Genomic DNA, 266,222 nt, shown 5'->3' on the forward strand with positions numbered 1-266,222 from the left:
TTTCATGATCATTGTGAAGAATATTAGCATGAAGGAAAACGAACAAGAAAAAAAGTTTCTTGCAATAAAATTTGGACCAAATATTTTCCAGATGCACATCAGGAATGAATTTGTCTTACTGTTCTTAATTTCAGTATAGGTGAGAGATTTCCTTTTGAAATGTTTCCTTGCTGCCCTCCCAATTCTTCCTTGACTCTGCCTTTGTAATTCACTTCTATCATAAAACTGTAATCTGTAGATGGAATCAAAGGGATTCCCACAACACCAATAAAAGACGTTGAGGCAAAAGGAATAAAAGAAAGAGAGTGTGTGGTGAACTACTTTAACATACATTAAATGGTATTTTGTAAGCCTCTAAAGGAATGTAAGGGAAGTAATATTAACTGTTTGGAAGGGGTTTCTAACCCAGCAGGAAAGCAAAGATTCCATATTTCAAGATTCTGAAGCAAAGAAGCCAAGGGTATGTTTCTCACAAACTTCCAAAAATGTAAATTATGTATTTAATCTGCACCTGTACCTTACCATTGTGTATGTACAAACATGTATGTGCAAACCCATACAAAATATTCTCCCTCCACCATAATACACACAGACCACAGTAATTCTAATACTAAAATGCTGAATTTATTGACTAGGATTATTGACTCATCCTGAAAATACTTTAGAGTTTGATTCCAGTTTAAAGGAATAAGTGTTCCCTTTGCTACACATATCCCTTGGACTACATGCTTATAGATTAATCACAAGCCTGCATTTGTGAACCTTACAGTAAACCTGAGCCTACAACACGAACTCTGCAGCAGGCTTACCTGAGTCTGTAAAAAAGCCTGAACTACTAATCAAACAAATTGTAGACAAGCACAACTTTAGTTATCATATTTTCATCATTATTTTTTGTGGCTCCAAGACTTCAGTCATTTCACATTGAACACACAGTCCCTGGTACCTGGGGTGAATGGCTGAGTGTGCCTCTTCCTCCCAGACATCTGCGAGGTCAGTGCAAACCCTCAGCCAGCAACAACCTCACCCCCACGGCCAGCCTCTGTCCTGCTTCCCACAGGACAGCTGGCGGGGCAGTTCCTGTTCCAGCTCTGGGAGAGTTTCAAGCAAGAATCCTGTATCTGCTCAAAAGCCCACTTCCAGTCAGGGAGTTCAGTGAAGGCTGACCAATCAGGTGGGACCCCAAACAGCAGCAGTCTTTGAAAGCTAGAGAAGGTGAGGACTTAGAGCCAAGGACAGTATCACAGCAGGTGTGACACAGGAGTCATGAAAAACTGGAAACCAACCAAGCAAAAATATTTCTAGAAAGTGCTCTGGACAGTGTGCTGCTGCCCACAAGTCCTGCTGTCCTGCTGGGGGAATCTCCAGTGAGTACCCAGAGCAAATAAAGACTTTGACTGATCTTCAGACCTCATCTGGTGCACCCTCCACGTGGTGTAGAACTCTTAAAATATTGTGGTAATCTGAAAGATGCCATGAGCAGCAGGGCTAAAGGAATCTGCCAGGTGAGTCCTGCAGTCAGTCTTTAAGGTCAGAAAGGCACAAGTGGAAGCTGGAGGGACCCACCTGAGTGGCAGGAGTCAGAGAACAAATAAAGAGGTGAGATGGATGGAGGGACCCCACAGGGCACAATGGGGAGAAAGAAGAGGGCTGCTTCTGTTCAGTCATTTGCAAGCTGCAAGAATTGTGAAAGATCAAATGTCTCAGCTCAGCATAGGATTTCAGACCAGGCTGAAAGCAAGCCCTCTTTCCTGACCGTCAGCATGGTGTGAAGAGTGGGGCTGGGGTGAACACTTGTCTTTTCCTGCTGTAAGCATGCTGCAATGCTTTCGGCATCAGGAAAGCCACACACACACACTTGACAAGCATTTTTCCCCACACTGTGGTTTCCTCCAGCACTGACACATTTATTTCTCTCCATTCATTATATTTTCCCAAATGATACTTAAAAGAAAAGCTCTATTTAAAGCACCTGCTTCAGTGAACAGGGAATTAAAAGCCCTACGCTGGTAGACCTCAGTTATCTCACACACTCCTGCATGTTAATGATTTCACAGCAGCGTAACATCAGCAGTACAAGGCTGCTCTATCCACAGCCTACAGCACCATAATACCAGTTCTGCCTGCCACACACAGCATGATCTTTATCTATCCAATTCTGATGCTATTTTAACACTCTACAGCAAGATATGTAAGAATTGTACAAAGGGCTTTGTACATCCATGGCTTTCTTGGAAAATACCTAAAGACTTTAACTTCACCCTCCAGTTCACTCCTGGAACACATATTTTCTTTTTGCATGACTTACTGGGGAACCCTGTGGCTGTTAAAACCCTCTAACAGGAAAAGTGTTTCTGATAAGCCCATATATCCACCAATTGCCAGGCAATATCTCACTTTAAAGCACATCTAACTACAAAACTGCACGTTCCAAAGCACTTTGCTTTGCTGCTCCATGATGCAAAGTCAGTTTATCCAGCCCAGACCTGACTGTCACAGATGTTTCACAAGCCATTTATCTCCACGGTCTCTTCCTAACTGTTGGTGACAATATCACGGCATGCACTCAGGTGTTTCGCATGCACACATCCCCTGAAACTGCCATTTCCCCTAAATGCATCTATTATTTACGAGATACTTGACGGGGCTCCCAATGGCAGAAGTCGTGAAAAGGTCTCCCGCTGCCAGGCACAGCGGGGTGAGAGGAAAACATCTTTGTTTAGTCCCTGAACTTACACAGCGTCACTGCAAAAAATCTCAGAGAGTAAGCAACAGATTTGCTGCCCCGCAGACGTGGATAATGTCGGGTAAACCCGACCGCCAGCAGAAAGCCGATTTCTCACCACGGCACAAAGCCCCCCTTAGGTGGTCCCCTAGGGCAAACCGCTCTTTACGCCGTCGGGAGGCAAAACTCTACCTCTGTGGGCAGAGTTTTCACTCCGGGCTGCTGTTCCTATCCGTCGGAGGATGCCTGGCCCCTCGGCTGCCGTCGCAGCACCGCAGCGCTTTCCCCACGGGCGGGGACGAGCCGGGACTCTTCCCCTCGCGCAGCTCCTTCCCTCCGCCCCAGCCGCCACCGAACGCCACGGAGGAGCCCTGCCGGGCACTCCGCCGCCACTCACCCCTCTCTCCCGTCTGGAGGGCGCGGACGACGTCGTCGATGTCGAGGTGCCGGCTGGTCTCGTCGAAGCTGTGCACGGCCATGTGGAAAGCCTCCTCCTGGAAGACCACATGGACGCCCTCCATGGCGAAGTAGCAGCTGCGCTCGGGGTTGCTGTCGCTGTAGAGCAGCGTGGCCCGGTTCCACTGGTGGTGGCGGAAAAGGGCCAGCAGCATCTCTCCCATCTTGGCGTAGGCGGGCGCGACGCGGGTGAGGTGCGAGTACTCGCCGCCCTTGGCGCCGAAGCCGGCGGCCAGCGCGCCCGCCGACAGCATCGGCACGTCCCAGTGCGCGGCCAGCCGCGCCACCGGCGCCGCCGCGTACTCGCACACCGGCCCCAGCAGCAGGTCGGGGCGGCGGCGCTGCAGGGCCACCATGTCCACCAGGCTGAACAGGGCGCGGTTGCCGCACGCCGAGTCCTCGTAGGTGATCTGGAAGGCGTAGCCGGGCGGCAGACCCGTGCCGCTCTCCCGAAGGCTCCGCACCGCGTACTCGATGGCTGGCCGCACCCGCCCCAGCGAGAAGAGGTAGGCGTCGTCCTGCGGCAGCAGCACCAGCACCCGGATCAGCTTCTCCTCCTTCTCGCCCGCGGGGCCGCCGCCCAGCGCCGCCCGCGCCGCCAGCACGCAGCAGAGGCTGCCGAGCAGCCAGGGCGGCATCGCGCCCGCCCCCCCGGAGACGCCCGAGCTCCGGCAAACTTTTCGCCCCCCCCTTCCCCGCCCGCCTCGAAATTGTTCGGTCGTGCTTTATTTCTCAGGTGTTTGGCGGATTCACAACCTGCCCCTCCCCACCCCGCTGGCGGGTCACGGACGGAGCATCTCGGCTCTGCTTTTCTCGTTCTCTTATAGATGGACGACTATTACTATGATCACTTTCCCCCCCACGCCGGATTCCCCCCGCGGGGCTGCCGGGCTGCGCCCTCCCCGCTTAAGTAGCGCGGGAGCGGCGGCGGCGTCTCCGCACGCCCGGCGCGGCGCGGCCGGGTTTGTGCGCAGGGAGGAGCCGGCCCGGGCGCTCCCTCCCTGCGGCCCCTCCCTGCGGCCCCCCCGCCCCGCACACCTCCGCGGCCGCGCGGGGGGTGTCCTTATCGCACGCATCCAACGCTCATGTGTGTGTTTCGCCTACCTTCCTGCTCGGCTGCTGCGCTGCCTTGCCGAGCGAGTCCCCGCGGTCGGGCCCGGGGAGTAAAGGAGCCCATTGCACTACCGTTTTTTTCTTAAATATTCTTTGGGGGCTGTTACAGACCGCTTAAGCTGTCCTTTACTGCTTGAGGAAGGCTTTTGAGGCATCCCGAGGGCTCGGGGGTTCGGTGCTCGGCAGGGTTGGGGGATTTGGGGAAGGAGGGGTTGCAGCATCAGCACTAGGGCATGCAGGCGTCAGGGCACAAGCGGGGCTGCCCCGCTCCCATCTCCTCACCCGGAAAGGTGCCCGTGCACAGCATAAGCCAACGGGGAAGTTGACAGCGGATCTGTGGCCCCTGCCTGTGTCCCTTTGGGATCTTTCTGAGCCCCCCGTGCCTAGGAAGTCTGGATGCCGGGTTTTGCCATTTCCCACTGTGTGGAGAGACACAGTTTCATGCCCCAAGCAACAGAGGTTAACATCAATGAAGGAGAGGTCTGAGATTATTTTACTGGGAAAAAGAGAACTTTTGGAATTACTGCGACAACACTGCCTAGTCCTAGGAGCATCCCCGTTGAGTTCTACTCACTGGCTTAAAACTGCTATGTTTCAGTTTTTGTTAGCCTTTTCTGAAATAAAGTGATGTGAAATGTGCAAGATGTTTTGTGAAAAAGGCCTTGGAGCACCTGATGCTTTTTGACTGCAACAGCCTAAAGGATGGTGCTCGGTGGAGCTCTGTGTGCCCTGTAGCAGCATGCATCCTGAAAGCCAGAGCAGGGCTGTACTTTTTGATGTTTTACGGTTGCTAGAGAGTGCCAGGTTTGTGTTTGAAAGGGGAGAGAACTGCTCCTGGCTTTACAGAAGGGGTTTGTTTAGTTCAGCACAGAGGTCGTTGTCAGGGCAGTATGTGTAAACTTAACTTTTGTTGCTGCCTTCGCTGTGCAGGCTGTGAATGGGAAACCTGCACTCCTGTGGTGACCATCTGCTCACCTTTAAGATGCCTCAATTAAATAAAGCAAGCTCAAAGCGCTTGTGCAATTACAACGGAGAAGTGGAATGAAAACAGCAGATAACATGATGTACAGAAATAATCATCAACATTTATCTAACAAGGCTCGGTAAAATAAAGAAGCTCAGAAATTCAAAGATGGGTAGTGTCTCTGAGAAATGTGCCTCTCGTAGTTTTATTTGATTACTGAATCAAACTTCAGAGTGTTCTTGAAGATTACATAAACATCCACCCTGGTGAAGCTGGTTTTGTGTGTTCCTGTGCTGTAAGTTATGTTAGGCATTTTTTGTTGTAAATGACTCCATATAACATAGAGGAGATTAAGCAGAATGTTACAATATACAACACACCAGCCATCTTTACCACAAAGCTTGCAAAAACATTTTCTTAGGACACATTTTGAAATGCTGACCTTTGTAGTCATTGCTTTATGGTGACCCAACAGATGTGTTTACAGCACCAAAATCTGGTCGGATCTCTCTTGATTTCCTTCTTCCCCCAACAGAATATCTTTTTCATTTTACATGAAAAAGACATTTTACATGTGAGCTCCATACTCTCCTAGCTGTCTTTTTTGAGCATAAGCTGTGTAAACACAACAGAAGAGATAGTAATCCCATAAATCACAGGGCTACTGCCCCTTTACATGGGCTGCTCCTTGTGAGGTAGAGTACTGCTGGGAATGAATCAGAGTGGGAGAAGCACGGCCAGCATGAGGCAAATCAAGAAACAAAAGGCATCTAGCCAGTAGCGTGTTGCAGTAGTAGTGTCAGAGTCCAATTTCAGTGTTTTCATAAAAACATTTGCCCCACAGAATGTGGCTCTTGCTCACCTGAGTAATTGCATTCATTGTTATGGGAATCGGTGTCTCTGTGGGCCTAGAGTGCTATAAACATTTTTGTTACTCTTTGCCTGAAGTGTTTCTGTAAAAAAGAATCCCAGCCTGTGATGGCCTTTTATTTTTCTGAGCCAAGAAGTTATGCATGAGAATTTACTTGTTAATCCCAATTCAAAATGTCACTTAATAAACCATCATCAGTTCACTCACAGTATTTTTCATAGCTATAAATTCAACATTTCTCCACAGACATTATTTTTTTCTGCTACATAACTGCTTTTTAATAGGAACAAATCCTGCAGTTGCAGATTTGTAGCAGGCAGAATGCCCACAGACTGCAGTGAGAAGAGAGATTTCAGAATAGCCCATTAAGGACTAAAGTAATTTCAGACACAGGCTATTTTCTCCCCAGAAATAACTCAAACACAAGTCAAGAATCACTTGACTCGCTCCAGCTAGCATTAGCAGCATTCTGAGCTGCCTGATGCCAGTTCAGAATTTTTTTCACAGATAAGTTCGCTGAAAACACAGTCCCACCTACAGGCTGAAAAGATGAAATGCTTTACCATTGCCTATACTGCAAATATACCCAGGCACTGAGACTTGCAAACTCTTTCCCTGTTTTGCAAGGTCTATTATCTTCTTATTTTAAGGAATCTATACTCTTTTGGAATGCACCTAAATGATTTCTAAATGCATCATGATGTATCTTGTGTATCTTTTTGTGTTCTGTGACCTTACCTTCATACATGTCTGTTATGTAAAAAACCAACATGGTTTTCAGGTGAAAATACGGCCGCATGAAAGATGAGCCAATCTGATGCTAAAAAACCAGAGGGAAATGTGAATTTATTTTTTCCTTGTGACACCAACTTCTGTGGAGATATAAGAACGACAAGGTCACAAAAATGCACACAAAACATAGATGTACATACATACAGATATATATATATATATCTATACACACATAGATATACATACATGCATAGTAATAACACTTTGTTACTGTTGCCATCTGAACAGATTCCACTTCACAGCAGAAAGAAAAGGCAGGCAGGTAGATGTCATTTTTATTTTATGAATGAGATGCTAGGATGCAAAAGACTGGCTCCCACTCTGTTCTTTTCCAGAAATAATAAAGGTTAAACTTCTTGTCATGAATGTTTAAGGAGGAACAATTCTTCTTTTCTGCTGCCTGCCACTCCAGACAACATGCAACATTGGCAAAATGCAATGTGCAACATGGCCAAAATGCAACATGCAACGTGGGCAAAATGCAACTTTTTACACAGCAAAGAATAGTTGCATTATTCATTAGTGTTTATAGAACGCTTGTGTTTCCACTGAAGCCTATGAAAGAACATAATGGTGAGAAGTTGACATCACAACCCTCCAGATAACTTTAATTTCTAAGAAAGATGTTTTTGCAATTATTTTCACTTTTAAAAAGTCTACCTACGTTACCTATTTTGAAAGTACTTGTAGTCAGGATTGTAATATTAAAAATGCAACTATTGCATTCTTTTTAACAGTGTAACCTTATACACTACCTTAAGTCATACTGCCTCTCTGCTAAACTCACTTTCCTCTTCTGACTGGACTATATTAGAAAATAATTACTTTGTTCAGGCAACCAGTTTCTGTATTTAGAGGCAATATCTGGATATAGATAATGTCTGGGTATAGAACAGACTTTTTTTGCCAACTAAACTAAATTAGAAGGATCTAACTAAACTAAATTGGCTTGGATCCAAGTTGTTCCTGTGATTTTCATTTTTGTTTTCATTTCCACATGTCTTAGATAGGTCAGCACTGGATGGTCACTGGAGTGCACAGGATGGTGGCCACCTTGCTCCTCATGTGCATCTGCCTCCATCAAACAGCTGTATCATAGTGTGAGATAAAGAGTGAGTGGTGAAATACAAACACCAGCTGTACCTTACCAATCTAATGGCATTTCTGTCCAGAGGATTTTAAAGGTTTTGGAGAGCAAAGATCTTTTCTGCTTGAGATCTAGTAACACTACAATATGTACCCATATTGCTTGTAAAAGAATAGTTAGAAATACTATCACGGTGTCCCTCAAAAAGAGAGTTGGGATCGGACATCCCAGACCACTGACAGCCAAGGAGCTGCATTGCTGTTATGTGTAATCTCAAGACAGAAACTAATCCAAAGTCTACTTTCACATGCATTCCCATATAAGAGAAACAGAAGTCTCACAACATAAAGAAACCAGACATCTATGCTTTGTCAGGATATTCAGCTCTGCAGAATGTGTCAGTTTACACAGTAATGTCGCCCCAGGAACTGATTGATCTTTAGAAGTACTCTGAGGCAAAATGTGGATTATTTTTTTAACTAAATCAACTCATTGATATGGTTTGTGGGTGTGTTAGCACAGCAGAGCAAGAGATCTGAAACAAGAGCAGCAAAATGCCAGAGATGAGAGACAGGAACTTCTTAGTGGAAATTAGTACTGAGATCTCTGTATGTCTTTTCTCTTGCATGTTAGTTAATGATTAAATTACAGGGAATGCATAGAAAAAACATTTTTAATCCTACTGACAGGTCTTATTCCACTGAGCTGATACAAAAATATTTAAAATATTTAATTAAATCAAAATAAATTATATTAAATAAACTTGTCCTTTATGGGTTCTGTAATTTCCACTTTATTAAAGTACTAATGCGGTTTAAAAAATTAATGTATGGACTTGGTGGAATGCACAGTTGTCATTTGTCATCACATCACAGGAATGGGAACAAATAAGATTACTGAGTGAGGACAAAAGCTCCAGGAACAGATGAGTTGATGGAGGAAGACAAAGTGCAGAGCAGAGTGGGATGCCAACAGTCAATAAAGAGACACAACAAAGCAAATAAAAAAAGGAGACCTTACAATTAATGGCAAACTGGCCATTTCACACATCAGTTAATGTAATTTAATCATAGCAAGTTGGATAAGGGCTCAAAAAATAAAGCAAACAGTACTTCACAGGTTCTAGTTCCTGCTAAAAGGCACAACTCAGCAGTGATCACTTCTGACAGAAGCAGAGCAAGAGGAAATGGAGGTGTCCTCAAGTTCTGTGCAGAGAGAGAAAGGCCTTTTGGAAGTGTGGCTTCTATTTGCACACTGATAACAGAGACCTCTGGAAAGTGATTCCAGAAATATAAAGAAATATTCTTTATGTGCAGTTTGTCACGTATTTCTTAAGAGCCTGCTTGTTCTTTCCATTAGTTTTATATTTTGCTCTTTCTGACAGCATAAGTCTTTTTATCATACACACACAGACAAAAAACCTGCTTGAAAATATTTAATTCATTCTCCTGTATGTACACTTGTAGACTAAGGTCAAAAGGACATAGGCATCCCTTGTGTTTGTGAAAAAAAAATTTCCTCATGTCTTTTGTTGCCAAAGCAGACAGAAAGAGCAAACGTATGCAGTGGTGGAAATGTTAGCAGGAGTTAGACATCTTTCTGAAGAAGTAAGCAATTCTTCACTTCCTTTTTCCTCCTAAATTTTCCCAACAGTTTTCACATTAAGAAAAGGACAGAAAATATTGGGGTTTAATTCTTTTTGCCTTCAACCTTAATTCTTATACTGTTCTTCTTTTAACACCAGACAGATCTTTTTAGGCAGATGTGTTTGGTCAATTTAATTTTCTCAAAGGCAGCTGGGAGCTGGTCCAACATAGGACAGAGAAGAGCAAGACCCCAAAGTAATTTGTAGCTGAAGCAGGACTATTGAGTTATTGTGTACAACTGCCACAATCAATAGGACTGCCATGAGTAAAAAAAAAGGCAAAAAAAAAGACTTAAGGTCATGCCCATTCTGGCAATAGTTGATGTGAAAAATGGGGCTTTCTGGCTGGTTTCTGCTGCCAGACTTTACTGTCCTTCCAGATATGTCAGGACAAGTGTGTGTAATTGCTATTTACCCTCATTCTGTCAGCCTGATTTGAGTGTAAAAGGTGTTTCTGCTAAACTAGGTCACTAAAACCAGACTAGGGAGCGGATCCATATGAAGAAATGCCAAAAGGCTAGAGGGGGTGATAATCTCTGGTGGAGGAAACAGCTCCAGGTGAGCTGCAATAACAAATTTCTTATCCCAAGGCAGCTGCACCTGAGATGGCATATTAGGCTCAGGTGATACAAAACACAAATAAAGGTAGAAAATACATATCTTTTACTGTATTTCTTTCTCTTGTGGTTAACCCTTGGTGTCAATATTAAACCATGCCATTTTTTAAAGGAGTGATTGAACCTACGATGTGAAAGGAGAGCTTTATGTAGCAACATGGGCTGTGTTCAATGAATGATGCAGTGCTTTCCTTGTAAGGGAGAATCACAAGAAGACAGAGCCAGAATCATGCTAAACTAATGGAGAGACATCAGGGAGACATGAGAGCAATGACAAGTGCAGCTAGATGAATTTATTGAAACAAAAATAATTAAAATAGGCTGCATCAATTACTGAATACTTCCATGATTAAATGAAACTGTGCTAAACTAGAGGATATTTCAAGCTGGTTCTACCCTGATTTTACCCTGTGTTTAGTTCTTGCCCAGAAAGTCATAAGTCATTAATGAGGGAGGAAAGAGTACATGTTAAAAATCTATGACCAATGAACTGGAGAGGTAGTTTGAAATCAAAGAAACAATTTGCTACTGCCCAGTGCTTTTCTGTTCAGAGAATTGTAGAGAACGACAGGACACAGTATGGAATGGAGCTGCTTATCCTAAAAAGCCACCAACTGAAGGCAAGTGAGCGATACTGAGCTGTCATATCAAATAAAGTGCTCTATGTCAGGTCTGAGCCATAGTTCTCTCTGCTCTACAGGAATATTGTGCTTGTCTTAAGCACCATTGTTTTGAGAAAATCACAGACTGAGAAGGGAAGAACCGTCTGGAAGCATGTTTCCTGAAACAGATTAAAATATTAAGTTTGCTTAGTCTAGGAAAGAAAAGACTGAAAAGATATGTTGTGGTCCTTCCATATGGAGCAGATGTTTCAAACATAGTGATGAGCTGGTTTTTCTGTTCCATGCTATTGCCAAGACATCCCATCTTATTCTTCTAGGTGCATTGTGAATAATTTAAATTTTGTATGTCCCCTTGGAATATCTTTTTCCTCTAACCAGCAAGTAAGAATGGAGTCCCTTCTGCCCTCTATCCCTGTGGTTATAAAACTTTGAAATCATTTTCCAGTTTAGTATTATTTTTAGTAATGTTCCAAATACTTCCAAGTGAAAAGGACACAAAGAAAAAAGCTTTTATATAACTTGTCACAAGAGGTCTGACAAAATTCACAGTTATGATGTACCTCTTTTCATCAGCTTTCATGTGTTCCTTTATTTGAAGCAATGTTACTGGATTGTGTCCATGAAACATCACTAAAAAGGGATGTTAATGAGAACATCACCAGAACATTTGAGTCATAGCTAAAAAGAGAAACCAAGAACAGACTTTTCAAATAAAATAAGTTTTTCTGGAAGCGTGTGAAGTTAGGTCATTACTGCAATGAAAAATATGGTCAAAGAGAAAAAAAATCCTAGAATGCAATATCTGACTTCCCTGTCTTGTCTGCAATTTCCTCCCAAAATTGTGAGATGGAGCCTTAGCAGAAGATAATGCAAGCATTTTTCACATCTCGGTATCTGGAGATAATTTCTAGTGCTATGGAGTATGACAGATATTGCCTGGAGTAAGAAACTGAGTCTGGAAAATCAAAGGTTATGGACTGTACCCAGGAAATTACTGGAAACAGCATTTCCTGCTTCTAATGGCATTATGTAGAAAATTGCTCCATGTGCCATGTCATACCATGGCATAGAAGACTTTGCCCACAAAGAACATGGAGAAACACCTCAATCTCAGTAATGTGAAAATCAGTGTTTTTTCTGGTAAGAGTATCAGAAAGGGTTTTTTTGGTGTGGGGTTTTTGGGTTGTTCGTTGGGGTTTTTTGGTGCTAATTATTTCTTAAATTTTAGAAATTATAAAATTTATCTTCTAACTGTATAGGTACTACATAAACATATCCATGATCTGCCATTACAGAAAAATAAAATGTTATTCTGAGGGGAAAATTATCAGTGATATCTGTAAGAAAAAAAAGGAATTCCATTATTACAAATAATAATGTCAAACCCCACATTCTCAGACTCTGAATTCTGAAATGCACACTAAAATGAATAATACTATATACATATAATATATAATAGATAATGGATAATAGCTAATAGATAATACGATATATATTATATATTTTATAATAATTTGGGGGGGGTTAAGAACAAAAGTTTAATAATAAAGTAGTTTGTATTCTGAAAAATTACATATACAACCAAAAAAATTTTATGTAGTGCAATAACTTGGTGAAACACTCAGTTAAAGTAAAAGCTAGTTTTAATTTAGTTGCAAAAACCAAGGATGCTTCCAAGATCCAGAAGTTTGGCAAAAAATATACCAATGTGATTTTTAACATTTAAGGACAGTCATATTTAAAGACAGTAAAGGACACATTATTTTAATTTTTTTCTTAGTTTATCATCCGTCCTACTCACTACACAAAATAGCAAACATTTTATTTTCCTTGTAAAATGACTGATGCCTCACTGTTTGATAACTTACAAACAGGAAATGGAAGGCAGGAGCTCAGGATCCACATCTCACAGCCCACTCATAAGACAGAGTGGAGACCAGAGTGGGAGTCACATCTGCAGACAGCACATCTTTTTCTGAGAGCAGTATCCAAAAGCAAAGCTTTAAATGAAAACAACAAGAATTCTAAGTGCAAATCCTACTGGAAAATAGAATCATAGAGTAGGAGGAATCTGCTGTTATACTGTGAAGCAGGGGAAGTTCATATTAAAAGTAGGAGTTTGGAAAAGTATCTTAATCCTAGATATATCAATTAAAAATGGATTAACAATGCACCCTCCAAAATGACACGTCTGAGCTCTACAAAAAGAAAACAGGAAAGAGCTGAGTTTGTTTGGGTGCATGCACACCTACTACTTTTTATGATGTGAGACAAAATATTGCTGGCTCAGCTATACATGCTAAGTGCTAAAACATTTAACCAAGTGAACTAGGCGTAAAATTGAGATGCAAGGCAAATGAGACATGAGTTACAATTGGTATGTTTGTTATGAAGAAGCAGAAAGCCAAATCTTGTTTTATTGGAGGGAGAAAAATTCAGGGAGGGAGGGAAGAGAAAATCACCCAGCATCTCGCTCCTTTAAAAGGCCTAAGGATTCCTAGTAGAAGTCTGATGCCCATCTGATGTCATGGAGTGAACCCTGGTTTGAAGTTGCGCCTGGAATGTGTAACCTCTGGTCTCAGCACCTGTAACTATGAGCAATGAAACTGGTTGTCTCCTACATTTTACCAAATACACCCTTATTGTGGTCTTCTCAAAAAACCTGCCTGGCCTTAGAGAACAAAGTAATTTGAATGATTACAGAACAAAGTAATTTGAATGACTCTGAGTAATTTGAATGTATTATCTCCACTGCTGCAAGTATGAAGTGGGTAAGAGGGGAAAGTGGAGAGGAACTGCATCCTGGGGAACGGAGGTGGGATGAGGCTGTCTCTGTGCCTCTGTGTTTTCAGTTTACAAAAGGTCTGGGATTTCTGCTGTTAGTGAGGATTTTCTCCCTAGCATGCATGAGCGTGTATCTCTCCTGGAAAAGGCAGAAATAAGCCCAGTATTTGGGCAAACCTCTTGGTGAATGAAGATTACCAGACTACAAACGATAGTGTCTGTACACAAAGCCATCATGGACATAGAACCAAACCAAAATGGTCTCCTTTTTTTGTGTGTGAAATACCAGTTATTTTTCTTGCTGTCCTAAAAACATTAGTATTTTAATAATAAGTCACTAGAAGCAATATCAAGAAGCAATATCAAGCAATATCAAGCAATATCAAGAAATATGAAGTAATATCAAAAGTCATGGCTTAGATTTAATTTTCCTAGCATGTTCCTGTTTGAATCAGAGCTTCAGTTATTTTCACAATATTTAAATATCATATTTATTTTTTTGTTTACATTCACACATTTTCCAATTTCTGAATATACATTTCTAAGACTGTTATACTAGACTTCTAAAAAGTTTACTGCTTTGTTGCATTAGCCCAGGGGAAATTAATACAAGAGAGAACTGCATGAAAGTATTTCATTTCTTAAACCTGAGATTCTCATATTTGTATGTTTTCTTAATTTTGAGATAATAACTCTTTGCTTGAAGTGGGCTTATGGAAATCCACTAGGCCTGGAATTCAAATTATATATTTTTAATCCTCAACATAAATGGGTGGTATTCATACAATTCTATTTTCAAATTAATTCAGAGTTTGTGAAATTACTGGATACAGTGAATATAGTTGATTTAATGTACACAAATATGAACAAACCCAGACATTTTACAGAAAACCGAGTGAGTGCTATATTACAAGTCAGATGGTTTCCTTCGAGCAGCTGGTGCAAGTAAACGGTGTAAAGGTGTTACATTCATTGCTCTAAATCTTTACTTGCATTTTGATTTCATTTTGATCTTTAGTTTTCCTAAATGAAATATAAGCCAAGTAACCCTGCAATTCCACTAGAAATTTCTGACCGTATTTTCCCTAACAAACTTCTCATGAAACAGAAACATCTATTCATTGCTGATAATCATTAAAGCACACTGAAATCAATTTAAACTATTGGAGTAAGGCTGAATTTAGAAGCACATCATTAATTACACTGTTTAAGAGCGAAGTCAGTGAAGCATTAATTTAATTTTGTGCTTTTTGCCATAAAACCTACTTCCTAAAGCCAAGAGCAGAGCGGAATTTGTGTCTCAGCATATCAGCGTGTTTCTCTGCTGCCATCTTCTGGCACAAGAGAAAGTTCTACAGTTTCCCAATTGCTTTTGAAATACTTAATTGTTTTTTCTCTTGAACAGCATCAGTACACGTTTTTGTTCCATTTTGGCCTTACATAATTTATCTATAAGTTTTGCAGTGTCTCTTAGCCACTTGTAATTTGTCCACCCAAAAAAGATTTTAGGAGACCGGCAAATACAAAGATTAGTATTATAAAACAAATGCCCTTTGTATTACTAAACATTGTATTTCTACAAAAGAATGTAGATATATTATTAAATTTATCTGTTTAGTAAATGTTTTTGCCAATATTTATGCTGTTCATACTTTACTTTCAGACCACAAAAGAACTATCTAGATCTAGGCCTGATTCTGTCTTTAAGTTCTTATTTACTACACCTTACCATTTTCATATTTTAACAAATAGATTAAAATATTTGCATTATTTTCTACATTTGTGGTGAAATGGCCCAGTGACATTCTTTCAACCATCCTTCACCGCTACATAACCACATATTTGAAAGCTATATAAAACATCCTTTTTTTCCCTGAACCTTTGGCTCATAGCACTTAAGTCCATGGAGGATAAGGTGCCCTGATATCCATCTGGGAACACTTAAGACACTCTCAACTCCTCAATCACTGCTGCAGATGAAGAGAAGGCAGCTATTTCAGGAGGCAGAATGGTAGTTTTGGGTCCTCTGCAGGCAGCAGAAGTCCAAGGCAAGACCTGACCTGTGATTTACTCTCTTCAAAGTAAGGATGTTGTGCCACGATTTCCTGAAAACATGAAATCTGGTGATGAACATCTTGCTTAAACTGGATGAGTTCACTGGTATACCAGTATGTCTAAGGTTACCAAACACACGTAAGGCCTTGGGACTGGCCACTCTGGGAGTCCACAGCCATCATGAGATTGTGCTGCAAGACAGTAACTTTCCTAAATGAAAATATCATTATTAGAGGAAAAGCAGCAGGAGAGGAGGGAAAGATGGTTGCAGAGTAAAAGTCAAGCCTGAATATCACATCTTTTTCTCAGAGGTGTCTGTAGCTTCCAAGCCACTGAGCTGGGAAGCCACCGGCTTTCCTTGGGACAGCTGCAGGTGATCTTGCGGTTCAAGTCTGACACAGCCATCTCAGAATCTCTTCTGCATATTTTTTCCCCCTCTCCTATGAAATCAGACAGTGGTGAACCCGATTTTTATTTTATTTTAAAAAGTACTCCCAATCACTCATCCATCCTTAATCAAACATCTGTGTCAGGGAGAATGGTAGTGAGGTATCCCTGGGTTCTGCAGTGAGTCCAGAGAAAGGTCAAGGAGCCGGGGAAGAGTCTGGAGCACAAGTGTGATGAGGAGCAGCTGAGGGAGCTGGGGGTGTTTGGAGAAAAGGAGGCTCGGGGAGACCCGATCGCTCCGTACAACTACCTGACAGGGGAGTGTAGCCAGGCGGGAATCCACCTCTTCTTCCAGGCAACAACTGATAGAACAAGAGGATCATCTTCAGCTGCGCCATGGAAGGTTTAGGCGGGACATTAGGAGGAATTTCTCCACAGAAAGGGTGATTCGACACTGGAACAAGCTGCCCAGGGGGTGGTGGAGTCACCGTCCCTGGAGGTGTTCAAGCAAAGACTGGACATGGCACTTAGCGCCGTGGTCTACTTGACAACGTGGCGTTCGGTGACAGGTCGGACTCGCTGATCTCGGGGATCTATTCCAATGAATCAATTCTCTGATTCTTCCCGCGACAGCGAGCGGAGCGCGGTTGTGCGAGCGCCGGGCCGCGCTCGCTGCCCTCATGGGCGCGGACAGAGCATGGGCTGTGTCCAGCCGCCGCACCCCGTGACGGGCCGCCTTCACTCGCACCACCCCAGGGCGGCCCCGGACAGCCCCGCCGCCCGCTGGCCTCCATCGCCCCGCTCCCGCTGGGGCCGGGCCAGCGCCGCCGCCCCCGGTTGCATCAGCCGCGGGCCGAGCGGCGCCTGCGCCGGGCCGCGCCCGCCCCTTCCCGGGCGGCTCCGCGGCCATGGCGGGCGCTGACAGCCAGGTGGGCTCTGCTCCGCAGCTCGGCAGCGCGGGCAGGCGGCAGGAGGCTGGCGGGGGAGCTGGGCCTCTTCCCCAGCCTTTCCCCAGCTCCGAGGGGCGGTGGGGTGTGCCCCAAGGAAAAGGAGCAGGGAGCTGGGGGCACGCGGGCTTTGCGGGACGAGGAGGTCGGGTCTTTTCCGCGGTGTGCGGGGCAGGGGAGGCTTAGAGCGCCTTACGTGTGAGGGACTGCCGGGGCATGACCAAACGATTTTCGCCCTCCGCAGGTGGGTGCTGGGGAAGAGAAGAAGGCAGACTGCGGGAAGAAGAAGATGAAGGAAGGGGCTGGCGATGGAGGGCGGTCGGAGGTGAGCAGCCCCTGGGCCGCGGGGGTGGGAGCATGCGGAGTCTTCGTTGCTGCGCTCCTGACATTGCTACAGTTTGTCCTTCTGGGGTGTTTTATCAGGCGATACAGTTACACCTCCGACAGTGCGCCTTGCAGTGCCGTTGTTGGCTTTTTACGTTAAGTTGCATTGGTGTAATAGGAGAAGAGCTCAGATTCCCATAGCTGGGTTAGGTTATGCTTTTCCCTGTGCCTCTTTGCAGCGGGAAGCAGGCAGCACATCGCCGAGGTGGAGAAAGGCTGCTTAAGGTGCTCTTGTCTTCGAGGTGGGTAAACACAGATCGCTGTGAGCCCACGCTGCCAGTCAGCAGCGGTGTGAGCCAAGTGCATGGCTGTGCCCGGGCGGATGGTCCTGACGTCAGGACACGTGTTTAAACTGGAGTCAGTTCTTGTCTGGGTGGCTCAGGCTAGAGCGCTCCCTCAGCTTTTTCACCTAATAAGAAAGTCTTGCTTTACGTTGAACTTACATTTTTTTTTCTGGTTGACTTTTGTCCTTGTGTAGTTTATTACATGGTGTAGTTGTTTGGTAACATATGTAGTTTATTGAACAGGTGTACAGTGGTACAGATTTCATTAAGCTGAAGCCATGTGGTATTATGACATAATTAATACTATATAATCTGAAATAATGGTGATTACTTGTTACACGTAGCACACAGCTATCACCACATAGTTGCTTATGAATAGCTATTGTGTTGCCATTGTTGACATGATGCGCTATCAGATTAATAATCAGATTAATAATTTTCCTTTGTCTTTATTATATACAGCTAAATCCCTGGCCTGCCTTTATCAATGAGCGTTTGGAGATGTACAATAAACTTAAGGCTGAACACGATGCACTCCTTGCAGAAAGAGCTGCAAATGACAGTAAACCCATTAAAGTTACGTTACCTGATGGCAAGCAGGTTGATGCTGAATCTTGGAAGACTACTCCTTATCAAATTGCATGTGGAATTAGGTATGTTTCTGTTCTGTGAAGCTACACAGTCGTTTTCAGACACTGAGTTTAAGGGGATGGGTAATGTATAATTATTTTCTTTGTAATTTATCTCAAGTCTTCTCAAAGCATCTTGTATGCAATGAACTGAAGGTAACTAGCAGGGTTTTAGTTTTGGAGTGCAGTTTTCTTTTGCCTCATAAAGATGAAGTTTCTGACATTAAATAAGAATAAAACTGAGGTATTTTAGACACATTTTAATAGTGTATTTTTCCATCCAAGTACAGCTGTTGCATTAAGAACTGATTTGCTATTAAATTACCAAATGGAATGTTAGCACTGCAAACCAGTGTGCATTGATCCAAGGAAGATGACTGCTGGGTGATGTTTCAATTGATTACCGAGAAATTTAACAGTATGAGTATTCTTCATTATAATTTGCATGGCAGATATCTATTAAAAAGAGTGTTGCACATCTCCAGGTTACTCATAACTGCTGTGGAGTATTTTTGAATCATACACAGTGAACACCCTGACAGTTAACATTGCAAAGATTGGGTGATTCCTAAAGGTGAAATGCCTCTTTTTAAAATTTTTTTTTCCCCTGTTCATAATAAGGTGCCATGTCATTGGAACCTCCTTTGCTTCTGTGACTTGGGATCATGAAAAGAGTATTTTGCCTAATGGATACAAACAGTAAAACTACTATGTCAAAAATTGTATTTGATAGCTTTTAAAAGAGTATTTTGCTCTTATATTGCAATAGGATTGTGAAGTCAGGTTTGTACTTGGAGGAAGCTGCCTCTAAGCAAAATATGTATGAAGGTTAAGTATATAGCAGGGTTTTCTTCCCATATCCCTAAAATATAAGTAGGATTTTTCATGAATGTTCAAGACTGGCTAAACTGGTTATTAATTTAAAATTTATTTATGGCATTATATCCACTCTGAGCACTATAAAGTCTCATTCACACTGGAGGGCAAATTTGGGGAACTTCTGCTTGCTGATTTCAAAGTACAATGTACTTTCTTATAATTGTGCTTCTGTGTTTGTTCTGTAGTCAGGGATTAGCTGACAACACAGTTATTGCCAAAGTGAACAAGGTGGTTTGGGATCTAGACCGTCCTTTGGAGGAGGATTGTTCCTTGGAGCTGCTGAAGTTTGAAGATGAAGAGGCTCAAGCAGTGAGTATCTTTTGCCAAAACATTTTTTTGTTTCAGGTTTACATTTAACTCAGCCTCTTGCAGTTATTTAAATAAGTGCTGTGTTCAGAAGATGAGGAAAACAGGTTTGTCGTGTAGCTCCTTACTAGCAGAGTTGTGGTACTACAGGTAATGTAAATTCTGCTGTGTACTGGTAGCCAAGTCTGCTTGCAGTTGCTGTAGTTCTTGCTAAAAATTTATATTTTCAGCCTTCATGTTAATGTAAAGTAGGTTTTTTGAACTGATATCTTCAGCACTGATTTTGGGAACAAAACTGAGTACAGTACTTTCTGTGTAGAATCATAAAAGTATTGAGTAGACTGTTCTTTGTCTTTGTGTATGCAAAAGTATCTACTTTTTTATTTTGGCTACTCAATCAGATAAATGTGCCCAGCCAGTAAATTTGTGATTAGGTTCTTTAGAAAAAAAAAATCAGTTGGTACAAGAAACTGTCAGTCAAACTCATCACAGAAGTCTTACATTCAAACCTAGGGTCTTCATATTGGCTTAATCACAGCTCCAAGTTTATGATTTCAATTTGTGCTAACCAAGGCAGACTAATTCTTAAAAGATTTGGTTTTGTCAAAACCTCAGGTGTTCTACAACACCTGAGGAGTGTGCAGGATTTCTTATGCATAAGATTGCTGGAGTAGAACCAGTCTTATGTTGAAAGCACATCTTTTGGTCAATATGGAGATCTGATTGATCAAAGTTCATAGAAAAAAAAAAGGTTTCTGAATTAGTATCTTGACTTCTTGACAATAATGAAATCATGTTTGCAACAGTTGAAAATAAGAATTGTTTGCTACCAGAATGTAAGTTTTCCATTTCCAGTTTTCCAGTGGAAATGCTGCTTTTTATAAACATTGATGCTGAGGATGCGAGTGGTGCTGGCAGGTCACTTCTGTTCTGCACACTGCTCTAATTTGGGATGTGCCTCAAATATCCTTGAAAGCAAGCATTTCAGAAAAGGTTTTAAATGAAACAACTGGAAATGCATCGTGTGTATTCAAGACTGATCCCTTCTTTTTTTACTTCTGTTAGGTCTACTGGCACTCAAGTGCTCACATAATGGGTGAAGCTATGGAGCGAATCTATGGTGGTTGTTTGTGCTACGGCCCACCAATAGAAAATGGATTTTATTATGACATGTTTCTTGAGGAAGGGTAGGTTTTGTATTTTTCTTTATTTAGGAGCTGGGGTGGGTGGCAGTCACAGCAAAATTTCTGCTGTGTGCTTGTTCCTAGAACAAAGTCATATGTACTGCTGCAGATGGCTTAGGATTTTTTGCAGGATATCCCAACCACAGGTTGGTGCGTTGCACCAGGATGACAAATTGCAAATGAAAGCAAAAATTACTCACTTCTCTGGGTGTGTTTATTTTAGGGGTGTATCAAGTAATGATTTCTCTGCTTTGGAAACATTATGCAAGAAGATAATGAAGGAAAAACAAGCCTTTGAAAGACTGGAAGTTAAGAAGGAAACACTGCTTGAAATGTTTAAGGTGGGCTGTTACAGAAGGTTATCTCTAGCCTTGTGCAAGTATTTGTAATTTCAGAGCATGTGTTACTAGTGGTAAAAGAAAGATCAAATTTTTAAAGGTGATATGTTCTTAGAAACTCATTTTTGATACTTAACAAAAAAAAAAAGAAAAAGTAATTTTAGGTTCTTGGAAGTAGGCATTCTGATTTTCTAAAACTTCCCCGAGGTGATCTAACTAAATTCTGTGAAGCCACATTCTTTATTTACTTCCCAGAAATGTAAATTTGTGACACATCATGTACGCAGTTAGTTGTGTTACCTTGTCTGTAGTGATACTGTGACTGCATATGTTGCTGCTGCGTTCAGAAAGCTTTATAAAACATTTTTAGAATAAGGACTTCTAAAAGAGTGCAGGCAACTCTAAAACCTGATCCTTTCTCTCTCGTATCTAGCTGGAAATAATTTTTCGGCATTCCTGAGGTAGTCGTTAATGAGTTTTCACTGTTAGGACATCAGGAGAATCATAGCATCACTTAGGTTGGAAGGTAATTCCATAGATGTCCAGTCTCATGCACAGGACATGGGATCAGACATGGGGACACTGAGGCCAGGTTTCCTGGGCTTGTCCAGTTGGGCCTTCAAAACTCCAAGGACTGATTTGCACACCCTGCTTTCTGGACACCTTGTTCCACTACTGTCTGTACTCCTGTCTGTCTCTTTTACAGGCCTGATGAAACACAGCATCAGGTTTGCAAATAATTTAAACTGTTGTCCACTTCTCTTTTTGAAACAAGGAATTAACAAGTATGTGTGCTGCTTTTCTTCTCAGTATAATAAATTCAAGTGTCGCATCCTGAACGAGAAGGTCAATACCCCAACTACTACAGTATACAGGTAATTATGCATGGATTGTAGTAGTACTGGGTTTATGGCTCTAGGATTAAATATACCAAATAAATGCTTTCCTTTTCTTAGGTGTGGTCCCCTGATAGATTTATGCAGAGGGCCTCATGTCAGACATACTGGCAAGATAAAGACCATAAAAATTCATAAGGTAAGTGCTGGAACTGTCCTATACAAATATTTTCACTGCAACGCTTCAGATGCATTGCTGCCTTTAGGCTTAGCCAGGAATATACTGTGAAACTGTACATTCCTGGCTAAGGAATTCCAGGTTACTGTGTAACCTGGCCAAAAACTTGGTGTTACAGATTGTGAAAGGGTTGTATGCTAGAATGATATTCACATGGTGTGAAGCCCAATTAGGTGTCATGGGCTTGCACTTCCAGTACAGGAGGGTGAGTTTGGTTTAAAGTTTGGCTGAACTTTGTCAATTAGAATTTATAGTTTCTGCTTAGCTGATGATTATACCTATTTGTGAATAAACAGTTGGAATAGGATAGCTACAAAGCAGATGGGCTTTTAAAAAAGACAAGAGCCTGAAACCATTTTTACTTACTGTATTTACCTTTAAGGATGTTTCTGATCAGTGCTCTGAATTTCACATTAAAACTCTCCTTATTACTTAGTTGTTCCACAGTAATCATTTATTAATAATTGTATGCCTTTTCATAGCAGGCAGAAGTAGTAAAATGTGGAGGCTTCTCCCTTTCTTCAATGTTTAATTTCTTTTTTTGTTCAGAATTCTTCTACCTATTGGGAAGGCAAGGCTGATATGGAATCCCTCCAGAGGATCTACGGAATTTCATTCCCAGATACAAAAATGCTGAAGGAGTGGGAGAAATTTCAGGAGGAGGCTAAAAGCAGAGATCACAGAAAAATTGGGCGGGTGAGACAGCTTTTCTAGTAATGTATTCCAAAAGCACTGTGTGGATATATGCCCTTAATTGAAAGCATCTTAAAGATAGCCTATACTGGCTGCCACAGCCAAGGTGTGACACAATTTTATTTTCAGTTGGGTTATGAAGTCACCTGCTTTTCTCAGGAGCATCAAAGTCCTAAAATAAATAACTTCTTTATTCTTTCAACACAATGACATCCTTATTGCACACATTGATCAGAACAGAATATAAAGACTTCAGTCTGCAACCCATGAATGCTCCAGTCCACAGGCACTGCTCATTCCTACACAATTTGCTGCAGCCTGTTCATGCAGTTCTTTCCTTCTGCATGATTTCAGAATTGGCAGTATAGAGCTGTGTTTTTTGGTTAGCTGGTTCTTGGGTTTCTTTTTTGAGATGGAAACCCCTGTCAGTTAACTGATAGTTCTGAACAGGGTTAAAATGTCTGTTGCTAGTACTTTATGACAAAATTCTGAAGAGCTCCCCATATGCAGATCTCAGGTGTGTGCACAGTTTGTAACAACATTAACCAGCTGTAGTTCACACCTTCAGTTTGTGTGCAGATAATTAGAGAGCTGCAGAAGCAGAATTAAACATTGACAAGTAAACATGCAGAGGGAACTGTGAGGGCACAGTTGGGAGTTAAGTGTAAAGATTTGGCACATCAGTAATGAGTGAAACAGGAAACTGAAAAATTTCCTTCCCTTATAACTGCTGACAGACATAAGAATACTAGTGAAAATGCATCTGGTGTATTGGATATTGCTTTTTTCCCCGTGTTTTTCTTTTTGAAACTCTGTTAGTGATGACCAGTCAGAAGCAATCCATGTGTGAATGTTAAGTGAAAAAGGTAGGGTGCAAATACTAACTTCTTAAAGTATTATTTTCCTGCAGGACCAAGAACTGTTTTTCTTCCATGAGCTCAGCCCTGGTAGCTGTTTTTTCTTGCCAAAAGGAGCTTACATTTATAACACATTAATTGAATTTATACGGGTAAGTAACATCTTTTGGAAATCTTGTAGGAGAAATTGCATGATTTAAAAAAAAATACATAGCAGCATGCTATGTTTAACAGTATCAATAGCCCTTTATTTCAAGTTATCTTTTAATTGTGTAAGCCATGGAACTAAAGTAACCTTGTTTCTTTTAATTGGTTGTGTCACAATCTCTGTGATGTTTTATCAGTACTTTTTATCTGCAGTTAAAGCTGTGGTAAAGGTTCTTTGTCATAGGAATTCTTTGACATCTAACTACTATTAGCTCTACTGAGCTAAGCTCACACTGCTGCTCTTCCATATGCATATTGATTTGTTTTAATAAACATACTTAATTTGACCTTGAAGACTTACTTGTTTTGAAAATATATGTACGAAAAGAATTCTGATCTTCTTGCTCTAAGATTTGAAGTCTGTGTTATTACTGTATATTTGGGCTGCAATTAAATATATCTAGGGTCATGGAGTAATTAGAGACTGCTGCATTGCTTGCAGGGAGGAAACTTGTTCTTCTTGCTTACTTTCTACTAGAGAAATTGTTTGGGGGAAGGGTGTTGGAAGGGATGTATCCTGGCATGTCCAGCTTCAAGTTGATTCTTTCTTCCCCCGTTCCCTTCCTAAGTAATGGGACTTTCATATGGCATCAGTTTTATTTTTTTTTTGGCTGGAGATTGAAGCCTGTACTTACCTTTGTTTTCTTTATTATTTTTTTTATATACTGTGCCTATTCTAGAGTGAGTATCGAAAACGTGGATTCCAGGAGGTTGTCACTCCAAATGTTTTCAACAGCAAACTGTGGATGACTTCAGGGCACTGGCAGCATTACAGTGACAATATGTTTTCCTTTGAAGTGGAGAAAGAAATCTTTGCTCTGAAGCCTATGAACTGTCCAGGACACTGGTAAGTACATAGCAAATTCAGTTTACCAGAGATTGTGCTGATTGAAAAAAAACCCAAGTGAAACCCATTGTGCTTCCTTTGCCTGTGTAATGATAAGGATGGCTACCTTCAGTTACCCATTCTGTCAGGAATGATATATGTCTTGCTGTGTACATGCTCTCTTCACTTGAGACACTGAGAAATGTCTTGTCATCTTACCATCATTAGAGTGACCCCATCATTACTGGGGCATTGTCAGTTTTGTGGCAGTTCAGGCATTCAGCTTTTAAAGCTCAGTTTTAGGAGCTGTTTTATCTCCTTTCTGTGAAGAGGGGAAGGCCTACCAGCTGTTGAAGGAGAATGTTTCCCTGACAAATCTAGATAAGACTGATGTCTCTGTCCACATTACACCAATGGCCTTACAGGCATGTGCTTCATTACTGGCTGCTTCTCCCTGACTGTTCTTTGCAGAATTTTGGTTCTGAATGAGCTTCAAGTAATAAACTTTTCCTTCAGCCTTATGTTTGACCATCGCCCGAGGTCGTGGCGTGAGCTGCCGTTGCGGTTGGCGGATTTTGGTGTCCTGCATCGCAACGAGCTGTCGGGAGCTCTCACAGGACTCACCCGAGTACGCCGGTTCCAGCAGGACGATGCTCACATCTTCTGTGCTATGGAGCAGGTGGGGGCTATTGCTAAGTGAAACTGGGTAGTAAAATCAGGTAAACTGAAATTTCCGTACTTGAGACATGATTTCTGTTATCATTAAGATTGAAGACGAGATAAAGAGCTGTCTGGAGTTCTTGCGTACCGTGTATGATGTCTTTGGATTTTCGTTTAAACTGAATCTCTCCACCCGTCCTGAAAAGTACCTGGGAGATATTGAAGTGTGGAATCAAGCTGAAAAGGTAAAACAGTAATCTTATTCTTTTCTGTGATGTAAAGCTACATCTTCTGTATGACCTCACTGCCTTCTGGGAGGTAGAGTGAAGCTGGGCTGGGCATGAGCAAAATAACTTTGATAATTGCCTTCAGTTCAGTCTGCCTGCTGTAAATATTTTGCTCTCATTACAGAGACAGTGTCCATGTAAGCATCAAATGAACTCTTTCTCCTTGTCTTTTTTTGATAATTAAAAAAGGAGGAAGAGAATCAGTTCTGGCAGCCCCTGTAATAAAACTTAGAGCCATCTCCCAAAAGTGAGGCTGAAAGGGATGGGGTTGGCCACTGCAGCTGCAGTACTGGGGAGAAGATAGGGCAAGAATAGACATTTGGTGTACCAGGGCAGATTTCATCTCAACATTACTTACAGACTTTGAATTTAGTATAAAAAGTTCTTATATCTTAGCTAATGCTTGTTTGGCTTCTTCCAATATAAGTACATTAATTTTGTGTGTTTAAATTCAGACTTTTTTTTTTTTTTTTGCTGGTGCTCTTCCAAAACTTACGTTTTTCAGAAAATAAATGTGTTTTGGCAGTTACTGAGAAGTAGTGAGAATTTGGTAGGGTCACCTATTTGTAGTAGCAGGCTGACCTGAAACTGTAATGTGTAAAGACACGCTGAGTGTGTGTGTCCTTTATCTCCAGCAACTTGAAAACAGCCTCAATGCCTTTGGTGAGAAATGGGAGTTAAACCCTGGTGATGGAGCTTTCTATGGACCTAAGGTTAGTGTGTTGCTAACCCCTCCCTGGATTTGGTTTTTAATTCTGTTTGGGTAAGGCAAAAGGCTGGAATGAGGAAGAAGGCAGATTTTATTTATGTTAGCCCATTTTAAGATGCTGTCTTAAACAACTGACTGAAATTCGTTGTTTTTCCAGATACATAAACTCTAACATACTTGAGAGAGAAATAATCTTCTATGATTCTGGTTTTCACATAGTTTTAACTGCTTTAACACCCATTTAGTTAATTAAACATGAATAAACTATTTATCTGGTGCTTAAACAGCTGACAGGTGGATGGCATAAACACAAGGTGGCACTGTATGACCTGTTTTAGCAGAGCAACTTCTGCATTGCAAATAATCCTTTCAGCAGTGAGTGAATCCTGAGTCAGGAGAAAATCAAAAGTAAACTTTCTGGTTAAACATTTTTATTCCTTTAACTGCACAGTTTTGAAGTTGCACTGAGTTACTGGTGGTTTTTGTTAGTTTAAAAATCCCCATGCAGTGATCATGTAACTTTGTTGAGTTTCTTAAGAACAGTCTCCTCAGTTTAGACAGATTAAATAGGGCTTTTTAGAAACTTCGTTGTTATCCTTGCTCCTAAGGACACAGAGTATTATGAAATGACTTTTAAATCTTTCCCTAATATGCCTTCACTATATTTATATTTGTGTTCTCATCTAGTAAGCTGGTTCTGGTTTCTGTATTTCTATGCCAGTTGAATCACTTTTGGTTTGTGTCATTTTTTAGGTAAAATGTGTTACAGCAGCTCATATTTATTAATTTCTGTATTTGACTGAAGGAAGACAAATACACAGGAACTTCTGTTAACATTAATAAATCTTACGCTTGCTCTTCATACAGTCTGGATTTGAAATTAAATTAGGTTGTAAATAATGCATTTTGATTAGAAGCTCTTTGATGACTAGCTGAATTCTGATAAATTGAATTCTAGATGCGAATTGAAAGACATTTAGATCTTGAGTTGTTAAAATACTGATCTGTTTGTTTATTACACAAATTAAAATAAGGCATACTGCCTTAATATATAGCCTGATATATACTGGTAAAATGAGTATATACTGGTAAAATGAGTAAGTGAGCAATGTAATAAATAAATAATGTCAGGACACTATAAGTCTACTCTTTTCTGTAAGTCTTCTCTGTCTAAGTTGTGTCATAAGTGTACTCAGAATTTAAGTGTTAGATACAAAAGAAAGAACAGGCTTGACTCGTAGGTCAGAACAAGTGTCACTGATTGATAAGAGTCCCTGCTGGTAAGTGGACTATTTAACAGATTCTTGTCTATTGTTCATGCCCTGAATTTGTAACACAAGCTGCAAAGTCCTCACAAAGTCCTCCTGTATAATAAAGAAGTGCAAATTTGCCACTTTGAGGCTGAAGAAGTCTCATTTGTGGGGAGACATGTTCAGTTCTGCATTTATGTTCTGCTGTACTCACTGAATGAAAAGGCCCATGAAAGTTCCAGACTTCAGACTCACAAAATGTCTGAGACATTAAATGTAGTTCCCACCTGATATATTATGTCTCTAGTTACTCACCCTGTTTTAGCTCTAACATTTTTTGCATCAGAACCTGCAAAAATGAATGCTGTTTAAACTGCATAGAATTTCTCTGCATTGAGTGAAACTTTCCATCTCAAAACAATGAATTTGCTTTCAGAGGGGAACGCTTGTCTCTTAACTGTAAAATTTATGTCTTTTTTTTCTTCAGATTGACATTCAGATTAAGGATGCCATTGGCCGCTACCACCAATGTGCTACAATTCAGCTTGATTTCCAGTTGCCAGTCAGATTTAACCTCACCTTTGTCAGGTAAGCACAAAGGCTGGTGGCTTTAGTTTCTGTGTAATCTAACTTCAGTGACACTTACAGGGATAAGGTTGCATCAAGACAAAAAGCCTTACAAAAGCATTTCTTTACAGCCATGATGGCAATGACAAGACAAGACCAGTTATCATTCACCGGGCTATCTTGGGATCTGTGGAGAGAATGATTGCCATTCTAACTGAGAACTATGGAGGCAAATGGTAAGGTTGCTTACCAGCTCAAACAAACTCTTCACGTAGGAGAGGAATTAGCCCCAAGTACTGGAGAGTCAAGAGGGTCTGTTTGTTGCACTTGCTTGCTAGGGCAACATGCCTAGGAATACCACAGGGCAATTTCTTCTGAACCACCTTCCTTAGATGTGAAATTATTCAATATGGTAGATTCTACCTGACACTGCCAGTGCAGGTGCAGCATAGAGCTAGTCTGCCCACAGCATATGCATTCCAGCTGCTTTTGCAGCAGGACCATCTTGTAAAGAGTCATTTATGTAGGTGATATGCTCTACCTGTGTTAATACCCAGTGGGAGTGTCCCCTCTGATTCTGACAAGACTCAAAGGTTTTCCTGTGCTTAGTTAGTAATGAGCTCAATCTGTTAGGCTTTGTTATCTGTCATAAAACACAACAGCAGTCGTCCAGTCAGCAAGTGCTCGTGCCCACGCTGCAATCCTTTTAGACACTCAGTTCTTTTGGGGAAATAATTGTAATGAATATAGGGCTCTCATCACCTCTGAACCTAATCTGTGCAGCTGGCTTTAAGAGTCTCTTGTGTAGATTTTATTCCTCTTTGAAAATAGTATTTTTTGTACTGTAAAAAACAATGAGAGCTATCTAAACTTGTTTGTTTGTTTATTGAAGGCCACTCTGGCTGTCCCCACAGCAAGTAATGGTGGTACCAGTGGGACCAGCATGTGATGAGTATGCTCAAAAGGTGATGTATATGGTTTCAGGCCTTTGATTTCAGTATATTGTATTGATCTGAAATCCTTAGTTCTTAATGATTAATAGTATTTATTTCAGAGACGTATTCCAAGTCTTTGCATATTACATTGAGTCATTTTTTATATCACAGTGACAATTAGCTGCTGAAGTTGTAGATCTCTTAAAGATAACCTGAGTTAGATTTTGGATATGTGAATAATAAATGTTGATCTTTGTGAGACTTTTATTTTTGGAAAACTTAGTTTTTCTCTTGCTCAGATCTGTCTTACCCTTCAGGTTCTAGTGCCCTATGGCCATGTGCCTCTAGCAGAGCAGTAAGAAAGATGATGTCTTTGCAGACTTAGCATCCAGCACACCTCTGCCTGTCATTCTTTCAAGCAGATTATATACAAATAAAATAGTTTGCAAAATTTTTTTTAAAAAATCTCTTCTAATCAGTAAGCTACATCATCCTGTTGCCTTTTACAGTATCAAACTCAAATCACTACTCAGCCCAAACATTAGATGTTCACATCACTGCTTACTTATTTATTGTGTGTAGAGTTGCATGATAGCTGATGTGTTTTAATTTTTTGAAGTGGACTCATCTCAGAAGCCTGAACCCATGACAGTGCTTTTGTTTCATGGTTCAGATAATCTGAAATGGTTTAAATCTACAAGTCATGAATAGTTCATGGTCATGAATATCCAGCAGTGACAGTTCTGCTATTTTTTCCTTAGGTCAGGCAGCACTTCCATGATGCTGGATTTATGGCAGATGTTGATGTAGATCCTGGGTGCACACTGAACAAGAAGATCAGAAACGCTCAGCTTGCGCAGTATAACTTTATTCTGGGTAATGTATTAGTTACCTTGTACTGGCTGACCGTTTTGTTACAGGGTTTGATCATTTTGTGAGCAAGGCAGAGAGTTGTAATCAGTGTTCTAGGTCAGTTTGTTCCTGAGAGTTTCCCCTGCAGAGAACCTCTCCTGCTGACATCATAGGCATTCCTTGTTTGGAGAGCTGTCCCTGAAGGGAGATCACTGTGACCCAAGGCATTATTGATACTTTTTGCTGTCTTCTGGTCAGCAGTATGGGGATAGATGGGAAGTCTCTTGTCCTTCATCAGTCAGATTTTAAGTAATTTTCCATCCTCCCAATAATTTATGCTCTTGCTTCTACTTCAGCAAAAGAAGTATGTTTCCATTGCATTCAGCTGTGGTACACTTCTGAACTAGGCATGCATGCATAAGAGAAGCCTCTTTCAGAGAGAGTGATGCAGGAAAAATTAGAAACTCATGCTGAAGTACATGATTTGAAGCAGCATGGTAGTCCTGTTGTGTGAATTGGGGGTCTAGCATTGGCCTTAAAACCATCTGGGATCCATTAAGAGTAGAAGGAGCCTTTGACAGAGAAACTCTACCCTCCAAGTAACTGAAAGAATGGTGAAGAGTCACTTAATTGCTTTGCCTCTTGGTTGTTTGTAGTTGTTGGTGAAAAGGAGAAGGCAAGTGGAACAGTGAACATCCGCACCCGTGACAACAAGGTGCATGGGGAAAGAACCATTGCAGACACTGTGGAGAGGCTGCTGCAGCTGAAATCCTCTCGTTCCAGACAAGCTGAAGAAGAATTTTAACACCATCTGCTCTACCTGGCATATAAAGAATTTGTAGTTTTCCTAATTTAGTTAACCAGAGTTTTTGTTCTGAGCCAGATTTGAAGTATATTTCACATTTGGACCTCTTGCTCATTTTAATGGGGATCTTTCTTCAGTCAAAAATGCCTCTCTTTGTATAAAAAAAATCAAGTTTTTCGAAAACGTTGAAGTAAAGTTTCCTGGCTTTTAACCAGTGACATATAAAGCAAGATGAAATGACTTTCTGTGACTGCAAGGGAAACACTAATCAGGGGTATCTCTGGCATTCTATCTGCCCTGTTAAGAATAACGTACATTTTGATAACATATTTTTCATGTCCGTTTAACAATAGATCTCAGGCTTAAGAACCCACATAGTAACCATGTGCTGCAGCAGCAGCTTCTGGAGTGTCTCCATGAGCAAAGAAGGTGATACCTTGCTATCCTGTCTCATGGTCTCTTACCAGCTGTGAATATATTGGCTCTCCAGGGCTCCCAGTCACATGAATGGAGACATGAACAGAGGCCTCCTGCTTCCACAGTGGTTGTTACCTCTGGCAGTGTCTCAGCTCCTGAAGTCAGGCATTCCTGACTCCACAGTGGGGCCCTGTGCCACAGAGCACAGGGCTGCTAACCAAAGGCTACTGTGCCCCTTTCCAAAGGCAGTCTCTGAAATGTGCTGGCTCTGCAGGTAAAGTCCTCAGAGCTGTAGAAAGGGGATAACACTGTCTGGAAAAAGCAGGGCACATTAGGGCCAAAGCAGCAGGTAGTACTAGGAACAAAGGGTGTTTCTGTTCATATCTCTGAGCTGTCGTTACAGTAAGGGCATCTCTCACACAGAATCAAGAATGTACTAAGGTAGTGATTATTTCTTTAAGACAAATGCTGCTTTTCACTTAATTAGGTACAGTCCCATCCAGGCTTCCTTCCCAAGCCTCTAGTCCAAGGTATCACTTAATTAGCAGCTCTTCCCATCTTACTGCTGAGGGCTCTCATCTATTGATTCTGGGTTTGGTTTGGGGTTTTCCTCTACATCTGGCTAACAAGAAGCAAATGTCTGTCACTGACAAAAAATAAAATCTTGGTCTGAGTTTTTTTTGCATTTTTTAAATTTTAATAATCTTAACTAACTTGAACAGTTTTAAAAGGTGGTTGATTAACAGTTCATTTAAAAAGAAAAAAAAGCTATTGCTACTGCCTAAGCAAAGATGAGACAAGTCTGAGGACAGGTTTGAACTTGCTCACCATTTGAAAGCCTCCATGTCTTGCCATTTCCATTATTGTCTGGGCAGAAGCATTTCATCCTGCGTTTTCTCACCTATTTTACTCAGGGGTGATGGTCACATCTAATCAGTATTTGAACTCTTAGTGAATTCAGACCCAGCAGACTCTAACCCCTGCAATTTTCTGCACAATCTATTTCATCCTACTCTCATTCATGGTGATTAAAGGTTCCATCTAACTGCTGTGGGGGGAAGAGGGGGAAATTGATTTTTCCCTGCCTTGCTGCTTTCAGAGTTACTTTTGTAAGGGTTGTTATTTTCTGTATTTTGCACCTGCTCTTCTTTGCTGAGAAGTGGCTGTTGCCCATGCAGTCACTGCAGTGGAAGCAGATGTCATCTACCCCTGGGGCAGCAGGACTTCATCAACTGGTGAAGCAAACCCGGTGTAGGTGCCAGTAGCCAGAGTAAAGGAGCCACTAGCTCTGTTTCTCTCTAGAAATTGTGCTTCATATTGCCTTTCCACTGGTGTATTTGTTGATTTGCAGAGACCTCTCCTTTCCTTTTGTGGGGATCCCTGGGCACACCAGACTGCCCAGGTTGTGTAGTGAGAAGCTGGAGCTGTAAAGCAGCTTTCTATGGCACAGCAGGTGTCAGTTTTGGAGAGGCTGTCCCTCTACCGTAACCTCATTTGCTGAGATTGTGCTCTTAAATACCAGCAGAACAATGGGTATGTACTGTGTGCACATATTTCTAGAACTACTGCCCCAAGGCAGGGTTAGGCACAGCACAGAGCCCGTGCAGGGTGCTGACAGGACTGAGGTGTCTGCCTCCAGATCAGGTCAGCACAGTTCAGCTGTGGCTGTGCACAGAAATAAAGCTGGCTCTGAGGCTGTGCTCCCGCAGCCCTTTCCCTGCCCGAGCAGCAGCCTTCAGCAGTGCTCCTGATGGCTGCATCTGGCTACAGACAGCACTCCAGGAGTTAAGTCATAAATCTTCCTCAGAAGCTGAGGGCTAGTTTAGCACGTGCCAACCCAAGAAACATCTGGTATGCAAATATTACTGTGAGTCAATTGTCTTATTCCTTAGATAGTTGACAGCAGAGGCCCTGATGGGCTCTCCTTTATGGCAGTGCCAGCATGTCTCCTTGAGTAAGGACTCTGCTCAGGGTTAATCCTTGAGGCTTGGGGAATCCTTGCCACAACCAATTCTCAGCAAGTGATTAACAGCATGCTAAACTTTGAAATATTGGGTGAATTGTGCACATGTAATCCTTTAGACGGAAGCTGTTGACTGAGTCTGGGACTAAACCTGAATCCAGCTGCACCTAGATTCCCCTCAGAAAGGAGTGTTGAATGCCTGGGACTTCTCCCTGAACCTCATGACTCAATGGCAGTAGGGTCTCCCTACAACAATTTTGCCTGATCCTGTTCTTTATGCAGTGAAAATCAAGTGTACCTTGACACTGAATCTTGTTAAAACACTGTTGCATTTACGATTAAGCTTCATTAGATCACTGCTTTACATTGATAAACATACTGCTGTTTCTTGGTTACAAGTGCAATACTTCATCTATAGCACTGGCCTGGCACAAGCAGCACATTCTCTCCCTTGGTTCAACCAGAATTCCTCTGAACAGTGGCTTTGGTCACTGCTTACCATCCTTGGTAGCATAAGCTCCCCCCAAAGTACTGTGCATGTCTCCTAAGGCAGGATAATGCAGCTTGGCTGTCATAGATTGATGGTGGGAACACTTGTCAAGCAGGAAAGAAGCTTTTAAATAATTCATTCCAGGAGAAGGCTGAAACCCACCTCTCCAGTTTGGCAGAGCCTGCTCTGATTGCCAGCATTAGGTAAGAGACGTTCAAGTAATTTGCAATTTGCTTTTCACTCTGTATATCCCTAGGAAAGTTTTCATGGGCATTTCCTGTGGAGTATTTGGTAAGGTATGTCTCCAACTCTGCTTTACTTCACAGCAAATTTAGTTTTACAGAATCACTGAATATGCTGAGTTGAAAGGGACCCACAAGAATCCAAGTTCAACTCCTGGCCTTCCACAGGACCATCCCCAGAAATGACACCTGAGAGCATTGCCAAATGCTTCTTGAGCTCTCTCAGGCTTGCTGCTGTGACCACTTCTCTGGGGGGCCTGTTGCAGTGCCCAGCCACCCTTTGGATGAAGACTCTTTTCCTAAAATCTGGCCTAAACCTCCCCTGCCACAACTTCAGGCCATTCCCTCAGTTCAGGTCACTGTCACCACAGAGGAGAGTTCAGTGCCTGCCCCTCCTCTTCCCTCATGAGGGAGTTGTAGCTGCAGTGAGGTCTCCCCTCAGTCTCCTCTTGTCCAGACTGAACAAAGCAAGTGATCTTGGCCACTCCTTGCATGGTTTTCTATCCAGACCCTTCACCATCCTCACTGCCCTCCTTTGGACACTCTAATAGTTTCATGTCTTTCTTACCCTGTGGCACCCAAAGCTGCCCCCAGCACTCGAGGTGAGGCTGCCCCAGTGCAGAGCAGAGCAGGACAATCCCCTCCCTTGCCTGGCTGGTGATGCTGGGCCTGATGCCCCCAGGACAGGGTTGGCCCTCCTGGCTGCCAGGGCACTGCTGGCTCGTGTTCAGCTCACCACTGACCAGGAGCCCCAGGTCCCTTTCCATGGCTTTGCTTTCCATGGCAGTGCTTCCCCAGCATCTCCTTCCCCAGTCTGTCTGTTCATCCAGGGCTGTCCTGGCCCAGGTGCAGAGTCCAGCACTTCCCTTTGTTGAGCTTCATGCAGTTGGTGATTGCCCAGCCCTCTCATTTGTCCAGGGCCTCTCTGCCCTCAAGGGAGTCAACAGCTCCTCCCAGTTTTGTATCTTCTGTGAACTTGCTTTGCATCCGATCCAGTCCTGTTTCCAAATAATTTATAAAGGTGTTGAAGGGTTTATAAAGGTTTATAAAGGGTTCCACAGGGCAGAGAATGGAGCCCTGTGGAACCCCACTGGTGACAGATCACCAGCCTGATGTCACCCCAGTCACTGTAACCTTTGTGGCCCACCCATGAGCCAGCTGCTCACACATCACAGGATGTGTTTATCCAGCTGTGAGCTGGACATTTTGTCCAGAAGAATCCTGAGAGCCAGTATCAAAAGCTGCTGAAACGCAAAAAGTGAGAAGGCACATGGAATAACAGGGAAGGAAGTTACCTTATTGACAGATCATCCAACTATATACAAATAATGTATGGCAGTAATTTCTGTACCTGTCAGGAATCACTGTGCCAGGATTCAGTGTTCTGTGTAGCTCCTCAGTACTGCAAACTTCCTGAAAAAGTTTCCTCTGGAGCAGAGCCACCTAGATGCTGCTACTACGAAGGGTAATTCCACTAAGGTGCTCCCTGTCATATCTTGGGATGATAATACTTACTCCATTACACCACTGGGTCAGTCTGATGCAGTTGCAGTATTTAGATTCAGTCACATATCAATTCCTCTAGAAGCAGAGGAGGAGAACCCAGGTGTGAGATAAGCTGTTAGTTGCTGTAGGCACCTTTACTCAGTCAGTCTTGCCTGACTACATTTTTCCCATTGCATCCAAACCCAGATCATATAGGCTCCTTGATAAAAGGGAATTGTTTCACTAAGTGACTTTTTCATTTTAAGATTAGACCAAGTTTAAGTGGTCTTTGAAAACTCATTTGAGGCCTTCAGCTCCTGTCCTGTGTAATTTCCTTATTGCCTTCTCCATTATTTCTGAATTGCACAGTCATCTCTGGCAAAAATCTAAGCAATTGACCCTCAAATCTGACAATGATGAAGTGATGTGATGAAATTAAGAATTGCTAAAGGCTACACTTATTTTAAAAAAAGACAGAATTTAGTGATTGGTGCTTAAAGAGAATTGACAAAATCATTCAGCCTTTCTACACACTAGTATTTTCTGTCTGTCTTGGACAGGAATATTCTTTCAAAGTTGTCTGGATGTGGCTGATGCCTTATTAGCCACTGTGACTGAGGATGCTCACACAGAATGAGACACTTTTGGACCTCCACCAAAAGTTTTTTGTTTAACTTTTTTCATGTAGCCTCTGGAATATGGCATGTATGAACAGCTTCTGATAAATCACTGCAGGAACATGTGCTCAGATAAACTGGAGCAGCCAGGGACATTTTGTAGTGTTCTCAGACATGAAGGACAAATCATCTGGGCTACATGTTTAGTTTCAATACATTAGGTATCTGTATCCTTCTGAAAACTACAGCCTTCAAACTGGATCACAAAGCTCTTCTGTAAACAAAAAATGCTCTGAGTTGCACAGAGGGTAGCTGTGAAAACTGGGAAAAATACCACCGACCAAACCTAAAATTATCAGCATCCCAAAAGGAAAGAAATTATAATTTAAAAAACAAAGAAACACTGTCAAAAGGACCCCAAAAATGCCAAAACAAAACCAAAAAATCTATCATCCATCTATCTATCTATCTATCTATCTATCTATCTATCTATCTATCTATCTATCTATCTATCTATCTATCTATCTTTCTATCTATTTATATCTATCTCTATATGCCAGTTAATCATGACAGAGATGCATCATGAGACAGCCTTGTCTTCCCCCAGAGCCTTAGAATTGCCTTGCTGAGATCCCCACGAGACAAGGAGAAACTGGAAAGAGATGAGACAAGAAAGCATGGAACAAAGACATGCCATGCTCTCCCTGTTGGCATCCAGGTGTGGAGTACAATTAAGCTACTTGGAGTCAGAACATCCCACCCTGTGAAAGGTTTATCTCACTAGATTAGAGGAGAGTATGTTCACTGCATGCCAGTTTGGGGCTGACAGAACAGCTTTTGCTACCCATCACAAGAGGAAGCAGGCTTTTAAACGAGACTTTGATTGATTTTATTGCATTCCTGAAGCATGACTCTTCATTTTTGAAATATTCAGAACTTACCCTTGTACACTGAGTGTGTATGGCCACATCAGCACAGGTTAACTTAATACTCTGCAGGAGCTTAGATGCAGAATGACAATCTAATCATGTTTGATGTGTGGATTTCCAATTGCATGCTTCAGGGACAGACTGTAGCCTGTCTAAAGCACATTGGCAATAAAAGGAAAATTTCTCTGTGTTTTTCCTTTACTGGGATACAGGCACATAAGGATGTGAAATCTCTTTTCCCTGAGTATCTGCAAGGATGTCAGGCTGCACACCGGAACAGCTTTGAATGAATTTGATTTTTTAGAAAGATACCTTTTGTTGGTACACTCACTGAAATGTCAAACTGGGTTGAATTGCTAAACATACCTTTCCAAGAAGCCATTGTCAGCTGAGATTTAATAATCATACAATGACATTTCTTCATAAACACTCCATTTAGCTATGGGAAATGAGATCACACATAAGTATTCTGAGTTCTGCTCCTCACATCAGGACAGGTGTTGTCAGAAGAGGGATCAGGTGGAGTCTAAACACCTTCAGATCATAATAACAGCACAAAGAGATTAAGTGCAGAGTTTATTTAGGAGAAATATTTCTTAGGATTTTTAAATAATTTTATGTCTTTGAACAGATAATCCTTGAACTGACTGTACATACATTTTATCAAGTTTCTCCTTTCTGACTAACTCCTCAGCATCAACAGGTGGAGCTATTTGTATCTTTTCCTGCCAGAGACTTTTCTGAGATTGTTCACAGGGTGGAAAGAAGAATTATTTCAGAATATTTGGGCTTTACTTTCTAATGAAAAGTTAGTTTTTCTTGTTTTCAGTGTCAGACTTGTTCCACACTAGAAACGACCATCAAACAAACAAATCTCCATTTCCTCACAAGATACATTAACTTGTGTCATCCTGGATTTACAGGTGGGAATTCTGCCACCAGCTACAGCCTGGCCCTGAAATACCTAAATTGTAGGGGAACTGCTGCTTGTCACACCAGTGAGTCACACCAATGGCACATCTGAGTCCCTGTCCCAGACGTGCCATTCCCTCATTCAGCTCCCTCCTCTGCCTGAAGGGGTTCAAACCCAAATCCCCAATATCCAAAAAAAAAAAAAACATATTGAGAGTTTAGGGTATCTCCTGTATACAAAAAGACAGGAGAAAAGTGAAGACAGTAAGGAAACAGACAAAACAGAGCCTGTGCTGCCAAACAGATCTGGGACTCCTATTGGGGATTTCAAACACATTTATACTTTTTTAGGAAGGAGGTGCTCTCTTCTCACCACCAGCATATAAAGCTAGAGGTTTTCTATTTCTGTTTTAATGAATCTTGAACTCTCAGCAGCTAAATCCTGCATTTTCAAGATGCTGCATGCGGATCTGGCAAAGCACAGAGTGCAATACTTTGGTGTATGGCTTTTTGTTCCCAACAACATGCTTTGCAAAACAGGGCTCTGCTTACAGGATAGTCTCTTATCCTGTAATTAACAAACTCATCAGCACCAGTATCATAAATCACTGATAAAATAATTTCAATCATCTTTATGTATGGGAGATAATGCAGGGGGACTATATGGCAAGCTGTCACTCTGATTATCAGTGTTTCCAATTGAAGGGAAGAGAGTCGCAGCTCCAGTTTGTGACATCGTTCTGCACATGAGTTAAGATACGCCAAAAAATGCTATTTTGGTTTCTGGTCGTTGAAGAAAAGCAAGTATTGTTTTGCTAAGAAATAGTGTTACCCATAAAACTTTGAATGGAGAGAGGTATCAGTATGCATTTCATATTTCATTTTCAGCATGTCTCATGACAGTAAGTGAAGAACCTGCTGGAGGTCAGAACACTGAGAGCATTCTTGTCCAGCTTTGCTGTAACTAGGATAAAGCACTGCCACTACTGGGAAACTGAACAAGCACATTTCAGCTTTCCTGAACAGCAGACAGGAGGCAATTCGGGCTTGAGCTGAAGTGAGAGAAGGAAAAGGATGCAGGAATTGTGTGAGAGAAGGACAAGAAAAGAAGGAGAAAGCTGGGTACAGCAAACAAGGGAGTGCTTTTAAACTCAGACCTGGAATGGAGAAGCAGAGTTGTTACCTGCCTGTTTACATTTCTGTGCCACTTTGCAGCCAGCACAAGGCAAGACTCCAGGCAGAGGCAAAGGCAAGCTCTCAGAAGCCATCTGTTTGCATTGTTTGCTTTCCTCTTCACTTTCCCTTTCACAAAAGGGCATTGTCAAACTGCTGCAGGAATTATACCTGAAACAACCAAGGTGCAAGTGAGGACAGCCCAGGAAGGCTGTTCCAATACCCCAACTCAGAGCTGAGTGAGCAACTTCTGAAAATCAATTTTCCTTTTCAGCTTTTACCCAGAGTCCTTGGATAATGGAGAACCTTCTCCACAACAGCACCACCTCTGCAACCCAAAAGGATATGTCAGGAATTATATCTCCAAGGCCAAAACTCTCTTTTCCCCTCCCTCTGTGCTGAAGAATATGCTGGCCTCCAGATATACTGCTGAGTTATGGAGCAGAGCCTCAGCCAGCAGGCTGAGCTTGGTGCAGCTACCACACACCCAGAGTTAATCCATCTCACTTGCTCAGACCAGTGTTCATGGGCTTGCTGTTCTGGGGGCTGCTAGGGAAGCACAGACACCTGTGCCAGGCTCACAGGGTGCTGGATGTTTGCTCTCCCCACTCTCCCAGCACAGATGGCTTTGTAGATAACAGAGGAGGTGACAGTACAAAGCTGAGCTGCATGTGTCAACCCAAAACAGGGGCAGTGACACCTCTGCTCTCATTTGTGTCACAAGCTGCCAGGTGGGTCCTCTCTGCAACTCCTTCCTCTTCCCCAGCACAGCTGGACAGCCAGCTCATTCTTAGCTCCAAGCCCTTGTGACAACACCATTTGGTTATGGACTGTTATTTATATTCCCTTTGTTGTGTAGCCACCTTTTGAACATGATAATATGAACTTAATTCAATTATCTCTATCACAGAGACAAAATACATCACAACACTACCAGAGCAATCTCAAGAGCATTTCTGAAAATCCTCATTCACTGACAGCTGACCTGTGTAACCCATGGATTTATGCCAGCTGAAGGAATAAATGTCCAGCTCAAAATTATAACAGAAAACCAGGTTAAAGTTTCAATTTCCCATCCTCAGCTCTGTCCCTTCATCACAGGGTCAGCTTTCTTAAGAACTGTCCTGCTGATGTGGCAGTAAATCTTATAATATGTTTAATGAAATACTATTAATGTGGTGCCAAGGAACCCCAACAAGATCAAAACCTCATTGTTCAAAGCTGTACAGAAGCAGGCTCTGCTCTGAAGTGATGGTGATCTAATTATGTGGGGGCACCAGGAGTGCACAGCACTGCACTGACTTAATCCCTGTCACCCTGCCCAGCCCTGGAAGAACTTCAGGCTTGGCAAAGAGGGCTCTGCTCACCACACTGCACTTCTTCTGTCTGCTCTGCCAAGCCAAGCCAAGCAGCATTTTTTATGAGATGCATTTTGTTAGAAGAATGAGCAGCCATGCCTGTGTGTGTGCAGAGGTGCAGAGTCTGTCTGCAGCACTGCAAACTGCCACAGAACACTGGGATTGCTGTTTCTTGCACCACATACTCTCACCAGCTACCAGTATGCCCTGACTCTGTTTTTCACATCAGAGTGGCAACTGGATCCTACTATCAGCCACAGAAAGTGAAGAGAGACATGTTCAAAACTTTTTTTCATTTTGAAAATTATGGAGCTTCTCTGCTGTTTAAATTGCAGTCATGAACAGCCCTTCTCCAAGTTACTGCATAGTTTTATTTTTGTCTTGAGACACAGACTCCCTCTTTTCAATGGCACCACTGGCACCTCAACTTTTTGACACCTTTTTTTTCTCCATACTTCAAGTGCTGGTTTGGCCCAACAGCTGCCCACCATTTGTAGAGAGGAGCCCTGGGAGCCCAGAGAGCTGCTGCTTCTTCAGAAGTTGCAAAAGGAAAAATCAATCAATCAATCAATCTGTCCTTCTCTGGCCTACTCTCACTTATGGTATGTCAGGCTCATTATTGATTTAGTGCTCAAAATAACAGTGCCCTTAAACTGTTTTGATCAATAGAAGGTGTCCAGTTCTTCAGGAGACAGATATCTTCAGAAACTGTAATGGATAATAAAGTCTGGGGAAAACAAAATCTAACTCACTGATTACTTTTTCCCAACTGTTCACCAGCAGGGCCTTCAGCCCTGGCACACCTGCCAAGCAGGCAGTTTTCATCACACTTCTTGACCAAGCACAATTCTAGAGGGAAATGAATGTATGCTGAGGGTTTGCAGCCTTTTTGGCATTACTACTGTTCATAACCTTCTGCACTGTTTAGGCACCAGTTTTGTTGGTTGGAAGATCTGTCTGAGCCACTCACAAGGGCTCAATCCCTCTGTAATTCTAATATCATAGAATTATAGAATGGCTTGGGCTGGAAGGGACTTTAAAGGTCACACTGCCATGGGCAGGGACACCCTTCACCAGACTAGGCTGCTCAGAGCAGCATCCAGCCTGGCACTGAACATCTCCAGGCTTGGGGAATCCACAGTTTCTCTGAGCAACCAGTTCCAGGGCCTTACCACCCTCCCAGCAAAGATTTTCTTCCTAATATCTAATCTAAATCTACTCTCTATCAAATTGAAGTCATTCCTCTTTGTCCTGTTGCTCCAGACTCTTGTAAAAGTCTCTCTCCATTGATCTTGTAGGTTTCCTTTAGCTACTGTAATGACACAACTGGGTCACCCCAGAGCCTTTTCTTTCCTAGCCCCAATTCACTCAGCCTGCTGTGCATGGTGCTTTGGATGCAGCATCACTTTCCTTTTTTCTTCTTTTCTTTTCTTTTCTTTTCTTTTCTTTTCTTTTCTTTTCTTTTCTTTTCTTTTCTTTTCTTTTCTTTTCTTTTCTTTTCTTTTCTTTTCTTTTCTTTTCTTTTCTTTTCTTTTCTTTTCTTTTCTTTTCTTTTCTTTTCTTTTTTCTTTTCTTTTCTTTTCTTTTCTTTTCTTTTCTTTTCTTTTCTTTTCTTTTCTTTTCTTTTCTTTTCTTTTCTTTTCTTTTCTTTTCTTTTCTTTTCTTTTCTTTTCTTTTCTTTTCTTTTCTTTTCTTTCCTTTCCTTTCCTTTCCTTTCCTTTCCTTTCCTTTCCTTTCCTTTCCTTTCCTTTCCTTTCCTTTCCTTTCCTTTCCTTCCCTTTCCTTTCCTTCCCTTTCCTTCCCTTTCCTTCCCTTTCCTTTCCCTTTCCTTCCCTTCCCTTCCCTTCCCTTCCCTTCCCTTCCCTTCCCTTCCCTTCCCTTCCCTTCCCTTCCCTTCCCTTCCCTTCCCTTCCCTTTCCTTTCCTTTCCTTTCCTTTCCTTTCCTTTCCTTTCCTTTCCTTTCCTTTCCTTTCCTTTCCTTTCCTTTCCTTTCCTTTCCTTTCCTTTCCTTTCCTTTCCTTTCCTTTCCTTTCCTTTCCTTTCCTTTCCTTTCCTTTCCTTTCCTTTCCTTTCCTTTCCTTTCCTTTCCTTTCCTTTCCTTTCCTTTCCTTTCCTTTCCTTTCCTTTCCTTTCCTTTCCTTTCCTTTCCTTTCCTTTCCTTTCCTTTCCTTTCCTTTCCTTTCCTTTCCTTTCCTTTCCTTTCCTTTCCTTTCCTTTCCTTTCCTTTCCTTTCCTTTCCTTTCCTCTCCTTCAGAAGGCAGGTGAGCAATGAAGATGTTTCTACACAGCTCTGGAGTGTGCAGAAAGATCCATATAATCCTCTTGAAGTGGAAAAAACCCAGCAATTTACTTTTTCCCTTCCTCCTTCAAATGGTTTTCAGTCTTCATGGTGGAGGTGGAGAGATTTTTCTCTCCAGAGCTCTTTATTATTGTTGGACTTCTGCAGCACTGTAAAAAGAAGCATTTATACTTGGCAAGAATCATTGCTTCTCGAGAGAAGGGAAGAGCTGGTGGAGGGGAGGTGCTGGGCAGGGAGGGCAGCATCACCACCCTCAGCAAGGATTATGGGGTGTAATAGCAGCACACAGGGATTTAATAAAAATTAATCTCATTAAAGAACTGCAGTCCAATAGTTTTCATCCTCAGACATGACTCACTGCAAGACAGGCTGGTTTTTTCTCCATTCCAGTTGCAAAAAACATTTGGTTCTCAGTTACCCTTCAGTAAATGCAGAATGGGAAGACTGAGAACTGTATTATGACATGACATTATCAGTAAATGCAGAATGAGACTGAGGACTGAATTATGACGTTATTTGTTTCACACTCTTTCTGAAAAGGGCTGAACTTGCTGGGTATGTTCCTAGTCCATTCTTGCTTTTGACAATCTTTTGCTTTTGAGTTGCAGCTGTGGGGGCTGTCAGCAATGAGATTCTTGTGAATGCATCTTTAACTGTTCTAGGCTGTCTAAGGAGCTGCCATCATTCAAGCAAATCAATGTTTTGAATTCACCCACCTGAATACCTACCTGCTGTCTGTCTCAGCTTTAGCAGGGCTTTTGCTACCGTCTTCTGTAGCACCATTATTGACAAATGGGTGAAGCATGGACTAGATATGTGGGTATGAGAGGTGTCTGAACTAACAGGGCTGAAAGGGCAAAGGGCAGTGGCTGGTGATGTGCCTGAGGCTGATGCTGGGGCCAGTTCTGTTCAGCATCTTCATCAGAGATGTGGATGATGGGACAGCACGTTCACACTGTGAGCAGTGGCTCCGCACCAGGGGGTTGTGCCACCATTCAAAGGGTCCTCAGTGGGCTCAAGTAATGGGCTGACAGGAACCCCAGGCAGCTGGGCAAAGGGAAATTCAAAGTCCTGCACTCTCTGCACCAGCACAGGCTGGAGCCCAGTTCACTGGAAAGCTGAGAAGGAGCTGGGGACAAGGTGGATATGAGCCAGCAATGGGCCTGTGCAGCACAGCCTAGCAGCATCCTGGGCTGCACTGGGCAGGACACTGCCTGCAGGCCAGGGAGGGGCTCCTGCCCTCTGCTCAGCCTGGTGAGACACAGCTGGGATGCTGCACAGCGTGGGGGGCTCCCCAGCAGAAATAACACAGACATACTGAAGGGAGCACTTCAAACGTCACAAAGATGATGAAGGAAGTCTATGAGGAAGAAATCACACTTGCTGTTTCAGGTATGATGGAAATGGAATCAGCAGCAGGTGGCTAGAGGAGCTGAGCTGGAGACTGGAAAGCATAAACTTTTTCAGAAAAGACCCATGCACTGTTATCAGAAGTTTTCAACTTAAGAACTCACAGTCATGCAAATTTAATCCAAGGTATATTTAGCTCAACACCTGAAACTTCATTCAAAATTATCCAAAGCTTTGCAAAGCTGGGTTTTTCTGTGTGACAACAGATGGAATTTCAAGAAAAAAAAATGTTGCAAAGCAATTTTAAGTTCATTTCTCATTTAATAAATGGGGAAAGGGCAAGAACCTTGCTGCTGAAAATCTTATGAATTGCAGTTTTATTCAGCTTGTTCTTCAAAGGAGTATGACTTAGTACTTGAGGTAGAAATCATGTTCAGCACATCATTTTAGGACTGTCTTCAGATGTCACAAATAGCAATTTCATATGAATCATGGTTTGAATTGCATGTGTTAATAAATAACATCCAGTGCCATGTAACATAGAGAAGCTATTCAACAGCAAAGAGGAATAGTGAACAGCACAGCTCATCAGTTACCACGCAGTACCCCTCCAGTATTTATGGCAGGGAAATGTAGGCACAGAAAGGAAATTAGACAGGATATTGGAGTTAACACCATAATTTCATAAACATGTTAAGTGTTATTTCTCAGCAGTTTCTGGGGCTGCACACAGGGTCAAACAAATGGACACAGGTCAAAGTTTTAATTGCTTATCAATATTTCAGTGAGAACTTCAAGTTTGCCACATTTTTTCCCTATGGAAGGAAAATGATAGCTATGATACTATTTTTTTAATCTAATAAGATGTCACTCATTCTATAATACACGTTTTTAAAGTGAATTCTGATCTTCTCATATCTTGAGTGAAGTATCTTTTTACTCATTGAAAAACTCCTGAACAGCTACTTTTGAACTGCCTAGACATTCTGAGTTCAGCTGTTATTTTACAAGCTAGGTATCATTGACATTTGAAAAAATATATTATTTTGTATAGAAAGAGGCATTTTTAGTTATAAAATGGCTCAGAGCCTAGATCATCAAAGATAAGTGCTCCCAAAGTGGTGAATTCGGAGGCAAATTATTCCTTATTCACAAGCTCATACAGCGGTGGCACAAGGGGAAAGTGGCAAGTCCTTCACTGAGACAGTGAAAATCCTTCTCTTATGAAAACTGCTCATGTTTTGATTCATTTTATCAGTCACCAGTGGCAACCACTGTTTTGGAGCTTTCCATGGATATTTTGCCTGACCATAGGCCTGTGGCTGGGCTTTGGGATCCACCTGGAGGGGATCACTGCTTAGCACAACACAGGCAAGCAGATCCAGAGAGCACCTGCATTCATAACAAGATCTGTCTCGCCTGGAACCTCTCACTATTTCCCAGAACTCCAAGTTGCTTTCTTTTTGCACCAAAGTAGCTGCAAATAAAACAAAATACTTCCCCTTCTAAGCTGTTTCTGAGCTAGAATAGTCTCCCTGGATCAAAAGCAGTTCTGTTCCTGGCTTCAGCTACACAGGTATTTGGCATTATTTGCTCAATTACTGCAGTAATAAGGACAGACAGCTTCCTTGACAGTTTCCCTTCCTTCCTTAATTTGTTTAACTCTGTAGGAGCCATGGCCAGCTAATGGTCACTGGGGAGGAGCAGGAAGGCTCTGGATTAATATTTGCACCAAGGTAGCACAGCGGGGTTGGGATGCATCTTTTCCAACATGAGTCTGGAGCACCCCATCTTCTATTGCCGTTTCCTCTGCTGATCCAATCTTCAGGCACACAGAAGTATTGGCTCAGGAAGACCTTCAAACCCAGGACCCATCACATCACAAGCCCCTTTTTTCATAGCCAGGCCTCATCCAGCTGTAAACACTGGACCTGCAAGCTCCTGGCAGGGAATGTCAGCCTAGGGGATGCCCTAAGAACATTTGTAGGCTGAAGCTTTACAGTCAGCACATCAGCCATCACTGTGAAGAGGAGTCAGGTATTTTCTCTGCTGTAGCAAATTCCAGGAGCCTTACTGTTCTGATCCACTCTGTCGCTGGATGGAACAGCAGCTGCTTGAGTTTTCAAAATTCCTATGATTTCAAATGCATAGCTAGAGATGCCAAAAGGCAACAGAGAAGCATGTCCTGCAATAGATCTGTAGGAATCTTTTATTTTATCCTTCCCATTTTGGATATTTAAGATGGCAACCATCCATCTGACCCAAAGATGGCTCAGTGGTTATGCTAACAGAAATCTGACATCAAAGACATTTCAAAGCTGTTGTTGAGCATATTCTGAGTGTGCCTTCAGGCTGAAATTTCAGTAAGACAAAGGTTAGGGCTGTGGCTTATGCTTGCTTGATTCTCCAACCTAGTACAAGCAGAGTCCTCATACAGCTTCCCTCCAGCAGATAAGCTGGGTTAGATAAGGGAAAAGACATCTGTGAAAAATTTTGATTTTTCCCGTGAGATATTTTGATCACAAAAACTCCCACTATGTCAAACACAAACAAATTCAGAATTCATCATAAAAATAAAGGGGAAATGTCAACCTAACCTTTTACTCCTGTAGAAAGATATTTCTGCCATTAAATATCTTTATTGGTGATCTGGAAGAAAAAAGAAAATCAATGCAGAGAATATTTTCAGATGAGACAAAAATTGGCAACACAGTAAATGAGGAAGATTGGTTAGATAGGGTGAATTGGGTCACTTGCTGAAGTCAGTGGAACTTAAAAATCTGCTTTCATAAAGAAAGGAAAAGGAAAAGGAAAAGGAAAAGGAAAGATGAGAGGTCATATATGGGGGGGGGCTGTATGCTGAAGTTCATGACACTGCAAAATAGCATCATAGTAATCACAAACTACCATCTGACTTTGTGTTTATAATGTAATGGAAAAGGTGTAATAACTAAAATTTGAGGCTGAAAAAGTAACAGAATACCAATGTTGTGTGCAGTGACAAATTCAGATTTGCAATTTTGTGCGTCTGCACTTCGAAATTACACTTTTAAGCATTCAATGAGAGCAGAAAAATTAAAGTGCATGGAATGAGCCTAAAGAAACTCAGTGTATTTATCTCATTTAACAGAAGAGAGAGGTGACTTGGCCAAAGTTTGCAAGCACCCCTCTGTGAAATAGATTTCTAATGGAAGTTGCACCTATTCCTGACCTGAAAAGAAAGAACACAGTCCTGAGTTTGGAAGAAGAAAGTACAAAAATGGCAGCTAGCAAAAAGCAGAAAGCTTGAAAAATCATTCATGGAATAGACAGAATCAGTCACAGAATGGTTTGAGTTGGAAGAAAGTTAATCATTTTGTTTCAACTCCCTGCCATGGGCAGGGACACCTTCCACTAGACCAGGTTACTCAGAGTCCCATCCAGTCTGGCTTGGACAGGTTCTCCAGCCCTGTGACCATTTTTGTGTCTCTGCTCTGGGCTCACCCCAGCAGGTCCCTGTCCCTCCTGTGCTGGGAGCCCAGGGTGGATGCAGTGCTCCAGGTGGGTCTCAGCAGAGCAGAGCAGAGGGGCAGAATCCCCTCCCTGCCCTGCTGCCCACGGGGCTCTGGATGCAGCCCAGGACACGTTTGGCTCTCTGGGCTGTGAGTGCCATGGCTGGGCCATGTGCAGCCTCTCACCCACAGCACCCCCAAGCCCTTCTGGGCAGGGCTGCTCTGGGGCTGTTCATGCCCAGCCTGTGCTGGCACCAGGGCTTGTCCCAGCCCAGGGGCAGCACCAGCACTTGGCCTTGTTAAAGCTCATGATGTTCCCATGGGCCTGCTTCTTGAGCTTGTCTGAATCCCTCTGGATGGCATCCTGTCCTTCAGGTGTGTCAAACCACCTCAGCTTGGTGTCATCTGCAAACTTGGTGAGGGTGCACCCTATTCCCTTTGTCTATGACATTAATGAAGATATAACACTGGTCCCAGTAAGGACCTCTGTGTATCCCACTTGTCACTGATGTCCTTTGGGGTTCAAAGGTGTTGACCTCCACCCTCTGGATGTTACTATCCAACCACTTTCATATCCATCTAACAGACCAAATCCATCTCTCAAAATCCATCTCTCTCCCTAAATGAAACATGTCACCTGAGCAGCCCAGCTCATGAGCATGCAAAATGAGCTGCTTTCACTAGGACACAACTTCCACATAGCTCAAACTAAGAGCATAGTTTTCCTTTAATCAGAACAAGTACTGTTAAGGACACAACAGTCCTCATACCAGCAACCTTAATTAAAAAAAATTAAAAAAAATTCACTAATCTAGGGCTAAATATTTACAGTCATTCTCTGAATAAATAAAGATAATGAAAAAGAAAGAAACCTGTTGCCCTTGTAGTTCTAATTTACAGTGGGTTTGGCACTCCATGTAGTGCATATCTTCATCTCAGCAGGCAGCTCTCATTCAGGAGGGACAGGTGTCATAGGCTGTTACAGAGGACACACAATGTTCTCGCTTTGAGATTTATTTTATTGCTTTTGCTATGAAAGGTCTTCAGGCTCAAGCACCCGAGAGCCCCATGTGTGTGTGCACAAAGAGTGGGAGTCAGTCAGACTCCTTAAATCTGTCTGGGGACTCTTGGTAACTGTGAAGCCATTTCAGGATCAGCTTCTCACAGCTGTTGGCCACTAAAATACATCCAGGGAAACCAACAGCTTTCAGCTCTAAGCCCAGCAGATTTCCTGTTTGAAACCAGCACAACATATTTGGCCACCAGAAAATAAATAGCTTTTCTGAATAACACTTTCTTCCTCAGTGGATTGATTATATATTTAAACAAAAATTCCAAAGAGATCATCTATGGTCAGGACATTATGCTGTTTGTGCTGTCATAATTGTCACTCTATGCTGGAAAATTCTGTCAAGAGGAAAGGCAGGAGAGGGTCCCCTCCAGCATCCTGCACAGAACTGCAATGAAGGCATTCACTCATCCAAATGTGAACTCCAAGGATGTGGCAGCTGGTAGGCAAACTACCCAAAAGTTTCTGTCCTGTGAAGAGCACTGACCAACACTCCTCAAAAGGAATATTTAATTTCAGAAATATTGGAACTATCAGTTTTGACATTGCTCATGATTACTCACAAAACCTGAATTAATGCAAGAAAGGTTGCAAACACTACAATACTCTACTTTTCAGAAACTAAACTTTCTAGCACAGTTTGTTCCCACTGCTACTTCCCATTTACACAGACACATTCTTTACCAAGGGTAAGGGGGACTGTATTGGATGGAAAATTCCAACTCCAGTTTTGGTTACCTTTCTGCAGTTTCAGACCCAATAAAGGTCATGGCCATGTCAATCACAGCACCAGAATAAAAGCTCCCTGAACAAAGTTTCCAATGTATTAGTGGCACTTCTTACCTCCTCACAGGATTGTTACAACAGCAGTCAGTGAACCCTGAGATATGGGTTGCTCAAAAGATTTGTTGAGCTCGGTAGAGAAGGTTTTTGTGTTCCCCATCTCACTACTCTTTGGGATATCATGAGTCCAACAAGGCATGAAACACACATTTCCCATTTGGAGGGTGACTGCAGGTCAAGCAGACTGACGCTGAGCCCGAGTGGGTGTTGGAAAGGCAGAGCAGCAGCAGATCCAAAGCCCCAGCACCCTGGCACAAGCCAGCACTGCCTGCTCCCAGCAGGGTGCTCACGTAAACGGGGTACCCTGCTCAGCCAGACCAACCCTGTGGGAGGGCAGAGGGTGCCAGCAGGAAGCTTCAGGCAAAATCTGAAGTTTGCTGATCATGTAACAACAATAATTACCACGACACGTTCTTGCTCCCATTAACTACAGCAGGATCTGGCAGCTGCAACATGCCCTCTGCCTCCTTAACTGAACACAAACTTGGAAGAGAGGCATGAACAGAAATAAGTGACCCGGGAGCAACAGGGAGCTGCCAGCTGCCAGGTGGCACACAGGGAGCGCTTGCTGACAACAGGGATGTTTGCTGAAAGAAAACTCCTGCCTCATGCTGGAGCCTGCGGGTGCTCATGGCCTCCCCTCAGCTTAGATGTAAAGCAAAACTTCAACTTTACAGGGCTGTGGAGCTGAGACCAGCAAGGCTGAACATCTCAGCAGATGGGCAGGAGGGTGAAATCATTCACTTCTACATCCACAGCTGCTCAGGGACAAAAAAATCTCACTTGTCTTGCAGTGCATGTGGCACTCCAGTGACTTGCAATGACTACCATGGAGGCTGGGACGAGTGACAGAGTCACATAGAAAAGAACTTGCAAAAGACCACCATTCATTAGCCTTCAGACAGGCACTGCAGCACAGGACAGTGATCTTATCAGCCTGCGCTGTTTGTTATGAGGCTGATTCATGTTCCCATTTGTTATAAGCTGACAATATTTTTACTTCCAGAGCCAAGCAACAAGGAAATATATTTCCAAGTGAACACAGTGGTAATTAAATGTCAAGCTTCTTTAGTTCAGCTATTGTATGAAACAGATAAAAGATATAGGAGAATAAACAGGAAACACAGTATCTCCATGACTGCCATCTGTATAAATAAGCATGTGGGGAGCTTGAAGGTTCACTGCATTTCTGTTCACAGTGAGTCCTGATGGGCTTGCAATAAAACATTCACTGTCTGATAGTTCATTGATCAGCTTCCCTCACCCTGGAGTTTTCCTTATGGCAGTTTCCCATTAATGCCACATTTGCCATCACTCAAGTATGCCAGTGTTGCAAGTGGGAGCTTTCCTTATCACCAGCACCAGAGTAAACTGCAGTGCCCTCTGCCCAGACTGGTGGGTGAGAGGCTGCACATGGCTCAGCCATGGCACTCACAGCCCAGAGAGCCAAACGTGTCCTGGGCTGCACCCAGAGCCCCGTGGGCAGCAGGGCAGGAAGGGGATTCTGCCCCTCTGCTCTGCTCTGCTGAGACCCACCTGGAGCACTGCATCCAGCCCTGGGCTCCCAGCACAGGAGGGACAGGGACCTGCTGGAGCCAGCCCAGAGGAGCCACCAAGATGATCAGAGGGATGGAGCAGCTCTGCTGTGGAGACAGGCTGAGAAAGCTGGGATTGTTCAGGCTGGAAAAGAAAATTTTGGGGTGACTTCTTTGTGGCCTTCCAGTACCTGAAGGGAGCCAAGAAGAAAAATGGAGAGAGATTACTTGTAAAAGTATGTGACAAGACAATGGGGAATGGCTCCAAACTGATAAAAGGTAGGTTTAGATTAGATATTAGAAAGAAATTCTTCCCTGTGAGGGTGGTGAGGCCCTGACACAGGTTGCCCAGAGAAGCTGTGGGTGCCCCATCCCTGGAAGTGTTCAAGGCCAGGCTGGATGGGGCTTTGAACAACCCAGTCCAGTGGAAGGTGTCCCTGGCCGTAGCTGGGTGTTGAAACTAGATGATCTTTAAGGTTTCTTCCAACCCAAACCATCCTGTGATTCTACAATTCATTCTCTGGTATCTCAGGTCCCACTCAAAGACACTGAATCACTGAATCCAGACCATCTCACCTGCTTTTAACATGGCAAAGACAGAGGTAACTCCAGAGATAAAGCGAAAGACTGCCTTGCAAAACATCCAAATGCACATGGAAAATATTTTCCTCTGCCCCAAATCTTTAACTTTTATCTAGCAAATGATAACTTGATGACTCATAATGGTAACAGTAAATTAAAAGAAGCCTTCAAGAATCTTGATATTTTCTTATTAGTTTGTGATACCAAGTTGGCATCAAGTGATTCCCAGGTTATTTAGCAGCTCCTTGGTTTCCAGAGAATCCTTTAAAAACCCTGACAGAGCTTGCAGACTGTGGGTGGCCACCCTGAGGGTCCTATGGTTATTTTTCATTCCCTGGGCCTTACTGCTGTAACCATTGCATCTGTAGGAGAAACTTGTACTCCTTGGTTGACACATCCCAGGCTTTGTTCCTGTGAGTGTGCCGGAGGTATCTGCATTTTTCCACCAAGACAAAAGAGGAGATTGGGATCAATCAGTGGTAGAAATAAGTGGTGGCAGAAATGAGCTCACCTCATGTGAGCTCCCCATATTCTACTCATGGAATAAGAGCTAGGGAGGCTGCTGTGCTGGGCAGCAGCAATAAACCATGTTTCTTATTAATCACCATTCTGAAACACAGTCAGATCAGCCAATCCAAGAGGTTTGGCACCAACTCCTGTTCTCCAGGGAACATGAGAATACATGAATACAAAGATAGGAATTTAGTATCCTCTGAATACAGGACATTCAGCAAGGCTGAAATTTCTCTCTCTTAAGTCTGCAACGTATCGTATTTCTATATCCACAAAATTAAACTATCAGTTCTGCTGCATCAAGTACCTCTGTCTGGAGCACCACACCTGAAATCCCCTCCTCTTATCTCATCCTGTCACCATGCTGGTTTAATTTTGAGCTGATGTGGGCAGTTTCTTTGGTGAGTGCTTGCGGCAGGATGTCTACACCCCTGTCCCCTCACCAGAGAGTTGGTGCATAAAGAGAGATAACCTGGCCTTAAAGGCTCAGCAAGGGGGCATCTGGCACCAAAAGGGCTCAGGCCTCAGCTAAGAATCAACATGTTAGTATGGAGAGCTGATGTGGGAAAAGATAAAAGAAATATTCTTGACTAAGAGACCCTGTTTTGCAAACTATGAAAAACACACAAGTTATCACAGAGGCAGAAGCCTTCTACACACACACCCTGAAAGTGTGAGAGACCTCTCCACAGAGTTTGGACACATGGTTACTTCCCTGAGAATTGAGGGAAAGGATCTTGATGTTTGCTCTACCAACAATGGGATGGTAAGATACATTGAATCCTAAGTTATATTATTTCTTCACTAGCTGTAACATTGATAGGTTAACTTCACATTGTATTTACGTACTAGTGATCTCTTTTTGTTCTTATTCCTGTGTAGTATTAGTTTGGTTTAAGTATTATGTCTGTTAGCTTTGTGTCTATTAAATAAATAATCCATTCTATAATAGCTGAAATCAGCCATTGTTAAAGAACTCGCAAATGAGAGTGGGTTTTGGGGTGCTGGCCACCTCAATAAAGCTACTGCCTGCTGCCAAAGGCCTGGGCAAAAGGCAAGGACTTATCTAAACCCCCCCATCCATTTGTGACAGTGCTGCTGGGCCGAGCCAAGGCGGGGCTGTGAGCTGTGCGGAACCACAGGATCTGCCCGTCAGGCTCTGCTGAGCCCTGGCTCCTCCAGGAACGTGTAAAGGGACTTGGCAAAGCAGAGGGAGCCTCCCCTCCCTCCTCAGATCAGCTCAACCCTCTCCCTCAGACCACCGGCGCAGGGCGCTGCCCTGTGGGCTGGACTCTCCAAAGCAAGGAGGAGCAAATTCCTGGGATCTCCACAGGGTGTTGTGAGGCTGAGCCCACGCAGGGATGCCTGGGGTGGAGCCTGGGGATGGAGTGAGAGCTGGGGGTGCTCTCTGCCCGAGCCTAACTGTGCTCCTCGGCTGCACATCAAAGATCAGGGCTGCTCTGACCAAGCTTCTGGGCACGAGCAGCAGCAGGACTGGCAAACCTTGAGTGCTGAGAGGATTCAGGGTGGGGGGCACAGGGCATGGTAACATTATATGCAACTCTTCAATAGGCACAACAGACACTCTCACCTGCTGCCAAAAAATTAAGACGTATCTGCTTAACCACTAGAAGTGGTAAGATTTCCTATATTTCATAGGAAGTAATGAATCCTTTTACTGTATATTTTTACTTAGCACCATATTCTACTTTTTTCCCCTCACCCATTGTACTGATCTTTTTTATGCTGGAGTATCAAGCACCAAAACAACTCAGTGATGACGACCTCTTACATATAAAATATACTTTTAAATTTTTTGTTTTTTCCTGGAAATTCCATTGTACAAATCTTCTTGCACTGGAAACACAAAATACCAGAGACATCAAACATATGCAATGCCATTTATTGAAGCTTGAAACAAATATGCCATCATAGTTTGCTTTTTAAACATTGAAATGTTAGAACAAGCTGTGAATGTGACAAATACACATTTTTTCCTGAGCAATCTGTTGAAGCTGATGTGTCTCGGGCTAATACAATAATATAATGATAATACACCTCTGTAGTTAGTATTCAATTCAGTTTTGAGACTAATGACCATCTGGGTTCAGATCATAAATCCACCTTTACTTAAGAACAGTTGTGTCATAATAGCAGTGGCACTGCTCTGTTAAAAAGTTCATGTTGTCACAGTATTTTTCCTAAAGTTTTAAGCTGAGAAACAGTAATGACTGCATTTCCCTGGGTAGAATGATTATTCTGACTAATATCCATAATATAATTTACTCACTTTTTATTCATTTCAAATGAAATAACAGCTCCCTGAAGAAAACAATGGAGGCAGAAATGGTTTAACTCCACACTAGCCCTAAGGAGCACTGGAAAGGACAACTCCTGTAGGCATTTTCCTCCGACCTGCACCACATCCACTCAGTCAGCTCCTTTCTCATTAAGCCAAATACCTCCTTCTGCTGACCTCTGTGGGTAAAATGTTATGCAGGTACCTCTGTGCACAGAGTAATCTGACCCAGAACTCTGTCCCACCTAAATCCTACAGAATGTTTTTGGGAATGTGAGGAGCACCTGCACTGCCCACCAGTCCAGGCTGTCTGGGAACTGCTCTACACCACACAGCCTGAGCCTGAGCCCTGCCCAAATCCTTCCTGAATCAGGCACAACACCTCTGCTCCTGCATGATTCAATACTTCTGTGTCCAGAGGAGTAAGAACTGCCCAGGTTTCTATTGCTCAAAGGGTCCCCAGGAGGAGAGAAGCAAACTGTGAAACTTAAAAAGCATCATGTCTGGCATTGACCAGCAACAGCACAGACATATATTACTGTAAGAGTGTGTGCATGCACACACATGCACCATTGCAAGTCATCCCCATGTCTGTTACCCTAGCACCACACTTTTAACAGTGGATTTTGTTTTATCAGCACCTAAAACTGGGGTTATATTGCCATCACAGAGGTTAATAAATCTAACCTTACCATGCTGCATATTTTGAACTCCCAGAGACTTCAAATGAAGAAGTAAGTCCTTAGCCAGAGGACACAAACCTTTGAAAAATGACAATTTGACTCATGGCCATCTCTCGGTTAATACATTATAGCCAGGCTGAAATACTTCTATTAACTTTCATAAAGGTCTGTCTAGAAATAAAGCTACTGCTAGTCACAGTTCTGTAACCACAGTGACTCTTGGATTAATGACTATGTGTCTCACCATATACTGCATAAAATGTGCATTTCCCTGTACTACAATCTGAAATTGCATAGTAAATAGGATGCAAATCTGACATTTTCAAAAAAGCCAGAAGAACCAAGGTGTCTAAATCCTAATGAATTCCAAAGGAATCTAAATGTCTGCTCTTGTCCAGCTCTTTTCAAAATGCCCAGCTTTGTTCAAAAAGTCTGGTCTTGGTTCTCTGAAGTTTGTTTTGGCATTTTCTTCACTAGCAAAACAGATATGCTACTTGACTAGAGGTGCCCTCATGCCTGAGGCCCGAGGTATGCAGATAGTTCTCTGGGCCTCGGGCTGCTGTCCCAGGAGCCCTCAGCTCCACCATGATTATGGATTTACACTGTGGGAAAAGTCTGCTGTGAGTGAGGTGGTAGAGTGCTCTTGTGAACGTGGGCTTCTGCTCTACCAGGAGATACTGTATGGCATGATAGCTCTGTCACTGAACATCCCTGTGAATTACAGAGCTTCCAGTTGCTAGTTGGCCTTTATGCTGATGGTGTAAAATTGATTTCAAAACGTAGTACAGGTAATTTCCTGCTGAAATGCCTGCATGCCACATTTGAAGCTGCAGGAAAGGTTTAAGTCTATAAAGCTGAATTCCATCACATAAGTTAACATGAAATTAGCAAGACTGTTTAGCTGGGCCAGCTCACTGCTCTTTCCTTTAATTTCTCAAAGAAGAGAAAGATTTCACTTTCTAAATGCAAAAGACTCAACTTCCAATTGTCCTTACCTACATCAGCTTAGAAGTCTTTTGCTTTCTCACTGTGTGACTCCTTTACTCTTCATGCTGTAAAGAGTGGACACCATTACAGTGAAGGTTCCTGGCTCCTCTGTTCAGCACCTTTAACACTCTTGAACTAAATGGAGCTGGCCACTCACATAAAACTGGTGGAAGTGAGAAGCCAAGAGAGAGAGAACACCACCTCTTCCAAAGGGTAAGTTCTGAGCTTAAATTTTTGCTGCAGAACAAGCTGGTACAACCTTTATGCTCCATCAGTTTCCTGACAGCTTTTTATGTGCTGCTGACACATATCATTTGTGTCCGAATACCTGCAGCTATAGAGACTGGCAATAGCCTTAAGCTGGTTGCCTTATCTAATTTCAAATGGCCTTGGATAGTTAATTTTACATGGAGAGGAACTACAGATGATACATAAGAATGTTATTGCCTGTCTAGCAAAAGATCTGCAAAACCAAATTTTTCTTTATACTGAAATTATTCTATCAGATGGAATGTATAAAACTGTCTAAAAGACATTGCTGGATTTCCCCCTAAATGTGTAAAAAACCATATAGATATGGCACTTAGGGGTGTGGTTTAGTGGTGGACTTGGCAGCACTGGAATTGTTGATCTTAAAGATCTTTTCCAACCCAAATTATTCTATGACTGTTAAGCTGGTAGATGCAGATGTCTTAACTTTTGTGGTACCAAGAAATGCTGCTTAAAACATACTTGGGAACTTAACATCCCACATTTTATAGGCTTCTCAGGTTACAGCAAGACATTCGTAGCAGAAAAAAACTGTCAAGAACAGATTATGGCTGAGGTATCCTTTAGAGGTTCAGTCAAGTACTAAGCAAAGACTTTTTTTTTCTCCTGAAAAAACAAGTTTGAATTCATCCTGCCTATCATAATCAGATATTACAAAACTCTGCTTTTAAGTTTATTAAGTGAGCAATGAATTTAGAGAAACATTGCCACTTCACCTTGATTCCTAAAAAAGAAAGGCAAGAGAGCATAAAGAGAACTGGCCCATGGCACAGGTGTATGTCTGCTGCCCCAAGGGCCACCTTCACTAAGCACTCTTGAGTAAGCAGTGCTGGTGTTTCAAGTGAGTTTTGAAAAAGAGATGGAAGAACAAGTTAAACATTCATTACAAAAAACCAGAAAATTCTTGCAAGCCTGTTTCTAGTGTCTATGCATGCCTAAGTAGTACTAGCTGCTGGTACACTGAAAATTACATTATAAACTTTGGACTATTACAGAGAAAAAATGGAAGCAGTAAATTATGACTGATAACCCTAGGTGATGTGCTTTCCCAGTTTTGATCACAGATTTCCATTTATGCTGGATGGTTCAGAAAAAAATAAGGAAGGTAAAACTTGTAAACAGAAGCTCTATTCAAGGAAACAAGAATAAAACAGCTAGTGCCAAGCTGCTTGGTTGTTGTTTTCTTAGTTTTGAGGTGGTTTTCTTCTAGATTTAGTGTAATTTTGTTGTTTGAAGCCTCGCTGATCCCCATATCTTGCTTTGCTCCGAATTCGGGATTGTCTACAGGTGAAGCAGCACTGAGTCTGTATGGATGGCAGCAAGCACTTTCCAATGCCTTTCAGCCTCTGGCAGAAGTGAACTGACAGCTGGTCTTTGCTGCAGGGCAGCCCTGTGGTGAAGAAGATGACAAGAATTAGCTGTATTTTGCTGACACACTCCCCGTATTTCTAGAATTTTGAACTGCTTTATGCCAGATGGTCATGTCTGTTAAGGGTCTTATTCATGGGGGCTTTCTCTTCCCTTGTATTATGGGAATCATATGTATCAGCTTGACCTCCCACTGAAATTCTAGGATCTTTTAGTGAACACATGACTTTCTGTTTTGGAAAACACAACATTCATGACTGTTCAGTGAGATTTTTACTTTCATGACAGACACAGCTGATCTGTGTTTTCCACTTCAACTTTTCTGCTGATAAGGACTGCCAGAGAAAGCCTGGCAACAATGATTTGAATTTGGTACTGTTGCATTCTTGTAACTGCCCCTAAGATGAGCATTATGGGCTGGCAGAGTGCTGCACAACCAGCCAGGGCAGGCAGGACAGTGCAGACAATGCACAATGCAACTGCATGTTCAGCTTGGCTATGCTTTGATTCCTGCAGCATCAGAACATGGGAGGGACTGCTGCTGTCTGTACCACCGTGGTGATAGGTCTGTGGTAGCTCTGAGGGACTGAGATGGGCCAGATTTAGCCAGATATTGGAAACTGGAGGTCCTCAGCTGTGAGAAGGCAAGGTGTGCAAAAGAAGGAAGATGGTATATTAGCAAGGCTGCTCTCGAGCAAATCCCTCAACACTGCAATGAGGGAAACTCAAAGAAAACTTGTATAAAGGTAATTTAAAACAGATGAAAGCAGACTTTTTCACACTAGGCTGTGAACATTTAGAATGGCTATCCTCGGGATATCCAGCCTCCAGAGCTGGAAGTTAGGGATGGGAAGCAGAAAGAAGCTTCCATAATCCAGGACTGTCGATGGTTAGGGACATGCTTTGCCAAGTCTATGGGCCCAGATGGGACCTACCCCAGAGTAATGAGGAAACTGAGAGAACTTGCCAAACCACTCTCAATCTCCTACCAGCAGTCCTGGCTAACTGGAGAAGTTCCACCTGACTGGAAGTCAGCAAACGTAATTCCCATCTCTGGGAGGGTCAGAAGGATGATCCAGGGGACTACAGGCCTGTACAGCTACCTGAAAGGAGGCTGCAGTGAGGTGGGGGTCAGCCTATCCTGCCACACCCACAGTGAGAGAACAAGAGGAAATGGCCTCAAGCTGAGAGAGGGGAGGCTCAGATTAGCTTTAGAAAACATTTTTTCACTGTTAGGGTGGTCAGGCATTGAACAGGCTGCTCAGGGAGGTGGTGGAGTCACCATTCCTGGAGGTGTTCAAGAGGCATCTGATCTGACACTGGGTGATGTGTTTGAGTGGTTCAGGGGTTACAGCGGCACAGCTGGGTGGATGGTTGGACTGGATAGTCTTGAGCGTCTCTTCCAGCCTTAACAATTCCATGATTTTTTGAACTTGCTGCCACAGGAGAGGGTGGAAGCAGACCACAGCACCAAAAAGAGTTGCCACATATTAATGAAAGTTTAAATAAAAAGGCACGACATGGAGAACTTTTAATAGTCCTAATATACATCAATTGAAAATGCTGGAGGACTATCATGGAAATGAATCTCAAGAAAGCTCCAACCTCCTGCATTCCTGCTAAGCAGCATTTTCTAATGCCATTGTTGGAGACATAAGGGTGGGCTGCATGGACCAGTGCTTACCCAGTAAGGCATTTATTATGTTTTACAGGCCGCTTGAACTTCTATTCACAGAAGTTACTCTTACTAATGTGTTTAGGCAGTATTTATCTGAGTTTTTCTCTCTGAACACAGGAGGGATAGGAAATAAGCATACCAATCCACCCCAGGGCAAAACATGTGCTAAAATTCTGTGAACAGCAGCAGGAGCGATGCATCACTCTCAAGAGCATGTCAGACCCGCACTGCCCTCCAGATTCAAACCATTGTCTCACTGTCAAATTAGACCCTTAGCACTAACAGGGAAGATCATCCTCCAAAAAGCTTTTGAAAGTTTTTCTAGAAGAGCTGGGAGATGTTGCTGTTATTATCTGAGGGTACCTCCTGAATGCAGCAGTACGCACACTGCTCATAAAGATGTTACTCCTTCTGTAAGCTTCCCCCTTCCCCTGATGCCTCTTTTTTTTGGGCTATTAACCATGTACCACAGCTGGGCTCCTGGGCCTTTGAAGGACAGAGGTACAGGACACCCTGACTCAAAAGAACACTTCTCTTCACCTCTTGATTTTGGACAGTCTCACCCTATGGGACACTGACTTTTTTACAAGTGTTTTTTTACAGTGTAGGTAAGAATTTGCTTGCTTGCACTCCCAGTCCAGAATTTACAGCTTCCATGGAGTGATCTATCTTAAGAAATGGCAACTGTTTTTTAATGTGTGTCCTTCCACAGTCCTCACTGCACCCTGAGTTAGCTAAAACAGGCCAACACAATCAGTCCTACTAATTTAGTTGTGCCATCATAAATTAGGAATGCATGCTCGCCATCATGGCAACACAAGGCCAGAAGGGCTGGAAGACACAAGAGTGTGTTTCTGCCAACAGAGCAACTGAGCAGTAGCAGGCCAGGGTGACCTGTAATTACCGAGCCCATGCTACTCAAAAGAAGTTGATAGATGGAGTCAGCTCCCAGTTTTTGCAGAATCTCAGCAGACATGGAGAAAGAAAACTGTCTCATGCATGCGTATTACTCTACCTGTATTTTTTCTGCACTCTTGCAGATTGCACTTCTGGTATTTTGTGGGCTTGGTTTTATCCAGGCACATACTGTCATCTTCAGTTTCATTAGTTTCTGTATTCATGCATTTCACAATTCTTTGCTGAATGCCCCCTCCACAAGAAACAGCACACTGAAAGAATAATTTTAACATACATAGTTTTTTCTTACATGGAAATTTTGCAATATGACAATATTTGAGCTGTGATGTGACAGGAAGCTAAAACTGCCTTGTCATCCAGAAGCAATGACATTACAGTAATCTGTGTACTCTATGCTACATCCAGACACCTCCACGGTGCATTTTGGCCAGATTTGGCAGGATACAGTAGAGGGTAAATGGTATAAATACAGCATCTTGGAATGTGTAAACAGAGGGAGAGCACTGTTTTCTACAGAGGAAAAGGATGACTTGCAATGCCAGTCCTACAACAGAAGAGACTTATAAACCAAATTCATAAAAATTAGGACAGTTTTTGCTTCCTGTGTTTTCTGACTATCTAAGTTAAACATGAATAACCAATTGCAATATTAGGTCAATAAATGACCAAGCTAAGATTTAAAAAAAAAAGCCCAACAAGGTTTTGTTTCTTTCCTGGTTTTTAAACAGAGGTTACCCTTTATTTATGACCACAAAAGAACTGCCAGCTGCTTGTTCTGAGTGCACACAGAAGGCCATAAAACCCAAACACTTTTAAAATATCTTCCTCTACCATTCTGTAAACGTACTTAATTCTTGTGACTTCCCAGAGCGTCTGAGAATGCCAATTAGTTTTTTTTTTTCTCTACAGATAAATAGTGCCAGCAGATAAATGAGATAAAGAACTCAGCAGATAGAGAATGTCAGCTAACAAAGCACAAGAGATGAAGACAGGAGAGGAACCTCTGTAATTTTTCTGCAAATTATCCCCTTTCTAATGTGTATCTCTGTACATGAAGCAAAATAGTACTGGCGTGAGATAGACTGAAAGATCTTAGGTATTCTTGCAACAACTTTATATTGATGTTTAAAATATTTTTATAAAGTAAAATTATTAATGAATACATCAATATAGGATTAATAAATAAGTAAAATAGTTGCTATAACATTTGGTATTCTGTTACTTATTTTACGTGCTTCACTTCCATATTTTAGTCTTACACTGACTCTACAGTACATTATAGTCATGTTCCATCTAATGGCTTTGTGTCAAAACCAACTCATTGAATTTTCTGTGTTAAATGAGACTCCAATGTTTCCTGATCTCTGGCTCCTTCTTTTAGCATTCCTTCAATATTCCATTATGCTGTGAGGAGTACTTGTAATGTATGCAATGTTTATTACGGAAACTGGAGGGAAAGGTTTATTAGATATACTAGTTTCTTTATAGATAAATATGTATAGCGATAGATAAATATGTATAGCAGATAGTGGAAGGCTCCCCAAAGGTACACCTTATATTTGTCAATAAGATTTCCAGGTACTATGTAGGAGGCTGTTGGTCAAAATTCAGAATTTCTCTTTGTATGGGCAAGTACAATATTCCCCAAAGTTGTTTTGAGGATCACCTGATCCCCTCCAATAGCCTCTATCAGTGAAAAATTTCAGACATGCAGTGGAAGAATGTTAATGGTAAAACTCCTTCATTCTCAGACAAGATAAAAGATCCCGGACTTCCAATGACATCTAATACAGCAACAAAAAATAGAAGCTACATTATCTGTGACCTGACGGAATAGGCACAGGCTGGGTATGAAATGTTCAGTAATGTTTTCAGAAGTTCTCCTCTTGCAGCTTCAGCTGTGCATAAGGAACTGTACTTGCCACAGGTGCTGAGGTTCAGAGACAAGTGGATAACATGACCAAATATGGCCAGCTCATGACAAAACATAAACCAGAAATAAAATGAATCCTACCGGGCTCCAGGCCTGGTGTACCCACTGAGTGCAAGGCTGCCTGTTACACGGTGCCATGGGATCTGGTCTCCTGTTCCAGTCACAGTGCCCTTCCCGCGGGCAGGAGACGCGCCGCTGCTGCTGGCCACCGCCACACGTCCTTGAACACTGCCAGGAGAGGGGCACAGCCAGGGTGGGAAAGGATGAGAAACCACACACAGACCACAAAGATGTTTGGACATGTTCATTTAGAACATGTGGGGCCACAGATAACAAGGACTCAGGGTCATAGGCCCATGGGTTTAGGAAGATGTACAGGCTTGCCTGCACATCAAATCCGGAAGCGCAGACATGAAGAAAAGCTCTGCAATTTTCTTTCTGAAGAAAAGCTCTGCACTGAGACACTTATTCTATGTGCTTGGAAGGAGAAGAAGCTGCTTCATGGGGAAAAGCAGCTCCTGGCACTTACTACTGGAAGGACCAAAGGGCTGAGTAGAAGTGGCTACACAGAACAGGCAACACAGAACTGCTCATCAACATCACCAACACCAGTAGCATCTCTAACAAGACATTAGAGTAGAAGTCATGTGTCAGCAGGATTAATCTGTAACACTGACTGAAGACACAACACATTCATAAGATGCGGCATCTCATTTCTTATGAGGTGGCTGGGAACATTAAAATTCAATCCATACAACAACTGAACTCTTTGGCAGTAAAAGTGTCATGCAAAGATAGAGACCCAGGTTATTTTTTAAACATTTTTCTGTCCACATTCTAGAATTCCTTATTCACCAATTTTTTCTCCATTTTTTCACTAAGTCTGCTTGAAATACACAAAGTATTTTACACTCTGATATGAAATAAAGTATCAAGTATAATTTGAATAAAGCATTGTTACTGTCCTACAAGGAATTGCACCCCTATGGACAGAATAATATATCTGATATCTGATAAATGAACCTTTTCAATCTATTTCTATCCAGTGTCTTTAACATGAGGGCAACTTCCAAGGTTGGACTAGTGTTTTTATAAAGTATTTTAAGTGGCAAATAAATGCAATAATTCAGTTATCTTTATTTTTCCTCCCCCTGCTGATTGCTCTAACAGCACACCCTGGTCTCCTCCAGGTGTGATTTGTTAGTGCTCTGTAAAATGTGATCACTTCCCTTAAAATCCCAAAGCATTAGCCCACAGGGCTGCAAACATCATGACACATTCTCCAGAGCTGCTTTCAGTAGGGTTAAATTTTAAAATATAATCAGGCCACATGCTTTAGCTGACATAAATATGTGCCTGGCTGCCTCTGAGTTGGTTGAGTTACAAAGAGTAACAGATCTGAGTTACAAAGAGACCCAAAAGTCAGATTTATTTTATGTCTGGTTTTAGCCTTTTGCTCCATAAAATTTCAGCCCGAAAGTGTAAAGGACATTCTAAATTTGCCCTAATGAGAAGGCAAGATTAAAACAGCAGCAAAAAGGATTCATCTAAATGAACCACATTTACTGATCCAATACGATAGCTACAACAGATTTTCTTCCAGGCCATCTGCTTCTCCCCTTCATACATGGTAATTTAAAGCTCCAGCTGTAAGAATAATTTTGAGAAGCATAATGAACACCTGTGCTAATTTTTGCTGTAGCCATGCACAAGAACTCACCAGCTGCATGTCTTCCTTGGAGCACAATTTTACCTGACAGCACGGGATCCAACAGCTGCTGTAACCTGAAAGCAGATTGCTGACTCACAAAGCTTCTCTTAAGGAACAGTACCTCACTCCAGGGCTCCACATGCCATTGCAAGCAAGGTTCTGTGTTACAACTAGTGTTGAGATGTGGTTTATAGCCAAGTAACTGGCAGTGGAAAGGCCTGAGCAGCCGCTTTTCCCCAACATCAATGCAGTGAACGTCTCGTGTCTTGAAGCCTCCGCTGCAGTTCACAGAGCACTGTACACAAAACAGAGAGGGGCACATCTCCACATGATGAGCCCTGCTGAGGGACTGTACCTTCCCCAGTCACAGAGCAGGACAGCCTGAGCTTTGAGCATCCTGAACAGAAGGAATTTCCAGGCTACTGGAACACCAACCTGTCCCTGAGGCTTAAATGCTGTGGCTTTCCTCAGAGCAGCCCGGAACATGCCATGTAAGTACCTCCCATACTACACTGCTATGGCCATTAATAATATGGATACATATTTAATTGGGAAATCTTGCCAGCTGTTTCTAAAAATGTCATAGTGAAAGAGTCATAATGCAATAAATACAAAAAATGGATTCTGTATGCAGGGATACTGTCAGTTCCTTAGCTGCTTCAAAGAGAGGAAGGGAGTGAGTAGCAGTTCCCATGCTCATCTTCCTTGCACCTCCATGGCACCAGGACACTTCATACCTGAAGAGTAGCCTCAGTTTGAGAAGGTGGGAGGGAGGAGAGAGGCACCCTGAGCCTCACTCACAGCCTGTGAAATCACTGCCCAGCTTAGAGCTCTGCTGAGGAGCTACGTGAACTCTTCCAGTCTCCCTTTTCTAGCCAGAGCTTTTTCCAAACCTCATGCAGCATCACCAGGTCCTGGCTCCAGGCACCAAAATTCAGGACCTTTCCTGCTCTTGATGAAGAACTGAACTTGCTACCCCAGGGATAAGGAAAAATACATGTTTTGTCTCCAAGCAGAATCAAAGCCAATTCCAACTGCACCACTGAAACCTTCTCAGATCACCTTTCACCTTTACCACTATGATGCAATAGCAACTGATGCTGTTTTCCTTTGCATAAATAAGCATCCTTTAGTTGAGCAAGGAACCTGAATGTAATACTTCCCCCAGGAGATGGAGAATGGATGGAAAGGGAATCCTTACTCTTGTCCACAGGACAGGTTTCTGTCTCTCTGGATAGAAATAGAAGTGGGTCTATAAGAAACTGAGTACAACAGTCTCAAGATATATGCAAATTATATCTGGCATTAAACACAAACTCTAAGATTTAGTCTCAAGCACCTTTCTTTTAGGGGAGGGGAAAAATTAAATGAGAGTAGAAAACAGAAAAAGCTCTACTGCACTAGCAGGGAACCCAGAGATCTTGCTGTGACAACATGTCTTCAAAATATTTGAAATGAGTAATAAAAAACAATTGCCACTTGTAAAGCAAGCAAAATTTAACCTTTTTTAATATATGAAACTTTAATTAGGTTTGTATAGTTCACTTGATGGAAAAAATGGAGGGTAATACAAATCTGATAGGAGAAGCCCCTTGCCTCAAACTTGTTTCATAACTGGTCTGACATTTTAAAAAAATTGCTTCCTGTTGTATTTTATCATTAAACCTGATTGCTAGCTATTTTTTGAGACATGGCCATCATTCACTAGTTGTAAGAGCAATGACATTTATGAAGAAAAAGTGACGGTGAAATTGCCCTGCTGCAGCTGGGAGGGCAGGATGTCTATGTATCTCTTAAAATTAATTTCAAAGGTTTAAATGTAGTTATGTAAAGCCTTGGCCTTTCCTGAACTTTCTAAAGAGGCATGTAATTCCTGTACAAATCAATTTTACGTCTAAGAGCTCAATAATAACACAGGCTTTGTAGCTATAACCTTCTATTTGTATCAATCTGCCCTCTAGCCCAGTGGCAACAACATTGCCCACGGAAATGATCTATACTGCCTAAGTTTGAGACACCTATCTTTTTCCTTATTAAATCAACAATATTTAAAACAAAATTTTGTAGTTTGTCTCTTTTCAGTCTTGAAAAATAATCTGTGGTTTGAAACTCAATTTTCAGACTGCATGAAGACAAAATGTAATAAGCTTCAAGAAGTCACCTAAGTCCTTCCAGGTGCTCTTCACACAGCTTAAAATATCAAAATGGGGCTCAAGCACAATTCTTTGGGTTCCACTTAGCACCCTGGACACTCTTCTGTCTCTTGAACAGGCCATGGATACAAAACTAGGACCAAACAGAATCCTGCACAGAACAGACTTAGAAGTTACATGAATGGGGAACAGACCATGTCAAGAGACAGCACATGGTGACAACGGTGAGTAGGATCACGACAATTCCCTTTCCCAAATTCCCACTGCTTCTTAAAATTAGAATATATCCTTGGAGGCAGAGATTAAAAAGATGCCACAAGCAACTGTGTACAGCTTTGCTCTGTCAGCTCCAAGGAACAGGAGCAGCGAGTCCTGCTTCGGCTCTAGGTGCCAGAGTTAATGAGCACAACCCACCACAGGAAGAACAAAATTCACAGCAGATGTGTTTCCAGATATAACTTCGTCAGGAAATTAGCGAATTAGTGCTGAATGGTCAACTGGGAATCATGTATGCATTCACTGAGTAAATAATTGTTTTAAAAATGAAATATTTAGAGTTTCATACCCACTGAAATCTGCAAGCATACTGTTCATACACAGCCCTGAATGAAGTTACCTTGCTCCAATTTCCTGTTTTCCAGCTAGCACATGGGCGGAGATAACACCTCCTTGCAGGATCAGGCTTTTTCATGTCCTGACAGTGAGATGTGTTCCTGCTGCTGCACTCCACATGTCTCCAGAAAGCCCCCATTCCACAGGTCGTAGAGCACTGCACAAGGGCAAGAGGAAAGCCCAGGGGCAAACTCAACATTAGTACATCATTCTGGAAACAATCCTGGAACCTAAATATAAATATCTAGAGCCGTTTTAGATGACATATGTTATCAGAGATACCCAAAAAAATATTTGAAATTCACCAAAATTTTACTTAATATTCTGAAGGAGGGCTTTTTTTGGTTTCTTAGGACAATATCAGTCCTGATTTATACTATGCACTTCTTTTCTTTGGCAAACTCCTGCTTACCGAGACATTCTAAATCTGTACCAGCTGTTCCACTGTTTTCTTCTGTTATCTTTAGGGATCCAAAGTAAAATGCAATTGCATCCAATTTTCAGCATGTTCCCTCTCTACCCCTAATACTGCTGATGAGAGAGTCAGCTAATTGAATTCTTGGTGCTGAAAATCTTAAATAAATATTAGGAATCTTAGGAAAACTGTACAGGAAAATGTTTCTCTAAACCATTATTTCAGAAAGTGGCTGAGTGTTTTCAACATCTGGGAGGATTTTTGTGTCTCGGGAAAGAGAATATTGACTATTCCAGTCCATATCCCAAGAGTGCACACTCCTCACAAAAAATCCCAAACGCTGTCATTGTATTCTGAAGCGGGAGGGGTTGAAAAGTGGTTGGAGACACCCATTTACCTTCTTCTGCCTTAGAAAGGGTGGGTCAGTGAGCTATACATGTAGTGCCAAATTCAACACACACTAAGCAGCCTGTAGCTGGCATGAGAAACAGCATAAATAATCTTGGATTAAGTCAGCAAAATGATGAAGAAAGCAAATGCTGTTGTGTGGTTTGAACTCCCTGTGTGGCAGTGGGAAAGTTAAATATAGAACACTGAATAAGTGTCCTTGGAAAAATAAGGAAACTTTAGCTGAAGCTAAGGCAGGGAAAAAAAATCAACACTGGAGATGTTTGATCTCCTGGTGATTCCTGGGATGTGTGTCCAAGTGGCCGCAAAGGTCCTGTTAAAGGAAACTGCATACCACTGCTCTGTTCTGCCTAGTGACACACCTACCCAAGGCAATTTTTCTGACTGAGAGGACAGACTGCCCCTGCCTTGCTTTCTGATGGCCTGATGCCTTCCCCAGCTTTGCCACACCAGCCTGACAACACCAAGACTTCACTGAAGGGATGTTGAAGTCTTTGACTAAAGCCCTTTCTGAGCACACATGAGAAGAGCAAAGGTGGCTCCACAGATGATGTTGGGCAGATCACATTGAGGAAGACTCATGGTCTTGTGTGAGGAAGGTGAAACAGCAGGATTCTTTCAAACCCTGTTGTGTGCAGGCACAAGGTCAAGAGAGAAAGGCATGATACTTCAAATGCTTTCAGAATAAAGCCTGAGCTTTCCTGGCTGTTGTTTGATGCTAAATATGTTTCTCAAGACATACTGTTTTTTCCTTTGTCATTTGGGAACCAAAATTTCCCCTTGGAACAGCAGATGTCAGTCACAGAGGGAGAAAGTACAGGTGACTTTACATGACCAACAGAAGAATGAGATGACCAGTGTTAGAATAAGATGATCTGCCGGTAATAGAGTATCTTTGCTACCCAGAAAGCTCTTAGAAAGGGGAAAGTGACAGCCCAGAATGGCCCAGGAAAGTAGTAGGAAAGAAGTAAAATTAACAGACAAGCACTGGTGGAAATGGGCACTGTTCTGCCCTACTCAAATTAGTGCTCTCCCTTGAGGGGACAAGTGCCAGCCCTCTTATGGGACATGTCACACCTTTCCACCTCAGTGACTATCACTGCTCTTGGCACCATTTATTTACTAGTATGGACATCTCCTACAGAGCAAAGCAATGTCAAAATATTGACAGCTACTAAAAGAGAAAGAGCATAGCAAGGTATTTGTCAGGCTAGGTGCAGTGGTCTTGAAATACCAATGCCTTGGAGAGATGTCATCTAGAAACAGATTCAAAGTTTCACTAAGGATGGGCAAACAGAAAGAGCAAAAATAAAGTCAGAAAACTTTAGACTGAAAATTAATTAAAAGTAATGAACAAAAAGAAAAGGTTCTGTAAATGTCAGACTCAAGGTGTGTATGTGAAATAACTTTTATTTAATGTGAAAGAGAATAGCTGACTTTATTAACAGAACCATGGAATGGCTGAAATTGGAAAGGAGCTTTGCTCAGGTAGGGCCACCTAGAGGCAATTTCCCAGAACCATGTCCAGATGGTTTCAGAATATCTCCAAAGACGGATTCTCCATAAATTCACTTTTTCATCACTTCTTCAAATTTGAAAAACTGAAGTTCAATGTGCCACAATTCCCATAACATTTGTTTTAACAAAAAACAGCAGCTTGAATGAGAGTAGCAAAAGACTACTAAATTATTAAAGAATAACAAAGTTAGATGCATTAAGTATCTTCAAATTGATTTTATCAGTTCTGTGAAAGCAAATGTATTAACCTTATCTCTACATTCATTCAAGTGTTTATTCAATAATCTTTGAACTGTTGAGAATCAATTCTTATAATAGATTGGAAATGTCCCAGAGGATTAGATAAGAGTATCTTCCAATTTATCTCTAGGAAAATAAAAAGTCCTATCTGTGGTCTAATGGAATGCTTCACCCAAGCACACTTCACAAGAAGATAAAAACCAAATTATTAAACGATCAAGATCAAACTGGCAAATACTAATGAAGATGATAAAGCAAAAGAAAAGCCCACATGGACCCATCCAGAAGAAATAATTCAAGTGAGTCTAATAACCTTTTCTGATAGGGGAACATGGCTTAATGAAATAAGGAGCTGGCTGCTGTAATGCATTTTTACATGATCCTGCAAAGAGTTCTTTTAGCAAAGATAAATACAGTTTAGGTGAAATAATTACAAGGTTAGTGTTCAACTAACTGAAAAACTGTAATAAAGTGGTTCTTAGTGGTTCAATGTCAAAATGAACAGACTTTCCAAATATAGTTCTACAGGGCTCCAAAGCCAGGCTCCCTTCAGCATTTTCATTAACTAAATGAAATGAGGAAAGACAACATGCATTTAAGGCATTTGAAAATGATGACAAGCTGGGAGAGTAGGCTGGAATGTTGAAATCTGAATTCAGTGATACCTCGCCACAATAAAAACTGTAAGAAAGCAGTAGCCTGAAATAAAAAAAAATAGATACAAAATACTACATTTAGGGAAAACTTTTTATGCATACATGCAGACACATACACACACACACACACACATATATATATTTACTCACACCCACACACCCACACACACACATATATATATTTATTCACACACACACACACACAGAGCTCCCAAATGTAATTGAGAACTTCTGCTGATCTAGAAATACTGTAGTAGGGATCCAGCATTTACAGTGGACCACAAATTGAATATATCAAAGCAAGATGGTTACAAAACAAGACAAATCTCATTTCTGCATTCACTAAGAGGGTAATACATAAAATGTTAATAATTAGTTGATTTTATATGCCATGTGTCCACCAGGACCACAATGTACATCACTGATAAAAAATATGTGGTGAAACCGAAGCAAGATCAGAAAAGAAAAAGTCCCTAGATATTTAAAAAACACAAGGAAAATCTTGAAAGAATTTAGACATCAGACCCCAAAAGAGTTATTAAGACAATTTTCCTCCATAGTCTGCATATAAAAGAAGAGAATGCATATAAAAGAAGAGAATCCTCATTTTCAGTATGGAAGATGTTTGCTATCTATAAGGAAAATATTTCAAGGTGGATGATGAATGAGTGGGACAGCAGCATCTCTGCATGACAGGCCTTTGCTGAGGCTGTGGGGGCTTGGGGCCACAACCATTCCCTTGATCTTCTCTTGTAGGGTCTTGCACTCAAGCAGATCTAAAAGCAGGTCTTCTCTTACAGGGATATGGGTGGGAGGGAATGCTTCACCTGTCCCACTAGAACATGGGAAGCTAAGGCCATTCTCACCTGGCCACAGGAAGGCACAAGATGAAAGCTAAAACTGCCATCAGGAGTGCATGTCCTGAACAAGTGCTGATGCTCTGAGGACAGATCAGCGGTCTCACCCACTGTCTGCATCCAACTGCATCTTGGGGGTCTAGATATGTCTCCACTGAATTTAGTAACCTCATGCTGTCCTTTCTGGCCCTGAATTTCTGCATTTCTATGACTGTAAATCATTCCCAGCAGACCCAAGAGCAAACAGGTACACAGAAACAGACCTTGGATAGCATTCTCCATCAGCACTGAGACAGAGAGGCAGATCAGCACTAGGAGGTTTCCAGATCTGACCCTCTTTAGCTTGGTAAAAAAGGCCATCAAAAAATGAGATGATTAGTTCAGACACCAACATCTCTCACTTTAGGTATCAAAAATATAAAATCCTTTAGCATAAAAGGAACTCTGTTTACATAAAAACAAAACTTTATAGTGGGAAGGGTATTAAATAAAAGTTGGTAAATTATGGCCAGGCCCTGTGATGACTATATTCATTCTCTGTAAGCAACCTAATCTTGGATATCCCAAGTTACCACCTTTTTTTGTGGTATTTTACATATATGATACTGATTTCAGAAAATTGTGACAAATGAAGAAACTCCATTTCCTCAGCAGAGTTTCAGACACCTGTACACTCTCCACTTCTTACGAGCAAAAAATAACTTACCTCACTCCAGTTGCCTACTATCCAGTAGGCATCACTGGGCAAACTGTTGGATGTTATTATGTGGCTGTGGTCTGTGACATTCATTAAAACACCCTCAGATGCTGCACTTTGGTTGTTCAGAGCATGCTTGGGAGCTGAGGATTGTGTGCTATTAGTTACGGTGTCAGGCAGCTTTATTTCTTCTCTGTTGTCAGTCTGATCTCTGGGTGCATGACCAAGCTCTGTGGGCATTTCTGTAACCAGTGCTTGTGGGGTTGTTACCTCCACAACAGGAACATCAACTTGAAGACTGACATAGTTTGCTGCTGTTGGAAATGGCAGCCCTTGTGCAGCGCTGCTAACTGAGTGGAGCACAGAAAGGTCTTGGTGAGGAGATGCTGGTGGGGTCTCAGAAGTCACACTCTCATTCTGAGTGACAGGAAAGGCAGTGTCCAAGGTTGTGCTTCTGGTCCTGATTTCAGGCTTGAGTTCTGTGCTGTAAAAGAGATCAACTGCTTTCTTGCTGACTCCAAGTGGCCCATCAGTGTTGTCAGATTCCTCAGTTAAGTAATCATAGCTGGAAGTTATTTCTGGATTACTGGTAAAAGAGGAAACAGGAGTGTCCTCACTTCTTTGCATCTCACTCTCTGCAGTAGAAACTGGCTCACTTTTAGAGGTGTTTTCAGCATGCCTTATAATTTCAGTACTTAAGCTGTTATGAAAAGGCCATGAAGTACTATTTTGATATGAGCTATTTTCAGTAGAAACAACTGGGTAATTGTAAACATCACCCGATTCAGCAAAATTACTTTGTAATGTCCTGTTGGGTGCTCCCTCTTTTCCTGAGACATTGACCAAACCAGAGGATGTAGGCAAAAAGGGAGTTACACTTTCATGCTTGGGTATTTTTGTTGTTGTATGGAACTTGGGGTTTGGTCTGGGTATTCTGCGAGGAAGACTCCGTTCAGGATCAGCAGTTGTTTTTCTGATTATGATCTTGCCTCTTCTGGGTGCCTGTGGGGGAATCAGAAATCTTCCAGCAGAAGGGCATTGCTGAAGACCACACAGGGCCTTAGAGTTTGGTCTCTTGGAAATATCACACGGCTCATCATTATTTTTGGCACAAGTGACATTACGAGTCCTTATTCCACCACCACAAGTGACTGTGCACTGCAAATGAAACAGAATTAATGTATCTCCCCTGCACAGAAGTATCAGATGGCATTTGTTTATAATAAAGAAGCATAATGACAAATAATAGATTACAAAGCTTTTCCTGGAGAACAAGCCTTTCATTCTAGTGATGTTCTGCTACCATGGAGTTCTTTCCAAATTTTTCAACAGTTAATGTCACCTTGGGGAAATAGTAGTGAAAAAAGACTACAAGATAAAGACAAAATATTAAATTAATATGATGGAATTTGATTTCTTCATTGACTTACAAAGTCATTTAGTCAATACCTTTTTCACCAGATTTATAAAAATAGAGACTAAAAACCTGGAACTGAACCCACACCTGACTGGCTCAGTGCTGCTCAGAGGGCCACAAACCTGCTGTGGTGATCCATGCAGCTCACAGACCCTTGCTGACTTTATGAAATGGATGTTTTATTCAGTCTTAGTACAATCATGAACTGCTGCCAGAGCTACTAGCATGTCTGTCCTCAATTAGAGACTACAGAAGGTAATTAGCCAACCTGGCTTCTCTTTAAATGAGAGCACTGCTATGTATAAAGAGTGCTGGGAGCTAAGGAGATGCAGATAAGGAGTGGTTTTTCTTTTCTGTGATGTTTTTCATCCTCAGGCCCACAGGCACAGCCATGCCTTCAGCAGCTGTGCCTCAACTAAGGATTTTATAAAATCACACTTCTCCGGTTGGAGTTGCTAAGGCTGGATGACTGGTTGAGTAGGAGTGGAGATGTTACAAAAAAACCTACTGGAAGAATTCTTCCTAAGAAGCAAGGAAGCCTAACCAGGTGCTCAATATGAAGGGATGAACTCTCCTTTTCCCAGGACTTTACTGCCTCTGACACATTTAACTCATTTTAGAGCTAGTCTGGGTCACAGGGCAGTAGAAACACCAGTAACCTTGTGTTGCTGGAGCACTCTGTTGTTCACAGCCGAAAAACAACATCAGCTCTGCAGCAACAGGAGCAGGAAAGCAACCAGTGTAGCCTCACAGTAGACAGGTTAATCAGCTCCTGTCTTTTGTGCAGGTGAAATACCTGCACTCTCTGTCCAGTTTCTGCAGATGTAAAAACGCATTTTTATCAGTAAGTTGTAAATATAATCCAACTGCACCTGAGCACATGCCGTGTGCCATTCCTATATAATTGTACTGCTAGTCATGTAAGCTCAATCTATTTTTTCACAGGTATTTAAAACATGGGGGTTACTCAATTAACAAAAAAAATCAATATTTTTGATGATAGTTTGTGAGCAGCCTAAACCAATCCAATAAAGTCACAAGATTTTTTTTAGTTCAGTATGTGACTCTGTTCTCATAGCAGTGAGTCTAATTAAAAAAAAAAAGATGAAGGAGAAAGATGAGAGTGGAGTTTTCAAAGAAGAAGGGAAGACAGTATTTACAGCTGGAAGGGACCCTCAACAACTCAACCCTCAACCCCTACTCCAACTGCCTGAGCACTTCATGGCCGACCAAAAGTCAAAGCATGCTGCTAAGGGCACTATCCAAATGCTCTCTTAAGCACTGACAGGCTGGGGACATTGAACACCTCCCTAGGCAGCCTGTTCCAGGGTTTGACCACCCTCCCACAAGAGAAAGGCTTCCCAATGTCCAACCTGAACGTCTCTTGGTGCAGCTTTGAACAATTCCCATGTGTTTCCAAAGCTACGGGAAAAAAGGGAGAGTCTTGGATGCAAGAGATATGAATGTAAAGAATTTAAAAATGCTTTGCTGATCTACAGAGATGACAGTAGTCATCCCCCTAGTCTGGCCCACAGCAGCCACTGCTCTCACACAGACTCTTTAGCACTAAGCACACCACATTCTACAGTCCCAAAAGCTCAGCAAGTTAACATGCAACACTTCCCAAAGTCTTCAGGAAGCAGGAGTGGGGTTTTTTTCTGCACAAAGGATTTGTGAACACATTAAACTATAGAAAAGTATTTTAGAAAAAAATTTAAAAGGCAAAACAGCAGGTTGTTGGTCCTTTTTGCTGACTATAATAGGTCATTTTGAGAAAAAGTTCATTGTTTCAGCTAACACGAATTTACCTCAGTCCAGTTGCTCACTGTCCAGTCAGATGGGCACAAGATATCTCTGTTGCATGACAGATGGGTCTTTGGTTTAAGCAGGTGCTGGCACTCTGTGACATCCAGTGCTTGCTCATCAGATCCCACTGTCTGGATGCAAAGTACAGTTCTCTTCTTCTGGCCTGTTGGGCCACACGTGGTTGAACACTTCTGCCACTCCCCTGCCCACCACCTGAAAACCAGCAGGGTGAGAAACATCAGAAAACAACCCACCACAAGCACACCAAGGAAAAGGTCAGAGACTGCAAGAAAAAGAGACAGTAATTTAAAATCTGGGCTCAGATATAAGCTCTTCACATAAGGTTCAGATCACTCAAGCTCTCCCATCCACCCTGTGCTCTAGTACCAGCCAGTCAGTGAAAGAGAGAAGACAGAAGTAGGCAGGATTTCCAGACATGGATTTTCCAGACAGGATTTCCAGAAGTGAGGAATAAGCATTATGCTTCAATAAAGTGCAAAAATCTACTGAGTAGGTAGTCCTTCAAATCCAAATCTCAGGAACTGCTAGGAAATCTTTATAAGCAAGTAATCTGTTTACTCTATCCCATTGTTTGTCTGTTTATTGCTATGTCAGTACAGAAGAGTTAACAAATGAGAATCACTGGGGAGTCTGTAATGACAGCACAGAGGTGGAAAACATCCCTTTACCCACATCTAAGCAGCCAGTACTGCACAAATACTCAAACTGCTTCTCCACAAGGGTTACCTCCCTCCACAAGGCCTCTTCCCATTAGGGGAAGCAGTGAGGCACACAGCCCCAGAACCAGATTAGTCAGAGCTGCGCTGCATGGGATCAGTGCCCTGCAACACTGTCCCTCTGGGCATTAGGCTGGACTTTCCTGTACTTAACTCCTCAACAAAGTAGAAATGAGCCCCTTATGTGTCTCTGTCATGATTAAAGTCAGTCTTTCATACTATGGTATGTAATTTTCCACCAAACTGAGGATAACTTTCCTCTATAACAGTATTTTCCAGTGCAAAACACCTTACCTACAAGAGCTGTCCCCCTTACATTTGGTTCACCTTAGCATTTCTCCAGCACCATCCAACTATTTTTTCTCATGCTGATACAGAGCAGATTGTGCATCAGCATATCTGCTATCTGCCTTCTGTGTTAAGAAAGGGGAGCAAAAATTTCTGGGTTTCTATAGTTTGAGAAGCCCTGGCATCAACTGTGACATTTACCTGAAGATTTAACTTTATACTTGAAAAAAAGAAGGAAAAAACATCAAACCAAGAAAAGCTTTTTTCTTTCAGTTAAGCATGCCCTAAGCAAGAATACAACTTCAAGCTGCTGCTTGAAAAATCTGGCCCAGCTCTAAACTCTAAGCCACAAAAGCTCCTAAACAATATTGCTTGTTCCAGAGTTTTCAAGGAGGTCACAACAAAGGCTTACAGTGAAAACAAAGTAGGAATATATTTTGAATACACCTTTCTATTAAAAAAGGCAGAAAAAATTGCTTTTGGCTTACAACCAACAATATTCTATTGGTTTTGGTTTGGTTTTTTTTTTCTTTTTAGGTCCATGAACTTAGAGACAAAATAATCCCATTCTGATAAATACATCAAAGTTCAGAATTCAGATTTATAACAGTTTTTATGCTTTGTCTCTGCTGATAATCCCTCTCCCCTCCCTACTGTAGTTTCCATGTTCCTTAATTAATTTTCACTCCCACTGCATGTGAGCTGCCACTGATGTGGAAGGCACTGGTATCTCTTCCCAAGAATTAAAGAAAAAACAACCCAAACAACCAAGACTCAGAGCCAACAAGCTACAATACAGCTTATTTGTGCAGCCATCTGGTCCTCTCTGTGGTACCTACACCCATCTTCTTCCTGTTTAGTAATCTATACATACAGCATTTCCTTTTAAGTTACCCCAAAGTGCACTGACTGCTTTGCTCCAGAATGCAGTCCACCGCCACCACAACCCAGTGGTGAAGTCTCTGGACTAGATTAAACTAAAAAACAGCCCAAAATATCTTTCCAAATAAACGAATATTTCCAAATTAAACTAAAAAATATCCCAAATTATCTACCTAAAATATCTTTCTCCTCCTCTTGCCTTCCATCAGATTGTTTCTTGCTCTTCCAGGTCTGCAAACAGGAAAGGAATTCTAACAAGTAAATAAAACGCAAGTACACCTCAGCCGAACACAGCAATAAAAAAAAAAGGAGTAAATTACCACCACCTGAATCAAGCCATTTCAGGGTTGTTATCATCTTTTGCATCTTCTTTACAATTTTATCTCTTCTATAATCTTGTAAATTGCTGACATTTCCGCACAAATGGAACATAAATATGTGAATTGCTCTATTAATTTTAATGGGACCAGATTACATATTTCAAGGTACAGATATGCTAAACTGACACCTCTTCCCCCTCAGCATTTTCAAATGGCTCTGACTGAGGGTTTAACAATTGGTACATTGAAATACCAATCTCTAAGCAATAAATTATCAGAGCTTACCCCAGAACCTACCTTGAACAGCAGTAATGGTGTGTGATCAACTGTCACACACAAAACACTTTTGAAAGCTGTGGAAGTAGTCAAAAAAGTCAGGTGCTCCATAGTTAGAAAACCCCAGAATTAAGATTTTATTCTATTCCAACTTCATGATCAAAATAAAACTACAGTCAGACAGGCAATTTTTTTCTGTAGTCTTCTTCTTCACTCAGTGCAGGTAATTTCAAAAAAACTTGCTCTAACTGGAAGTTTACTCTTAACACTAACTGAAATTTTTGATGTTGTGTTTTCCTGTTTTCATCCTTTCATACCCTTTTTCATGCATATGCCTAATTATCCAAGAGTCAGAAACCTGACATGGAATCATCTGTGCTCCTGTCTCTTCATGGTTTCTGTTTCAGGATCTGAACTGATCTCAGCCTAAGGGGAACAAAAGCAAAGCAAGGATGGCAAAACAGCCAACATCCTTTTTACTGTTCTGGTAATGCCCCAGAGCAGACTCTGGACCACAGAGAAGAGAGTAACACTTGAGTGACTGCTTTGCCAAGCTCTGCTTATCTTGGAGCTTTTGCTGTTTCCTCACAGTGCAGAGGCATAACCAAAACTGGACATGACTGCCAAACACACATCCAGAATTAACACAGCAATCCAAGCTCTAAACATGGAATTTCTGAGAGGAAATGGCCAAGATGTTGGATCTCCCAGCCAAGCTAAAGACTGTAATGAGAGACTGGGATAAGCTGGTGGACACTAAACCAGTCTCATGGGAGTCAGCACCCAATACTTCTTCCTACCTCTGGTTTCTGATTCTACCTCTGGCATTTACTGCTACAGTAACTGAGTGGTTCTTAAGTATTAATGCATCAACAGATCCCTGCAAATTGAAATGACTGTCTTATCTCCACAGGCAGGCATGGCACAGAAAGATTGTGGTAGCAAACGAACAAACAAGCAAAATGCACGATTTAGGTAATTAATTTGCATGAGCACTGTTCTTCCTCAGACTGTCAGAACAGAGAGCAGCCTGCCTGGTGAAAACATAACTTGAGGTAGTTTTGAGCTGCCGGTGTGAGTGTTCAGCTCTTCTGCAGTCAAGCCTGGGACAGAGATAGGAAGAAAATCTCATTCTTTCAGGTGGCATTCAGGTGCCTAAAATGAGACTTATCTTCTCCTCACAAACTGGGTTTCTAAGGCTTGTAACAAATTAGGCAGAGCTCAAAAGCCTGTGACATAGTCCTCAGCTATACATAGAAGATGTGTGGTGAATGATGTGTGAATCCTATTGGAAAAAGCAATAGCATGGAATTTTGGGGCCATGGGGCCAAAACTTCCCTCCTTCCCATCACGGCATGTCACACCTAAAGAGAGACTGCTGGCTTTCTTTATGTATTTGTCCAGCATCAGGCACAGAAAATACCAATGGTGCATGGATTCTCTCTCTGTGGATTGGAATAGAAACTAGATTTCTCATTCTTATTATGCTATTGGAAGTGTACTAAGCAGTCTGGAAGCAGGACAATGAAATAACAACAGATAAAAAGTAGCAGATTCCAAATACTTTTAAAATAATCTTTTTATGGTTACTCTGTTCAAGTGGATAGTCAAGTTAAAAAGGCTCCAGACAATTTTCTTTACAGAGGAAAGTAAAACTTTATTCACAATGCTACAAGTAGTTAAAATCTCACTCTTTTTCAAGTAGTATCCATTGATTTTAACATTAACACCTATGGGACTAAATACCTGCCCACCAAAGAAACATTCAACTGGAAACCATACTCCATAGCATGACCTGGAAAAAAAGCAAGAATTTGTGCTACAGTCTCAATGCACTCACCTAAGCAATATCACTGAAGCAGTACATGAGTAGCCACTCATGCATGACATTTTAACTCTCAGCTGTCCAGCCACCTTTATTTTGCTCCGAATCAAAGCATGGTGTACATGTATTGTGATATTTTAAATTATTTTTTCATTTTCCTCTGAATTATTTTAGGAGAAAGTGTAATAATAAATATAAAATAAATACAGAGAAAATCAGCTGGCAAGCATGTTAAGGCTTAGACTTCTCAGAAGTAATTTAAATTTGTAATTTTAAATCTGTAATTTGAACAGTTGACAACTGACTTCCTGAAATGGATTAATGGGGTAAGATCTAGTTTGTGAGAGCCACAACCATTTTATTCTTTTTCTGTAGCTTCTATTTGATAAATTATCTATTTCTTATTTAGTGTTCTAGTAACATGTTGTTCATCAGTATGCTTTAGTAGGGAACAGCCATCATTTTTTTGATAGAACCTACTCTAAAGCACCTGGTTCACTGCTGAGAAGTGCAAGGTCATCCAACAATTTTAGTTCTGTGGCTGCAGCACTAAACAAAGGTCTCCTGCAGGGTTGTGTTGAACAGCACTGTCCTCACCTCTGGCACAGAATTTAGCCACCTCTCTAGGGAACATTTTGTCCTCAGTAGCTCCAAGCGGACTCTCAGTTATCCCACATAAAGCCATGTGGGACAGTCACACCTGCCTCCAGCATTCAGGAGGACATTGTATATAATAGAGGAAGTTGTATATAAGAGAAGATTTTCAAGGCTGCAGAAGGAGGCTGAATGAGTGAGGTTCATTGCAGGTTACTGATTAGACAAGCTGTAAAAACCTCTGGAAATGCCTTGAATTAAAACCAGTTGGAAGCTGGAAGAGCATTACAAAGAAATCTGATTTGACTTATTCCTCCTTAGGCATGTAGGCCCTGCTGAGAGCCAGCACAGGGACTCAGTCCCTTGGTCAAGTTCCTACAGTCACTTTTGTGTTACTAAGAGAAAAATAAATATGCAACATGACTCTAGAATTAAATACATATGGTTTTCCTGCACTGCACTTTGTTGTGATTTTGCTGTCCTCAGAAGGATGACTTCTGGTTTCCCCTGCAGCACAGAATGCTGTGAGGAAGCATCACAGGCTGTCAGCACACAAGAGCTTTTCTGCCTGGTCTGCAGAAGAGTTTGGTTTATGTATGACATTGTGTAGTCTGCTTAACAATAAACAAATTCCCCTCTCTCACTTTCAAGAGCAGGTCTGAATAATGTTGTCACTTAGAGCAAATGGCATAAATTGAGTTAACTGGGAATTTTTTAATTGATAGTACAGTTTATGTGTGCCATGAAAAAACACCTCAGTGTGTATGGGTAGCCCCAGCTCTTAACTAGTCAAATAATAAAAAGTTTGGTCTACTTTCAATTGATTTCCTGGCAATCTACAAAGAATTATGAAATGCAGCTGGTACACCATGATGCAAGCACAAAGACCTAAATCCCACAGAAGCATCACATACTGCTATGAAGATACTTGGAAACAACTAATAAAACAAACAAATACACAGAACTTTTAACATCAAAGTTTCATGGAATTCACTGGTGGCAAATGCAACACCATGAACCCCAAGGATTCATTGCTTCAATTTGATTCTGATTTAACTAGAATTACTAGACTGGTGTACCTTTGTGAACAGCATGATAAACAACTTTCAAAGACAACAGAAGACAAACCAAAGTACCTAAAGCACAAAACAAAAATCAGTATTGATGTCTTTCAGCAAATCTGTGCCTGTTATACAAGCCCACAGTTCTGCAGGCACCTGGAATGTTTAGTCTTCCTTACACTACTAAATGCTAAAATGGCAGCACAGAATGGTAGCACAGAAAGACCAGAGATGAATATAAAGACAATGTTATGAGAAAGGAAAGAATTATTCCCATGTGATCAAGGAATTAAGAGAACTGCATTTCACTCAAAGTTATAAATAAGAAGGAACATAATAAAAAATGCCAAGTACTGTATTACAAAGAAAGTATAAAAATTAGTTTTAGAAGTAAGCATTTCCACTCATCACCTCTCATAAAAAGGAGGTGTACAAAGGTGTATTAAAGGAGGTGTACATAAAGGTGTATTAAAAAATACTGAGAAACAACATCTAAAGGCTCTGCTAGTTGTTTTTGGAACACACAGTAATTCTTCTTACCTCACTTGCACTAAGGCAAGGATACAGTTTCAAAATAAAAACCTATACGGTCTTCAGGCACACCCATACCCAAATTGAATAAAAATAATATCTAAATACATGAGAGAACAATCTCTGCCAGCACAGACTGCTCAGTAACTTGACTTAGAAACCTCTTAGGATGGCTCACTTCTGATTTGTTTATTAGACAATTTCTGGCACCTTGCTCTGCAAGGCATGGCAGCCCTCACCACGGCACCATGGAAGGCCGCGGATGCCACGCCAGCCTGGTATCAGGAGGAGCTCCCTTTGAGTAAGGATGCTGTTCACCACCCCCAGAGCCCCCAGAAGCTGTTACCTGGGCGGGCAGTCCTGCTCGTGGCACTTCTTGTGCCGCCCCTTGGGCTGCGTGGCTGGGTCACAGAAGGAGTTTTTGACGGCTCCGCTCGCCCTCCGCACGCAGCGCGCAATCTGCCGCCGCAGCCCTGCCAGAGAGAGAGAGACATACAGAGAGAGAGAGAGAGAAAGGAGCAGTCATCCCTGGGCTGGATGGACTGCAGGAATCCCCAGCTACGCGCATCCTCCAGTCAAGCTGGAAAGGTTAAGCAGAGCTCTCTTGGATCGGATCAGAGCTCAAGTGACAGATTAGAAAGCACTTTCCTTAATGGCTTTGCTAGCCTCAGGAAAGGGCTCCTGCAGGCCCTCGAGTGGGTTTAAATGGCTATGAAGGGTTCTCCAGTTACCCACACAGACAAGAGGAAACACAGCAGCATCAGGCTATTCACAGCAAGCTTGGGTTTGCTGACCTTTTCTCTGTTCATTGGGAAGGCTGTTTAAGCAGAACACAAACCAGAGCCACAGAATAATCCTGTGACTCTTAACATGAATTCAACTTTTAAGAAGTTTTGGTGCACATTTTGACATCAATGATGAAAAATGTCTTCTATTTTCTAAGTAAACAATACGCAACATTCAGCACAAGAGGCAAAGAACAATTATGAAGAGACACACAAGAACAATTCACACAAACCATTTGGGTTATTTCCTAACATTTCCATTTATACAAAACTCCATTCATTTAACAGAAAGAAACATGAACCCAAATATTACACTAACCTAGTGTGAACCTAAAGAAATCCAGTTTCCAGGAGCCCGCTTTCCCCATAGCTCTGCAATAATTTGAAGCAGATCTCTGGCTGCAACCCAATGTAAACAAAAGTATTGCAATATTACAGTTTGAAAGATTGCAGTGAGACTGATATAGAGGCATTAAAATAGTCCACACAGATCTTAAGAACTAAAAAGATTGAAAAGTCATTCATTAACTCTCATTAACTGTGCTGTTCATTTCATATCAGTTAATACATACTGGTAGATCACTGCATCTCTAGAACTTTTATCTTCCTCCTGGGATGCACAGGGCCTAACAGCACTGTTATCATGGCATCAAGGATAAGTGCTAGGCTATTTAGCAGTATGTTTAGGAAAGAAGCTTTTCCTTTCCTCAGGCCTCCTAATAACTAGTATGGGAAACTACATGAAAGATAAGAACAGCAATCCACAGAAAATAATTGAGAAATATTAATATATTCCTCTGTATACTCATAGCATCATAAAAATGTTAAAGTTGGAAAAGCCCTGTAGGATCAACAAATCCAATCATTAATCCTGCATTGGCTCAAGAATACAGAAGAGAGTTTTGCATGCCTATTTGGGTCATTTCATAGAAACCAATGACATCCCTACAATCCCTACATCCCTATTTTTTAACACCTGAGAACATCAGGTATGTGAGGAAATGCTTTCACTTTTTGATTACTTTCAGGCTTCTGACTCAGACATACAAAATAATTACTGACTACAGCGCAAGATTTGATGACTGACTCTGCTCCAGTCAGGTATGAAGGCTGATCTTCTAGAACAGTGATTAGTATCACCTGTAAGGGAAGATTAAGGGACTGAGGCATTCAAGGGTCTGTGGTGCAGCTGCAAGACTGCAGTAAGCCTGGACATGGTGATCTCTTATTCATAGGTGACTTCAAACAGGAGAAAGCCTTTTGTCTCAGCACAGAACTCCCAGGGAGCAGTGCTCTCTTTTATGCCCTGGTATAAATGTGACTAGAAAATTCAACAATCTTTCTGCTAGCTGTAAACAAATCAGTTGGCAGAAATGTTTCTGTTACTTTCAAAATCATGATATGTTGCTGTTCCAAGTACAAACAACAAGAAATCTTTTGCTTTGATAAATTTTTAGTGTAATTTCATCTGCTGCAATTCATTTTAAAGTCCCTATAAACCTTTGCAAAAGTTTTGCTTTGAAGCTGTACATTCTCATAAAAGGACCAGCTGACACCAATGAACTAGTTTATTCTAATAAACAATGTCTTTATGAAAGTTATGTGAACTCCCACTGTAGTTTCAAAATCTCTGGAAGTTCAGCTCCAAAGCTGGAAGGAATCCTATATGCATATAGCAACACACACACACAGATGTAGGTTTACCTGCTATGACATAGTGAAATGGTTTTATCAGTTTGAGCAAATTGAACTAGAAAACACTGCAGAAGACAACTAGTCACTACTGACCCTGCCCCAGCAAGTATTTACAGTTATACAAGTTAGGAGGGTAATATCCTATCTAAGCCACAGATTAAAAATTCTAAATATACTGAAACCTCAGTAAAATTTGAAACCTAACATTTTTTCTAAAGGGCTTTAAGAGGTAGCTGTTTTCCTCCCCTCACCACTTTTATTTCTTTCTGAACTCAATGCTGATTAGTTCACCTGATATGTATTATCTCAGCTCGGTGAAAAAAAAACTTACCAGTATTTCTGGGAAAGATAGGAGAAACCAAGAAACATAATCATCAGATCAGAGAATAATCTTCATTTAATCTGTTCAGAGATTCCTTCTTTTTCCCTGTGACACTTCATCCCTAATGCAGGACTCTTTAGATGTGAGGCTGACCCACAGATACCTTGATTTCTCACTTGGTTTGCAAAGAAAGGTACTGGTTCAAAGTCATCGGGGCGTGAAAGGTTTTTGAAAGAGAGATTAGAAATCTTTTTCCACAAAGCCCTCCATTTGGGCTGTAAACAACAGAAATGAAGGACCATAAGCAAGTATATAAAAAGTGTATGAGAAAACATGCATATTTGATTTTAGAGCTCATTTGAACATGTAATCATCTGAGCTGTGCACTTAGTCTGCAAGGAGTTCACTTTGTATTTGAATGAGAAAATTATATTCTGTGCATGCACAAGTTATGCACAGAATACAAGTGCCAATCTTTACATTTCCAGTGCTATAAAATCAAGACACACAACAGTCAATGGAAACAGTGACCTTTGTATTCTAAAAACAACACTGCAAGCTTAGGAACACTTGGAAATAATTTTGCAGAGTGGCCTTAATAAAAGTTGTAAAGGATTTAGAGGGCACGTAACAATTAACCCCAAAAAGAATTTTGGAGTCAAGTCCTTTAGCAGAGCTTTGAAAATCTGCCAATTACCGATACTATCTGTGGAGAAACAAAGGTTTGATATTGGCTAATATTCTCCCTTAGTTGCAGCTGTGCTGTGCTACGCTTTTTGTTACATTTAATGCCACTCAAAACTGGTTCTAAGTAACAAGACCGAAGTCTTTAGACACGGAGGAACTATTTACCCTTGTAACTCCAATATAACCCATTCCGTGATTATTTAAAGAAGGAATAATAGGTAGCTGGTCTAGAAAAGAACCTCAGTGACACATTTAAATTAATCTGCATGTAAAAAAGCTTACATGCTCTACCTGCTGTCTTGAGAGCAGGCTCTGGTGGGACAGCTCTTGTCCAGAGGGTGCAGCAGTTTGCAGGACACCAGTGTGCACACATTCTGACTGCAAAGCAATTCCTCTCAGCATAAAGCAAATGGCAGGAAGAGATTCAACCTGTCCTGCACTGAGGACAGAGAAAGGGTTATGGCTTTTACTACAAATTATCCCCTTTGATGCTTGTTTGCCATGAACTGGATTACAATGTAACTACTTATCTATTTTCTACATTGCAAATGAATATCAGGTATTGCAGTGTGTTCTCCTTTTCCCTGCAGGAAGGATTAGGTATACTTGCCACAGAAAACCTTGATTTTTCTGAGTACTTTTTTCCATTTAGTGGTGTTACAGTAGACTGGCCAGAGCCACCCACTACAATAGGTGGGCACATACAAAGGAAATGAAAGAAGCCATGAGTACATTTGAGAACATATTCTGTTTTTCCACTGCAGTGTAAAAGGATAGGATCAGGAGAAGGATATGCATCAGGGCATGGCATGGTGCAACCTTGAGGCCAAGAATCTGGGGGAAAATATGTCCAGGGCGCTGCCCTCGGTTCATTCTGGGAAGAAATAGCTTCACTCTATGGAGTTCTTATTCATCACTGGGACTTTTTCCAGGTACATTTCCCATGAATAAGGAGTTGCACCGTAGGGCTAAAATCACTTTTTTTTCTCTTAGGACTGATGAAGATTTCCTGCACCAGTCCATTGCAGCCCAACTTCTTATTCCCTAATGCAAATTTTCTTTCTTGGCTCCAGAAAGCATTTGATTGTATTATCCAGATTTCTGTAGCTACCAAAGGCTGAAGTAGCCTTGGATTTATTGCTGTTTTTGGCCAGTGGTGATGAAAGGACCTGTGCTGGATCTTTGACAGGTCCAGGTTTGCCAAGAGAACAAAGTCTAGGTAAGGATCAATTTCTCCCATTGGCTGTGGCTGATAAAGTTAGTTCAGCAGTTCATCTTTCTTGGTCCTCCTTTTTATCCTAAAAATATTGGTTTATTGTTTACAAAATGGTAATTGTAATAATCCTTAAATGCTATTTACTAAAATGATATTCACTACTTGTGTTAGGCTAAATAAATACAGTTTTTCTTGTTTATCTCTCTGTAGGCTTATCTTCAATAAGACTTGTCCTGCAGCACACCCATAGCAGAAGATGATGTGCACTTCAGTGCACTTTTATCTTATAAACTCCTCAGAACAGTTCAAATGTCAGTGATTTGGTATGAGTGTGTTAGTGCCAACAGCAATAAGTTCTGAATCTAAACAGAGTGAACATTCACATGAAATCGATCACATTGTTCACAGCCAGAAGGAAGTTTTGTGGAAGTCAGAAGGAAATTTTATGGAAGTCAGTTGGACATCAGGGAGAATTTCTTCACTGAAAAGGTAGTCAAACCCTATTAGAACAGGGTGCCCAGGAAATGGTAGAGTCATCATCCCTGGGAGTATTCCAGAAACAACTGGATATGGCACCTGGGACCATGGTTTAGTTGATGAGGTGGTGTTTGATCAAGGCTTGGGACTCCCTGATCTTGCAGGTGTTTTCCAGCCTTAGCGGTGCTATGAACAGTGATGCTGGTCCACATCCCCAAGGCCCAGAGCACAACCAAATACAATGTGCACCTGCAGAGAGCTGCAGGCAGATTGGCATATCAGATTTCCCCACTCCAAGTGATGCATTGGAGCTGTGTGCCAAGATTTCTCTGTTTTAATGAGCAGGGAGTGAGAGACAATACCCCGACTGCATCACTGCATCAGCAAACTACATCCTTCTTTAGACCTGTCCAGTTACTTCTCTAGACATCTGTATCTCAGAGGAAAGAAGACTACAGGTTTATTCATTTCTTTTCTTCTGTCCATTAAGGAATGCAGAGAACTGGTGAGGTGTCTGTGCCCTTCATGAACTGGGATGCACTTCCTGGTTCCCCCTCCAAATGATGTCACCAAGGCCATAATCTTGTCTGAAACACATGATTTCTACTTATACAAAGGCAGTAAGCTCAAAAAAACATTTACTAAGAGCAAAAATGCAGCAAACAGAGGAAGTCAATTAGTAGATAAAAACTGAAAGACTTTACATACCACAGTTATCTATCTAAGTAACCCATGTGGCAGAAATCAAAGCCACATCACAGTCAATTAGCCAGAAGAGAGTACATGGGGCTACAATTTACCTAGAAACAGTTCTGGGAAAACTGCAGCTAATGTAAAAAGAACCTCAAAACAGCGTAACAGTCTACTAACACATTCCCCTCCTCTCCCCTTTTTATCACAACAATTTTTACATTAAATATGACTCAGAACTACGCAGGTATCAGAAATAACACTTACAGAACACAATTAAGCAAAACCACTTGTTTCATGCACCTATTTAAAGAAAAAGGTGGGTGTCTCTCCACCAGAAAGCACATCAAGTTTTGTGCTGAGAAACTCTTCTCAAAAAAAACCCCAGAAAACAAATCACAGCATCTGTCTAATCAAGCACACATATATATGAATGAACACACATCTACATAATATGTTGATTATATATATATATAAATATTTTTAAAATAATATGTGGATGTTATTGGGATGGGATATTTTACACTAGGCTTCTAAAAATTCTTCTTTTAATCTTATAAAATTAGGTCATAAAATGCCTTTTGTCCAAACCACTAAAAATACATTGTTTTAGTGTCTTCCCTCATGGAAGAGATTTAAAAACATTACTCCTGCAATCATCACTACTTTTAGAATCACAACTGGGTTTGTTACAACACTTGTTTGTCCTTTTTCTTTTCTTCCACAAAGCAGTTAAAAAAGCAGTAATTACCAAAAACCATTAACAATACTCTAGCATTAGAAAAGGCCTTTCTCATATTATTGGTCTGGTTGTAACACTGATCTTCTACTCTTTTCATACTGTACAGAATGGTCAAAGAACAATGTTATGGTTGTATCTCCAGAATTCTTTTACTGTCCTGTGAAAATCAAGAGTAAATTCAGACAGAAGGCTACAATTCCTAACCCCCAAGTTCAGACTTCCCTTCATATACAACATTTTCGTCACATTTTCAAAATTATTCACAAAATAGATGGATTAAAAAAATTACTAATGTAAAGACTTGGTCTCTTTATCCTTATTGTTGGTTTACTATAAATATTAACTTTATCTCATTGATGTTAGCTACTTCAGAGGAAGTTCTCCTGGTAGCATTTTGTGTGAGTTACCAGAAGCCACAACTTTCAGACCTGTTGTTAAATTCTACTTCACAGTCATCATTCTGCTTTTTTGGTTTAATGTGCTGCACAGAACTACAGTATAACTGCAGTGGTACCCAAGCTATTGCCAAATGGGCAAAGACATGGAAGTTCTCAAGACTAATTGCAATTAAGTAACTATTGAACAATGGACAAAAAAGAGTTATTACTTGTCAACGCAGGACAGAAAGGAAGAATATTTTTTGTAGTTATTATATAGAAAACTCTTAATAGGGAAACAATAGGAGGTCATAAATTTGTATTGCTGGAAAGAAAGGCTATGGTGAACAGTATTGACCAAAAATTATGATGGAAAGAAAACTGTACCTTCTTATTTTGGTTCACAGAAGCTGAGAATTTCAGGGCAGGTGTTTTAGAAACATAATGACCTATGCAATTTTAAATTTTTTTATTTAGAAGTCAAAATACATTATTCACAGAATCACAGAATGGCTGGGGCTGGAAGGGACCTCTGGAGATCACGTAGTCCCACCCCCCCACTAAAGCAGGGTCTCCTGGAGCAAGCTGCACAGGATCACAACCAGGTAGATTTTTAATATCTCCAGAAAAGGAGACTCCACAGCCTCTCTGGGCAGCCTGTTCCAGTGCTCTGCCTCATTTAAAGTAAACAAGTTATTCCTCACATTATTTTTGTAACCATGTGATCTTATTTCCCACCAAATGCAGATTTAAAGAACATTACCTCTTTGAGGATTACATCTGTAATGAAGGAAAACAGTAAGAGAAAAGGGAAGTGAGGAATTACCTCTTCCACAGGTAACACTGCAGGCTGTCCACTCTCCATACTGCCAAAAATACTCTGGCTCTCCAATCTCATTCTCATTAATTTCTTCTTTGCGTACAGTGTATTCATACTCGATTCCAGGGTTAGTTTCTTGAAAAAGCAGCTGGAGAGAGTGGTGTTTATTAGTGGTTTAATTAATAATCTACTGGTCAAAAGCTTTCAAAGTGTGAAACTGGAATAATTAAAGCTGCCCATAAGATCTGCTACCAGTTCAGAGAAGCAGACTTGCAAAATTTCCACTTCTTTGTTGACAGTGGCATACATGAATTTTTCAAAGATACAGCTGTTTACCATGCATTTCTGCAAATACAGGTGAGAATAAAAGGGTCACCATAATTGGTATTCTACTGACTATAAGAAAAGATAATGCAAAGTCCATCCAAAGCATCCCTATGCTGCTGATTAAGAGCTATTGCCTATCCCCATTATTAGTTATAATTTTACTACCTGCTGAAATAGCTGTTACAAAACAACCTCTGGGTCAGAAAATTACAGATGCTATTCAGACACTGCTTTAATATTATTTTTCATTGTTTCTGAATTAAGAAAAAAAATTTCCAGCTGAGAAGGGGTACTCAAGAAATTTACCTGAGAGGGAGAAAGTAAACGTCATTAAGGGGAAAAAAAAGACTTCAGCCACAAACTTTTACTCTTCTTCCCAATTGTTCTAAAAGTGAAGTCTGAGCACTCATTAGTTTTGTTTTCTCACCAGACATTCAAAGTGTGAAAGTGGTCTCCCATCACACCTCTAATACTTCTTTTGTGCATGGTGGACACACATGCAAACAAGCCATGAGAGACACTTCCAAAGATCAAAAGGCCAATTCCAAACTATTTTCTCAGAACTGACAGAAACTGGTTATGTGTAAGTCAGAATCCATAAAGCAACATGAAAGAAACAAATCAGCCTCTGTGGATGTTAAATGGGTCAGTTTCACTTACCACAAGCTATTAACCCATCTATATAATGCTGTATGTTTTCTTGCTCTGTGTAAGCTGTCACTGTTGTCAGCTGTCCCTAGCTCTCACTGTTCACAGCTTCACATCAGCTCCCTAGCTCCCTTTTTGTGACAACTTATTTTTCATCTGGATATGGTTCACATCACAGCCATGGGTTGGTCCAAGAAGTTTGGGCAAAGGACTGACCAACTAGTGGCAGCACAGGATTATATCAGCCTTTAACAAATATTGGAGTACTATGCAGGATTTGAGTTCTTAGGCAGGATGAACAACCCTCAAAAGCAAAGTGCTTATTTCTCTCCAAAACAGCTCAACTGTTTTTTTTTTTTCGAGACAGCACATTAATAGTGTTTTATATACCAATATACGTATTTTCCCACCCCCAGCTCCAGAGCCCCAGCACATTCTGCTGCCATGCAAGTTAGCAGGTTCTGCTCCTGATTTCCTCTTACCTGAATCCATATTGATTCATTGGTGGGTCCTGGAGCAGTCAGATTTTCTAGATCCCCTGTTCTGTCATACTGAAATATTGTGCCTGCCACTTTGTATTCACCATTCCACTGGATGATAAAGCCTCCATTCAGGTAGTATTTTTCTGGGTCTTTGCTTCGCATAGCAAGGAAATTTCCTGATTCTGTAACTTCCATAACTTTGATTCCCCTTGCACCTTTTGGAATTAGCCCAATATCAACATATCCTAAAGACAAGAAAAATTAATGGAGGTGAACAACAGAAATGTCACTGCATTTTACTTATTTGTAAGATGATTAAAACAACAGCTTTGCTTGAAAAAATACACAAATGTGCTGTCACAGAGCTTGTATTTCAGTTTGTTAACAGGGTGACTTTCCAAGCCAGGGTTTCTAGTATCAGTTGGGGAACAGTGTTTAGGCAATGCCAGTGGCATTTATGAGGGATGTGGAGATGAATGACTTTCAAGGCTGTGCCAGGGGAAATCTACTCCACACATGAGCATCAACATTTCCATAAGCATGCCCAAGGGCTCTGGCATACTGTAATCTGGAGAAATGCCAGGGAGTTCCTGCAAGTTAACAGCCTGTTGTGAGAAAGGTTTTTTTCAATTTGCAAAGAACATTTTCATCTGTACACAATGTACAGGTGTGCACAGAATTCCATGTATCTTCTTTTAAGCCATTTAAATTCTCTGTGACTGTTTGCCCTACAACAACAAAATAATGTTATTCAAATGCCTAAAATTACTACTATAAATTCAGCACTTTTTTGTAAACTACCAATCTTCATAACAAAGTTCAAGGGCTCTTCATGGATAGTTATTTGTTTAGGGATTTTTGGTCTGTGTGTTAAGAATGACCCAAAGCATCTATTACAGAATTTTGTTCACATCACAGGCAACATGTGACACCAGACACTGTGCTTCTTTACAGGAAGCTGCTATTGTTGTTGCTACTAAATTGTAAAAATAGGAAGTTCACATAGATACTTGAACACGAACACAGGTAGCTTTCTTGTTCCTGCCCCTAGCTGAGCTCTAGAAATTAGACCAATAACATTGTTACAAGCTGGTCCACTGGGAGTGTGAGCTGCATTTTGTGCTGGTTTACTTCAAGACTGGAACATGACTTCCCCAGTTCTCATCACACCTTTCTGAGGTCATGAATTAAATTCTTAGAGTCACATCCTGTTCACCTTTCTTGTGAAATGAGCTTTTCACCTTTGATTACTCACTCACATGAGTGAGATAAACCACACTGGGCATGCTAAGCAATCTTCAGTATCAATGTTCTCCCACCAGAACTATTTATGTGCTGTACAACAACCTGCTGCTGTAAATAAGTGCCCAAGAGTCTTTAACATCTGATTTTCTTTGCAGCTCTTTTGGTATAATAAATATTGGTTAAAATATCCTATGCTGATTGTGGTGCAAAATAGAATCTGTCCACTTCCGGTCTTTCCTAATTAGATGGATAATATATAACAATGTATATGGATTTCCAGTGATTGATGTTTAAGAAGGAGCATTTTCTGAATGTTACCTTCTGCAAGTCTCTTTGACTGACTGTGGAAACTGAAACAGTTTTTTTCTAAATTAATCAATTTTTTCTAAGTGAACGAAGTAAGAAAATCTGGAAGCTCACTTCTATTATTCAGGAAATCAGTGGTCTAGGTCTACTGTAAGTAACCAAGTCTAATGATTCTCCCAAATGTTCTATTCATTCAGTGAAGAGAAGACATGTTACAAATACAGTGTGTGATTATGTAACTAAAGGCTTGATTAGAAGGCATACTTACAACCAGGACAAATTAACACAGCATGGAAAATCTTAATTATGTCACATCCTGGCAGCTTGGCTTTGAAATGTTGGTGTCCTTTTACAGTAGGGTTGGGTTGGTTGGTTTTTTTTTCTATTTAATTAGAATAACATTTGTTCAAAACGCAAAGCATAAAAACTATAAGACAATTAGTATTGTATTGCAACACAAAAACCTGTATATCCTTTCAAGATTTTGCATAGTTATTTTTGTCTGAATCACCTGCTGCTGCTCATAAACCTTATTTTAAATTGCAAATGTCTGGTAAGGTAAGTCGTTCAGTTACATTCATTCATATCATCTTCTGCCTTCTCCCTGGCCCTCCCCACCAGCTAAATCACTTCCTGATTTCCCAGAGCCTCTTGCTGATTCCCAATAAACATTATCTGATTTTGAAAGGAAAGCTAATCAGCAGCAATCTTTTGAGCTTGTCACTCAACATAGTAAATTTTTGTTTTAAAATTCTGTGGATGGATATTATGGAATTGTTCCTGGTTATGTGGTTTCATTTGATAAGGATCTAGAGATCCAAGATTCAGTAACAGTCAAATTGTCAGCTGTCTTACCTACACTGGGCTCATTAAATCCTGGAGCAACCTTATTGTGGGTGCTTCTGCACACCTGTGAATTGGCAACCCTCAGATGCTATTAATCCTTCCCTTTTTAATTAAAATTAAATCTATATGCTCCCAAACCAGACATGAACAAATTAATGAAACCTTTGCTGTATGCAGAGCTCTACAAGGACTGAAGAACTTGTTTCTCCTTTCCAACTTCAGTGAGCAAAGAATAGTTTTACTCAGGCCATTAGCACAGCACTGCAAATCAAATGATGACCAGATCTGACTAGGCACAGAGCATGCACTTTTTCTGGCAGAAGCGTGATTCACTCATAACATGATAACACTGATTCACTGATTCACATGATAACACCCATTTACAATTTCCCCTGCAGATAATCACTCAGTTTTCAACAAGAAGCACTTTCAATCATTTTTACGTAGAGAAATGATTTCAGCAATGGAAGAATTTAAAGAAGGAATCCAAATTACCAAATCCTTCGCTTTGATTAAACATCATCTTCACTGTACGACAAGCAGAGCCATCTCCCAGGCAAACTCCACACTGGTCTTCTGTTGCGTTGGAATTTATCTCATAATCACAGCCAACAGCCTAGAAGGAAAAAACAGTGTCAGAATAAATGCAGCCTCCACAATGAATTGCTCAGAGCTCATCTATCACTGCTCTTCAGAGCAGGGGAGTATATACCCTGTATAGTGTATTACACCAAGGTGAAAAACAAACCAACGAACAATAGCAATCACCACGTCACAAAACATACAGTAGTGACTGGTCACTTGAGACACAAATGTGCCACCCAAATGGCCTCATTATCTGGGACTGGCCACTATATCTAAGACTTGTGTCTGCTTTCTTATGTCATAGAGCCATCCACAGGTTCCTGGGAATGCAATGCAGTAACAGAACTGAAATCTCTGCCAGCTTTTTGCGGCCATCTCACAGCAAAGGACCTCTACTACAGTCAACTCCTCTGGCAAAGAGAAACTATTCAGTAAGCATGAAGTTTTACATTAATGACTCTCCAGCTTGCCAGCACAGGGGCATAGGTCCAGACACAGTGGGTCAAGTTCTAGCAAAAACTAATTTTCCAGTTTATGCTTGCTACAGGAAGAAAGTCAGGCTAAAATGTACTCATCCTGAGTCAGGAAAATACTTCTTTGCCCAACCCAAAAATTCTGTACTCTAATGTCTTTAAATTTCAACAGAATTTGCATTTCGTTTTGGGATTTTTTTTCTGCCTCTCTTCAAAAACAGACAGGATTGCAGAACACAGCATGAAGTCCAACACTTAGTGTTTGTTATTAGCATCTAAGATACCTGGAGGCCTGTGATGAATAGCCAGAAGCCTGGTAGTATGTCAAGGTTTTGTCTTGGTTTGAGATAGGGGATACAGTATCATAAAATCACCTCAAAACCCATTTTCTCAGCTGATTTTTCTCAAAATAAGCTTTCAGGTGCTATACTTGCCAACCTGTCTAGCACCCTCTTGATGTATGAAAATCTGATATATGAACCTCTTTCGACGTTGATCTTATTTCACCTTCAGTACATCAGCTACTGTGTATTTCTGGAGGATTCTGACAAGAAAATCCATCTATTAGACTAACCCAGGTATACAGGCTCCTGCATTCCCTAGTGTTTTTCTATCATTTTCAGCTTAAGAAATACCTGAACATTTGTCTAAGTGCCAATGATTTAATGAACAATTAGAGAAACTGAGAGAAATGGAAGAAAGGCCTCAAGCTACAGATGGTGCCAAACTGCATCACTTAAAAGATTCTGAAAAGAGATACATCTATCACTTTCTGCCAATTCATATCCAGCACATTTCACACCAGCTCTGAAAAGTCAGAGCCATGTTAAAGGTTCTGCAGCAGCCTTAGCTTCTCCCTCCTTTCAGCAAAAGCCACTTTGAAAAATTGAAATGTTTTGTAATGTCTTGCACACACTTATGAGCAGTACAGAAGGTTACAGAGATAACGATATGTTAGCAAGGTGACTAACTTTTTGCATCCAAGTATGCAGCTATTTGACCAAGGATGGATTTAATCAACTATTCAGAATACACAGATGCCACTGCTACACAAACAGGATGTTTCTTTATGTTTCCAGGAGTTCAGATCTGTCTCTTCACCAGTTTATCTTTAACACTTCCTAATAATTTAGAGAGGCTGAAGTGTTGCTGTTTTCTCAGTGATGCATTCCACAGTACATCTACTGTACTATTAGTACATCTGTTAATCATCTGCAAACAGGGAAGTCATAGTTATCTGGCTCATTATTAGACCGAAGAAATAATAAGACACTCTGGAGAGTCATCGAATTTGAAGTTTATTTTCTACACTATGCACATATATCCTTGAACAGAAAGGTGGGGAAAGTCTGAGGATGAAACTCTTGCGCTTTGTGCTTTCCTATTAGAAAATATGATTAATGACTGCTGGGAGCTTGTATTTTTAACTTCTCTAAAAATTACTTGTCTTCAAATTGTACATTTTTGCCAAATTATCATTTTCTGGTAGAAAATTCATGTTTTGGAAAAGGTTTCTGTCCTTCTTTATTTACTGTGCATTCTTGTTTGAGAGGCTGCACACAGAATTAATTTATCTATTTCACACTGTCAATCAGATACTTTCAAATTAATATCACTGAGCATATTTCCCTTCCAAGTACTGTGGGGTGTAAAAACCCCCAAGGTTTAACTAATTAGTTCTGATTAGAACAGCTGCAGCCCTGGCTCTAACTGAGATGGCAGCAACACAGTATCATCCCTTCCCTGCCTTTGGGATTGGCAAATCTGTGCTTCTGCATGGGCTGTACTCCACCAGCTCAGACCTTTCCCATTTGATGATTTCCTTTACCAACAGGTCTGTGGCATCAAAATATGGCATCACTGTGATGTGAAGGGAATCCCTTTGTCCCTTCCAATAACAGCAGCAGAAGTTTGTATTTCACTGTTCTTCTGATATATGAAACAGTTTGTATCTGATCAGACATGAGCTGTACCTACACATGCAACATTCCTACACATTCCCGGGGTTTTGGAATACTCAAGAATGAGGTAGGGCAGACAGTTTACTCTGCTATAATAAATAAAGCCTTTGCTTTATTCCTCAGCCCTGGGGTGCTGCTGGTGCTGCCATGACCTTCACATATAACAGCAGGGCTTCATCTTACAAAGCCATTAAAAACCATCACAAAGCAATATTCTCATGTCTCAGAATAAACAGCATTCATTTACTCCAGATACTTTAATTTCCATGAACTTTAATTTCCAGACCATGTTTTCCTTTATTACTCCAGTGAATACCACATTATTTTTGCCATCCATTAGAATAATTTCAAGATGCGTCATTCTTCTTTTTACTTGCCTTCCTCATTATTCTTACTCTTGTGGATGCATTTTCTAAACATACCTCAAACTTTCCAGAAGATTAATATGACCCATTAATGGGCACTTGCAGTCCAGAACTAGATGACATTTGAGGTCCATTCCAACCTGAACCATGCTGTGACTCCATGATGAATTTCTGACAAACAGTTGCTAAAGGGGTTCTGGAGACTAAGGCAGGTTATAAAGCAGGAAAGAATATCAGCAGCAATTAGGCTCTGATTTTTTTTTTTACACATATATGTCCTTGTGCACTCTTTGCCTGTGAACCGTGCTGTGTTACAGGAACCACTGTCTGCCATGGCATGGGCATCACAACTTAGCATCCCTCCCTGCAGCACTTTGCCATTGTCCCACTCACCAAGAGCCCTTTCTAATGCATCTGAGATCAGCTTTGTTTCTGGTCACAGCACACAGTGCAGAGGCAGATGCAATGACCTGAACTGCCCAGCTGAATGACAGAAGGAGAAACAATTTATTTCCTGCTGCTCAGTGACTAAAGGGAAAACAGCCAGAGATATTGGCCTTTTTCCATTTCCAGAGGGAGAGGCTTTTGTGTCAGATTGGCAGTGGGAGGCAGATAAAAAAAGTCCTTGCTGTCACTGAAGGGTATACCCTTGAAGGGCACTGCTTGAATATCCATTATGTGAATGCTATAGTGAACTTTAAGGTCTTCCCTCCCCTTGTCTCCCCCGCTAAGTCTTCAAATAAAGAAATCATGTTTACTTCATGTTGGCCATGACATTGCCTTGAAGGGAGAGAAATGTGTCCTGATGTCAGTAATTTATCTTGTAATTTTTCTATATGGGTCTGAATCAAATGTCTTGTTGGACTAGCAGTGGGAGGAGAAAGCTGAACCATAGTGCGAAGCAGTGAAGTTGCTGCATAAAAATCCAAGTTGTGTAATCTGCTTTTCAGTAAGAGAAAAAAAATGGTTCCTTCCCTACTACACAGCTGTGTAATTCTCCAGTACAATGTCAGTCTCTCACAATCACAACTGTGAATTACCACAGATTTGCATGACTGAAGGTCACTTAGGCCTATCAAAATTCTGTGCAGGAGATGAATGGCTGTTAGAAACATCAGAGATGTTTCCAGATCCTCCACCCTCAGCATCTGCACACTCCAGTGCAAAGAACATGTAAGCCTTCAATTTTAGATGATGTGATGGCTTGTACCTAATCAAAAATCCCCATTATCAGTGCCAAACAACCATACTCTGGTGGCAGTATCTTCACTCATTAACACTGGGGGAACAACTGACTCACCTAGTAAGAATTAACAGTGCAGTTGTGACGTATAATTTAAGCACAGAAATATAGGCTATGTGCTTTAAAGATCTCCCAAATAAAAGGGGGAAAACGACAATTGAAAAATGAGAGCTAAGGCACACAGTAAAATATAAACTAGTCATAGTATAGCTTGATGATTTGAGATTAAGTTATTGACAGATCTTATGAGATCTCCTGACAGAACTTTTCTTCTAAGGATCCAGCTACTTTATAGGCCAGGCCTTCAAATGAGTTAACAATTTTAACTTGTCTTTGATTCAACAAGTTCTAAAGGAATACCATGCAAACAACACCTCACTGTAAGCCTTCCTTCAGCACTGATGCACAGGCAGCACTTCCAAAAAACTAGGAGATACTGGATAAATTAAAAAGACCAAGTGAATCAGTGGTCTGTCTGTACTTACTTCTCACTTGAGGATGCACATTGTGGCTTTGTCAGGCCAGCTAGGAAAGCATCCAGTATACCTCTCATGGCTAAAATGAAGCATCTCAATCCACATTTAACCATTAAAGAAAGACCAGTTTCTCTGACAGCTCTGAAAAAATTCATGACAAACTGCAAAATCAGACTAAAATCAGATGAATTTAGAAGATGAAATTCTTTTTTGGATCTATCTATCTTGTTTTGACATACCCAGTAGGAAAACGCTGAACTCACTTGATAAAAAATACCTACTCTACATGCCAATCACACGTGAGCAATTTAGACAGTGGATCTAATATCTTATTAATTTAATATTTTTCTCAATTTCAGACCAAAGTGAAGTGTTAGTTTAGTACTCAGGACAAATGTGAAGTGCTCTTGTGAGATACAATTCTGAAAACCAGAATAGCGCTTTAATGCTTGTGAATGTCTTTTCCGTATAATTAGCAACATGTTGCAATCAAACTACAACAATGATGTGCCAGACTAATTATACTAAACCCATTTCCAGATTTATTCTCCAGGACCTGTAATGTATCTATTGTGTTCAGCTAGCTGGAATCAAACACCAGCAAATTAGCTGAAGATACACGAAAAAGCTTCTCCTCAGTTGTTGTGCTGGGTACTATTTCAGATGAAAGCATGCTAACCTTCAATACTGTGAGCTATCTGGGTTATCTATTCAACATTTGGTCTCATGTTGCATGGCTATATTGTCCATTCTGTGATCCTGACTCCAAATGAATGTTTGCCACGAGATGTGAAGCAGCAGTCACCATGTGCAACACTGACAGCATCTTGCAGGGAATTCCTCAGAAACACTTTGGGTCCACAGAACTGTTAATGCTGAAGAGTATCTGGGCTCTACAAACTGCAGCTAGATTAGCTTCTCTTTCACCTCTGATCTCCCAGTTTGGATTAATTGAGTCTTGCTATCTCTAAAACAGGTATAAATCTGAACTGCCACAGGCAAGGTATCAATACAGAAAGCATATGGAAACTAAAATTAATCACAGTGACCCCAGTCCAGCTGGGCTGGAAATCAGAAAATGAATGTTTCACAAGGACAGCCTTTCTGAGTTTGGTAACTGGTCTCTTCCAGGTGAAGGTCAAAAGCACTGCTATGGCATGCAATACCTACTATATGTTTCAATATCCTAAAGATTTTATTCATTCTGGCTTGAACCATTCAAAGCCATCATAGTTCAAAGGTCCACCCCGGCTCTCAGCAAAGTTAAGCAGCATCTCTTCACTATGAACTTGATTGAGGTCTTGGTAACCTTTCATAAATGCAAGTATTGCAAGGAAAGATTAAAACACATCTTTTATTACTGGTCTCTGATGCACTGTCATTCTAATAAAATAAGTTTAAGAAGAGGGTGTACCAATCATCTATTAAAAATGTGAATTTTCCATCACTGGAAGTCTTTAAGAAAAGAATGTGAAAAATATCAAAAAAGGAATATAATTTTTAAAGGGATGAAACAGACAACTTCTTGAAGTCCCTTCCAGTTGCATTTTTATACCATTAAGTGGCTTGGGGCATACAACTCCCATACTGGATAAGCTAATATAGTTTCCACAAGTCACATTCTTGTTTCTAAATATGCTAAAAGCAAAAAAGCTATTAGGCTTCAAGGAGATACAGGACAAACCCTCAATCTGAAGAAATAAACCACAGATGTAAATATATCCTCCATAAGAAAAGCACTCATTTTATTTATAAGAAAGTAATTAAAAGCAATGCTAAGATTGTGGAGGTTTCAGAATTTACAGAACACTCCTTCAAATGCCATATAGACACACACATCATCCTGAAATCTGCTACCAACACACAGAATAGGCAGAGACCATTATACTTATTCTTCAATGCACAACATCATTGAGCCATATACACTGTGTTTGCCCATTCTCTCACTGTATAACATTATTCAATTCAACGTTGTAAACTAAAATAATTTTTACTGCCCTCAACTGCAAAGCCCTATTAAAAGACAGCTCAGAACAGCTAAACGTGTATAATTAAACCACATTTTCATAAAAAACCCCACGGACAGTGGTGACACCAATTACAACCCTAAAGCTACAATACTTTGTGAAAACTTCTAATCAAAACCAGCTTTTCTTGAACCGATGTTTTAAAATAGTGGGAAAAAAACAGAGGATTTAAAAGGCACCAAAAGTAATCAGCAGTCAGTCAAACAGACTCATTAAAAAGGTGGAAATTACACTTATGTCTACTTTGAAAGCTTTTGCTATAAACTCACTATAAAAATGTGATAAAATGGAGTACTTGGCCTTGATCCTATCAAAAAAATGGTTAAGCATTTTCCCATAAAATTAAATTGAAGAGAAAGAAACATGCAAACATACCCAATACCTTACACATGCCATTAATACAGATATCTCGGCTGTGCCTTCCTTCAAAGCAAGGAGTGCCATCAGTGACTGCATCAAGCATCTTCTCTGAAAAATGGCCATCTACTGGGCGGCAGTGGAGCTCACAGGGGTTTGCTGAAAGGAAAACAAGAACACTCTCTCAGAAAACACGCCAGCAGGATACTGAAGTGCACTGCACAGGGTCTTTGCTGAGCCATTTGCTCACTTTCCCTGCCATCTGCCAGAACTGGCAGAACTAGAAGAACTGAGCAGAGCCAGGGTGACAGAGGCCTGATAAATAGCACTTGTGGATTTGTGGAAAGCTGCTGGAGGTCCCCTCACACCTGCGTGCTCTCTGTCACTGGTGAGTGAGGCTGCAATGAGGCCACCAGCTGTGGTGGAAAAAGGGATGGGAAACCAGCAAATCCAGCTGTCACTAGAGAAGGGGTGGGATCACCAAGGAGACTGACAAGAAATTTTCCATCAGCTGGTTACTGAGTAATTTTAGAGGTATTTTAAACTTTCCATCACTGCTGTCAGCCTCTCTCAGAGAGCAGTCAGCTGTCTGCTTCTGATCTTATGGGTCATTCATCATTTTCATCTACCTGTTGGCACTTAATAAATAATTTCAAACTTTTTTTTTCCTGCATGACAACTTATGAAATAGGGATAATATTGCAAGTCTGACAGAATCAGGCTGTTTTCAGACAGATGTCCCACAGATGCAACAGGGAAGAGAAAAGCTGTAGCAAGAGCAACAAGTGGCCTCTGAAACAAGATTTTCAGGGCCTTAATCTATTACATCTATGGAGTAAGAAGAGCCAAACACCAACCTCCCTGCCTCACAGACAATGGCCTTTGTGAATAGGAAATCTTAAAACTGAGACATCAGAGAGACAAAGGACACAAGCCTGATAAATAAATTGTGCGCATGGAAAATGAGTTAGAGCTGAAATTAGGGTAAAAGCAAGGACTGACATAATCCCTGGCTTTGTAACACTCTCTGAAAACTCTGCAGCAGAAGCAGAACTATCTGCCTGAATTAAAAATCATCCACTACCATATTAATGAAGGACACCAACACAAGACTTGTCTTCAGGTTTTGGTCTATTCAAAGACCCCAGTCTCACCCAGCATTAAAGCAATTTGTTCATGCTCAGCAACCTGAAATGCTTTGCTGAGAAAAGCAGTGGGCCTTAAACCCACCAGTCAGCAGTGACTTCAAGGCACCATTATTTAATAATTTTAAAACTTTGTGCTGCAGAGGTGCTAATGCTGAGTGAGTTTTATCCTGTGCCTGACAGAGTTGACAGAAGCTGCTCCCTTGGTCTCAGAGGGATGCAGGATAACTATAAGTCTTCCACATCCTGGTTGATGGATTTATTTTAATCTTTTCCTCCTTTGCTGCCTTTGTTTGTGCCATAGAAAGGACTCTGTTTGAGGAAATTTTTGGTATGAGAGAAATGCAATCTTCTGATAATGCAAATAAACTAATTAATTTCCAACAAAAGGATTTATCCTTTTGAAGGAGGAAAATTTGCTCTCATTACCAACATACACAACACAACACAGTGCACAAAGGTGACTGCAAGTCTTCCCCTCAAAGTTCTTGCAGATTAAGAACTGAATCCTGCAAAGCTTGAGCTTTGGTACTGTGAATCTCATTTGTGTAAACAGAAACTCTGCAGAACTGGTAACAAAAACAAATTAAAAAAAAACAAAAACAAAAACAGAACAGTAAAGGAAATTTAAAACCTTAATGAAGGTTTTTTCCCCTCCTCTTGTCAGTAGAGCTAAAATGGCATCTCAGGTCTGTCACCAATGTGAGCTTCTGGCTTCTCAAACAAAAATACCTTCACAAAGTGCCACAGTGATGAGACCCAGAGCACACGCATGGACCATGGTTACACAACTGGTGGAGTTCCAGCTGATGTGAATTGTGTTCAAGAATATCAGTGGAGGTGGAGCTAAAAAAGTTCTTCAGGCAAGAACATAAAGTTTGTAATCCTCACCAACCCTCAGCCCCTCTGTGAAAGCTGCCAGCCATAACTCCCACCAGTTGTTTTGATAAGAGCTGTCATGGTAAGCAATACAAGTGATTTTAATTCTGCCTGCAGAATTCTTTTTATGGCAGTGTGATTAAAGTGATTACTTTAGTGCTCTAAATTTTGCTTCACCTTGCCTACTTTCTCAATGTGGCATTTTTCTATGCAAAGCACAATATATTTATGACAAGGAGAATCCTACAATTCCAGGTACTCTGTTACCTGCTCAGATAGATTTTACAGAAAGCCATTTCAGCTTTTGCATTTTTTCTAATGAAATATGTCAAACAGAAGTTTGGTATCTGTACCTCTTCGTAGCTGTGCGTTGACAAAACAAGCAATTTCATTGCAGAAATCACCAAACAAGAAGAAGCAGACAGTGCTGGCATACTTGTGCCATAACTATGATGCAGTAAATCTGTAACTCAGAATCTGTTTTTAAAGAAAAATAACTCTCTTACTAAGTCAAAATAAAATGTTAAAAAAAAAACCCACACAAACTTTCATACTTGCAAATGCTTTCTATGTATGAAAGCTATCCTGTTTTTCCTGATTGTGTTAACTGATCTAAAATTAGACAAAATCCACACATTTTTACTGTTTTTCATTCTATATGTATTTTATGAAGACCCTCTGGAAATTATAGGATACTTACTTCTTCACCCAAAACTCAATTATATCTGGTATTTATTTCATTTTTTGTCTGAAGAAAGGCTGGTTAGGCTACCACTGAGGAAATTATACTAGCACTGTATTTGGCATTCACTATCTAGAATTATTTATTTATCTACCTATCATTATTATTTATTATGGTTGAGCACAGGGATCTTGGCTCTGTTTTTATAGGGTTGTAAATAACTGCATCAGAATCAGCCAATGACCTCCAAAACAATGTTTTAATACTTTTTTCATAGAAGAGTTACTTAATATTTTAAACAAAGAACAGATACCAAACTCACACACAAGGGAAAAAATATGTTTCCTGAAATGGTAGAATTGCATTAAGTTCAGCCTTTTTTCTTATTTCAGACCCAAAAATCTAAAAAGAGTTAACTCAGATGAATAGGGGCACTTACTGTTCAGAAGGAGCTCCTTAAAGCAGCTGGTTCAGTTTCAGTTACTTCAGCAAATTCAATTAAATCATTATGACATTTTAACAAAAAGTCTGTAATCCTTGTAACTTTTAGGCCAAAATATACATAAATTCCTGCAACCCAGCATATGCATGAAATACTAGATCCAATCTGTGAGCACTCAGTAATGACCACGTACCTCCACCAGCACAGGGGTGCACAGGCTAAACGCTCCTTGAATGTTCCACTGAGTAGCTGGCATTTAACTCACTCCTCGTTTTCCTTTCTAGAGCAAAACTTGCTTTGCTCAACCTGTGTTTTTCAAATCACAGAATCATAGAATGTTTTGGACTGGAAGAAGTCTTAAGGACCATCCAACCCCCCTGCCATGGGCAGTGACATCTTCCATTAGACCACAGTGCTCAAAGTCCTGTCCAATCTGGTGTTGAAAACTTCCAGGGATGGGGCACCCAGAGCTTCTCTGGGCAACCTGTGCCAGTGCCTCACCACCCTCACTGTAAAGATTTTTCTTCTTATATCTAATCTAAACCTGCCCTCTGTCAGTTTAAAGCCATTCTCCTATGTCCTATCCCTACTAAACCTTGTAAAAAGTCCCTCTCAGTGACTTCCTGACTTCGATGTTGCTCTCCTGTCAACCTTCTTTAGTCTGGCTGCATCCCTCTGCCAGTGCCTTGCTCCTAGCTGGACATAAGATCTTAGCAGAAGTGCCATCAACAACAAGCAGGCCAGAAAAATTACAACCTTTTTTTTTTATGTGGTGTCCACATCTTACACCTGCTGCTGACTTGACCAGAGAAATTATCAATTCCCCAATATATAGAAGATGAAATGGAATCCCAAGCCACAGAACTCACTTAAGGGCCCAGTGACTTATCTGTAATCAGAAAGAAGAAGCAAATCAGCAAAGTTGAGTAAAAATCCTGAAATTTGGGCATGTGATATTTTTCCCCTCTGTACATTATTAAAAAGTTCAGATTCACCAAGTGTAAACAGAACAACATGAAGATAAGTAGAAAGGAACATATTTCCTTCCCAATTTAAATTTGTTTACCTTACAGCTGATTCCCATGAGCTCACATCCAGCTTAACCTGACTAAGAAGGATGTGATTAACATGCCTGTCAGAAGAAGATAAGGCTTCAGTATCTTTCCCAACTTCTCAAGGAAGAAAAGAGGTGAGCCTCTTCTCTTCAACCCCTCATCTCTGTGAGAACTCAGAATTGACTGAGGAAATCCCGAAGAAAGAAAATTAGAAAAGACAATTACCAAACAGACAAAATGGGAAAAAAAGCTGAGGTGAAGCTACTTATCACTTTAACCAAGCCTGGAACTCCAAAACAAGTTTAATTTTGAAACAGGGACACTTCATCCTGTTAGCTCAGCCCTTGTGACTGTATCAGAACATATCTTATTTGATAAACAGAAATATTTTGGTAGAAATATGAAATTTAAAACATTTTTAACACAACCCCTATCTGAAATAATGACTGACTAAATGATGCTGGCACTGATACAGAAAATAAAGGCAATTATATAATTTAATTTAGGAGTTATAGATGGAAGCTAAACCCTGAGAAGCTATCAGACTCATATCAGTGGAATTTGTCAAATGGTATGAAATAAATAAACATGGGGTCAGTCCGATGAAAAGAGAAGTGGATATGTACAGAAGTCTGCCCAAAGTGTCAAAATAGGGGCCTGGGTCATGAGAAAAATTCAGAAAATATCCTGCTCAGGCTGCTGGATAGTTTATCACCCTTGAACTTGGAGGTCTCCATCATTTTAAGATTCCCAGGGGTACTCTGATGCTCCAGCTTGAGCACATGGGTTTCTGAGGTCCAGAGCAATACCATAACAGGACTAAGCAAGTTCCCCAACAGGCATAAAGTCATTTGAACCAGAAAATTCTCAACTGAAACCTCAAACAACAGGCTAGGAAACAGCAAGATGTGACTTGCTGCTTTTCTGTGAGACTGCTTGTTAAAGCTGGTAGTTTTATTAAATCACAAGCTATTCAAAAATGTCTTTGTTATCTTGTTAAGTTGCAATTTACACAACAAGTTACAATTTACACACAAGAAAAGACTCTTTAAGTACATGACATTTGCTATAACTGCCTCATGCAAGCTATGAAATTAAAGCCAGGAGAGAGAACTGTGACCATCCAGAAAATCTACTGTTATTTTACCAGTGGGATGAAGGAGCAGAAAATGTCTAAAATGTCACAGAATGTCTGGCTCAGGAATCTATTTCCTCAGCTAGATACTTCCACATAAAAACTGTATGTACACTCAGGGCTTGGGAAAGCTTAATTATGCTTTCTTTCCCCTTTATATCCCAAGTGTGGCATGAGAGGATCCAAAATGCCTGATACTAAAACAAGAGCTGTACTGGGTTTGCATGGCCAGGCTTTGGTAGCAGGGGGGCTACAGGGGTAGTGGAAGCTGTTGTGTCACATCAGAGGTCACCACATTTGGTCACATTTTTGGAGACAGGCACACAACTGAACACACTGAAGGTCATGCAACAACAGACAAAGCTCATTGATGGACGCCCCCTTTTACTGGGGGTTCAAAATTCCTGTGCTTGAACAACCAACTGGTTGAGGTTCCAACACTGCCCAGCTCACTGGCCAAAGATATGTCTGCATTCAGGATTGGGACTGGCAGGGGTCCCCTGTTTGAGTTCAAATCCTACTTATCATTGTCTTATCTAGGGACTTGGTAATGGACAAATCCATTTCCCACACTTCTACTTTTTAATGAACTAAGCTAGCCAAATTAATTTCTGTTATGGCCAATTTTATCTGTGCAGCTTCAAACCAGCTGTAGCTGTTAGAGTAGCTCTGTGAGAAGCTGCTAGAAGCTTCCCCCATGACTGACAGAGCCCACATCAGACAGATCCAAGAAGGACCTGCTGCCAGTAAAGACCAAACCACCAGTGACAGTGCCAGCACCTCTAGCGTAATGTATTTAAAAAGGTGAAAAAAAATCTGCACAACTGCAGCTGGAAGAGAGGATGCAAATGTGTGAGAGGCACAGCTCTGCAGACACAGGGTCAGTGAAGGAGGAGGGGCAGGAGCTGCTCCAGGAGCCAGAGCAGAGATTCCCCTGCAGCCCCTGGTGCAGCCCTGGGTGAGGCAGCTGTGCCCCTGCAGGCCCTGCAGGCCCAGGGGGGAGCAGAGATCCACCTGCAGCCCCTGGAGGAGCCACAGCAGAGCAGGTGGATGTGCCTGAAGGAGGCTGTGACCCCATGGGAAGCCCGTGCTGGAGCAGGCTCCTGGCAGGACCCATAGACCAGGGATCCATGTTGGAACAGCCCACTCCTGAAGGACTGCAGTCTGTGGAAAGGATCCATGCTGGAGCAGCTCAAGAAGAACTGCAGAGAAGGACTTATGTTGGAGAGGTTCAAGGAATACTGTCTCCCAATACTGTCTCTCTTCTACTCTGATTTAGTTTCTAATAAATTAAACGCATTTCCCCAAGTCCTGTCTGCCCACAATGGTAATCAGTGAGTGATCTCTCCCTGCCCTTATCTCGACTCACAAGCCTTTTGTTACATTCTCTCTCCCAATCCAGCTGAGAAAGGGAGCAACAGGGTGGCTTTGGTGGACACCTGGTGTTCAGGCAGGATTAACCCACTATAAAAGTCAAAGCCTTTTTGGCAGCAAGACAACGTAGTAACAGAACGCTGTGAAAAATCCTTGAAATTGGATTGCACAAGTTAAGAAGTAAGTAAGAGAACTAATAAAGGTTGGTGTACATATTAGGACATTGTGATTAAGTCTCCATCAGCTCATTTGGGGTTTAAAAAGCCTGTTGGTTTGCTGTTGTTTAAAGTCTTGGTTTGTTTGGACACACACATGCAAGGAAGGCCCAAACTCCTGTGTCTCTCAGAAACAGCACTGTTTCATGACCTTATTTGCAGGTATTTTGCCCAGGACATCTTTAGCCACTGATAGAAGGTGAAAGAATATTTGAAAGTGAGATGGGAGGAAAACTCTCAGATGTATTTCAGGTAATTCTGGCTGGACAAAACTGGAAGCAGTGTGCCCACAAGAACCACCTACCCTCAGCCATACAATGATGTCAGATGAAGGATCAGCACAGAGTTGGCAGCTCCCTACTTATTTGAGTGTTACCAGGAGAGCCTTTTTATCTGAGGAAGCCAGTTTTACTTTAAGTCAAGAGTTTAGCAGCAAGAAAACACTTTAAATGTTGCTGGTGGAATGTGAAAACATTCAGGGCCTCCAAGGTAATGGAAAAGACATGGAAATCTATGCTGAAATTCTGGCTGCTGAGAAAATGGGTGAAAACAGTCAAGAAGTTTTCAAGCCACAGGAAAAAAATATCGCCTTGATATTTGAAGGATTTTGCAAATGATTTTCTAGATGAAATATATCAGGCTCAGTAGCACAGCGTTTTAAATAGAGCTGGTTTGTCTGTACAGTTCTGAACTGTTCTATTTGAAATACAGCACGGACAGAGCACAGCCCTGCCTTCCAGTGTGCAGTAAGCATTTGACTCATGATTCTCAATGTCCTTTAGAAACAGACCTTCTGTAAGAAATGCACATGCAGAACTACCTGTTCTGTTGCAGTGTCACAGAAAGGACACGAAGAGAATGAACGCTGTACCCTGCACTAGCACACCCTGAGTAACAGAGGTCTGGAATCTTAATTTCAATGACAGGCGACTGCAGAAAATGTTTTTTGAGCTTGGTTTTAGCCTAAGCATTAGGCTGTTAGCATTTGTCATGTATTTACTGGGATTTCTTCCAAAAAATCTCTATCAATTATATTTTCTTTCATCAGAAATTTTACTGGAAGTCTGCCTGCTCTAGGTTCATCTTCAATGGTGTATTTATTACATGAAATGGAAACAGTAGCTGAAATTTAGGAAATCAATTCAGAACTTCCAGTAACTGAAAAAACAATTAACATGATGAAAAATACTACTGGCAAATGAAACTGGAAGTTTAATCCTGATCTTCCCCATCCTGTCTTATTTTTTCATTAAAAAACACATTACTACCAAGTTTGCTGCTGCTGTGGAGCTGTGGGGAGTGGCTGATCCACCTGAAGGCTGTGCTGCCATTCAGCGGGACCTTGATAGGGGGGAGAGTTGGGCAGGGAGAAACTCAATGGGGTTCAAAAAGGGCAAGTGTAGGGTCCTGCTGGGGATGAATAACCCCAAGCACAGTCTGGGGTCCGACCTGCTGGAGAGCAGCTCTGCTGAGAGTTTTGGTGGGTGACAGGTTGCCCATAAGCCAGCAGTGTTCCTTGGCAGCCAGGGAGGGCCCGTGGGCTCCTGGGGTCCATTGGAAAGAGTTTGGCAGTTCTGGGTTCCTCAGTACAAGAAAAGCAAGGAGCTACTGGAGAGCATCCAGCAGAGGTCACAAAGATAATTAAAGGACTGGAGCATCTCTGTTGTGAGGACAGACTCTGGGGGCTGGGCCTGTTCAGTCTGGAGAAGAGAAGACTGAGAATGGGTCTCACCAATGCATATAAATATCTCAAAGCCAGTACCAAGAGGATGGTGCCAGACTCCTTTCAGTGGTGCCCAGTGACAGGACAAGGAGCAATGGCCATAAACTAGAACACAGGAAATGCTACCTCAACACATGGAAGAACCTGCCCAAGGAATTGGTGGAGGTTCCCTCTCTGGACACATTCAAACCCACCCGGATGTGGTCCTGTGCCACCTGCTCCAGGTGACCCTGCCTTGGCCAGGGGGGTTGGACTGGATGGTCTCCAGGTATTATTTTCAACCCTAAAAATTTTGTGATTCTATTAGATTATCTACACCTTACATTTATGCACAACCCAAGAATCAAACTACATACTAATAATGATAATGCCCTTGTATTTTTTAACTAGCTGTTCCAAAGCAAGTTATAAAGCAAAGCCATTGACTCTGCCTCTACAGTACAGCGCAGCATGATACTAAACCAGTTCAGGTATTACTTCTTCACTGTAATGTCAAGTACAGCTACCATACAGATCTGAGTTTGGAAGTAGTAAAATCATATGTGCAGTGGAAGAGCTCTGATTACTGGGTGCAGTGATGCCTGCAGGCCCAAAGATGCAGCTCTACACCACACTACTCTGCTTCTTGTTCTGTGGTTGACACTGGAAAAGATGGATTAGATCTATTCTAAACAAATAGCACAGACATAACTTCAACAGCTTTTCTTAGTGCAGTATCTTTTCAGGAACTGAAGTAGTTACAATCACAGCCATTATCACCAGAGCTCTGAAAAAACACCTAAGTGTAGAGAAGAACCACTGCCTTTTTGTTCACACAAAAGGCACACCAGCATACGGGAGCACACCAGATTTTTCTCTCTAATTCACTAGAAAACTTACAATTCAGTGACTTCTCACCGTCATAGACATTTCTCATAGGCACGTAACTTTGACTTTTTATACAAGACACTTAAAAATTGTGTAGCTTCATACCTGTGTTATAAACAGGAACCCAGTGGTAGAATTCGTTCTGGTAGGGAACTGTATCAAACTCACTGCACTGCATCTGACGGAAGGTTGGCAAGTCCTTGTGACAGGGGCTGATGTTACACATGCGATAGCGCTTCCTCTCTCCAGTGCAGTAGTCTCCTCCAAACTGGGGTCTAGAAAAGGAACATTGAGACTGGGACATGAGACCATGGGTAAAAAAAAAAGTTTTAAACCAATAATGTATTTCAGGCCCCACTAGCACAACAAGGTGAGTCTGAATCCTTGACAGGGTAGAGATACTCTTCACATCACATGTTTGAGTACTCAAACATGTCAGTATGAAGCACAGAGATTTAGACAACTCCTGTATCCCAAGAAAGTGCCTGGCTGAGCTCACAGCAAATTAACCTATCAAATGGACTGCTATGAATCCCACATTTTGCAGTGCACTTGACAGCTCTCTCTCTGAAAAGACAAATGATTTCTGGCATTAGTGACTTGTGAAAATGAGATGTGGAGTCTTCATGAACTCAGGTATGTAGTGGGGAATTCTGCCTTTCATGTTCCATACCTTGACAACTCATGTATGAAGCTCAAACAAAGCTGATGACTAGAAGGAAACACGAAAGGTGAGTCCTCAGGATCAGATTGCTAGAAACTGTTCTTACCTGATGTTTGACATTTATTTACTCATTGCAGTATCAATAAAGCAATATTTACACTATTTCTGCAAAGCCTGAATGTTAAGTATGCTTTTTTAAATTCATTTTGCATTGAAATAAGCTCTGTGGAGGGCAAGAAATAAAGAACAAGATGACTGTAAAAGATAAGCCAGCTGAATTTCACACAGGTATGCCTAACTGGGAAGAGAGGTGTCAGTATCTGTGACGTCTTGATGTGGCACCTGCTGATAACAGTCTCAAGAGAGTTTCAAGTTTCCAATGTCATAAGAACCTCAAAAATCTTAAACAAAAAATAGGGAAAGATAGTGCACTCAGCTTACTCTGGATTATCACACAGCCTCTCTGCACTTTGAACTCCTGCCCCACATGTCCTTGTGCAATGGGACCAGGACGACCAAACACCCCACTCGCCATGGACTGCTTCGGGAGTCTTCCCCACTGTAATGCACTCACCAGAGAAGCACCACTGAGGGGAGAAGAGAAAGCACAAAGAGCTTCAGATCATTATCACAGGGAAATTAGGAATTTTTTTAGTTTCTGTGAATTATTTTTTATTTCAGCTCATAAGAGTTGAACACTTAAGTGGAAATGTAAATGGAGATGTCACAGGATGACCCTCCTTCACACTCAACAATAACAGAGATACTCATGGCTCGTCTCTGCACTTTGGCAGGCAGCACAGCTTGCAAACAGTGTGGCTCAGAGTCACCTTGTTTTCTCCACACCGAGTGCCATCCGCAGCTGCATCCAGTTTGGAGCGGCAGGAGCCTTTCACTGAGCACCAGAGGGTCTGGCAAAGGTTCTGAAAAAGGAAGAAAACTGCAGCAGTGAGGCAGGGCATAACTCCTATGGCCAAGATTTTCAAAAGCCTCCCAGAGTTTTTTACAGCCACTTAAAAAGTCTTGTAAGCGTTGTATTTCCAGAGGGGTACGAGTTTTTCATAAGATAGGAACTACCAAGGGTCCAAATTTAGCTACTCATCATTACTGTGCAAAAGGGACTATTTGAAAAATTAAAAAATATTGTAAATACTATCAAGTGAATTCCCTGCACTATGTGACTTCAAATATTCTCCTAATTGGCTGCTCAGCTTCTAGAAAAACACAATGGCTTAACAAACTTTAGTCACTGCTGTTTGCAGATAAAGTTAACAGAAAATTGAACAATTTTCATTTGACGAGTACTAACCAATACCATCTTCAATTCTGCATTGCTGTCTGCCTGGAAACATACAGTGAAATCAAAGGTTACAGAAGCCAGGCAGGCAAATACAAACAAAATTATGTCTCCAACAATATTAACGGAGGTCCCAAAAGTAGATGAGGAAAAAGTGATCAGGCTTCTTAAAACATCAGCTTGGCAGATGGCAAGGAAATGATCAGGAAAAAAAAGCAGTCAGCTAGTTGGCAGAGAAAAAAGCATAGTGGGCTGGGAAGAGTAAAGGCTCTGGTTAGTGAATGTTTGCATTTTAAGTAACTCAGAAACTGGTGCCAGTTTAATGCAGTAGGTTGCCAATAAAGCACAGCATTCCAGATGCTGCTCCATGTGCAGTGGCTCCATAGAACAGACAGAAACTCCTGAGAGGCAACAAAGAAAGCAGGGCAAGAAACATTCCAGCTACCTTTTACCAAACCCACTTTGCTCAGCCAGAACTATTTTCCAGAAAAGGAGCACAGAGCTGGAGGACCATTTCTCCCTCTTCAGTTCACATGCACACCAGCTTTTTTTTGTTTGGCACGCAGGAGCCCTGCATGCTTGGAACTCCTGACTGATCAGGGCTTTGCATGAAACACCACTTCCAAAGCAGAGAAAGCAGGGCTCTCAGAGGGAATGCACACTGCCAACAGGAACAACAGAAGCAAAAGCCCAGGTCCTGACTCAGGCTGTTTGGATGCCATAGTCCAGTTCTGGAAAAGGGTACAGAGCTGGCAGCATCAACCTGTGAAGAAGAGATGGCTCCAAGTGCCATCAGAGAAAAGAGTTGATAAGAAGGATCCCACTAGCAGCTCCCACTGGGGTAGGCAAGCAACATACCAGATTTGGAAGTTAACATATAAACTGCACACTTCCAAAAATGCAGCCCCAATGAGCTAGCAGCAATGTTCATCCAAGTGGGAAATGCAGAGTTTGGCTGCCCATTTCTGATCTGCTTCTGTTTAAAATGGCTAAGCTTGGGCACAAGCTTTCAAAGAGTTCACTTTCATTTACTTCCTCCATTGTGTGCTTACCTTGATTTGTCAACAAGAACACCAGAAAAAAAGCTGATGGCATGGAACATCTCAAAGCACTCCAGCCCTCCAGCTGGGATACAATGCCGGGACCACTTGGGCATCATGGTTCACTGTTTCTGGGCAATGTACACAGGACAAACTTTGTTTTGCAATTCTCTGTTTATAGCTCAAGGGTAGCATTCCTTATGAAGGCCTTATGAAGCCATCATTGCCAGGTTTTTAAGGCAGAGCTACCCAAGTGTTCTGGCTGATGAATTTTCTCTCATTATCAAAGTCATCCTTTATTGAAACTCTTGTACACAGAATTTATTTTGTGGTTTTAGTGTATAAAGTGTATTTTGTGGTTTTAGTGTATAACGTGTACTCTTGCACCATGCCTCAGACAAGATCAGAGAAACTGGCACAAAGAAACACAGCTTTTCATTGGCAGTCACTTTTATTATTAGGTGCATCCATAGATTTCAAAGCCAAGAATTCACAAAGGAAATTCTTTAGCTTTGCAAGGATTTTTCCATATTTATCTCCATATCCTGTAAATGTTTTTCATCTCTAAGAATACTGAAACAACAGTAGAGGAGAAGTACTACAACATGAAAAAGAACAATATGACAGGATGCACTATGTACTGCATGCCTTTGGAGGTAACACACAGAAATTCATGACTCTGCTATGGACTCACTGCAAAGCAAGTAGGTTTTCTTTTCATCTGCAGTATGATATACACTTTCCACCCAATCTATGAGAATAGGGTCTGTGCCTTGAAGAAAGCTGAATCCAAAAAAAAACTCTGTTTCATGGAAGCCAATGGCATTTTTGGAGAAAAGGGCATTAAGATGAGTGTTCTGATATCCTACAGGCTGTTCTATAGAAAGCTATGGGTCTAGCTACAACTGGGAAAACTCCAGCATCTAATACATATTTAATGTTTCTTTGCCTTATTAGAGGAACTATATTTATATACTTCACAGGACAGTTTGCTGCCTAAGTGTTTCATGATAACCACTATCTGAATTATAAATACTAGTTTTTGCCTAGTGAACTCCAGGGCATCTTCAGCTAAATGCATATTGTTCTCTCAAAAAGGATCTGTGGATCAAATTCAGTCAGACATTAAAATGTACAAAAGCAGCTTGTCAGTGAGCAAGGCTAAGTAAATAGAGGAAAGGCAAAAAAGAGTCAGACCTCCTAGACGAAATGACAAAAAGACTGATGATTCAACATTCCAGGTTGACCCTACTGTTCCCAATTCCATCTCCTGCCAGTGCAACTACCAGCAAAATACAAGCCTTTCAGTAAAATGCAAAACGAGAGGATACCAATTAATTTTCTGACATATGTCCAGCTGTAAAATTGGTTAATCAGGAGATGCGAATGTAAAGGCCTAAGGTTCAAATTCAAGGAGAGACTGACTGAGCCAGTACTGCAAAATTACATCCTAATTTTCTATCTGTACCAACAGACAAATCACAGTAACTAAGGAAACTGTAACAGCAGGTAATGAAAGCAATCTTTCAGTACCTTCTTCAGATTCAGCAGTTGTAGTTCAACACTGGTAATCATGTTATCTATTAAGATTGAAAAGACTAATCAGAAATAATTTCTCTAAGAGAAGGGTAGATGGAGATGCACACAATTATCTGAATGGAATAAACAGTCAACATCAGCAGTGCCCAGTCCAGAGCTGTGTTCATACCAGCACTGCCAATAGCCAAAACACATCTGTGTTTGACAGGGCCAGTAGGCTGGGTGATGTCTCCAGCATTTACTGAACATTGCTGCTCAAAACACAGGAAAATTAGCGATCATTTAGCTAGGCTAGCACTTGGAAACATTGCTGCTGAGATGTTCTATGTATAAATATGCTGTGTTGGAGTGCATGAAATAGAAGCCTCTCTGAGTCCCTCAGAGAAAAAAAGAAATGCAGGGTTTGAATTAGAACCTCTAGAGAAGCTGAAATATATCAAGCCACACACATGAAGCAGAAGCTTAAGTTTTAATTTTAAGTAAGTAGAAATATATTTCAAGTGCCTTGAGAGACTGTGTTAGCTAGTAAAAGGCCCTAGAGCCTTGTTTAACTTAGGTCCAGGCATAACAAAAACATAGCAGAACATTGCTTGCTTTTCTAGAAAGAATAGATAGAACTACTCATGTAAACAGGTAAAATTATATACGTAGTTTTTGGGTAAGAAAACAGATAGTACCTTTTGCATAAATAGATAAAATCATGTACATAGATTTTGGGTAAGAACTCACACCACTTTCGCACATTAAAATTAAGCTCAGACTGGTGTACGAAAAATGTTTTAGAATCTTGCTTTTAGCTGATTGGATGATTTATGAACAAAATCCCTTGAATTGGGGTGAGAAAGAAGAAGGAAGAAGAAAAAAGTTGTGGGAGCTGCTGCTGTTGCTGCTGCTGTTTTTGCTCAAAACATCTTTGGCCAGAAAGCTTTTAGCATGGACTTTAACACTCTGAACTCCTTGCCTTCCAGACTGATGTACTCATGCAAAAAACAACGTCACTACAACCAGCAACTGCTCTTGTCTCTTTGAAGACCCAACACCCATGATAACCTCAACAATGCTGTAAAGACCCAAAGACCTCTGAACATTATTCTAGTACCATTATTCTAGTAAAATACCATACCACTGTATTTTAGCTAATACAACCTGTTACACTCTGCAGGGCTCCACAATCTTGTGAGGGTTGCTGTGACTACAATTCTCCCTTGTATCTCCTCACAATAATGCTTTGCTGTGCTGTGAGACAGACCTCAGGGCACTCTATGAATAATACCCTTCTGCATAAATATCTAATGTTCCATGCAAAAATATTGGTTTTTCAAAATAAATATTTTCCACAGGGACTGAAATATTCTTTTGTTTGTTAGATCATAAAGAGTATGAAAAATCAGGATGTATGGGAAGAGAACAGAACCCTAATTTCTTCAGAAAACTCTTCCTGGAACTGAAGATTTGTTCCCAGAATGATTTGATCAATTGAAAGCCACAAGATTGAAGAGTATTTTAAAACTGGACTTAAGTTGCATTAACAATTTACCTTAGAATCAGTGTTACGAGTCTAAAACCAAAACGACTCCACTGCAGAAGGACGGGCACTTAACCATAGATATGGTTGAGATACAGAAAAGATTTTGTGAAATACAATGCAAACAGCATAACAACTCACTTCCAGAATATGCATAATTAAGTGTGTTAGGCAATGCCTGCATTGAACTAGCCTGTGAGACTCTACACACACTGCTTTTGTAAATGAGGTGCACTGAATTCACTTCCATGCTGCTCAAGAATTTTGAATTCTTACTAGAAAAATGAAGAAAAACATTGAGCACTTACATCCACATCTTCACAGAATGTAGCATTGGAACCATACTGAAGCTGGCATTGGTGGTGCACATCATAAATCACTCCAGGAGCAATAACTGGGGACTTCAGAACTTCTTTTTGTGGGATGTCATCCAGACAGAATCCCCAACCACGACTAAAAGACAAAATTTCCATATTAAAAAACTCCCTACCACCACAGTTTTTTGATGCTTCTATACAGAATTTTAGTATCTATTTCTTAGGGGTAATTTTGATTGGCCCACGTAAATAATACTTCCAGATTCCAGCCAAGTTAGGCTGAAATGCTGCAAACAAAGTAGTTACTCTGTCTAGCAAGAGATGGTTTTAAAATGGCAAAATACAGCTTGTCAAAGAGAAAACACCATGAGCTCAGTATGGTATGCAGCGTGGCTTCAGAGAACCCCGTAGTCTGTGGTTAAAGTTGCACCACATTGCTGGTCTTAAAAAGAATGGATTTGAACAAGTCACTGAAGCCAAACATGTGGCACTGTGGCCAAAGGCAAAGTCTATGGAGCTCTGTCAGGGCCCTTGATGGAAAGGCTTCTTTCTCCTGGTAACTGCAAAAAGCTGCAGATTGCACCAAACCCGAGCCAATATGACAGGACTTGAGCTCACTTCCAGACTACAAGACAAACTGAGCTTTTCCCAAATAAGTGAGCAACAGGACAGTGGTATGTCCCCCATGGAAAATAACTCAAGCACTCTAAGACCTCCTACAATAATCAATGCAATAATGCAAAATATACTTTGAACTCCAGCACAGTTGTGCTCAATTTAGGTAAATGCTGCAACCTGACCACTCACTCTAGGAACCGTGTGATGTACTCCTTGCTGCACTGGGACCAGGTGAGGGGAGTGGGATCATACTGCAGCTGTCGGGACATGATATACGGGCGCTTTCCAGCAGGCTCACAATCGTTCTCCTTTCCATCGTGCTGAATTCCAAAACTGGAGGTAAAAAACAACATCTAATAATTCCAGCTGACTGGCTGTACCACAACACCTACCTAGAGGTTCCATTCCATGCTTAAAAAGACACGTTGCTTCCTCCCCTGCAGAGCTGTAGTTATCTGTTTGCTAAAAGAAAACGTACACACAGAACTAACGAACCAAAATCTATGAAAAATCTACACCTCCACAGGCTTTCAAACATGTCTGTTATGCACAACAATATTGCTCTGCACAAAATAAAGAACACAGTCACAGACTAGACTTCTGTACTTTTAAGGGAGTCCAAATACTAGTGCACCGTTGGGGCAGATATCAAAGTTTAAACCTAAAAGTTAGGTTACAGCTGTTAGAGCTGAGACTGCTCCCTAACTCTTGAACCCAAACTTGCACCACTTCAACTTTGAGGCTTTGTTACATTCTGTCTTAGACTCTCTCATAATAACGTCTCTAATGCTTTTTCCATTTCTAAAACTTTTGATAAATTGCACCAGAGATACTGTCTACAAAATTATTGAATGTTCTGAGAATTTTCTTCCAACCTCTCTTCCTTCATCCCATTTAATTTTCTCAATCCATGCAAACAGATCTCCACAGCAGGTTCTCCCCAGCATCTCTGACTTGATGAGAAATTCTTTTATTCAAGAGCTTGCAGAAGTCATAAACACAAAACTTTGGATAGTATTCAACTGAGTAAACACACATGCCCCTTCATCACCTCAGAGTGAGGATTATCTCATAATATAAGTGATAACATACATATATATTGATATATGAAGATGTTGACACCTACATTGCTAACATTTGGAGTGTGTAAGTCCTGAAAGCAGTGAGAGCTTACTCAGGTCATGATTCAGTCACGAAAAAGATAAAGTGTGTTCAAAATACTTAAGACTACGTTTCTCAAAAATGTAATCATATCATGACTCAAAAGTTCAGAAAGCAGAGCTAATTTCAGTCAAAACCAATTCCAGTAATGAGTCAGAAGCACAAATGCACGGATCTCCCCTTTCTGACGGGCTCTTTTCCACAAACAGGGTCTGTTGAATCCTAAAGCTACAAACATCTAGACAGACAGTGTGGGGAAGAGCGGACTTTTGGCATGCATCTAAGGTATGGGAGCATGTCTGTCTTCTTGTTTTTTGTTCATCTGTTCTTACAAACTTGTCCATACCTGAACTTCTCAACATGTGCACACTAGCCTGGCTTGAGGTCAACAGGATGACAACAAACCCTGCAGTATTCAACATTCCTTATGGAGACAGTCCTTAAGGAAAGGCCCTGCACCACTCCTGCAAGGGTAAGCACAGCAGTACTGAGCCCCACAGCCTCCAAAGGACACAGAGTCACCAGCCAGCCAGGACAGACAAGGAGAAGGACACAGATGGATCAGTCTGTGGGGAAGGAGTCTCCTCAGATCATTAGTGTGAATGAAAACAGCTTCCTGCCAGCAACAGGCTATGAGGACCAAGTGACTTAAACCCACAGCACCCAGACCCAATTGGAGTGATTTCATCATTATTTATTTATACAATTTCCTTTCTGGCAGTGGAGAGGTTGAATAAATAGTGGCCAATTAATGGTCGACAGGGTCATTACCATCATCATCATCATCATCATCATCATCATTATATCCTATGAGGAAATAGAGACTCCATCCTGATTAGTGGCGGGCACACAGTGAAATGAATGTCATTGTAGATAAAGCAACGAACACATGACTTAGCCAAGCAAGAGAGTCCGGTTGAAAAGTGCAGGCATTACAGTCAAACCAGAGTATCCATCAGAAAATGCTCTGCCCTGAGGAAAACAGCTAAGTCAAAACAGTTTCAAAAATCGTGTTTTTTTTCAAGTGAGTTAATAAACCATCTAACCAACCAAAACACCTCCAAAAATCTAAAATTCTGAGAAATTTAGTTCAAACAGAAATACCCAATCATTAAAAAAAATAACCTCATCTAAAACAAAATATCCAGGAACTTTATTTATCTTAGTCTAAGTGTATCCACAATAGCATTATTATACAGAAAATACCACTCACTAAGAAATGCCCTAGAAAGACTTTACAGGTTCATAAAAAAAAGGAAAAATATTAAATATAAGATTAATATATGTTTTTCTATATGAGTTTCACTATATGAGTAAAAATGTTTTCTAGCTAATCTGTGCTACTGAAACACCATGACATAGTGAGACAGGTTTGTTTTCTGTAAATGTTTTGGATTGCCCTGGAGATTATCTAATGTAATTGCATAGAAATCTAGGACGTTTGGAAAAATTAGCACAACTGAGTGATTCTACTTTGTACCTTAATTATTTCATTCTGATGTACTGAACAGTTGTATATGTGAAACATACATCAAAGGCTTAAGAATATTTTTTTTTGCCTTGAAACAAGTTTTGATTTTAATAATAAAAGGCATTAACTCACTTTTTGTTTTGTTTCTGCCTCACAATTTGAGTATTAACCTGCAAATAACAAATTCGACTCAGACAGTCTCCCCCTTCCCTGTCAACTGTACCTGTGTCCAAGTTCATGAGCGATAGTGAAAGCCAAGGGGAGGCCAGAGTCCTCATTGATGTTGCAGCTCCTGTGAGGCTGACACATGCCAGACAGGTGAGACAAGCCTAAGGTTTCACAGGGACGGTTCATGCCAGCACAAATGTCCTTTCTAGAATCACAGAAGAGATGCGCCATTTAAAGAGCTTAAAACCAACTGTGGAGCGTCACTGACACTGGGTAGAGCAAGCTTCCATCTTATATTGCGCTAATTTTCATCTTAGGTAAATCATAGTGCTAAGTCTTTTTACAAACATGTATGGAACAACCTGCACTTTTTCTACTACTATATTATACTGCTATAATTTGTAGCCAGTATTTATGTGGCTGTAGTGCCTAGATACATACACTCATTACCAACTCCCATAAACCAAAGTTTTAGAACCTCCATGTCTGGCAGTATTCTAAAGCACAGTTTACTACAGTCACCATAGCTCAGCTTCATTCAAGTGAATTGTCTGAGTGCTTTATATTTGGACAGTGAAATCTCACATCATTGTGAAACTTTATCTCACATTCTTATTTTCAGATTTTTGACCGAGAAAAGGTTGAGAAGGTGGGGAATGGTCAAAGGGTGCACCTGATGATCTGGAGTTCTCTTTCAACCTAAGATTCTGTGACTCTTTTTTACTGAGCCACTTGAGGGGTGTTTTAGGTTGGGTTTTTTGCCTGACAGACTTTAGCCAAGGCCTGGTTTTTTTAGACCATAGACTCAATCTTTTCTCTTTCAATTTTTACAGACCTGCAGAAGTCCCATTTCATGCAATGACTTAGCTCCCTGCATAACCTCAGACAACCTCACTTTCAAGTTTTCTGTTTCTCCCTTGCTTGGACATTAAAAATTATTTTGTGTCTCCTTAAATATGGAGATATTTAAAAATCATATGTTTTAAAGCTTAAAAATGAATGGCACCCTCTTTGCATAATACTTGTCCTTTCAGAGCTGCATCTGCACATTTCTTCAGGAGTTGTTCATCTGCATGCTACCTTGTTATATATTGTCTCAAAGGAGAATAGAGCAGTCACTGAGCACAAAATGAGATAGGATCAAGGGAGGAAAATGACCCGAGGTGTGGAAATTGCTCACCTCTTGGGACCCACAAATCTCTATTTTGTGACTAAGATGCATCTCTAACCTGTATGCACATGCAGCGTCATCAATATTTTGACCACGTTTCTGAGCTCTCTGCAGGATGAACTAAGTGATGGCTTGAGCCTATAAAGGAAATATCATCACCAAAGAAATGCAACTGAACAGCAGCCAGTCACTGCTGTCATACCTGGTAAGAAGGACAGCCACATCATGGTGTGTGGGGTTGACATCACTCTTGGGATTGACACTCTTCTGCCACTTGCAGAAGCTGGCTAATGTCTTATCAGCATGGTGCACTATCTTCAAGCCTTGCTAATGGGAAATGATGGAATATATTACTGTAAAGACCACACTGCACTGCAGTAACACTGCAGTGAAGTCAGCTGTGATGATAGGTAATCTAAATGTAATCGATTATGCTTTTGCCTAAAGTTGGAGCCATCATTAGGAGCAATGACACCTATTTATCTAACATTGAATATTAAGTTAAAATGCCGACATTCCTGTAATTGATGCAGCTAAAGGAAAAATTACAGAATGCAGAACTCTACATAAATTTTGATAAATGAGCTACAAAAGATCCAACACTAAACTGAAACTTTCAAACATTTTATATTCCCTTGAAATCAAATTTTCCTCTGAAGAGAAGATGAAGATTACTTATTGTGGGACTTTGTGATCAAATTTGTCAATGTTATGTGAACACTGTAATATTCAGACAATAATTATGCTTCTAACAGACTATTCATTTCACAATATTTTTCAATTCCAAAGAGAAACAATGCAGTCATAAATGTTTCTTCCTCAACTTATCATTATACGGTTTACATGCAAATTACTGAAAACCTTAAATAAAAAGTATGGAAAATTAATTAATCCAAAATTGAATTTTCTAATTTCTGGTATTGGACATTCACTTTATCTTGCCTCAGTTTGCTTTGTTTTTAACAAGCATCAAAGTATGGGATTAAGTGTTACCAGACAGTAATTTCTGGGGAACCTAAAACCAAATTTTGAAGTGTATTTAACACTGTTACTTCCAACATTGACATTCCTCAACAGGAATCCACATTTTTTATCCAAACAGACAAAGAAGTTTAGCAAATGCAGTTAATTGGAGGTCATCATGGGTCTCGGGTCCTGACTGTCCTGTTTAGGTGGAACCTCAAGTTTTTGTCCGACTTATGCTGAGAGCTATAAGGACAGACTCTATCCCAACAAATATTTTTGAAGAAACATCCATGAGGTTTGGTTTACTGCCTTTAATAGCACTGGGACCATCTGGCTTGTGGTTATAAATTCTAACCAACTGAGAAAATCCCCTTAAGCTGTACCTCTGGTCAGAGCTAGCTCTATCGTGCATTGCATTTAAAAAATAACCATAAAATCATGACAATCAGCATGTATTCAAGCATATAGTAACATATTTGTGAGACAGACACATTGGAAACTATCAATATAAAGCTAGTTACAGCAATTAACATCTACTTGTCCTAATTTTTCTTTGTTTCAAGAGATTTAAAAAAGAAAAATAAGTGTTTGAGCACAATAAGAGTTTTACCTCTTCAGAGATCTGCAAATACCATAGCGTTACACTTCATAATACATTTTAGGCAATGCTAGGTAATTAAATCCTGAATGTTGATGTGTAGTTTCTGTTTCTTATCTGGTCTTCTTTGGCATCCCATGTTCTTCTGACACTTGGGAGATTTCATTTCCCCATTCTTAAACTGATTGTTATAATTACAGTTTCCTATGCAATTTTATGCAGAAATACCTGAAGTAATCAGTTAAAATACTTTGCTATCCAGGGCACCATTTCTCCTAAAACCAGACATGTTGTAGGTTTTAACAGAGTAAATTTAAAACATTATTTTAAGCAAATATAATTACAGCTCAATGCATTGAACACAGAAGTTTTTTAAGAGATATTTTGAGGTAAATAAAAACCTTACCTCCACCTCCTCAAAGAGGATGAGCCTCACCAGCACAATGTGAATTGCATTGCCAATGCTTGGATCGTGGAACAACCCTGTGACCTGTACCAGAGCCAGGAGACATGAGATTAACTGATTCCTCTACAGTAGAACACAACTTCAGAGAGAAAATTCATTTACTTCTAACATACTGTTGATCTGGGGATTGGTTTGCTTTTTAAATTCTCAAATCATTGAAAGTTTACTGAAATCCAAAAATGTGACAACTACTGCAAAGGCTAACTCTGCCTAATGAATGATGATACAGCCTTTGGCTAAAGCTACTAAGCTAAAGAGCAAAGGCCCAAACAAGATTGAAAAGATTCAAAAATATCTGAGTTCATAAAAAATACTAGCAGAAAGGAACACAACATCTACAGTCACACAACACTGACGGAAAGGTACATTCAGGGTACAAATAAACCAGCATATCAAATTTTCCTGTTTTAAATAAACAGGATCCTCTCACAAAAAAGCAAATTTAGTCAGTACTAGGCAAAGAGAAATTATTTGAATAATGGCTATTCTTGTATTCCCAGAGTACAGGAGAGGATGATAAGTATAAAAGCAAAGATAACAACTCCATTCAAAAAAGACTCCACATAAAAAGGAACAAGAACTGAACTCTGCAAAAATGTGACCCAATTGTTATAAACATCAGCAAAATGTTGAATTAGGCAGGAGGAAAAGGAATCAGAGCAGAAGATAATCACAATGTATCTATACATATCTATGTGTGACCTATGCCATCTATCACAGGAAATACGGATGAACAAAATGGATTGCCTTTGGGTCAAAACTCTTATGGAGAAGATCACTAAAGGAGAAATACCAAAATGAAGTAGAAATTGTGTTTACAGAGGTCTGATTTGGATATGGATCTTTTTCAAGGTACTCTACTGAAAATTGAAACATTTTAAATAACCCTAATATCTAAGGTCAGACTGTCGAGTCTTGTTTGTTCCTGAACCTGATAATGACTGGGTTTTATTCCAGGGACTTTTCCCTGTGTGGACAAAACCTCACGTGCTCGAACAACCTTTGCACCTGTTTATTCAGGCTCATTGCCTCAGCAGCAAGTTGGGGCACAGCTGGGAACATACAGTATAAACTCACAGGAAAGATCAGTCACCATGGCTAGAATTACACTCTCATTACCTCCACAAATATTGCACATTTCCATGATAACCAGACAGAACACATCCTCAATGAACTCTCAAGCTCAATATCTACCATGATACACATAATATTGATAACAGGTATTAATAACAGAAGGCATATCTATGGGCAGATGCTATGGCTTTTCCCAGGACCAGTTCTATTTTGATACTTGCCACAAAGGAAAGCATTTGAAGTTCAACTTTTCTTTATTCCAATGTGAGCTTTGTACTCCAAGAAGGACACTTCTCTGGAAAAAAAGCTGTATTGGCTTCAACTGGGACAGTTAACTTGCTTCATAATAGCTCATATATTGCTGTTTGGATTTGTGACCAAAACAGTTAATAAGCTGGTTAAAAAAAGCTAAGTTTGCAAAGTTACTACAATTTCCAGCAGGTTCCCTGTGTACCTTTCTCATCCACAAATATATGAAAGAATTTATATACTTAAAACCTGTAGAATTTATCTCTGCCACAGTGAAAAATCTGAAATCACCACTGAGCAACAGGTTCCAAGGGAGACACAGAAATTCAGTGGAAAGAAAGCTAGTGTAGAATTTACAGCTATGAGACTTATCTCGCATAAATCCAGAGAAAAATTGTGCCTACACAAAATACAAAGTAAAAAACTACTTAAAAATACAGAGTTTCAATTCATATATATTAATGATACTACACTTTTTTCCATGAGCAACACTGCAGACCTGTTAGAAGATCAGCAGCTTTATCAAATTCAGGTTTGCTTCATTCGCCTACCCACAAACCCCAAAACATTGTACATACCATATTCATTATGGTGAGGATATATGACTCCACATGGTCACTCCCATGATATTCAACCATTTTGCTGTCTGCCACCACAAGTGTCTCCACCCATCGCTCCTTGCTGACAGAGCGCCGGGAAACCCTCCTGGCAGCTGCGTGGTTTTGTTCCCATCTCTCCCTCCGATGCTGCTGCTGTTTGAAAAAGCTGTGGGTATCTGGAAGAGTAAAAAGCAATGCTGTCTTGAAAATATTTTCAAGCTTGAACTGTATGGTTGTAAAACTTGCAGGATGATATTAGCTGGAAGTTACTTTTCTGGCTGCCACCCACCTGACCCACTGCAGAGGAAACTCCAAAGGCACACCAGACTACCAAGGGGGCTGTCCAGTGAAATTCTGAATTTCCTGAGACAGATTAAACATGCAGCAAAAAGTCACTCCACTCAAACACAAGGGATTAACACTGTGAGACAGAGCCAAGCTAAAAAAAAATTGAATTGGGGATGCCCTTTTCAAGGAGTTTCTCTCCTGTGGTTTGATCTATCCTCTCCAAAGACACCAGCTGATAGTTTAAGATAAGGGATATGCGTTCTTCACAGGAGCTCATTTTCCCATTAGAATGGCACATTAAGTCCAATACATTCTTGGCACATCCAAGAATGCCTTGTTCTGTGCATGGAAAATATCTGAGACAAGTGGGGACATTAGACCAGCAGGTGTCATCTAAATACCAGCAGGGCAGCCACGGCATCCCTGCCTGCTGCCATCCTGCCCGATGACAGGACAGACACTGCTTCCACTGTAATGTTGGGATCTGTGCATCTAATGCTTTTCAGGAAGAAGTCTCTGCTCTGTGGTTGCTAGCAACCTTGCACTGTGTTCAGTGGGGCCAATGCCTCTCCACTCACTCTAGCTTTGAACGCCAGCTGTCCATGTTACCAGGGAAATACTAGCAATTTAAATAATGCAGGGTCTAAAAACCAAATGAGATGCCAGTTTTACAGCAACTGCTGGCATTTTTCCAACCCATGCCCCTGAGAAATGCTTCTACAGTGGTGGGATTTCCTGAGTCTTACAAAGGATCAGGAGCACTTGTTTCTGTTACATGTATTGCAGTAGTCCCTTGTCATCTCACTCATGAAAGATGTCCTAATTCCAGATGGGGCACATCCACAGGCCAGAAAGGCAGCTCCAAGTGCTTACAGCCTTTCCAGCATCACCTCCATTGTCTGGTTTGGCTGTCTGTCTCTGTCCGGACACAGGTAGAGTGGTTCTGGGGCGGCCCATGCTTCAAAGGATGAGTCTGGACTCTTCAGTTTCTTGGTCTTCAGATTGTTTATTATTTTTTTTTCTACAGAATTTTCTTTCTGCCTAACAGAGGTCTGACCTGCAAGGCAGCCAAGGGCACTCTGACCACCCATGGGGCGGTCGTGTCTTTTTGTACTAAAAACTACGTATATCATATTTACCTTTATTTCTTAATACTTTTCACTCATATCAGCAAGTGCACTTTCAGCATGAACCAATCTCTTAAGTGCCAACATCACTACAGAAAATGGATGACAAGAAGAAGAAAGAAGGACGAGACACGCCCTGATCCCTCCATCTTGTCTCCATAACCCCCGTGTACCAAAAACTCTAAAATTTATATTTCACCCTGTAATTATATCTTTTTTGCACCCTTCACTCTCAAGTGACTTTCACGTCCTCAAACAGGTGTCACCTCTTTAGAAGGATCAAAATCAAGCTCCCAGACGCTCCTGGCAACATTCTAGGATTTCCAAGTCCCCCAAGGGTTCTCCCGGTAACTCTGGACATCCAGAGTTATGTGCTGAGCTCCCACACTCCATGACTGTGGGGCAGGGGACAGTTATCCAACATCACCTCCGTGTCCAGTTCCCAGTGCTGAGGAGCAGCTACCCAGACACTCTGCCCTTGAAGAACGGATGACCTGGCAGCTGGGTCCCTTCACACCAGCTACACCTTCTTCATGAATGAGCTGTTTGCCTTTTAGATCCAAGTGCAGACAGAACAATCATGGCATTTTGTGCACCTAACAAAATGCAGCACCACCGGATGTGTGTATCTCTTGGTGTAAAAGATGATTTATATATTCAGGTTTTCAGAAAAGTGTTCTCTGACGTAAGCCTGAAAGATGCCTCAATCCTGATAACACATAATGTGCACAATTGAAATACGCCACCTTAATAAACAAAATAACACCAACCACATTTAGAACTGAGCCACTGTGCACAAGTGTCCTGTACACGACAGCAGTGAGCTATCACTGCTATAACCTGCACCCTAACCCCACTAACCCCCACTGCAGCACCACTCCAGCTGTCTCCCTCAATCTCTGTTCAGTTACAGCAATCATCTCCCCAATGAGGGGCTATTTATGAGCTGGTATTCATTAACCTCCCTTGCACATTTGCCCAGTTTTCAGCATTCTTATTTCTATGAAGCACAGTCCTCATTATCTACATTTTTAAGGGTTTTGTGCTGAGAAAAACCTTCCCCACAGCTATCTGAACAAAAAACTCCATTCAAACTGCTGGTTAAGTGCTTTGTTTATGGCCAAATAAAACCTCAGGCCAGCTATTAGGTTTTCTGTTTACAGCTAGCAAAAAGTATTGCTAATTGTCTGGGCAGCTGATAGCAATGAAGGTAAAAATGTTTAAAGTCATAGAGACTGCAGTGGTGAACGACCCTCAGAGTTTGGAGTCCTGGTTAAGCATGAGGCTCTGTATTGTATGAAAATCTGAGAAGAGGTAAAAATGGATGCCAGATAGTCAGAGGATTCTGCAGAAAGAACTCTCCTCAGTGATGGACAACCTCCTGTGCAGGGTATGTCACCTGGGTAGGTGACATCTAAGGACTGGATCCCCACTGCGTGACATCTCCTGGCAGCTTTTTTAGTTAGACAAAGCAGAGGATAACCTCTTGAGCCACACTAAAATACAGGCAGCTACAAAGTACAGTTGTACTTCTGCCTTTATGTCTCTCCAAATTTTGACTGTCTCTTTTAACCATCCAGCTGTGAATTTAAATAACCTTACCTTCAATGAGTAAAGTGTTACAAGTGATTTCAGATTTACTGAGAAATCACAGGCACTCTGTTGTCCAGGCATGGAAGTCTTGACTGGGAGCCCACCAGTTCAGGATTATCCAAGAAGCGAGGAATGGCCTGAGACTAGGAACAGTGCTGCCTGGGGAAAACTTCTTTTCCATCGTAACAGCTGAGCACAGCTCATTCCACAAGAAACAGAAGAGAGAAAGGGGGTACTCCTACCCTGAGAGTTTCCATGGATTTCTGAAGAAGAGGTATAACACAGATAGGAATAGTGCTGGAGTCCTTAGGAACAGAAAAGGAATGTAGTGCTGAGAGTGTAGCCAGGACAGTCTAAGATTAAACAAAAACAAGGCTGGTAAGAGATTCAGGTAACAAACTACATGAAATTCAAGCAGCAACACTCAGAAGTTTCTAGCTGTTGTGGGAGATAAACTTTCATTAGAAAAACTGATTCAGCCCAACAAGTAACATACCATGTCCCAACATGGATATGTGATATCCAGATATTTGACTGCATAATCAGAAGCAATGGCGTAGATTACAACATTTCATCAGCTTCTAGATAGAAATGGCTGATAAACTTCAGCAAAATGGTTGCGTTTTAAGATCAAATTCCAAATTATTTTTAGTGAAAATAATAACATCTCTTGAAGCCACCCTACAAATCCTACTTGACTAACAACAACATAAAAGGCCCTTAACTTTCAGCTACTAGGAAAGATTTTGAGTTATCTGTAAGATTCACCCATATAAGAAAAAAAGCAGTATTGCACAAGCTTCTTCAGGACAGTTTAAAGCTGCATGGTTTGTGTATATGAAAAAAAGCTCTACCCTCTAACAAATCAATTTAATTTTTCATCAGGTGACAACATTCTTTGCCAGTCCTTTGTAAGAAAGGACCTTTCTAATTGTTAACTATAGATGATCTCACTTTAAAAACCTCCACGTAAGTTCTTCTTCACTTAGAATAACTCATCCATTCAAAATGAGCTTGATTGTTAAGCAGTTAATTTCTGCTTGCCTTCCACCACTCCAAACTCCCTAAAAGAGCAAACATGATTCACCTCACTTAAAAGCTTTCTCTGAGATTTCCACAAAACAAGCTTTTTCCTACTTTTGTTTCCTGCTGGTGCTGCTCAAGGAGAAATGCAGCATACAGTGCAACACAAGGGGACCTCCAGGTGCTAACTACACATTGCCAGCCTTCAACATCTTTGGAGGTACACAGAGCTTTGCAGAAGCAAGGGGAAAATGTCTGGAAGTTCCCAGAAGAGGAGAATTACTGAGTTGTAGAGAAGAACTCTCCAAGTGAAGACCGTCAAACAAAATGTAGTAGCTTTGATTTGTGTCTTCACTTTCTACTCTCAGTTCCCTTCCCTTTGCACAAGAGCTCTGTCATTTTTGCCACTCTTATACTGTTCACAGTCAAAATACTACAACCCCGGAGAGGAGGTGTGAATGATGCTAGATGAATAAATTCCACACTGTACATAACTTGCTACATTATGACTCTTCCAAAACCCTTCACTTTCTTCTAAGACATGACTTTAGTTTTTCAGTATTAACAAAATGATACTGTTTAGGGGTGAGTTTTTCAAGAGGTCAATAAAGTGTGTTGAAGCACAGTCACCACACAAGCGATACTCTCTCTCACTAAGAAAGTGAGCAACTTTCACAGCTGATCTACTTACTAGCTACTACTTTTTACTACTAGCGAGAACTTACTAATTGCTTACAAATCAAATGCAGCGAGCAATCCTCTTCCCTGTTCCCCTCCTGAAATAAACAAGGTAGTTTTCTACACATAGGATCTGCTTATAAACAGACAAAACTAAGTCTGGATGATGACAATGTGAGAGTAAGGACTCACATGCCATAATGGGAAAACTGTTGTAAAAATGGAAGCGAGCGTGTGAATTTAAAACTGAACAGATAACCAAACCAGCTGTTTTTACAAGCATTTCTAAAACAGGCCAAGCTAAGACACAAATGCTTTCTGAGTGTGAAGAAGTGCTCACACAGGAAACTATTACAACTGCTTAATCATGTACAAGCCCATGCTGACGACCCCCAGGTCCCAGCAAAAACAAGCGCAGAGAAAGCAAGCTTACAACTCAGCAAGGTTTGTTTAACTTTGACATTCCTGCTGTCAAAAACATGGCATATCAAACAGTGAAGTCACACCACTCTGAAGTAGAATGAAGCTAAAATTGGACCTGTCTTGACTGATGCACTTAATCAGATACTGCTGCTGAGTGCCTGCTGCTCATTACCATTCAGGCTGTAAAGATGGAATGATAGATGCACTGGGCATCAGGAGGTACACAGAGAACAATATCGTGGGAGACATATGCCTGAAGCTGCCAATGTTCTGCATCAATGATTGTCCTTCTGACTAAATGTTCTTATTTTTTTACTTAGGAACTAAACCCAAGACAATAAGGGACAATTAAAAATTATAGCTGTGTCAGATGTTTTCCTAGGAGTACATTACTCCATGTAACTTGAACTTTCCATGTTCATTCATTTGGCAACTTTGCCTCTTATTAACTGGTGCCTCTTATTTTGGTGAAAACATTAATGAAATGGATTAGAAGTGACATTTCTATGAATTAAACTAGCTCTTGGTAAAATGGCATCTCAATACAATTTAACTTGCAGCACAATTCTATTAAATTTTAAAGAAAAACAAGTATCATCTAAAACAAAATACACTCACTGTGAAACAAATCTGCAGATTACAAATTCCCAATTAATTATGTCTATGTAATAATGTCTCTTGCCAAATAACTTAAGAACTGCTAACCTAAAAATAATAGAGAAATGCAGTTTTGGGGTACCATTATGATGAAAATCAGAATTAAAACATATGGGCTTTGTAAATAATCTTTCTCTTTTTATGTCTCTCTAAAAATTCATTCACAGAAAATTTATGCAGAAAACCTTGGAGTGACATCTTAAAGTAGTTGTCTGCATTGTCAATGTTTATCTGATTTTCAGTTTGGTTTTCCAAATCGTATCCAGGAGCTCTTGAATCAGACTCCAAGAATTTCTGTTCCATATTTTGTTCCAAAAATTTATGTTCCATAAATTTAATTAATATAATAATGAAAAAAAACCCAAACTGGTTACATGCTGGCAATCAGAGGTCACCAACCAGCTGCAGTCAGGACCAAGAACAAGGGTAAAAGGCTAAAATGTCTTATTCATTACAACAAAGACACGGACATGCTAGAGAGTTTCCAGAGAAGGGTAATGGGGCTGGGGAAGGGCTTGGAACACAATTCTGATAAGGAGCAGCTGAGGAAGCTGAGGGTGTTTATCCTGGAGAAAAGAAGGCTCAGGGGGGACCCCATCACTCATTACAACCCCCTGACAGGAGTGTGTAGCCAGCTGGGAGGTGGTCTCTTCTCCCAGGTAACTAGGGACAGGATGAGAAGAAATGGCCTCAAGTTGAGCCAGCAGAAGTTCAGGTTGTGTATGAGGGACAAGTTCTCCAAAAGGCATGCCAAGCACAGGAAGAAGCCCAGGGCAGCGGTGGAGTCAGAATTCCCAGAGGTATTTAAAAACATGTAGATGCGGCACGTAGGGACATGGTTTACTGTTGGACTTGGCACTGTTGGAATAACAGTTGGACTCAATGATCTTAGAGGTCTCTCCCAACCTAAAAGATTCTGTGACTCTATTCCCTTAGCCTGTATGCCGCAGGTAAGTTTGTGCTGGCACTATGGAACTCAGCAGTGAAAGAGAGTGCTGAAACATTGAAAGGGTACATATTTTATGGGGCTTCGTGGATAGGAAGAGAGTTATGAACCAGTGGGATTCAGAAATTGGCAGCACAGGTCTCTGGAGTGCCCATTAGTTCTTTAAGGTCACTTAAGCGATTTTCACAAAGGCACTCATTGCAGGCTGCTCTAATGCCAAGCTCCAACAGCTGGCAAGGCCATAGGAATGGAGGACAGAGCACCAAGGCAAGGAAAGGCGTCAGGAAAAAACTCCAATAATTATGCTGGAAGAAGGAAAGAACAAGAAGGGACTACTAAAGATTGTAATTCCAAGGATTTGAGCACTGTGAATGCTTTACATGGAAGGTTTGCTCTTTAAAAGTGGCTCGGACAACAGAGAATGTGGTTTTCAAGCTATGAAGATTGCAACCAGCCTCTAAAGGGACTAGAGGCAGCTCAAAGGGGCCTCCACCTCCTTGCTTTAATAAGTTTGTGAATATAGCAGCAGGCTGGGTGCTGTGCCACAGGGACTGGGGAGAGTCATTCCTCTTGCACAAAAGCAACTTGAACCACTTATAGCGTTCATAGGGAACTTCACCAGAGCAATTGAATCTAAGCCAAATAAGCATTAGCAGTTATCTCCTCATGAAAGAGTAACAGAATCATCACATTTGATTCATGGATTCTAAGTAAACTTGTGCATTTCCTTTTACTTCAGAAATCGGCAGCTCCATTTTTATCAGACAACAAAGTCCCTACAGCACTGATACCTATCAAATCCTAATATGAAGAACCATTTTGTGCTGTTCCCAACAGAACCAGAAGCTGAAGAGTAACAAAGGAGACAGCTATGACAGCATAATTCACTCCTCTGGACTGTAATGTGCTTTCTTCCCCACTGGTCCATCCTCAGCCAGGCTTTCCTGAGATTTTACCAGGGATAAACTGATGCAGAACTGAAAGGGAGCACTTGGGTTTCCCCATGCAGAAAAACAAGAGGCTTCTGCTCACACATGCTTTCTTGTTTAGCTCACAGAATCTAAGAACAGCCCTCTGCAAAGACCTCAGTATGCCACTGCCCTTCCTTGGAGAGGACAGAATGCTGCTCCATACACCCAAGGGGCCCGTATTGGCTTTCAGCAACAACCATCTTCCATCACACAGACACCCTTTGCAAAATGCTCCCTGTAATATCCTCATCATGCCAAAACCAGTACATTTAAAGGCTTAAGGAGTACAGGTGCCTGTTTCTAACACTGTCAATGCCACAGATGGAACTTACCATAAGATAAATCACCACAGTGAGAACTTGAGTTAAGTACAGAAGAGAGGAATTTGGAAGGTGCTATTCCAGGCCTGGTGGCAGGATCTGGTTAGCACATTGTAGTTAACACATCCGGACAAAAATTCCTCCTGTGGCAAACGGTGGAACAGGAAACACCTGCTCATCCATGTATCACCCCAAGTTGTGGGAACACCATCTGTGACCATCCTGTGGCTCCCTGGAACTTGGGCTGTATGAAAGTGGTACTCCAGGATGCCAGGTGAAGAAGGACCAAGGGGATGGTGCTCGATCCACAGGTGGTGACTCTCCTCTGCTTGATCTCACCCTCCTTCATCCCTTCTACTTCCCTCTATTTCTCTACCTCACATTAATTGTTAAATAAGATCCAGACTGTTAGCTTCAGCATATAGTCCTGTTTGCACCTTCATTCAGGCAGAAGCATCTCTCACAAATCAGATTTTAACATACGCCCAGCACTGTTTTGCCTGCTTATGCTACCCCATGCAGAATCCCAAATTTAAGTGGGTTTAAGGGCCTCCTCTACGTCCCCAAGACCCAACCCGTGCACCAGAGGAACTCCTCACTGTCTCATCATTTCTCTTCAAGTTAATAAAACAGAATCAGCCACTTGCATCTCTCTGTGCTTGCAAATGATGAGTACAGAGCCAGCTGAGACCAGCTGCTCCTGCCTCCTCTCCAGGACAGATAGGAAGGAAGTCAGAGGCAAACACACAGAGACAGCACAGCACAGCTGGGAGATGCTACCACTCCTGTGATTACCAGGCTGCTGAGTGGTCCCAGAAGAGGATGCAGCTTCCCTGCACTCTGAGACACTGCTCCAGCTCACAGCTTCACCCTCACAAAAGCTGAATCTCAGCAGTTTGGTTAGAAACTATGTGTGAAAGGCATGGCTGATGAACTACAGCTATTTCACATCAACCCACTACTGAACTGCTCCTTGTCCTGATCTTACAGCATTCTTCTGCACCTCCTTCCCAAAGTGCACCTCTTCCTTTCCCAAAACACCAAACAATACCCCTCACTGAATACTCAGCAAGGTTCCAGCTCAGCTGTGACCCCCAGGAGTCCAGGCATCTGAGCCCCTCACACAATTTTCAGGCCAACTCTCATATGTCAGCACTCTGCCCTGATGCCTCCACTGTGCTCAGACTCATTCTGGGTCAAAGACAGCTTGAAAAGTGCTGTTCAGCTCATCCCCCAGGAATCTCCAAACAGCTCTAAGAGTCAAAACCAGCAAACAGATAGCTGTGCCTGTCAGACCTGCTGTGACAGTGTGAATGTTCATGGCAGAGGCACAGCCCAGCCATTCCTCTCAGCAGTCAGGATCTGGCCACTCTGAGCAAGAGACAGAGAAAATTTAATGTACTTACAAAGAGTGTTGTATGCTACTTGGCTGCCATGCCAAAGAACACTGGAGTATTTCAGTGATTAACAGAAACATGATCTCATTGCGTGGGAACAGTGGTGAACATGAACATCCACAGTGTTCCACAATGAGAACAAATGTCAGATCAGCACTTACCTTCCATATAAAAAGCTACATGGTGAACCAGAATACACATTGTAGAGTATACCACAGGCATCTTTTAAATACAATTTCTCAGGCAATGTTATTAAAGATGATGTCTTTATGTTCACCATATAAACTGCCTGATTTGCAGCTATTTTATATGTTTACAATGTCAGGTTTCTGCTACACATTCTGGCACTAGATTAGTATTGGATTGTGTATTTTATCATTCAGTTACTGAAATACATTCACATTTATAAAAAATAAAAGTTTCTAGTTTAGCCTTCAAAAAGTACTGCTTTGACTGTGACATATTTCAAACAATCCCTTTCAAGATGTTAACAGAGAGGTTACTGAATATGCACATACAAAGGAATTGGGGAGCCTAGTTGAAACTATCCCCACTATGAACCCATTACTTTTTGGAACTGCCACCACAAAAACATGGGCAGATTTCAAGACAGATTTATCTACTGTAACTCCCTCAGATGTAAAAATAAGTCAATAATAATTCAGAATAAAACACATGGATTTAAGAGAGTTCTCCAGTTGTAACATGGCAGTCCAGTTATGAAGCCCTAGATAGAAACATATATATATATCATTTCAAGTCTAAGCATAAAGCAGATAAAATTATTTTTTTCTTTAAAAAATGGTTCCAGATAGAAGTTTGTCTTTGTACTTGCAGATTTGACTGACTAAGAAATAATCTGACCTCATTACTAAATATTTATGTATGTATGAGGATGCATTTTCTTACATAAATTAATAAATCATCCAGTAAAATAAACATGTGATTATTTCACTGAGCACTTGCAATGAGAATTTCCTGGGCTTATAATCAACAGGTTAAAAATTGTCAGTTAGCTGCCCTGAAATTCTGACTTATAACACAAAAGGGCAGAAGAATGTTAAAAAAATAATCACAAAAGGGCAGAAGAATGTTAAAAAAATAATCTAGATTAAACTTCCTGCCTTTTTCCAGCATCTTATCTAAAGTCTATTAAGTAGGAAGACAGATCCCTGCTTTTCTCAGAACTAACCAGAAGGTATTCTCTATGTCAGCTGTAGAAGCACCTGTGGTACAGCAAAGAAAATATATCATACAATTTGTTAGCAAAACACACAGAGGGACAAGAAGGTGGAAGAAATGTACTCTAAAACCAAATATAAAGCATTTGCAGCACTATCCATAACTTTTAAACAAAACTATTTCAGTCATCCAAGTACAGAAGGTCCATTACAGTCCCTTTACAAATTGCCAGATTTTATTTTAGTGCTGCATTTCAACATTTTATTTAGCTTATTGGTATAAACACATTCCTTTTCACATTTGTTTTCTCAAAAATATTTTTTCACAGTTAATAGGTAGTCTAAAAGGACTTGAGAGTGATTCTAAAAGTTAGAAAGCAAGACAGTAATAAGTGTTCTACAAATGCTCTGAAACTCATGGGAAAAACAGGTGTCCTTGGCTTTTAGTGAAGCGAAGATGAGATTTGGTACTTACATCAACTATTTTATGTGTTATTGACATTCTCAGGATTTCTCCAATGATCCCATTCTACAAACTGCACCTGCTCATTAATTCACTAAGGCTAAGTTTATGGAACCTGTTGCAGCACACCGAATATGGCCCAGCAGACAAGCTGAAATACAACAGAATTCAGGTCATGGTGCCAGTTCCATGTGAGAATCAAAGAAAAATAGCCTTTTCTGAGATTCCCATATTGCCAGAGCCATCTTAGCTGTGCTCCCTGCAGCCTTCACCCCCAGCAGCTTTTCACCCCCACTGTAACCCTCTCTACACACAGGATGCTCAGCTCTCCCCTTTGTTCTCTTCATGCAAAGCAGCAAGCTGGTAGCTAACTGCAAGCTCAGAAAGTTCAGCACATCCAGAAGAAACAGCACCTCCATGCTGAGGAGGGCATGTAAACCACATATTGGACCACAAAGTGTGATTAGAGAGCAAATAAAGCAGAGCTGCGCTTCCAATGCAAAGGGTAATCCAACAGTGTCTGGCAAACACATTTTATCTGACAGCTACGTCTGCTTCACCCCATCCAGTCTGTCTCTGTCACCATCCTGCTCTCAGGATCTTAGAAACAGGGCAGTACCAAAGCAATTTCTGTAGCAAGACCCAAGCCTGAAAGAGAAGCATCTCTAACCACTTCATCTGCTACCACTGAGTTTTACTACCTAAAAACCTTAAAAATTACAAATCAGTCTAAAGATGCTAATTGATAGTAATATTCAGAAATCATTTACCTGAACTAACAGAGCAAGCAAATAGGTAATGCCATTTGTTTTATAATAGAACTAATTAGCTGTTCTAATGGACTGCACATGCCCTTAGGCTTGACTCGTAATGTCACATTTACAAGACTTAAATTTCAACTGCTTTTTCCCCCTTGCTTTTTCCGAAATTATGAAGAAAACAGCACATTTTCCAGACATCACTCAAAGCTATCATGATTTATTTTCATTATGAAAGGGCGGTGAGGAGCAAGATGAGCATGAGCCAGTATGTATAAACAAGGGTGAAGGCTGGAGAGAATGCCTGGATCCTATTCCTTGCCTCATCAGCCATCCTTAGAAACATCCAAAATAAATACACATTTCCATAAAATACTGTAGGCCGTTCAGTCCTCTTGGCACCCTCACATGAGACTAAATTTGAAAGGAAGATGGGAAAGGGTAGAGCACTGACTAACAGGTATCAACTTAGTGAAATTCTGAGCTCCATTTTCTCCATCTCTCAGTCTTTTTGCACCTATCTGAAGACCTTCATGCTTGAGGTATGCTGCAGACACAGAGGCCACATTCTCAAGAAAGCACCTCATCTAATAAACATTCCCTGCACCAAAGTTCATTTTTCATCAACAATAGCTACTATAGTTCACCCATAATTCCTGAAACTTGACATCTCAGTTTTAAATGTTCAAACCACAGTTCAAGAAGTGTAAAGTACACCATCTAAATTAAAGCATAATGTCTGTGATGTGGAGAGAAACAGTTACAGAAAGACAAACAGAATAGTCTTCGAAGTGGTCGTTAAACAATGACCTTTAATTAGTTTGATTTTGGATTAGATTACTAAGAAAAACAAGAGAAAGGTAATCTGGAATTAATCGTGAAACAAAATTATATTCTTTCAAGGTTTGATATGATATCACTAATACTGCTTATGCTATAACCTTCTTAACCCTGGGCTTACACAACAGAGTTCATTTGGCCTTTCTCTGGACCAGCTGTTGTTTTTTCCATTCCATTTCTCCACTGGCTTTAAAATACCAATCACACCACTGTGCTCAAAGAAAAAAGCACTTTGAGGGGCCTCCTTGTCCCTGGCTGAGGCCAAATGCCTTAAATATCAGATGATGTTACTAAGCAATACAGCCTTCAAAGGCTCAGGATCAGCCCCAACCCTGCTGTGCCTCTGCTACAAACATCAGCACGTAAAGAACAGCTCTTGCAGATGAGAACATGCCCCCTGAAGAAGGGAAGGGGCTGGTCAGTCACCAAAATTAATTATGCTAATATCTTGAAAATCTTGGGCACACACCACTGTTAGCATTTTCTATCCTTAGAAGTAAGTCCTGATAACAACATTTTCCAGCTTCACAACATTTTGAGAGATGACTGTTGAGGTTCTCCTGTTCCAAGCTGGCAAAAGATTTCATTTGTCTGACTGAGCCACTGAAGAGGCACCTGTACACACACAACACACATTGAGCAGGGACAGACTGGATCCTGCAGGGGGGGAGAGCTGACAGAGGCATCTGTAAACTCCTAGAAGGAGCAAGGGGAGGAACAGCATAAACCTCATCATCTCAGAGGAGGCAGCCAACAGCATCTCTGAGGTGAGAGGTTAATAACTCCTGCCACCAGCTTGCATGAGCTACCCTGCTGGGGTAACACATCAGCTTCAGGTGATCAGTGTCCCACTCAGCTCTTTGTGAATACCACTTAAGGACTAAAGGATGTTTCCCATTTTAGCCAGAGTTCTAAGGGTGACTTTTTATTCCAGTTTCCTATTAGAGACTGATTTTCAGAGGCACTATAACCTGTTGGATGTCATAAGCCCATTAATTCATTTGCATTTCTGTCATGCATGGACTGGAGGTTCACCAGTAACACCAGCTTTAATTAACTGAACTCCCTGTGTTCATTACTTACAGAAAACTATGCCAGAATCCTTCACAGACAGGAGCATTGGGGGCTTCCACACTTAAATGCCAAGGAGTTTGAAAGTGTTTGCTGAGAACTGGGTTTGAACTTTGAAAGTTTTACTCCTGTGGAAAGAGAATTAAACAAAGCCCTGCCAACACACTGAGCCTCTGGGGTTTTTTTTAATGACAATTTCAGTTTTTATTTGCAAAAATTCCCTGACTACTATTCTCACCAAGAAGCCTTAAGATGATAAAGGTATGTAAATGCATTGGACCAGAAAGAGGGAAAAATGTAGGCTAGCCTGAAAGAAACATCCAGTTCATATTCACCATAAAACAGTATGAATAATTATAGCTTAAGGAGACAAAAATATACAAAAAATAGATAATTATGAACAAAACCAAGTTACAACCCTAAGCTGAGGAAGAGGTTGTTTAGTAATTAATTCCCCAATATAAAGGTTATCTCTGCTTGGACAACTTTCAGCTGCCTATCAATGTTACCAGTCCAGGCTTTGCAGGAAACTCCCTTCTTTTACTGCCCTTCTTTGCTGTGACCACCCTGACAGATGAAATTTCAAGTCTCCGCTCATCTTCCAGTTATTCTGAGGAAGACCTGACTGACAGAAGCATCTCACCATGGGCAATGGATGCAGCTGGGATGCTGAAAAGAAAATACCACAAAGCAGAGAGTGGTTCAGTGAGTGTTTTAGCTGGAGAACATCAGGAAAATAATGTCAAGCAAATTATACAGAAAATGACAGGAATGATCCCTTGTTGAAACCACAATATTTGAAAGAAGAGTTTGATTCAAATCCAAAACCTCCAGAGAGCTGAAGGGAACCCAGACTGGGGGCTCAACCAACAACAGTGTAGATCAGAGAGGAATTCAGCTTGTTTTAAAGTTTGGGCAGAAAAGAAACTTGTTGCTGATTTCAACTTTGGCAGAATGGGAGACAGGCTGACATTGTGTTTTAATTGTGTTTTAAAAGTATTTAAAATATGAAAATATCTCTCTCTGTAGCTTCAACTCAAAAGCTGTTCTGCAAAAGAGCAAAGTATTAGACCAAGACATTTTTTACAAGAAAGAATAATAAAGGACATAAAAACTTTGGACTTTTTTATTTTGTACAAAGATTATTTTTGGGACAGTGTTTCTGGACATTGATTAGAACAGTTTAGAAGAGACTTTCTGTAGGAGTCTAATTTATGTGTACAAAGACCTCATCTCACTGCTGTTTAAAGAACACTGGAACACCTATCTTTTTTCAGCTAAGACACATTACATGCCATTTGCTGAAGTAAGTTTAGGTTGAGTATTTGCAAGGGAAGTGGTAAGTCTAAATGAGACTGTGAGAGGAAAAAAGTCACTATTTTCTCCTATGGTCTTTCATAGAGAAATCTGGACATGCAAGAAAATAGTTCCACAAAATCTTCAAACAAGTGCAGTATTTAAGGGCAGCAACTAAAAACATTTTCTAGATCTTTTAGCACAGCAATCTTCTGTCCACCTTTTTTTGCATAAAGATGAATTCTTTGAGATAATTCCATTTATTTGGAAAAAAAAAGTGTGTAATCTATATGTCCTTTCAGTGAACAGCATCTCTCCAGCTTGTTATTTACATACAGTTTATTTCAGGACAGTACATAAATACCACAGGGGTGCAGGATATTTGTGCAGCCCAAGCAATTGTGCGTGGTGTGGGATAAATGCAAATGGGACCCCACTTATCCCTAAAAAGAACGGAGCTTACAGGTTAACTGAAGTAGTAGTGGATAGAAAAAATAACCTCCCAAGTTATACAGTTCCTCTCATTCCCAACTAACCATAAAGCTAAAACCTATGCTTAGAGAAATATTGTGAATGTCTTTGAAGTGCAATTGCTCCAAAGGTGTCTCCCCAAGCACACAAAATGGATCCAAGTTCAGGGACACAAAGAGTAGAGAACACAGCCACAAGCAAGCAAATAGTGTTTCATGCAGAAAAACTGAAGTCAGACACCTGCTTAAAGTAGGTCATCTACAACAGGAGGCTCATCAAGGATATTCGACTCCAGAGAAACTAATTCTGGACGCTGAGCCAGTATCAGTTCATCAGCCCCTCAGAACGAGTCCAGCACTTCTACGAAGAACTGGAAATCTGTCATCTGCCCAGAAATAATAAGGTAATTGTAGTTTCTTATTAGAAGGTTCACAGGGAGCTTAGCATGACTGAGAAATCTGGCCCTAATCAGACTGAAGGCTGAACATCTCTGCAAATACTACTCTGTTAATGGATCAAGTGTTCTGACCAAATTTTCAAACTCCTGCATCAGAAACGTTTAACTAAATGCAGCTTAGCTTTCTGAGTTTTCTATTTCACCTCTGAAAATGTGGTTTACAATTATTCAAGGTCATTGTCATTCTACAAAAGGGAAAGGGATGGATGTGATATGTAACAGTTTAAAGTGTACTATTGCTCTCCAAATCAATACCGCAGCAATTCAACATTTATATTCCCAAGGCATTTGTTTACCAAATCAATTGCTAAACTAAAGAAGTGCAATAGCATCACACACAGTTTGATAAGGAAAGCTACAGGTACAGAGGAAGAGCACAATATATTCCTCTAAGACAGTACTCTGTTAGACATGCTGAATTAAGTTAGTCTGGATACAGACTGAGACTCCTCAATCTGATGAGCAGTTAAGCAAACTTTCAATGAAGACATGGAAGAGATCACAGACTACCCTTAAAACTACAGGAAAGCAAATACAGTAAGCAAGCATGGTGTAGCAAACACTTTCTTTCCAGTGACACAGTGACTGAACAGAAAGACTGGTGAATCACAACGAAGAAAAACTTCTCCCTCCTCACAGGTTCGATTCATATTATTTGGAAAATGGCTTGTCATGGAACTTTAAAATTTATTCAGTCTTTGAGTGAGGTAGCATGTATGGTGGTGACAAGTAATAATTATGACCTTATAACAACAATCCTGCATTACCAGATTTTTGTTCCCCACCTCCTGCATAACACAAGCACTTAGGGAATTCACTTTGCTTCAGTTAACAGGAGCAAGTGAAATACTGAAAGTAAAATTCCATCAGAAAAGAGAAGAAAAAGAGAAAACAATCAGGGACAGGGGAAGCAGATGCCAGTACTCTGCCAGCATTGAGCCATCTCAGGCCCTTGCTCAGCAAAAACTTTGATCCACTTGGGTAAACCTTAGTTTTGACTCCTCACTTATTTAACTGGAGAGGAAGAATGGCAGAAAATACAGTATTTTATTCCTTTTTCCTCTACCTGTACTGAGAGCAACTAAAAAAAAATCTCCCATGTATTCCTGAAAACCGAAAGAAATTTAGAATCTTTTGACTTCATTTCATGAGGTTGTCTGGGGGGGGGGGGGGGGGGGGGGGTGGGGGAGTGTTTTGATACAGGTTAGCAGCAATTGTCACATTGATTGCTGTGATAAGCCAATTTCACATCTTTATTTCCCAGGTCCCCATCTCTGAAATGCTAAATATTGCTGTCCACACAAGGAGACACTCACTTTTTTCAGTTCAGTGCAAACTGTTTCAGAGATGAGGGTATACTCTGTGCTCTCCTGCAAGCTGTTTGCTAGGTTGTACCTACTTTAAAATAGAGGTCATTCTGACTGAATGTCCCTATTTGCTCTTTTTTTCATGATAAGCATCTCATAAACAGCTTAGAAGAGCCAGTTGTAGGAAGAGCCATGCAGGGAGAAGGGTGCTCTTCCCTAAATTGAGGCTGCATTAACCTCAGTTATCAAATTTCTATATGCCAACTTACCATCCTATGAGTAATTGTCTCTGTGTCCTGGAGAAACTGAGCTAATTAAGCTGAATTATAACTGATGTGATTAAATACAGGATAAACAAATACTGGGAAAATATCAGCAACTTTCTTTAGAAGCAGAGAGAAGCTACAGAACCTCTACCAGGAGTTCTGAGCTTACAACCAGGAGTTCAAGCAAAGCTGCTTACATTGGCCATAATGTCCTTCTAAAACAAGAGAAGATAGGTTATTGCTTGAGAATAAAATATTGCCCTGGGTTTTTTCCCCCTCCTTCTTTCAAGTGATTAAACAAAGGATTTCAGGGTCAAAAGCCAGCATTACTAGTTCATACGGTACACTTTGCAAGCATAAAAACTGAAGAGAAGCCTTTGACAGTATCAAGTTAATCATCAAAAAGCAACACCATAATTGAATAAAGTTCTTCAGTCAGAGGAAGTAGAACAGGTAGTAATTGTCTGAAAGAGCTTAATGGCATTTAGATTTCTGTTAAATGAATTATGCCATTATCACTCAAAATACTTAAATTTTGAGTGATGATGGGAAAACTGTTAAAAAACAGTTTTGCACAATGTTGCTCTGCTCCTTTAACTCCCCCTCCCCTCCTCATCATTGCACACAGCAGCCAGCCTCTTCTCTCCTTTCTTTCACTCCAGCTTTATCACATCACAATTACAATTTTGGAGCAAAATTGCTCCAAACGCAAAAAAATAAGTTTCAAGATTTGTAATTTCTCTGCAGACAAGGGGTTGGAGGCCTATTTCAAACCCAAACTAATCCTAGCTTCAGATTGATCAAATACTTCAATACCAAAATGATGGTAAAATATATAACCAATTTTTCTACACCTAAAGCTCCAATTAAACATTCTCAGAGATCTTTTTCAATACCCTAAACCTTTCACGCCTTGTTACATGTCACAGCCTTCTGCAGCAATCACTGGGTTGCAATCTGAATAAACTTAACTGCCCTCACCCTCTGAACAACAGCAACCTGTCCTTCTCTCCAGCCCAAGGAAAAGAATTCCCTCTGTTTGTACCAGTCCCCTCCTAGTAGCAAAGAAAACAAGCAGAAGAAATAGGAGGCCATTCTTTTTCTACAGAAGGTAGGAAAATTCCTCTTTCCTTAAATTATATCTCAGAGCACTGTCAAGCTTTTAAAATCACCTATTTAGAAGAATAAAACAAACTCCCAGATCCTCAGTTTCCTCTCCTGTGGGCACAAATGATTAGAGAGGTTTTTTATAAGGCACAGGGACATTTTCATTTATCTTTTCTGCTACTTCTCACATATATTTCAAATGGTACAGTGAGACAGGTGCTAGCAGAGTCCAGTATGGTTATGCTACTTTCAGTATTAGTAACTCAGTTCTGCATGCAGCTAATGACTGAGTCAGCTGGCATTTGCCTGAGCAGCAATGGAAGTGTACAAAACAAACATAAGTTTTAATTTATGTAATTTACTGTGTTGATTTTTCTCCAAGTCTCTGAAACTGTTAAAGATAACACCGATTATAACATAATTAATGTAATCATTGCAAGACTACAGGAAAGTCACTGATTCTAAAACATTATTGCATGTGTAGGCAAGACAAGCTGGACCCTGGATATTCATGCATGTAGGCAAGCAGGTTGGACCCTGGATATTTATGCAGTTGTTGCCACAGTAAAACTTGTAAAAGTTGCTGTTGCACAAGGCTTCTTCCAAGAGATGCAGATCTTGCACTAAAGAAAAAAAACCAAACCTGGAAAAACACTGCACAGAGGATTAGCATCCTCTACCTATTCTCCCCATAGTAATTCCTTTACTTTGATTTTGTCTGTACAACTAGTCTTTATATTCCTTGCCTGACAGGCAGATTAATTTCTGACTAAAAGATTTCTATTATCACCACTCAACTCTGTGCACTGACTCGTAAGCATTGAGGTGATACAACTTCTTCAAGTAAAAATCACCACTACACTTTAACCTGAACACACACCAAGTGTAAGTCACAGAAATAACTCAAGCATCTTAGTTTAATTTTAAAAAGCCTAACAAACTCAGAGCTCAAATAAACAAATGCAGACACTTTCATGATGAATCTCAGCCCACAAGGTTAAAATATTTGAACACCAGTTCCTGTAAGACATACAATAGGGAACTCTTCATCAGCTAAGCCCCAGCTCAACAGTTGCTGAGGGTTGAAAACACAAAATTGAATTTAACCTATAAAACAGAATTAGTTTTTATAATTAACTGTGAACTGCAAATTGAAAATGCTCTGCCTTGAAGGGATCCCAAAAGGCATTACTCTAAGCTATCTGTGATGTCACATAGGTGTACAAGATTTCTAGCACTAACCTCAAAAGGATGAAGTACATGAAATCCTGAAAAGGTGGCAGAGTCAACTTACTACCTTTAAAATGTATTTATGCACAAGGTATTCACTAAAGCCTAAGTAGCGAATACATTTGGCACAGGAAGCAAGAATTGTAACACTTTCCCTTTTTCTTCTGTATTTCACTTCTAACAAGAGCAACTGCTCTATCAATGTGCAGTATCAATAGACATGGAATTCTTTCTTTCTTCTATCCCTGTTGAAAGCTGGCTACTCAGAAATGAGATAACAAAACACAGAATGGCTTGGTTTGGAAGGAACCTGAAAGATCATCTAGTTTTAACTCCCTGCCATGGGCAGGGACATCTTCCACTAGACCAGAGATCCATCCAGCCTGGCCTTGAAGACTACCAGGGATGGTGCATTCACAACTTCTCTGGGCAACTTGTTCCAGAGCTTCACCACCCTCAAGATAGAGAATTTTTTGCTAATATCTTATCTAAATCTACTCTCTTTCAGTTTAAAGCCATTTCCCCCTTTCCTTTCACTCCAAGCCCTTGTAAAAAGTCACTCTCCATCCTTGCAGGCTCTTTTCTGGTACTGGAAGGCCACAATTAGTTCACCCCAAAGCCTTTTTTTCTCCAGGGTGAAAAATGCTCCAGTCCTCTGACCATCTTGGTGTCTGCCCTCTGGGCTGGCTCCAGCAGGTCCCTGTCCCTCCTGTGCTGGGAGCCCAGGGCTGGATGCAGTGCTCCAGGTCGGTCTCAGCAGAGCAGAGCAGAGCAGAGGGGCAGAATCCCCTCCCTGCCCTGCTGCCCACGGGGCTCTGGATGCAGCCCAGGACACATAACACACAGCTTAAATGTTAAGGTCTTTTGAGGATTCTATGATTGTTATATCCTGTCAAACAAAGGGGAAAATGTAATCATGGAAATGGTTTTACCCCCATACATTTCTTCACACTGATTCTTTAACTTTTATGACAGCCAAGATTATGGTTTGGTTAAAAGCAGATATTACCTCCAAGGGCTGACTTGAAAAAAAGAAACATAAATTACAGCTGACTACTTTGTTAGTTCATAAGGCACCATCTCTGTTTGTATGCAATATAACAAACATACTATATCAGAAATAATTCTGTCACTTTGGAAAGAGTAACATCAGACAGGGAGTTTAAATTGACAAGTCTATTAGAGCAGACTTAGCTAATCTAAGTAATGTAGAGAAGTTATGTTCTTTTTTACAGTGTCCAGGTACAGCCAGTCTTTTTCTGTCTCATTCTGCATGACTTTGAAGAAAGATACAAGAGGCAAAAAGTGAGAGGTAGAAAGAAAATAAGCAGACCACACAAAGCAAGCAAAAAACATGCTCCCAAGGATCTCCTATGTCCTCTCCACATTTTAAATTACTGCATGCAGATGTTATTTCATCCATATGTTATTTCATCCATAAAAGAAACCTCGAAGACAGTAGGCAAGAACAACTTCCCTATTCTTCACAGGCAAATCTAAACTAATTTCTCTTGTGTAGCCCAGCAGTCAGCAGAAGGAATGAAAATTCAGGGAGCTACTTGTAATTGATACCAATATAAACATTACCTTTAGACACTCCTGTTTTTTTGTTTTTTTTAATATAGGGTTATTTTCTATTAAGTAGACATGTATTTTCACTTGATGAATAATAAAATGGATCAGCATTCATAATTATTTTTATGGCTTCCCCTTCACCTTCTCAGTATCACAAAAGACTGAGTAACTCCCTCATCAGCTTTTTCACTTTCTCCCCGTTACCATTTTGCACTACCTTGGGCCAGCAAGCAAGAGGTGCACTTCAGGTCTATGACCAGAAATACAGGGGAGTCAAGCTGTTCTTTGCTTCTTTAATTTACCAATCCATATTACACAGCAGTAAAACTTCACCAGTCATGATTGGGGATTAAAAATTCCTACATTCCTCCTTTTATTTTCCATTTCTGGAAAGGAACCAACTTCTCTTGAACCACTGACCTGTGAAAGACAGAAACACATTCCTGTGTATTCTGCAGCTCTATTGGTACACAACTTGGGCCTTAGGTCATGTAAGTAATTACTGACTCATCCATACCAATACTATGCCTTTTTAAAGTTTGGTGCAGACTCAGATCCAAGGCCTCAAACATCAGAAAACTAACACAAAATGTGTACATTCTTGGTGTGAAATAAATCAAGGAAATTATTTAACTAAATAAAGAAACTAATTCTGTAATTATGAGATGCCAACAACCCTCTAGACATAGTCTTCCCTTCCAGCATAGTGTACTAGTTTGTTTTCACAAAAGACATGATCCTGAGTATTACTGCACCAATATTCAAGCTATTTTTACTTCTACTAAAAAAATATTGCTCTTGATGCCCTGTACTTCACTTTCAGAATAACTAAATAAAACTCTTTAAATAATCTGCTAACAATCACAGAAAATCTAGAAATCCTAAATTTAAACCATGGACTAGATGGGACTTATTTTATGTTGAAGACAGAACTTGGCATGGAGTGAGAACATTTTATTAAAAATAATGCTGACTGCAAATCTTTTTATCCCAAAGATCCTCAAGAATTCAGATTTCAAACTCACTGAACAGTTCTGGTTGGAGAAAAATTGAGAGGTAGAAAGGATCAATGGCATGAAAAATATATCCCAGGAGTCATAAGGAGGATTTAACTTTTCAGAAAGGAACACAGATGGGTGGCTCCTGTGGTGTTTTGATTGAGATGCTCTCATTTTGCATAATCTTTTCTAACAGAATTTTTAAAAGCCTGGCAGAAGGAAAGGCACACACCACTGGAAAATAGCTGCTTAAAAAGACTCAGAAAACAAATAGGCTGAAATCCAGCAAAATTAGTACCATTCAGTCCACATGCTTGTTCCTTTTCCATCAGGATGGCCCGTCTTCTCCTTAATGCATTTGGAAGGTTATTTGCACCATAGATAATATGGGGATGGGGTGTTCCCTCCTTCTGTGGATGCTTTTTAATGGGCTCAATGAAGAAATCCCCATGGGGCAGATGGAAATATCCAGTCTGAAAATAAGCACAAAAGAGTTAATCTCTTCTGTTCAGTACTAGAAGACAAAAATAAATATACTGTTCATACCACCAACCCCAAGCTTTCCTCACAAGCCAGTCATTTACGCTGGAGAAATATGAGCACAACAGGTTTTTAGTATTTATTCTGCTGCATACATCTAGGTTGTTTCATACCTCACAGTCATTACAGTCCAAAGTGAAACAGAAAAAATATCTCCTTCCTAATAACCTGAAACTGAGTCAAAGACTCTCATATTTTTACAAAGCCAGTAAAAGGTCAAAAGCTGATTTAACAAACATGATGCACGAGGAAGAGCTGCATCTTGTTCTTCTGGTGTTTTGCATCCATTCCCCGGAGATCAAGACTGGAATAGAAGCTGTTTCATAAGTGCAGATTGAAATGCTGCTCCCAGCTGCAGTCCCACAATCAATTACCCAACCCATCAGATGGGCTGGACTGCATGGTCCAACTCTGTGTCAGACCATAAACCCTCACTGGCCCCCAGGCCAACACTACAATGGAAGCAATAAGAGGTTTTTCATGAATTAGCAAGCCATTAAGAACATCCAGTAGATCAGCTAAAAAGACTGCAACATTTCACATGCTGAAACTTCTCTATCAGCCTCCCTGCTTCACCTAAGCTACAGGGCCCTTGATACCCATCTGGACTGCACAGGATCCTTTTACACCTCACTCTGCCTTGATCCAGGACACACTTCCAACCAGGCATGGCCTTGGTCCATTGTGTCCCAGCATTTTGGCAGGGACTGCAAACATTGCAAAACAACTGTACTGTCCTTCCATGTCAAGATATACAGAACAATATTGAATCTAAAAGCAAAGGATCTACTGACAACCCAGACCACACTGGGGATGGGACAGGAGGCTGGGGTATTCCAGTCTTGGCTGTGTTTCCTCTTCGCTTTCTTGCTGTGGTCAGTGCACCCCTCTTAGCCTATTCTGGAAGAGGGGGAAAAAACTCAGTAACAGTCTGTTCCTGCAGCTGCTGTATTCAAACATAGAATGGCAGGCAAATTTTCAAATCTTTTTGAAAATTCCAAAGCCTTAAGAGTTTCTCTGGATGGTTGGGAAAGCCAGTATGAGATTAGGGATATAAAAGAAATCATATGAATGGAAGAAAAGCACTCTTATAAAACTATAAAATAACCATGGGCTCTGCATACAAGGAGACAAGGGACAGCTCAGTGAGACACCTTCTGCCTCCACAGAAATTGCCACAGGGCCAATACATCCCATATCAAACTTGTGCAAATAAATAACTGTGACTGTCATTTCACAGTTTACCCGATAGCTCTGAAGATCAGAAACTCTTTCTTTCCAATGGAAGTCAAAGTTTTAAAGCCAGAGGTTGGTGTTGGTTTGAAGCTGTGTTTATAGCCCTAAAGCATCAAAGGTTCAGGACTCATAGTCACATGTGTTTGTTCATCTGGGATTTCAGCTACTGTCTGTATGGGTTTTGTTTCATTTTTAAGAAAAAAGAGATTGAGACTTCTGATTATTAAACAACATACAAAAAATGCTTATGTTTCTTTTTAAATCATAAATCAAGGCACACGACCAGACCATACACAGAAGCATCCACGTTCACATTGGACAAAACTTTCAGGCAAGAGTGAATCCATACAGCAAGAATGCATCTACAGTGGTCACACCAGAAGATCTGTGATGTGGCTTTCCTCATGCTGCTCAGGGAATCAATGCACCTTCACAAATCCTTGCCCATTCTTTTTCATTCCACAGGGTTCAATCTTTCCTGGATATTTGTAATTTTTGACTGAATTATTTGATTATTTTGTGGGGTTTTAAGCCAGTTGGGATGAAGAAGAACTAGCCATCTTCATTTGCAGACCCAGATTTTTGAAAGCAAGTGGCAATAGTTGCCGGATTATTGTGTCAACGTCTATCTGCAACAAGAAAGGCCAGACAATCCTACAAAAGGTGGAGTAAGCTTATCAGTGGTAAGCTCAAGCTCCTCCATCAATGCTTGCATGTTAAAATTCAGTTGTCTATCCAAGCTGTATGGAGCAGGGAAAAAAGCAAAACTTCATTATATGAATAGGACTGTAAAAGCCCATTTCCAGCACACAGAGGTGTTCCAAAAGCTTCCAGAGACTTCCAGCACTTACTGAACTCTTGCTCTGCATTTGCACTTTCACCCTGCACAGGCTATCCACCAATAAATTGAATGCTGAGACTAACTGAGACCAACAAAAAAAAGACCAATCTTCACATTAAACTTACTTCAAAGCGCTGAGAACTGGCAAAATTCCCTTTGCTGATTAAATACGTCTTTAGTTTTGCTCTTCATAGCTGTTCTTTTCTGACTCACAAATATAACAGCAAGAATTTTTCATTTATAGTCCATCAGATTTCAAGCTATGTAAATACAATATAAGCTTTTTCTGAGCTTCACCTGCTTTTGAGTGCATTCGCACAGCCTCAGAATACACAAAGGAGGCCAGTTAAGAAAGCCTCATTAGAAACCAGCCATTCATATTTACATTATTGAAAGGGTTTAGTTATCACCACAGAAAAAAAAATTACTGCAGAGAAGCTTTCCTCATTTGAACTTTCTTATGTAAAGCTACCAAGTAATACAGCAACAGACATGGTCAGAAAATAGGGGTGGGTGTGTGTGTGTGTGTGTGTGTGTGTGTTTGCTTGTTTGGGGGGTGTGTGTTTCCCTCAAAGCCTACAGGTGAAAAATCTACAAATCTACCACAGCATTTTTAATAGACTGTTGTTCTCCCCTCTTTCAAATCTCACTCTTTGCCCTCAGATTCTGACATGCTGTGGCTGCAAATATTTACCATACTGTATTTGGGGGTGCTGCTACATCACTTCATGGGATTTTTAATTCATGTGCCTCATTATTTTGACACAAACAGCTCCATGAACATATCACATCTCCTACATTGCATGTCACTTGCCAAAACGACACTGATGATCCTGGAACACCTCTGACTTAAAAGTTTTCAACCATCTTTCAAAATGTTTTGATTTTCAGTATAATCTGCATTTTCCAGTGGAAAGCACATCGTTTTCACATATTTCTTTCACTCAAAAGCTCAGAAGTTTGTCAAAACACATTTTCCAGCATATTTTTTTCAATCAGTTCCACATGGGAAGCTGAAGCTGAGTCCTGTGGGAAGGGAAAGAGCAGCTTTACTCTTGGCTATGGTTTTGAAATTGCAATACTACACCAGACAGGAGGGCCTAGAATTAGTGGGTGTTTGTTAGGAGAAAAAGGGAAGGGAAAAAACAACAATCTGTAGCCTAAAGTTACAATAACAGTATGTTGACAATAATGCTCAAAAAAATTACATCTGTAGTGAGAACAGTGAGTAACTCCATGAAATTAAACAATATTTCTGACAACAAGTCAAACAAGAATTTTGACAACAGGACAGTGACAGAATCTGAAAATACAGTACCTTTTAGAAGCAACATGAAAGAAGATGACAAGATTTGAGTTTTACCTTTAGGTACTTTGCTCCAGGTGCTTATTATAACTGTAATACATGGTAAGAGAAACTAGGTTTGAATAAAATGATTAAAGAAAAAATTGTGGCATATGAAACATGCATTATCAGAGAACTACAGCTGCAAATAATCTAAACAGAACTGGTAAAGTAAATGATCTGTTAACATTACACACGCTAAATTTATTTTAGCTAATCACTTAGTTCCTTTCTGAATGTCCCTTTTTTTTCCCCAGGGATCTTTCTTTTTGAATTTCTCATCTGTTCCTATTTCAGCCAAAAGAAAAACCTAGCATCCAGATGAGATTTTTCACTACATCCCCAGACAGAGCTAGAAAAAAAAAAAAAACCACTTGCCATGATGTTGCTCAGAACAGAAAGAGATTGGGGGTTTTAGGTACTGAGTAATTTGATGAAAGATTTTTATGAACACCACCCACTCTAACTCTTACACACTTCTACAGAAAAAAATCTATGCTTTTAGCACAATTTAGTGAAGAAAGTGTGATATTGAAACATAGCCTTGTGGTTCAACATAGCTTTGGTTTGAAACAAAAATAGCTTATTTTTTGTGACAAAGTAAGTGAAAGAACAGAATATTATTAATTCCATGAGATTTCACATACTATTGTCACACTTGCTATAATATTTTAGGAAATGGCTAGTAGAAAACTTGCTATAATATTTTAGAAAACTGGCCAGAGATGCAGAGTTGTGCCCTGGACAATGTGAGCTCAGAAAGTTCAGACATAGAGGATAAGGGGGGAAAATAGCCAAATTTACAGTAGGATGGGCTTTTGTGGAAGGAAATAAGGTATCTGGAGAGGAAGGATTGTCTGACATCCTCCAGTTCCCAGGTTCCTGAGGGATCTATCAGTTCTGGATACTTCAGAGAGAAGGGTCTTTCTGGCTGGGAGGACATCCTCAGCCAAGGAGAGAAGACAGGTCTCTAAGGCCATGTCTATAAGCTACCATAAAACTACTTAAGATGCACAATCACTCAGAGAGACTTGGCAGAGAATCAATCCTCTGGCTTATAGCACCAGCTTGATGGTGACTACACTCAACTTCATTTTTTCTATTCACTCTTTCTGGATGAAGGTTATCTAGAATAAGTCTTAAGAAGCTAAGACATTAAAACCCCCCACTGTTATAAAAACATGTAAGAGAAGCAAACAATCCAAAATATGCATTCATTTGCCCCTCTGCTATGACACAGATACAGCTCATTAAACAATTCTGAATCAGATGTCACTTCTATGGACCATGAACTCACTCTAGGCTTTGCATCTCACACAGAATCTGAAACGGCCTAGGTACATTCATTTCTACTGAAGGAAATTCTCTGTGACATTATCTTCTGTAGACACTGCAGCATGCTCACTTGAAAATGTACAACTTGGAGCATGTAATTTTAAAAGACATCTTTGTTCATGCTTCATTCAGGTCATGGCATCCTCCACCACCATCTTTTACTGTCTATCCTAAACATTTATTACTTCTTCTATTTTGTGATCTCCCTTAGGTACAAACAGTCCAGGTATCTTATTCCTACATTTACTTGTGCATACCCTGGTGCTGCAGCCATATTTGCATCGTAGAAATATCCCATCTTCTTTTCTCATTACAGAAGATCCACAAATGATGATAATTGCCTGGCCATTAAATTTCTTTGAGCCTCATTAGGTAGCTTCTCTGCAGTTCTGAAATCCAGAGTTCATGAAGAACATGAAGCTCCTACACCTCTAACTGTGCCCAGCAGCAGTCACTTCATATTGTCCAGCTCCTTTCCACATTCTCACTTTATACTTTTTGAAATACATCCCACTGGATCCACACAAGCCAAAACTGTCCTTCTTTGCTGCACTTAAAGCTCAGACACACCATTAAATTCCAACCGGGTAAAACATTTTTTCCCACTAGAGTACTAGCAACTGGACATTTTTATGGTCTTGAAATAGAGCAAAGATAGTATTTAATAAATTTTACACAGCACTCAGCGCTGGTTCTAGTAGGCTGAAACAAGGTGTGTTTGCCACACACTGAGCATGCAGCAGGTAGATGGCATGGCACAGTTGATAAAAATTCATTAACTCAATCACAGTTTCAACCCTTCTTCTATTTACCTGTGTGATTTTCACACTGCAGTTGAGACAGACCACCAAGGACTGCCTGAAGTCCAGAGCACTCTGAAGATCTGAGGCTCCTTCTGTCAGTATTTCCTTGTTGCTCAACTGCTGCAGAGTCCCCTGGGTCTTGGAGGAAGACAAGTCACAGTTCTTTGGGCTGCCTGTTCTGTCCAAAGGGTCTGAGGTGACATCCCGCCAGCACAGCCTGGGTGCATGGTGCCTCGCCTGAGCTCTGAGCCACACAGCAAGCTACGTCAGTTGAAGATGTTACCTTGAGAATTAAATACGCCCAGATGAGTGTCCTCCTGCCAAAGTCAGCTAGGCCTTGCATCAAGCAAGGACTATGAAAAAGTAATAAAGTCTCAAGCTCTGTCTCAGGGTGAATATAATAGCAAGCTAAATATAAATTTTAAAATCAATCAGCTATGCTATCCAGATTGAAGGACGCTCTTTGGTGAACAATAGCATACCTTTTATGAGTTTTTTACTATTTCCTATATTTATGCTTTGCCCTTTCCCCTCCTCCCCTGTTTTTATATTGGAAGCTTTATGGTAACTAGTGGGGAACAAAGTAATAAAAACCCCTGCTGCTTTTTCAAGAGCAAGAGGCTTCCTTTGACTTTAGTCCCAAGAGGGTGAGATTATCAAGTTTTTACTTCATTTGGGATCAAAAAACAACTGAAGCAAGTCTTACTGTTCTAAGACAAAACAAAGAGTTTGCCCAATCCCTCCAAAGACAATTTGGGAGAGTAAGAAAGACCAACAGCTATTTTCTTCATGGAAAATACTCTTGGAATATCTCATTCTAATTTTTCTAATCAAATTTGTTCAGAAAGCACTGTATCCAGGGGGCTTACATGGTACTAACTGGGGATTTTTATCTTGTTAATATTAAAACTGCTGTTCATGAAAATGCAAATTAACTATGTAAAAATAGTTTGTACTTCTCAGCATTTGAAATCTCCTCTGACACTTTGAATGAGAAGTTTCGAAGCTTTGATTTGGAATCCAGTATATTTTCACAGTTTGCAAAACAGGTTACGTTTGATGATTTAAAGCCTACCTAATGTCGAAGAGTGAAGATTTAATACCAGATTGTTAAGCAGTTCTGTGCCTAAACAGTGGTTTCTATTAAGAATGAAAAGACAGGCGAGAGGATTCACAAAGCAGACATGATCTCTAATCACAGAGACAGAAAGCACCACAGTTGTTTTGGCTTCCTGCTCACTTATATTCTAAAACTAATTTTAAGCCAGTGAGCATGACAATGTTAATATTGCAGAGTTCAAACTTTATTAGAGAATAACTAAATGCAAACATTTGATCAAATGACAAGTGGCTTTGTTTCTATTGACAAGTATTGTTTGTATTACTCTGACCTACAGGACCCCCAGTCAACAGCCAGAAAGCAGAGATACAAATGATGACAGCTGCCACAACGTGTGCAGATGGATGGAAGAAAGCACAATTATCCCATTTTCCAGTGGATGAAAGTCTGTCAGGAACCTTACTCCTCTCAAGAGCAGAGCAAGGGAAGGTTACAGCCAAACTTCTTCCTTGCAACAGAAATTATTTTGCTTGATGAAATGAAGTCTGTGAGGCAACATCAGACTGAGCCACCCGTTGATGCTCTTCTCTCTTCACTCTGTTCAGCCCAAAACCAAGAAGTGGTATCAGAAGCAGACAGGATATTTTAGGTCTGCATTTGTCATCATAGGTGTGTTGCAAGAAAAGGATTCTGCCTCTTTTTTTTCCAAACTCATGAAGCTTCAAAGCACAGACAGGAACTAAGAATGAATTTCACCATGCCATGGAAGGGTCATTCCATCACTTAACATCAGTGTCATTTTAAGGTGACCTTAAAGGCAGCCTGTACTGATGCCCTCAGCCTCTTCCTTACTTACCACCCATGTTTCCAGTGCCATTCCAGAAGGTGACTTCCCAGTACCAAAGGAGCAGCACAGTGACATGGAAGAATATTCTAATGAATCCATGAGGAGTCATGGATTCTGCTCAACAACTGCAGCTTGAAGCACACTGCCCTTGTATCCAGGGTGGTGTGTGCAAGCAGCTGCTCCATTTGCTCTGCACAGCCTTGTGAGAGCCTGCAAGCCATGCTCAAGCTGCAGCTTGTTGTGCTATCCCTGGGGAGGAATGAAGGGGGAGGGAGCTTATCAAAACCAAATACCTTACAAAACAGGAAAATTCAGTCCCAGCTGAGGGCAGCTGTGATGAGTGACACGTTACACCAAAAAGGTTACTCTGCACCACAAACTAGTCTCTGTTTAGAAAGGGATGAAAGCAGGAACTGGGATGCGGAAGGAGAGGGGAGAACAAATTAAATGAGACAATAAAAACAAGATTCAAACTGAGATCCAGTACTTGCAGGACAAAGTGCAATCTCTAGTACACAGCTCATGCTCAGCACGTGCCACTCTGGGAAGAAGCAAGATGGTAACTGGCAATCACCACAGATGTGCTGAACTCCTTCTGGCCTGGGGCAAAGCACATGCCAATCACTTGACTTTCCTGGTTATTTTTGGCAGCCTGAGAAGGGAGAGTGATGTGCTTTTATGACTGCATCCGGCACACACCACCACGAATTTTTTTACAAATCTATGAATCGCAGTTCCCTCTCATACATAACAAAGGTGGAGGCTGTTCTGATTCAGCACTGGATTCAGGTCCATTTAAAAGCACAAAGCTTTTAAAAGAGTTAGCTCCGAATGTGATGTAAAGCCCTCCTTGAAGTCTGAAATCCATTCCCACTAATATGAGAGGTACAGTGTGCACACTGATATATCATCAAATTTACCTGTGCACATGAGACACTAAAGCTCACAGGCAGGAAATTAACTTCTATCTCGGAGCTGCAGAGAGATGACCTATACTGTGAAATACAAGCTGTGCAAAAAACCCACTCCAGTAAAAGCAAAAGCCTGCAAGATAAACAAATACTCCTTGGCAGGACACACTCAATAAAAAACAAATCATATTTGATACAAAACCAGTAACTAGTAAACTACTTAAACAAAGACTAGAGTAAAAGCTCAGGTAATTTCCAGGACTCCTGCTGGGAGAGTGATCTGATAAAATGTCAAAGGTGTCTGAGGTGATGGATACTTTAAAGTGCTTCTGAAGCTGGTAGCAAATCAACAAGTTCAACACTTTCCAGAGAAAGGCTGTGTGTAATAAGCACCTAAAAAAGCTGGAAAACAGACAACATGGGGAAGCAGCAAGTGGCACAGATGGTCTAGAGAGTTCCTACCTCTTTGCCCTAGCAAAAAAAGTAGGGAGCTTCACAACAAGCTGGAAGGAAACAAAACATTTTTTCACCCAAGTCAGAGGAGGTTCACATCCCTCTTATGCTGGGAGCCCAGGGCTGGATGCAGTGCTCCAGGTGGGTCTCAGCAGAGCAGAGCAGAGGGGCAGAATCCCTCCCTGCCCTGCTGCACATGGGGCTCTGGATGCAGCCCTGGAAACAGCTGGGTTCTGGACCAAGCATGTCTCTCCAGTTTAGAAACAAGGATGTCATGTGGCACAGTATCAAATGCTTTGCTCAAGTCCTCCTAGATACCACAAAAAACTGGAAATCAGAAATGTTTTAGAGAAGTACCAGAAATGGCTGGATACATTTATGTAGGGAAGATTAGTCCCTCATTTTTGAATACAAAAATACCAACTGCAGCTCAGAAACAGACTGCATGTCAAGGAGATATTCCTACTTTCCAGCCTTCTCTTACTCCTCTTGCCAGGAATCTGCTATTGATCATGATTTCCTTCTGAAAGTCAGTCACATACTCAACAAAGCCAAGGGTCTGGAAAATTAAAACCCTCCACCAAGAAGGAAATCTCCATCTGCTGCTCAGATGCTGTCTTTGCAGGAGCTTTTTTCAATAGGAAAAGAGGCTTTCTTGGTTGAGTGCTTCTGCATTCTTTCTGCAGTCCAAAGGGCTTGTCCCTATTGTACCTTTCATGCTCCAGGTTTCTATTTCCTTGAAGCTGTAACATCAGCCTCAGATACCCCTCAGGGATGTCAGTGCAGAACATGTGCACACCTCTCTCACGTCAGACTAATCCTTCTTGTCCCAGACTAACTTTGGGCCAGGCTGGGCTCTTGGGCTGACCTTGTACTGCCATAGGTCTTAGATCCTCAGGCAAGCATCAACCACTTCTAAAAGAAGTTTCCATTGTACAAACCATTCCTGGGAAATACACTTTTGTCTGCCTGCAAAAAGAAAATGTCTTAGTTGTACAACACACCCATGACTTCAAAGGAGATGGTTTCAGTCTAAAAATTATTAATTTAAGATTTTAATTTCACACTGTTTTGATATGTGTGGATATGTGTGGGTTTTTTCTTTGTAAACTATTTCTGTAAAAAAAACAGATTTTGACTGTTGAAAAAATTACTGGTTTTATTTCAAACTGACAAGAATTAGACCTTACATCAAAATCATTCTTTATCTGCAAAGAGATTAGTTTTGCTGTTTTGGAAATACAACACTTCTTGCAATAAAAGCATTTCATTTTGTCTTAAAAGCAGCAGTCAGCCTTTTAGGTTTGAATGCAGTATGCCATAGCACTAAAAAAAAGGCCAAAATAGATAAGAATTGAGCTATTTATCTGGAGAAAAAATTGCAGTAAAACATTCTTTGGAACCAAGCAGGTGAGGAAAAGTATTTTGCTATAATAATAAAAGGACTCATTTTCTTTTTGTTAAAGTTCCACTGTCTTCTTTTGTTCACAGGGTATTAAAGTTTTCTCTCTAAAACTGGCATGTTTTGAAATCCTCACAATGTACCTCCCAAGAATTCAGAACCCGTGAACCCTTTAAAAAACTTTAAGCTTAAAAAAAGGGCACAGATGTTCAGCTTTTCTAAGAATTCAGCGGTTTTTTCCCTTAGGACTTTCAATACTTTTTACATGACACTGATACAGTGATACGCAGGGAAACATGCAAAAGAATAAGAAAATACTTTTTGTACAGATAAGGGAGATGTTGTCTGCAAATGATACACATTCCTCAAGACATGCTCATGGTCCTGCAAAATCAAATGTTTTACTAAAGAAGTTTACATAAACACAAAATATACTAAGCATCTTCAGCTACTATTCAGCATGACTCTTACTAATCTAGGAATACTAAAAATTAAAAAACTTGGTAACAATTGGAAGAAGTAGAAGATACTAAATATTTGTACATAAATAGTCCTGACAGAACTCCAATGGACTTAAGAGTTCTTTAAAAGAGAGGTGTAATTGACTCATAAACCTCTAACAGATCTTTGTGTAACCAGAGAACTGTTTACAAACAAATTTATGAAGGAATTCTGGACTGAATCATCAATATTTCACAATCTTCCTCTCTTAAACTTAGACAAGCAGTACATACAATAAGCAATTCATTCTGCTCTCACTATCAGCTGGAGTTGCACAGGTAAATACCAGAATTTTACTGCAGAAATCTTTTCAACTGAGACATGAGACTGTGACCTTTTGAAAGACACATTCGCAAATGAGGTTTTTTCTACAGGATTATGCCAGATCCTGACAATTCTAGTGAATCATCAGTAATGGAAATGCTATAATTGAAAAACAATGGTTTTGCACAAGGGAAGGGAAAGGTGTTTTTTTTTGCTTTTATTTTGCCTTTTTTTTCCCCCCTGCATGGGGGGGGGTGGGTGTGGGTGTGGGTGTGGGTGTGGGGGTGTGTGTGTTCCTCTCCAAAACAATTCAGGCAAGATTTTCTCAAGTTTCTCTGTCAGCTTTTTATTCCTCCTCTATGACAATGAAAACCAGAAAATAAACAAATACATCTCTGGCTCTCCACCTCATTGATTTATTTGCAGCAGGAATGGACCTGACAGCCTACATCACACAACAAACTACATGTGGATTCCAAAGCAATGAATAATCCCCTGAAGGCTCAGATGAAAACACATGCACTGTTCCTGTCCCTTCTACTGTCACTTCAAAGTATGCTTGACCATACTCTATGCTCAGTACTCAAAACACAGCAGCACTTACAGGTCCCAAACCCAAATTTGATATGAGAAGACTTCAGGACAGATTCTGCCAGAGCAAACCAGAATTACAGGGCTGGTTTAGTGCAACTGGCAGTTAAATATCCCCTTTTGGGAGGTTTCTTTCCCCAGTGCTGCTGGCTGTTTTCCAATAGCTACATGACCTAATCCTAGACCAGATCACACTTTCTTTTGTCCTTCCACAGCCAAAACCAGTTGTTGGGACGGAGATCTCTGGATTCTGCCTATTTTTATTCAAAACATCAAGACTCACACAAATCTTTTTAGAGTTTCAACAGCTCTGCCCAGTGCTGCTGAGAGGACAGCAGCCACTCTCCTGCTATGCCTGCCCAGACACTGCTCAGATCCCTCCTCCTTAGACTCCAGATTTCCCTGCGCACTTACTGCCCTAACTGTCCAAAACTCCATGTTTGGCTTCCTCACATAATGTGATCCCATTAATTTAGCATAGTCTTAGATTACCTTTCACTGAGAAGCATTAGAAAAATTATATATGAAGATAAGATGCTTTTATTTTCAGTCTTCTTAGTTTTCAGTCTTTTCTCATGGTTTTTTCCATAGTTCAAGTCTCAGCCTTTATCTTCTGTGGCTCCAGGGAAGCTGTTGGGATTTGATTGTCTGACGTCCTTAAACAATAATCCTGCTAATTCAGGAAGACTGTAACCCAGCTGCAAAAGTGAAAAGATTAGCTCTAGCTCCAGCACTTGAAACCATGTTCAGCTCTCAGCCACAGCAATGTGTGGTGGAGAAAGCAACCAAACGAGGAATAAGCAAAAGATACAGTTACACATACACACAGAGATTAAAATCAAGAACACACAAAACACGAGAAGTACATCTAGAACAGGCATCTCAGTAGAATCCCTACAGAAGATTTGAGAAACTTTGCTCTACAGCTACACTAGAACTGAGAAAAGAACTCAGCACAATCAATCCTCAACTTGCAACAAACCCTCTGACCTTTGTCTCATTCTACTGGTAATGCCTAAACACAAAAAAGTCAGTTGAACCAAATTTGCAGTCCTTCAGATGGAACGTTTGTTGAAAAAATACATATATGTATTTTTTCAAAATGTAGAGAAATTATTTTCTTCTACTGCCATAGATCTTTTAGAAATACCATACTCCTGTGCTTGCCCATGAGCCTGTATATGAAAAAGAGACAGACAGAGAGTATCAGCCAGTATTACTGATCCACTAGTACAGATTCTTCCACATAAGGAATCCACATGGATTTTTGGACAATAGAGTGAAACCCACAACTCCAAATTACCTGTAGGACTAACAGCCAACAAACAAAAAATTCTAACACTAATATTAGTGACATAAATATCCAGTAGCAAACACTGCTTCCTAGGTGACACATACCATCTGCACATTTTAGGGCCACTCACAGAATTGCCAGCATTTGCAAGCTGAGTTTCTGAACTGAAAGGCTCAACAAACTGTCAGAATCAAACCGAAAACTTCATTCCTTTTGCTGAGAGGAAAAGTTAGAACATCAAAATGTATGTCTAACATAACATCTTTCAAAGAAAAACATCCCTTTCCAGCCTGCACTCATCCTGCTGCCTTTTAATCCACACTCACAGTCTCATAGCAGGTTTTGGTGATATTTATGCCGGAACTTACCACAAGGCATGTGACTCAGACACACAGCACTAATAATAATTCACAGCACTACTGCCATGTGAATTATTACTCTTTATAATAATAACAGTAAAAATGAGTAATACCCCACATGAGGAAGATTTATTTTATTGTTCAGGCTCCCTATAGAGATATGTCTTGAAAAACAATCCAATAAACAATACCATGTACACTCATTTGCCACAATGTGATGCATATGTGGGTTTACAGACCTCCCTGTGAGTCTCAAAAACAAAAAAATCCACGTTACAGCCAAAGCTACAAGATGTTATGGGCCACGATTTACCTCTTGAGGAACCCATCAAACTCTCTGTGTGCTAGCCAAGGCACAGTTCATTATAAAAACATGCATCCTGTTGATCTCTAAGACTGGCCACCAATTAAGCCTTTTCTTTTTTTCTTTTTTTTTTTAATGCTTGCCAGAGTCCAGGATCTGTTAAACATATACAGATACACAATCTACAGAGGAATCAGAAGCACATCAGAAAGCCTGTCTATAAATGAGACAATAGTCTGTGTATTAAAGTTTGTCTGCCTGTACTTCCACAGATTCCCTGATCCAGGCCACTTCAAGCCCTCCAGAACAGCAATCTATTAATTTCCTCCCAAACTGTAAGGAAGTCTGGGGTAAACCTTCTCATTCTTATTTTGCAACATTTACTACTTTTCAAACATAGTATAATATTCCCAGAAATGTTTCACAATCCCTATGCTGCAAATGAAACACACTCTTTTCTCGGATAATTAACACAAGACATCTCTGCAAGGAGTGAAAGAATAAGCGTTTCATCACAAGAGGGCTTCCAAGGGGACTTCTAATAGGAAAGCCTGTGGACTGATTTCAAATAGAAAAGCCCAGACAGAAAAATAATCTGCAAGGGGAATAGTGAAATGCACATGAGAAGTACTTTTGGATTAATTCCTAATAGATTTCTATCCAAGTTCAGACCTATGTACTTAGACCATAGCATCCTTCTGCCAACATCTGGGATTTCAAAAATCTATCCATTTAATAAATGGCACTTTTTGTAATTTACCATCAAAGAAGAACATCGTTTTACAATATTTGGAGGAGCACACAGAAAACTTTATTATGTTCAAAGATCCTGTTGAAAAATACCCCACAGTATTTTCATTCCGTGTCCAGGTGAGTACTCTTGTGACTGCCCCATGGTGTAGTTATCCTTCTGACAGCCCTTTCACCTGCACTGGATGTCTCAGTAGTCCATTTGGACACAACTAACCAAGTTAAAATGCTGGAGAAATCAGTGGTATCGCCATCGTATTTTGTTTTCATGGGCTATAAAGGAACCAAGTAACAAAGTTTGTGCTTCTGCTCAACTCACTTGGAAGATTGCTGCACCAGAATTCTACCCCTCTGAGCCTGCCATCCAAGAACTACCTAAAACCACCTGCTGAGCTAAACCTCAATAATATTTTGGAAGGACAAGGACTGATTCTGAGGGCTCATAGCCTGATGTGATGAAATTCTGAAAGCCTTCACAGAAGAAGAGTTGAACGCATCAGGGTGATTAAAGGTACTGTTCAGTCATGTCACCTCATGACAAGTGTCAATGGTGGAGATCTGGAGTCTGGTGGGAGGGACTTCATGATGGAGGCTCTGTTTTTCTGTTCAAGCAGATATTCCGGGCATCCTGATATCTCTGGTGTATTTCCCAAATGCTTCTGAGGTCAGTGCTCTATGCAGGATTCCAGACTGAATTGCTGTGGGGTGGTAAATGGTGAGTCAAGCTGGAGATAAGCCAGAAACTTTCCAACTTTCTGAAAAGGCAATGTTTGGGTCATGTTGGTGCAAGAAATAACCTTAAAGTCTTCTTTCCTTCCTTCATTCACACTTACTTTGCTCCTTCTAACACTGAATGTTGCTAAATGATACGGCAGGCTTAGCAGAACTCAGCCCTTTCCCCACTGAGACACCAAAGCATCTTTGAAAATTCAGAGCCTGGGAGGGTTATGAATGGTGAAGCCCACAGAGAGGGCTGGGGAGCAAAAAAGAGCTACTATACAAAGGCCTTGAGCTCAAGTGAAGTTCTGCTGGTGGTTCCCAGAAGAAAACCCAGTGAGGGTCTGGCAACCTGCAGTGAACAGACAAGCCCATGGTTTCCATGTAACTGTGTGGCACTGGAGGACAGCAGAATGTTTTGTCAGGAAGGTCTTTTGAAAAAAGGTCTTTTTCTGATCTTTTGAGAAACTACTGAGCCTCACAAGTGGAATGTCCTCAAACTTTCAAAGTTTGAGAGTGTGATTTAAGACTAAGACCCAGTAATTACTCCAGACAGAATTTAACTTGATAGAGAAAGTTCACACAAGATTAATGGTTTTTGTTGTTTTTAATAATGGATTCAGTCAATAGTCAGGAGAATAAAAAGTTTCAAAACCTTTCCAGGTAGTTCAATGCACCAAAACCCACTTGCTTGAAACTATGGGGAGTACTAAGTCATGAAGGTTCAAGAAATGGACTGTGTTTTCTTCTTGAAGTAGAAAGAAACAGCTTTCCTCCCCAGACAATGACTGCCTATGGGCAGTTCAATTAAAGATCTCTAATTTTGTGGCATTGACTAGTCATGTTTGCCCATCCCTATTCTTCACTGATAAAAACTTTGTCACCATCAGAATGGTGATGATCAGAAGCACCTGCTCTCTGTCTGAGGTAAAGACACTAATTTCTTTTAATCTGCAACACACAGAATACAATACTGGAAGTCCCTTTTTTATTCTGATTTATGCAAGTCTGACTTCTGTTTTGCAATTCTGATGCAATACATGTGATAATGACTAACAGACAGAGTTAAAATACATCAATTGCTCTTATACCATATTACCAAGCTTCCAGCAGTGACATAAAACAAAAAGGAGCTCAAGAACACCATGAAGAATCACTATGTGTAGCACTACAGCAGGAGAAGGAAATATACTCCCTGGCTACAGCTGGCCACCAGTTCAAATCCTGACCCAACACTTAAGGAGTCATTGTGCAATAATGACCCTGTTTATGCTTGGATTTTTTTCTAAACTACGCTATACAGTAAATTGAGGGAGCTCACTGTAAATCTTGTTGAGTAAATTCCCATCAGTGGGAACTGGACTCTAGAGAATGGATTCAAGGCTACACTCTGAGGGTCAGTGATCCCAAGCTGAGACACAAGTCAGAAGTGTAAGTCTGAAATGGAAGAGAGATTACTGGTTGTGAAAGGAAAGGAACTCATGCCAACATTATGCAGCAAGGTGACTCCAGAGTCCTCAGCAGCCGTTCTTAAGTAACTCAGAAAATACTCTACAGCAGAACCAAGAAACATCTACCAATTTTGTGGTTACTTGCCAGATGATTACAGCACTATCAAGGAATCTATTACTTTAATCATGTAAACCAATGTCCTGCATTAGAAAAGAAGCCACATATTGACTACTTTTAGGAAGGCTTTTCATTGTCAATTTCATCCCTTTGGATTCCCTCCCTATCCCTGCAGTATCCTGTCTCTGGCAAAGCTGGTAAAAATGAATCCCAGATGCTAAATTTAGTATTACATGTACATATTTACAAGTTGAAACACACAAAAAAATAATTACCCTCCTAGCACTGGGCGGATTTGGGCCATTCAGCTCTACACATAATTTAGTATTTTTCAAAGTCAATATCAAACTCCAGACATGGCACTCATCAGACCAGATGTAAATATATACCCTTAAGCTTGTGCCCTCAGAATCTCTTTCTCCATCACTGAAGAACAGGCAAGTCATCTGGTCTGAACCATCAGTTTTGGGATGAGTTAAACTGCACACAAAGAAGTGCCCTGCAAGTGTCCTCTTCACTGATCCTGTAGGTGTGGACAAGCTGAGAGGAGGACAGAGTTATATTCCATCCAATACATCTCACTTATAGGGACCTGGGATACCATTGCAGTAGTTTGTGTTCCACTGCAGCCTTCTTTCTGCCACAGTGGTGAACACCACCTCTACTCAGCTGTAAAACCTGAGTGCTGCCAAGTCTGTATTGGTGTGAAATTCACACACCTGGGGCACAACATCTTCATTTAACTTACGTAAAATTTGGCATGTGTACATAACATTGCAGCCCTACAAGCAATACTGAGAATATTCTGTACTGTATGGAGATATCCTAATCATCACACGAGGAATGGATGGAGATTCTGGAATATGTTTAATTTCTAAATTATGATCATTTGCACTAACTCCACATTCATCAAACTAATGAAACATTAGTTTGATGAATGAGGAGTTACTGCAAATGAAAGGCATTGGAAGAAAAATATAAGAAGTATTTAATTGAGAAACACATATCTAAATATTCTCATTAATTTATGTAAATTAATGTCTTTGTGGAATTTTTTTCCACACAACTTTCTGATCTTTTTTGCTTTTAATGTAGGTTTTATGAATTTATTATTTCCATTTATTTCCTTTCGATGACCATTTCATAATATTGAAGTAACACTGGCAATACTAGTGAATAAAATACTGGATCAGACAGATCACCCTCTACGTGGTTCTTATGCCTCTGTGTAAATTTTTGCTGTTGTGAATAACACTAGCCAAAGAATACTACCTCCCTGTACTGTGTTTATTCCTACACCTCACAAAGCAGTCCTGTAAGACATTCTTCCATCCCATTCCAATACAGCTGAATTACAATGCTCATTTTCATCAGCAAATTGTAGCTATAATGAAATAAAAACATGACAAAGCAGTCTGTAAAAATGATGCTGCATAAACACTAAAAGATCTTAACCTTGAAAAGATGTCATTTAATCTGTATTATTTTTACTAATTCATATAGATGATGCTTCTTATATGTGTCCTCTTGGTAGAGTTTAGAGCACATAGTGCTACATATACTATGTCAATTCTCAAAACATAAGGTTTGGGACCCCATAAAGCAGATAAAATTGGGAAACACTACCCCTTCAGACCATTCAGCTTCTTAAAGCTAGATTCTCAACATAAGAGATGTGCAAGTCTGTGAAAGCACAGCCAGAGTCTGTACGAATCTTTCATTTGCCTGAGATTGCTAGAAAACTGAAACATGAAATCTGAGATTGTCTGCTTTTGTTTCCCAAGAGTGTTATCTCAGATACCAAGAAGAATATGAAACCTTTACGAAAACTGACCTTCTTCAAAGTGTGGATGGATGAAGGGGAATTCCGTCACAGAGAACTCTGCCAGTGCTTTCCAGTGCAAGGATAGCCTGCGCTTGGAGCAAGGTTTAAAGAGGTCTTGTCAACTGGGTGCAGGACAATTGCATTAAAAAGGGGAGGCAATCCTTAGTTTCATGCGAGTGGAAAACACAAACACCTTCTTCCTCCAAAATATGATACCAATAAAGCTGTTATGTACTATGTGGTGTGGCAGATTAAAATCATTCCTCTCTCATGTACTGGCTTCTGCAGCGCTACAAAAATACTTCTGAGCTAAACACCAATTCCTCAAAGCCTTCTTTGCAGGTCCTTATTGTCCTGCAGAGTCCTTTCCTAGACAGTTGCAAAAGCAGCCAGAACATAATGTTTATTTATGCCTTTCTAACCCTCTTCCCTCTCTCCTTGCTAAGGCTCCCTACCAGCCTTCCAGTAACTGCAAACTGGAGTCAGCAAACAGCAGCTAAACTGGAATTAATGCAGTGTCCCACACAGCCCATGTTTGCCTGGAATTTCTGTCTGCTCCTGAAGCAGAAGTGCTGATTAGACAAATGGGACATTTCCTGGCTATTTAGAAATTCTAACTGGTTTTAAAACAGCAATATGGGTAAAACTGCACACAGGCTTAGTGACAAGGTCTTCACTATCAGTTGCATACAACAGAGTTCTCAGGGTATTTCTTAAATTCTTCTCCATTATTCCACTGATTCCATTAGTCAAAATTATAAGTTTTCAGCTGAGAAAAGCATTAATTTTTTAGTCCAAATTATGTCTGTTTTGCTTCGCCAGTGCAACAACTTCAAAGGCTGGTGATGCAAGACACTAGGGGAGTGTTAGAAACTCCATTAATGTGAAGTGCAGTTTGTCCAAGCAATTAAGCACTAAATAACACCAGAATGGCATTTTTGTGCTAATAACTCTGTTCACTTTCCAAATTCCAGTCTCCCTGTGTAATCATTCCAACAAAGTTGCAGCTTATTGCAGCTATACCTAATATGGCATTGAGTTTCAGATTTTGGACCACTGCACTGTGCTTATAGGCTATTTCTGAATAAAATCCTCCTAATCAGCCAAGTTATAAAATGAACAGAAAAAAAACGGAGGCACATTCCACTTTAGTTTTTTGCAGTAACTCCATTTTTCCCCAATACAATCAACAGTTTCTCAAGCCCTGTGCAAGTATTTGACTAACATTTCTTTATACATCAATATACAATTCATGGGCACATCACTAACATAAAACCTCGTAAGCAAGCCCTGATAACATATCAGTTTTTTGTTTGTTTTTATATCAAAACTGCAATGGAAGCTGACAGGAATTGAACATCCAAAAACTTGTGATTTTATGTTGTCAGAGAAAAAATAAATGAACTCTCTGATACTTTATAGCAAAATGTTTTAAAGCAGTGAGCACATCTGATTTTCATCTCTCTGCATTCAGTTGGTATATAAAACGGGATAGTACTACCACATTAGCCAATTTAACTTTGTAAAAAATTCATGAATTTTTGTGTGTAACACTGATGATTACAGAAAAACTCAAAAGAACTACCCAAGTCTGTTCCCAAAAGAAGAAAAAAAAACCCCAAAATTGAAAACCCAAACATGTTCTCTCAAACAAAACACAGTAAGCAATGAGAAGCTGTTGAATTAGCAACAATTGAGTATCACTGTGAACACTTGAAAGAAATCAATACAGAAAGCATTTATGAACACGTGTTTGAAAGATCTCATACCACATGCACCCTTGATTCAGTACTACTTGCAGTAACAACACTGCAGCAGGCATTTCTCAACCTTAAAGCTGTTAAGGCAGATTTCTTCAATAAAACCTTTTTTTTTTTTAAATTTGCTGTGCATTCTTCCCACACATTGCCATCTTTTGCAGGTCTGATAGATTTGAAAAGTACACTATGCTTATTGCTCCAAAGCATCTTCCATCAATAATAAAGGGGAGAATTGAAATTACCACGTGACATGGAGTGGCATCTATTAAAAAAAATAGAACCAAAACCAGAAAGAACACAAAGGAAAACAAATAAAACCCACCAAGAACAGTGCTTTAACCAACCCATACATATGGCTTTCCAGTACCTGCTACTCATAAACACATGAAATCAGCAAAATCTTATTTCTGAAAACACAAAAGGATGAAGAACACTGAGTCTGCTTCCTAGAGACTGAGCTTTTTACTCTGAATGAACATCCAGACATAACTAGGCATTCATCATCTCAAACAAACTTCTGGATACAATAATCCTTTTTTGTTGCCATTTTGGATCTGATTTCCTTTTAATTTACTTCGCATGCAATCAGCATCCTATTCCTGGAACCTGAGGAGAACTTTTGTAGCTTTCAATAGAATTTCTCCTATAGAAGAAAATGCAGCAGTTCTTCTCACCAGATTCACCTAAAGTTCTTTAACTCAGTTTACTTTGACACAATAAGAACCAGGGGACTCCAGCAAGAGCTTCCAGTAAGCGAAAGCTGATCAAAAAGAAACAGTTCACACACTTCAGAACACAATTCACCCACTATTGTATTGCTCATGTCATATCCCACATTTTTTCTTTGTGCACACTTTTTCAGTGCGCAGACTGTACTATCCAACCACACCCAGCAACCTACACCTTGGTCCTAGAAACCTTTCTCCCAGGAAACTTCTCTCTCAGGAACTCCAATAACTGCCTGTGAGGGACACTTTCGTAAAAATTTACCAACTGTGAGAAGGACAGCACTTCTCAACCTCACCAAAGAAGATTTTTAAAGAACAAACAGCCATGATGGATGAGGTGTCCTTAGTGACAGAAAGAGAATATCCGAATATCTTCAGGCCTCAGATGCAGAATTCTAAACTCAAACCAGTTCTCCCTAGCTGCTGACATTTGGGATGAGTCAGATGCAAATGCATTCCAGCTAAAAGATTGGAAAAAACACTTGTGGTAATATCCTTCAGAAACAGCCTAATTAAATTTTTAGCTGCACATGGTTGTGGAAAAATCCTAGAGAAACTGCCTTCTATGAAAATTTGCCTTTGGCAAAGAAACATACAAGCTTAGAAGGATAAAACACATCTAGTTCACTCATTTAAATACAGTGGAAACAGCAGGAACACAGTTCTGCACAGAATTGCCACCTTGCACCTACAGCAACAATGAAGTTGCAAAGGCCACTGAAAAGAAGAGATATTACTCGTTTCTAGTGGTCCTTCTAAAGAAGAAATGGATACATTTTGCATCAGTGGAGATTTCTTCTCAATCTTAACCAGAGAAAAGGAAAAGATAAGTTTCAGTCCGGTACAGCCTGGACATATTTTCAGTAAAAGCCACACGAGCTAGAATCATAAGGTGCTTGTTTTCCAAATGGCATTTTGACCAATCTCTGCCATTTATGAACATCACAAATCTTTCTCAGGTCTAGCATGCTGGGTAATTAAAGCATTAATAAAAAATACAAGAAGCTGGAATCATCCATTTTGGTTTTATTACTGTACTGTCTCACACTGCTTCTCCTCAGCATGCACAGCACCAGCTACTTTTGGTCAGGGATTTTTTTTACTGTGGGTTTTGGTTTGGTTTTCTTAGTAGGGGTTGGGGTTGGGTTTTTTAAATGGCTATGCATCCCTCTTCATTTCCATAGAGAGAATGGGTATCTTTCCCTAAAAAGAACACAAACTGAGCTATGTATATGCAGATAAAAGAAAGAGCAAAACCTTCCTGATCATTCCCCTGTTCTGGTTCCCTAAAAACTGCACATTTAAGGGTTGGGCACCACACAGTCTAAAGAAAACTACAGTCAAAACCAGAAAAACAGTTTCATTTCCCAATCTGATTACATCTGTACAGCTGCTGATGTTGGAAATTCAGATAAAAGCTGGAGTTGAAGGCTCAGTTCTCTATCTCTGGGATGTTTACATTCTGAAAGCTTGGAGATCTTCCTTTGAAAAGCAAATGAATAAAGAAAACATTAAGATCCATGTGGTCTATGTCAGAAAAGAGCTACATAATGAAGTCCTCCTCTCAGCTCAGTGGGTTTGAATACTTCAGATGGAATCAATTTAGTCACCTGTTTAGGCAGACACACCACAGATTTAAGCATTTAATTACAGATAGTAGAGATCCAAGGCTAAAGTGAGTCCTGCATTTTCTGGATGTGCCAGGGAAAAATGAAAACCTCCTGAGAAGAGCCTTAATGTGGCTCACCTATTTACTGAATACAGTATTCTCCCAGGTAGGCTGCAACACAAAAGATAAATGTTATTTCCCAAAACCATCACCATGACTACAATTAACCCTGCCTTGCCTTCACTAGAATCTATGTCTGCAACCAAGCTGCAGGAGCTGCCAGGGTAAGACAGATCCATAAAACCTGAATCCTTTTGTGGGACTGTGGCAGGATTTTACATAGCTGCCTTAATAGCTGAATAGGATTCAGGATCTTCATCCATCTGGTCTCCCTCTTTTCCCTTCAGGAGGATTGAATGAAAATACATATTGTAGTAACTTTTGCCAGAAGGCAACAGGTTCTGGCAAAACCTGTTTGCAAAACCACTTGGAAAAGTAGGTAATGTCTTGAACCTACCAAACTACTAATATCCATTTCACTGAGCATTACAGACACCTTTGAAATAAAATTCCTTACCTCTGTCACTAATGCAGCACTATCAATGCACAGAAGTGACTCCTGTCCAAAATTCTTTATTAGTCACTTGTCACAAGTTCATCATAGAACAGAATTATAAATGAAACAGAATTATAAATAAATATAAACAGAATTATAAATAAATTATACAGAATAACGGTGTATCAAACACAGGGTGACCATGTACCACCCACCATATGCATTTTTCAGATACTGCTTTCACAGAAGAAAGGAGGAGTGACTGAGATTGGAGCTGCCACACCAAAGGAAGGGAAATGCAATCACTGACAACTCCAGGAACAGCCCATGCTCCTGCAACTCTGCAAGGAGAATATATTTGGAAACTTAGATCTAACAGGCTTTTAAAAAAAGGAAAAAAAAAAGGAAGGCTATAATGAATTTCAGGCATGCTTCAGCTGGAAAATCCACTCTTCTCATACATACCCTCTCCATGCAAGCTAAAGAGCCTTCACCTGTTTTCCAAAGTTCAGCATATACAATAAGAGGACTGTGACCAGGGGGAAAAACCCAAACCAACAACTATGAGTCTGTAAAAATGCTTGGGAAACTAGGATTTCTCTAGATTAAGTTTTACCTCTTATTTGACCACAAGAAAAATAATAAAGAAGAGCTTCTTTGAAGATGATACGAAGGAAGGCCATCTCTGTCAGTCACGCATATCCCTCCACTTTCTCTAAAAATATGAGTTATTATTTCAAAGACATTCCTATATACCACTAGGTCTGAAAAGTCTTATAGCCCAGAGCCACACGGAAAAAGCCATTTCAATTTCATTTATTACTTTCACACACCAGAGTGCAAAGCAGGCAAAAACAAAGAGAGAAAACTCTGGACTTTATTAAGTTTTTGAACAGAAATGTTTATTCAAGTCAGAACTAAAGTTCCAAACCATGTTTAAAGTTCAGCTGAGTGATAGGGAGTCAAGCAACCAGTGTCATCAGATGGTAACTTAGCAGCTGTTGATAAGAATAAACCTGGATACTTGTCTATTTAATATATTTTTAGATTTCAATAAACTGCCTCTCATTTAAGACTCATAGCAAGGCCTGTATTTACAGCACAGCACAAGGCAGCCATGGGGTAAAACATAACAGCTGGTGTTGAATTCACCTTGTCCAGGACAGGAGAGCTGTGTCTGGGCTGCTGTCAGGAGGTGGAGTTTGCTGGAACTGGCCCTCCTGGAATACCTGAGGTCATCCAACCCCTGCTCATGCACCTTGATATTCACAAAGTGCAGACGAGGTGAGCTGCTACACAATCTCTGTGATATTCTCCTTCAATTACCCCACACTTCACAGAAGGCCACTAAGCCCTCTTGTCCATCTGAGTAGCAGATAAACAGCCCTACTGTCTCTCACCCCTGTCCAGCTCTTCACTCTTGGAATATCATTACAGAGTCTGCTCCCTTCACTACAGCTACCTCAGAAGTAATAAATAATTCTTGAACACAGAAGACTTACATCTGTTATATCAAGAGTAACAACTGACCCTCAACTATGGAAATCAGTGTTTTCTACTACACGTTCAGAGACAGTTCACTCTCCATTTTAAAAAGTCACACCATAAAAGCAGTTTCTAAAATATAAAACCATTTATAAACAGAGCAGGAAGTCACACTTTTATTTATTTGACATCCTTCTATTCTCACATCTGTGGATATCTCCAAACCATACATATTAAACACCTGTAGGAGACATTGATGGAAAGATCAACCCCCCCCCCCCCAAAATCCAACTAAAAACCACAGTGTCTGTTTCTAATAAGTTAACTTAAGATAAGGAATAATATGTTCATTTCGAATTTTACTGGATAACAGAGGGGAGTGAGAGAAAAGAGTATTCTAAAATTAACTCTCCTTTTTGTTGTTAGCTATTGATGACTTCGATTGCCACACATTATTAACTAGTTTCTCAACCAAATCAAAAGCTGCATGAAATAAAATGAGAAAAAAACAACCCTGGGGCTATACTTGAAATGAGAAAAATGCATGTATTTTTAACCAGATGGTTCTCCCTCTGAGTTACAAGTTTATAATATGAAATCATTACTCCTCCATATTAAATATTCTCCTGTCTTGCTGGCACGTGTTTTTAAATTCTAAGAAATCCTAACTGCTGCATCACCTGCAGCAGGGACTTTCAAGGAATGTTAAGAGCCAGAACATTAATCTCTCCGGTGTCAATCTGTTTATTGCACCCCAGAGTCAAAAACCCCATCAGCTCTGCTATGGTCTCAAGCATACTCAGTGAGGTCAAATATTTGTCAAGATAGTTTGTTTTGGCTGGAATGGAGAAAGTAAAGGGAAACAGACAGAAAAGGTCAAAGCTACACCATTTTTTCAAGAGACAATGTTAAATTATGGAGCCTTGACTAGACAAATATCTCATTAAATTAGTCAAAGGTTTAGATTTCAGAGTATACTTTTAGGACCCTCTAGGTGTGGCATAGACCAGGAGTAAAACCAGATTGGCCAATGCAAAAATCCTAGCTGTAGTAACTTCATTCTTTTCTGAATGTGCAAACTTAACCCCTGCTTAAGTCAGAGATAAGATCATAGATTCCCTCCACATAATTTTATGTGCTTGAAATACCTATGGAAATTATTAATGAAAAATAAACATGACCTGTGCTAGAAAAGGCCTTTTCAAGGCTGTGAAGCACCAATAACCTCATTTCAGAGCTCAGCTGCTGAAGAACACTTTCAGAGGCCTTCATAAGGATGACTCTGGCCCTTAGCAGGTTGGACCCCCATCCCATGCAAACATGCTCCCACCTCACCATCCTCTGGGTAAAGCATCTAAAATAAACCCACAAAAGTGTCTGAAATAAACCCTTATGAATCCTCTTCTAAGAGCACTGGTTTAAAGCATCAAAACTCCCTAAAACTGGCCCATACATCTCTCTGAATGTATATGGTTTTGTTCAGCCTCTCTTCCAAATGCTGCAAGCAAACCAGCAGCATGGAAACAACCAGAGTTACCCATCCTGCTCAGGAAAGCACAGTTAACATCTGTGACTCGATTTCTTTCAAAATAGAGACAGGACATCAGGCCTCATTAAAATGCCATATCATGGTGTCAACCTATGTCTCATGCCCTTCTGAGAACCAGTTTCTCAGAAACAGGGGAGCACAAATGCTTGGCCTTCTAATTCACAGCAAAGAATTATTTTACAAGACATTTCAGTAAATGAGTAGCATATCAAATACCATCTGTAAAAAGAGCAGGAGCAAGTTGCTATGTATTTTTCAGCAATAATTAACTGACCATCAACCCTGCAAATGCCACTTACTTCCCTTCCTATGACAACTGTTTTACCTCTCGTTTCAATACGCAGCAGCATGACAGACACAAAGGCAAACAGCTTTCCAGATCATTGTCCCTGGACTCAAATACGAGCTGTATTAATGTTCTTTTCCCCAGTGTTAAATGTTTTTGATAGCTAAGAGAAAGGCTCCATAGTCTAAGAGTTAGTTGCTGGATGAGGGCATCCCGCTGGGGGCTGTATTTGGCACTTCTTTCCTATAATTTGAAAGCATGACACCCATTAGTATAATTGAGATTTACAAGCCTGCACAATGAAGCAAAACTTATAAAAGACCCAAGAGAGTGAACATAAGCTACATCAACAGGGGAGAATTTGACGCAGAAGCCATAATGCCATTACTAGAGCGTTTCTGCCTTTCCTGAAAAACAAAAATTTTGGTAATGTTTGGTATTCATATGGTTTATCTATTTTGTACTTTAATCTCACACTGGTTTTTGAAACTAAAAGTGAAAAGCCAAAAACAAAATCATCCTAAAACATGATACAGTCACACAGCAACAAAACAAAATATCCTTGAAAAGAAGAAACTGATGCAATAAAACCTTCAGGGAGACAGATGTGCAGGTCTTCATTTCTTCAGCTTTTTTATTAGGTATTTTAAATGATCAAGCTTATGCAGATGGCACAATGTGTTCTGAACTACACTTGTGAAAGCACTATTTTAAAAAGAGTCTAATTCTTTCAGTGCTGCTCAAATTGCAATCAAAACTTGGTAAATCTAAGCCATAGTTCTGCATTTGTCCACTAAAGCTTTTTTCAAGTCCAGACTGAGTTTAAACAAAATTAGCTGAAAAGCTGCCCATATGCTGCTGTGCTATTTTAACTGCAATCTCACCTTAACAAACAGAACCTACCTACATCCACTGACACCATGAACAAGCCATGCTGCCTGGCTCAGAAACAAAGAACTGGAATTTACAAATTTTCCCAGAAGTGTCCCCAGGTTAAATGAACAGATACCTAAGTCAGCAGAGAGGAAGAATTAAAAAAGCTCAACTGTTGTAGGCATCTACCTTGTCTACACCCTTTCTACCCCTCAGACACTGATTACACAGGAAGTGAAATACAAATATAAACCACCTGTTGGGAATAACAAATGACAAATACAACCTCTGGTTTTAAATTTAAATCACTGAACTGTTGACACATAGAAGAAAACAAAACAAAACAAAACAAACCAGAATTGTTAACCCAAGTGTTATTGTTTTGTAGATGGGAAGACAGTCCTGCAATGTAGTCATACTATACCTACTTTTAAAATAACTAAAGAAAGTGTTAAAGAACGAAGCTTGGTCCCTAAATCTTTACATTTATAGGGCCAGAACATTTTTATAACTTGTATACAAGAGCTGTAAAGGGAAAGGTCAAGAACACCTGGGAACTTAAGGTGTTGTCCAATGAATTTTGGAAGAAGAGAATTTTTTTCCAAGAGCTCAGAAGAGTCAGTGCTTGTATCGTATGTACTGCAGACACACAGCACATCACAGAACATCACAGTCATGTCAGCTTGACATGATTCAGGGTGGGCAGGAAGGGAAAGAACGAAGGACAACTGATATTAACCAGATGGGTAAAGAATTAACAGCAGGAAGTATGGCCAAAGCCAACAGATTCTATCTAATGAGATTACATTTTTTATATTTTCTAATCACATTTCCTAATTAGATTGCAAGTTTGACCAGAAAACATATGCTTATGGCACATTTAGGTTTTCTAAGGCATTTGTCTTGGCACATTTTTATGAAGAATGTTTTTTTTTAAAAAAAAAATCAATGCTATGCTCATTCCTCTGACTCAAAACTGGTAACTGAGAGAGCTGAAGTTATAATTAGAAATGAGGAGCCATCACCAAGCAAAACTCTCTGGTGCTATCAATTTTGTCCCTTCTGGCACTGAGCATTCAGACAAAGGTCTGAAAGACAACGTAAAAATGCCCCTGGTCCCATCTGTAGACAGTACAAACACTGCAGAAGCACATCTTTCTCAGGAAGACAGGTGATAAGACACACAACCACCACTGCCATTCGTAAACTGACCTCCAGGAAACAGTCCAATTTCTACAAAAATTCACACAAAAGAGAAATGTGCTTCTGGAAACAAGGCTCTTGTCTGCAAAGCAGAAACTCCGAGAGTCTTGGTTTGACCTTAGGATAGCTGAAAACTGTGCTTCATGTACACCTGCAGCCAAAAGGGTTAACAGAACCCTGGGAGATCTGGGAATCTCTCCTGGCACCACCATCTCCTGTTGCAAGTGCTACTTTACATCTCTTGTGATGGCAAAGCCACCTCTGCTTTGCCCAAGCAATACATTTACTCTGTTTTCACCAACATCCAGGCTTTTCCCAGCACAGAAAATAGGTGAGAAGAGCATCACTAGAAAGCAGGTACCAGACTAGAATTACTTTCTTTCAACAGAGATGCCACAACAAATTACAAGAGGTGTTCACTTCAAAACTGTACATTGTTATCTACCTACCACACAGTATTTTGTATTTTTCTCCATGGTCTTCTTGTCTGTACAGTTAGAGCTTAATTTACTCAAAATATACTTATTGCCACCCTGTTATTCTTTCATCTGTCAGTGTTGATTTGATCACATGAGCAGACTCATGTTTTCTCAGACAAACACTTTTCCCTGTGGCACAATTACTGCCACTGCTTGCTTCTCTGGCAAATCCAATGCAGCAGTTAACTTTCTCTGAAAGGCACACACAGCTCCTGAAAATCAATGATCTGAACTATCTAAACCTGTCCCCATTATCAGCCCTTCAATTACGACTCTGATGTGTGTTTCCACAGTGAGACACACAAGGTGTGTTTAGGACAGAGTAAAAGGAGAAGGAAGAGATGTGTGGCAGCAAAGAATACCCTATGAGTTTTAAACCAGGCTCAAGTCTGTCTTGTCCTAAGGACATGAACTTTCTATTTTTCCCAGTGAGTTTGAAAGCATTACCATGCAAACAGGAACAACACAAAAAAATACAACTGCTTGAAAATCAACTGTGATTATATTCCCAGGAGATTCTTCCCCACTGCCTCCTCTCTTTCTTATGAGCTTGTTATTTCAAACATATTATCTGCAGTCTGCTGTAGTTTTCTGTATACAATGAGATTGTTTTCTACTTTAAAATTAAAATATTAGATTAATAAAAAACAAAACAAACAAAAAACCAAACCAAAACAAAACAAAGCAAAAAAAAAAAAACAAATCAAAAAAAGCCCACCAAAAACCACAAAACCCCCAAGCAAACAAACAAACAAACAAACAAAAAAAGCCCAAACCAGTGTCAATTGTGTGCAAGCTGTTCCAATAACAGAAGTACAGAAATGGGAATGTGCTGGTCTTGCATTCTCATGTCAGACTTCCAATTTCCACAGCTGTTTACACCTCATGAGACACAGCAATACAAGACAGTCTGAACTGCAGCAAGCGGACTTCCAGCTCTCACAGGCATCCCCTTCACTGGTAACCTGCACCCCTCATTACTGCCCACAGACAAAGATGCTACTCCCAAATTGTCTGTTCCTTTCCATCCTTTGCCTCTCATGCCTGTCTCTTCTAGTTCCTTTCAAAGTTTATCAGACACGATTCCAGCATTTGTCTCACAGATTTGAAAACTTTCCTGTACCCTTACTTCTACCACTAGTAGTTACAGAGACAAGTAGTTCACTTCAAATCATCTACTAAGCAACAGCTCCATTTTCAAATGATACTGAACTATATTTAATAAAGCCCTCTAGATAGCAGCAGTACTTCTACACACAGTTCTCGACAAAACCACACAAGTAACTTGAGCTGCACTGAAGATGGCTGACATTATATTCTTCAGTAAAACAGATTATATATGCCACTCTTGTGTTACCGTCATGTTGCCTAATAATCCTGCAAAAATGGCAGCACTATTTAAAAGCACTACATTCTTGCTTCATTATATGCAAGGAAATCTGCATCAACATACTCAGAGATCTAAAATTCTCAGAGTATACGAAAACATTCAATATCACACTGGTGTTTGCCCTTTTCTTGGCTATGCAACAGAGCAGAACTTGGCCCTTAGCTGTGACCGACTTTTGCAAATCATCTTATCGTTTTTATGGCTCAAAAAATGTTTTGCTTATAACAAAATCCCCACTCTTCTCATACTCCAAAAGCCCCATGAGATACTATGCCAAACTGCTGCTATATTATTAGACCTTTTACAGTAAATTCATGTTCAAAACCAAATCCTCTGCATTTCAATACTGCCTTTAATTTGTCTTTCACAAGCGGGTTGGGCAAGAAGCCACTCAGCTGGCTGGGCAGAGGAGCCAGCTGGCTAGTTCATGGAAGGAACCCGTCAGACTGCCCACAGAGGCACCCAAGAAAACACAGCAGGTTCTCCAGCAGCACTCATGGGTCCCTCGTGGGCACCCACCACACTGACTCACCCTGCTGCCCAGCTCTAACTATCACTCCTCCCACCCCAGCCCTGTCTCCACACCTCTTCTCATCTCTAGTGGGAGCAGTTCTAGCCATTTACCAGATTTAAAAGATCTGGCACAACTGATGAGTAAAAACCAGCACACGTTATAACCTGGAACTACTTTCTTTTTTCCAACTGCACAGAATGAAAATGTCCCTCTGGGTAACCTTTGCTCTGGTAACACATAACACAACACACAGAACTGTGTCACAAGTCAGGCATTAAGTTTACACTGCTGCAGAAGACAGGCAGCACATTTCATTCTTCAGCATTAGCGTAAAACAGAAGAGCTGGTCTGTGCCTCAGCCTCCATACTAGACAGATTTGGAAGTGCTAAGGTGTATTTTCTGTGATGTTATCCAATGCCTATGCAGACAATAGAACTTCAAACAATTAGAATTTCTTATTGTTCACATCAAGTTCACCTCTCTGTTTTTAATACAGTTGCTGGAGCACAAATTAGCCTTTCAGAAATTTAAAAAAGAGCAGAGACTACAGAGTAAGCACCATGTCTGCTGTCTGACTAAAACCAGTGCAAGTCTATGCAGAAAAGAATCCAAGCCAGAAAGTAAATAGTCTGCTGCCTCACATACTTGCTCACTTCTTAAAGTGAAAGATGTCCCCCAAAAGTCTTTCCAGCCCTGGCAAACTGCTCAGAAAATAATTCTCTAAAGAGTTAATCTGGCTCTTACATTGCAGAATTCAGCATGCAAGTACAGAATGCCCAGGCTTCTCTCTCTGCAACTCCAGTGCACTGCGATCATGTAACAAACCAATGTAGGATAAATTATCTTACTTCAGCAAGAGAAAGCAATGAATTTGAATCCGTAATGAAACCCACACCAAAAAGATACATGATAGTCTTAGAAACTGTAGTACTATTAAGCCTTTTGGACAAAGAGCTAGTGAGCTCCAGGGCACACTCCCAGGTTTCCCCAACTCCTGCTGACAAGCGAGGATACGACCCCAGGAGACACCAACAAAAGACAGAAAGCAGTAATGGGAGCCTATCTAATTGCAAGAGTCAGAAGCTGTATTTAGACTGACTTGTACCCCATCATCTCCACACTCCCTCAGTGTATGGGACCTCTGCTCTCTAACAGTCTTCTCCTGCCATCAAATATTTCTGGCACTGCCCAAAGGCACTTTGCTGAAGAGAATAAAAGGATGCCACAAGAGGGGGAAAGGGGCGCCCAGACTACCTCCAAATCCAATGCTGTCCTTGTCTTTGGACTAGAGAGGTCATGCAAGTAGGGGTCAGAGGGAGCAACAAAAGCCGGAGCAAGGGAAGAACAGAAGAGAGAGGGCTGAGCCACACCACACAGGACAGAGTGAGAAGTGACACCTGGAAGCTGCCATTACACTAAAGAGCTGCACTCACAACACAACACAGCATCAGTGTGTAAGCCATGGAGGGACAAAAGGGGTCAGAAGACAAGGTTATATGAAAACAGAAATGTTAACTTGCTTCGGACATGGATACAAAATGGATACAAAATGGATACAATGGATACAAATGGATACAAAATACCACAGCTACTACAGTAGGACCAAAGCAAAAGGAAAGATTTAAGAGATATTCTTTTCTTGTTTCATATTGGTAAAAAGAATTATGATGAACTCATGTTCTTTAGTGCATCCTGCCTGAATGATGCAGCAACCCTCACTGGTCTGCTAACAGATTCTTCTTAAATGAAGACTGGCCAAGAAGATGCGATACAATCACAGCTCCCCAGGGTTCCCTGTTTACAGTGGACAGGTGTGAAACGTATCTGCATCTGTAGGTTAGTCTCAGAATGGGACAAAGAAAGATTAGTTATAAAAACAACCTAAGCCCTGCTTGCACCTCATACTTGTCTCCTTCCTTTCACTGGATCAAATGCCAAAGCACTTGCTGTTGTGGGCACCACACATTTCTCACATCAATGTACTGAGATGCGCTCCCCTGCCTTTCTGAGCTAAACCATCCAGTAACCTTTCCTTGGCTCTCCCAAAGGAAAGAGGCTGGGCAAAAATCTGAGGATAAAAGGATGATATTGGATAACATACAGAGTACAATCCTCATGCAAACCCTGTTTTCAGGATCCACTTCATTTTTCTCTTGCTGTACACCTGTGGTGATTAGTAGATAAACAGAAATGCCTCAGATAGGAAAGCAGATGGGACACCCTGAAACAAACTCATTACAAATGTGCTTTTTGCCCAGAACAACTTTTTTCTGCCACAAACAGCATGTGCCAGATTCCCTGGCTGCAAAGCTGAGTTACACCACAGTAAAACACCCCTTGTTGCAAGCCCTGCAGGAATATTGCCATGCTCACTCTCCTCTGGGTGTACTCACTCTGCGCTCCCTCAGCTTCCGTGCATAACAGCTCCCAGACAACGGAACTTTATGGCTGCCAAGATCTTTACTCTGCAATCAATTGCATGAACAACACCCTTTTTTTTGGTTTGGTTTTTTTTTTTCCCCCTTGTCTTTAAGTTCTGTCTCTCCTTTACTTCCTGTCTCCCCTGCCTTCCTGTGTTACCCAGAAGCATCTCACTTGGTTCAGAAACCTTTGGGTAATCAGAGGGCTATATTTGGGAAAAGTGTTGGTTTTATTATTTACATCAATCACATTATGTAGACCTATACAAATACAGATACATTGCATCCTGGAGCATTATCTTCATTTTAGTCTTTATATCCTTAAAAGAAAGGTAAGGTTGAAGTGAACAAAGACCACTCATGAAGGACACAAGATGTTTATCAACCAGATTTCAGAGCAGTGCTGAAAGAGGATGTCTTGTCTTCCTGAAATCTCACCTTCATATAGTGCCAGGTATGCCTAAATCATCTCCCACTGTTACCTTATCTCTTATGCTACAATTTAAAACTTTCTTTATGTTTTCTTGGTTTTCCAGGTCTTCACATGGATATCAGCCTGCTTGTTTCAAGAAAAAACTGTGAATCCTCACATATCACTGTGGTCCCAGTTTTCAAAACAGAACTCAGGCAGCTACAAACAAGACAAGAAGGGAAACCATAAATCGACAAATCCAGCTGCCAGTTCTACCTTATAAAAACTAAATCTCACATAAGAAGAAAAGGATGGTCTCAGACCAACATCTCTTACCCCCATCCCATTTCTCAAAACTGCTGAAAACAAACACCTGGGGAATAGTAAAATAAGGTGTGGTACTCCCCACAGATTCTTACCCTTTTTCAAACGGAGATGAGAAATGCCTGGTGTATCCTGAGTGAACCTTTAGTCACATCTTCCTGTATTTTTTTAATCTCTGCTCAAATTCTAGGATCTTTTTTCCTTTTTTTTTTTCCCTCCAAGGTTACTCCTACTAACAACTTACCCCCTCAAACATCCACAAAGTATAAAGCAGATTTATTCAAGTCTTACCCTCACACTTATACCAGATGAGCTTTCAAGCTAGAAATGTCTATTATTTGCTAAGTCTGTGGCTCTTGACTCCACACTATGACACTTGAATTTTCCCTTCTTCAACTTCACATCTACCATCTTCTGGTAAATGACACAATATCCTGGTCATTCTCCATACTGATGATACTTTCTAGATCTGCATCCTGAGCAAAGTTGATTCTAGTCTCATGAGTATCAATGAAAATATTAAATAAAAGCAGCCCCAGAACAGAGACTTAAAGGACCACATGAACAGTCTCTTTTCTCCACGAAATAATAATAATACCATGAAACTGCTATGTATCACCCCAAGTGACATAGTGCTCCAAAAGGCAGAGCTATCGGCACCCTTGACTTGTCCCAAATACACAAGAGTAAATGCTACACACAAATGAACACATACTCAGTGTGCCAGATGTCATTAGCCCAGTTACTGAGATGCAGCCAGGTGGGTGGGGAAGATGATGGGCAGTTCCCAAATGCCCCACAGGACTCCAGTTAGCAATGTCACAGTGGCACTTTGCCAGTGGTAGATGTACCATGCAAGTATAAATTAGTGACCTGATTTAATTCTACAGTGAAGAATACTGCTCCATTCTCTGTGGCATTGCTGCAGATCCTATACAGATAAACAGGTCAATCCACTGCCATCTTCAGGGTAAACTCCTGAAGAGACCTTGTCTTGTAATCAGGTTAAAAAATTAAAAAGAAAGTCCTAAGAAACCTGGTTGAAGCTTAAGGGTTTAGGGAGAGGGGTTGAGTTGTGGAGGCTTTCTGCTTTGAATTTTTGGTTTTGTTTTATTTTTGATTTAGATAATCCTGATCTCCTGACTTGTACACAAAAATAGCCTGTGTGAGGGCTAAGAATGCCAGTGGTAGATGGACAATTCACGAATTCCTACACTTCACAGAAATCCATCCACTGTGAGAATCTGAGCTATTATGCCTAATGTTTTCTTCTCATCTGAGCTTCTAATTTGCACACCATTTATCCACTTACAGACTTTGGACATCACTTCATCTCTATGTTCTGCATCTTGACTCTTCACACTGGACTGTCTGGATGAATAATGGCTTTCAATTCATTTTTTACATAGGACTTTAGAGTTCAAAGAACAGAAATTCTTAGTAATGGGGAAACACAAAACATTTGTAAAAGATGAAAAAATGCAACTCAGTTCAGCTAGCTCAGTCTCCATAAAGAAGCTTCACATAAACAAACTTGGCTTGTTTATATTTTAAAATATCTAATTGTCATTCAGTCCTTTACAGAACACATTTCTTGAGAAGTGTTATGATAATCAACTTAACTAGAAATAGTACCATATAAAGCAACATTAACAGCCATAACATGAAGAGGCTATGCCAAAAGCTGCTCTGCTGCCTTGCCAGAACATGATGTGTCCTAATGATGAGAAAATGGCCAAAAAGACAACACAACTGGGCTGGAGATAACATTCCTTTCTAAAGCAATTCAGAATACTGGTGCAAAATAAATTTAATATCCTAAAACCTCACCTGGGTAAATAACTGTAGCTGATGATCTGGCGTGACATTTAATGAATTTAATGCATTATTCATTTATTTCTATTTTTATCTTAAAAAATACTAATATTAAAATCTATATTCTTTGAATAGACAGCTACCAATTTCCTGGAAGACAGTGATTGCTACTGCAGGCAGGGGCTTTGTGGTTAGTTGTAGCTAATTTACACTCTCCTGTTTCATTCCCTCCTTAGAGCTGGACTGCTTTCACAGGTGCAGTAATGGTCATCTAGCTTCATAAAACTCCTTGGCATTTCTCTCCTGAACTGCTACTACTCTCAGACGTTTGATCTCTTTTCCAAAGCCAAGTGAAGTCCATTTCCTGATTTGAAAGAGAACACTTAATTCGATAAACAAGTGGCATGCCGTCTCTGCAGCTTAGCTAGCAATAAAATAAGAAATATGCAGTTCTCTGTGTAAGGAGAAAACCTGTACTTTTCTAATTTATCCCCTTTTTTCTGACAGCTGGGACTGGGGTCCTGCTTCCAAGAAGCAGCAGTAGCTTGTGCTGTGCATTTTGATGAAAAAAGGATTATAACACACCTGTTGTTTTCTGACAAGCATCTGCCACATTACATAAAGATACATTAAAAATCTCAGCAAGTACTCAGCCACTCTGAACTGACGTGATGTAATAAGAAATACAGTTTCTCTTTTTGATTATAAGTTATTCGGAAAAAGACAACAGCTGTTGTAAAATATGCGGGCAATACAGTTGAAACATTTTGGTGTTGTCTATAGCCATGGCAAAAACAGTCTAATAAACATTAAAATCTACTGAGGAAGATCCAAAAAAAGGACATCCAGACTCCATATAGAATGTAAAGCCAGAAAGAACCTGTATTTTAAATAATTTCTTATGCCTCATGGCAGCAACAACAACCAATTCTTGCTTTCCCCTCCACACACAACTTTCAAGAGAAGGCACCTGTGTTAAAATACAGATATGGCAAAAATGCTCCAGCTTGGTGAACACCTGCTGTAAATCCTGTGCCATAAGAACACAGCAACGGCCAGAACGGATTAAAACAAAGATCCTTCCAACTTAGGAGCTTTTATCAGTAGACACAAGCAGATTTTTATGGAAAGTCTGCAAGAACAGAGCAAAGATAAAAGGACAGAATCAGTGACCTCCAGATGTTCTGGAAAACTTCCAGTTTGGGATGTCTTGGGTAAAAGGCTACTTTCTCATCACTTAGCTGTAGTTCTTCTCCACTACTTGGTCATTTTACCCATTTACTCCCCTGCCATTCAAGATACTCCACTGTCTACCTTCTACACAGTCAATTGAAATGATAGATTAGATATCACAGTTAGCAATTCAGCAATTTTATATTAATTCATGTGGAAAAGCAACTTAATGATTTTTTTGGGTTTTTTATTAATAATGAAGCTTCTCAGCTATGGCTTTTCTCCTTCAACCAATTTCCTTGTTTTAACATCTGGATTAAAAATTAGTTTACAATCTGTTATACAGGATATTAGAAAACTCTAAGAAGTTATTAAAGTAAGGACAAAGGACAACCAATGAATGTCAGAAAACTCCTGAGAGTGAGCAGCTGGACAAGAAAGAAAAAGAATGTAAATAATAGATGAATGAAAACTGATACAGCACTGTACAGTGAAGGGGGAAAAGCAGCATATGGACTCTGATCTACCTGCTACTGTACAGAAAGAACCTGAGCTGGTGTTTTCATGAGGAAAAAAACTAGAACTATATAACAAACTAATCTTAACAGCTGTCCAACAAAGCTGTCAAGTGTCTGGAATTACCAAGAAACAAAAAAAAATTAGGAATACACTATGTCACTGAGTAAATAATCTCAAACACTAAGCTCAGTGTTTCACTGTTCACTGTGTCCTCCATGACAACAACTCCAAGAAGCATCAAATGAAACCGATAGAAAAAGCTAGTGAAAAACAAATGAAGATACATCTAAATCATTTTAAGTATATAATTCATATGTAAAGATTAATATTTCTGAGTAAAGGAGTGACCAGATAATATGTGAAATACTAATATATCAATAGGTATTCCTCCAAAAATTTGATCTGAGTTGAAAACAGAAGCAAGGATGACCAAATGAGAGATGGCCAACTGCCAAGTTCTTACTCATATCCGGATATTTAGTTAGTCATTGCTGGACAGAGGATGCTGGATAAAACAGACACTGACCCTATCCACAGTCTCCATTTTTATGGTTTTGACCAGATTTGGTCAATGACTGTTCTAGATAAGGAAATAGACAGAATTAACACTGCATAAAAATTGGCAGATATTCAAGTTTGGACTGATCATTTAAAATTGCCTTTGTTTCACATATATACATTTCAAAAGGGGGTGGGAGGGAAGAGGGAAATTTGCAAAAAGGAATCTTGAAACCCAAAGCTGTGTCTGCGTTAACCTTTATTGTGAGTTCTAACCAGAATTAATTTAGATCTACTCTTGGGCTTTCCATGCATCCACAAACAGCTTATTAGGGATCTACTGTTTGCCATGAGAACTGGAACACACCATGAACGAGTTTAAACACAGCCACTGTTTAACCAAGACCGCAAGCTTTTTCATGACTACTTACTCATTTTTAATGCTTGTCCTTCTCCAGAGCAACTACCTGGAGCCAGTGTGAATATAAAGCAACCAAATACCCTAGACTAAATCACTAAATACTTAAATTCTGTTGCAATTAAGAAATGAGTTGGGCAAGTCCATTGTTAAGCACCAGAATCTTGGGGAAAAAAAAAAACAAACACAACAACTTTTTTGGCCACAGTTTGGTAACAAGAAATACATACAGCAGGACAGAAGCCTTCTCAGCACACCAAATAGATCTGAACCCAATAGCTTTAGCTGCAGTGCAGCTGCTCGGCAGCGACAGGGCTACATGTATGAATACAGGTTTGCATGTGTGTGTGTGTGCCTGATGTTTGTGCAAATATAACCAAGTTCTGATGCTGACACTGTGCAGAGACTGCAGCTGCTCCTCTCTGACAGACAAAGAGAATTGAAGAGGCCATCGCGAAAATGGAGAAAAGAAGAAAAAGTTATATGAACAGCAGAACTATCAAAGCCTTGGTAACCCCCAGGTTTGCTTCTCACGTGTGCTCCATTTTTCCAGTCCAAGCAATTTCCTCCAATCTCTCCTGAACTCTCAGTGCTCCTCACCATCAGCAGGGACATGGGCAGCACTGCACCTCACTCAGTAATAACTTAGAGCTGTGCTGAGCCACTGGCCAAGCTGAGTGTGCACATCCATCATTTCACTGATCAAAAGTTCCCACCTTTACCTGCAAAATGCCTCCACTTTTCTTTCAGAGAATGAGACAAAAAATTCCAAAGGGAATAGAAGATACTAAAAGAAATAAAGAACAGACCATTTTACAAACCTTACATTATTAAGAATCAAAGCAAAATAGATGTTATTCATATTTTTCACTTCTGCATCCTGAACCTGAAGTCAGAATCTCACACGTTTCCCTCAGTAAACATAAACATTTTATAAAAAGACACCAAAGTAATGAAATCATGACATAGTAGATTGGTTACAAAGACTCATGGAAACTGGAAAGATGATTGACAGCTCTGCACATGAACATTATTCCTATAAAATTACCAAACATATAGATATATATTTAAACAAGAGATTAAGATTTGTTAAAACTACCTTATAAGAGTCATCCTTTCATATTCTCAAAAAATCATTATCTTGAAGGAGCATTCTAAATCTGAGTACTCAATCCAAACCAGCTCACAAAGACTAATCCTTTTTTTAACCTACCCCATCAATGACTCTTCCACTGAAATGTAACACAATGTCATAAAAGCTCCAGTCAGACCCAGCTTCCGGTCTAACAACTTCATATTGGTTAAAGGTGACAAGGCCAAAAGCAGGAGCCACAGACACAGCCAGATTCTCATGTATTGAGATCACTGATGAGATTCGTTGGACCTGTCAATTAAGAGTATTTTTGCAGACAAAAGACTGGGGGAAGGGAGCTGGCAGACAAATAGTTGAAGTTTAAACACAAAGAAAGGGATGGATGTTAAAGTACTGCAGCAAATACTAATGAAAGTTTGAAGGATTAATCTATTGGGGGATGGAGGTAGACCCCCACAGACCACCACACACCCTGCCTTTGGATCATCTTCAAAAAGAAAAACAAAACTATGCAACACAACCGTAACACTTGTCAGTCAAGGAGAATACCCAGATATTTATTACTATAATGGAGAAACAAGGCAAACCAAGCACGACAAAGAACAGATGCACAGCAAAAACTGCATTTACTTTCAGTGCATATTTTTCTACTTGCAGTATTTTCCATATCACTGCATGTGAGAAGGGATGTACAGCAGCTACACAACCAGGTTAGTTGGCAGCTCTTTCCTTCTTTAGGATTGCCAGAACAAGTCAAATTGCAGTAATCAGACTGTGGAAGCTCCATGGTATCCAGCCATGGAGCAATTCCCGTCCCTGAGGAAAACACTGGCAGCTTGACTTCATTCTTGCCTCTCTCCAAACACCATATTCCTACATTTTGGTTCCACCAGATCATCCTTTGCCAGACAAACCAAAAGAGGATGCAATGGAGATGCCACTGACACCAAAGTAAGGAGATACCACTGGCAGAGAGGCAGATATGGCCATACTTCCAAACACAAGCATGGCCATCCCTCAGGGGAAAGACAAGAGACTGTCTCAGAGGAAGGAAAAAGAGATGAGAGAAGAGCAGGAGACCCCTGAAGAACTTCTGGTTTTGTCTCCCAGAAGCCACGTTCACAGAATGGAATTAATGTACCTCAGGAAGCACTACAGGACTACATTCCAATTCAATTCATAAAATTAAAACAGCCACCTAAACAGCACACGTGCCCAAATGTGTTCTGGGGGTGCCCAGTCACAGGTCAGGGATCAGCACTGAATCAAATTTCAGGTGGTCAAAAGTTTAAGTGAGGAAAATGTTACATGCCCCCTTTCCATAACAGTCTTCTCACTGCCACATATTTTGCCACTTTTAATAATCAAAATACACTTCCATTGGAAGAGGAACAATTCTACTAGCTGCATGTGTACAACAAGTGAATAAAAAGACACGGATATTTTTCTGGGCTGTAGGAGTGAATTGTGTAGTACTTTAGCTTTGCTAAACCCTGGTAACTACCTTTAACAACAGATTAGCAAACAAATGGTCGGTAATCAAACAAGCTCAAATGCTGGGAGATACAGAAGCAGATTAAAGTATGTATTATAAGTTTAGCAAGACCTTTTATTCTTCCATTACTTTAGAACAAATATTATAAAACTGTTTTAAAGATTATTTTATTCTCAAACCTCATCTAAGGAAAACACCAAGTCCAACATGTTAAAGACTGTTTTCTGTATCTACAGGAGAGGACAGTCTGAACAGCAGTATTAGACCACTATCTGTCACAGAGCCCATTATCACTAAAATACTTTTACGATACCTGCACAGAACTGTTCAAATTGGTACAGATCATAATACAGCAACATGTGGGACAACATAAAAACAGCATCTCACATTAACTAGAAAAGCTTATTGGCATGTAGCAGGAGAACTGAGATCATGCTGAATTCCCCCAGACTGATACAAGTCTGCAAAAGATAAAAGCTACACTGAGAAGACAGGTGGAACTGGATGATATTCTGCACCAGAGAACGGTTACATTCAAGCAGAATTCAGTCACCACTCCACTTCAGTGACAAGCTTGTCACTGGTGTCAGGATAGACAAAGATGTGCCCAGAGAGGTCCCACTTGGAGCATCTCCTACCAGCTGCTACACAAACAGTCATCCAGCCACCAATTAAAGGTCCACAAAGGTCTGCCCTGACTGTGTCCCAGCACAGAGAGAATGGAGGTGGGGGAAATATTTCAAAAATCTTTTCAAAGGCACCCAGCACTTTTTAAAAACAGTGATGTCCACCCGGACAGAGGCAACCCTCAGACTAGCTGGAGACAGCCAAAGCAGGATCTGCCCACAGGCCCTGTATGGCCAGGAGCTTACCAGATACACGTGCACAGATTTCCATACTAATGTCCTTCCACTCTCCTCCCTTTTCCATGCTAATGCCTTTGAAGATAAATGCATCCCCCGAAGCAACTGCTGATTGACAGCTCTGCTCTGTAAACAAGTGTCAAGGAAACAAAGCCTTAATGATGCTCTGTCATCTAAAAATACTATAAACAATGTCTGTGTTACTGATGGATAAAAGGGGGCCTTGTTCCTAATGAAGAGGATGGACCAGCAGAGGAAAACTCACTTCCCAGCTCTGTAGGACTCGGTGCATATAAACCCAGGGCATTCATTCAACTTCACTGGGCTTTGCTCACTCCCAGCCCTACTGAGAGGACAAGCTGACACCACTGCTCCAACACAAGGGATTCTCAGCACTAGCACACAACTGACAATTAAGAAATTAGTACTGGGAAAGTTCATTGTAGCCTTCTGTGGAAAGGCAGTAAGAAAACTCAAAACATTATTAGAAGAGTGCCCTAAATAGACTGCCAAGACAGCCAATCCAAACATCATTTTCACTCAAAGATATAAAAATAAATAAATTCCTCCCTTTACTTCATCTTGGAAATTTTCCTGTATCTAAGTGATTTCATGTCTGCTCCCCTCCCAAGTGCCACAGGTTTGATGTTTCTTGTGTTCAGTAGTGACTCCCCCACTGGGATTCCCTCATCCAAGTGTGACCCAAAATAAACACCAAGGTCTGTCTCACTCTGCCCATGTTAACACATGCATTATTCAGAATGGCTCAGAAGTGCAAAAGACTTTACTAAGCAACTGACCCATAGAGGAAGAGAGAGAGTACAACATCACATTCTTCAACCTGCTAAGAAGGTCATGATCTATTTAGCATGGAAGGGAAACTAAGATTTCACAAGGTGTAAGAAAAAAATGGATTTGGAAATTATGTCCAGATCTCTTGATAATTATCCTCTGTATCTCCTTGCCCAAATCTGATCAAATTCCTTTATGAATCTTTTTTTTCCATATATACTTCTGAAAACAGAGACACAGTTACTTTTTTTTAAAAAGAACAATGTCACACAATGACTGTGTCACCTGTTCTCATATCTCACATCTATCACTCTGTTATTTCCTTTGCAGGCCATTTTGTGAACATTAAAAAATACATCAGCAATGCCTGTGTAATGCCAAGGGAAGTAGGAATACATTTCAAAGTGAAAATGAAAGGGAGATGAAAATACATTTCTAGATTTTCTGTTTTCAGTGCACTTTGTGAGTGATTTTTATGACAAACACAAAGCTACAGCACACACCTTTTTGGTTCTTACACACCACTATTGTCCTGGAAATCAAGAAACTGTCAAATACAAACCAAACAGACTCAAAATGAGAAGAACTTATTCCACAAAGAGGACTAGAACTACAAACACTCTAGAATACTCTCCTACAGGCATCTTTAGGGTTTTATTTTGCTCCACTTCAGGCCACCATTTGTAAAATTGGGGTGGACATATTTTAAGAAATTCACTAGGGCAGAATTACAAAATAATAATGCAACATTTGACACCAAAAATGACAACCAAGATGATATTCCATAAAACATATTTATTTAATCAAATCAGTATATTCCAGTTGTATTTTTTTAACCAGCTCCAACGACTACGAAAGCAAAGAAATTGAAGTTTAGGGATCACAGAGTTTCCTGTCATTCATTACCATGGTAAATTGGTGCTTCACTGAGCTTATTAAAAAATGCCTCAGCAACAAAAGCACAGTAGGCTTTAACTTGATGATGAACCTGAAGTGTCAAGACCAAACAGCATCAGAGAGGGAGCATCACTAACATTCCTGCTCCCAGTATTTGAAAGCTAAGATACCGGTTTTCACCAGCTCTTGGGTTAGGAGGCTTGAGCATATCAGCACAGTTTTACAACAGCAAACAAGCTATTCATTTCTCCTCATGCCATCATCTGTTCATCTCCTCAGATACTTTAGTATCTGAAGCAAGTTTCTCTAATTTCATGGTGTTAACTTATTCTCAGTTCTCCTTCATTCTCCTCCCCTCCTTCACAGGAGTAAATGGAAAAATATATTTTCAATAGACAAACACAACTCATCCAAGAAAGAAAAAAAAAAGACAGAAATAGACCTGATGCTGAAGAGCAAAAAATTGAGGATCACCAGGATGAAAACAGATCAACACTAGAGCTCTGAAATGTGGAGACAACCACAAACAAAAAAAAGTTTCAGAAATGTCAGGTTTTTATTATGAAAATCTGATTTCATTTCTCATAGCTGACAAAATTATTCATCAATAGATGTTTTCATATGACACTAGATCTTTTGGAAAGCTTTCAGGGGAAAGGCAAGCTAAATCACCTTTCCCCAGCTTGTGGCACACAGGAGAATCAAGATACAGACCCAACTCTTACTGCAACTTCTTCAGAGCAGCAACTTCTGGACAACAAAAATCATCACATCAAAACCATCATGTTTTTATCCAGAGACAAAATTAATTTATTCAACCTGAATTAATTTGTGATTATGTATTTTCAAAGTTTCATTTTGGGGCAGGATGGGAACAGAAAACATCAACAGTGATTTTTCTAATATAAGTGTTTTTTCAAAAGCTCCAAGTGAAAATAAAAATCAAAAATTTTATAACACAAATGAAAGGATAACTTTAAAAGATATTACCAAGCTGAATTTAAAATGCCAATTGCATTTTTTTTAGTTCTTGTTGCAGACTAAATACTTCGAAAGATATAATGAAGATCTAGCAACACATTTTCAAGCTCTCATCCTACTGAAAAATAACAAAGATATTCTGTTAAAGCACAAAACAAAACAACCAAAGGAACTACTTGTATCATCATATCTCCTTTTATTTACAGACTCTGTATGACCAAAATATGTTTTGGAGAAATTTTGATAAGTTGGTTCCCACTGGAAATGTAACTGAGAAAATAAAATCCATGAATCTTCATACCTGTGGGACTGAAACTTCTGCCCACAAGCAATGGTTTGTTTCTCCAGGAAACATGCCAAATGTGTTATCAGCACTTCCGAAAACTCCAGAATTTCTTATTTCATATATACCAGCACTGTCTTCATGTTGTTTCTTACACACTGCCAGAAAGTCTTTTCCATAGCTTCTGAAAGCTTCACACAGCTCAACAGCAAGGAACACACTTTGATACTGACAGGTCAGCAGGGAAAGGTTACACTTCACACTTCACCCACCCTGGTGATCAGGCTCAGAAATGAAGCATCAATCTCCAGCCTGCTGCAGATTTGAGATGTGTTGGCCAGAAGGCCTCAGTCCCTTCCTCCAGGGGCTCTCAAACACTGTCATTTGCCACTCCAGGCACATGGAGTCAAGGCAGGAGAGCACATGCACACTGCACACCTTTCACCATCACCTCTGCCTGTACACTCCACAAACCCTTTGGGTTCTGCCTCTCACACATCACACATGCCACTTTACACACCTCGCTACATCCCCTTCACACTCAGGCAGTTTGTTCCTTCTTCCCCTCCAGAAAGGCATTCTCAGCCTCGTGCTCTAGCACAAACAGAAATTGAAGCTATGACTGTGATTAAAAAACACAAAGTATGGAAAAGAAAAGGTTTCCATCTCCTTGTCTCAGTGTGAACCACAGGATACTGAAATATTCGACTTCAAGCTCCAGCCTTAGAAGTGCTCTCTGAAATGAGGTGCCTAGCAGTGGTTAACACTTGAATTCAGAGCTCTGGCTAAGGTTGTATCTAACCTATCAATTATATCTGAAGCTGCAGTGCAGTTCACAAGGAAACAACTGCGTTTTCCCAACCTACCATCCATGGGTGTGATTCACAGAGTTTCAGTGTACTTGAGCGACATTCCTTTCAGAGGATTACAGAACAGAAGCTCATATTCAGATGCATTGGTAAGGCAAACCAACTACTAATGGAATCAAAGCAATGACTTGATATTTGCATGGCTTCAAGCCATATGACTGACAGAAACCTTCAGTTCAGATCATCAATTTAAAAAAAAATTAGCTAAAAGTAAATGCCAAGGGGCCTCAGCATCACCTTTTGACTTTCTGATTCTTCAAAAAACCCAAACAACATCCATAGAATTAAACATTCTTTCTGAGTGAGCAAGGCATCAGACTGGCTCATCCAGTTTCTCAGCAGACATATTCATACCAGCTCAGCTCTAATGACACCAGATATAGCCCAAAACCCCAGTAAAGACCACACCACTTACCAGGCCACTGCAAGTGCTGATTGCTGCTGTCCCACTGCCGGAGCTGGGCTGCCACACTGTGCCAAGGAAGTGGCAAGGAACTCCTGAGTGAGCTGAAATCTTTGCTCTGGTGTGGTTGCCACGTCTCCTTTCTACTACATAGTTATGGGAAAGAAATCCCATGTGGATAGTCAAGTTAAAAAACAGATCTTTCTCCTTGTGATTAATTTTGTAATATACCACATTTTCACTTTTTCCGAGATGCCTCTTCTTCCTCAGACTTGAGATGGGATGGTGTAGGTTAAAAGAAAGAAAATGCCCACTTGCATCTACTCTTGCCGGATGAACCACGTGGTATTCTGGCACTGTCTTCACAAATTGCTCTGAGATAAAGGGGGAAAAAAAAGAAACAAAACTACAGTGAGTGCTAGCCCGTTCAGATCTCACGTAATTTAAAGGAAAAATCAGAAGTGAGAGCAATTCACCACAACATCCTGCTGACAGGTAGTGCACAGACTACTATGGAATACATTCCTCATCTAGGCTTTCTATTCTCCCATTGTAACACTCAGTTTAGAAGCTAAACATTCTTCTTTTCAAACATTTTGTCCTCATTCATATAAAAGACTAACTGTCATGCACACCTCCCTCTCCCAGTCCCGAAAGGGCTGGGAACCCTGCATGACCTAGGTCTCCAGCACACGATACTCTGATCAAGGAGTGTGATCTTCACACATCCAAAAAACTAACCACCTGAAATTGGACAGAGAGCCTTGCAAAGACATAAAGGTGAAGAGAACACAAATTGATAATCTGTAGTAACAGCATCTCAGTAGTACCAGCTTTAGCAGCTGCTGCAGCTGCAGCTTCAGATTTCAAAGAAGGGTTTCAAGAGAATGAAGTAATCATGCTCTGTTGTATAAGGTGCTCCAAGCAGGGTAAGATTGGAAATCTTATCACTTCTCAGAATCTAACAGGGAAGGAGAGCATTATTGCCATTGTTGTCCCCTGCTACAACAGGGGAAGCATACACAAGAAGATACAGAAGAAACACCAGCTGTACCCAGTTTTATTTTTTTAAATTAATGTGAAACACAAAAGCTCCATGCAAATAACACAAATCCACCTAAAACACAATCCATAAGAATTCATACCCTAAGGGCCAAATCTGCTGGGACACTTAAATTCTACCCAAGAAATTTAATTAAAAAGAAGTTATGATGATACACATTAATCCAGTTCCTCTTTACCCAGAGTTGCTCTTCATTCCCAAAGTCCCAGCCACTCACACATAAAGTGACTACACCCCATTCATTAACTAAGCTGCTTAACAAAGCAATTAGCCTGTTACAGCTGCTTCCAGGCTAGGTGTAGTTAGACAATCCTTTTAGAAGCACTTCTCCCTCCACTTCTCCCTCCCTGCCTGTACCTTCAAAGTCACAAGAAAAATCCTGCCTAAGCAGGCAGCTGTCTGGATTCATCCCCTTCTGGAAGGAGCACATCTCAGCTGCCCTCATTAGCTGCAGTTTAAGACGTGGCTGCTTGAGTTTCCTTAGGCCAAGGACCCCTGAGACAAATACACTGAAACACTTCCAATTGAAAGGAAAGCAAAACAAAACACACCAAGTCCCCAGCCTCCCAGAACATACAGAACTACATCAGAAATCTGGCCTAGTTTCAGCAGCACCTCTACTTCAGAAGCAAGCTTATTCTCTTGCACAACAGATTTCTTTGTATACAAGCCTGTAGTGACTTGGAGCCTTTGCAGGACAAGCCACAGCAGTGGGGTTTTGGGCCTTCACAGAGCCAGGTCTTGTCCACAACGTGGACAATAATGCCTACCACAGGTTCCGAGAGACATCTGCCCTTGTCCACTGAGGGGACTGAGACACTGGAAACTCAGCGCACACCTTCATGCCTGCAGTTTGCACAGCCTGTGGACAACACAAAAGGTGCTGGATGCCTGATAATTCAACAGCTGAAGCTAACCCAAGCCTCTTCACACTCTGCAGGGAAGCAGAAAAGAAAAAAAAAAGGCAGGTAGAAGAGATAAGAAACACCCAAAAATACAGCTTATCTGCAGATGTTAAATTGTGAGACTTCTGGGAAGTTCCGTATCCCAATATGGGTCTTCCCAGACATGGGACTGCCATATGGCTAGCAAAGTCAGAATAACAGAGAATGCTGCAAGACCAGGCCCCCATTTCTGTGGTTTTCCGCACAACTCATTAAATAATCAAATCCAGTGCCTGAAGGAAAACTCACTCATTTGCTGTCACTGTGCCATTTGCCTCTGCCTGATGTCTTGAACCTAATTTGTTGTGGCTTAACTGCTGAACTCTACGCAAGACCAAAGACTTCTGGTTTTGGATTTAAAACTATGCAAGGAAGTTATTTACTTCATCACTATAGCATCACTTAGTGTACAGAGGTTAAAGAAAAGTAGGCTATCAGCATTAGTAAAATGCAAAATAAGGCGGAAGCATTGGATTATCAAAGCAGAGAAACTGAACTTCTCCCATACACACATTAAATACTTGTTTAGTTACTGGAGAGGAGAATTATGCTGCAATAATAATGTACTGTAATACAACTGCAGAAATTAATTACTAAAAAGCCTTCAAAAGACCAGAGGGATTAAGATTACAACGCAAAAGTCTAACATGATGAGGGTAACGATATTTCTGCAAGTAATCACTATCAGTACAGTTTTGCCTAGACTGGGTAAAAGGCTGTCCTAACTACAACAGAAAAATTTACTGAGCTCCACACTAAGCCTAAGACAACATACTTTCTGCCTGGAGAAGAGTGTAAAACAGACAAGAGGTATAATTTTGGTGATCCCTTTCTGCCCTTCTAGAAAGAACAAAATTCACGCAATGCAGACTGCTTGAAATTAAGGCCTGCATCCCTCAACACTAAATACCTCTAGTTTCATATAGTAACAGGATTTCCTATTAAAATACCATAAGTTTCCATAAAATTTTGCAGCAGCAAGCATAAATGGAGAGAACAAATGCCACAGACAAGCCATGGCACTGGCATGTCACAGCATTCCCCTTGGACATCCAGCATACTCTCCACTCCAGGGGAGTCCCACCTGTCATGTGGACACTGCTCAGGATTTACAGGCCAGGAAAGGTGGCTGTGTAGCTCCAGAGAATGTTTTGTCTTTCCAGAACTACAGCCTGGGCATGCTGGCTTGTGTTGGTGCTGTGAATGAGATCGAAACGTGGCAATGAGCAGCACACACTTGAGTCACAACTTTGCTCTGCAATCACAGTGTCTGCTCAGGCCCTTGGGCACACAGGGCAGGCAATGTTCAGACCCTTCACACTCATTTTGAAGAGCCCAAGTACTGTGTAAGTTGTTAGAGAAGTCTTCCCTGCAGACCTTTCTAATTCCACATCAGTGAAAACATCTGATAATATTCAAAACCACTCCTGTGTGTTCTGCTCCTCTGTGGATTCAAATTCGCCACACATGGCAGAGAATTGCCTTATTAAGAATGGCTGTACACAAAGCGAATAAACTAGGATAAAAACATACATGATCTGTCACACATGACAGGAAAACCACAATTTACTTTAAATACATAACATGTTCCCTGACAAAATTCCTTTAAAATGCGACACACCATCATTTGCCATTGTTTCATCTCCATCTTTGTAGTTTGTGTACATGTGCCCCTCAGACCCTCCGGCTTCTTTTCAAACCATTCCCTGGGATAGGAAATAGTGTGGCTCATCTTGTGAGGAAGCATCACACCCAGGAAACACAGCAAGCTCCAAAGCCCCATGGCAGAGAGCAGGCCTTCAGCACTCAGCAAGGGCATCCCCAATGTCCCTTCCACCACACTTAGGGATGTAGAGAGGGCAGAACACTTCAGGTCTATCACATACAAATTTCAGTCCACACCTCACACTGCAAGAAACCTTCCCATGTAAAAATTAGCCACATTTTTAGCTGCCCCTTTACTCAATGCTATTAGCAAATTCTTGGAAAAAACTGTTTTTCATGCCTAGAAAGTTAAATTACTTCTACATTAATTTCCACATGGCCAACAATTAAACAACGACTATGTGCTAACACAACCATCCCCGTTCTGTCCCATGTACAGTCACAGGGATGTAATTATTGCTAGCATCCACTTTCAATTAATCCATCAGGAACCACCTTCAGGATACTTGAAAATTCACTTTTCAGGCACCTTATTGAAATACTTTTCAGGCATTTTATTTAAACACCTTTCCACACTCTCTGAGGGACACAGAAGATTTTCTCTTTTGTGTTCAAGCTCTCTTGAAAGCACCACAGCTGTTGATTGCATCAGGAAGCAAAATTTCCTCATATACTTTTGGGTCTTCTACTGACAGGCAGAGTCTTCCAACTACTCAAAATTTTTCTCCCTTGGGAGCCACGATTTTCCTTAAGCAGGCAAAAACTAAAATAAAAATTAAAATTCCTTGCGCTCCCCACTCCAAAAGAGGACAGATTAACCCAACTGTGAGGGCAGCCTCAAAAAAACCCCTCCCGCGGGTGAAGTCTGATTTGTAATTTACCATCCTCACTAAATGTGAGAAACTCACAGCGGGTGCTGAACCCTGATAAGACCAATCCTTCTACAGCGCCTGCTACTTTGGTACAGAAGCGATCGCTTGCTCAAAAATAAATAAATCAGGACAGTAAACTTCTTCGGTTTAGTAGCACAGAACGACCCCGGCATTTAGAGAGCTGCCTGTGAACGGGGAAGATCTGCAACAGGCCGGGTTTAACAAATACCTTCATCTCTACACAGCCAAACTCTGCCCAGGAGCCGCAGAAGGCGCAGCCAGAGCGCTGTGCCCCGGTGCGGAGCCGCGCGTCCCGGCGGCGCTGCGAGGGCGCCCGGGCAGCGCCGGGGGCCGACACGGCCCGGCTGCCGCCCCTCCCGCCCGAGCAGTGCCCCGGAGCCGCTGTGCTGCTCCGGCTGGCACCGCACCCTCAGCGGGACCCGCTCCCCGTCCCGTCCCGCCCGCCGCCACTGACCTTGCCCACCGTCGGGGAACGGGGAGCTGCCGGCCGGCGGGACCCTGCCCAGGCAGGGCGCTTGGGCGTGGAGGACGAGGAGCCAGAGGGAGAGCACGCGTGCGGCCCGGCTCCGCGGCACACATGGCATGGTGCGGGCGGGCAGCTGCGAGCGGGGCGCCTATCGGGGCCGCGGCATGGCCGGGCCGCTCCCGGCGCCGCCGGACACAGGCGCCGCTCCGCACAAGGGCTGCGCGGGGCCGTCCCGGTGTCTGGTTTCTGCCGGCGAAGGAAGGAGGGCTGTGGGGAGGGAGCAGCTCCCGGGAGCCCCCGCCTCGGAGCCGCCGGGGTTAACGCGGCGGGACGAACCGGGCCGGGCCGGGCCGGCAGGGAGGGAGGAGAGGCGAGGCCGCCAACAGGGACCGCCGCCCCTCTCCGCCCTCACCGCGGCCGGAGTGGGGCGTTCGGCCCGGCAGCTCTCGGGGAAGGCCGCCCGCACAAGGCAGCATCCCCTCACTGGGTCACTCCGGTGGTCTCCGCCGAGGGGCCGGGGCAGGGCGCCTGGCAGAGGTTCCCCCGCCGCGGGAGGAGGTGGTCGAGGCACGCGGGAGTTTGTCCCGTTGTCCACCGCTTTCTGATGCGGCGGGACGGGATGCGGGAGTTTCCCCGGCTGAAGCATCCCGTAGCCCGTGGCCCCTCGGGGCCCAGCAGCCAGAGCCTGGTTTCCAGGCTGCCTGACAGAATCACAAAGTCAGCCAGGTTGGAAAAGACCTCTGCGATCATTGAGTCCAGTCTGTGGTCTGAATATCAAAATGTCAACCAGACCATGGTAGCAAAAGCCACATCCAGTGCTTTCTTAAACGCCTCCACGGATGCCGACTTCACTGCCTCCCTGGGCAGTTTATGTCAAAGTCTAATCATCCTTCCTTGTGAAAAAATTCTTCTTAATGTCCAGCCTAAACCTCCCCTGATGCAGGTTAAGACTCCTCAGGGTGCTGAGACCGTTCTGTGTTTAGCAGTGTGCTGGCACATTGGGGTTACTTCTGAATGTCTTCCCTATGAACAGAAAATTCCTAAATAACCTTGGCATCTACATTTTTAAGTGCATGCCATGTGCTCTCTGGCAAGTCTCATCGAACATCTGCTATGGTCACTGCCAGGCCAAGGATCAACAGGTGGGTGTACACTTCAGTGCTGTCCCGTGCTTGAGACCTGGACTGGGTTCCTCATCTGCTTTGATAACCTCCTGCTTATACCTGGCTCCACCATGGACTTCTTATATACTTTCATAGCAATCTGTGCTTAATTATGCTTGTTTCTCTGCTCATTTTCCCAAGATGAATGGCTGCCACAGTTCAACTGCCTTAGCTGTAAGAACTGTGAACTCCAGACTCCAGAGCACAGAAATGCAAAAAAAGAGTTAAAGTTCCAAGGTTTTCTAAATCAGCAAAAAAATGTGGCTTCCCCCAGGACTCAGACAGGTAACTCTGGAAATGAACATATTTATAAGAGTGATGATTGATTTAGGAATCATCATGTGCTCTCTTCTAGATAGTGGAAGGACGCAGACCATGCAAAAGGAATATTTGATATTCAACATTAATTATTTGATATCCAACAGAACTTACCAAGAGAGGATTTGTTAATTGTTAAGGTATTTATTTCAATATGTCTGTCCATATATTCTGCATATGAATAATCTCATCTGTTACAGTGACAAGTTTTCTGGTGTTCTTGCCATTAAGAGTCTTAGTCTAGTCACACAGTGGGCATTGAGGCTATTTTGTGAGACTGGGTATTATAGTCTGCTTAGCTCTTTATCAGTACTTCCCTGAAATTAGTTTAAAGCTAAGTGTGGCCTGAAATCGATATTATATATATAATATTTAACATCTAAAAAGACTTGACAATTGTTGCATAGAAAAAGCCACACAATTTGACATTAATATTTTAAAATAATTCAGTTGGCAAATAAGGAAGTATTTCCGCCAAATGAAATAAAAAAGGAAAAATACTGCAAAATGAGGAGAACAGGCTAGGAGCAGTGGAAAGAAGGTATGACAGTTCAAGAGATGGGCATATGTTTACAAAGTACTGGTTTAACATACTTCTTGAAGGCCATCACAAAAATTACCCTTCTGTGAGAGACATTTAACTATTTGCTTCCATTTTCAGTCATCTCTTAGCTAGGTGTTCCCTGCTAGGTGAATCTGATGGGAATTTCCTGCAGGATTCAATTTTGGTTTATTCCTCAGCAGGAAAACTTAATTCCTGTTGCCTGTAATTCTCCCCAACCCTGGAAGAGGTGGAGAACTAAAAGCTTTAGGAACTCAAGAGAGTTTGTGGGAATGAGTTTTGTTTTGATTTGATTTTTTTTTTTTAATGACAAAAATTTGTAGATCAAAAAGTTGTAGAGAGTGGAAAAAGAGAGCTGTGGGAATCTGGTCTGAGACATCCATAACTCCCTGGGCTTTATGCCAGCATGCACATACACAGGAAAAATGATTCACTGGGTGTAGTGTCAGAGAATACCCTGGGGGACAATAGGGTTCCTGCTTCAGGGATGCTGTGGCTGTAGCTGATGCAGTGTCCAAAACACAGCACTGTACCAGCTATTTAGGAGAAAACTACATCTATCCCAGCTAAAAACAGTCAAGATGTGAAGCAATGGCACGAGTAGAAAGCACTCTCCTGATGTGAGTACATACTGAGGCCATTTTAAGGGAACAGAAGCAATGGCACTGTGTCTTCCCAGTGGTTTCCTGTTCCAAAGAGGAATAACCTGAGGTTTTGGAAGTTTTTTTTGAAAGAAAGTTGGTTGCTGACTCAACCTCAGTTATAAAAAGAATAGATCACCACATCAGCTGTGTTCTTGTGGCAACAAAGTTGTTGCAGTTCAGTAGGTGCAGCTCCGCTCAGAAGAGCCTGTACATTTATTGAAAGGTCACAATCAAGAGACACAGTCAATCCTGGACTGACAAACCAGAAACAATACTGGACTCTTTTTAATTTAAGTAGACTTCCAGGACAGCCATAAAATAAATTTATGCATTGCAATTTATATGTATGTAGAAATGTTTACAGAGAGCCAGAAAAGCAGAGGTTCTGAGCAGTGAGGAGCTAAAACACAAATTATATGATTTGGCATAGGACAGTTGCTGCTAAATTAAGTCCATGTGAAGACAGACACAGAAGGATATTTTGCTTTACTAGGAATGAGAGTCTCCTGCTCAAAATTTAAAGATACAAAATTATATAATACACACTTGCTCTGCTCCTGCAGTCAACAGGGAGAGGAGATGATACTTCTGGAGTATAGCACATCCTTGCCTGTCACATCCGAGGTGAAACACTGTCCAGACCTGACTGTTAGCTGTCCTGGCTTAAAAACTTGCTTGGACTAGAAATGGTAAGAACATGGATCACACATGATGTGGTGGGCTTAGATTTTTCTGTGATACTGTGACTATTGGCAGGGAGATGAATTGAAAGAGAATTACTTTGAATACCAACGACCCTGTGGAGTTTGCTGGATAATTGCCACTGTTGATGTATTTTTTTTCTGCCAGATTTATAAAGAAGTTTGTGAGTACATTTTTTTACTCTTTAGTCTTATTCCCTGTTTCTCATTAGAGGTGGAGCCTCTTAAAACAGCTAATTATTGGTAATTGAGCCAGAGACACTATCGAATCTCTCAGCTTCCATTTCATTACAACCTTTACAGATTTTTGGAACTTCATAAGTTACGCTTGCAAAAAAAAATGTATTTGCTGACATTCCACTTCTGGTATGTCTGTGGGCAGATTTAAGTAAGAGAATGAAGAAAACTCTAAGTAGTCAGTGATTCTTTAACATGAAATTTTTTTCTATGCTCACACTGAGATTTCAGTCTTCAAACATGGATTGGTTTTTATGACTAGTGAGCTAATTCACAAAATTATAATTTCATGCTTGCACCATGTGAATTTATAAGCTCATTTGTCATACTATCCATATTAACCAAATAAAAGCATGTTTCTGGAGCAACAGGTCACTTTGACTTATCTTTTTAAGTTAGTGCCCAAAAAATATATTCTCAGTAGTCTGTCTAGAAAGTAAATTATGAGGATGATTAACATAATCAAGGGTTTGGGGAGGTTTTTTGTTTGGGTTTGGGGTATTTTTAAGGGTTTTGTTTTGTTCTGTTTTTATTAAAAGCTATTTCTCTGTCCAAATTATACTTTCTGGAGGATATGTCTGTGGCTCATGAATTGTGGTATGATCATTATGTTATATGAGATTTTGTCATGAAAGCCTGTATCCATTTCTTACTAGACTTTTAAGAGAAGAATTGCCATGAAAATCTTCCCATGGTGGACACACATCAAGTCATACCAAGTTCACTCTCAGGATGGAGAAGGTAAAGTTGTAAAACCCACTTGAAACTGGGACTGAAACTGTTAACAGTTACTGTCTGAATTTGGTCAGAAGGATGAGATTGTAGCCCTGAGCTCATAAAAAATCAAGAGGAGACCATATTGGTTCCAGAAATTAGAACTGAAAAACTAAACGAACATGAAATATCCCTTTCCTGTTTTCTAGTTTCCTTCTCCTGATCCAGAATTTTGTTTGAGAGAGGATGCCATAAAAAGAATTATTCATAAAACAGAATTCAATTGCAAGAATGCAATATTTAAATAATGTAAAGCCACACATACACACTAGTAAATCTTTTTAATAAAATCTGTTCTAGAGCTTTACTATTACTAATTTTTGCTTTAGTGTGTCAAATTCAAAAAAAGAAATTTCAAATCTATTACTGCTACAAAAATATCTTGAGAAATAGTCCCATGTTTCTGTATTTAGTGATACATTCAATATTTTAAAAATCTGCTCTAAGCTACAAAAATGCCTTTCATATTGAAAACAGAACACCATCTCCCTTGCCAAAATATTTCAGAGGAGCATACAGCTGGTTCAGTCACTGTTGTAATTATAATAAATCTTTTGTTTGTGCATGAGGCCTGTGAAGGGAGCAAAAATTATAGAAATTCTTTGGGGTAAATTGTAGGAAAATTACCATTTCAGCAAATGTTTATTTGGCATATTTAACTAAAACATATTTTAATGCTATTTGAGAAACACCTGCAGGACACTGACACAATACAGTCAAAACCAGTGGGCAGTTTTGGTGGTCTGAACAAGTGAAAGCCTTTTTAAGTCTACTGTACTGATTGATGCCACCTGAAGGCAAACTAGCAATCTCAGCCCTGTGGATTATATTGGCATAGTACTATATATATGAAAAAAAAGCCTCTGCCTGATTTGTTTGAGAGGGACAAAATACACAAATCAGCCATTTTTACACCATTATTGCCAGAGTGCATCATGGAAACCTCTGCCTTCCTAGACTTTTCAGAAAGTTTGAGTAAGTAATACCAATTACACTGACACTTGGATAAAAAGAAGGCTCTGGAAAGTTGCATGTTAGCAGCACAGCTTTGGCAGCATGGGTGGAATGAATAGGGAGCAAGCAGACAGCAATATCTTCCAGAACCATAATGCTTGTGATTGTATCTGATGAGTTTTGCAATACTTTTTGAAAGTAGCTGATGGCTTTCTTTAACATTTTTTCAGCCATGGCAGTGTTGTGGCAGTGTGTTAAATTAATAATTCAGCAAATATTTCTTTTATTATTCATCTAGGTGTTGCAAGTTCCCTTACCTGCCTCTAAAACATCTCTGAAATGAAGAATGACAAAAAAAAAACCCACCCAAGACTAAAAAGGAATTTTTCTGAGGGTCTAAACGTGAGCAGAAACCTTGGACACTCATTTCACACTTGCAGACCTGAGTTCAAAATCCACTACCAGTGTTCCCAGGAGATACCTAACTTCACACTCCGTTGCTTTCTCTGGGTGACTAACAGAAAAAGCAATATAAGGCTGGACATTATTTTCCTCCTCTTCCCCTTTCTGGATCATTATGACTGTTCAGTCTCAGCAATAGATCAGCAAGATGTGTCAAACAGAAGAAATGGTAGAAGAAATTATTCTATGCAAGGCATGTTTGCTGCAACTTTTCTGGTGACATTTAAAATTGGGTGTGAAGACAGCAATGTGATGAGAGTAGGTTAGAATTCAATCTAGAAAAAGTCCACTTCTGCACTATCAACCTCACTAATAATTTATCAGGTCTCTGCATGGCTCGATTACTGACTGTTTTTTCCTTGGGGGCTATAATAGTAGCAGGGCTAAGTGGAGAGGGAAAATTGAACAAGAATTTGCTTATTTCAAATGTTTTACTAATTTGGTTTTGGGTAAGTGCTGACTCTAGTGCTAAGGCAGTCATTGCTGCTGTGGGCTGGGAGGCACCTCACTCTGCACTGTTTACAGAACCTCTGCAGGTCTGGCTGAAACTCAGCATTTTTACATTGCTTGTTTATATGATGGTTCTTCTGCTGGTTTTAAGGGATCAGTGGTTTTGTCTTCTGCATGTGCTGTTTTACAGTCGACTGTGCAACGCTGATGGGACTAATGGGGTTGTTGAATTTCACTGCAAGGATGATTTCCTCTGGTTGAAAGAATTAGGAAAACTGCTGCCATTCAGCAGGCTGAGAGATGCAACCTAATGCTTATTGAAACTTAATGTGTTTTGAAAATGCCACCTAGATGCAGCCCTAATCAGTGATTAAGAGGTATGAAAACCTAGGGGAAAAATCCATTATTTGGAAAAATTGAGAAGATTTGCTGGATTTGGTTGGGTTGAAGTTAATTTTCCTTGAAGTGGCTGGTGTGGAGCTATGTTTTGGCTTTGTGCTGAGCACAGTGATGATAACACAGAGATGTTTTAGTTACTGCTGAGCAGAGCTTACATAGAGCCAAAGCCTCTTCTGCTTCTCCCCCGCCACGCTGGTGGGGAAGCTGGGGGTGCTTGGCAGAGTGGGAGGAGACACAGGCGGGAAAGGTGACCCCAACTGACCAAAGGCATATTCCAGACCTTGTCACATCACCTTCAGGATATAAAGGGGAGGGAAGAAGAGGGAAGGAGGCATGCTGGGCATGATGACATTTGTCTTCCCAAGTGACATCAAGATGTGGCGGGCACTGCTCTCCTGGAGATGGCTGAACTCCTGCCTGCCCATGGGAAGTGATGAATTAACTCCTTGTTTTGTTTGCATGTGTGGCTTCTACTTTTTCTATTAAACTGTCTTCATCCCAACCCTCGAGTTTTCCAGCTTTTACCCTGCCAATTCTCTGCCCAGTTTTGCTGGTGGGGGAGTGAATGAGTGGCTGCAAGGGGCTTGACTGCTGGCTGGGGTTAAACCATGACAGGAAACCATTGTTTAAACCGTTAAACCAGGAAACCATGTCAGGGGTCCATTTTTTGAGGCCTGATGTGGTCAGTCAATTCTTTCTCTTTTTCTTTCTTTTTTTTTTTTTTTGGTCATTCTGGTACCAAGCTATTTATTATACCAAGTAATCTGCAGACTAAACCTTCCCAGAGTCTTGCATTGCTAATTCCAGTAAATTGCACCCTCACTCTAAGTAATATGAATGGTGTCTAAAACTTTTAATTACTCTTGTTCCCCTTTAACACTCCTATACCATCATCTGGCTGATACTTTTACAGGGTCCCTGCAGATACAAATCAAAGTGACGAGTGGACTGCTGATAACAAACAGGACACACGACTATGTCTTTGCAGGAAGTTCAGTGAGATAAATCAATGCAAAAATAATATACTTGTTAAATGTTCCGTAAATCTCCCCCGGATGGCTGATTCACAGTGCTTCACTTAGGTACATTCAGAATCTATTTGGTTTTAAAAATGCGCCGTTATCTTGATTTATTTAGAAGCGGAACAGAAGAAGGAAAGCCTCTGTTCCTATTCCCATCGCTTGCTGTCTGTTTCTGCGGCAGACTTGGTGGGGAAGCGATTTTCGAGCCCCGCGCAAGACAGAGGGGCCCCCTGCGGGCGGGATCGCTCTGCCTCGGGGAGCGGCGGCTGCTGCTCTCGCCTTCCCCCGAGCGCTGCAGCCATAGACAGCCGGCATTTACAGCTCCCTTGTCCGCGCCCTTCCCTTTAAAATGAGGGAGAGACGCCGTCTCCCCAAGTCCCAAAAGCAGGAGGGGCGTTCGTGGGTCCCTGTCCGGAGTGCGGTCGTTCAGGGGAGGCGCGGTCCGGCTCGGTGCCGAGGTTTCTCAAGCGCGAAGGCGCGGGTGGTTTCCGGGTCATCCTGCGGCTCGGCGAAGGTGCGACATCCCCAAAACTTGTCCCCACGCAGGAGGGGAAGGGTTCTGGGAGCGCTGATCGGAGGGGAGTACATCGGGGACGGGAACCGTATCGGGATTGGGAGGATCACGTCGGGGAGAGATCACATAGGGGAAGCGGGGATCACATCAGGAGATGGGGGATCATATAGGGGAAGGGAGCATGACACCGGCGGGGGAGGGAGGGCATCGCCTCTGGCCGGGCAATTGCCGCGCTAAGCCCGAAGGAGCGCCCGGTTGATTCACACGCGCCGTTCCCGGTCAAGTGTGCGGGACGGGACGGGAAGGGACGGAACAGGTCGGGACGGGGCGGGACGAGAAGGAAAGGGACGGGATGAAACGGAACAGAACAGGACGGGGCGATCCGCGTGAGCAGCCGCGGGGGCAGCGGGGGCGCGGGGGCCGCGCTCAGCACCGGGGAGAGCTCCGCGCCCACCGCGCATGCCCCGCCCCGCCGGCGCGGATAAAAGCGCGGCGCGGAGCCCAGCGGCGCCAGCCGTGCCACCGCGCCAGCCCTGTCACCGTGCCAGCCGTGCCACCTCGCCAGCCGTGCCACCTCGCCAGCCGTGCCACTGCACAGCCGGCACCGCACCGCCGGCACCGCGCCGTGCCGTGCCTGGACCCTGCCGCCGCCCCAGCAGCCCGCCCGCCGCCGCTGGTCAGCCTCTGGGGAAAAAGCTCCCGCGGACCCGTCTCCCACCCTAGTATGGGATGGGCGAGCCCTGCGAGCGCGGTGCCTGCTCGCCAGCCTCTGGCATAAAGGAAGGAGCAGACAGGGAGTCCTGGGACACGCCGCTGGCTTTCCTGGAGAGCCCTCAGATGGACAACGGCAGCAACGTGTCCTTCCTGCAGTTCTTGAAGACCATCAACCTGGAGCGAGCCGACGGGATGCAGGGGGACAGTTCTGACGTGGTGAGGATTGTCATTTCACTGGTGTACTCCGTGGTGTGTGCCCTGGGACTGGTGGGCAACCTGCTAGTGCTCTACCTGATGAAAAGCAAGCAAGGCTGGAGGAAATCCTCCATCAATCTCTTTGTCACCAGCCTGGCAGTGACTGACTTCCAGTTTGTGCTGACCTTGCCATTCTGGGCAGTGGAGAATGCACTGGACTTCAACTGGCTCTTTGGCAAGGCAATGTGTAAGATCGTCTCCTACGTGACAGCAATGAACATGTATGCCAGTGTGTTCTTTCTCACTGCCATGAGTGTGGCTCGATACCGCTCTGTGGCTTCAGCCTTGAAGAATCAGCGTCGAAGAGACCCGTTGGGTGGCTGCTGCTCTGCCAAGTGGCTTTGTGCACTCATCTGGCTGTCTGCTGTCCTGGCTTCCCTGCCCCATGCCATTTTTTCCACCACTGCCACTGTCTTTGATGATGTTCTCTGTCTTGTCAAGTTCCCAGAGGGCCGAGGCAACAATGCCCAATTGTGGCTGGGTCTGTACCACATCCAGAAGGTGCTGCTAGGCTTCCTGGTACCACTGGTCGTCATTAGCCTCTGCTACTTGCTCCTGGTGCGCTTCATCAGTGACAAGCACGTGGGCAGCACCTGCAGCGGCCCCAGCATCAAGCGCCGCTCCAAAGTGACTAGGTCAGTGTCCATCGTGGTGCTGTCCTTCTTCTTGTGCTGGCTGCCTAACCAAGCACTTACAACCTGGGGGATACTCATCAAACTCAACGTGGTGCACTTCAGCAATGAGTACTTTCTCTCCCAAGTGTACCTCTTCCCCATCAGCGTGTGCCTGGCACACTCCAACAGCTGCCTCAATCCCATCCTCTACTGCCTCATGCGCAGGGAGTTCCGCAAGGCCCTGAAGAACCTCCTCTGGAGGATCACCTCCCCTTCCCTCACCACCATGCGCCCTTTCACTGACACCAGCAAGCCTGAGAAGGAGGAGCAGGCCCTGCATGCTATGATGCCTGTCCAGCCTGTCCCTGCTGCTCCCCGTGCTGCAGCCGTGCAGGCAGAGGTGGCCTATTACCCGCCTGGGGTGGTGATGTACAGCAGCCGCTACGACCTGCTGCCTGCCGGCTCCATGGAGCAGCACTGCTGAGAGGGCAGGGGGCTCTGGGGGCTGGCACAGTGCCAGATGTGGCCTGGGGATATTGAATACCTGGTCAGGAAAAGGGGAGGAGGGATGAGTAAAGGAGGACTTCTGTGTGAGAGATGCTCTTTTGCGGTTTTGTCTGCCCTTGGAGACACTTGATGGACATTGTTTGGAAGATGCATCCTGAGCTGGAGAACAGGACTAGGAGGAGGTAGTGGTGGGATGTCTCTATGAGATGCTTTTTAGTGCTTCTGCCTATGCTGGGGAACAAGGACTAATGAGGGTGATGGGACCCCAGCCAGGGAGGATGCAGGATGTATAAAGCAGCACAGGGAGGTGAGGGGCTGGCTGGGGTGGACTGAGGCTGGAAGGCCTTAACCACATCCCCTCAAGCTGGAGCTGCAAGCAGCTCTCCCACCTTGTGTGGTTTTTTGTGGCAGGGAGAGGGAGCTGAGCTGCTTTCTCCCTGCTGCAGGACCCTGTAAACATCACTGCTTCCTGGGCTCCACTGAGGGCTGGGGATCAGACAGCCTCTCTTCTATTTCAAACCTACCCTGAGGGGAACAGCCAGCACAAATAGGTACAAAGCTCCTGCTTGTTCAGGCTTGGCGCCTTTCCCCTCTTTTAGGGACTTGGGAAAGAGCAGGGACAAGGAACACTGTGCTCCCCTCCAGATCAGTGCAGGATCTGCTTTTCTAGCTACCCCCCATCCCCCCAGCTGCTGTCAGGGCATAAAGCAACCCAGACAGACAAGGAGAAACCCAAGGATGGAATTTGCAGCTTCATGGGGTGTTCCTTTGCCTGGGTTTGGAGGGAGGGTGTGAGCCCCCTAATACTGTTCCCTACCTCTCTCCAGGCCACTGAGGGGAAAGGAAACCTCTGAGCACCAGACCATGGAGATGCAAGACAGCATCTCTCCCAGGGCACTGAGGTTGCAGGCTTAATTTTTGCTGCACTTCAGACTGTTCATATTTCACTTCAGGAAATCAGCAAAACTGTAAATAAAATATTTTTTAAAAGGGAAAAAGAAACACCCCTAGCCACTTCAAATCACTTGCTCTGGGATACTTCTGGGTTCACTTAAAACCAAGCACAAAGGCTTTAGTTCTGCTGAGGGTTTGCACTGACTCTTGCCAGTTTTTCAAGTGAAGTTCAGTTCAGGTCCTCTAGTCTGAGCAGCCCTAGGGCCTGCAGTGCTTATGTAGCCTAGAGAATGTCAAGGATTGGCCTTTACCAGCCTCTCTATTCCACAGAAATGCCTGAGAAATAATTTGAGGCTTATCTGAATCAAACTTTTAGGGGGATGAAAAAAGTGTAATTTTAAGCTGTGAAAATTTTTATGATGAGGCTATATATCTACTTAAAATATTTTTTTATTATGAGGAAAAAAATTTGAAACCAAAAGTTCAAAGCATTTGTTTTAAATGATAGGAAGGTGCAACATTTCTGGTTTTGATTTCAGAACACAAGTTCATTAATCCCTAGTACTGCATATAAGATAATTATATAAATACAATTTTCAAAACTGTTTTCTATTTCCAAACCCTTTCCTTGCAGTCTAACTCCAACATCTGCCTGATTCTGCTATAAAGGCATTTATGCAGAGGGTTGTTTGTCACCTCTAAGTACTGACATGGAGAACATTTGCTGTTTCTGTCCAGAGAAAGCTGCTACACCATAGTGGCAATTACACTTTTCGGACTCTGTTAGGTGTACTGAACGTGTTGGTAACTCCTGTTGTAAAATTTGTTTGGTCTGAAAGCAGCTGGTTCTGCTACCTGCAAGGAGAAGTTATCTTTTTTTCCAAGGCAGAAAAGACTTCTCCAGCCTTGGGCATTTGCTAATGGGGAAGATACTGATTTACAAGTTGTCTGAAGAAGAGCAGCAGAAGTGAGCTGGTGGCTGATGGGCACACTTACACAGATGCAAAGACTCCGAAGAAATCAGACATATCCGCAGAAGAACTTGAGCATCTAAGTACTGTATAACTGCCTCTCTAACCACCTAAATCCTGACTTGGTTGACCGGTGAAGTCTGTAGGTACTTAAGTTTTTTCTAGTAAAATTTTTGTGCCTAGAAACCTGTTCCTGAGCATGCCTAAATCTGCTTAATTCTGTAGCACTTATTTCTGTGCTTAATGGGGATATTTCTCTTGGGACTGGCCACAGTGTGTATCCTGTGAGGGAGGCAACTCCGCATCCCAACACAGAAGACCCTGTGCCAGGCCACGCAGTTAGTCAGAAGCGGCTGTGAACTCAACTCATTTCCCCCATCCTTTAGAATCTGTGCCTGGATGTGCTGCTTCTGTTCCAGCTTCAATGTATGTGCAGATTATGCTCGTTCCCCCTCCCTTGTGAAATGCTAAATTAGTGGTGACAGCTATCCCCCACAGCCTGAGAGATTCAGTTCCCTTTTCCACGTCCCAGGGGAGTGGCTCAATCTCTGGGCCACTTTGTGAATGTGCTCATATTCTCTGGCCTGAAACAGTTCCCTGTTGCCTGAATTGCTCAGTGTTGCTGGATCTTAATGGCAACAAAAGCCCTCGAACTCGGCTTGGCAGCACAGTGGTTAGGGTGTAATCTCCAAAGAGGAATTGTGGAGAGATTTTTTTCAGCAAATACAGAATAGAAATTGGATCCAGATCTGGGTTCTAGGTCTCCCTTTCCCAAGGACAGTGGTAAACTTCCTCCCACGTCCTATTTCAATTAAAGTTCTAGTATGCTATCCGGAACCTGAGGTCTTTCTAGATCTGCTGGTAAAGCAGCTTAATCTGCTAAAGGATTTGCAAAAAACTGCATTTCTGATGTGGGAGAAAGCCCTAATTTCTGTGTTGCAGGTGAAGAAAGTTGCACAGTTGTATGAGAAAAGGATACCATGAGCTCTTAATTCCAGAGTTCAGAGAGAGAGATAATCATGTTTCTGTAGGCCAGGAGAAAGTATCTAAATTAAGGACATGGGAGGAATCTCACAGCCAGATGCTGTTCTTACTGTTTGCTTTTGAATAGAGTAATTTCTTGCTTAACTTGCTGGAAAATTTTTCCCTATCTGATGTTTAACTGTTCTTGTGCATTAAATAAACAGCTTTCCAAGCATCTGAAGTGTAACTATGAATTTCAGTAGATAGAAAACTGCCTGAAAGACAGCCTCTGTGGTGCTCAGCATGGCAAAACCCATGTGCTTTTGTGAGTGTCAGTGTAGACATAATTTTGTGCCAGGAAAATAGTAAATACACAGGTGATCAGAACAGCACATAGTTAGCCCAGAGTGCCAATGTACCATTGTCAGAGGAAACCCCAGGTGTCTGATCACTAGAGACATAAAACCCTCCCATTTGGCAAATCACCCAAACATGAAAATACCTTGTGAGTGTATAGGGACTGGACAATGAAATTAGTGGGCAGCTCTCTCACAAGCCACTGATCACCCAGTGTAAGTCATGGATCTGCTGTTTCAAAGAGGCACAATGCATCCACACTTGGCCAAATGCTGATTTAGGGCAGACCAGGAGCCCAGGCTGTGCAGGTCAGTGCATGTCCAGCACACAGAGAGCACTGCTCTAGCAACACAGGAGCAGAGAGAAATCCTGCTTCACCTCAGCTGTGAGTCCCAGCTAACAGCACAAAATCTGTCTGTGTGCTGCATGGGCAGGGGCACCAGCCTAGGTCTTGGCAGAAGGTGCAGTTGCTCTGTTTGCATAGGGTGTGTGGCCTCAGCAGAGGATCATTCCAGCTCAACAACAACAAATCCTACTGAATATCCCGGGGTTTCATAAGTAATGACTACAACACCTTTCAAAAACTGTTTCCTACAAATGTTCGTGTCTTTGTTTGTAACAATCATCTTTTCATGTACTAAAATAAACATTGCTGAAGGATACAAAACAATACTTACAGAATTCTTGACAAGATTTTCCTGCTTGGTCTCCTTCTGTTACAGAGTCCCGGTGGGGTGCTGGTAGAGAGGTGCACTTGGTTATAGAAGGGTAGGGACCTGAAGGTGCAGGCTGACATCTAGTGACAAACTGAGGGAACCTTTAAAGGCCGGATATTTTCATTAGGCAAAGACTTTGATTCTTTAGGGACGTTTAAGTATCTCAGCCCCTTAAACAACTAACCAAGGTCTTAATGTAATAACAACCTCCAATTGCATTTCCAGGTTTCCCTTTGAAATACCTCTTCGGTGGAAATGCTGTTTCACTTTCTCAGTGAGTTATTCTGGCACTCACTTTAACAGTAAAAAAAAATCCAGTCCCCTTCATTCCCATTCACGACTGTCTGCTCTAAAATTGATTATTCAATTGAGCGTGTGCTCAGAAGCTCTGATCTAATTTGTATCCCTGAGCTGGAGCAGGAGCAGATATGAGTGTGGTGCAATTCAAGGACATTAGATTGAGAGCTTGGAACTTCTTTTTTTAGTGAGGGTTTTTTCCTCAAAAGATAATTCCTAATTTTCCATTTAAAGAGGGTTACTGAAAATATCTTTTTATCATTATGAGAGCGGTTAAAAGAATATCTTCTAGGTAAAATCCCAGTAGCAGTCAGTGCCATGAGTAGCCAGTTAACTCATTCCCCTGCTAAAGTGTAGCTGATAATACTCATTAGCAGGTTTCTCTGTCTATGTCTGTGCATAGACTCAGAGTCCTTCCCAAAATCTTAACAGTAAAATATAGATTCACAAGATGGCTGAGAAAATCGGGCCAAAAGATCAGCTGCAGACTGAAGCAGTTTCTTTAGTTAACATTTTTTTGGAAACCTTGACTTCCTGATTGGAAAGGACTGATTACTCTTCAGTGTGAAAAATCACAAAATAAAGTATCTTACTCAGATACCAGCTCTCTCCCTTACTTGTCCATTTCTTGGGATAACAAGGTACTGTTTCTCCAAGGACTTGTGTTTTTCCTTCAGATCAGCTGAATGAGTATGGTCAGTTGTACAATGGCCAAATTCCCTGTTCAACACTGCCTTCTAAAATCATTGTTCAATGAACCCTCCCACTTTTGCTCAGCTGAACCTCACACTGGATGAAACTGGAATCTTGTGGAAAATTACTTGTGTCTGTATTTGTGAAGAAGACTGATCAGCACGCTGACATCAGGTGGGTGACTCCCACACCAGGGGGTTGTGCCACCATTCAAAGGGTCCTTAATGGGCTGAGAAATGGTGTGACAGGAACCTCAGGCATCTGCACCAAGGGGATAACAAAGTCCTGCACTCTCTGTACCAGCACAGGCTGGAGCCCAGTTCACTGGAAAGCTGAGAAGGAGCTGGGGACAAGGTGGATATGAGCCAGCAATGGGCCCAGCAGCATCCTGGGCTGCACTGGGCAGGACACTGCCTGCAGGCCAGGGAGGGGCTCCTGCCCTCTGCTCAGCCTGGTGAGACACATCTGGGATGCTGTGCCCAGTCCTGGGCAGGTTACCCAGTTCTGGAGTATTTACCAGGGAGGCTGCAGTATGATGGAGGGCTTGCAGCATTTGCCATGTGAGGGGAGGCTGACAGAGCGGGAGGTGTTCAGCCTGGACCTCAGAAGGCTTTATCAGCGTGTGTAAATATCTGATGTGGGTGGGGATTAAAGAAGATGAAATCAGACTCTTCTCAGTATTGTCCAGGGAATGGACAAGAGGCAATAGGCACAAACTAAAATTCCATCATTGAAATGTAAGAACAAAAAAAAAACCAAAAAACCTTTCAAATGGTGTGGTCAAGCACTGGAACAGGTTGCCTGGAGAGTTTCCAACTTTGGAGATGCTCAGAATCTGACTTAATGCTTATTGTACTTCTTTAGCAACCCTGTGCTGAGCAGGGGGCTTGTATTGGGTCATCTCCAGAGGCCACCCCAACTATTCTGTGCTTTTATGTGATATTCTGATAGCAAATGGATTGCTCTGGATGTGTCTTTGTTCCAATACAGTGGAATTAGCATTAGTGTCTGTCTTGCTTGATGTTTATTCTGAAAAACCTCTACAAATTTTATGCCCTCAAATAATCTATTACTATGTATTTCAAATCACCTATTCAATGAGTTTTAAAAATGTTTTAATTACTTTTAATTTCTGCTGAAATGGTGGAGGTGGCTTAGAGTAAATATAGTCTTCCTCTTGGCCCATCAAAAGTCACTTCCTGCTGAAATCTAGTCCCTTGTTCATAGGCCAATCCAGTGATGGATATAGAGGTATAGAGAGCAAACCATGAGGTCCTGAAGGTAAAAGAGATCCTTCTCTTAGGAGAAGTAAATAACTGCTCAGTTTGTAGAGTGGATCATAACAGGGAAAAGAAGAATCTGGTTTAAATTTCAGGTCTCATTTTCAGAGATGTAAACTGAAATATTGAATTTTGAGCACACTTGATATAAACTAATTCCAAGGAAAATATTCCAAAATGCAAAATCCCTGTCCAGAAAAGAATATCACCCTTTGATAAGGTGCCATCTTTTTCACAGAGAGAATCATAGTTCCAAAAGCTGTTTTATTGCCATGTTTTGCAGTGTTATGGTAATCTAACAATCTAACAATATTTGGGATATATTTCTTAAAGGCCTACTTGTTGAGATTTGGTGTTTTGTTGGAACTGCAGCAGTTATTAAAGAAACACGTGGGCCTCTGTGGAAACTGAATAACTTGCAAGTTGCATTGCAAGCTAACATAATTTATTTTTTCAAAAAATCAGATCTGAATGTTGGAGAAACCCCAAATAATCTGAGATACATATGCACTTATACAGTGGTCTGCCAGCCATGCAGATCCCCAGTGTAAAGCTCCCAGGCTTCAGCAAATGCCATCTCTGTCAGAAACGTTTCCCTTCCTTCTTGTCACTCCTTAGACTCCACATTTGTCACATTTCCTTCTCAGCATCTAAAGAGCAGAGGAGCCTTGAAATCAGAGGTGTCCAAGACTCTGGCGCTGCCTCCCTCTGTGCTGCCCCCCTGTCCCCCCACCTCCTGATGCACTTCAGCTGCCGTGAGCCAATGCCACAAAAACTCCTGTGCCAAACAAGCAGGAAACGGCTGCACTGCAGAATTGACTCTTGGCTTCAGCACTGAAGGCTTCCAAGGCCAGATCTTGCCATGAGCTTGATGCTAAACGTGTCCATGGGGGGCTCCCACCACCACATGTCCACAGGGCAGTGCCTGCAATGCATCAGGCAAGCGGGCTACAGCTGGCAGCGAGCAGCTTTCCTTGGGTGTCTAAGCACGAAAAGGAAGAGAGAACTGGACAGCAGCAGCTCCCCAAGGTGAGGAACCCGCGGAGTGCAGAGCGGAGGGCAGGGGAGGGGACAGCGGAGGGCAGGGGAGGGGACAGCGGAGGGGACAGCGGAGGGGACAGCGGAGGGCAGGGGAGGGGCCAGCGGAGGGCAGGGGAGGGGACAGCGGAGGGGACAGCGGAGGGCAGCGGAGGGGACAGCGGAGGGCAGGGGAGGGGACAGCGGAGGGGACAGGGCTGGGCAAGGCTGGGCAGGGCTGGGGGGGGCGGCTCCGAGGGCGCGGTGCTGGCGCTGAACAGCAGAGGGCAGCCGAGCGCCCGGCTCCCTCCGGAGCCCCGGGAATGAGCCTGGGAATGGGCCTGGGAATGAGCCTCGGGAATGAGTCTCGGGAGTGGGCCTGGGAATGAGCCTCAGGAATGAGTCTCGGGAGTGGGCCTGGGAATGAGCCTCAGGAGTCGGCTTCAGGAATGGGCCTCGGGAATGAGCCTCGCCAAAAACTCCCCGTGCTCCGGAACCTCACACCAGGCAGCTCTCCCCCTGGAAGCAGAAGGCTTGCTCATCTCAGTCTACTGTGCAATCCAGGTTGGAAAACACTGACTTTTGTTTTCCTACTGCTGCAAGTGCTTGCCCACGGGAACAGCCTCCAGTTTGATGGCTCTGCCTGAAGTCACTATCCTTAACACACAGGTAAAATACCTGTGAGGTAAAGAGTTAATTTACAATTTTAAAAAAATGCAGCTGCTTAACACATCTTGCATATCTGTAGGAGCAATGTGTGAAACTGAGCATTGTAGAAGGAACAGAATCATGGAATGGTCAGGTCGGAAGGGACCACAGTGTTCATCTGTTCCAGTCTTCCTGCTCAAGCAGGTTATCCTAGGACACAAGGCACAGGATTGTATCCAGAAGGTTCTTAAATAACTCCAGTGAGGGAGATGCCACAGGCTCTTTGGGAGATCTGTTCCAATGTTCCATTGTTATCAAAGAAATTCTTCATGTTCAGGTGGAACTTTCCATGCCTCAGTTCCTGCTCATTGTCCCTTGTCCTGTTGCTCAGCACCACTGAGCAGGGCCTGGTCCCTGCTCTGACCCCTCCCTGCGGACACTGACAGACATTATGAGGTCCCCTCAGTCATCTCTTTAGAGGCTGAACATGCCCAACCCTCTCAGCCTTTCCTCATAAGAGAGATGCTCCAGTCCCTTGATCACCTTTGTAGCTCTCTGCTGGACCCACTCCAGGAGCTCCATGGTTTTTTTACTGAGGAGCCCGGAACGGGGCACAGCTCTCCAGACGCGGCCTCACCTGGGCTGAGCACAGGGGCAGGATCTCCTCCCTTGGCCTGCTGCCAACGCTCTTCCCAGTGCATCCCAGGACACCTTTGGCCCTCCTGGCCACAAGGGCACTGCTGGCTCATGGACAGCTTGTTGTCCACCAGGAGCCCCAGGTCCTTGTCCTTCTGCTTTCCAGCAGGTTGGGCCCAGCCCGTACCAGTGCCAGGGGTTGTTCCTCCCCAGGTGCAGGACACTGCACTTGCCTTTGTTGAACTTCAGACAATTCCTCTCTGCCCATCTCTCCAGGCTGTCCAGGTCCCTCTGAAGGGCTGCAGAGCCTCTGGGGTGTTGGCCACTCCTCAGCTTTGTGTCATCAGTGAATACCCTGAGGGGGCCTCTGCCCCTTCCAAGGATTGAGGTGAGACTGACTGGTTCCAGTTCCCTGTGTGCTTTTTCTTTCTTGCCTGTTTTGAAGATTGGGTGACATTTGCTTTCTTCCAGCCCTCAGGCACCTCTCCTGATCTCCATGACCTTTCAAAGATGATCATAAGCCCCCTGGCTATGATGTCTGCCAGCTCCCTCAGCATTTGTGGATGCATCACGTGAGGGCCCATAAAAATTACAAATTATTTTTCACAGTGCAGTCTTGAACAAATGACCCTGAGCATTTGCCTCTTAAATTAACAAGATGGAGCAGCTAGAGAATGGAAAGGAATGCTGGAAACTTAGAGGGGAAAATTTTGTTTTATAGCTCATTTTTTATAGCTTTGTCATGCCAAAAACATTTACAGACATTTTACAGCAGATACTTCCACACAATCCTTCTACAGTTCAAAAATATCAAATGTCACCATTGCCACATTCACTTGCACCATTTTTTGACATGCTTCAGGGACTGGTAGTGATTCATAGGCACCAATGTGAAAGCTGTGAGTTCTCCCAAGGCAAAGACATTTATGATTCATGCTGACTTGTGTAGCCTTTCTGGAAAAAAAAGGTTTATCTTCCACAAGCCACCTGAGTTGCTTGTTTGCAAGCAAGTCAAAGAAACTTAATGAGAACATTATGAAACACAGAATGAACACTGAGGAAAAAAATCAGAATACTTGTGACATTACTAAGACTTCAAGTCCTCTAAAGAAGAGTCCAGAAGTTCCTTTAAGGATTTGCTTGCGTCACATGCCTGCTTGTTAAAGGGGAGTGAGTGGCAGATGTTGGTAAGAGAAAGAAAAAGGAAAGTGCCATGAAGATAAGGTGACAGACTTGTCTCCTGCCTTGCTCTGTTCAGCCATGACTGTTTCTGTGAGAGTGGGAGGGAGGAGGGTTGGTTATCACAGGACAGCTCATCTTTGAGAGGGTTTAGAGGAGGGATGCAAGGATAATTGAGGGACTGGAGCATCCCTTTCATGAGGAAAGGCTGAGGGAGCTGGGCTTGTTCAGCCCCGAAAAGAGGTGACTGAGGGGGTGTAGAGCCTCCCTCACTGGAGATATTCAAGAGCCGTCTGGACACAATCCTGTGCCGGGTGCTCTGGGATGGCCCTGCTGGAGCAGGGAGGCTGGACCAGATGACTCACGGTGGTCCCTTCCTACCTGACCCATCCTGTGATTCTGTGTGGTTTGTCTAAGTGTATCATTTACATAAATATGATACAGAGAGGATCTTTATTTATTTGATTTTATGTATATGGAAATAAAACCAGATGAGAAAGATCAGGCATAGGGTACTTGTAACTTTATACTCACATGTCTGCTATAAAGTTGATGTTAAGTACAGTAAATAATCATATTGATAATGGCTCAAGTCCAGAACTGGTGTAAAAGCACAGAAGAGGTGGAACTTCTCAAATTAATAGCATTACAGTACAATCCTTCAAAACCTTCAACATTTTTAACATTTTAGCATTTCTTTTGCTGAAATAAATATTTTATCCCCTTTCACGTATTAGTAATATATTATATTAGTGATGTACATTAGTAACATTTCTATTGCTAAAAGAAATACTTATTTTATCCCCTTTTATGAGTTAGTAAGATTTTATATTGTTTTCAATAACACTTGAGATACATTTTCAACTTCAGAATGAGCATCAGAATTTTTTTTTGTTTTTGTTTATACATTGTTTTCCAAATTGTATATACTTTTTTGTCAGTTTGCCATTTCTAACAAAGACTCATAAAGATACTGTCTCAAAGTCCTGGGAACAATACAGGATGTTTTTATGGAGATTTCCAGAGAAAAGATGACTTTAATGTTTCTGTCATCTGTAGCCGACAGTGGGTTTTAAAGGGAAAGATCACGAGGTCACAAGAAATGATAATATTAGTTCCTGAAACAATTTTTTCTGAATAAATCTGTAAATAAAAGCACTGATATACATGATCTGTAAATAAAAGCACTTCTCACTTCTCTCTGCATGTTCAGAACCCTTCTTTCATTGCCACAGATCTGTGGTCCCTTTGTGGGCTTGAATCAATGCCAGCATCCTCTTTGTGTAACAGAGCAGGGATAACATTGACTATTTAAATGTTAATGTTCTAATGGTGTTAAACCTCAAAGAAAATATTGACAATGACATAGGTAAACATTGCAAAATTTCTTTTGCAGCCTCACAGTGGAATAAGAGCTTTATGACCTCAGCTCCTGGTGCACAAGTTTATGTGGTGCAGTCCAGTGAAACCAGATCACTTCCTCCTTTATCTGTTTTTATGGCTCCATAGATGCCTCGCTCTTCCCTTGAAAATTCATCCTCCCAGGAGATATGGAGGTAATGGAAGTTAGTGACTTAATGATGGCATAAAGATAATTGGGAAGACAACAATCCTTCATTTTCTGGCTTCCTCCTGTTTGTGCCTGTTGAGGCCCTTGTGCTCCAGCTGTCTCTGCACCTGCAAACTGTTTCAAACACAGTCCAGGGGCTCTGTCTTCCCAGTCTTTCTCTTTCATGGGTGTGAAATGAAGAGCCACAAAACAAAAGAAAACATGAAATGTGGCTTCTTCAAAAGGCAGGAAGGATGCAGATGCTGTGGTGAGGTTTGCCACGCACTGAGCCCCTTTTGGGCCCTCAGTGGAGACAATCAGCATCAAGAAAAGGTATCTGAGGCTCCCACAGGCTTGTTAAAATTAATAAGAATTTACCTAGGATAAAATTGGTTTTCCTGAGAATATGTGACTCACTCTACTCTTGAAAACATAGAAGAAGGATGAAGCTGATGCATCTCTGCAGAGGCACTTGATGCTGAAATGTAGCCATTTATTTTTGGTGTTGTCAGTTCTTGTCTTGCAGAGCTTCTAAGAGCTGATAAGCTCAACACTGCATTTCTCTGAACAGTGTTGATGATACATGTGCAACATTAAGAATAAAAACAACCATAAACACCATACTTGCCCATAGTCTCTCAATGTTCATTAACAATATTGCATTAGCAGATGGCTTCAGGTGGCTTAACATATAACATAGTGGATGGATGTGACAGTTTTCAGGACAGAGGAAGCACAGCATAAATACAGTATATTGCTTTCACAAACAGGTTTTCAAAACTCTAGCAGTATTATAAAAATAAGAAAGAAGCTTCATATGCAATGAAATACAAATAATTGGGCCTATGTATTTACTGTACAGTAATTCCTGATAGTGCTTTGCAGAACTGAATTTCTCTATAATATTCTGTAGAGACCAAATAACATTTCAGGCAAAGCATGAAGGAAAACAGAGAAAAGAGAGATTCTACTTTAAGGTAAATGCTGTAATAACCAATGTCAAGATTTATGTGGTCACCCAGATGCTAAATCCTTCCATTGGCCAAGTTCATTTTTTCAATTACAGCATCAGAACTGAGAAGCCACTTTTTAAAGAAGGAAGGAATGGCAGCTGTTTCCCATAGACAGATTTTTAGGTACCTATGCATGGATCTGCAAAGCAGACTTTCCTGACAAGCTCAGCCAGTACTTTCACTTTGTTCATACAGAAGCAGCAGTATCCAGTACAAGATAATTACTTTACAGTAATGCTTTTAAACAATAAGCTTCAATCTTTTTTATATTCCAGTCATTTTTCACACTCAAATCTGCTTTTGACAGTAGCTGGTAATTAACTGATCCCATTTAGCAGTACCACTAATGATAACAGAACTGTACCCTACATGGCCTCTGACACCTGTTTGAATCTTCTGCAGCTTTTGACTACTGGAGGCGACAGCCCCCAGCTTAGGACACTTGAAGAACAAGATAAATAAAAACTTTCTTTCTAACTCTGTCCTTTTATATTACTTCAATTTATCACATTCTTCATCCCCATTAACTGTCACAAATTGGTAATGAGGCGTTCCATAATGACTCCTGGTGTAGAGCATCAAGATACCGTGGCCACACACACCATCATCACATGCCACAGCCTGTGAACACACTGTGGGGGAGTGTGTGTGTGTGTGTGTGTGTGTGTGTGTGTCCGAGGCATAAGGCAGCCAGTTCTATCAAGTCTCCATTTCATAAAGCTCTGGAATTGCAACCGATCCAAGGAGGTAAGAGAGGATGACGTGCCAGCGGTGTCAGCACAGCAACACCACCAGTGCTACTGACCCAGAAAGAAAACATCTCCCGGGGAGATCCCTTCCGACGGCTTCTTGCAGCCCTAGTCTACGTAGCGAATGCAGAAGGCCACGAAGCAGCAGCCGGCCAGCGCCACCGTGGATGCCGAAATGATGGTGACGGCGCTGCCGGCCACGCTGACCAGGAGCCCCAGGCCCACGCCCAGAATGATCTGGGCCAGCTGCACCATGCAGGTCAGGGCGGCACAGTCGATGCCCTTCCCGCGCTCGTGCTCCCCTGCTTGCTCCCCTTCCTGCAGCTTCTGGCTCTGCAAAGAAGCACAGGACAAGCCCCAGGAACCGGGCAGTGTCAGCCACACGCAGCTCTTGGCCGAGACATTGTTACAGCCCCGGGGTAGCGGGCAGGTCAATAGCGCATACTGCTCCCTTCTTACACCACAGAGATTTTAAGTAACAGGAGTTTTCCAAGCTTCCACCAAATTTTTTCTCATTTGCAGTTTTCCCCTCTATCCCTTTTCTTAAGGAAGTAATTGGAAATTGACTGGAAAAACTATACATGATTTTCAAGTTCAGGTCAACTTGAGCTCTGTCAAACTGACATTAAACAGTACAGGTCATACTGTCATAAATAATTTGGCTCTGACTCATGGCTGAAGGAGCCATACTATCATATTATCAAAGAATCATCACAGAATCACAGAATAGTTTGTATTGGAAGGAACTTGAAAAATCATCTTCCAATTCTCTTGTGAGCAGGGACACTTTCCAGGATGCTCAAAGGTACATCCAACCTGGCCTTAAACACCTCCAGGGATGGGGCATCCAAAACTTCTCTGGACAACTGATCCAGTGCCTCACCACCTGCACACGAAATAATTTTTTCCTGATATCTAACCTAAATTTACTCTAAGTTTGAAGCCATTCCTGATTGTCCTATGACTATGTGCCCTTGTGAAAAGCCCCTCGCCATCTTTCTTGCAAGCTCCCTTCAAATACTGGGAATCCACAATTGTGCCAATCTGAAGCCTTCTCTTCTCCAGGCTGAACAATCTCAATTCTCTCAGCTGTTCCTCACAGGAGAGGTGCTGCAGCCCTGTGACCATTTTTGTGTCTCTGCTCTGGGCTCACCCCAGCAGGTCCCTGTCCCTCCTGTGCTGGGAGCCCAGGGTGGATGCAGTGCTCCAGGTGGGTCTCAGCAGAGCAGAGCAGAGGGGCAGAATCCCCTCCCTGCCCTGCTGCCCACGGGGCTCTGGATGCAGCCCAGGACACGTTTGGCTCTCTGGGCTGTGAGTGCCATGGCTGGGCCATGTGCAGCCTCTCACCCCCAGCACCCCCAAGCCCTTCTGGGCAGGGCTGCTCTGGGGCTGTTCATGCCCAGCCTGTGCTGGCACCAGGGCTTGTCCCAGCCCAGGGGCAGGACCTGCACCTGGCCTTGTTAAACTTTGTGAGATTCCCCTGGGCCACTCCCTGAGCTTGTCCGAGTGCCTCTGGATGGCATCCTGTCCTTCATGTGTGCAATCCTTTCATCTATGTCATTAAAGAAGATATTGAATCACACTGGTCCCAGTGCAAACCCTTGAGGGCACCACATGTCTCTGATGTCCATGTGGATTCTGAGTCATTGACCACAACCCTCTGGATGTGACCATCCAACCACTTTCTTATCCATCCAACAGTCCACTCATCAAATCCATCTTTTCACTTTACAGGGCAGGATGTTGTGAGGAACCACATCCAAAGGCTTTACAGCAGTGCTGATGTGCCTCACACACATATAGGCAGTAGCCTGAAGTTGTGGCTCAATGCACATAAAGGAAATCAGTACTAAAATACAAATGTAATACTTTTATTGCTGGAGATGAAAGCAACCTGAAAGCAAACATCCATACTGGGATTCTTCTACACTGCTGAGGACCACTTTTAATTACTAATCTGTGTATCTGCTATGATATACATAGCAGAGCAAAAGTTCTCATTTATTATGTACAAGTGTCTTGCATATTAGCACCCTGTGAGCTGGTGGGTCACTGGAGCAAGTTAACTAGAGGGAATCACTCAAACCAGAACTGGGGCTTCAGGTTGCCCTCTTTGAGAAGGATCTACATGATCTCTGGGGGTCCCTTCCTCCAGAAAGAAATTACTCTGTTTTATTGGAAAATTATGTGATAATTGACATATTTATTTTCTTCCTGCATAGGCTGTTAAATGGGGGAGGTTGTATTCCAACAACAAGAAGTTCCCACACTGCAGGCCAGTGGCACTGCAGTGTTCTGGTATCCAAATTCTCTTAGCTAGTAAGATGCTTTTTGCTTTTTGCAAACCCTATTACCTTGCCTTTGAGCTACACAAAGCTCACAAGTACTGGAGACAAACAGTCTCTTCCTAATCCAGTAGAAAAAAAATTGAATTTGGATCCTAGGGAACAGCAGCACAGAACAGGAGCTTAAATGGCAGCATTATAAAACACAGCACATAATTTTGGTAGAATGCATAGTGGGGGAAGATGTCTGCTCCTTGTTCTGAAATGATAAGGCTTCAATTTTAGACACTTTGAAAATAAATTGTATTTATTTTGCTGGGCTGTTCCCAGTCTTCCTATGTGGCAATAGTTCTGACCACAAATATATGAATCTATAAATGAATGTACTCTTGTGCTTGATGTTTACTCTTTTTTTTTTTCCTGTCTTGTACATTATAGAAGATTTGATCTAAACCTCAACCCATTGTAGAATTATATATCATTTAACACCTGTCATAGCAAATAACATACACCAAACAAGAAACAACTGGTTGTCTTTTAAGCAGCAGATTAATATATTGGCCAATTAAGTGTAAGGTTCATGCACACTTTAGCTTATTTTATTTCACTTCTGTCTTAAAACAGATAAAAATTTTGCATTTACTCCTCCTCTCTGAGTTGGCTGACCTGAGGTAAAAATTGAGATTTCACCCTAACCTGGGCTCATTCCCAGTTTTTTTGTTTTGTATTTATAACACATCATAATCATTCCCTGTTGGAAGGAGCAAAGAAATTAACCAAAAAATTATTAATCATATATATGAAATAATCACTTTGAGACCTCCTCCTAGCATTCAGTAGAATAATTAAAGAGTTCATTTGTGTTCATCATTCAGCACCAGAAGGTGCTGGTGAAAGCTGTACAAAACAGTAGGACGTGTTGTCTAGCACTTGATCTAGCCCTTTGCTGCATAAAACTATGTTTTATGTGGTTTTCCAATGGTTCAACATTGCCTTTATTAATTTCTTCAGATGTTCCAAGATATACTGAGAACTTTTCCTAATTTCTTCCAACTCTCCTTAATCTTTCTTGTTTCCAGCTGTTTGACTAACTTAAGAGACTTGAGAGGACTTTTCCATTAAAGAACTCAACACTTTACAATACATGAAGATCCTAATGTGCCCAGTAACATGATACAAGGAGTGCAAGTTTTTCCAGATTTTCCTTGGAAACAGAATTTAAGGCCATGGAGGATGAAAACCCAACCACAGACATTTAGAAAGATAATGAGTATGTGGTATATGATTTAATATTGAACTATATAATGATGTTTCTACTTGAATGGCATTTGTTTATTAGCTAAGAGCTAATAAGCTTTTGTAACACTTTTAAGTTAACCGAAAATTCTAGCAGCCTTTACAGGCTTGTTATTAACCTCAGGCCCCCAGAAGTCCTCTGCTAACGTGGCTGGAAGGAAGGATATGAGGAAGGTAGGACTTGAAGACAACACAAGTGGAGCAACCTGCTTACTGCCTGAACACGTTCTGTGATTGGCTTTGTTTCAGATGTGATGATAAATAATTATTTGTTTCGTGGAAGGCCTGTTTGGAGAGTTTGGAGCTGGGATATTAACTCTCTCTGTCAGAAACTTCCCATTCATATGTGTCATTGTTAAAAGTTCAAAATTAAAATTAAAAGCTGCTCCTTTCTATCCAGTTTACCCCCAAAACAGGTTGAACAGACACAGACAGATATAAAATTAATGCTTCTAGAGACATTGCACTCACCTCTTCTTCCCTGTGGTACTCTGCAATGAGGTGGAATGGCACTGTGTACAGTGTGCTGGACATGACTCCAAAGAGTGAACAAAGAGCCAGAGTGGAATAGACATTGGGAAACAAGCCAATTAATCCAGTACCCAGTCCAAAAAGTAGGTACCCCATGAAATAAAGTCTCTTTAATCCTATGTATGGCAGAAGGACTTTCTGCAAGTCTGTGAAAAGAAAGTGAAAATGCTGATAAGATTAAAATAAATAGGTCACGTTTTATCAGGAAGTTCCTTTTAAGGAAAAAAAAAAACCCTTGTATTTTGTAAAATGCAATGAAGAAGATAATCTTAATGATTTTAGATGTTACCTCAAATTATTGTGGGTATAAACTTGCCAAAGAAAACTTGCTCACACCACCCAGAGCTCAACCTGCAGCTTGCACTGCAGCTGCACCCAGAGATACTTGTGCTGAATAGAAGTTCATCCACAGCAGGGCTACACAGAAATGCCTGCAGTTAAGCTCCAAAGGTGAAAACATTTCCCTCAAGCCTCTTTTAGATGCTCAAATCAACCCCCAAAATGCTACTTATTTGAGTTTTCAGATCAGGATTTTTTCTAATTCTTTGGAAGTGGTGAAATCTACCTGGGCAGCTGTGCTAGCACGTTTACACATAATTTTGGAGAGCAAGATTGAAGCTTCTGGCAAGACCTTCTGCACAGGGAATGCAAACGTGGAAGAGGTCGCCTTTGAGAGCCCACAACTTCAGCATTGCTAGGTGAAAGAGCACCTAAGAATTTGGTGTGGCATTTATTTACAGAATGATTTTCAGCGTTCAGGGTCCGTTCATGTGCAGGACAATATCCTAATTCCAAAGTCACCCCTCATCATGTGGTCAGGAACTGTTGGTGCTAAGATATGAATTTCTAACAATGCTGAGAATGTAACATTCCTTAAAACTTTAATGTAGAACAAATTCCAGGTAATTTGGCATCCCCTTATGGTTTTTGAACAATGGCAAACAGCAAACACAGTGTTGGAGTTTATTCATGGGTACTTACAAGAATAGACTGATGAAGAAATTGCATTGATGCACAGCCCCCAGCATCCCATCTCTACCCCTGCTTTGTAGGTCAGGTAAAGTGTGGAGTTGTGAGGTGCATAGGGATTCCCGTGGTACACAACCTAAAAGACATCACAAAAGTCACGGAAGGCAGGAATGGCACCATGTAGGGATTGCCTCCTTCTCATGGGCACAGGCCCCATCCCTGGTAGGGAGCACCCAAGAGATCTGTTGACCAGTGTCCTAACCACCCATTTGTAATTCTCCAGGTTTCACACTCACATCTCCTGGACTGTTACATCCCAGGCTCTACCTCATTTCTTACCCTCTGCCTTTTCCTGGACTGTCTATTGTACAGATTTTTAAATCTGCTCATTTTCACTTCTATCCTTTGGGTGTCTCACTTCTAACTAACTTCCTCTCTTCTCTCAGTCTTCTTGCCTTAGCCTTTCTTTCCCTAATTTATCTACAAATTTTTTTTTCTGTTTTCTCTTTCAGATTTTCCTCAACACACTCATTTTCCCACACAGTTATTCTCATATTCAGTTACTATTCTAGACAAGCAAAACTTTTTTCTTTCAGTTGTTCATCTATGCTGCAGGGAAAAAAACCCTCCCTCTTGCCTTGCCTGAAAAGACAAAAAAGGTAAGGAAATGGGAATACTGTGTGGGAACCACAGCAGAGCAGGGAGTGGCAGTGAGAGATTTGTGCCAGGGCCATATTAGTGCTCTGGAAGGAAGGAGGCAGACACAGCCATACGGGCAAGAATCACTGTCAAGGACATACAGTCCCTGGGAATGGCACGGAAAAGGCACCAGGGGGTGTTGTGAAGGCAAACAGCTGCTGAGAAAAGGGATTCAGGACAGACAAATGCAGGAAGATAAAACTTTCTGCTACCAAGTAGCTCCCTGTGTGCAAAGAGCTGCATCCTGAGGCCAGGGAGGCTGCAGTGCAGGTGAGGGGCTTTGTGGGGATGCTGCACACACACCAGGATAAGCCCAGCTGCGTCCAAGCACTGCCCAGACAGAAAACCTGCCCAGCTGGGAGCAGCTCTGAAACCAAAACGGAAAATGGATGTGTTTGGGCCAGCTCTGAGAGCTTCACTTGGAACATTTAGACACAAATAGCCTTGCAAATACTAAACGTTTTCCCCAGTGATTTCCCCAGACAGGCTTGGAACAAGGGCTTGACCTTAATTAGCTGGTTTACAAAACTATTGTTGAGCCATCCAGATATAAATGGCTGTGCCACCAGTGTCATTTCCTCAGGATAGTAACACCATTTCACTTTTTTTGATAGAGGAGGAGATGCTACAAGGAAAGAGTTGTAAGAGTATTTTATGCTTTACCTGTCCCATGAAATCCGTGAAGAAAAGCATGTTGGATAGGAAAGCCATCCATCCAAAGAGGTGGCTCACACACAGGCAGCGATAGTGGGAGGGCATGCTTAAAAGTGTCTTCAACAGGGATTTAAGGGTCATCTGTCTCTTTTCCTAAAAGCAAATATTCAAGAATAAATCAGTGTTATTGTCCTGAATGCTAATGAAATAGCTGACAGCAAATAAAGAAGGCCTTAGTAGTATCTTTCATTGCTAAACTTCCAAAGTCTTTTATTTTTTGCTAGGAAGGGTTGCTTGGGTACTGAGTTTTCTTCAATTTATAAAATTCTATAAAATATATAGAAGAGATGGAGTATACCAGCAGGAATGTACCATTTTTTGCTGTTATTATCAGTAGGACAATTATTTACATGTAGAATAACAGGGAAATTTTCTGCCAGACTCAGAGAGTTAAAAAAAAACCCAATGGACCAACAACAGAAACAACAAGAAACAATAGTTATTTCTCTATAGAAACCATCAGCTTTACACTGAAAATTTAAAGCTGCCACAGAAGAAAGTTGTGCTCAAAATACTTCCTGAAAATTAAAATGTGTCAGATTCCTGAGACCTTTTATTCCCTTTCCATTCTATGTCCTAAATTCCCTAGGAAACTTCTTTTTCTAGGGAAACTTCTACCTCTTCGAGCATACCATGAGGTTTCCACTAAGCTCTGTCCTTGAAGCAGGGAGAAGCTGTGGTTCCCCATGGTAGCACACAGAGAATGTGAGCTCCAGCATCTGAACACCTCATACCAAGGGAGAAATAACTCATTTCATAACCAAAACTTAATTGGTGCTGGTTAACAAATCTCACTGATGAGGAAAATCAAATTTTCTCACTGCCTTTAAGGCCCCTTGTAATCTCCCTCCTTGTCTCACCTCTGTGCCCCAAAACTCTCAGTTTCTTCTTCAGTCACATTTGTCAGATCATTTGTATTACTAATTTTTTTTAAAACTATTGTAGATGTGCTAGATATCAGGTATTTTTACACATAATTCTTCCTGTATTAAAGCTCCTGCATGCTTCACTGCTTTTAAAGAGAAAAAATATACTATTTTAACTATGCATGGTGGAAAACTTCCAATTTTCTCTGAAGATATTTGAAGACAACAGTGTTTGGAGAGATGATAAGGGAAGATGTATGTTATGAAATGTGGGAGAACTGAAAAAGTTATGCTAATTTACTCAAAATTCCTGAACTGGATCTTGTCTTCAATTTGCTGTAAGATGTCATTTTTTCCTTTCTTTCTTCAGTCTTGTATATACTTTTCACAAATCTCCTTTCCTTTGAACTAGGCTATGCTGCAAGCTACTCTATGAATCACCACATATAAAGTTGGAAAATAATTTGCTTCAGTGTGAGGTTTATAATCCTCATAGGAATGCCAAAATTCAAGTTGCTGACTTCCACCTTGGACTGTATATTGTCCAAATCCCTTGGAATTTGGCATCACCATCTTTTTTTTAAACAGGGTGAGCTTTATATTCTTCTACAATTATAAAAAGAAAACAAAAGAATTCCAGATTAACTCATTAGTGTTATTTCAAGGATAATTACTATCGTTTGACTTGGCTTTATTTAGTTTGCAATTCTTCCACCCTGCTTTTTAAAATAGACTTTACAATCAAAGTTTTAAGATAAGGTCATGGAATTACAAAATACACTGCACTGATTACAAACAGTAATTTGACAGCTAGATAGAAATGTTTGCTTTCTATTTAGATATTCCAGAAAGTGGAAATGGAAACCAAAAATGTTTAATGCACACATTTAAAACATACCAGCACACAAACTGCATGCTACTTTAAATAATGTGCTGAAGTTTGGCTCTGTTTAAGCGCCTTATCCTTCAAAAGCTCAGAATACCAAATAATCTCTAAAAAATCACTACAACTCAGGGCATAAGATGGTAAGAATACAGAGGAAGCAATATGACTCAGGTTTTATGGCAGTGGACCCTGAATAATTTGGCACCATTCAAAAGAATACAAGGCTAATTGCTTTGGGTGTCTGTTCATACTGTAACAGGTCAAATCTCATTAATAATCATGTTAGCTATTAGCATGTGAGAACATAGGCCTTAATTTAGAAAAAGTATAGCCGTGATGCCTGCAATTATAAAAAAGAGACAGAAAAACAGGAAGCCAAACCATTTATTCAAGGAAGTGATTATGGTAATGAATGGACTCAGCAAACATGTGCCGCAGGAGACAGATCATTAAAGCAGTGAATGTCTAGAATTCATGCACACAAAGACAGGCTCATCAAAGAAACATGAGACTGATCAAAGCACTGGGGGACTCCAACAGGCTGCCCAGCCCAGGCAGAGAGGAGGGCAATGGCACAGGCTCGCCACCACAGCTTCACCTCCGGTGTCAGACATGGAACGCCACGTTTCTCGTGTCACTGACTCCAGGGAATTATTTCTTCCCAAGGCAGAGGCTACCCTAAACCACAGTCTGCTCCCCCCACTTTCACTGCATCACTCTCTCATCTTCATTTGCCTTCTTTTTTATTAGAGCCCACATGGTCCAAGCAGGCGATGACGCTCAGCATCTCTGACAATTTGGAGGATGCCCGGAGTGAACAGGGCTGGTGAAGGATGCTGGGTGCTCATGCTGGCCTGAGATGGGGAAGCTCAGACAGCATCACAGTGCTCTTGTCAGATTCTGCCCACAGCTGTTGCCTTGCTGTCTGCCGCACTCTGTTTGCCTTGCATTATCATCAGGCAATGCTCATTTCATATGTCTTGCATCTAATAATATTGTAATAATTTAATAATATTTCAATAATTGCATAATATTTTTCTTCCAGTTAGAAATACCAAGTGCTATTATAAAACAAATTACAAACAGTAAAAGATAATAGATCACTTTTACCTACAGATTAAACAAGAGTATTGCTTTCCTACTTATAACTGTTTGTACATGCTTAGTATATTTTACCTGATTTATCAAACCTTTGTATCAGTCTTTCAGGGATTGATATGCATAATGCCAAGAAATCAAAATGAAATTAAAATGAGAAGCAATTGTGTCACCACTATTGTGTTATATTTGTTTACCTAGGGTACCATGGGGTAGCCATGAGGATTTCCTAGCACGAAAAGTCATCAAACAAACCGTAAAAACAATCATGAACAGAAAATGGATGTGTTTGGACCAGTTCTCAACACCATACTAGAAGAGGGCTCTCCAGATATTTTTCTGGTAGATTCACCTCTTCTTACATGCCTTAGGTTGAAGAAATCTCTCACAAAAATGCATCAGAAACAAAATAACAGTGAGGATTTAAAAGTACTCACTGCTTTCTCACAGCTCAAAATTTTGCCAAAGGCTCAGCTACAATATGACTCAAAATAAAACTCAAACTCTGGTAGCAAGGTAGCACTGCTGTAGACAATTTAAAAAAATTTAAAATTGCTGTAGCAATTTTAAACACATTAGTGCTCAATAAAATGCTGAGTTGCAGAATATCCAAATGTCACACATGTCACAAGTATTATGTACAAAACTATGTGGACTTTGGTGGTGAGAATTAGAGACCTACATCGAAGATTAATGGTCTGTAGTCTTTGCCCACAATTTTATGCTAATTATACGAAGATTAAAGGAAAAAGTAGATCCTATTTACAAAATTCACATGAGGAGGACATCAGGAGACTGACACTGAGCAGAAAATGGAGCCAGGTTCTCCCTCATACCCTGCCAATGGATCAGTGCATCAGAACTAGCTGGTCTCACGCCTCTTGCTGGCAATACTTTCTAAAGGGAAAAAAAAGAAAAAAAAAAAGCAGGCAGACTTTCTCCTGTCACTGTATCCTGTTGGAGGGTTCTTTTCTGTGCCTGTGCCTTACAAACAATCAGCATTAGCTAATTAAGGGGTCTCCAAGGATGCAAAGATAGAAGCTATAAAGTCACCTCTGCACTCACCTGTGTGCGTGGCGCAGCCGCGCATTTCCCTGGCTTGGCTGCAGCCTTTATTTCCATACATGTTGATTTTAAGTGACCATTCCTTATTTCCTCCTCTATGGAGTGGTATCTATGGGGTTCAGTCTCTTCCAACAAGAACTCTGCCTCTTCGTTTTCATATCTGAGTGGGACTTCAGGAATACTGCACAGATGTACGGTAAGGCAGATTATGAGAACCAAGGCTGCGAAGAAGAAAATCACCTGGAATTCTGATGCCAAGGTATATCCTAGTATAGTTTGACCCCAATCCATAGCACCTGTAAGGTAACCCAGGGCTCCTCCCAAACCTACAATCATGGGAGAAAAAAAAGGAAAAAAAAATGTCTACTGGCATTGACAAAATAAACAAAGAGCACATAATACCCTCAATATGTGATGCCCTCTAGAAATTATGGAATAATCACTCTTCAGATATTTATCACAAGAAATAGGAATACTGAGCTAAACACATATATGAGCAGTCACTAAAACATCTCTTGAAAACTCTCCTCAGATCTGTCAGGCAGAGCTCTCTAGAAATAGGCTGAACACACAGCAAAATAGGGTCCATCTCTTTTTTTGACTCTTTCAAGCTCTATTTTCTTTGAAATGGTAAATAATGCAAGTAAAACTAAATTAAATCCTACAAGAAAAATGTGGTTTTCTTTTTTTATTTTCACAGAACAGACATTTTTAAAATTCTTTTGAGAGTTTCTATAGTTTAGAATTTGTAAAATGAATTTAGCTTAGTCCAAACAGAAATACTGCCTCCATGTGAAATTTTTCTAAAAAAGGAAATAAAGCAAAAGGCATTGTTTTCTACTTATACAAATCCAAGTACAACACCACTTGGTAAAGAAAACAGAAAGGAACAAGTGTAAGCGTGTAATCCCATTTACTAATTTTCTCAGAAGAGGTAGACTAAAGGGTAAAATGAGAATGCTGCTTTGTTCCTTGATGTTAATAAATCCAGTTTTCAGAAAGTTTGGTTTTTTTACAATTCTTCTCTTTGTTATTATAAGTGCACACAGAGATGCACAGGAACGTGCCCTCTGTTACACTCAGCACAGAGCTCTGGTGGGGGTGGCACCTTTGTAGGGTCCTGACACCTTCTTAACCAGGTGGCACTAGGGGATGGATGGTTGGGAGTTCCATGGGATAGGCACTTCCCAAGAAATTAGAAGCATTTCTACCCTTCTGATTAGGAGAACTGATAACAGTCTACAGCAAAGCCCTGCATCTAACAAAAACTAACAGCACCTGCACTTGCTTCCCCCAAAACCATGGGATTTTGATTTAGTTCTGGGCTTTCTGTACCTTCTTTGCCCTCCTGGGTCTGATTATGGCCCTCCTTCATTGTGCACTATCGGGCATTTCACAGGGGACTGTATCCTTGCTTGTTCTCATAAAAAACAATTACACTATTAATAACTTTTTAAAGAAAATCTACACAATGTTATTTTCAGTGTATGCTTGCAGACAGAATGTTTGACATTAGACGATGATTTTGCTGTTTTGAAAAAAGCATCATGATATTGGAATGCAGCCTGAATGTTGATTGTTAACATGTGCACTCTTTCTTCCACTTGAATAAGTGGCCATGGGTTTCATAACTGCAAAGCTATCAAGTTTCATGTTCAAACCCTAAACTGAAAGCAAACTGGAGAGTAAAATCTCAGAAATATTAAGTATAAAAGGAAAGGAGGAACTAAAGTAGGAGAAAGAAACAATATCTAAAACTGAACCTGGACAAGAAATGGGAAGATTGCTGTCTGTGTCTAATAAGGATAAAATGGGGAATGATAAATGTAAACTGTAGGGAATTTATATTAATGTTACAGTTAAGGAAAACAAACACCAAGGCCAGTGAATTACTGGAGAAGACTGCCTTGGGAGGCTGTAGAACTCCAGTCAAGGGAGGATTTCAGCACCAGACCAGGGAACTTTCAGTTAGGAAGGGTTGAGATGAACTTGCTGTGGAGAGCACAGGATGCTGGGCCAAGTCACACACTCTGCCCCATTTCTGTCTTATTTCACATTATTTGTCTCACATCCCTTTTCACAGATCAGTACACTGAATCAGCTAAATCTGTAGCTTCAAACTTGAAGACTTTTTAGTATCATCCAAAAAAAATATTGCAACCAGAGTTGTGCTGAATATACATAGACACTCACTCCTCTCTTTTTCCAAACAAGTGTTTCTTTAACATTTTATCTGTTTCTAATGGATAATACAGATTTCATTCCCATGTGGCTTTAAGCTTCCCTTATAAACTGTGTTCCTGGATATAGGTATTTCATGTGTCCAAAATCAGCCTTTGTCAGTAGCTACTACACCTCCCTCCTTGAACACAGTAACTGCTACTGAGTTTATGTGTCTCTGCTCCTGCTGGGGGCTCAGTAGCCACAAAAATCTGCTGCAAAAAGATTGCATGACTTCTCATGTAGTCTGCTTTTTGTCTAGTGCTTCCACAGGGATTACTCTCAGACATGGCAGGAGGTTCCTCCCGGGTCACTCCACAGGTACACGGCCTCATGTGTCTTCCCTGTTCATTTCCTCAACACAGGGCTCACATTGTACAGATGATTCCATGGAATCAATGTTCAGGGGTTGGGATGGACCTTAGAGTTCATCCAGACCCATCCAGGGATGCCTCCAACCAGACCAGGCTGCTCAAGGCCTTATCCAACCGGGCCTGGAACACTGACAAGGTTGGTCAGCCATAACCTCCATGGACAACTTATTCCAGTGTCTCACCACCTTCACAGGGAATAATTTCTTCCTAACATCCAGCCTAAATTTCCCCTCATCCTAAAGAAGAGTCCCTCTCCAGCTTCCCTGTGGCCCCCTTTCAGATACTGGAAGGTTCCTATGAGGTCTCCAGAAAACCTTCTCTTCTCCAGGCTGAACAGCCCCAGCTTTCTCAGCCCATCTTCATGGGAGAGGTGCTCCAGTCCCCTTATCAACTTTGTGGCACTCCTTAGAATTTGTTCCAACAGTTTTATGTCCTTCTGTAACTCAATAACATTTAAAAAATGTATAAAAACAAATGAAGCTGTTAACTTCATTTGCAGGAACTTGAACTGAACCACTCGGTCTTATTTTGTGGGAGTTTTGAATTTCTGAATTTTACACAGGACTCCTGTTTCTATGCAGCACATACTGGAGCACTGCTGAAGAATGGGAATCAATGGGGTTTTGCAGCTCTTGTTGCATGTCACATGACAAGTCAAAAACATTATTTTTCTGTGCAATAGCAATGAAACAAGCTACATCCATTAATTTTTGCCTCAGCGAAAACTTGAAAAAAACCCAAAACAAACTGACAAACCCTATTTCACATTTTAAAATAACTAACTATTCTTAAATCATGCCTGTGTTGCTGTAATTATTTGTGCCTGCAGCCTTCCTCAGAATTTTTGCAGCAGCAATCACAAGTTGCTGTTCTCCGGAGTAGTGAAAACCCAGCAACAAAAGTCCTGTGACTGAAGTGCATGATCAGATGATCAGTTCCTTCAAGATTAGAAACACAGTGAGGATAAAACTCAAGCAATTACCTTCCCCTCCTTTGAGAGGCAGGGAGGAGAAGAAGGGATCAGTGTACCTGTAAAGAGGGCGTGGTAATGCAGACCCTTCTCTTTATCCTGATGACAGCAGACATCAAATAAATATGCTTTGATTGGACCATCAATAAAATCAGCTGCAAAATCAAAAAGTACTACTCCCAGCATGGTAATGACTATTGCCCACGTCCGCTGCTTGTCTCTCTCAGCGATGAAAGCTAAAAAAAGAAAAACACCCTCATTCTGACAGCAACAGCGCCATGTTCTGCAAAACCACATTTAGCCTTTCCTGACACCTCAAAATCTAAACAACAACTGGTTGCACAGGAGAGTCCAGTGATGCCAGAATCTCATCAGAGAAGCAGGAGAGCTGAATCTGTGTAGTGCTGATCTGGGCTAGGCTGACTTACTGCCCTGAGCCAACACATGCTCAGAATGCTTCAAGCTCCACAACCAAGAGCATCGCTATCCTAAATCTATTCCTTAACACCTCCAAGGCATGCTCTGGTAGCCTAACACATGCGTTTTGTAGTACTTTCAGTTTATTCCCTTTGCCCAACCCTTATATTGTTTTAGATAATCAAGAGTTGACTGCAACATCTCTCTCTGGGTCAATGAAATCAAGTATATTCAAATATTCAAATCAAGCATATATCAATAATATTGAGGAAGAGAGAATAAATCAGTCCATAAAACTCACTTCCCCCATCTGCCTAGTCAGCAACAACTTTGTATCAAGACTTTAAGAAGCTACATCCCAAGCCAAAATGTAACAATATGGATGTCACTCCTATTTGATTTTGCTTGTTTCAGCTGCAACTGAGTTTTCAAGAAGTTATGGATTTTTGTTTTTCACCAGCACGGCACAAGAGTCAAGCCAGTGCTGCAATAATTCAAGGCGAGTATTTTGAATACTAATCCATCTGAAATAGGGATGAGCGGGGATTCAGTTTGGGTACATATTACATCACAAAAACAATACTATCATTTAAGCTAACAAGGTAGACCTTAGCTCATAAAAACTTCTATGGCCTAAGCAAATCTTTACCTGAAGGAGCTTATCAGGCAACCAAACCAACATACAACAGACTGCAATCGCATGCACAGCCCACAGAACAGTATGCACAGGGTACATAACATGCAGTGTTAGAATTGAATGTACACAGAGATTACAGTGCTCCCCAGCACCCGAGTCACATGATACCAAATTTTAACAGTTCATTTTAAGAAGGAAAAGGGGAACCCCTCTCCTTTTTCTGATTTGAAAGGCTAGGATGAGTTTTGTCTGTCAGCACAGCGCATGCCCCTCACTCACCTGAGATCATCACGTCCCCATTGAGGTACAAAGCCATGCCTAACAGCATTATGATGCCCAGACCCAGAATGTAAGGTCGCCTCCTGCCCCAGCTACAGGTGCAGTGATCACTGGCTGAACCTACCACGGGCTGCAGCACGAAGCCCAGGATAGGGCTGATGAGCCACACCAGGCTGTAGAGGTTCTTGGGCAGCCCTACACTGAGCAGCACCGGCGTGACAAAGGCGGCCTCCACGGCATAGCAGAACTCCCGTCCGAACATGGCCATGCTGTGCATGACCAGCCTTCCCACCGCTCGCCTCCTGGGCACCGCTGCTCCAGTCCTCATCACTGCCTGCCTTGGAGCCTCCTCCTTCTCTCTGGTGCCATCCATGTCGGCCTTGGCCACTCCAGAGGCGGGCAGGAGAGCCCTGTGGAAGCTCTCTTTCGTTAAGGTCATAGCCCCGGCTGCGAGCAGCGCCGTGGCAGGCTGGTGCTGCCTGCTCTGGCTGACATGGGGCCCAGATCATAAGCTGGGTGGGATCGGTCTGTGCTGGGGGAGGGACTCACATACTTTCATGGCTCTGCGATCACAAGTTATGCCAGGAAGGGGGCGGGGAAGCGTGTGTTCACATTAGCTGATCTGAGCTTTTGGGCGTCTGCACAGCTCCCGACTATCCACAACTGAGGAATTACTGTTTACGCATGAAGCACACATACAAGGGGAACCTACATCACATGGTCCAGGCGCAGGATTAGCCTGGCACAAAGCTGCTCCTCTTGCTGTAAGATGGCAGTGACACCAGGAACCCAGTCTTCATCTTCCCATTCAGCAAACATGAGCATCAGACCATTCCCTACTGACTAACTTGGGGGGAAAAAATCCATATATCTCTGGAAGAGGATTTCAAGGCACTTCATAAGGATGAGTAAGTGAACCTATCCATTGCCCTGGAGCCTTAGAGGCAGATATAACGCTTGGCAGGAATCTGTCAAGCAGCAGCTGATGAGTACTTTTTTTATGTGCTGCGTACTGCCCTCAAAAGAACTGATTATTTCTTGGTTTCTGAAAACTGAGAGTATCAGAATTACTTATAAGAGGGTTTTTTAAACAGTCTTACTTGCCTTAAAAGAAACCTGTATTGACCTTACTCAAACTGTACCTTTCAGGTTAGCTACCTGAGGGAGGCAGCTGATCCAGCCTATCCTGAAGAAACACAAGGTTTTAAATTGACATCAGTTATTCTGGTTTCAGAACTTATCCATGATGGACATCACATTTGACAACGCTGATTTTTCTCCAACACAATCAGATATATCTGGGACTAAGAAACTTGTCAAGTCCTATGTCAACTGTGTATAATGTTCAGTAGCTTACACTACACTATGAGCTGGAAACCCCAGGTGTTTTTGCTGATGATTTAGACAACTTGCCAGGACCTACTAGATAATTCTTGCTTCCACGCTGTGGTTTATGTAGTAGAATGTAAAAGGTTTTCTTATGGTAATAATGTTGACATTTTTGCCACACACATTAAAATGGGCTAAAGCATAGCTCAGCTTTGGAAGCCTTTGTAACCAACAAAAAAAACTTCAAAATTATCTAAATACCCAACCCTTCATGTTATAACTCCTCGCACATTGGACATACTGTAGTAATGTCATATAACTAATTATTTTTAAAAGCATATTTTCTTTTGTCTTGAAAGAGATGGTTTCAAATGAAAGTTTAAGTTTGAAGGAAATGAAAACCAAATAACCATTGTTTAAAACCTGCACAGCAAAGTTGCCTACCATTTTTCCATAAGGAGAGGAAAGGATTATTTTAAAATATCTGCCAACTGACAGATATTTTAAAAACAAAAAAGTTTGATTCTGAATTTAGTTTCTAGCCAAGGTGATATTCCAAATGTAATGTATAATAAGGAGACTGCATTGAGAAAATGTAGTCAGGCTATTAAACAGACCAACTTTGAGATAATAGCTCTGCAGCAGCACATGAAAGAATAGCATTAGTTTGACCATAGTTTCAGCATGATAAAGCAAATTAATTAATATGAAAAATAGATGAAAAAATCCCTTCTAATTCATGAATAAACAACACAATCACTCATTTAAGAAGAATATAACTATATTAAAATAATTGCTTTCAAGTAATTACAACATATATTAGAAATCAATGGTGTAACCAAGAATTAAAATAATCGAACCAAAGGATACAGTATTTAAACAACATTCTGAGAGTTCACGGGTGCTCACTAAGTAAACTGTGTAGATCTTCAGAACACAACTATAGTATCATTCTAGACAATAGATCATCCAGGTACACAAGTACACATGTCTCACTGTTTTCAAATTAAATTTAAAATGTCAATAATTTTAAATACGTAAATTACTTAAAATCAATATTATGCCAACATTTACTTGTCATATAGTTCAATTTTAAAGCATAAAAGCTTACAGTATCAGCCTGAAATTTATCTCATATGCATAGTCAGAGATTATAAACTAGCTTTTAGGTCCTTGATTTCTATTGTTTTATCAGAAAGAAGTTTAGCAATCTCTTCCTTAGTAAACCCATATTCTAGAAGTATCTCTTCTGTGTGCTCTCCTACAAAAGGATCTCTTTTACATGATGGAACAGCAGGAGTCCTTGATAGAACAGGAGCAGGTCTAGGACTTATCTCTCCCGGATCATTTTTGATAAAAGAACTTCTTTCTTTGTTATGCTGATGTGAGGCAGCATCCTCGAAGGATAAAACAGGGGTCACACAGGCATCAGTGCTATCGAATATGCTGCACCACTCAGCCTGTGTCTTCTGTGCAAATATGGATGCAAATTTTTTCTTCATTTCAGGCCAGTTGGAGAAACTCATCTGAGCAGGGAGTTCATCTAAATTTAGCCCAAGACCTGAAAGGAGAAATGCAAAGTTTAACTATAGTACAGCTTAGATAATTCACTAAGTGCTTCTCACAACTAAGTGTATTCCTCAAGAAGATAGTATTTTGCAGGCAATACTAAAGTCACTTTGAACTTTATTTGGGTATCTCTGCAGGGCAAGGAGTAGAAGAATAAAATGTTCTATGGTACTTGCAATTAGACTAAACCGCATCAGTTACAGCCTTTTAAGTACATACCTATAATAAACACTCATTTGTATGAACACTTCAGAGAAGCAGCAACTGTCTCAAGTAATAATGTCCTGAGAAAAACTTGATAATAGGTATCATATTCACTACCTGGCACTAGCAAGGTAGATTCAGAAATCTGCTGAATGGATCCTGTACTGTTGGGACACACATGACAGATGATTGACTTTGGACCTGGTTAGCCTAAGAGTGACCTGCTTCTTCACTCCACTGTCCAAAGAGGCTCCAGCAGTGTCTCCTCCTCCCTCTGCTCCAGCTCACTTCCCAGGTTCCAATTCCCTCAACCCTTTCGCTCACTAGCTGCTCAATAACCCTGCTTTCCACTTCAGTTGCAAGGACCACCCAGGTAAGCACTAAGCACATCGCTTCTGAGACACCAGGGCAAAGCATGGGCACACAGGCCTTGTAATGACAATTTCCTGAACCAGGCAAGTCCTAGGTCTATCCCTGAACTAAGCATCCCTTCTCACTGGGGAGCTTACATCTCTTAGGTGCTGCCAGCTTCCAATACCTCTTTCTGTTCTCATGGATTCTGCTCTCTGCAGTCTCTGCTCTTTCATTCTGCTACTTCAAGGAGATGCAAGATTTTTTATCACTTATTGTAGAGATTATCTCAAAAAGGAGGTAAAAAACAAGAAAGAGAAAAGGCAATTGAACTACAGTTTCAAGTGGAGACAATTTCAAATGGAAACTACAGTTTCAAATGGAGGTATAAGCAGAATATATGATACTGAATAGAAATCAGAAGTGACATACTGAAGGCTGTTCTAACAGTCACAGTTTGAAATCCAGGAGCATGAACACAGCAGGAAAAATTCAGAAAAAGCAGCAATACAAAAGAAGCAAATTTGAGAAATCCGAAAGACTAGAAACAGCTATTATCATAATGCTTCAAAGTAACAAAAAAAAAATAGCTTCTTAGAAAACAGCAATTCCCTGTAAAAGGCAAAGGAAATGTAGAGCTTAGGTAATAGAGGGCTGGTTGCAGGCAGAATTTATGCAGACCTCCTCCTGCCTTTAGTTGTAGATAGGCAGAAAACACCTGAAATATCTTGTCTTTCTATGGCTTCCTTACCACTGAGTGACGTAGATATATTGCTGCTTAAACATACAGGGGAGAAGGGAGATAATTCCTTTTCTTCTGCTCCATAAGTTCTTTCTCTCCATTCATAAACTGTACAATATACACTTGGGGCCCACAGTGCCCCTCCCAGTTTAACACAGTATTTAAGAATTTCACTGTTGATCACAAGATTATTAAACATAGTTTTGAAAATGAATACATGCTTTGAAATTGCACTTCGGTACTTCAAAGGAAAACACAGAAATTGTCAGTCTCCAGACCAGAAACACAGCCTTGCAGTTGTTCACTCTCAGAAGAAATTCATCACAGTCAAAGACAAAATAAGTATTCTCACATCTTATTAGAAATGGCTATAGATATCAGGATAAATGATACTACAAATGATCAGTCCTTATGGTTTAATCAAGCCCTTAATGCCCTTATCAAGCACCTTAAATCACTGAACTTCCACTCTTGTGTCCATAACCATTCATGTAATCCTGAAAATGAGATCAGCTGAAGGTTATCTCACACTGGTTGAACATCATGATCACATAAAAGCTAGCAGCATTTTCAAAATTAATTTTATTATTGATTTTCAAAGTCTTCTAGTAGAGAATTACAGTGCAGTACAGTTTACTTATGAACTATGAGGTGAGGCAAATTTACCTTCCACAAAAGGAAATACTCACTACCTGAGCTTCTGTCTCAAAGCATGAAATCTTGTCAAGTGGGAACTTTGTTTCACAGTACTCATTTTCTTATTAAGTATGGTTTGGTTTCTAGCAGCCAGTCCAACATGAGCAGAGCTCTACCATTATCCCATTACACAATTATTTTTGATGATTGTGGCAGATGGGAAGTTGGCTGAGCCTCACTGCACATTCTCTGGCAAACTGGAACAATATGCAGAACCTGGAATTTAATATTACATGCTCATTTTTTGCTTACCACTGAAGACTTCAGCTTTAAACAGGATGAACTGAGAGCAGAACCTGGAATTTAATATTACATGCTCATTTTCTGCTTACCACTGAAGACTTCAGCTTTAAACAGGATGAACTGAGAGCATTTAAGCACTACAGCTCCTCATTTTCCAGCTTGTGCTCACCATTTGTGGTGCAGATGAGCAGTATCAGAGCAGGAGTGACTGACTCAACAAGGAAACTATTACATGGCACAAAATTGTCTGGGATACCACAGGAGCACAGACTTCACTCACTGTAATCAAAAGCAAAGTATCTTTTACACAGAACATCTTATAAAGCAATCATGACTTAGTTCCAAGTCTTTTTGATTAAATTTTTATCTAGGAGTTTTTGTATGGAAAAGCCCAGTCAACCTACTATAGTTGAGGTTGACACCTTGAAATTATTTTTGAAAAATGAAAAATTGTCTCCCGATAATGATGTATCTTTAAATCTCCTTCAAATGCTATAGCTTATTGACATATATCCCCGCATCGCTTATCGATGGAGCAAACTGAAATCTCTATTTCTACAGAACTTCTTAGACAAACTCTAGTAAAATCAGGCACTGATTTTAAGAGAAAGAAACCAGCAAAATTCATTAGATCAATCAGTGAAGTTGCTTTGGTATGTCAGAAATTGAAACAGTTTTTTATATTATTTCAGTCATACTATTTTAAAAGCAGAGTTTTGTTCAGGATTTTCTTGGGTTAACTTGCTAATTTTCTGTTCAAAAATGTATGGTCATAGCAGAGTCATTTTGAAATTATGTTGTCATAACATGACTGAATAAAATCATCTAGCATGGGAAACCTTAATTTTGGCCTAAACAACAGCTGCAAGGTGAAGGCCATTGTTCTTTTTCTGACTAAATAAAATTTGTTCTCAGTGTGAGAGGGAATTGAATTTCAGAATACCCCATATTTCAGAAGAAAGTAGTGAATTTTCATTAAACTTACTATGTAAAGTTTTTTCTCTGATCAAGGTTTCTAAAACTTAAGAAGTTTTTAGGAAGTGACAGTTGATCAGGCCCACAGTACTATCAGGCCTCACTACAAACGCATCCATAGCTGTACTCCAAGCTGACACACTCAATTACCACAACTGCAAAGGTTTTGATGCAGCAGGAGACTGGCCCTCTACAGTATTTGTACAATGTTTAAGGCTTATCATAATAAAGAAATTAAAATAAAACAAAACATAACACTATGTATAACTGAGTCTAAAACATAATGAGGAAACTGTTTGCCCATGTTGAATGTCTCAATAACAATGTGATATTGCACTCAGTATATCAGCAGATTTTTAATACAGTACACAATACTTAACAATCACAAAATGGAGAGTCCTGTGTGGAAATCCTTCACAATGATGTAAACTATGTTTTTTAATGGCTTCTTAATTTTTTCCTATTTTTTTTTAAACAGAAGTAATACAGTAATACAAATAGGAGTATTGAAAAGTAGTATGAAAGGGGTACTATAGAGTAGGAACTGAAGTTCAGTACTTCAGTGACTGTCAGTGCTTTCCACATCAATGTAAGCAGACACTAAGCTCACCTGACTTTGCACCATATAACTCAGAATCAAACCTTGACTCTCACCTGCTCCACAGTATTTACTGTGTTCTTCACACCCCTTGTAGCCTGGCTGCAGCAGACTAAGCACCTATTGCTGAAAAACAGAACAAACCTGCAGAAGCAATTCACAGGCCAGTTGAAAGACATGCTGTCTCTTTCTGTTGAGAGATTAAGGCTTAACATTAGTAGCAAATGTTTCTGCTATCAGATTTTTCAACAGATGCCAATAGCATTTTAGCTATTTATTGTCTGATTTTTGTAGTAATAAAATTAATACCAGCAAAAGGACTACAGCTTGTCTGTTAATAGCAAATAATCAATAGTGAGCTCAAAATACTTTTCTACTTCATCTGTTTTACATAGCTTCAGTTTCTCATAAAGCCTTTTGAAATTTATTTGGAATTTATTTAATTAATAAATTTCTGGCAATTTCTGGAAATTGCCCCTGCTAGGCACAATCTACAAAGCCAACAATATTCTCAAACTAATGTGCTCTATTTTCTTAAATTTAGTTTCCCTCTGCAGCCTCCTTAAGAACTCTCCTCACCATGTCATTAACTGCACTTGGGTCCAGCACTGGGCTCCTACAGGAACTCTGCAGGGAAACACTGAACCAAAACCAAAAAGAAATCAGTTCTGCTTTGGCTAAGCAGCATTCTGTGAGCAGAGACAAATTGTTCAGACATCACACTCCTTTCTCAATTCTGCAGTCTTCAAATCTCCAGCTGACATCTGCAACACCCATATCCTTGTACTCTCTGGGAGTGGCAAAACTAATCTACCCCTCTGAATATGGACAGAGAGACATCAAGTTTTTGAATATATTTTTTGAATATATTTTATCTGGAACAACACCAAATTGCTCACCAGCAGAAGTGACCAGAAATACGGAGAAAAGCTATGAAATGAAATTATGTAAATTGCAACTGGACCATACCATTAAACCCACTTCAAAGCTGGAGTTAATGCCTAGAACAGATGACTCAACCTAAGTCAAAGATCCTCAGATTTGTGAAAAAGCAATACAATTCTCACAAGCATTTTTCCCTATAATATTCAAAGGCTTAAATTCTGAATTTAATTTCTGCAATAGGTATCCCAGAAAGGAAATAGTCCCTAAGTCGCAAGAAGGTTCTGCTGTTCTAATTAGGTGAACTATTGCTTCAGAAAGATTTAAATCCTAAGTACTGAAAGGAATAAATATTTCCTATGTGAAAATCTGAACAGATCACAATATGCACCTCAAACAAAATAACAAAAAGACCAGCTGCTTTAAATTCAGTATTACGAGAAAATCTTGATTTTGGTCATTTACTTTAAACAGCACACTTTTACAAAATAAATAAAGGAAACTCAATGAGTGTAAACGAGCAAAGATAGTGATACAATTAATGGCAAAAAGCAAAATTTCCTCAAAGACTGCAGCATATATGTTGGATTTTTTAAATATGGCAGAAACAGACCAAAACACATGCAACAATGACTGCATTTGTTGTCTACTTACAAGTGGATACACACTAGTTCTTTCCTGCTGGAATAACTATTTTTGAAACCTCAGCTGTTAAAATCAAGCAACTTCTCAGTACTGTAAACATAAGGAGTACTTTCAAACATGAAAATAAAGTTGTCCAGTGTGGGTGCCCCAACATAAGCAGAAGAATTCACAGTTGCTTTAAGTTCTAAATTTCTGAGAAACAACTACAAGAAAACCAGAATTTTAGCACTTTCCTCAGTTAAGAGTCATCTAAAGAAGACAGAGACCATCAGTGACCACGTTGTATCACCTGGCGACTGGTTTCATCCATCACAGGCTTATCTTTAGATAACCTGGCTGAGAGGGAAAAGCCCAAGTCTTGCCCCATAACAATGATCAATAGAAGATAGCAGGACTGTCCAGAAAAAGTTGACAGAGAAAGAGTCACAAACAGAACCACACCCCATTGCAGAATTTTGGTGCTTTTTGGACAAGTACAGATTCTATCCCAGTCCTGTAGCTTAACTGTGATTCAACATAGTCTCCAAAGAACAAAATACTGCAGGCCATGAATACTGCAGGCCAGCCAAACATACGGGTATTTGAGTACGCAGCCTTATTTTTTTCTCATCTGCTTTGAACTTATTACAAGCATTCTCCCTGAAGATATTTATTGGAATTCCAAATTACCTAACTCCAAGGGCAAGGGCTTGCATTTTATTTTGATACAGTTTTATATTTACTTTTGTTCTTCAACTTTCTTTTTCAAAGTCAAGTTGCTTACAAATTGAGTTCACAAAAAAGTTATTCTCAGGATAATTAGAGACAAAATAGCATCATCCTCTTCAGCCAAAGTGGCATTTCCAAACTTGACATTTGATCTGTCCAACATAATACTGGACATGTCCCTGAGTCACTACAGAAGCCTTCCTCATGTATTTCACATAGCAGCATATCCCAATTTAGATATTCCACACAACTGCATGGACTTTTTTTAGCTACAAGAGAAGCAGCCATTCACAGCTACAGCTGCGCAAGAACCTGGGGAGCACCACAGGCTGCAAGAGACAAAGCCAAAGAATAAAGAACAAGCTCTCTTTGGGATCCTGCTCACCAAAGGCATACTCCACCTTACAACCCCATAATACAAGAAATACAAGAGCTGCAGATGAGAGCAATTGCTTGCCCTCAACTGCCCAATGCCCACCCTGTCCCTGAGCAGTGACCACCCACCAATCTCCTTTCCAGTTTTATTTCTGAGCATCATGTCCTGTGGTACAGAATGACCCTCTGGTCAGCTGGGGTCAGTTGTGCTGGCTGTGATCCCTTCCCTTTTCTTGTGCACCCCCAGCCCACTCACTGGTGCAGTGGGGTAAGGAGGAGAAAAGTCCTCAGTGCTGTGCAAGAGCTGCTCACCAGTTACTGAAACATCCCTGTGTAATGGCACTGCTTCCAGCACAAACCCAAATCACAGACCCCTGCTAGCTACTGTGAAGTGCTATCCCAGGCAAAACCAGTACAAATTGTAGCATGGATACAATTCAAGGAAAAATCAGGGGGAAAGAGACTGGGCAAGAATAAGGAACTACTCCTCTGGCACGCTCACTGACCGGCCACATGAGCCATGCAACGAATAATGTGGTTCACAAAACACCGGGTACACCCACTTTAGGAATCCTTTGCTGACATTCCTTGAACTCATTAACCAAAACTAAAACTAAATTAAGAACTTCTTACAGTCTTCATATTCTGTGCAAAGAAAGAATAAATACTAAATTCGTTCAAGATTTTTTTTTATTTTCATAAATTCTGTATGGAAAGCATGGCAATCTACAAGAGAAGCACAAAAGAAGAAAAAAAAATTAATTAAATAACCAATAAGAAGCTAAGAGTCCATGTGATAAAAGGGTTGAAGTACAAAATGAGTTCAGAAGTGAAGATGCACCCGAACATTTGTTTTAATTTCATACAGTTAAATATTTTGCATAACACATTCTAATTTCTTGAAAAGATAAATCATGATTTATGGTCATATTTAAAGAGCGTTAGTCAAATATAAATATTATATCCACAGCTAGACACTAAAAGCAGTCTGAAATTGTGTGGAGAAAACTAATTGTTTAAGCAGAATTTGCTTCCACAATAATTTTTTCTATCAAGAAATACTAAAACTACTTACTGTGAATATTCCTTTCTGAAACAATTTAAATAGGTTTTATTTAGTACAGTACAAATAATAGAAATTTCTTGAAATTCTATTTGCAATTGCAAAGAATTTGGTCTTTTAAAAGTATAATAATCATTTAAAAAAAGTGATTATCAGAAAAAGTTTTTTAGTGCTTCAGTGACATCATGAACCACCATTACAATAACTCCAAAAGAAAACTTGCAATTTAAGTGTAGTTGCTGGGGGTGAAAAGGAAATAAATTAATGGCTAGAAAGACAATTAACTGTTACACAACTACCCAACTAGCTTCAGGAAGTGTTTGGCTTTTACAAAGAAATCACATTTCCCATTTCTTAAGAAGAAGTTTTTTACTGAAAAAGTGAGAAAGTTCTGGAATGATCTGCCTGGGGAGGTGGTGGAGTCACCACCCCTGGGTGTGTTTAAAAAAAAGACTGGATGTGGCACTCAGTGCCATGGATAGTTGAGGTGCAGGGCGTGGGCTGGACTCGATGATCTGGAAGGCCTGTGAACCATACATCATGAATCAAAACCAACTGTGAAAGAATTCACTCAATCATGCTTTGCTGTTATAAAACAACTGCTCCGATTTACTCACCTTTTATTAACTGGTTATAAAATTTAGGCTCAATGGCACCAACAGCCATGAATTTTCCATCAGAGGTCCTGTAGGTTTCATAAAAAGGTGCACCGCTATCTAGCAGGTTTTCACCTCGAGGTTGGCCCCAAAGTCCTAAATTTTGTGACTTCCACAGGAAAGAACTTAGGTATGCTACTCCTTCTACCTTGAAGATTTAGAGGAAAAAAAACAAAAACAAAAACAAAAGCTCCAATAAATTAGTTGGCATTATCTAAATTCTGTATAAAACAAAGCAACAAAAAGCTATTACCAGTTCTGCCTTTTGCTAAGATTTTTAATGACAGAACCTCTGGTAAGGTTCTGTCATTAACAATTTCTTAAAATTTTCAATTACTGTTTACGCTGCATATGTGAAATAATCTAGAATTAGAGAATAAGAAAGGACATAAATGTAATCAGACAACACACCTTCAATGCACAAAGCTTCCTCATTTAGCAAGTTTAGAGAATGAGTGAATAATTTCAGGTGAGGGAAAAGCTTCTTGCCTCTGTACAACATTAAGCATCAGACAGCTATCAACACCTTCTAAACCTCTTGAAACAAGGTATCTCTGCCAATCCCATAAATACCAAATTTTTATCTCCTTTAAATCTACTGATTATAGGAAGACTGCTATTTTTAGCAAAAAATTTGAAGGAAATAAAATAAAATCTCCAACATTAAGTTAAAACAAAAACTATTCTCCCACTGTCATCACTGGCAGCTACACACACAGAGCAACGGAATCTCTACATAGACAAGACTTTGATGAATACAGTACTAGAAAACATGATTAGTCCCATTCCAAATTGCTCCTCAAATTTTTGTCTTTGTACAGTACACCTAGATGAAAATTCAGTTTGTTCAGCTTTTCAATAATTACCAAGAGTGTACAAGTCTTTAAAAATAAATCACATCCTACAGTTTTGCTCATCAGCACAATTAATTTTCTTCAAATGTACTGAAATTACTGTAAGCAAAGATATGCCAGCTAATAGTGTATGGCCAGAAACATACCAGTAGAACAGATTAAAACCTGAGCTGTATTATTCTGAGTATCACTTGATTCATGCATTTTCAGCTGCATGAAACTAACCTAATACTGTCTATAGAGAAAAGCATAGATACTGTACCAAAAAAAACAGGCTACTAAATTTTCATGCAGAAAGATCTATTAGTTTATACCTTTCTATGCAAAAATTTAAAACATGCAAATTGCTGAAGCATGCAGTCAAGAGGGCTTCTTCATTTAATGTGTGTTACTTGGGCTCTGCTTCAAGGACAGGAATACTTCTATCCTCACTGCCACATGTTAAAGTCAATTAAAGTACTTTCATATGAGAAAATACTGCATACCTTCATCTACATATCTGCAAAATTATTGCAAGGATGTTAAAATAAAGTTTGTTTTACTAATGACCTGATGACCTGATTATATATATATATATACTGCTCATATTAACAAAAAATAATATTACACAAAAAGCACTGAAAGTAAGGATAATAAAAGATGGGGAAAACATTAGAATAAGCCCTAACTGCAAATTAGATTTTGGTGCTGACAAAACTCTTAGTCAGCAGCTGTACAATACCTATGTGTTACTTACCCAGGAAACACTTAAAATAAAACAGCACATCTGGTTTTGACTGGTATAGGGAGTTCAGAAATATCCCTGTCTGGGCAACCGGACAGCTAGGTTCTGCCTGAGGCCCACCACAATTCAGAGACAAGTAAAAAAAGTGTCTTAACATCTGCACCAGACCTCCAAAGGCATATAAAAATAACATCACACACTCACTAATGTGGTCACTTTCTTTTACAACATGAAAAGGGTAACATGGAGTAACTCCACTTAAGTCTAATTGCAGAATTATTATAACAAGAGTTATGTGTTTCATGTCTCCCTCACATTAGATAACAACTGCAGTCTCTGAAGCAGGCACAAGAATCCAGAGGCATCACCCTAATGGGTGACCTGTCTGCTCCGCAAGCCTTTCTGTTCTTTCCACAGACTGAAAACAGCTCAAACAAAAGTGGGAATGAATCCATATCAAGCTAAACTATCCTCGTGACTGATGAAGGCTTCTAGGATGTGGGAGTTTTGGTTTTGAGTACCTCCAGGCTGAGAAAAACCTGGAACCTCAGTCTTCTGTTGCATTGCTAAATGCTTCTGCCATGAGACTATTATGCAAGCTATCACTACCAGCATGGTTTCCTGCGGCTGTCTTTTCACAAAGAGTGAGTTATGCTCAGTCAGATGCCTACCATCAGCAGAAGGTTCTGTGGCTGAAACTCTAGTGAACCCCAGTTGTGGGCCTGACTCACATGCCTCTGCTCCAGTGTGGTGCAAGAATGCAGAGGTACAATTCTACCTACTGTGTCACATCGCAGTGTTCACTCCACATGGCAACTATCTGGCTTCCTGTAAGACAGCCATGATCCCTACAGGGTCAATGAGAAGGGACAGCAACCAGCAGGAATCAACTCAGGCCAGGCACAATTCTTCTGAGACAGACAGATGAAATGCTGAACCCAGTGTCTACTTTTTGCACAGTTTCTACTATAGAAAATTCTACCATGTGTCTGAGTCTTTAACATATTCAGACTACCTAAATTGTACAACAGCTTAAGTAAAAGGTCTCTTAAACAAAAAACAGTCTTAAAACAAAACAGCTGAAATAGTGCAGTGTAGTGATTTTTAAAACAATTCCTTCCACAAAAAAAATAACTTGGGTGTAAAAACAGGCTCATCCACCAATCAATTTACTGCAGTCTGTACTGCTGATGATGCATGGATAATTTTTATCAACAATGTCACTGAAAGTCTATTCAAGAAACGGGGAATATGACCAAATATCAGGTAAAATACATCCTGTGGTACTGGATGTAAAATAATAAATAAAATAAAATAAATAAAATACATCCTATCCATTTCACAGGTCACCAGGCATCAGCAGGGAACTGTAAATTCCACAATTCTAATGAGACAAGAAAAAACTGGAAGAGACTATCTTAAGGGCTTAAAAAAGCCCCACAACACATTCCACTCCAAATGAGCAACAAATTTCATTAGAACATTAGCAGACTTAACTGATTTCTCTTCTAACAAATTCCTTTAATTCTCTGAATTATGATAAGGAAAATTTGATAATACTGCAAACTACAAAAAACATATTTTTCAGTATTTGAAGGCTTGTCACAATTCTCCACAGTTTTTCTTTTACAAATACACAATCTCCTTCAATTCTTCCTTTAGGTCATGTTTCTAGAGTCATAATTTTTGTTGTGCTACTTGGGCTTCCTCAAATTAGCAGCTTTGAAAGATGATGGTCAGCATCTGAAACAATATTTTGCTGAGACTTCATAAACATTGCATAGGTTAGAATAATTTCTTCAGAAACTTTGCTGGCTCTATTTCCTGTTTATACATCCTAATACAGTATGTATGTGTTTTGTAACAGCATGATATTGTTGACTCATGTTCAGCTTGTGACTACTACGAACCCCCAGGACTGTACTTTAGCAAACTGTTCTCTGACTGTTACTGCATTTGTGCAGCAAATTGTTTCTGCCTACAAAGGACTACAGAGCAGCAATGTCTGTGAATGGCAGCCAGTTCTTTCAGGTCATTGCTCCAATCTGAAAAGGTCATTTTCAATTCTAACCCAAGTCCAGCACACTTGCAGTCCTTCACATACGTGTATTATCTGTAAATTTACTAAACACAGTCACTCATCCATCATTCAGCTTACTGAAGAAAACAAAGAAAAAACGCACTAACAAACATCTACAGAATTCCATTTTTTAAGTTTTTCATTTTGGCAATCAGCTACTAAAAACTTTTGTTGCAGTAAAAACATTAGTCCTGTTTCGCACTGTTCCCATAAAATTTTCATCTAGACCACAATGCCATGGACTGCTTCTGAGAACATCATATGAATTTGTAAAAAACTTACTGAAATCAAGAAATCCAACATCTCTTGCTGCTCTACTCTCTTCAAGACCCCTTCAACAAAGGGATTTGTTTCAATTAATGTAATTTTTTTTCAATTTATATTTAAGGCCAAACCTTAGTCTTCACTAAGGTAGTATGCCTCAAAGGGAGGTCAAATTTTAACTGCAACATTCTTTAAAAAGAAAAATGGAAGAACAAGAGAGGAACAACAACTGTAGATAACATAAGTTTCAAAAATTTATTTAAATAGTTATTTTTTCTCTGTATTTAAGTGGGTGGCCTTCCAGTGGAAAAATATTCATTATTAAGCTAATTTAGCCTTTCATTTATTTTACAGCACATTCACAAAGTGTCTGAAGTTGACTTCTTCACAATGATCCACAGGCAGTGTAACTATCCCAGGAAACAGTGTTTCTAAATAAGGTATGACCTGTCACAAATTCCTAAGAAGATGTATCTTGAATAAAGCTAATGCAATTTTACTCCAAGAGTACTGTAATTTTTGCTGTTACACAGTAAGCCAGTTGTTTATTATACACTCTATCTCCATACACCACACTTATTCTTCAAATATATAGTGCTAATATTTTGTGATGTAGGCAGACAGGCAAAAGCAGGGAGAGGGGAGAGGCTGCAGTATGTGTTCCATGACATAAGGATGTTATGGCAGCAGTGATACATGAAAATTGCTTGCATGTGAAGGAATAGCCATTTTATGAGATCACTCACTTTCCCAACTTCTCAATTCTAAACCTCAAAATGTCCTCCCTTTCCCAGATTTAGAGTAGAACACCCAAGCATGCCTAAGAAACCCCAAGTTCCTTGAGAACAAGCTTACCATACTTGCATCAATGACCTGCCCTTTGCCAGATTTGGCACGTTCAAAGAGGGCTATAACAATGCCCAGTGCACACGTGACACCTCCACCAGCAAAATCAGCCAGAAGGTTTACAGGTGGAAAAGGATTTTCATTCTTTCTACCCAGCTTTGACAGCACACCTGACATAAGAGAAAACAAAGCAAGGATAAGCATAAAATTATTATAAACATTCATTTCTACAAAAAAAAAAGTTTCATTCTTTTCAAACCATGCAAATAAGTAAGGCATAAAGCAATCTTCTAATGTTTCCTATTTCTGCTTGGCTGACTCTTTAATTCACAGGAGAGTGAAAATATATGAAATCACAATAGTGAAGAAGTAACTAATTAAAGAGATTAACAAAACTCTCACAGCTAAACGTTGATATTTGACTAAAGAGGGACAAAATTTTAGTTTAAATAAAATTTTATAAAAATCCAACCCTGAGTGCAGTAATTCTATATCAGTACTTTGTACATGCATTGGATCTTGCCCATAAAGAGGCACTATGAATATGTCTCAAAGCCACTTTGATAAAGTGTTCTTCTTTGAATATTTTAAAGTAAAAATGCAGATGTATAGTCTTATGTGCTCATAAAAAATGAACTAATAATCATAACAAAGTTTGATTATTATAACAAAATAATCACACTGACAACTGTGCTTCAGTCCTATCCTCCCTCTCCAACTACGTTTGGGAAAAAAAAGGTTGCATATAGGAACAGGTGACTAACACAGGAAGGTTATCTCTGATTGCATGCAATGTAAACACAGGGAACCTACGTTTATGCCAGCAATTATGCAGAAACTAAAGTAATTAGAGCAAAGGCTAAGCCAGTTTACTTCAGTCAGAGCTTTGAATTTGTTAGCATTTCTCTGCCATCCTGAACAACCTCTTTACTGTAACCTTACTCTTTATAGTTGCCTCATAGCAATTCCCTTTGGGCAAGCAAGAAACTGCAGTGTGATCACCCCTCTCCTGTGTCTGTGGCCTGAGACTTGCAGAAGACATGGTCAGAATTTCCTGAGAATTGCATGGTTCTGATGGACTGTTTAATTAACCAATAGTCTAATGCACTTCCTACGGGCAACAGAGTGCACAGTATAATAATTTCCAAATCCTGTAGTGCAGGAGTAAAACCCCTGCTGCTGCCTAAAACCTTCCTTTTAATATACCGACTTCTTTAGAGTTCCTAACACAAAATATTTTTTACTTAAAGGAAGACAAGGCTCACTAGAGAAATACTCAAAATATGAGATCTCATTTTTGAGGAATGACCCCTCTCAAACACCTTGCTCTATTTCCTTTTAATAGGCAGAAAAACTTGATTTGTGAAATTTCAAGCAAAATTATTTTAGGAAGTTATCACTAACCAAAAGACTACTGATTAAATCAGCTCAGAGATAAAAATCACTCTATTTGTAAACCAGAACGTAGTACAAACTAAGGTAGGGATGGACCATGCTGTTTCTGTACCAACTCTTTCCCTCCACTAATAGATAAAAATACCCTAATTCTTTGAAATCATCTTAACATGAAGTCAAAGTGTTTCAAATGAGACATCTTTTCTTTAATCTTTTCTACTCTCTAACAGTTTTCCATGAGGGGAGACTGAATCCATCTCTAAAGAAATTAAACCCCACATCATTAGGACTTCTCATAGTAGCAGATACCAGATCACCACGTTAGCATGGCCTCTGCTCCGTCCCTTTCTTGGGGCTACAAGAACTACTTTATCGAGTGGGAAGCCCAGAACTTTTGGGCCACTTTCCTCCTTCACAGGCATCAGTGACAGAAAGCAGTGTGAAAGCAGGAGCTAGGGCCATGCATGGATGGGCAGCACCTGAGGTGTGTATTTTGTTCCCGTTTGCTACTGCATACTTGTAAAGCCATACCAGTTAAAACCAGCGTAATGTCCACAACACCTTAATGAAATGTAGCATTTCCACTTTATTTGAAGCCTACTTCCTTTCAGTTGGGATCAGCGGAGACATATTTACAAGCAAAAAAGCACAAGATCTCAATTGTCTTGTGCTGCCCAGTTTTTCTTTGCTCAAAAAAAATCTGCTCACAAGCACATAAAATAATCTGCAGCCCTTTCAGGATTATAAGTATAATAAGTATACAGAATTTCTAGGAGAGGGGCACTGAAGAAAATATTCAGTCCTCTCTTCAGATAAATATTTGGATACTTTATTCAGATAGAATATCACGAAGGAAAGAAAATAATGTACAGCCTGGGAAGACATGCTGATCCAGCCTGTAACAGTTTGCTGCTGCTGGAAAAAACAAACAGCCTGTCCAGTACATGTTTCCTCCTTTGGTGTGCTGACTGTTGATTGGACCCCTCATTGAACTGCTTCACCTTGACAGAAAACATCCTCATTTCTTCTGACCAGTTTCTGACTTGTGAGGAAGTTTACAGAGGGGCTAGGCAAGTGCCAGAGCTGACTGAAAGCATCAAGGAAAAGCACAGAGAAAGGAAAGCCCCATTTCACTGACAGCAACACTTCAGATCAGCTGTTTTATCAGACTGCACGTCAGATAAATTTTGAGCTATCTGCTTTCAACAAGTTCTTGAGTCTTGATCAAAGGGAGGAAAGATGCTTTATTTAACAGGAAATTTTACAGCCTACCTGATAAAGCCAAGTAATTGATGTCATGACCCGCAGACTTGGCATATTTTCCTGTCTGGCCAAAACCAGTAAGTCTAGCATAGATGAGTCTGGGATTCTCCTGTAGAAGGACCTCTGGGCCAAGCCCAAGTCTTTCCATGACACCTTCAAAAGAATAAGCAAGGAATTCAAACTCACATTTAATAATACACAAAAGATAATGGCTCAAAGTTAGATTATACAACAGCAGAACTCAACTGCATTTTTTGAAGTAGCACATTCTACTTCAGTGTCCATGTTACAACATGAACATTATCAATTACCAACATACTGCATAAATTTTTAATATAAACCAAGTGGAAATTAGGCTTTAGGGATTTTTTTTCAGCTTTTATTCCTGTTTTACTTCTCCAAAAGACTGACAGAAAACCATGCACCACTGGACGAGAAAGCTACCCAAGGCTTGTAAAACAAGGAAAAAAGAGAAAGAGAAAACATTTTCTGTATTCAATCATCTGTATTTTACTGGAATATACCTTCCTCACCATTTCTCAGTACCTCTTTTTCCTGTGTATTTTAACTCACTGATCTGACTGGACCGTGCCACTATTCCACAGATGATCTGTAGGAACCACACACCAGTAAATGTGTTCTTTTTCAATGCAGAGAATAAGGATCTTTTAGAATCAGTGGTATATAAGCTGAATCAGCATGGATTTACAGAAATCAAAGCTAAAATTTTAATCTTGCAGTGGTTTTAAGAGAAGAAATTTGAATTCCAAATGAATTGTACTTTCTTACTGGTTCAGTGCAGTTTGGTCAGACTTTTACCAATGGTCTATAACGGCACTGCAAGGCCACATATTTTAGAATTGAAGGGATAACATAATTTCAATTCCTGCTCCACCCCAAAATCTATTATTCCAGCTTGTTTCACAAAATTAATCCATATTTTTACTACATCACCAATTCCATTCAGATCCATTTCTATTGCACTAACTACTGGGCAGCGGCAAGTGATTACTCCCAAGAAGAAAGCAGTGAAATTTGGCAAAATGCATGATTTTCAAGTGCACAAGTGGAAACAGGGTGACAAATAACCCCTCTGTTGTCACAAAGTCATTGCTGTAGAGTCACACATGCCTTGCAAGAAACTGTTCTGCAGCTTGGGCCCTCAGCTTCTCACTGTTTTCCAGCAGTCTCATGATGGGTCACAGATTTATGCAGTTCACTTACAGAACCTTACAACCTAGTATCTATTTACAAAATTGCCTGTACTTCCAGCCGTGAAAAAAAACCCAGCAAGTGCCCATAAAACCAAAAAAACCAAAATTTCATAACAAAAAAATCCAGGAGACTAGCTACAAGGAAAAAGTGGAATTTGACTTCTTCCTTTTTCTTTTTGCTCAGCTTCTGAGGAGTAAAACAAACAAGGTAAGGTAAGGTAAGAATAAACCCATTTTCTGAAGAAAAATAATTACTTGTGACACACAATCTGTCCATAATGTATGATGTCTAAACAACAGTCTCCTATTTCTAAACTGTCTGTAAAATCTCCAAAACATTTCAGCTAGCTCCTCAATGAAGCATTATTACAGAATGGTTTGGGTTGGAAGGGACCTGTGAAAGTCACTAACTCCAAGTCCCTGTTAAGAGCAAAGACATCTTCAACTAGATTCGTGTACACAGAGCCCTGTCCAACCTGACCTTAATGGCATTTTTTCTAACAGAACAGCACCCTCAAGGAGCACCCAGGGATACTGACATAGCCATCAGGTGAGTGCCTGTGTATGGCTTATAAATGGAGGGAACATGGTAAACCTGAAACGTCTATTGATCTTAAAATGGCATTAATTTTGCTACTGAAAATCAGATGTTATGCATCCCTATATGTGGTAAATTAGTAAATATGCATACTGTAATTAAAAAAATGAACTGAAAGTTCTCTATAAAAAAATAGTTTTGAAAAATTGAAAAATTCTGTAATTGAGTATTTGAAGAATTTGTCCTACTTTTAACCTAATGTTAAAAAGGGAAAGTACTTGCTAAAACACAAGGAAGCTTTTCATAAAGTAGATTTAAGATTGGCAGGAAGTGATCAGTTTGTAGAACGCAACTTCCTAAAATTAAACATGACATTTAAAGATGAAGACTGTAGTTCATAACCTGGATTTGATCCTGAATCAGAGTAACCCTGTACAACAGAATCATACTACTCTATTTAACACATACAACCCATATTTCTCTCCCTGGGATTTGTGCTTTGTAAATGTGTAACCATAATGTCAGATCTCCTGTCTTCAGAGGAATTGTAAGATCAAACACTGACCAGCACAGCAACCGTGAGTGAGTTCCACTTTATCAACAGGCCTGGATATCACACAGGATGGTGCCCCCAGCTCGGTGTGACCCCTCGGCTCGGACACCCTCCTGCTCATTCAGGGCTCCAAGCCTGGTGTGACCTCTCGGCTCGGACACCCTCCGGCTCCTCCCGATCCCGGCCGGGGCATGGCCCTGTCTGAGCGCTCTCGGCGGTCCTTCCTTGCGGTTTCACATGGCGGCTGCACTTTGCAAATCCCCCACACAGCATGCGCCCCTAGCGCCTCCAGAGCTGCTCCCTGCCCGCTTCCCACTCAGAATCACAGAGGCCACAGACAAACGGGAGCCCCTCAGCGACTGACGGGAGCCCACAGCGACTGGCGGGAGCCCCTCAGCGACTGGCGGGAGCCCCTCAGCATGGCACCCGCGGCCTCGCAGCTCCAACCTCCCGCTCTCCCCCCACGGCCCGGCCCGGGCTGCCGCCGCCCCGGCGCGGTTCCCGGCGGCCGCGGCCCCTCACCGTGGCGGAAGGGCTCGATGAGCACGTCCGCCCCACCGCACAGCCGCCTCAGCACCGCGGCGCCCTGCGGCTGCTTCAGGTCTAGCGCCAAGGAGCGCTTCCCGCGGGCCTGCACGTCTCCGTGCGCTGAGGCCACGGCGGACTGGGACAGGCGGTCGACTCGCACCACCTGCGCCCCGAAGTCGGCGAGGATCATCCCGCAGAGCGGCGCGGGCGCCAGCCCGGCGAGCTCCAGCACCCGCACCCCGCTCAGCGCCATCGCCACGGCCTCCTCTGCCGCTGTCGAGCGCCCATACACCGATCGCGGAGGCGGCCCGGGGCCCGCCCCGCCCGCTCCCGCGCGGCCCCGGGGCCAGGGCGGGCTCCTGCCGCCCCTCGCCCGGAGGCACCGGCCCCGCTTCTCCTGACCGCCCGCGGGCGGCTCCACTGCCCTCCGCGCCGGCTCGCGGTGAGGAGGAGTGGGCGTTCTCTTGCAGCCGGGATCGCCACGCAGCTGCTCTTGGGGGAATCTCTCTGTCCGACCATGCAGGAGCCGGCCCCCTGGCCATCAGACCCGCACCACCGGAGCTGGGACCGAGGCCCCTTGGCAGCCGCACAGCCCCTCACACTCACACTGGCTCTCCCATAGAAGAGGCCCAGACGAGCAAATCCTTCAAATAATTTAGTCGTGATGCAATAACCAAACAACAAAGAGTGATCCGCTGCCTCCATGTAGGGACCCCGAGCAAGGGAAACCATGGGCTTTTACATCCCTACAGCCTAAGGGCAGGAAAGTGACAGAATCACAGAATCGTTCAGGATGGAAGAGACCTCCAACATCGTCAAGTCCAGCCTTTGAAGTCTGAGGCTGGGTGCCATCGTCTCCAGCCGGTCTCCTGGCTGGGCCACAGGTCCCTGTGCCTGTTATTAGGAAAAGGGTCAGCAGTCCTTGGCCTGGGGCTCCAGCCATGCCCGGGGCACCTGCATGGGCCAAAACCCCCACACCCAAGACCCCCAGGTCACAGGGTGGGATATTAGCAGGACACGTGATTAAAACTTCGGGTTTCTTTTCACCAGATGTTTCCTTAAAGAGGGCTACCTGGCCCTGTTCTTGCGGCATCACCTGCTTGCAGGAACTGACATAAATCCAGAAAGGGTAATGAAATCTGTGGCATTGTATTGACACAGCTTTTCAAACTTAGGCTCTGCTCCCAGTATTTCAGGTTACTGGGAAGCAGACAGAGCAACCCATGCTGACATTATACATTTCTTTAAATTGGTTAGACTGTGAAAACCTGTAAAGGCTGCTAATTTAAATGCAGAAATTTTTCTCATTCTACAATAACAGGTCTGTTATATACCCTTCATTTTTTGTGCAGACACCAGGTCCTGTAATGCAGGGACTGATTATGTCCACTACTATGGTGCCCCCCACACACGAAATGGCCAGGAGAAAAGTATTTGCATTTTCATTCAAATGAAGCTGGCTAGTTTTGTTTGTTATCTATCTCCCTTAGAGACACTATTCCATGGAAGGGTTTGTTTTCACAGAAATTAGGATGTTACTGTGACACTGTGTTTCTCTGACTAATTTTCAGTTTCATTTGTCCCCTCACACCTTCAGGTCTTGGAGTTTGCGTTGAATACAAACAGGCAATTTCTGTTGTGTCACCTTTGATTTCACCTGATGCTCTTTAGTTTACCCCATCTAAATAACACCATAATCACACCCTGGATAATGTCTGGATTTTGCTATGGTTTAACTGAGCAGTCCTTTGCACCCGCTGTTTAGTTGTCATCCAGAATTACAGCAAGTAATCTGTGGCAGAAACATTTAAGTCAGAACCCTATTAAGTTATTTCAGTTTCAGGGAGGTGAGGGCAGCATTTTATGAGCATTAACTCCAATTTGAACAATTGGATTTTACCAACCCAAAAAATAAACAGGCATGAGAGAGAAACAGATATTCTAATTAACCATGAGATGAAGGCTAATTAGTTGAGTCCAAAAAACTCTCCTGAAGCAGCAAGTTGGCCAGCAGAAAATGCGTGTTATAAACAAGGAGACCTTCTCTACCATGGGCTTGCAGTGTACAAAACACAGTGTGATGTTCATCTATGTGATGCCATTTAATATTTCTAATTAATAAGCAGCAGCAAAGAGAATTCATTGCAGAAGTAATGGGTATGTGAAAGGAGTTGTTTTGGGATTGAATCCACACTGTGTGAGAGTGCTTGTGTGTACTTTATTCTGTTACAACAGTGAGTTGCTGTCTGTGTCATCCTGTGAAATGCATCTTTCACAGTCAGTGTTAAAAGACTGAAATTGTTTTTACTGTGACTTATATCAATATATCTTGCAGAGGTGTAGGTACTTTTGAAATGCACACTGCATGCCAGACTATTACTTTTGGTCTCAGATTTGTTGATTACAATTACCCGTACATTTCAATCCTTTGGAAAAATACTAAGGCAGCAATGTGAAGTTACAGCTGTACACAAAGTCTGGATTCTCCTCTTTCACATGTATATTGTTTACAGTTTAGTCCATCCTAATGCATGGCTAAAGAGATACTGATATCTGTACGGTTTGTATTGATTTTGTTAAAGGAAAAAGCAAAAATTACATTTGTTATAATATTTCAAATATTGGTAACTATAATTGCCTGAGAATGTAAGTAGCAGGTGAAATTTCTCAAGTAAATTGAAAGATACCTGCATTAAACTGAAATTGAGAACTTTTAAGATTCTCATTGAATTGTATGGTAGTTTTGTGCCCCAAGCTTGTAAAAGCTTTCAAACATGGTTGCTTTATCCCAAAGCTTGCATTCATGCCTTGCCTGAATAGAAGCTGTGCTCCATTCGTAACACTTGATACCCACAGAGGTGGTGTGGGTGATACTCCACATTTCTAACTTTGTGTCTTGTGCTGTTGTGACAGACACACTGTCCCTTACAGCATGTTCTTGCCAAATGCAGCACCTTAATCTCTGCCATTTCAATGGATCCATCAGTTTGGAGCATCACTTTATTTTTCTGTGTTTTCGTGCTTCTGTGTGAGTGTGGATTTGTGCACTGCTGCTCTCCCAAGTGTACATCTCACCACTCAGCAGCAAAAAAATCTATCCTGAGATCATTATATCCTTCTAAAGCAGCTGTGAATTCATGCTACTTGAAAATCAGACTGTCTGTCTGAAATAATGAATTACAGATTTAGAAATAAAATCTCTGTCTCATCCATAGAAGGTAATTGTATAAGCTGCCCTGTTCACTAAAATAGACATATTCTTGAAAAACTACAGTTTCCAAGTTTTTTTAGTCCAGTCAGTCATTGAGGTGGTGATCTGTCCCAGCTCTACTGAACAGGCGTTGCCTTTAACTTTCACATTGTCAGAAATTTGCCCCCTCCTACTCTGGTAAGTATGAATTTCAGGTTACTGGGATTACAAATTACTGATGCCTGTGACGGTGATTTCTGTACTTTGGACCTCAACCCTTGTACCTGAAGCAAAATATTTTTCTTTCCTTTGAAACACAGCATATGGTATTACTGTGCTTTCATGATTTAGATGAAGAGAATGGCAAGAAACTTTATATAGCTAATCTTTATTTTTGGTAATCAGGAGAAAATAAATACTTTCCTGTGAGTTTATTATTAACTAGTATTGTAGAGGCTGGAAACTCTAGACTGGGATTATTTCCACATTTTATTTGCCTGAATACTGAGCTTGAGGTCTGTGCTGGATGCCACATAAACTACTGTTTAGCCACCCTGCCCTAAACTTACCTCCAGTGAGCTGTTCCTGCCAGATAACGCTGTCTGCCACATTCACCAGAGACAATTTCTCCTGCATTGCTAGGGCAATGGATTGAGAAACCTTTATTTTTATTAACTGTTTCCATCATCTTGCCCATGAGCCATTTACTATGCGTCTTATGGAATAACTAATACTTGTTATTTATTTTGTGAGTCTTTAGTGATTTGACAGAACATGCATTCTGAGGAGCCAGTCATCTTGGAGGATCTGAAGTGATGCAGTATCTGAAAAATTTTCCTTAGAACAACCATGCTTCAGCTATTTTCTAGTTTAAAAAAAATGAACATGAGACAAATTAAATTCCATCCAGCACTTCCAGCTGCAGACCAGGACTTGCACATGGCAGAATGGCACAATCTCTGAATTCCAATTTCCTGGCCTGAAATTCTAGTCTTTGCAGACTTCCTTGACTTTCATCATCTTTACTATGCTGTAAGAGCCTGGAGTGTCTTTCTGTCAAAAAACTTCCAGGACTGAAAAAAAAAAAAACCCTCTTAGAAAGTATTCTAAAATGAAGGTAGCTGCAGTTAATTTAATTCTGCCAATCTTTCTTACATATTAGTGTTCACTATTTTTACAGTAAAGTCACTTTGTTAACTGTGCATTTGGATGGAGTTTCTGAATGAAGATGTTCTGTATATTTTTCTTCCTATCACATTCCAGTATATGCGCAAGTCCTTATTCAGCAAGAATCTTACACTTGCTGCTGGACAAGGCCAAAGAAGTAGCATGTGACTAGATGATGGGAGGATCACACACCATAAGACACATTCACAGGAAACAGAAGCTGAGATGTCAAAGATAATTTGAACATGGTGTTTCCACTCTTGGTGTTATAGCAATGTGATTCTTTTTAAAAACTGATTTTTGTGGATTTTTTTTTTAATATCTGATGGACTGTTTCCAGAAAAGCAGGAAAATAGCCCTCAATTTGTGCAATTTTTCAGCAGCTGATACAAGGAGTCTCTTTGTTTAATAAAACCTTGCAACATGTGGGTTTTATTATTCTGTGAATGTGTTCATGGAGGATAGCTTGCTCTGTTCCAAATGCAGATACACAAAATTGAGCCTCTTCCACTCTCATCCTTAGTCTTCATGTCAACATCTGTTGACATGAAGTTTATCAGTCCAGTGGCAGAAGACTGAAAATTAATGGGGGGCTGCAGATGCTCTAATTCCTTCTAAAACTGTGTGGTTAGGCCCAAGAACTAAAGGAGCGCTCACCCTTTGGTGTAAGAGTGAACCTGGTCATACTAGGAAGTGCACCTTCTATCAAGTTCTTTTAATTTATGAGGATAGTTTCTAGAGTTTTCTTCACTGGTATCTGAGCATGACAGCCTTTTGTTGTCTCAGATTTTTAAATCTGAACTGATCACCCAGGCTGTATTTTCTTTGGTTGTTGAAGCAGAACTACCTGCAAAATTCACCAAAATTAAGAACTGTAGGTCTTCTCACACATCACTCAATGACTCCCTGCACGTTTTGTCCTTGTGTGATTTTTTTATGTTCTGAGCACAAAAGAATCATTTTAATAATCTGAACTAAGAAGGAGGCAAAAAAGTTTTAATTCAAAGCTACTTCTATTAAAAACTTCTTCAGAAAACAGCAGGTTGTAACATAGGAAGCTCAATGAAAGAGAAGGGAAGATGAAAGACCTGAGTGTAAAGTTTGTTCCTTATTCTCTCTTTAGAAAAATACTACTTTATTTAAAGATCTCCCTTTGGCAGGCTTCTCAGTGAGGCTGAGACTGCAAACTATTGTCAGTCTAAACTGCTTTTTCAGTCAATCAGTCCACAGACTAACTTCTAAAAGTAAGACCATAAACTTCTTCCTTTTCTCACAGAGTTCTAATTAAATTTTCTTTAAACACCATTCATGAAATTTGGCCCCAGACCTCTAACATTTTTCTCCCATTTGGTTTTGTTCTAGTTCATGTTTTTCTTGCACAGAGGTTGTGTTTTACCCCTGCCAAGGGAGTGCACCCAGCACCTCTTGAGTTGAACACAGCCCTGTTTTGCAGAATGCTCATGACGGAGCTGGAGATGAGAGTTGCTGGCTTGCAAGGATGTCACAGCAGACCCTGGAACTCTGGAGGAAGGGAGGAGCAGGATTTGGGGGTGGTGTTTTACACACCACAGAGCCGAGCTCAACTTGGCTCTGTGTTGAGAAGCATTTTCTGCTGCCAGGATGCTAGCACCTACCACAGAGGTTGAATATCACCGACCAAACCACAGCTCTCATGGCAGGCAGGGACTTGTGGGTCTTGCCAAGTTTTGGTTAAATCTGGGAGCTCAAGGAGGGGGTGAGATACTGATTCATTTTAGAAGAGACAAGAAGCCATTAAGTTTACTCTAAATTACAGCTTTGCAGTTTCCAGAAGGTTTTTCAGCTGTAACACAAATTACAAGATACCATGTATTTTATAACAGGGGATAAAAGCCTCTGGTAGAAGACATTTTGTCTTGAGCATCTCCTAAGCAAGAGTCTTTCAATCATCAGCAGCAATGGAAAGATGACTAACCTTCATGAACATTTCTGAGAAAAAAGATTATATATTCCACATGACTTACTGAAAATAAAGCGTGTTAATTTTAGAGAAGAAGAATACACACACACACACACACACACACACACATACACACACACTCATATTCACATCAGTTGCTGTATTTTGAAGGATCTTCCTTCTTCTTTTAAAGGAAATTAATACGTAAGTTAACTATTTATTTGTAAAGTATTATGACGCTTAATCAGCAGAGATTGCATGCAGTAAATTGCAGAGAAAAGACTGCTGAGATTTCAATCAAAACCTAGGAATTTTAGCTTTGATGTAAAAAACTGTTTAGCTTTAACATTGGAATTGCTATTTTTTGCCAAAGAAGCTTTTGTGGTAATTCTTAGTCACCTTCCCCTCTTAGCAGGCCAAGTTGCACAAAACTCATGAAAACAGTACAAAATGGGTAAGGCAAAACATGACTTTCTTTTATATTATGGCCATTACAGTAAATAGTAAGATAAAAAGGAGCTTAAAATTAGCGTATGTCTTACAGTTTCTAAGTGCTTCCTTCTGACCAAAACGGCCATGTCACAAAAGAAGAGTAAGTCCCCAAAGGAAACCTTACAGATTGAAATTTCATGTATATATGTGTGTAAATATATATATACACACACATGTGTAAAATAAATGTATTTTAATCCTTAATGCTGACTTTCTCCCATTCAGTAGCAAAATGAATGCTTAGGAAAGGCATATTAAAAAGAACATCTCTCTATTGTCTCCAAATGGTAATACCCTTGGTAAATACAGATATCAGCAAACCAGTATAGCTTTGAACCATTAATCTTTATTGAATAAATGTATGTTTTACAAAGTAAGCTTAACAAAATAACATGGTCTCAGGTTTCGAAAACCTATGTGGCACAGACCTGACCCAAGTTGATAAAGAAATGATTAAAACACATTAGACAACAGTTCATTAAAGCTAATATTTTCAGTGGTTGATGCATAAAACTAAAAACATCATAAGTCATAATCATCAAGTATCAACATGCATTTTTCTTCATAAGATGTGGTTACATACGCTAGGAATATGTACAAGGACATACAAATTCATAGGGCAGATTTCAATTCATTTGCTCTATTGTTGTGCTACTGATACCTGTATCCAGTATAAAAGA

At 41.1% G+C, this 266,222-nt stretch overlaps 5 protein-coding genes across 6 annotated transcripts; 2 read left to right on the forward strand and 3 right to left on the reverse strand.

The window, feature by feature from the left end:
• The first annotated feature begins 3,216 nt into the window (after nucleotides 1-3,216).
• Nucleotides 3,217-31,882, forward strand: TARS1 (threonyl-tRNA synthetase 1). Of its 2 annotated transcripts, none has more exons than XM_066569030.1 (19): nucleotides 3,217-3,687; nucleotides 17,311-17,391; nucleotides 18,197-18,387; nucleotides 19,428-19,551; nucleotides 20,614-20,735; nucleotides 20,956-21,073; nucleotides 21,881-21,945; nucleotides 22,027-22,105; nucleotides 22,694-22,840; nucleotides 23,748-23,846; nucleotides 24,582-24,748; nucleotides 25,244-25,406; nucleotides 25,495-25,632; nucleotides 26,310-26,387; nucleotides 28,121-28,221; nucleotides 28,332-28,436; nucleotides 29,093-29,165; nucleotides 29,897-30,011; nucleotides 30,644-31,882. In XM_066569030.1, exons 1-19 carry the CDS (start codon nucleotides 3,232-3,234, stop codon nucleotides 30,790-30,792), a joined length of 2,571 nt encoding a protein of 856 aa, XP_066425127.1. In that variant the 5' UTR covers nucleotides 3,217-3,231; the 3' UTR covers nucleotides 30,793-31,882. The 2 variants fall into 2 exon arrangements, with proteins under 2 accessions (XP_066425127.1, XP_066425126.1); XM_066569029.1 differs by lacking the exon at nucleotides 3,217-3,687 and adding an exon at nucleotides 16,993-17,048.
• A 25,601-nt stretch (nucleotides 31,883-57,483) lies between these two features.
• ADAMTS12 (ADAM metallopeptidase with thrombospondin type 1 motif 12) lies at nucleotides 57,484-199,019 on the reverse strand. Its single transcript, XM_066569259.1, has 24 exons — nucleotides 198,890-199,019; nucleotides 193,883-194,244; nucleotides 147,534-147,708; nucleotides 124,772-124,968; nucleotides 122,811-122,894; nucleotides 121,043-121,167; nucleotides 119,725-119,874; nucleotides 117,059-117,202; nucleotides 116,243-116,387; nucleotides 111,364-111,456; nucleotides 110,975-111,120; nucleotides 109,975-110,144; nucleotides 100,378-100,511; nucleotides 93,361-93,481; nucleotides 90,469-90,713; nucleotides 89,018-89,159; nucleotides 81,547-81,673; nucleotides 74,689-74,899; nucleotides 71,473-72,621; nucleotides 66,677-66,829; nucleotides 64,029-64,202; nucleotides 62,278-62,424; nucleotides 60,361-60,514; nucleotides 57,484-57,689 (listed from the first exon to the last, which is right to left on the reverse strand). The coding sequence occupies exons 1-24, from the start codon at nucleotides 199,017-199,019 to the stop codon at nucleotides 57,484-57,486; spliced, it is 4,884 nt and encodes a 1,627-aa protein (XP_066425356.1).
• An 8,638-nt stretch (nucleotides 199,020-207,657) lies between these two features.
• Nucleotides 207,658-213,048, forward strand: RXFP3 (relaxin family peptide receptor 3). The gene has a single exon (XM_066569471.1). It carries the CDS (start codon nucleotides 207,831-207,833, stop codon nucleotides 209,166-209,168), a length of 1,338 nt encoding a protein of 445 aa, XP_066425568.1. The 5' UTR covers nucleotides 207,658-207,830; the 3' UTR covers nucleotides 209,169-213,048.
• A 9,213-nt stretch (nucleotides 213,049-222,261) lies between these two features.
• SLC45A2 (solute carrier family 45 member 2) lies at nucleotides 222,262-237,898 on the reverse strand. The gene is made up of 7 exons (XM_066569559.1): nucleotides 237,460-237,898; nucleotides 236,186-236,362; nucleotides 232,563-232,888; nucleotides 228,597-228,740; nucleotides 227,247-227,370; nucleotides 226,206-226,411; nucleotides 222,262-222,486 (listed from the first exon to the last, which is right to left on the reverse strand). The coding sequence occupies exons 1-7, from the start codon at nucleotides 237,896-237,898 to the stop codon at nucleotides 222,262-222,264; spliced, it is 1,641 nt and encodes a 546-aa protein (XP_066425656.1).
• Nucleotides 237,899-239,551: 1,653 nt separating this feature from the next.
• On the reverse strand, nucleotides 239,552-259,021 carry AMACR (alpha-methylacyl-CoA racemase). Its single transcript, XM_066569096.1, has 5 exons — nucleotides 258,749-259,021; nucleotides 255,931-256,074; nucleotides 253,273-253,433; nucleotides 248,457-248,643; nucleotides 239,552-240,349 (listed from the first exon to the last, which is right to left on the reverse strand). The coding sequence occupies exons 1-5, from the start codon at nucleotides 259,005-259,007 to the stop codon at nucleotides 239,940-239,942; spliced, it is 1,161 nt and encodes a 386-aa protein (XP_066425193.1). The 5' UTR covers nucleotides 259,008-259,021; the 3' UTR covers nucleotides 239,552-239,939.
• Nucleotides 259,022-266,222: the final 7,201 nt, after the last annotated feature.

The sequence above is a fragment of the Molothrus aeneus genome, chromosome Z (genome assembly GCF_037042795.1).
Source record: "Molothrus aeneus isolate 106 chromosome Z, BPBGC_Maene_1.0, whole genome shotgun sequence".
In the NCBI taxonomy this organism is placed as follows: domain Eukaryota; kingdom Metazoa; phylum Chordata; class Aves; order Passeriformes; family Icteridae; genus Molothrus; species Molothrus aeneus.

Bases quoted from the DNA above. Each gene is read 5' to 3' on its own strand.
- TARS1 (XM_066569030.1), top strand. From the start codon at position 3,232: ATGGACGCCCTCCATGGCGAAGTAGCAGCTGCGCTCGGGGTTGCTGTC. The intron at 26,388-28,120 runs GTTAGTGTGTTG...TTTTTTCTTCAG, and splicing joins GAGCTTTCTATGGACCTAAG to ATTGACATTCAGATTAAGGA. The intron at 29,166-29,896 runs GTGATGTATATG...TTTTTTCCTTAG, and splicing joins GTGATGAGTATGCTCAAAAG to GTCAGGCAGCACTTCCATGA.
- ADAMTS12 (XM_066569259.1), bottom strand. From the start codon at position 199,019: ATGCCATGTGTGCCGCGGAGCCGGGCCGCACGCGTGCTCTCCCTCTGG. The intron at 93,482-100,377 runs GTATTGGGTATG...TTTTCCTTCTAG, and splicing joins GTATTAATGGCATGTGTAAG to GCTGTTGGCTGTGATTATGA. The intron at 90,714-93,360 runs GTAATTTGGATT...TCTTGTCTTTAG, and splicing joins TAATCAAAGCGAAGGATTTG to GATATGTTGATATTGGGCTA.
- RXFP3 (XM_066569471.1), top strand. From the start codon at position 207,831: ATGGGCGAGCCCTGCGAGCGCGGTGCCTGCTCGCCAGCCTCTGGCATA.
- SLC45A2 (XM_066569559.1), bottom strand. From the start codon at position 237,898: ATGACCTTAACGAAAGAGAGCTTCCACAGGGCTCTCCTGCCCGCCTCT. The intron at 227,371-228,596 runs GTAAAGCATAAA...GATGTCTTTTAG, and splicing joins TCACGGATTTCATGGGACAG to GTTGTGTACCACGGGAATCC. The intron at 226,412-227,246 runs GTAAGTACCCAT...TTCTTTTCACAG, and splicing joins TTCTTCATCAGTCTATTCTT to ACTTGCAGAAAGTCCTTCTG.
- AMACR (XM_066569096.1), bottom strand. From the start codon at position 259,007: ATGGCGCTGAGCGGGGTGCGGGTGCTGGAGCTCGCCGGGCTGGCGCCC. The intron at 256,075-258,748 runs GTGAGGGGCCGC...ATTCTTTTGAAG, and splicing joins CATCGAGCCCTTCCGCCACG to GTGTCATGGAAAGACTTGGG. The intron at 248,644-253,272 runs GTAAGCTTGTTC...TAAATCTTCAAG, and splicing joins AGGTCATTGATGCAAGTATG to GTAGAAGGAGTAGCATACCT.